General features: G+C 42.0%; 1 protein-coding gene and 1 pseudogene across 1 annotated transcript; both read right to left on the reverse strand.

The window, feature by feature from the left end:
* Positions 1-11,238: 11,238 nt before the first annotated feature.
* Positions 11,239-11,705, reverse strand: LOC112623596 (annotated as a pseudogene).
* Positions 11,706-67,593: 55,888 nt separating this feature from the next.
* On the reverse strand, positions 67,594-178,093 carry MBOAT1 (membrane bound O-acyltransferase domain containing 1). Its single transcript, XM_025384507.1, has 13 exons — positions 177,753-178,093; positions 117,848-117,993; positions 116,401-116,478; positions 110,949-111,044; positions 97,887-97,942; positions 95,429-95,483; positions 93,220-93,403; positions 91,112-91,304; positions 85,133-85,236; positions 81,979-82,043; positions 79,367-79,499; positions 76,462-76,613; positions 67,594-68,967 (listed from the first exon to the last, which is right to left on the reverse strand). Exons 1-13 carry the CDS (start codon positions 177,849-177,851, stop codon positions 68,841-68,843), a joined length of 1,488 nt encoding a protein of 495 aa, XP_025240292.1. The 5' UTR covers positions 177,852-178,093; the 3' UTR covers positions 67,594-68,840.
* Positions 178,094-211,604: the final 33,511 nt, after the last annotated feature.

Genomic DNA, 211,604 nt, shown 5'->3' on the forward strand with positions numbered 1-211,604 from the left:
GGAGTCTCGCTCTGTCACCCAGGCTGGAGTGCAGTGGCCGGATCTCAGCTCACTGCAAGCTCCGCCTCCCGGGTTCACGCCATTCTCCTGCCTCAGCCTCCCGAGTAGCTGGGACTACAGGCGCCTGCCACCTCGCCCGGCTAAGTTTTTGTATTTTTAGTAGAGACGGGGTTTCACTATGTTAGCCAGGATGGTCTCGATCTCCTGACCTCGTGATCCGCCCGTCTCGGCCTCCCAAAGTGCTGGGATTACAGGCTTGAGCCACTGTTGTTGTTTTAATAATCATCATCATCATGGGCGTGAAGTGTTGCCTCATTGTGGTTTCAATTGCCTGTGTGTGTGTGTGTGCATGCACATGCGTGTGTGTGCCACGGAGAAAGCAGCCGACTCTCTCAGGGCTGGAAAAGACCCCTATCATTACATCCTGAGCGCTATCCTCTTGAGAAGGCCAGGACCTCAGTCCCCAGAGAGAGGATAGAACTCTTGATCTCAGCTCAGATGCCATGAGCAAGTTCACAAGAGTTTACAGAAGCATGTTAAGCTGAGAAGCTAGCATCCTTCCAGGTTTTTTCAAACTCATTTCCTAAAGATTCTTCAGAGTCCTAAAGAAAAGGAGAGAGGGAAGCAGGGAAGAGGAGACAGGAGAATTAGGGTGTACATCAGAGCTCAGCATGGCTGTGAGGGAAAGTGCCCAAGTATCATTATTAAGGGAAGGGATTGGGCTTCTCTCACTGAGTTACCAAAGAAAATTGTACAACAGCCAGGGCCCAGCCCAGACTCAAAGATAGAATCAGATATTAACAAGGGAGAAATTCAGAATCTGGGTAAGGTTACCAGGGAGGTCAGAGCCTCTAAGATTAGGATCTGGAGTGAAATAGAGGCAAAACAACAGGAAACAAGGTCAAAAACTGGAAGGCTTGATTTTGGCTTCTAAATTGGGATCAGTTACACAGGAAATTAAATTCAAGAAAAAACTGAGGAGGCAATAGGGTTCAACGTCACTGACTAAGTCCAGTTAAGTGCAAAGTAGCAGATTGGCAGAGTCATGCTGGGTTCCCCAATGTTCCTGGCTCTACCCAATTGTGTATCGTCTTCCACTCAACCAATGGTCCATCCCACAGGCTTTGCCTCTGTCCCCCATAGGACTATAACACACTCAAGGTCTTTTCAAGTAGCCGTTAGGCAAACCATACCATTGATTTTCCAGTTTTTCAGTGGGGTAAGCAGAGAAGTCAGAGTAAACAGAGAGGTCAGAGCTTCCAACCCCAGGTGGATCTGCCCCACCTCTGAACTAATATGAGAAAGTTTTAAGACTGGTCGAGTGGGGTCAAGGGCCAGAGAGGTACATTAATAGAGAATTTGGAAACTTTGTGCGGTAGGTGGGCTTCTCAGATGAATCCCAAGACCCCCACCTCCTGATGTGCATGCCTGCATCTGTATCGTTTCCTCCTCCTTGAGCATGGGGGGACCTGTGAATATGAGCGATATCACCCCAGGCAAAACGGAGATTCTCCTGGGTGGGCCTGGCTTAATCAGGTGAACCTTTAAAAAGGTGGAGCATCAGAGACACCTTCCCCCACTGGCCTGGAGGGAGATGCGCGCCGTGTTGCGACCAGCCTAGGGAGACCCCATGACAAGGAACTGCAGGCAGCTTCTGGCAGCTGAGAGCATTCCCCAGCCTTGGGATGTGCTTGGAAGATGACCCTGAGCTTCAGATGAGAACATAGCCTCAGTTGACACTTTGATGCCAGCCTGGTAAGAGTATGAGTAGAAGACCCAGCCTGGACTTCTGGCCTTCAGAAAGCATGGTTGAGTCTGTAGTCCTCTGTGACATAGCAATAAAAACTAATCCACCTCACCTACCTGATGGAAGGCAGCAGTAGTTTCTTTGTCTTGTTTTTTGTTTGTTTTTGAGATGGAGTTTCACTCTTGTTGCCCAGACTGGAGTGCAATGGCGTGATCTTGGCTCACCACAATCTCTGCCTCCCAGGTTCAAGTGATTGTCCTGCCTCAGCCTCCTAAGTAGCTGGAATTACAGGCATGAGTCACCACGCCCAACTAATTTGGTATTTTTAGTAGAGATGGGGCTTCTCCATATTACTCAGGCCGGTCTTGAACTCCTGACCTCAGGTGATCCACCTACCTCGGTCTCTCAAAATGCTGGGATTATAGGCATGAGCCACAGTGCCCAGCCAGCAGCAGTAAGTTTAACTTGAACCTCAAGCTGCTTTGATGTGCTCTGTGATGCAGAACAATAGATCAACATACACATCATAGAGTCATAAATCCACACAAGGCCTTAGAGAGCACATCTTCTAACCCTCAGAGAGGCTTAAGTGACTTGCTCAAGGACACGCTACCAATTAGTGGCAAATATGGTGGTGATTCTTAATCATTCCCATATCTGAAAGTAAAAAGTAAATGGGTCAAGGATCCAGAGCACTCAAAAACGAGAGGAATCTTAAACACCATCTTGTGGAAGCCCCTCTGTTTGGGACAAGAGGAAACTGAGGCATGGAAGATTAGGGAGTTTGCAGTGTTCTTTCCAATTCCCAGAGCCACGTCAAAGCAGTAGGTGTAGCCCTACGACAGATAGCCATGCGCATGCCTTGCCCTACTAAACAGAAATCGGCTTGCACCAAAAACCATTGCCTGCCCACTTATCCCCAAAATAAAACTCAGCAGCAAGATGCATCCAAGATACAAGAGCTCCCCTGACAGACAACCAAGTTATTCCCAGCTCACAGGAGACAGAATTCTTACGTGGCCACTCATGGCCCGGGCTTTCTCCTTTGCAGGAAGCCTGGGCTACACTGAAGGAGAAAGGAGAAAGCGGGGAGGACTGGGAGACAGAAAGAGGGGCAGGCTTGATAGGTCCTTTTTTTGGAAGCTTAGAAACAAAAGAAAATATTGCATCTTTGTTAGTCAAGGACCTTTTGTGGAGGTTGATGTGTGCCAGTCAGATCTGAGGGGTGTGTGTGGGGGCGGGGGTGTATGTGTGGGTGTGTGTGTAACCGAGTAGCCTGTCAGAGCCTCATTTTCCAGGATGCAAGTCTCCCCCTAACTGATAACACTCTAAATAACAGGTGAGTGACTCCTGGCAGGAAGGAGATTGTCTGACCTCATTGTTTGCCTTTTCCCCCCTCTTTGTTCTTCACAAATAAAGGTTTTTTAATAAACTGAAAGGTCCTCCGCTCTTGCCTGATGATAAAATGAAAGGAACCAGTGAGGTATGGTACAACGTGGCAGCGAAAAAGGAGAAGCTCATCAGAAAATAACAAAGGTGCAAGTTAAAGATAAGGCAGCTGTCAGAGATTAATCCTGCCCGCCTGATTGTTTTCTTTAATACCAAAGCCTGCAATAGCAAGCGATAAGTTTGCTGAGTAATTTGGTTTTTGGTGAGGAAATAAAATTCAGGTAGGCCCCATAATTGATTTCCCTTTTTTTAGTTTTCTAAACATTAAACAACAACAACACAAAGCCCTGCCTTGGCTACACTTTTTTCTTCCAGCTGCGCTGCCAGTGTGCTGTGCTCTTGACCACACCCCCCACCCCCACCCTTCCCTGATCCCAGAATTTCCAAAAGGTGGGAGGAGCGAGAAAGAAAAGTTCCCTTCTCTCAGCAACATCAGGTGCAGTTCACGTGAAATCCTTAAATTCATGTCTGTTACAGATTAAATCATGCCCTCTCCCTCACAGCAAAAAGATGTTGGAGTCCTGACCCCTCATATTTCAGAACGTGACCTTATTTGGACATAGGGTCTTTGCAGAAGCGAGGAGAGAGGCGTGGAACAGATTCTCCCTGGGAGTCTTCAAAACGTACCAACCCTTCTCTTTAAAGAGGGAATCAATAAATTAAAATGAAGTCGATAGAGTGGGCCCTAATCCAGTATGACTGGTGTCCTTGTAAGAAGAAGAGATGAGGACAGAAACACACACAGAGAGAAGACCATATGAAGACACAGGGAGAAGACGGCATCTACAAGCCAAGTGGAGAGGCCCCAGGAAAAACCAACCCCTGCCAACACCTTGATGCTGGACTTCCGGCCTCCAGAACTAGAAGACAATACATTTCTGTTATTTAAGCCACCCAGTACCAGCCAGTTGGTGCCACCTTGTTATGGCAGCCCTCAGAAACTGACACAATGTTTATCTTTAATATTTGCATGCAGCAAGAAACTCTCACCTTTAACTCGAATGTCACGTTAATCCAAGTTCTCATTTTCTTCACATCCTAGACCCCGCCAGTTTCTCACAGCGTTAAGCATGTTATTAAAGAAGTCAGTCGAGGGGAAGTGGAACCCTAAAGCAGATCCCTATCCCCTCCTTCTCTGTGAGAGCAGATCGGAGCGTCTTCCCTCCTAAAATATCAGGGCATGTATGGACGTGGACGCTAGTCACAATGTCCCTTGCCACTTCCACAGACTCAGTCACTACCCCTTCATTTTCCTGGTGTGTTGGAGGCCCAGAGCAGTCACCTGGTTGATCAGTGTGTACTGAGAGAATGGCTTGGAGGTGGGGTGCTGCACCAGAAGTCCCAAATGTCACACAAAATGCTCACTCTCCAGTGTCTCATCAGAGCATTACGAAATCCATGTTAGCTCTTTTAGACCAGAGCTTTGCGCCCTTCAACCTTGAATTGCACAGGAATGAATCAACTTGGAAACCTTGTAAAAATGTTGATTCTGATTCGGGAAGTCTGAGCCCGGGCTGCAGGGTCTGTGTTTCTAACAGGCACCCGGTGATGCCGACGCTGAGCTGGTGCCTGAACTGCACCTAAAGTGCAAAGTTGCAGATCATCATAGCGTAGAGGTGTGGGAAAGGTGTTTTGGGAAAGGGGGTCCCTGTGGTTGCTCAGAGGCAAAGTTTTAAGTGGCCACAAAACTCCACAGATTCAGAGGTCTCTGGGTTGGGGAAGCCTTTAGCAGGATGAGAGGGGAAAAAACAGAACAGGAGCCGTCAGTAAGGATGAGGCTGAGAGGCTCTGAAATGAGAAAGTGCAGCATGCACCGCGCACCAGGAAATGTGCTAGTAGGCAGCGCCAGCATGAGCAGAACCTTATTTATTGTGACAAAATGAACAGCCCCCAGGTTGCTCATCCAGCAGCTAATTTCTCATCTTATCTATTATGTGAATGAGATGGGAAAACAGTTTCCTGTTTCTCACAGATATCACTGACATGAAAGATACTCAGAGAATTCCCTGGAAAGCCATGCAGTCACATCCATCCGCCAGCTTGCTGGTTTCAAGGGGAGGAATTGATGCAGCCAGGGCGGCTCCCAGATGGAGAAGCAAGTAAAGAGGCTTCTTTGCAGATGCCCTCGAGTTAATATCACCTTGGAGAATGACTGAGGAGCTGACAGGTCTTTTTCTGTTATAATATTCCATGGCAGATATTCCTTGAGGTCCAAGTGATTGTCCTGTGAGTGGCTTTGAGGCTTTCCTTGGTCTATTTCTAAGCTGGCTGTGTGATGGGGTGAAGGATTCCCAGCTGGAAGGGAGGCCCAGCCGGCAGCCACCACCTCCTCCTTCAACCTGTCCTCCCATCCACACAATGAGCTCTAATAGCCTCACAGCCCCACCTTCCCAAAGCAGCAACGATCTTGAATCTTCCCCAGGAGAAGGATGGTGCCCTGTTCTGATATAACCGAGAGTGCCTGAGAGAAATGATTAGCATTTGTTTCAACTCTCTTTTACTGACAGTAAGGAAACTGAGATCCAGCGTGGTGGGCAGATTTGCCCAAGGTCACCTAAGCAGGTAAACAGTTGAGCCTTTTGGAGCCATGCATTGATCAAGGTCTGGTGGAAAGGCATGTCTTAGATAGGAATCAGTGTTGGATGTAGGAATCCAAAGAGGTTGGATACCCAGAAAAATCCTCCCGATTCTGAGGGTTCATGTTTTGCCCTGGAAATATAACACAGCTGACAACTGTTTCTGATGGAGAGACACCGAAGTGGAGAGTCCACAAGAGGAGTTACCAACTTGGGCCACTTGTTAACATCACTGGGCGGTGAGTGGGGGTAAAAATGCTGATGCCTGGGCCACACTGCAGAAAACCTAATTTGAATCTCTCAGGCCTCACAGCCCCTGTGAGCTTCTTAGAAATGCAGACTCTCAGACCCCACCTGGCCTACCGAATCAGAACCCAGGTGATTTCTGTGCTTGTTGAAGTTTGAGAAACACTGCTTGAGTTACACAATGGAACCACCTGATGCCTGGGCCCCACCCCAGGTCAAACACACTGGAATCTCCAGACAGTGTGGCCTGCCATGGGTGGTTTTTAGAAAGGTAAGGACCATGAAGAAGACAGCAGGGCACAAGATATGAGCTTAAAGGCCTCAGAGACAAACTGACCTGAAATCACATTTTGCGGAGTCCCCAGGTACATTCAGGAAAAGAAGTGTGGGTGAAGGCATAGAAGCTGGAGAGGCCTGGTCCTGCCTCAGCCTCTGTCTGTCCCCCAGTGATATGGCCTGGAGCAGACCGCGGCTGACTCCAGAGATGAAGATCTGAAGTCTGATGATTCTGTGTCCACCTTGAAACTGGGCAAGAGCAGAAAAATGACTTTCAAGTCCCAGTGTACTATGCTGGACAAGTAGGAGTAGTGCTATGGTTGGAATGTTTGTGTCCCTCCAAAATACATGTGGGAATGTAATCCCCATTGCAGTCGTATTAAGAGATAGGGCCTTTAGGAGGCACCTAGGTCACGAGGACTCCACACTCATGAAAGGAATTAAGGCTCTCATAAAACAGGCTTCATACAGGGCCCTTTCTGCCCTTCTGCCATGTGAAGATGTTACAAAAAAAAACACTAGCTTAGAAGAGAGCCAACCCTCACCAGACACAGAGACCACCAGCGTCGTGATCTTGGACTTCCCAGCCTCCAGAACAGTGAGAAGTTAATATACCAATTATAAATTACCCAGTCTGAGATATGTTGTTATAGCAGACAAATGAGCTAAGACAAGAAGGTTATGAGGTAGGCAGTACATAAGAGATGTTAGAATTAGAACTAGGTTCTAATAGTTGTGTCACAGCTGCGTGACCTTGGGCAAATTCTTTGTTATTTTATCTTATTATTTATTTATTTATTTATTTTTGAGATGGAGTCTCGCTCTGTCACCCAGGCTGGAGTGCAGCGGTGCAATCTTGGCTCGTGGCAAGCTCTGCCTCCCAGGTTCACGCCATTCTCCTGCCTCAATCTCCCGAGTAGCTGGGACTACAGGTGCCCACCACAGTGCCTGGCTAATTTTTTCTATTTTTTGGTAGGGATGAGGTTTCACTGAGTTAGCCAGGATGGTCTCAATCTCCTGACCTTGTGACCCGCCCGCCTTGGCCTCCCAAAGTGCTGGAATTACAGGCGTGAGCCACCATGGACCTTGGGCAAATTCTTTAACCTCTAAGCTTCGGTTTGCTCATCTGTTAAATGAAGAAAATAATCACTAATTAGGAAGTCATTGTGACCCGTCAGGAACTAAACGTTTAAAGCTCTTGACAAAGTTTCTGGTACCTACACTCAAAAACCGTAGTAATAATTAATGGCAATTCAATTTCAACTCCCTGGTCATTCTGAGTAAGATTTTAAGTTAATAGAAGGCAGATGAGATGTGAACAATAACCTCTTTGTAGAATGAAAACCTAACGTCATGGTTTATAAATAACTCTCCCAGCTATGGAATACTGTTATCTCTGTCCCCTCCAGGCAAGCCTTGTTTAATCCACCACAGTGGTTTCCTAAGAATATATATATATATATATATACACACACACACAAAAAAAGAACAATGATAAAGAATATACACAATAACGTGGGGAGGCATGCAAATCAAAAAGGCGTTAACAGGGAGAAGGGAGCAAGGAACTAGGTTGAAATTATGCGGAAGGGCCTCTAGATAAATACGACAGTGAAAAGACAACTAATTGAAGAATGAGAGAGTTTTCTTAACCAGTGCTAGCTGAGTAAAAATATAATTATCTTTGATTCATGAAGATTGCTACAATATGACTCATTTACCAAAACAGTTACTAGCAGAATTACACTTGTTACTGTGAGAAGACCACGTGGGAGCGAGGGCTGTAGTAAATACCAAATGTGTTTGGTATTTCACAATGGCACCTGGAAGGAGAGTTCTGTTTCCTGCTCAGTGGTTCTCTGTGATGCTGCTGCTCTCAGCAGGGCCATTTGTGATTAGCAGGAGCACAGGGACCTTCCTGTGAGATGCGAAACGCTAATGTAAGTGCACCTAACCAGGTTCTGGGAGAATTTCGACTACCCTGGTCTGAACACACATCATCTAGATCCCAAACTTCTTCTTTTCTACAGGTGAAGCCAGAGCTCCAAGGCCACTGTGCCTTTGATTTTTATGCATATTGAGTTGATGTCTCTCTTGCCAAAGACTGCACACACACCGAGAAATTAGAAGACATTCATGACTGTTTATTAGTTGTCTGATGGCTCTAAAAAGGGGAAAATTACCTTTTTCCAATCAAATATTTTCTCTCTAGCTCAACTACGGTAGGCTTGGGAGTTCATCCCATAGAACAGAGCTGCTTAAAGGTTCAAACTTTCAACAATTATGGGAAGCTGACCACTGGGACGATGCACTAAAATGAGTGGAAGACAGTGGGCAGGGCACCCTCAGAGGTAGAAGGGACCTCACAGATGTTCTGGCCCAAACGTCCTAAGGCCAGACGTGGTTCTAGGGAGTACGTGTATGTAAGTGATGAGGACAGCCATGTGTTCTATAAAAACAGAATGAAAGGCACAGGAAGAGATAAGAAGATGCATTTCTCACACAGCAGAAGAGCTCTGCAGGGAGAAATGTACAGAAAAAGGCAGCAGCAAACGGTCCTGCAAGCACAAGAGTAATGAAAATAAATACAGCTCACAAGCCTAATGAAGAACATTTCAGAGCAGGTTGAGACCCTAACTGATACAAATGAGGATCATTAGCTTCCCTGGGCTCTCCTGTTCAGTGTAGGACAAGAACCGTGCAAATAGAAGGAGATGACTAGGGCTGTAATGGTAAAATTATAACCCCACACCAGACCTGGGTCTTTTAATAAGAAGAGCCATGTTCATCTCCAGTCTCAAAGCCACTTGAGGGCCTGAAGACCATCAATATAGATGACGCTTAGCTGTTCTCATCCAAGGATAACAAATGTTTTCAGAACCACCCACTTCTCTTTCCCTCCGATATGCATAATACTTCCACAAGGCCTGGAAACTAAAGAAGATTCCAAATATGATTCTCTCTCAGGCTGAGATCAACCACACTGTTTATGATTATGAAGCACCACTACATGCTAAATCTTGCACTCAGTACTTTGCATGCATTATTTCATTTCATCCCATCCACAGGCCTGGGAGGTAAGTATCATCAATACTCCCATTTTAATGATAAAGATAGCTGAGGTTCAGAGAGATTGGGTAACTTGCCCAAGGTCCAAAAGTAAGTGACAAGTCAGAGATTAAAACAGAAAGCCAGCTTTGATAAGTTGTTTTTAGGATCAACTGTTGTAGAGAGGTGACAAAAATGAAAATGAGCAGACATGTCAGAGCAAACACAAAAGGAAGAATTATTCTGTGAAGAGAAAGGACCTGTTCCAGGGCCTAGAGACAGAAAAGAGCTTGGGAGGTGTGAGGACCTTCTAAGTGTCTATTGCTGACTAATTGTCAGCCCCTACGATGTGACTTAAGATATCAGGGGCCTTGATTCTCCTTCACAGGCCTCTCCACATGGCTGCTTGGGCTTCCTCCAGCATGGAGGCTGTGTTCCCATGGGGATGTGATGGAAGCTACTAGTCTTTTTAATCGCAAAGCACAGAAATGGCACAGTGTTACCGCCACCATATTCTTTTGGTCAACTCAGTCACCACTAATTCAGTGGGAGGAATGACAAAGAGTTAAAAAAAAAAAAAAAAAAAAAAGCCAGTGTGGTGGAAACACAGTTGACTAGGGATGAAGGAGCAAGAAATGGAAGGGTTTTGGAACAAGGTGATGGGAGAGAGATTTTTTCCAAGGCTTTATTGGCCATGTGAAGGACTTTGGATTTCATACTAAGTGCAGAAGAAACCTTTACTCCTTTTTCTCCCTAGCTCTTATCTCAACTGTGCTAGAAGACTAATACAACTAAGGACTGGAGGGATTTCATCTTCAGTCCACAGAGCAAATCTGCATGCACATAAGATGCATTTAATGATTGTAAGGTATTAGTAAACTGTCATCTTCAACTATAAGCTCCCCCAAAGTATCATCTGTTGCTGAGGGAGCCACATAACATTCCAGATTTCCAAGTTTCAGGAACAACACCAATATACCTCCCCAGGTGTCATACCAGGTACTGCCACACCATTTTCACATGCAGAATGGCTGCTGCTTGGTTTTTTGCCTACCTGTCACCCTCACATAGTTTATACCCCTGAACACAAAAAAGCCAACAGCCCTTCAGTTTGATTATCAGCCAGTCTGTCCATATATAAACACTGCTTTGAGGTCAGGGAGTTTGGCTGTGCCCATACAACTGAATTACTGGGTCCAACATGGCTCCCCAATGTTTTGGTGTCTTCATGGTTAGAGAACTGGGTTTCTTGGTGCCAGTTAGAGTTATTCGGTGAGGAAGAAGCGAAGAGGAGTAGCTTCCTTCCATTGCTAAAGCCAGAACTTCTCTGTACAACAAAGAACGTAAACGTTATGACATACTGGAGAGTGGGATGATGCTACTCAACACATTAAATACCTTCTGTGCTGAGGTAGCAAGACAGTTCGGACAGACTCCAAATTCTAGAATTGCTAAGAATAGAGAGAGGAATTATCCATAAGTATGTTTTTTTTTTCAATACAATGTAGTAAGTATAGGGATACAGGCATTCAAAGGGTACAATGAGATCCCAGAATTGGGGGCGCTAGCTGAGTTTTTGGGAGTGGTGAAGCAGGATAGGTTTCAAAGAGGAGGTAATTTGGGACCAGAATTTAGGAGTGGCAGTTAATAAAAGTATTTCAGACAGACAGGAAATTGAAGGAAAAAAAGGCTCTTTATGTGAGGCAGCTAGGTAAGTGTCTGTTTTGAGGAGGAGGGTTGCATAAGAGGGCAACATTACTGAAATATAACTTAAAAAAAAAATCCTACCTCAGGTTTATTTGTACAAATATCACGGGAAGACACCAGCCCCATGCAGACAGCAACCCAGGGGGGCCACCCCAGTCCTCCTGTCCTCACGTTGGCAGACCAAGATCTCTACTCTGAAGCCTTTGTAGGGGTCTGGGCACCCTTGGGAGCCTGAGCTGGAACTGAAGCTGGAGCTGCAGCCTGGGCCTTGGTTTGGTCCTTGGTCTTGGCCTTTGGCTGGCACAGCCTGAGCCCCTTGGCAATGCAGGCACGAGCATGCTTCCTAAGCTTGCAGTGGGCAATGTAGGCAAGTCGATTGAGCTTGCAGCTGACACCCTTTGGGATCTTGGGTTTAACCTCCTTGGGCTTATGAGGGCCTTGATAGCCACGGCACGTGCACTCGTGGCTTTGGCACTGTTGACCTGCATCTTCTTTAGGCCCTTCTTCTTGTGCTACTTGGCAGAGCACTTGTTCCTCAGGAATTTGGGGTCCACTCCCTTAAGACATTTGTATCTTTGTGTTCAGGGTTTCTTGATGCTATTTCTGTGCCATTTTCGGGACTGGTTGTGTGTGGTGTGGTTCTCGGACTTGGCCATGTCTGCACTTTAAGCCACAGCTCTTGAAGCACCTAGAACCAGAAATGGAATATAACTTTAACACAAGTTGTGACAAGGGACAGAAAGGAAAAGATAAACAGTGGGTGGATCACAGACGGCTGTATATACTATGTTAAATAACTTTGTATTTATTATGCTGTAGCTATCAATGATTTTTAAGGAGAATGACTTCATCAGATTTTTGTTTCAGATAAATTATTCCGGTAGAAATATAAAGACAGACAATATTGAGCCAGGATTGAAAGGAAGAGAGACCAGTGGGAGCTACTGACTCAATAGTGCGGGTTTGTTATATAGGTAAACTCATGCCATGGGAGTTTGTTGTACAGAATATTTCATCACCCAGGTAGTTATCTTTTCTGCTCCTCTCCCTCCTCCCACTCTCCACCCTCAGGTAAGCCCCAGTGTCTGTTGTTCCCCTTTTTGTATCCATGTATTCTCATCATTTAGCTCCTACTTGTAAGTAAGTGAGAACATGCAGTATTTGGTTTTCTTTTCCTGCATTAGTTTGCTAAGGATAATGATCTCCAGCTCCATCCATGTCCCTGCAAAGGGCATGAACTCATTCTTTTCTATGGCTGCATAGTATTCCCCCCAAGGTGTATATGTACCACATTTTCTTTATCCAGTCTACCATTGATGGGCATTTAGGTTGATTCCATGTCTTTGCTATTGTGCATAGTGCTGCAGTGAACACACACGTGCATGTGTCTTTATGTTAGAGTAATTTCCATTCCTATGGGTATATACCCAGTAATGGGATTGCTAGATCAACTGGTATTTCTGTTCTTAGCTCTTTGAGGAATTACCACACAGCTTTCCACAATGGTTGAACTAATGTCCACTCCCATCAATAGTGTATAAGCATCCACTTTTTTCTCAGCAACCTTGCCAGCCTCTGTTATTTTTTGACTTTTTAATAATAGTCATTCTTACTGATGTAAGAGACCTATCATTAATAAGATAAGGAAATCTAATTTTAAAAAAAGACAATTTGTGACACAAGATATAGAATGATATGAGGGGTTGGAATCAAGGGGTGGTCCTTAAAACTTGGAAGAGGAACCTTATCCTCTGAGACTGGTGAAGGAAGAGTTCAGACCTCCCTATGATAGCATGTGAGGAGCAGGAAGAAGTGCATATCTGGTTGTATACCATTTCTTATATGTTCTGAGCCCAGGGCAAAAGTATAAGTAGATATTCGCATGTCTATATCCAAATATTTAAAATTTATCAATCAAGCAAAAAATTAGTTAAATAAAATATGTCAGATAGACATGTTTAATAGAATATGCCTATCTTGACAGATATACCTTCTTTAATATTTGGGAAGCCAACTCCTCATTTAGAGTTTTGGACTCCTCAGAGTTCTATGCTAGAATACAGAGACCTGAGAGAGCCACCCCAGCCCATGACCTAATTCTCTTGTCTTCCTATTTCTGGTCCCACAGTACACCATGAGAGACCTGCAAGGACACATGTGGACACCCAAGCCTGCAAGCCCAGACTCAGGCCACATCCCTCTGGAAACAGCCACTCCTTAGCCGCCCCTTGAGCCTAGAGATGCATGCATAGTGGGTTCAGCCATCCTTGGGAGAAAAGATTCTGGAAGAAGTCCATGGAGGACCTATAAACAGGCTCATGGCAATCTGTGCAAGGAATTCTGAGGTTCTGGGTACTCATCGCATAATGTAGAAAAGGAAATGTGGTTCTGGGTGGACATTTCCCCCTTAGCTTCACACACCCCTTGCCCTGTATGGAGGAGCTCAGGTATGTGGCCAGAATGATGCTCTCTAAAGATCAGGGCACAGGGCAGAAGCTCCTCTTGCCCAGGCCTAGGGGTGGTACAGTCCAGTAGCCTCCATGTTCTTGATGGAACACACACACACGCGTGCGCGCGCGCGCGCGTACACACACACACACACACACACATATACACACAAAGCCAAAGTTACTAGCCACACTGAAGTTGGTCAGGAATCCATCCAGAGGAACCAATGCTACCTCTCAGGTTTTGTTCCTTTAACTCCTGGGAAACAGTATCCAAGTAGTTTGCCAGGAGAATTTGTTTTTTCTCTTGAAATAGAAGCACTCACCAGTCAAGCAAGCATGGATTAGAATCCCTGAGGTACTACAGCTTACAGGCGTTCGCTTGGTAGATTTTTTTTCCTACTCACTGCCAATTTGAGTTGACTCATAAAGTTTGTTTTGTGCCAGAAGCATGAACTGGAAGGGGAAAAAAAAGACATCACCACAAAACTCACTTCAAAGCCAGAGAGCTCTTGAAACTGATTTCATCTCAGGAGTCCCTATCAGTGCTGAAAGCAGGTCACCTTCAGAAAGAGATCTGTCCACCATGAAGGCTGCAGAGCTTTCGTGAAGAGCAGGTCTTCTCCCCTGACATAAAGGTAAATCTAGGTGTAAATGGCATCACTGGCCAACAGAAACAGGGGCCCACAGAAAGAGGAATGTCCAGAGAGCATTTTTTAAAATCTTGATATTAATTTTCTTTCAGAGGAAATAAAATATTTCAAAAAGGATAAGGATGGCATGAATTAAATAACAGAGCAATGACAAGACACAAGTTATATCATTTTAAAAAATATTTTTATGCATGTGTAAAATGTTCATAACGTTACTTTAGGGGTACTTTAACTTCTCTTCCTGTGTTATACCTGAACAAAGATGGAATGATGTTTTTTTAAAAAATATTAGGATTCTAAAGACCTTTTCTACCATTAATTTTCTATAATGGCTGCTGAAATCTTATTATCTGCATTTTATTGCTATGAAACCTAAAATATAGAGCAGTTAAGTGACTATCCAGTGAACTAGTGGCAGAATTGGAAATAGCACCCAATATTTTATCCTACCTATTAAATCATATATCTTGCTAACCTAGAGGTGCCTCTTTCCACACTAATCTGCTTTTGATTCATAGCTGTTGAAGTCCTGAATGCTGACCTATTAGAAATCTGTAACTAGTCAGCACCTAACTATATATTAGATTCTGTTAAGTAATTTCATTACAAGAATAAGGGGGATGAAACTGGAAACTTTTCAAAGAAATGAAACTATTCCTAAATCTTTGAAGACAGGTTTACTTATGACTTGTCATCCCATGCACCATGTATCAATGAAAAAAAAAAGTTCTGGTTTAGAAAAGAAATGGTAAGGAAAATGTTCATGAAGTATTTAGATAAATTCATGCATAATGCATTCTTAATATATGGTCTAATATTAATTACCTCTGTTGTCTAAATCCTCCTACAGTAATTTGCTTTCTCTCGCAGCAATTATTATTGTCTACCTCATACCTAGATCTATGTATGCAGATTTTACTTTCTCCACTAAATTCTAAAGGTGGTGATTGTGTCCCATACATTTTTATGTCCTCTGCAGTGGGTAACAATGCCTCGCTCATGGTAGTAATAAGTTGTTGCCGAATTAAAACAATGAATATATTGGATTATATAACTAGGCTTTTTAGATTGATGTCCAAGACAACCAGATCTAGTCATTAGGTCTGTCCCTAGGACCCCTGTCAAGGACAGAGCTCTGGGTGAGATAAATTGCAGGTCTAAACCAACAACAATTCTCATGCTCTAAATTCACAAACCAAATGAAAGATTGTACACTCCAGAAAGGCTGCTATTCAGATTTAAAAAAATAAAACATATATCCCTCTTTTTGTGTTCACTCTGACTGCAGGGAAGGATATACATGTATTTCTTATCAGGCCAGAAAGACTGCCTAGCCAATAAATAAGTTAAAGATTTTTATTTCCACTATATGGGCAACTCTTGCATGGTGAACTTGCACTCAGAGAAAATCTGTTTATTGTGCAGTAAAAGGAAAGTCCCAAATAATTAGGAAGCATCATGTGTGCTCGAAGAAATGAAGTCAATAACAGTATTCCAATGTGTGTTGTATCTAAACTAAACTACAAAAGTAGCTTTTTACCATTGCATGCAAATGATGGCTGGAAAATAGCTTACTTTACGTAATTGCACAGCTGTGGGCAGTCTGGCTTCCAAAATTCAGGATGCATCTTGATAACATGTGTAGGACCCAGAAAAGGGTTAATTTTGAAAACAGTCACTTTCATATACTCAGACAGAGACAGAGCACCATCATCGATGTTTAATCAATCAATAGGCATTTCTTCCTATGATATGAAGTTTACATTACCCTCCATCTGGAGAGAGTGAAGGAATAAGAAGGAAATCTGTCAAAAGCAAAATTACTTCTTATTAGCTTTGCCCATGTCATTTCAGTTCAGCTTACTAAATGTTAATCTTTTCGATGACTTAAATAAAGCAGTAGAAAGTGATTGTACTTTAACCCTCTTGTAGATTTCTCAAACACTTTAAATGCAACAATTTAGACCATGCTCCAGGATGAGCTCTCATATCTCTGTCTCATAACATGATCAAGTAATTGGCCACTTCATAGGTTCCATTTCTTCACCAGTTCTATAAAATCCTGTGGTTCCAGATTTCTCAAATCTCTTCTTTCTGCAGCAACTCTGCTCCCCATTTCAGTTTCTAAGTCTACAAAGCAATGTGGTAGAATGTAACGAGTATGAATTTAGCTAGCTACAAATAGACCACATTTAAAATTTCAGTTCCATGGAACTGCCTATATGAGACCCTAAGCAATATGTTAACCTCTCTAAGACTCCATTTCTGTATCTGTAAAATGGTTACACTAGAGCCTGGCTCATAAATGAAATAACATATATGAAGTGGCTGGTACATAAAGGTCACTTAATTCATGCATATAGCCTTTCCTCACCCTCAAATGGGAGCACTTGTTTTTTTCTGCATTTAGAATGATGTTTTGTGAATGGTGGTGTTTGTTTCATTTCCTAGACTCTGGCTTATTAATTCACATAGTCAAAGCATAGTGTAGAAGGTGCAAATTTGTATCTTCTATTTCAGAAAAAACAAATTAGTAAAAATTTTTTGAAATGGTGAACCAGGCTAGGCACAGTGGCTCACACTTGTTGTAATTCCAGAACTTAGGTAGGCTGAAGTGGGAGGATCGCCTGAGGCCAGGAGTTTGAGATGAGCCAGAGCAACATAGAGAGACCTCTGTTACTACAAATTTTCTTTAACTAGCCATGTGGCATTTGCCTGTGTCCTAGCTATTCAGGAGGCTGTGGTGGGAGGATCACTTGAGCTCAGGGGACTGGGGCTGCAGTGAGCCATGTCTGTGTCACTGCACTCCAGCCTGGGCAACAGAGTGAAACCCTGTTTCTAAAAAAAAAAAAAAAAAGAAAAAAAAAAAGCCAACCAAGCAAGTGTGTTTAGTTGATGACCTAATAACCAGGGAGTAAGATTGTTTAATGCTTTGGTAAGTTATTTTAATTTTGTTATGTATTGTAAGTTTGATTATTACCATTACTGGGGTGGAAGTGAGGGGGTGGTCAGGACAAGTGCATATCTTCCTGAATGGATAAATAAGACAGAGGAAGGCACGTGACCTAAATGTGTGTGCTACAGACCATGCGTACTATTCTCCATCGTATATCTCCTAAATTTTCTTAGTAAAGAAAGACATGAACAGGAAGCCCCCTCCTTAACAAGGTCTCGCTGTGCCCCTAGGATTTCCCCATTCATGCCTACAATGTTAAAGGCTTCCAAAGGAAGAGTCTTCAGACCTTCTGTACATGTAGTGACAATCATCTGCTGTGTACAGAAAACCTCCAGGTAGAAGAGAGAGAGCTGCTGCCATTGTGTTTAAATTCCTAAGATCAACACTAGGCAGTTTAAGGTAATAAATCGCAATAGTTCTCATTGTAGCAATTTCTTTTTTATTCATATTTTTATTGACAAATCATAATTGTATCCATTTGTAAGGTACAATGTGATATTTTGATATATGTATACAATGTGTAAAGATTAAATCAAGTGAATTAACATATCTATTGCTTCACTTCTTCTTTGTGGTGCGATATTTGAAATTTACTCATTGCTATTTTGAAATACACAATTTCTATCTAGTTCAGGGCCACATGGGCAGCCATTAGAAAGTGGTGTAAAATCAGTGGGTACTAATGAATAATGAATGAAGGCTCCCTCCCAAACCAGGCGATCTAATGGAAAGTTTAACATAATTTCACAATCCAAACCATTGTTCACCCACTTGTTCTGCTTCTTGCTCTCTGTATATCCTACCTTTGTGTGTGCAGGCTGCTCAGCCACTAAGAAACCTATTACCTGGAACAAGTTCAACCTGCCGCTTTCGTCTAACCTAGACTTTGCAACACAAGAAGAAATCCTTCTGTATTAACAAACTAGAATATGAATTATAAGTGTTAGGTCTTCTTTGGTCATGAGGGTTCCACAAGGTTGTCCATTGAGCATGCTCATGACATGACATCAAGCCTGTCAAAGTGGAGCAGCATGGATTTCATTTGTGATGGGACCACCTGAAAGGTGCCAAACCAGACAGAATGTAGCCAATCAATGACCATTCACCAGCACAGAGAGTACTAGAAATATCACATTTCCTTATTTTTCTGTTTTCTTTCTTTTCTTTTTTTTATTTTTTTTCTTTGAGACAAAGTCTCACTCTGTCACCCAGGCTGGAGTGCAGTGGCATGATCTCGGCTCACTGCAACCTCTGGCTCCTGGGTTCAAGTGATTCTCCTGCCTCAGCCTCCTAAATAGTCGGGATTACAGGTACACACCACGCCTGGCAAATTTTTGTATTTTTAGTAGAGATGGGGTTTTGCCATGTTGGCCAGGCTGGTCTCCAACTCCCGACCTCAGGTGATCCACCCACCTCGACCTCCCAAAGTGCTGGGATTACAGGCATGAGCCACCACACCCAGCCTCCTTATTTTTCTCTAAATCAACTTAAGTCCAATTCTAATCCCCACTCTCCTGAGAAATAGAAAAGTCAAACTCAGTCATTACTGGAGCTCTCCAACCAAAGGTCACATAAAAGTCCCCGGGTCTGAAGCAGGACGAGACATTGGGGAGGCCCCACTGGTTGTGAGACATCGGGAGACACAGAAAACCACCAGGGTCTCCATGGTCCTGGCCCTTTGGGATAGGGCCACTCATCTGCTTCTGTTCCATTTGTGGGGTTCAGAAAATCCTCAGCAAAACTGGAAGTGCCCTGCCTCTGAGGTACATCAAACAGGTGTCCCATCTGAGTCATGCTGCTCCCTTGGGTGGCTGCCACTAGAGGGGACATGCCCCCCACTGCTGATGAAACTCATCAACCTCCAACCTTCTGTCCCCTCCCTGCTCAAAGCTCTCAAAAGCATTCTGGGCTCTCCCTGCCTTCTCTGGTGAAATCTAACCTCATCTGAGCTTAGGCTTTTTCAAAAACCAGGAAGACCTTCTGCTTTTCAGGCAACAGAAGGCAAAGCCTGGATTTCGGTTAGAAATGGGAAGGATGGAAGTGACTCCAAGAAGGAAGCAAAACTGAAATCTTAGGAAATTATCCCATCCCGTCAGTGCATAAATAAGCAGATGAGTTGCCCTTGACTTCCTGGCCTGGGAACTGGGTAGGACCAACTCTCCCAGACAGAGAAGTCTTAGGAGCTACACTCAGGATGCACCACCCCCAGGCACACTGGCTAAGTGTGAGAACCAAGAAATTATCATGGGTGTTTCAGGCAGCACCGCCTTGTGCCTTCCCACCCATCCCTCAAGGGATTCTGGGCAGAGGTTCCCATGGGCTTGGAGTAGCAGTAAATTCAATGGAATAGGAAGATGAACTGAATGAATCACAAGACCAAAAGCATGGCAGGAATCTGCAAATACAAGACCAGCTTACCTTTGAGCCTAAAATCCAGCTGGACATTTGTGGAGAGGTCACCTTATTCATGACCAAAGGGCTGACCAGATCCACGCCAGCAGGCAGTGCTGAAGAGGAAGAGGGAAACTTCTCCACAGGACAGCACTGGCACCTACAGCTGGCTTGAAAGGGCCCTGAGGACCAAGCAGATAAGAGAGGTCATGTTTAGACAGGGACTATTGAGAGCCATGACATGGACACACAGCCTTGCAATGGACACACAGCAGACAAACAGCAAGGAATCACAGGGCACCAGAACAAGAGGACTGGCAAGGCAAATATGCCCAAGGCTTGGAGACTCTGCCAGGGAACTGGGGCCTCCATATACAGGAATCCCACTGCTAGAGGTTCTGGAAAAAGTCCCCTCTAGACATGGACTTCAACTGTGCGCTGTCTGACTGGTATTGCTGAGACAACTTCAGTTACACTTTCAAGCACAAGCAAAAATCTCTTCATATTATAAGAGAAAAGATCATCCTTTTAAGCAATGAGGTCTCATGTTCTGGTCCCCAGGTAATTTGACTGAGATTGAACTTAGCAAATGTTTACGGAGACAGAAAACAACGATTAACAAATTCATTAATTCAATTAGGGCACAGGGTAGCTCCTCCAAAAATGTTTGTTGTTGCTGCTGCTGATGATAATTAAAATCTTGTTTATAGATAGGTTGTGGTATATAATCATTTCATAACTAAGTCCTTATGCCTTGATGAGAACTATCATTATGTGTAAATATTGACTAAGGCTGAGCGTCACACATGCCATTGAAATTCCAGTTTATAATCTCCTGTTAACCAACAGTAATGAACTAAACTGAGACCTCAGATCCAACAAACAACCTGCTGGCATTGACGGTTGGAGGTGCAGATGTGATCCTAAATCAACATATCTTATAATCATTTTTTGTATTTTGCAGACCATCTGGGCTTAACCAATAGAAAGAAATTCTTCACGATAATTCTGAGATTTCTTCAGTATTCAGTGACTTCTAGGATTTCTAATGGTGAAGGTCTTCTCTATGACTCAGGCCCCCACAGAGCACCAGGAGGTTGGGGGCCCAAGAGCTTCTGTATTCAATGGGCCTGTGATACTCTCAGTGCAACCCACTGCAGTTTTGCTAGAAGAATGGTGGCTTTTTCATTAGGAAACCATCTTGTCCTGAGAATGACCCCCCAAAAAAATAATTTTCTAAATGTCAGCCCAAACTGTCAAGAATAAAAGTGCTGAGCTGAGTTTGGTGCCAGTGGCAAGAATCTACTTTTTAAAAAAAATTATTGTCAGCAGTAAGTTAAATATTGAACGGCAGGCCAGGTGCGGTGGCTCACGTCTGTAATCCCAGCACTTTGAGAGGCCGAGGTGGGTGGATCACCTGAGGCCAGGAGTTTGAGACCAGCCTGGCCAATATGGTGAAACCCCATCTCTACTAAAAATACAAAAACAAAGTTGGCCAGGCATGGTGGTTGGCGCCTATAACTCGGGAGACTGAGGCAGCAGAATTACTTGAACCTGTGAAGTGGAGGTTGCTGTGAGCCGAGATCACACCATTGCACTCTAGCCTGGGCAACAAAAGTAAAACTCCGCCTCAGGAAAAAAAAAAAAAAAAAAAAAAAAAACGACTGAATGGCAGTAGAAACTGGACTTTCCTAGACACTCCCCTGCCCATCCCAACCCTCCAAATACACAGCTCCATACACACACACACCCCACACATCCATGCCACAACACACCCCACCACACCCACAAATGTCGCATGTACTTTACTTAATAATTTACCAGATGGGAATTTAAATTATGGGATACTGTCTGTAAGTAAATTAGAGTAAGTCAGTAACTTAAACATATTCACTAAAACCCAAATCCAAACTCGCATTTTGCCACAAGTTACCCTATACTACCATTTACTCCAAACCAATCAGTTGAGGTGTTTGCACCGACAGAACTACCAGAAAAGGGAAGCAACATTTCCTCTGCATAGAGCTTGGGGCAGGGAGGGACCCTCTTTTACAGGCATGAGTGAAATTAATGTGAAAGAGGCAAGAAATCTTACTGTGCATTCCTGTACATAATACATTACCTCCTCTCATCTGGAAGCATACCGAAGGGCAGGCTACGGTAGAAGGCATTAGGATTATCAAGACAAATTCAAGAGAAACAGTGTGTTTGAATTTAGCTTTCAGCATTCAAAGCTGGGAAAGACGATAGTTTGATCGATTTTGGTAGAGGAGAGAGAGAGAGAGAGAAAGAAAATCTTCTAAATTCTTTCCTGTATCAGGAAACAAGCCTGAGGGCTCAGGTCTCAGACTTTCTTCTATAATGTAGATAAGATTCCCATTCTGCTGATGACAGGCCATTACGCTTGTTGCCCTAAAGTGGAAAGAGGATTTGCCAAAGAGGAAGACATACAGATGGAAAATTCTGAACCTTTAAGAAGAGTCTAGAGGCTGCCCCCAGAAGGAGATCATGGGAAGAGGAGATCAGAAAGGCCAAGAAAGCAAGGTCCGATATCAAGGTTCTCCCAGTCCGCTCTGGGGTGGAGCAGCTTTTAAAATATCCAGTAAGGGCTGGGTGCGGTGGCTCATGCCTGTAAGCCCAGCACTTTCGGAGGCTGAGGTGAGCGGATCACCTGAAGTCAGGAGTTCGAGACCAGCCCAGCCAACGTGGTGAAACCCCATCTCTACTAAAAATACAAAAATTAGCTGAGCGTGGCGTCATACTCCTGTAATCCCAGCTACTGAGGAGGCTGAGGCAGAAGAATCCCTTGAACCCGGGAGGCAGAGGTTGCAGTGAGCCAAGATCATGCCACTGCACCCCAGCCTGGGCGACAGAGCAAGACTCTGCCTCAAAAAAAAAAAAAAAAGAAAAAGAAAAAATATCCAGCAAGGTATATGAGAACCCGCTAGTGGCACCTTCCTCGGGTATAGCAGGGTAGAGTGGCAAGCCTTCCCCATGGTCCAGGGCATAGGCACAGCCTCATCAGAGGAGTGGCCTGGTGAGTCTTCTGACATTCCTGCCCCAGTAGCATTCATGGGGACTCAGATAACCACATGTCTCACTGTGAGGATGCATAAAGGACCCACGCAGGCTGGGTGAGAATGAGGATGCTCTCAGGTGGGGGCTTTAAGAAAAGGGGCAAATGGCCCAAAGCCAGATGGAACCAGTATTTCTCCATGATCACCAGACCAGGAAGCAGGAAAGGCCAACCACTCTGTCTCAGAAGAGAGTGAGGACATAAATGGCCTCTCTGCCAGGAGATTGCGTGCCATCTGGGGTGGGGGGTGAGAGTCAGGGGTGGGAAATGTGAAAGATCCAAAGAGGCAGAGGCACAACTACAAATCAGACTAGGTTTCTAGAATTTTACTAAAGGTGGTGTCCCCTGCCCTAACTGCCCCCCGCACCTACCCAGCAGACAGTGGCTTGTGTACAAGATGAGAACAATAAAGAGGCCAGGATTTCTTTGAGCAGAAAAGTGTAGCATGAGCAAATTTGCCTCTTGGGTTCAGCAGCTTCAGGAAGTCTCAATTAGCTACATGTGTAGACGAAAAATTCTGAGCCTTGGAGAAGATGTTACTGGCTTCAAAAAGATGAAATTTTGGCTGGGTGGAGAGGCTCATACCTGTAATCCCAGCACATTCGGAAGCCAAGGCAGGAGGATTACTTGAGGCAAGAGTTTGAGACCAGCCTAGGTAAAATAGGGAGACCCCATCTCTTTAGAAATAAAAAATAAAATTGGCTGGGCACAGTGGCCCATGCCTATAGTCCCAGCTACTCAGGAGGCTGAGGTAGGAGGCTCTCTTGAGCCCAGGAAGTCGAGGCTACAGTGACCCATGATGGCACCACTACACTCCAACCTGGGCAACAGAGCAAAACTCTATCTCCAAAAAAAAAACAAACAAAATTTAATCCTTTGCCCATGTGATTTTGTATCATATGTTATACTATATTATGTATTATGTGTATGCATTATTTAGACATTTTTTGCTTTTAAATTCTTCAGGTGGATGTGCCTAGGTAGCTGGACATTTTGTCTTCTCCTCCTTCATGCCGGATCTGGGTTATCCCACACATGCACCGCCTCTTGGGCAGATCAGGGAGCTCTTCTGCTCTGCCAGAAATGAGACAGGAATGGAACAACTGGCTCTGCGGTGGGGCAGGGCCAGGGAAAGGAGAAACTCAGGGGTACAAGGGTGAGGGGAGGGAGAGAGACTCCTAGTAAGTCTTCTCATGAGGTCCGAGAGAGAAGCAGCCCCATGATGACTACAGAAACAAGGAATGAAGGTTTTCACGTCTGGCGTGTGGAGCGCATGGGGCCATCTGAATGCCTTCTCTAACCTTGGAGAGAGCACTTTCTATTCTCTGCACAAGGGAGATTATGAATTATGGATTGTGGATTGCAATGGGGATACTTGAGCCAGAGGTAAGAAGGTGAAGTGCATGTCCTACTGGAAACTCCGTGTGTGTGTGTGTGTGTGTGTGTGTGTGTGTGTGAGAGAGAGAGAGAGAGGGAGATAGAGAGAGAGAGAGAGAGAACAGGAGTAAGAACAGCAAGACTGGCTAGTAAGAAATCTACTAGGAATGCATTTCTAACATGAAAGGCACGATCCTGAGATTATACATAAACACACAGAATCAACAGCCCAATTACATTTCGCCTGTAGTCCCAGCTATTCGGAACGCTGAGGTAGAAGGATCACTTGAGCCCAGGGAGGTGAAAGCTGCAGTGAACTGTGGTCATACCGCTGCACTCCAGCCTGAGCAACAGAGCAAGACCCTGTCTCAAAAACACAAACAAACAAACAAATGTTATTTTATTCTTTTATTGTAATTCAGAGCAATTTCGATAACTAAATAATATTTAATTAACTCAGATTTTGTTTTCTAACAGTTGACTCCAACTTTCTTTTTGAACCAGGAAAGAAATACGTTACACATAGATATGTTCGTCAGAAACAAAAGTCATGGGTAAAGTAATGAATTTTCAAAGTTACTTTAAAACAGGCCCATTTTTGTATATATATGTGTGTGTTTTCAACCACCATGCCTTCCCAAAATTAAAATATACTGGGAAATGGGGGACTATAGGGATGGGGTGGAGTAGAGATGAACAAACCAACATTTCCAATTCCTGAGCAGGATTCCCCAACTTGTTATTAAGACACTGGGCTACATGCAGGATTCGGACTGTTCATATCTGGACAACCTAATCCATTGTTTTATTTCACTCCTTCAGCCCAAACAAGTGTCCTCACTCTCTTCTGTCTTGCTCCTGAATCTTAATGTTTGCATGAACAAAACATTAAGAAACAAGAGAGCAATCCAGTGTAGCAAAGTGCCATCGCTGCAAATAGTCACCTTGAGGTTTGCTGGGATTTTCAGAAAGTAAGACATGTTCACGGTTACGAGTGGGCATCTGATTTACCTGCTAGAAATGTAAGTGACTCTTCACATGGTCCTTTTCTCCAAAAACACCATCTTTCTGAGAGATGAAGTGAAGTGGGGAGATGAAGAATCTAATATTTTCAGCTACATAAATTCATTTCAGCATAAACTCATTTCAGCTGGAAAATCTTAACAATGTAAATTTTCTCTCCAGAGAGAAAGAGAGAGAGAAGAAACAGCAAGTTTTTTCCCTGGAATCTGTTGAGAATAAGGAGGGAGCATGGGTGTGGGGACGTGTATTTTGTGCTGTACCTTTGAAAAGAGAACAGAACACAATGTCCTAAGATAAATCGTCATTTTCTGAAGCCAGCATTTTCTCCCGAATTCTTAAGGAAATGTTGCCACCTTCTGGACAAAAGCTCAGTAAGCATTCACCACAACCCTGCTCTCCAGCTTATTTATAAACTCATTTATGTGAGTTAATAAATAATTTTGCTGTGGCTTTTCTATTATTCTACCTGCACAGCACCGATAGCCTCAAAAAATAAAGTCCCTATAAAAGCACTAATCATATGCCTAACAGAACAGAAAGCCCACTTCGCCAATTAAGCAGATTCTTCAAGAGAGAAATAATCACACTGACAAAGTTTACCAGATTAAAAAAAATCTCATTCATGGACTTCTTAATTCTTACAGGGTTTGAAGAATGGTGGGTAGATTCTCAACCAAGTTTTCTCTTTACAGTTTTTTTTTTTTAATTACTACTTCTCTCTTTTAATCATAGATTCCAATTCATCAAACCAAATAGTCTTGAATTTGATTTTTTTCAATGTATTTTAAGGTCATCAGTAATATTTTGAGCATTCAGAAACAAAGACACCTGTACTTATATCCTGAGAATTTGTAAAATGCTCACATTTCTTTACTGTAACGGACCCTTCCCATCAGTCAATTCTCATTACCAATGTTTTCAATAAAACAAGGCAGTTAAGGTGGACACACTTTATTTGAACAGCTGTGCATTGTGTCCTGCTGAAGAAAAACAGCAAAGAAGGTGCCTGCCCACTTAGTACTGAGCATTTTCCCCGTGCTTACGCCTGAAGTTTGCATCTCCAATGTAGAGGAGTCTGGAAGACGAGGAAGTTCATTGCTCTGCTGGATGAGGACCGCATTACTTGATCTCAGCGCTGTTTAAATATGCAATAAACCCAACGTCCCTCTTCATTCAGGATCTCGCCGAGGGCTTAGGGGAAGGCTGCAGTACTTCTCTGAGAAGCTGTATTCGTTTTTCTGAGGATGTGGCTGATGAAACTGACAGCCCTGTCCACCTCATCCATGTTTTCGCAGGTGGAAAATTCGGTGGTGAAGCCCCAGGTTGCAGCATGTCCCTAACACTGCTGATAGCCTTGTCTTCTGTTCTCCAACCCTTCAGGTGGTTGACCAGGAGCCCTACTGCACGATCAAAGGTGTTAACTCAGTCCTGTGTTAGACCGTTGCCTTGGTTTCCCCCACAGTCATCCTCTGGCTGGAGGCAGCCGCAGGCTTCATGGCGTCTCTGCAAATGAAAGAAGTGCATGGAAAGGAGAAAAGCCAACTGTTTTGACCAAATTGCAGACAGTGCTTTTCCTCATCCACCAGACATGAGAACCAATGGAGGAAAGTGGAAAAAAACACATTCTTCTTAGAAATCTTGTTTGGGCCGGGTGCAGTGTCTTGCGCCTGCAATCCCGGCACTTTGGGAGGCCGAGGCAGGTGGATCACCTGAGGTCAGGAGTTTGAGACCAGCTTGGCCAACATGGTAAAACCCCATCTCTACTAAAAATACAAAAATTAGCCGGGTGTGGTGGCGCGCACCTGTACTCCCAGTTACTCAGGAGACTGAGGCAGGAGAATTGCTTGAACCCAGGAGGCGGAGGTTGCGGGAAGCCAAGATGGCACCACTGCACTCCAGCCTGGGCGACAGAGCAAGACTCTGTCTCTAAAAAAATTTAAAAAAAAAAAAAAAAAGAAAGAAAAGAAAAGAAAAAAAGAAATCTTTTTGTTTTGAATGGGGAAGACCCTGGTGCAGAAATGTCTTTGGTACTGGTGATAATCTGGGCCTGTGAGTGCTAAATTGATTCTCTGTCCTGCAGGGGCTGAATATCAAGGAACAAATGCATTAATCATGGGAGAGCCTGTGTGCCAACGCGCATAAAGACCACTGCGCCCAGCAGCGGCGATTGCATGAACCTTTCCACAGACCACACGCTCTGAAGTAGCTCTCTGAAGTCTCATTACTGAGTGTGTAGGGGAGGGATGGGGGTTGCATCTGACTTTCACTGAAATGTGCATTTAGAAATAAGTGTATTTACATTTAGTTTTGTGTTTAAAAAGGGGGGTAGGAATGGGGAATCTTTGGGCCAGAGTCATTATAGATGAAACAAACACACGGACACAGATACACACACACGCACATGCACAAAAGCTTTCAGGGAGAAACAGAAAATAATGTTTTGCAATTACAGTCCACAGCTGCTGCAGTTCCAGTGTGCGTGTGCTACACAGGTGCGGCCATTATAACAATGAATAGCGCACATTAAAGGTGCTATCCATAGGGGTAATAATACTAGGGTTGAAAAGGTATTTTCATTTGCAGCCTGATGTTAGGTAGAAAATAAAATAAGGCATTTCACAGCCAGCCTGATGGCTCGGCTACCACATGGGAGGCCCAAGCCTGAGATGAATCTGAGATCCTTATGTGTGTGTCTAGCAGTGGGAACCTGGCCATGGTTCCTAGAGAGACCACCAAATTTCTTCCTGTTCTAAAAAGCCTGCTGACAATGAATTGGGGGAAACTGAGGCTCCACACAGTTTATCCAGTTAGCAGCATCAGTCAGCATGACATCTATCCCTGCCTGGCACCTACTAGTATCTGGATCCTAGAAATAGTGTTGGGGTAAAAATACAGAGAGAGGTTCCCCATGGGTGGGGAAGTAGAATGGCTCACACAGGGAGGAACCCTGGAGGAGGAAGTGGCTTTGAGACAGCTCCCCTTAGGCCCTGTCTCTGCATCATGCCATCACTAAGCTCCACCCCACAACACAGCAATGTTCTTCCCAGGGACAGCCCCAGAAGGCTCGGCTCTAAGCCCAAAACAGCCAACCTGCTTTGCTCACCTCTCTCTTTAAAAGCCCAGCAGCAGGATGGGCACCGTATCTCATTTCATTGACTTTCCACAACTTCTCAAATCACTAAACTCTTCACTCTCGGTGGAAAAATTCATCTTCAGGCAACCAAGACATTCATGCAAATTGGCAATTGGAGAATGCTGGGAAAGAGAGAGCTTTGGGTAGTGACAAGAGAGTGAGCTTTAGAATCAGAGGACAAAAGACCCCATCTCAGCACGGCCAGCTCTGTGATCTTGAGCAAATTATTTAAACTCTCTGAACCTCTGCAAAATGAGGTTAATAGTATCTGCTGCATAGGGTTGTCGTGAGGCTCTAATGACACCAAATATGTGAAAATACTTAACACCAAGCTTGGAACTAGCAAGCACTAAATAAATAATAGAGATTATGAGAGTAACTTCCATTTCTTTATATTCATTTTCCTGAGTGGGTCTGTGAATAACTTATAACCCATTCTCAGCAAGAAAATGGAAATCTGTATCAAGAAAGGAGAAAAAAAAAATGTACTACACGTATTTCTCACAACCATAGAGGCAGTTTCAGACCAAACATTTCAGGAAGGCTGTTAGAAATGTGTAACGCTCTGCAGAATAATTGTTTTCATATTGTCTACTTTTAACAGTGGTAAAAGCAAACAATAAAACAAAAAATAATGCATGTTGTGGAGTGAATTTTAAAAAGCTGAGGATCCATCAGACCCAGGTGGGTGTTGGCGTGGCTCTCATGGACTGGGCATGCTTCCCCAGAGCCCAGGTGGAGGGCCGCCCACAGCTTGGAAGTCTGGAAGCCTGCTGCCCTGGCACGGAGTGGTGCAGGGGTGTGGGAGCACACAGCCCTCGCCAGGATGAAAGCCATCCTAGGGAAATGGGATAGGCCCCAGTTTACCAAGGAAGGCGGGAATACAGCCCTTTTTAGAGGCCTTAAAAGTGAGGAGAGGATTAAAATTAATTTAAAACTTCACAGGAAGCCTGCATAATGAAAACAAAACTTGATTGCAATGCTGGCTGGCACGCTGTGGATCTGGAAAAGCTCACACAGCAGAGCTCTGGATAGGTTGGAGCTCACTGGGGAGATAACAACAAAACGATAGTGACGGTGATGATGATGATGATGATGATGATGAAGATGACGATGATAGCCGTGGTGGGGGTGGCAGTGATGGCGAAACAAAAGTCTTATCAGCCAAGCTCTCATGGATCACAAACCCCTGAGGCACTTTCACAATGTGTTCATTCATTTACTTATTCTCCCAGCAAAAGATGTTGACCATGTAGTATGGACTAGCAACATCCTAAGTCCATTAATAAACACAGGACCCCATGCTCAAGAAGCAGAGACAGGCATATCAACACATGATACTAAAATTCAGCATTAAAGTATTTGGCAGAGGAAGGACGGGGTGCCATGAGAACACTTAGGAGGGGTAGCTAATTTAGACTGGGGGTTCAAGAGAGGTTTGTAAGAGGAACTGATGCCTAGACTGAAGGTAGATGAAGGAGGTATGTGCAGAAAATGCAGAAGCCTAAGGGTGAGAGTACAGGTCATTCTGCAAAACTCAAGTGCAGGTTGAAATGTGAAGGGGGAAAAGAAGAACAGAGGCTGGAACGGCAAAAGCTGGTCCAGCCCTCTATGCTGTGTGTACTAAGGAGGGGTAAGGGTGAGGGGAGATCTTTGGGTCAAAGTAATTACAGATGAAATACATGCATGTGCACATACACACACACACTCAGAGTGGTAGCTGCACTTCAACATGGCCACCAACAATCCCCACTCCTTGTGTAGCCCTCCTCCCCATACTATACTAATATCAGTGACCCACAGAGCACTGTGACCAATAGAACATGCCAGAAGTGACGGTATGCCACTTCTGAGACTAGGTTATAAAAGACATAGAAGTTTTTCTCTCTCCAATCACTCACTCTGGGGGAAGCCAGCCGCCATGTCTTGAAGCAACCCTTTGACGAAACCCACCTGGCAACAAACAGAGACCTTGTGAGTGAGCTTGAAGCAAACCCTTCAGCCCCAGTCAATTTTCAGATGACTGCAGCCTCGTGAGAAACCATGAGCCAGAACCACCCAGCTCAAGTGTGTTTCTGACCTTCAGAAACTGTGGGCGATACCAAACGTTGGTTGTATAAAAGCTGCTAAGCTTTAGGCTAATTTGTTATGCAGCAACGGATAGCTAATACACCTAATAATATGGGAAAAACATATTATATATTCCTATGTTAAAGGGCAGGTTGTGAAGAAACATATTTAACATGATCCTCCTTTTATACATCACAGATTGGTATGTCATATTTATAAGGGTAAACAATTTTTTATTAATGTTTGTATCAAATGAACCATAAAAGTAATTTTTAAAATATAAAACTCCATAATAGTGTCAATTAAGGTCTGTAAATAGTGTGAAAACCAGATCACCAGAGGCTTTTTTTTTTTTTTTTTTTTGTAAAGACAGTGTCTTGCTCCCACCCAGGCTGGAATGCAGTGGTACAATTATAGCTCACTGTAATCTTGAACTCCTGGACTCAAGTGGTCCTCCCACCTCAGCCTCCTAAGTAGCTGGGACTACAGGCACGTGCCACCACACCCGGGTGATTTATTTTTTATTTTTTGTAGGGATGGGGTCTCACTGTGTTGCCCAGGCTGGTCTCAGACTCCCGGCCTAAAGCAATCCTCTCACCTCAACCTCCCAAATAGCTGGGACTACAGGTGCATGCCACCACACCCAGCCACAAGAGGCATTTTTAAATGACAAGCTAATTCTGCAGAGCATTGTTAAACTAGAGTTAAACTCACACTATGCCTCAGTTGTAGGTAGAAGTCCTGACTGCGGTTGAGAGCAGGAAGGAAGCCACCTCGTCAGCAGAGAGGTATATTAACCAGAAGAGCACAGCAAAATGAGCTGAGGCCGGCCAGATGATTTTCAAGCCAGTTTGTGTGTGTGTGAGCTGAAGAGCAGGACAGATACCCAGAGAGGCCAAGCTATTCCAGAGAAGGTTAGAAGGGGCTGAGTTGACAAAAGAGGAAAATGTACCTACTCAAGGATTCTCAAAGTTGGGAGAAAGGCAGCCCTGACATTCTGGCTTCAGCAAGAAGAACCAGGCAGAAGTCCCAGTGGATGTGAAAACCTGTCCTCATGTAAGGTACCCCAGGGACACCCCTCAGTGGGGTGACTGGAGCTGGCCCACCATGCTGACTTCCTATGTGTCACACAAAGGTTGTTTGCTTGCTTTCTCTATCGCATTGGGCAAAATGTCCCTTAATTATCAATAAAGTGCAATAATATTAAGTATCTGTTTCTTGCCATCCTAACACCTTTTCTCCTAAACAGTGTTTTCCTATATTGAAGACTTAGTATTTGTTGTAAAAGTGATGCTTAAGGACATATCAACTTTTTCTTTTTGTTGTTGTTTTTTTCTTTCTTGACTCTTGGGGAACAGGGGCTGGTAAAGAGTATTGGCCACAGATGTTTGAGAAACTCTCCCAAACAATGCCTCTCTGCATGAAAATATCCCAGTCTCTGGGCATCAGGGTGACAGCTCATCATTAAATTCCCCATCTACTGAGAGATAAATCATTAAATCACCTATCTACCATTCTCATTACTGAATGCCAGGAGTTTAGCCTAGGTCATGTTGTTTGCTACACAGAAAACCAATCACTGAGGCAATCAGTATTGCCAGGGAAGAAGGCTTTATTACAGGTAACATCAGTTGGAGAGACCAGAGACAAGCCTCAAATCCGTCTCTTTCCCTGACTGAAGTTAGGGGTTTACATAGTTGGGGAGGAAAACAGGAGGGGCAAGGAAGAAGAGTTGGGCAACAGGCAGCAGGCATGTCTCTTTGCGCAAATATAAGTTTCTCAAGCTTCAGTTCTATGGGCATCTGGCTTATTGTAAATTTGGTCTGGTTTCATTCTCAGTGGAGAGGACACTGGCACAATGGGGTGGGGCCAAGTGAAGACCCATCTGGTCTCATTGAAAAAGCTCACTCACCAGTGGACACCAAAGTCTTTGATGGAGTTTGGAGTGGGATTATGAATTATAATGTCCACAAAGGAGGAAGGATAGAGAGGACGCTAGTAATACAAATGGTAAAGAAATCATGGAAATACATCCAAGAAGAGTTTATTAAATTTTTCTCTAGTTATGGGCTTGGAACAGAGCCAAGTTTATCAAATTGACTTGAATCAGCCCTCAACTTCAATAAGCATTTGCCCGAAAGACCAAGTTCCGAACCCATTGTATGTTTAGATTTAAAGGTAACTGCTTTACCTACTCCCACGAAATACCGTGTTTCTCTACATGTACATATGACATTTATTTTTACTTGTGTTGGAGATATTAATCTCAGAGAACGCCTTGTTGCCTTCTCCAGGGTACTGGGGAAGCCCTCAGTCTCCGCAGTCTGGGGTGAAGTATACACCCACCAAATTGCTGTATTCTTTCCACCAAATAAACGGGTTCCTCTTAGGTGTTTTCCTACATAAAAGAGCTCCTTGTGGTCCTATACACTCCATAAAATAGCACAAAGATGGTGAAACATAGTTAAACCAAAAGAGCTGCGTTAACTACTCAAGCAACTACTACTGCCAACACAAAATATGAATCACTAAGCGAAAGGGGATCCTTAGGAATGATGGTTTATGTTGGTTATTGACTTAATAAACACTTTAGTTAAAAAATTATTCACTTTTCCTCACTATACATGGACGATTGGCTCTAATCTTTCTCTGAGATACACTCCATCACTCACAAACTCAACTTTTACATTGTCACTCAAAATCGATGACAAAATGAGGGAACGTTGCATCCCTGTTTTTTTTTTCAAGTGTGGATGGACTTCTAATATTTTTACATTTAGAAATGCCTAAAATTACAGACATATTTTGGCAAGATTCTGTGAAAAGAATTTAAAGAAATATAGAAATATTGCCTTATTTCATAAACTGGCTAATGGTGGAAGCTGACATCTGTCAAGTATGTTGTCATACCTGGACATCATTGTTGAGAAAGGAAGAGGGGGTTTTTAAATCAGATTTCGTGACTGTAAAATCTGCATCCCACTGAAAATTCAGCAGATTTACAGCACATCACAATGTCTCCCTCTTTGCCACCTACTCTTTTATTTTGTTTGCATAACTATGCAGTTCTGTTATTTGTAAGGATGTTTGAGATGGATCACAAAACCTGCAGAGACTCTGCTAACCTGATGTGACATTGGAACTACTAGGATTCCTTTAAAAACCATTAGCATGCTTTAAAAAGAGATCGAACTCAGATGGTAGTGAAAAATGTCAGTCTCACGGACGTGGCTAGAATGAGCAAATGCTTTGCCTCTTGAATTCTGGTCGTATTGGTGGGGAGGTAGGCAAACTGACCTTGGGGCTGTTCATGTGGAGGGCACAGCCTTCTGACATTGTCTACTTTTAAATGCTTCCTGAGACTTCTTGCCTACGCACCATCTTTTGCCAATGACCCGTTTAACCAAGTTCTTGGGCAACCAGGACTTGCTGCTTCCTTGCTGTAAGGTCTATTGTAGATTATTAAATTTTTGGCTTAAACAGTTTATAAAAATGTTTTCTATAAAACAGATTTAGCAATAGGCACACCCTTTCTCTGACTAGTGGAGTCCACTAGGCAGATACTGTTTCTTGGCCATTGGGATGAATTCTCTGTGGGAAGCTGCTTAACCACTTTGTATTGGTTTGATTTAAGGCCTTGATGTGATAGGCTTGTGGTTTAAAAATATTAAAGATATTAAGACTTAATTCACTAAAATGTATTCCAAGGTGGGTGGAGATTTTATACTTTTATACTTGTTTAGAGCCTGTACTTTAGCAATCTAAAGTTTAATGCCCAAATTTCCCCCAAAAAATGACAAATAAAATTGTATATGAACAAGTGTTTTAAAATTTGATGGCAAAATAAATTACTGGTTTATTGGAAAGACCATGGGCAATGGAGTAAAACAGACCTAAGTTTAAATCCCAGATTTCCTACCTGTTATTATTTAACCTCTCTGGATCTGTTTTCTTTTCTATAAAATGAGGATCCACATCTCCTCTTCACCTCCTAGGTTATCACCACAACGTGCCTTATGAAAAATGGCATTTCACTGCAGATGAGTTCTTGAGATCAGAGACTTATCTTGATATTCCCAATGCAGGCTGGGCATATACTCAGAGTTCAAAGTGTTTTCCGATGTAAATTAAGTTGATGTTGAACCATTGAGAGGTTGTGAGTTCATTTTCTCCCACTTAAGTGATGGTGACAGATTTCCTGCTGTGTGGACTCAGAATAAACAGGACTCCAGGCTCCCCTCAATAAAAGAAAAGAAAAATGGCTCCAGAGAAGGTCCTCCGGCTGGTCCAAAAGTAATCCCGGTATAAAATATTAGGCTTCTTTGTTTACTTAAACCTTGGCCAACTGTGAATTTAACACTCAGAAATGCATATGCAAAATAATGGTTCCATGTTTTGGGACAGAAGTTTCACTTGTCTGCTAGGAGTTTTGGCACCACAACCAGCAGCAGATAAGTTCACTGGGTCTCTTACCCTGACAATGTTTGAGAACTTGAGAACCCAAGATTTCAGTTCTAGTATTAGCTCTTCAACTAACCAATCTGGACCACGGAAGGTCTTGAAACCTCTTTATCGCTGACCTTTCCCATGAGGGCAATCTCTGGGTCGGTGGAGTAAAGATCATCACTCTCTTTTTCAAAATGGGGAAAGAGGAATCATCATGAAGTGATTTGCCATGCCCAGAGCTCCCCTCTGAACAGGGAAATAGGCCTTGAAACCTTGGGAACAGGGCAGCCACTTTTAAATTTTAAATTTCAAGTAAGTAGTACATTCACATTATTCAATGTGTATAGATATATATGTAATATATAATATGTATCATATATAATTATATATGATATATTTATATATAAAATATATATATTTTATGGGGATTGCACTTTGACATGAGATTTTGAGGGGACAACATCCAAATCGTATCACATATTCATATGACATTCTTGAAAAGACAAAACTACAGCAAGAAGGAGAAAGCTGTCACAATTAGAGAAACAGTCTAAGCCCGCCCAGGAACACAGCACCGTTACACCCCAGAGTCAGTGTACGTGTCCCAGGAAGCTCTCCTTGACGCCCCTCCATCACCTTGCTATGCTCCAGTAGCAAATTGTTTCAATCCATTCTATTTCTTAAATTGTTTTAAACTGACACATTGTAATTATACATTTTATGGGTAAAGTTTGATGTTTCAATACATACATGCATTGTATAATAATTAACTCAGCGTAGTTAGCATATCCAGCACCTCATGCATTTATCATTGCTTTTCAGTGAGACAGCCCATCATATTTTAAATTATCAGTTTACACACTTAGAAACTTCTCAAAGCCAGGAGCCAGGTCTTTTTCATCATCACATTTTTGGGGAAGCATTTCCGTGTATAAATGTTTGTGTAAGCCATAGCACTGTAACCCCTTGTTCCTGGCACAGTCCTGGACACACGGTAGGAACTCAATCAATGTTGGTCCAGCTTCAGTGTTGGATTCTGCAAGGAGAGAGGGATTTAAGAGCCCCCTCAGGAGTTTCTAGAATCCTTATGTCATGGTCATAACTAAAGTCTAGAATTGGTGACCTCCAAATTATGGGTCACAACATCATACTATCAGTCGATTGGCAGAACTTCAGGACATTGCTTACCAGAATTGCCGTAATTTTTTCTCTCCCCCTTTCTAAAAAATGCACAACATTTCAAGTGTCTCCATGTACCTTTGGACAAAGGAAATGCCCTGTGATGTAAACATTTGTTAATAATGATAGCAATGGTCCCTGTTTTTCCAAATACAAGGAGCCTTTACCTTTCTGTTCAACTCATCACTTCTGTAAAATCATAGACTGTTATTCGTGACTTTTTAACAGGGCCTTCAGACTAAGAATTCCTAAAATCACAGCATTCTAGAACTGCATGGAGCCTGGGAGCTTCCAATTCAGTCTTCCTTCTTAAAACTGCTTCCACCTTAAAGAGACTCGTTTCTTTTAGAGCTGCTTAAAACAGTGCAAATCTTACCTTTTCACTTAATTACCGTCTTGCATTTTTGCAAATACTTTGCTGGTTTCAGAAACCGGTGTTCTGGGTTTTGTTGATGCTGCTGCTGCTTCTGTTGTTGTTGTTGTTGTTGTTGTGTTATTAGCTTTGGCAGTGTTAGCATTGGCAGCTGAGAGTCCCTGATTCACAATCCGGTGCTTTATTTGCCAAGTGTAGACACAACCCAAAAGCGGGAAGCTGAGCGCCCAAAGGAAGAGGGGCTGGTCCCCCTGGCATTGTGTGCTTTGCAGAGAGGAAATGAGAACCCACCAGCCGGCTCCTTCCCCTCACCCTATCTCCTGAATGCAGTTTTTCCAATAATTTAATAACATTCACAGGGATATTAGATTAATTGGATTTTAATTCCGAATGACTGTGAAAGCGGAGAAATGAGTCACCAGCTCATGCTAATGAGAAGATCTATTAAGGGCTCTTTTCTGATAGACACATACAGCAGGGTTATAAATATTTCATATCCAATTAATTGAATTTTGCCCCCTATATATGACACTGCCCTGAAACATCAATCAAACAGGACCAGAGAAAGAACAGAGGGATGGAAGAAAAACTAAGCGCGTCTTTGGAATAGCAACAACACAACTACCGGCCCTTCCCTCCCTCCCAGCCCCTGAAATGTTCCCCCCACCATGAGAACCCCCGCCATTCGCAGGGGGGCCTGCCGAGAGGAGCTGGAAGCAGTTACACCAACTGCAGCTGGTTCCATACGGCGGGGAAATTAATGTTAATTAATCAGACAGCAGTTTTATACAAGGCTGTGTGCAGAAGGTTATTCGAGTCCTGCTGCAAATAGATTTATAGGTGTAATTGCTATGTTGAATGACCCTCTGTAAATAGGCTCATTAAACTGGCCATCAGTCAAAAAGTCTAATTGTAGCCATGCAGTAGCCTGCAATCGGGAACATGTGGCTCTCGATAAACAGCTCGTCCATGGCAGCCTGCACTCTGGACGGTTTAGATAGGGCTGCTGGTCGTCCTTCAGGTGGCCCCGGCTTCTCTGCCTCCTCCAGTTCATTATCTCGGCAGGAAGGCGGAAGCATGCCGTCCGCCCAGCTTTATCGTCTTCCTCTCTGTCGGCCCCTGGAAAGCACATGGAAGTCTGCAATGGCAAGGACCGAGTGGAGACCCTGTGCAGAGCAGGTGAATAGAGTTTTCTGAGAGGCATGAATAATCACCAGCCTGCTCCGTTATCTTGCCGTGCGGTCACGGTTGGGCAGGGACAAGTAGCCAGGCATGTACAGGGCGTGCATGGGCCCCATCTCTGAACATCCCCACAGCCATTTACAAGCTCCCTGTTAAATTCTTATTCTCCTTTCTTTTTATTCCCCCACACTCCCATATCCAAAGAATAAATACAATTTATTTTTCTCCATATATGAAAAAAAGAAAACCAAGCTGTAGTTATAACTGAAAGTCTCTGAAAGCTTTCTGGAGTGAATTGTGTCTATTTAATTAAAAAAAAAAAGTCCATCAATAGGGGTCTGAGTGTCTACATTTTGACATTTATAGACAATGGAATACCAAGGACATATTTAAGATAATTTCCATGAAGATCTATATTTATTAATCCAGAAAGCTATGATGTATATTTGCATGGTCAAAAAAGCAGATTACAGAACAGATATAATGTGTTTCCATATATTTATCCATGACTGAATAAGCAGAGAAAATGTAAGGTTTTTTCCTTGGTGTCTCTCCATTCCCTCTCATAATCCCCCATTCAGCATTTAGTAGAAAGCAATAAACAAACACACAGAAAATGAAATTTCTAATTTTGATTAAGCTTAATCTAGTCTGACCGTGTAAATGGTCCTTTCACTATTACTCTGTCTCTTTTAGGAAAACTTCCCAGTTTCTACACGGCTTCCTATGCTGGTTAATTTTGTGTCAACTTGACTGGGCCACAGGGTGCCCAGACGTTTGGTTAATCATTATGATGGGTGAGTCTGTGAGGGTGTTTCTGGATGAGATTTGCATTTACATTGGGAGATTGAGCAAAGCAAATTGCCCTCCCCAATGTGGGTGAGCTTCATCCAATCTGTGGAAGGCTTGAGTGGAACAAAAAGGCTGAGTAAGGGAGAATTCACTGTCTTTCTGTCTGTCTTGGAGCTGGACATTGGTCTCCTCATGCCTTCAGAGTCACACTTGGCCTGGAATTTCCACCATCAGCTTCTCAGGCTTTTAGCCTCAGACTGAAACTCCACTATCAGCTCTCCTGGGTCTCCAGCTTGCCAACTACACATCCTAAGACTTCTCAGTCTCCATAGCCATGTAAGCCAATTCTTTATAATGACTCTCTTTATATAGTGCTCTTATTGGTTCTATTTCTCTGGAGAACCCTTACTAATATACTCTCTTTACCCACTTCTCTTCCCTAGATGTTGCCCAGGCGTGTGGCAACTGTGTGTTTGGCGGAGGGAAGAGCCAGGTCTTTGATGGTCTTTTGAGTAGTCTCTGGTGCCTGGATCAGTGTCCTTTGTCCCTCAGCTAACTTCTGTGGCCACTGGTCTCTTTCTCAGCTTGCCTAGAGTGGGAGCTCCTTCCTGATCGATTCGGGTTTGCCTGGTTTTCACAAGCCTCAGACCCCAGATCTCTTTCAAGCTCCCCATCCAGTCTGCAGGCCCAGGGGCTCACCTAGCTTTGTAGCCAAGTCACTGGGCTTCACCTTGAGAAACTCCCAAAGCAGGCCCTCTGGGCCTCCATCCATCATCCACCCCACACAGAACTTGAGGAAATCAAGAAACAACCTCAGGCTTCCCTTGGCCTGACTGTGTTCACCTTTGAGATGGTGCAGCTGTGTTCAAACTGGGGTTAGGACATGTTAAGAGGGAACTTCTTCCCAGAGTCCTAAGAGTCACCACCTCTGCCTTCCACATTACCCTCCCTTATGAAACACACCTCCCTGTCACAAGGGCCTGTGCCTGGAACCCCAGGATGGACTTTGAATCACTCCCTCTCTCTCCCTCAGTTTCCTTCTCACCCTCAGCTAGAGCTGGAAAAAAGAAGTCTTCCTTTACTTTGCTTACATCCTACCCTCCTTTTGCTTACAAGTGGCAAGTCTTGCGATAAACAGGTTCCTCTAGGCTAGGCCCTTGAGAGATGGAAGAGATGGAAGATAAGTTACTTGAGAAATGTTCTCTCTAGATCCTACCCTGTTTACTGTCTTGCCTTCTAATCTATTTTGTATGCCAGAAGTTGGAAATGGCCTTATTCTTTCTCTTTGTGTGCCTTCTTTTAAAAAATCCTAAGTTTTCCCAAGTCTGATGAATATCTAGGGCCAACCTGGAAAAAGGTCCAAGCTGCAAAATGAAAAACAAAAAGGTACAATAGCGATGCTAAAATATTATCTTGTTAGTATTTATAGATGCCTAGAATCATGTCTGGAAGAATATTCACCACAAAGATATCGTTAACTATTTCCGAATGCAATAGTCCCTGCTGCTCTGCGGTTTCACTTTCCACTGTTTCAGTTACCTGAGATCACCTGTAGCTTGAAAATATTAAATGAAAAACTCCAGAAATAAATCATAAGTTTTAAGTTGCATACTGTTCTGAGCAGCGTGATGAAATCTCACGCCATCCTGCTCCATCCGACCTGAAATGTGAATCTTCCCTTTGTCCAGCGTATCCATGTTGGAGATGCTCCCTGCTCGTTACTCACTTAGTTGCCCTCTTGGTTATCAGGTTTTAAAAAATATATAGTATATAGAGAATTTGATACTATTGGAGGTTGCAGTCATACACTGGGGATCTTGGAACATATGCCCGTGGATAAGGGAGAACTACTGTAGTAAGAATAGAATAGGAAATTAGGATGATTTTTAACTTTCTTCATTTTGCTGACACCAGCTTTTGTGGCATTAAGAGAATCAATTCCTTCATTAACAGCACATACTGAGGAACTACCATGCCCAAGCTCCATTCTAGGTGCTGGGAATGTAGTGGCATACAGGAGAGGCAGGAGAGGGGATCTACTGAAGGACCACTGTGGCCCAACCTATGTTTCAAAGGCATTGCTCCAGCTGCATTGCTAAGAATAGAGTAGAGGCAAGGCGTGATGCCAGGCTGGAAGCAGGACCAGTTATGAGGCTCCAGCAATGTTCTGGGAGAGCAATGTCTGTATTTCCCTGGTTTAAATTGCTGAGCCCCATGTATTAGTTCCCTACAGCTGCTGTAACAAAACATCACAGACTTAGTGGCTTAAAACAACACAAAATTGTTACCTTACAGTTCTGGAGGTCAGAAGTTAAAACTAGTTTTATTGGGATAAATGTTCTTGAGCAGGGCTGTATCCCTTCAGGAGACTAGAGGAAAAGCCTTTTTCTTCCCCATTCTAGTCTCTAAAGGCTGCCCACATTCCTTGACTCAGGGTCCCCTTCCATCTTGAAAGCCAGCAATGGCAGGTGGAGTCTCTCATTTTGTATCCTTTGTGATTAATTGGGCCCATCCAGATAGTCTAGGATAGTTTCCCTATTTTAAGGTCAACTGATTAACAACCTGAATTCCATCTGCCATGTTAATTCCCATTTGCCACCGAATATATTAATAAATTCTGGGGATTAGGGTGTGGACTTCTTTGTGAGGGAGGGCAAAATTCTGCCTACCCTATCCCAGCAGGCCAATCAGACTCTCCCATGAGTTTTTTTTTTCTTTTTTTTGAGACAGGTTTTCACTCCCTGGAGTGCAATGGTATGATTTCAGCTGCAACCTCCATCTCCCAGGCTGAAGCGATTCTCCTCCCTCAGCCTCCCAAGTAGCTAGGACTACAGGAACACATTAGCGCTCCCAGATAATTTTTTTTTTTTTTTGTAAAGAAGGGGGTCACCATGTTGCCCAGGCTGGTGTCGAACTCCTGTGCTCAAGTGATGTGCCTACCTTGGCTTCCCAAAGTGCCAGGATTACAGGTGTGAGCCATCGTGCCTGGCCCCCTGATATTTAGCATTGACACTCAGAGCCATTTATCAATTAGGTTTCTGATTTGACCCTATGGAGTGTGAGAATTAGAGATAACCTCAGTTCTTATTTACATAATAAGTTACATGTTAAAACTTATGTAACTATAATATAGTTGCAGTCACATATTAAATGCTCAATAAAGATTAGTTTCTATTGGTATCACTAATTATCTTTAGAGATGGGCTTAATTGTCTGTACTTAAGTCTCCCTATTATTTTAACTTCAATGCATTTATTAATAACATTTGCTGAGTACTAGCCATATGCCAGGTGCTTTGTATGCACTATTCATTTAATCTTTAATACATCCCTTTGAGATAATTACTAGTATTATCCTGTAATAAAAATGAAAAAAAATGAGACATTAAAAAAAACGAAGTCACATGGTCAAGGGCATACAACCCAGAAATGGCAGCAGCAGTATCATAATCCCAGGCTCGTAACTTTAACTCTAACCTGCCCCAGTGTTCATGACAGCACTGTGACTTGAGAGCTGAGAAGATGTGAAGGATGCTTTTCACCAGTTACACAAGAAAAACTGATTTATCATTTGAAATTTTTTTCTTATAAAAATGACATATGATCATTGTAAAAGATTCCAAACAATCTAGAAAAGTGGTTTCTTTTGATTCCAGGTAACACATAAATGTCAAACTCATTTAAATAAAACAAAGGACTCACTCTTCTTTGGGGAAGATTGAGCAGATACTGCTGCTGCCATTTCTGGCTGTATGCCCTTGACCATGTGACTTTGTTTTTTTTTTAATGTCTCATTTTTTTCATTTTTATTATGGGATAATACTAGTAATGATCTCAAAGGGATGTAGTAAAGATTCATTCTTCTTGGGGAAGAATGAATTTTAAGGTTATGTTCATGGAGCCCAAGAGCAGAAATGGCCCATGGTCTCCCAAGGAACTCACTCAACAAGAATCTCAGGAATTAATTTAAAAGGTGGTCTGCATGTTCAATTGTTCGGAAAGGGAAGTGGTTACCTATATTTTGTCAAGTCAGTCAACAAACATTCATTGAGGTCAACTCTATGCCAGACATTGTGGGAAAGACAAGAAAATCATGGCTGAGAGTTTCTGAAAATGGCAGGTTAAGATGGTGAATAGGGGCAGGACTAGCTTGCAGCTCCCACTCAGGCAGACAGAGCAGCATGTGGAGACTCACATCATGAACTTTTGCTCCAAGAACTACCAAAGAAACATACCAGGAAAGCCAAGAGAATCCACAGACCCTTTGTAGGAACTGGATCCCCACTGCAGGCTCCCTGAGATGCTGAAAAACTGTGAGTCTACTTGCTTTCTCCAAGGGGAGGCTCGTGGTCTGGAGCAAGTTCTCAGCCCTAGTCACTGGCTGCCTGGAAATAGAGTCGGTGCTGTTGTAGGGGCACGGTGGCAATGAGACCAGCCTTTAGGACTGCAGGCTGCATCGGAGCAGGGTGAAACCTGTGACTACCCTCTTTCCCCCGACTTCCCTGGCAACTTGTATGACTCAGCAGAGGCATACATTCCCTGGGAATATAAGTCCATTGGACTGGGAAGCACACCCCCATCCCCCACAGTAGCTGCAGTAAGTCCTGCCCAAGGAGAGGCTGAGCTCAGACATGCCTATCCCTGCGCCCACCTGGTGGTCTTTTTCTACCTACCCTGGTAGCCAAAGACAAAGGTCATAATCTCTTGGGAGGTCTACAGCCCTGCTCACTGCCTGGGAAACCTGAATACTTAACCAGGTGTCCCTAGGGCAAGTTTGCATCCTCTCTATACGACCGCAGCTTATGCGCTCTTGAAAAAGCACCACCCCTGGCTGGAGGCCAACACAAAACCAGTGCACTAAACAAAAACACAATCAAGGACGCACACAGAGTCCACTTCACTTCCCTTCTACCTCCACTGAAGCAGGTGCTGGTATCCACAGATGCAAGACCTGAAAACGGGTCACATCACAGGACTCTTTGCCAATACTCTCCAGGACCCCAGCCCAGAGCCAAGTAGCTCCACTGGGTGGCCAGACCCAGAAAAGCAAAAATAATCACTACAGTTTGGCTTTCAGGAAGCCCCATTCCTAGGGGAAGGGAGAACACCACATCAAGGAGCACCCCATGGGACAAAAGTTTCTGAACAGCAGCCCTTGAGTCCTAGCTAGATCTTTCCTTTGACAGAGTCCACCCAAATGAGAAGAAATCAGAAAAACAGTTCTGGTAATAGGACAAAACAAGGTTCTTTAACACCCCCAAAAGATCATACCAGCTCACCAACAATGGAATCAAACCAAGACAAAATATTTGAATTGACAGAAAAAGAATAAAGTCAAGAAAGTCAATTATTAAGCTAATCAAGGAGCTGCCAGAGAAAGTTGAGCTCCAACTTAAAGAAATCAAGAACATGATACAGGATATGAAGGGAAAGTTCTTCAGTGAAATAGATTGCATAAATAAAAAACAATCACAACTTCTGGAAATCAAGGACACACTTAGAGAAATGCAAAATGCACTGGAAAGTCTCAGCAATAGAATCAAACAAGCATAAGAAAAAACTTCAGAGCTTGAAGACAAGGCTTTTGAATTAACTCAATCTATCAAAGACAGGAAAAAATATTTTTTTAAAAAATGAACATAGCCTTCAAGAAGTTTGGGACTGTGTTAAATGTCCAAACCTAAGAAAAACTGGTGTTCCTGAGGAAGAGAAATCTAAAAGTTTGCGAAACATATTTGAGGAAATAATCGAAGAAAACTACCTTGGTCTTGCTAGAGATCTAGACATCCGAATACAAGAAGCTCAAAGAACACCTAGGAAATTCACTGCAAAAAGATCATTGCCTAGGCACATAGTCATCAGGCTATCTAAAGTCAAGACGAAGGAAAGAATCTAAAGAGCTGTGAGGCAAAAGCATCAGGTAACTTATAAAGAAAAACCTATCAGATTAACAGCAGATTTCTCAGCAGGAACCCTACAAACTACAAGAGATTGAGGTCCTAGTTTAGCCTCCTTAAACAAAGCAATTATCAGTCAAGAATTTTGTATCCAGTGAAACTAAGCTTTATAAATAAAGGAAAGATACAGTCTTTTCCAGAAAAACAAATGCAGAGAGAATTCACCACTTCCAAGCCAGCACTATAAGAACTGTTAAAAGGAGCTCTAAATCTTGAAACAAATCCTTGAAATACACCAAAATATAACCTTCTGAAAGCACAAATCTCACAGGACCTCTATAAAAATAACACAATGAAAAAAAAAAAGGTATTCAGGCAACAAATAGCACAATGAATAGTGCTCACATCTCAATATTCAAATTGAATGTAAATGGCCTAAATGCTCCACTTAAAAGATACAGAATGGCAGAGAGGATAAGAATTCACCAACCAAGTTTCTGCTGTCTTCAGGATACTCACCCAAAACATAAGGACTCACATAAACTTAAGGTAAAGGGATGGAAAAGATATTCCTTGCAAATGGACACCAAAAGTGAGCAGGAGTAGCTATTCTTTTTTTTTTTTTTTTTTTTTTTGAGTCTGAGTCTCACTCTGTCGCCCAGGCTGAAGTGCAGTGGCACGACCTCAGCTCACTGCAAGCTCTGCCTCCCGGGTTCACGCCATTCTCCTGCCTCAGCCTCCCAAGTAGCTGGGACTACAGGCACCCGCCACCACACCCAGCTAATTTTTTGAAGTTTTAGTAGAGACGGGGTTTCACCATGTTAGCCAGGATGGTCTCGATCTCCTGACCTCGTGATCCATCCGCCTCGGCCTCCCAAAGTGCTGGGATTACAGACATGAGCCACCATGCCCGGCCAAGTAGCTATTCTTATATCAGACAAAACAAACTTTAAAGCAACGGCAGTTAAAAGATACATAGAGGGATATTATATAATGATAAAAAGACTAGTTCAAAAGGAAAATAGGGACACAATTCTAAATATACACACACCTAACACTGGAGCTCTCAAGTTTATAAAGCTACTACTAAGCCTAAAAGATGAGATAGACAGCAACACAATAATAGTGGGGGACTTTAATACTCTACTGACAGCACTAGACAGGTCATCAAGACAGAAAGTCGACAAAGAAACAATGGACCTATCTATACCCTACAACAAACAGACTTAACAGATATTTACAGAAGGTTCTACCCAACAAATGCAGAATATACATTCTATTCATCAGCACATGGAATATTCTCCAAGATAGACCATATGACAGGCCACAAAACAAGTCTCAGTAAATTTAAGAAAATTGAATTTATATTAGATCATCTCTCAGACCACAGTAGAATAAAATTGGAAATCAACTCCAGAAAGAACCCCTAAAACCATGCAAATACATGGAAATTAAATAACCTGCTCCTGAATGATCATTGGATCAGCAATGAAATCAAGACGGAAATTAAAAAATTCTTTGAACTGAACGATAATAGTGACACAACCTATCAAAACCTCTGGGATACAGCAAAAGCAGTGCTAAGAGGAAAGTTCATAGCATTAAATGCCTACATCAAAAAGTCTGAAAGAATACAAATAGACAATGTAAGGTCCCACCTTACAGAAGTGGAGAAACAAGAACAACCCAAATCCAAACCCAGCAGAAGAAAAGAAATAACAAAGATCAGAGCAGAACTAAATGAAGTCGGAAAAAAATACATAAAAGATAAATGAAATAAAAAGATGGTTCTTTGAAAATATAAATAAAATTGATAGACTATTAGCGATATTAACCAAGAAAACAAAAGAGAAGACCCAAATAAGCTCAATTAGAAATGAAATGGGAGCTATTACAACTGATAACACAGAAATACAAAAGATTATTCCAAGGTACTATGAAAACCTTTATGCACATAAACTAGAAAACCTAAAGGAGATGGACAAATACCTGGAAATATACAACCCTCCTAGATTAAACCAGGAAGATATAGAATCTCTGAACAGACCAATAACAGGTAACAAGGTTGAAAAAGTAATTTTAAAATTACCAACAAAAAAAAAAGTCCAGGACCAGATGGATTCACAATTGAATTCTAGTAGTCATTCAAAGAAGAATTGGTACCAATCCTACTGACAGTATTCCAAAAGATAAAGAAAGAGGGAATCCTCCCTAACTTACTCTATGAAGTCAGTATTATCCTAATACCGAAACCAGGGAAGGACATAACAAAAAAAGAAAACTACAGACCAATATCCCTGATGAGCATAGATGCAAAAATCCTCACAAAATACTAGCAAACCAAATCCAACAACATATCAAAAAGATAATCCACCATTATTAAGTGGGTTTCATACCAGGAATGCAGGGATAGTTTAACATATATAAGTCAATAAATGTGATACACCACATAAACAGAATTACAAATAAATCACATGATCATCTCAATAGATGCAGAAAAAGCATTTGACAAAATTCAGCATCCCTTTATAATTAAATCTCTCAGCAAAATCAGCATAGAAGGGACACATCTTAAGGCCATCTATGACAAACCCACAGCCAACCTTATACTGAATGGGGAATTCCCCCCAAGAACTGGAACAAGACAAAGATGCCCACTTTTACCACTTCTATTCAACTAGTACTGGAAGTCCTAGCCAGAGCAACCAGACAACAGGAAGAAATAAATGGCATCCAAATCAGTAAAGAGGAAGTCAAACTGTTGCTGTTTGCTGGTGATATGATAATATGCCTAGAAAACCCTAAAGACTCATCCAAAAAGCTTCTAGAACTGATAAATGAATTCAGCGAAGTTTCCAGATAAAAAAGTTAATGTACAAAAATCAATAGCTCTGCTCTACACCAACAGCGACCAAGCTGAGAATCAAATCAAGAACTCAACCACTTTCAGAATAGCTGCAAAAAAAAAAAAAAAATACTTAGGAATATACCTAACCAAGGACATAAAAGATCTCTACAAGAAAAACTACAAACACTGCTGAAAGAGATCATAGATGACACAAACAAATGGAGACATATCCCATGCTCATGGATGGATAGAATCAATATTGTGAAAACGACCATACTGAGCAAAATGACCACACTACAAATTCAATGCAATTTCTATTTTTAAAAACCCCCATCATTCTTCCCAGAACTAGAAAAAAAATTCTAAAATTCATATGGAACCAAAAAAGATACTGCATAGCCAAAGCAAGACTAAGCAAAAAGAACCAATCTAGAGGGATCACATTACCCAACTTCAAACTATACTATAAGGCCATAGTCACCAAAACAGCATGGTACTGGTATAAAAATAGGCATGTAGACCAATAGGCATATAGACGAATTGAACAGAATAGACAACCCAGAAATAAAGCCAAATGCTTACAGCCAACTGATCTTCAACAAAGAAAACAAAAACATAAAGTGGGGAAAGGACACCCTATTCAACAAACGGTGCTGTGATCATTGGCAAGCCACATGTGGAAGAATGAAACTAGATCCTCATCTCTCACCCTATACAAAAATCAACTCAAGATGGATCAAAGACGTTTTTAAACCTAAGACATGAAACCATAAAGATTCTAGAAGATAACATCAGAAAAGCCCCTCTAGACATTGGCTTAGGCGAAGACTTCATGACCAAGAACTGAAAAGCAAATGCAAGAAAAACAAAGATAAATAGATAGGGCTTAATTAAACTAAAAAGCTTCTGCACAGCAAAAGAAATAAGAGTTAACACACAACCCACAGAGTGGGAGAAAATCTTCACAATCTATACACCTGACAAAGGACTAATAGCCAGAATCTACAAAGAACTCAAACAAATTAGCAAGAAAAAAACAAACAATCCCATGAAAAATGGAGCTAAGATATGAATAGACTATTCTCAAAAGAAGATCTACAAATGGACAAGCATGTGGAAAAATGCTCAACATCACTAATGATTTTGAGGGAAGTGTAAATCAAAACCACAATGCAATAACACCTCATTATTGCAAGAATGGTCATAATCAAAAAACCAAAAATTAATAGATGTTGGCGTGGACATGGTGAAAACGGAACACTTTTACACTGTTGGTGGGAATGTGAAGTAGTACTACCACTATGGAAAACAGTGTGGAGATTCCTTCAAGAACTAAAAGTAGATCTACCATTTGATCCAGCAATCCCACTACTAGGTATCTACTGAGAGGAAAAGAAGTCATTGTATGAAAAAGATACTTGCACATGCATGTTTGTAGCAGCACAATTTGCAATTGCAAAACTCTGGAACTAGCCCAAATGCCCATCAATGAACAAGTGGATAAAGAAAATGTGGTGTGTGTATTATATATGTGTGTGTGTGTATATATATATATGGCGTGTGTGTGTATATATATACATATATACATATAATGTACACACACACCATGAAATACTACTCATGGAATATACACACACACACACACACACACACACACCATGGAATACTACTCAGTCATAAAAAGGAATGAAATAATGGCATTCGCAGCAACCTGGATGAAATTGGAGATTATTATTCTAAGTGAAGTAACTCAGGAATGGAAAACCAAACATTATATGTTTTCACTCATACGTGGGAGTTATGCTATGAGGACGCAAACGCATAAGAATGATACATTGGACTTTGGGGACTTGGGGGAAAGGGGGTTTGGTGATGCATAAAAGACTACACATTGGGTATAGTGTATACTGCCTGGGTGATGGGTGCACCAAAATCTCAGAAATCACCACTAAAGAACTTATTCATGTAACCAAATACTACCTGTTCCCCAAAAACCTATTGAAATAAAAAAATTCAGGCTGTGACATCTCATGACCACCCTTCTGTCAACTAACCTCTTTTGGTAGCACCCTGATTAGCCATTATCATGGTCTGTTTCCAGGATCCATCCAGTGAGAATGCAAACTAGATCACAGCATATGATGATGTTAGCCTGTTCCCTTCATAGGGCTTTGCAAATGAGAGGAAGAGGGATCAACCTAACTCCAAACACAACTTCAACTTCTTGAAGATACTAGTTCTGTGCCCAAATCTTCAATGGCAGATTCCTAGAAAATAAGGCCGTAACTAGACCTACACTTTCATACTACAATTTTCTCTTCAACACCTGGCAAATATTCCATGTTATATAATTAGTCACAAGTGTCAAACCTCTGGTTGTCACATTCTGACTTGATGCAGAGATAGATACTCCTAACTATTCCCATCAAGTCGTGAGAAGGAAAACATTTATAATTAATACCAGTTCAAAAACCAGGGAAGGATTTAGTCTTCCTGTCTCTTTGAATTATCACATCATTGCATTTTTTTCTTCTCCTCTTCAGTCTCAGATCATTTCTTTTTATCTTCTTTTGCTTCCAAACTAAGTGTGTTTCCAAGGTTATGACCTTAGAAACAGAAATGTTTTGTTATTTGAAAGTGGTAAAGAACTCAACTATTTTTTTTAAAAGTCTCCTTTTTTCAATGGTAAATAGATCTTTAATGACCCTACAAGTTGTTCTGAAGACTATAACTGTAGAATTACTCTTCAACAGTTATAGTCTGCCCAAGTTTGGTCATTGATAATTTGTCTTTTGCTAGAAAATTATCTGTTTTCTTTACATTTTCAAATATATTATAGAATTGCATATAACATCCTTTTACAATTATTTTCACCATGTGAATACCTGTGGTTGCATCTCCATTTTCATTCCAATGCTAAACACATTTGTTTTCCTTTCTATCCAACCTTTAAATGTTGGGCTTTCTTAGCCCTCTTCTCTATTCCACTCGCTCCTTAGACAACATCACCCACATTCATGGCTTCTGTTGCCGTCTATGTGCTAAAGGGCCTCAAACTATTATCTTCAGCACAGAACCCGTCCCTGATCTCTGGAGCTACAAATCCACTGCCTATTGTAACTCTCCACTTGGATATTTTAAAAGTGTCTTATATATGTTGTACAAAATAGAACTCAGCAGCATTCTCTTTAAGTTTGCATCTCCTACTCTCCCTTATTTCAGTGAATGGTATCACCCATCAGCTCTACATCCTTCTCTACTCGTGTCTACTTTGTGTCCTAAATACCTCTTGATTCCATCCAATCCTCTCCATCTCCACTGCGATCACTCAACACCAAGTTACCATAAACATTCTCTTAGATGCCTATACTGCCTGCTAAATGGGCTCCATGAGCTGTATCGTCTTTAGTCCTCTTTTAATGGCTTCTCTTACTGCAGTCTAAGCAATGTCTTTTAAAATCGTGAAATAACTTCAGACTTACAGAAAACTTGCAAAAGCAGCATGATGGATTTATTGCACCTGGGTTCTCCAAATACCAATTTTTCCTGAATTCTGAGCATCAACAAATATTAATATTTTATCATGTTTTATCATGGTTCATTTATTGTTTTCATAGTCACTCTCATTCTCATTCATTCTATCTCTACTTTTTCTCCTAAGCCATTTGAGAGTAAGTTATACACAAGATGCCCTTCTACCCTTAAGTTAAGTTATAGTGTGTAAAGACAAGAATATTCTTTGAGATAGCCTCAGCACAATTATGAAAATCAGGAAATTGACATTGACCTGAGGTCTAATCTATAGATATTTTTGAAATGTTTCCAATTGTCTCACTAATGCCCTTTATAGCAAGAGAAAAAAGTGCTGGTCCAGAATCCAGCCCAGATCACATGTTGCCATGTCTCCTCAGTCTCCTTCTACCTGGAACAGTTCCTCAGTCGTTCCCTGTCTTTTGGTACTTCACTATGTATGCGTGTGTGTGTTTTTAAAGAATACAGGGCACCTACTTTGTAGAATGTCCCTCCCATTGGGTGTGTCTTATGTTTTCCCACAATCTGATCCAGGCATGCATTGTTGGCAGAAGTATTACAGAGTGATGTTATCTTCTTCTCAGTGCATTATATGAGGAGGCATATGATGCTGATTCATCCATTAGTGGTAATGGTAACTTTAATCACTTTGTTAGAGTGGTGTCTGTTAGATTTCTCTATTTTTTTTCTCTTGGCAATCAGTAAGTATTTTGTGGCAAAGTACTTTGAAACTATATAAATATCCTGTTTCTCGTCAAACTTTCACCCATAAAATTTAGCATTACATGATCTGCTCTGGTTTGAACTTTGTAATAACTTCTCATGCCTTTAAGATAAACTCTGAAATCCTTAATGTAGCCAGAGGCCCTGAATGGTCTGATTCTTGCTTACATTATCAGCCTCATTATGAGCTGCTTTCCCCCTTGCTCTCAACTCTAATCACACTGGCCACTTTCAGTTCCTTACTAATGCACTGCACACCTTCCCTATTTAGGATTTTCACATAGGCCGTTCCTTCTTCCTGGGATATGTGCCCCCTAGTTTCCTTTTTGCTTAGTTAATCCTAGCTGAGTACAGATCTGAGTCACATCTACAAAGAAGCGTTCTCTGTTCCCTCACACTAAGTTGAGTCCCATGTCCCTTTTTCATAGTTGTAGGACTCACTGTTGGTTGCCTGTCATTATTCTTCCTCTGAGATAAGTGAACAAGCTCCCAATAAAAGAGAACTATTAGAGAATACAAAACATTTGAAATCAAGCACATGAAATGTTTAAATTCAATAAGAATAAGGAACTGTAAATTAACATCTGACTAATAAAAGTCCCAGAGAGGGAGAAGGGATAGCAAAAGTAGGAAACTTTCAAAGAAATATAAAAGAAAATGTCCCAGTACTGTGGAAACTTGACTTTGCATATTGCAAGGATCTACCAAATGTCCAGAATAGTAAATAAAGAATGACCCACACCAAGATATAAAGAAATATCAAAACATGACACATTTCTATAAATAAAAAACTTCTGGAGCCAAAAATAAAAACAATCTACAATGAAGCAACTGATGGAGGTTTATTTTTCCTTGAATCTCTAAGGGAAAATGGCTTTCATCCATAAATTCTATACCCTATCAACCTCTTAATAAAGTTTTGAGTAGACTAGACATCACGTTTCATGCAATCTTTCTCCTGAATAATCTTTCTCTCTTACTCCAGTGGAGTAGCATCAGGAGAAAGATTGAAGTAAAAAAAAAAAATGGAGAAAACTAAGAAAGAGTTATGCAATAGACTCCAAGAAACAGGGGATTCAATAAAGAAGGGTGGCAAAGGCAAGTCCTAGGTGGATGAAGATGAGCAGCCACCCAAGAGAGAAAGGAATCTATATTGAAGGAAAACGGAAGGCTTCAGGAAGGTATCTCCAGGGTGGCGGGGAGTAAAATGTGGAATTGATCAACAATCTGAAGAGATTGACCATGTGAGAAATAAAATTGAGAGACACTCATGAGATCTATGAGGTAGTTGGGAAGAATGACCAATAGGTACAAAGAAAACTAGGCAAACTATAAATTATTTATCTAGGCAAAATAGAAGTTGTTCAAAAAAGGAAATATTATCAGGATACATCACTTGGCTTAAGGGTGGACAATATTTACATAAGAACATAATGTAAATATTGAATCTTAGGAGAGTAGAGGAAGGGGAAGTGAATAGAGGTTTAAAGAGGTACAAAGTACCATAATAGGAAGTCAATGGATGAGGTCTAAAATGGGTAAATGAAAAAATGTCAGTAGGATGCTAAGTCAAAATATGGAGATGAAGTAACTGAAGAAAGAGATGATGAAGAGTTGAAGTTGGGTGCCTCTCGGGGGCAGGACTGGGGAAGGTGCAGGAGCAGATTGAGGGCAGAGCACTGTGCAGGAAGAGCATTCCAAGCAAGAGGCTGCTAAGGTCACTGCAATCCCAGGTCAATTTACCAAGCACCTTTTTCAGACTCTAGATTCCTCCAGGCAGGGATATCAATCTGTTAGTGTCACAGATGTGACACCTGCATACATAATTACATAACTAATGACACAGATGTGACCAGAGAGGATGGAAGAAGTGATGTACTTGTAGTATTCCAGAAATTCTTAAAGACACATGCTTAGGTTTCATTATTTATATTACGTTGGTACAAAAGTAATTGCGGTTTTTGCCATTAAAAGTAATGGCAAAATTACTTTTTGCCACAATTTGATTGTGGTTTCTGTGCTTATAAATTAATGCTGGTTGGTTTTCTTCCAATTGCCTTCAAATAATTTAATGTTTCTAAAGTTAACATTATATGTTATTTATAGATACTATTGCTTACTAAACTGATCTACCGGGCTTTCTGTTGTGTTAAATGTTCTCCTACACGCAAAACATAAGTGTACAGCTCAGTTATCACAAAGTGAACATCTGTGAAAAACTATCTAGATCAAGAAAGAGTGCACTAGCCCCCTAGAAGCACCCTTCCTCCCACACCCAATCACTACTCCTTCCTCTTCCTCAAAAGTAACTGTCATGATTCTAATAATATACCTGAGTTTTTCTTGGTTTTTGGACTTTACATAAAACGGGGTTCTGTATTATGAATTTATTTGTGTGAATTTTTTGCTTGTTTCTTTTATGTTTATTATACAAGTACTTTTGTATATAGACTTTGTATTTCATAATGTTGCTAAGCTCACTTATCAATTCTAATAATTTATCTGAATGTATTTCCCACAGGATTTCTATGTACAAAACTATAACAACTCTATTTAATTAAAAAAAAAAAATCTTCCATTCCAAATCTTTTCTCTTGTATTTCTTTTTCTCACCTTATTGCATTTACCAGTAACTCTAATACATGTTTTCTTGTCCCTAATTTCAAGGAAAAAGTTTTCAACTTTTCACACATGTTGATTGCTATAGGTTTTTCTGTGTTCATTAGATAAAAGAAGCTCCTTTCTATTGCTAACTTGCCAAGGATTTTAACATCTTGAGTAGATATTGAATGTAACCAATTGCTTTTTGTGTACCTATTAAAATGATCATTATAATTTTTCTTCTTTATTCTGTGAGCATGCTAATCACATAGGTTTTTTTTAATACTAGACCAAATTGGCATTTCCAAAATCAACCAATCTGAGCAAGGTTTATTATCCTTTCGACATATTGCTCCATTCACTTCATTAATATTTCGTTCAGGGTTTCTGAGTAGGATTCACTTGTAGTTTTCTTATAATGTTTGTTACATTTTGTATCAGTGTTATTCAAACATTAGAGATTATCTTTGTTCTTTCCTATTCTTTGAAAAAGTTGCAAAAGTTTAGCATTACTTCTTTCTTAAATATTTGGAAGAATTCACCACTGAGACTTCTGGGACTAAAGTTTTCCTTGTGGGAAAGTTGGTAATTATAGATCCAATTTATTTAATAGTTATAAGATTATTCTGATTTTTATATTCCTTGTTGTGGTCAGTTTTGGTCACTTGTGACCTTTTAAAGAACATGTCAATTTCATCTAACTCATCAAACTTACTGTTTAAAGCTGTTCATTATATTCTTATAATCTTTTAAATTTGCATTTGCAAAGGATCCTGTTTACATCAGGATCTATGGTATTGTCTCCTTTTTGATACGTGGTAATAGTTGTTTGTGTTTTCTATCTATTTTTCTTAAATGAGTATATCCAGGAGATTATGAATTTTTATTGCTCCTTTTTCAAGAACGAACTTTCAGTTTTACTGATCCTCTTTGTTGACTGTTTTCTATTTCATTAATTTTTCCTTTTACCTTTATTCTCTCCTTTCTAAATTTTTGGGGAGTTTAATTTTCCTACCTGATTCTAACCTCTGAGATGAAAGCTTAGCTCATTTATTTCTATACCTTGTCCTTTCCTAACATATAAATTTAAGGCTATAAACTTTAACCATGGCTTTAACAGTACCCCACCATCTGGTTCAGTAGTAGTAGCACCTTGGTCACTTTGAATCAATTAGTTTTATCAATTATTTAAAAAATATTAGATCTGCCTTTAATCACATCCCCGCATAAGCCTCTAAACTATTTTTTCTTTTAAGTTATCTTCACCATTTTTTTTTTTTTTTTTTTCTGAGATGGAGTGTCACTCTGTCACCCAGGCTGGAGTGCAGTGGCACGATCTCAGCTCACTGCAACCTCCATCTCCTGGGTTCAAGCGATTCTCCTGCCTCAGCCTCCCAAGTAGCTGGAATTACAGGCGCCTGACACCACGCCCAGCTAATTTTTTGTGTTTTTACTAGAGATGGGGTTTCACCATGTTAGCCAGGATGGTATCCATCTCTTGATCTGGTGATCCGCCTGCCTCAGCCTCCCAAAGTGCTGGGATTACAGGCGTGAGCCACCGCCTCTGGCCTTATCTTCACATATTAATTTGATAGAGGAGGGGGAAACTGTCAACTTCCCATTGTCTAGAGGACAGGTGAGAATGATGCGGCATACCTGCCTGCTCGGTCCCACGTTCAAGCTTCATTCTTCCCACCCAAATCCCTTCAGCCCTAGGATTTCCTCCTCAGCAAGTCTTTCTTGGCTGATTACTCCCTTCTCTGAGCTTCTATAGTATTTGACTTCTGCTTTACTCATTTTGACACTTGACAATAAACCATCTTACTGTGCTACTTTTTCAGGTGTGCACGGATTTTCAATCAACATATTGTGATAAGAGGCACTAGATCCTTGCAAATATTTTGCGTCTCCATTAGCATGTTGCATGGTGCTAGATGTGTGAATCGCAGTTGGTAATCACATAAGACACAGGCAGAGCAGGTGTATGGATAGAGGGGACAGGGCTAGCATGCCCTGCCCACATGCTCTCAACACTCATGTTTCCTGTGCAGGCAGCAGCTTCTTACTGCAATCCTCTACAACTGTGCCAAGGGGCTGTCTCCAACTGCTAAGCATGCTTTTCCTGCTTGCAGGACATCCCATGATGCTGGAAGTTGGGTCAATGACAAACAAGAGTTGGTCCATGAGCACCCCACCCTCCTCTTCTCTCTGGTGGAATGACTCTGAGTTGTGTTCTGCGCAGTCTCACAGAGGTATCTGGTGTGCTGAGTCCCAGAGCCCACAGTGGTCATCTGCTAATCAATGCACTCTGCATTAGCATCCGTCCCTTCCCTGTCTCACCTCCCCATTCCAAATCCTTCCTGAGATCACTTCCCAAACAAACTACTTTTACTTAAATTCAATCCTCATCTCAGGGTCTACATATGGGGAAATAACCCAAGACTGTCTGTTGGCCTTTCCGTCTCTCTAAAGGGATTATCCATCATTGGGAGATTAACAAACCTTAAAAAACAACTTTTTTCTTTTTCTTACTTTTTTCTGCTTCCCAATTTTATTTACATGACCAAAACAAACAAATTGTAAATACAAGTTATAAGTTATTCAAATAACGCAGGAAGAATTTTTGGCTTTTTTTTTTTTTTTTTTTTTTTTTTTTTTTTGAGATGTAGCCTCACTGTGTCACGGAGGTGAAGGGCAGTGGCATGATCTTGGCTCATTGCAACCTCCATCTCCCAGGTTCAAGTGATTCTCCTGCCTCAGGCTCCCAAGTAGCTGGGATTACAGGCATGTGCAACCATGCCTGGCTAATTTTTATATTTTTTGTAGAGACGGGGTTTTACCATGTTGGCCAGGCTGGTCTCAAACTCCTGGCCCCAAGTGATCCGTCTGCCTTAGCCTCCCAAAGTGCTGGTACTACAGGTGTGAGGCACCGTGCCCTGCCAATATAATTCTTGAAATGAACTTGGGCAGTTTGGTGACGCCTGACCTAAATCCAAGGGGAAAGCCCACAGTCCCGATTCTGTTGCCATCACTCACTGGAGGTGTGTCCATGGGAAACTCACTCAACTTCCTCAGGCCTCAGGTTCCTAATTTTAAAATGGATGGTAATATCTGGTTCCACTACCTTTGGATTGTTGGTTTGGGAAACAAAGGAAAGAATGTAAGATAAAAGGCTTTATAAATTGAATTACAAACAAAACGTGGGATGAAAAAGAGTGTCACCTCTTTTCACAAGGTTCTGCAACTAGTCTTGCAGTATTAGGAAAACTAATCACAAGAAAGAGAGAAAAAGAAGGAAGGAAGGAAAGAAGAATAGACTTCCTAAAAGATAGGTTGTTTTAGAATATTTTCCCCCATGACGATAAGACATAAACTCAATCTGTGAATTTTATCCAGGTCTCAGGTTCTGTTGAGAAACAAGTGATCTGGGAAGGAAGAACTAGAAAGAAAGATTAATTCACTGCATTGCTTGGCCTAGTAGCCATGGGCCAGAAGAGAACCTATGCCTACTTCACACTTCCATGTGTGAACAAAGCATGTTATTTATTGTGCCTTCTAGCCACAGAGTGAAGACTTAAATATTTGCCACGATGTTTGTGCTTCTTTCTAAATTCAGAAACTTGCCTAAATGGCCAGGCGCAGTGGCTCAGGCCTGTAATCCCAGCAGTTTGGGAGACTGAGGCGGGTGGATCACCTGAGGTCAGGAGTTCGAGACCACCCTGGCCAACATGGCAAAACTCTGTCTCTACTAAAAATACAAAAGTTAGCTGGTCGTGGTGGCACATGCCTGTAATCCCAGCTACTTGGGAGGCTGAGGCAGGAGAATCGCTTCAACCCCAGGAGGTGGAGGTTGCAGTGAGTCGAGATCCCATCACTGCACTCCAGCCTGGGCAACAGAGCAAGACTCTGTCCCCTGCCCCCCACCAACAAAAAAACAAAACAAAAAAAACAACAAAAAAGAAACTTGCCTAACTGCTCCAACCATAAACTGAAATGTCAGTGGTGGAAGATAACGTATAAAACACCTATATTTTCCTTTAAGTCATTCAGAACTTACTACCCAGGAAACAAAATACTTACTACAAAGTTATAGGCCAAAAAATAGGTGTTGAGAAGCTCACTACTGGAAATAAAGAGGTTCAGAAGAGTGTGAAGAAAAACATCAAATTATGGAATGTTAGAAACAGAAGCAACCTTGCTGGTCAGCTTATTTAATACCCACATTTTACAAACAAGAAACTTCATCTCCAAAAAACTTATATGGCCCCTTATCACAATGACCTGACTATTTCCACCATATCATCATTTGAGAATTCTGTCAGCTTCATAACTCACGTTATGGTTTAACTCATTTAATCCCCACAGTTCTGAAGGGTAATTATAATTGCTAGTATTCCTCCTAAGAAGAAAAGTATTCAGAGCGGGTTGCTCACTTTTTTTATGGTCACACACATGTAGAGGCAGAAATTTGCCTTAAATGAAGCTATTTTGCCTTCAGCATCTCTGCTGCCTTGAGTTTACACACCCTCTGGTGTGCTTTTTTCCTATAGTGGAGAGAGGACAGGGCAGGGAAACAATTATTTGACCCTATAGCAAAAGGGTCATTAAAATCTGACCTTTACTCCAAAAGACTATCATGTACTGTTCAAAAGAAACACCAGACAGTGACTCACACCTGTAATCCAGCACTTTGGGAGGCTGAGGCGGGCAGATCACGAGGTCAGGAGTTCAAGACCAGCCTGGCCAATACAGTGAAACCCCCCATCTCTACTAAAAAATACAAAAATTAGCCAGGCGTGGTGGCACATGCCTGTAGTCCCAGCTACTTGGGAGGCTGAGGCAGAAGAATCGCTTGAACCCAGGAGGCGGAGGTTGCAGTGAGCCGAGATCATGCCACTGTACTCCTGTCTGGGTGACAGAGCAAGACTCTGTCTCCCAAAAAACCACCAGAGAGGTTAAAGTGGCAATTGCTAAGCATTCTAACCATTCAGAGTGTGAATGAATGAATGAACAAATGAATGCTTGACTTTCTAATTCAACATAGAAATCACCAGAAATTACCTAACATGGCCACAAGATGTCACTACTTCACACCACTTCAGAAAAACCACATTCCAAGTCAAGAATTTTAGATCCTTTGGATGGAGGGAATTTCTTGTTCATCATTGAGAAAGGCTTAGTTATTTTGCATGTGTTTTGGGACTGCTTCGTTGTTTTCTCTTAAATCTATCTACCTCAAGAGATACTGCAAAACGTAGACTTTAAATGAAGCCTGAGGCTGAATGCTCTAAAGCTGGGAAGCATTAATCAAGAAGTCAATCACTCACCTGTTTCCAGGGACTTCTCAGCAAAAAACAAAGGCAGGATTGACACTTTGACTACTCCGTTACCCTGCTCTGTTTGCAAAGCTTTCTCTCAGCACTTTCTTGTAATTCTACCTCTCTCACTGCTTCAGATTCACAAAAAAACAGTGATTCAGCAACATCCAAAAGGCAGCACACTGGGGTTTTAAATAGTGCTTTCTTCTTGAAATGTTTGCCTCACACCTTCCCTACTGGGAATGAGGTTCAAATTACTGTAGGGAGTTTACGTAAGCTATTAATGCATTTAATTATTCATTTCAGGGCTGTCCTAGGCTTATTGGTATTTTTCTTTAAGTATCATTAGAATCCAGTTTGCAAATCATCATTTCAAGTTCTTACAAGTTTTTAAACACCAAAATGATGTTAACCAAGCTTGCTATTTCAACTTCAGCTATATTTAACATTGATAAAATAAAGTTCAAATTTATTTTGCATGAAATAGTTTATTCATACGAGATCAACTGATGCTTGTAGATTGACTTTTAACAGTCCTAGAAAGTTTTGGAGTTTGATGTATTTTATTGGCATTCTCTATTACATTCCCCTTCCTAACATTTCTTATTGGAATTGTTGATAATCTTCATTAATTAGCAATTTAAGTTTGATGAACCTGGGAAGGAAGGAAGCTCATTCATAAAAATAAACTGCTTGGTGGGTTTGGGGATCATTCAATTTTATAGGCCAAAAAAGCGTTTTGCCTTAAAGGTTCATATTTCCTGAACAAATACATCCTACTTACTGAGAGGCTAAACGAACAGTCACTTGCCAGGCTAAGGGTTAAATGGTTCAGAGAAGGAGGCCTCAATCTCCACACTGTGATGAACTATACAATATGTAAAAGTAATTTGTTACTAGCAATAGTTTAAAGAGTTAAGGTTTGCAAGTGATTTACCACTTAAAATTAAATAAATTACCTAACTGCATTCAAGTCAACCCTCATTACAACTTCACTTGTTTTCATTCCTTGCTATGCTCATTAGAGCAGAAGAGAAAGAGATGGGAGATTTCATGGCATGGGGACATTCTCATCCTGTAAAGTTAAATGGAAAATTAAAATTCCAAACTCTATGGGAAGCATTAGACTTTTCTAAAGATAAATGCCGATACCAAAGAACAACCAGAAATATAAAACAACAAAATAAAACAAGCCTTCAACAGGAAAACTAGAAATAAAATGCCAACAGGGGCTGGGATTATAGATGCCTTATTCCTTTTCTGTATTTTCAAATTTTTCTAAAAGGAATATATTTTCTAAATAAAGTAGCAGATACCAAATGCTCAACAATTAGGGGAATGCTTTTCAAAATTATGGCACATTTATTTACAGACTATTATGCAGCCATCAAAAACAACTTTTAGGAAGCTTCTGCAATAATATGAAGAAATGCTTATGATACGAAATGTACGAAATGTTTGCAACAAGTTGAAAAGCTCGATGCAGGGCACAGAATTTCTCTGAAAGGCCACATAAGAAGATAACAGTGGCTGCATCCAGAGGATGAAACCAAAGAGCTGAGGGCAGGCCTAGGAGAACTACATTTTTTTTTTTTTTTTTTGAGACGAGTCCCACTCTGTCACCCAAGCTGGAGTGCAGTGGCATGATCTCAGCTCACTGCAACCTCTGACTCCCAGGTTCAAGCGATTCTCCTGCCTCAGCCTGCTGAGTAGCTGGGATTATAGGTGTGCACCACCGTGCCCGGCTAATTTTTGTATTTTTAGTAGAAATAGGGTTTCATCATGTTGGTCAGGCTGGTCTTGAACTCCTGACCTCATTATCCACCTACCTTCGCCTCCCAAAGTTCTGGGAGTACAGGCGTGAGCCAATGCGCCCGGCCTGAGAAGTACATTTCTCTGTACATTTTTTTTTTTCTCACTGATCCAATTGGCAAAACATAAGAGTCTGCTAATACGAAGTACTGATGAGAATGTGGACAAAGAAAAACTGTTACACATTTTGGGGAAAGAAAAAATGCATACAACCAGCTGGAGAACAAGAGCACCCGGGTAAGCTGAGAGTGCATTTCTTCACACTAAGATCCTGCAATGCCACTTCATGATGTCCACCCTGTCACTAGAGAAATACAAAAGAATGTTCACCGGCCAGGCGCGGTGGCTCATGCCTGTAATCCCAGCACTTTGGGAGGCTGAGGCGGGAGGATCACAAGGTCAGGAGATTGAGACCATCCTGGCTAACACAGTGAAACTTCGTCTCTCCTAAAAAATACAAAAATGTAGCCGGGCGTGGTGGCGACTGCCTGTAGTCCCAGCTACTCCGGAGGCTGAGGCAGGAGAATGGCGTGAATCCGAGAGGTGGAGCTTGCAGTGAGCCAAGATTGCACCACTGCACTCCAGCCTGGGCGACAGAGCGAGACTCTGCCTCAAAAAAAAAAAAAAGGAATGTTCACCATAGCATGATTTACTACCACAGAAACAGCAAGAACCACTAAAGGTCTGTATGGGTTGAACTGCATCCTTCCTGAATTCATATGTTGAAGTCCTAATCCCCAAGACTTCAGAATGTGAATGGATTTGGATACAAGGTCTCTGAAAAGGTAAATAAGTTAAAATGAGGTCATTAGGGTGGGCCTTAATCCAGTATGACTGGAGACTTTATAAGAAGAGGAGATGGTCAAGCATGGTGGCTCATGCCTGTAATCCCAGCACTTTGTGAGGCCAAGGCAGGCGGATCACCTAAGGTCGGGAGTTCAAGACCAGCCTGGCCAACATGGCAAAACCCTCTCTCTACTAAAATTACAAAAACTAGCTGGGCATGGTAGTGGGCGCCTGTAATCACAGCTCCCTGGAAGACTGAGGCAGGAGAATCCCTTGAACCCGGGAGGCAGAGGTTGCAGTGAGCCAAGATTGCACCACTTCACTGCAGCCTGGGAGACACAGTGAGACTCCATCTCAAAAAAAAAAAAAAAAAAGAGAGAAAAGAAAAAGGAGATTAGGACAAGACACACACAGAGGGAAGACCATGTGAGGACACAGTGGGGAGACAGCAGCCAAAAGCCAAGAGGAGAGGCCTCAGAAGAAACCGAACTTGCTGACACCTTGATCTCAGACTTCTAACCTCCAGAACCATGAGACAATATGCTTCTGTTGTTTAAGCCATGTGGCCTGTGGTTCTTGGTTATGGCAGGGCCAGCCAGTTCATCGGGAGAAGCATAGATGAATACATTCTTGGTTATACAGACAATGAAACACTACATAGTCTCTAATGGAACCACTAACTACCAAAAGCTGTAAAAGATGAAAGTCCAGTACGGACTCCCAGGAAATAGAGAACTCTTGGGAACTTCGTTCCAACATGCTGGACTTACCCAACCCGAATCCTAGCCAGAGAGCTTGATGGAGCACCACAATAAAGGGAAAGCCCGGATTTTAAGGGACTAGGAAATAGACAGCCATTAGCTCATTTTTTACTAGGGCCATTTCTAGTCCTGGTCAGTAAATGCAGGGGCCAGAACACCAAACTCAACTCACCTGTCCAAGACGGCCCCTTTTCATTATCCCAGAGAAAATCCTGCCGCGGCTAATGGAATTCATTCATTCCCTCATTTGTTCAACTAACATTGATCCAATACCTTTTTGAGTCAGAGCCTTGCCAGGTGTGAAGAAATGAGTTTTCAGGCACCTGGCAGTCTGGTTGGGGAAGGACAAATGACGCCAAGCTAATCACAACACAAGGTATTATTGGGGATCTATGAGCAGAAGCTAGAAGTGAGAAGGACTTCAGAGAAAAAATAGCATCTTGTACTGCACATTTTCTCTGTCTAAAAGGCCTTCTGCCCTTTTTGCTTTGGGAAGTGCCTATTCAAAAAATGTTGTTCTTTTAGGCAGCAGAACTTAAAGGTACAAAGGCACCGAGTCACAAACTCTGGCTGCACATGGAACAGCTGCCCACCTGAAAGGAGGGCCGGGAGCCCAGGTTGGTGAGGGTGGAAGGGAAGGGCATGGGTTTTATGGTGTAGACAGCAGGAGCCGGCAGGAGTTTTGATGAAGAGTGGCATCCTGAAGGGCTCACCAGGAAGAGTCCCAGGCAGCAGCGTGAAGGACTGGAGGGAAGAGGTTACCAGTGACCATGCAGAAAACTTGTACCAGCATCTGGTGGCTTTTCCAGGCCAGCGGACACAGAGACAGTTGCGACCTGGGACTGCAGCTGGAAATGCTGAAAGGACATTTTGCCTGTCAAGCAGACAATAGACCGAAAGAAGGCCAAGGATGAATGGACGATTGATTGTAGCCAGCAACTGCTTAGACAGTGTAAATTTTAATGCCAAAAGTGCTTATCCCGTATGAATTTTCTTTGTTTGAGAACAAAAGGGGCCATTAGATCCTGAGGGCCATGTGGATACAGAAAGGCTTTTTTCTAGAAAATTGTTCCCAATCTGCCTCCACAGGTTGGATCAGCAGTTACAATAAAACTGTCTGTGAGGCTGCGTAAGATCGGAGGCCAACCCACACTCAGAGAATGCAGACTTACAGGTCCCTAGGACACATCTGCCTCACCTGGACCCTCATTTTCAGGCCTAAGGAGGGTGTTCTCATCTGAGAAAATGTCCCAGGAAAGACAGAGGGCTCCTCTGAGACCCACTGTGCTGGGTGTTTTTTAGAGAACGCATGTCTATTTGTGGGAAGTACACCCTAGTGGGTCAAGAGAAGGCACTTCCACCCTCATCTCTGCTACAGAAGTGATCTATGATGCCTGGAGCAACACATTAACCCACCCACCCACCTTGAGCCTGTTTCCTCAAATGTAAAGAATAAGATGAAGCCAGTACTTCCCAAACCCGGCTGTACATCAGAATTTGTGGGAAACTCGTTAGGAATACTGATTCCCGGGCATGGCTTCGGACCGACTGAATCCGAATATCTGGGGAGTGGGATCCAGGAGTCTGTTTGTAATCAAATATCTGTGAAGGCATCTGTTACCTGCATATCCCTAAGGTCTACTGCTTTATAAGATGCCCTTGGATTTAGAAATTCAAATAATGGAGAACATAACTCCATTCCCCAACTCCACGGCTAGTATTTTGTATTTCTGGAGATTGATTCTTGAGGGAGGCTTAGGTTACTGCTAGGCATATCCTAGTCTGTTCTCTTCACTCCTCCCAATGCCAGCCTAAACTGGAAACAGGTTTTGTTCTCTTTTTAAAGATGAAATGTGTCTCTAGCTATGTTAGTAGAGGAGAACACTACCTAAGAGTCCAGGAATTCTCCACCTTCCTATTCTTAAAGATCTCCCCGACCAGGCCACCCACTGGGAATTTCCTTTCTCCTCAGGCCCCAATTTTCTGCCATCTCTTTATTCCACTGAGTAGTCTCTGCCCAATTTCCCCAAAGTTTATGCATACCAGCTACTTAAAGTCTAGGCCAAACTTTGCATATCTCAAAATGCATTAAAACAACCATGTTAAAAGGTCTTTTAGGAACACAAAGCAATCACAGATGTTCCAAAATACCTTCTTTTTGAAGTAAACAATCTAGCTAGGCTCTCACCTCCCCATTCCACCAGGATATAATCACCCTTAACCACTGGGAAGAAGGTTATGGTAACACGACCATTATCCCACGTTGATATCAATCACACCGTTCCCCTGAGAAAAGGAATGGTGACTATCAGCAACTTAACAGCAAATCGATCTCCCCACTCCTTGGGTGTTTAGCAGGCTTCCCAAGTGACAAGGCCAGCTGGTCTGCATTAGGAAACCACTAGACCAGGTGAGTGCTGGAGTTACTTCCAGCTTTAAAACTCCGTCTCTTTGAAAACGAACATGCTCTGCACCAGGCGGTGAGATGGACTCTGGAGTCAGCCAAACCAGGATTCCAACCTCAGCTCCTCCACTAACTAGCTGGGTGACTGTCGGCAAGTTACTTGCTACATGCTTTCCACATTTGCAAATGAGAATACTGCCAAGTTCACAGACTGTGTTAGGAATGCATGTGAAAGTGGCTGTCAATAACTGTTAGTTTTCTTTGTCTTAGCACAAAGTAAGTAGCGTCAGATAATTTTAGGGCATTAGACAAAGCTCACGTGGGCTGCACCTTCTCTAAGCAAATACCTTCCCTCTGAAGCTTCATGAAGTCTTTCACTAAGCCTGCAAACTTCACTAAAAGTCCCTCCGGAGGGGGACTGGCCACCCTACTACCCCTATGGGCAACCATGAGAGTTCAGTCTGCTCCATTGGGTAGCTACTGCATTGATTGGCATTGATATGTTGCAAGCTCAATACCCAATTTCAGGACAAGGGCAAGTTTAAACTTCACCTGGACATGAGGCTAGGCAGCAGTGATGCTGCTGTCCTGGGTAATTCTCAACACTGTAAAATGAGATCACTCTAAGAAAACAAGGATCAGCCAATAGACCACTTTATAACTTCTGAATGCTGGAATTCTCCTGGGCACTCCTACTGCGCACTCCTCTGGATCATGTCTTTCTGGGCATACTGTGAACTCTCCAAGAGCAGAGAATGGGGGTTTTCAGCATCTTTTACCTGCAGTGCCTCACAGAGTGCCAGGCCCACACCAGACATGACACATTTGATAAATAAGTGAATGCATTAATTAATGGATGTGTGGACCAGAGGGGTTCAGACTATGTAAACTGGCTGTCTGAGTGATTATATCACATAATGTGCTTTCAGAATTCCCCAAAAACACAAGCCTTTATTTCAGAAACTAATTCTGAAAAGCAGAAACGATGTTTCCCAGTGTAAAAGTGACTCAATCAAAACTGTCAAGTGCAATGATGCATTAAACTAATCCATTCAATCCCTCATTCATTCAACAAACACTTAGTGAATCTTCATTACAGGACAGGCACTATGCCAAATGCCAGAGACAAGAAGAGAAAAAACATATGGTCCCTGGAGAAACCAGGCATCAATCACTTTCTTTAAGCTTCCTGTGTGGTTCCAATGTGCAGTGGGAGTTGAGAAGGACCACCTGAGAGCCTGCAGAGTAACGGAAGGACACACACCGCACCAGTTCTGGGGGCCACCTAACTCCTCTGTTCTTCTTCCAGTTTTCTCCTCCTGTCTTTTTCTCTCTTAGCCAGTCAGAATCTCAAACTGAATTATTTATTGCTTTTTGCAACCACTGAATAATATCTGAATAATATTCTTGCTCAATATAGTTACCTTCAAAGTACGAAAAAAAAATAGAATATTTTAGATTTGGCTTTTTCAAAAACAAAACCAGAAAGTGTATTTATTTTCAACTGAAAACTCACAATCCAGTAAGTATTTATTAAATGCATCTCATATTTAGGACAACTTGGAAATCTAAGGTAATAAAAACAGTCCCAACCTTCTGTCTAAATGTTGGTCCTCAATTGAAATCTTTTTCTATGGGTAAGTGGTTTTCAGAAGAAGAAGGATGCTAATCAGTCTCCTATGTGTTGTTCTTTTTATACAGAATAAAGCCTCATGTTTGTGTCCCAGAGCCTAGCACCAAGTCTAACATATAGCATCCATAAGCTCAACTCCTAGAGGTTTGACTTCTCCTCATTCCATAAGGAGTAATCAATTCTGGGCAGTCACTAGTGGGACCAATGGCCTCAGTTTGCCCAGGACTGAAGGCTTGAGAGAGTCCTTGGTAAACCAGGGCAGCTGGTCACTGAAGCAGACACCCCTCCTCTCATTACCAAGTTCTTCTTTCAGACATGAGGATACTTACATTACATACAGTGAAACCTGGTCATCAATCACATTGTAAATTCAAAGACTTCACTGTAATATGAATATTCTACATGTCCATATTATTACTACACACCAATGGTAATATTTACCATTTTTGCTAGTTTATAAGATGTACATTTTTCTTGGTCTTATACCTCAAGCTATTCTGGGTGGAGACAAACTCTGATAGATTTTAGGTACCTACAGCCCCTTCCCCTACCCACTATCTAAGATTCTTCCTGAGATAGCAAAGTTGGGTTGCCCCAAGATTTCCTTGTTAAAGTAGGGTGAGACTCATGCACTAGCTCACATCTACTACTTCTTAACTTTCACAATCCCAAAGGACTAGAGTTTGGGTTCTAGTACTTGCCCCCAGCACCAGGACTGTATGCATGCTTAAGAGGAACAGGCACATCACATTCACATTTCACTATCCTAAGAGAAGCACCAGTAGGACACCTTATGGAAAGACTCACAGCTGGTGGTCTTCATAGGACCATCTGGGACACAAATCTCAGCTCTACCACTAATGCTGTGATCTTACAGCAGTTGGCAAAAGTCTCTCTGATTCTCAGTACCCTCATCTGTGAAAGGGGGTAAAATCCTACCTGCAAAGTTGGGAATAAAGATCTGAAATTATACCAAAACACAAGACACCCAAGGGCCTGAAATATACAGTAAAACCTTAAGTTGGTGCACATTTTTTAAAACACACACACACACACACACACACACACAGGCTTTTGAACATCAAGTCTCTATTCACAGATAAAAAGCAATTCTTCCCATCAGAAACATTTCCTTTATATGGGAACATACTGTTTATTCAATAAGAAACTAATGTTTTATCATTGGATTTGAATAAATTTTCTCCTCCCAAGCAACCTGATTGAGAGTACGCCATTGCAGCATATATTGTATTATTATCATCATTATTATTTTTCACAACATTTAATATCATGTTTCCTTCTCTCACATGGAATATTACCCAATAGAAGTCTCCAAAAGGGGCCATAGCACATTCATAACAAAGATAGAAAAGACAAATTTCAACATCTGCTTTCCAATATGATGATTCAACTAGGACAAAGCTGAATTTCTCAGCCACGAAACTGAAAAAATGAAAATCAGCCCATGCGTACATCACGGCCAGCCATGATCATTAACACCTCCATGAAATGAGGGGAGAAGAGAGAAACAACTGCTTCTTCTTACCAAACTTCTACATAACTTTAAATTACTTTCTAAAAATTTCCTAAAAGGCATTCTGCTGCCTCATGTACATTTGGGTGTCTTCTCAAGGCCATCCCCGGGCAGGCAGGCGGCGCCTGTGAACTGGAAAACATTCGGGAAACAGCAACCCCTCTTCAGCTCCACGTACAGGAAACTTTCTGATTTTCAGTCTTGGCTCAGGTCAGAAGAAAAAGGGGAAAGGTTACATTCCTGGAAAAAAAAAATGCAGCCTATTTGAGGGCATGTCTGACTTTCAGTCCATGCACTAGTCCTCTTGACTCGTAGAGTTTTCAGTGCCCTGAAACCATGATCCCTCTGCCTCCATGGTCCTCTGAGTGTAGTTATTAGGTCTGCAAACCAGTAACGTCACAAGTCAAAGGATCTGGGGCTTCCCAGGGAACCACCATGTCTGAGTATATTCTCATTTGAGAAACCTGTGTCAAGTCTTCTCAGCACTCGCCTTCTAATTTTTGGAGCCAATGCCTGGGTTCCAGCATCCAGGTCACCGTAGCTGGAAATCATGCTGGAAGGGCAAAAAGCCAGCATCCCAGAATGGACTGTCTCTGCAGCTCTGGCACATTCTCCACACACTGCCGCACCACTCAAATGTCCTATAAAATATTAAAACCAATAACCTGGACATGGCCGATTTATCTGTACAAAAAGGCTTTATAAAAATACTCCCTGCACTTTAAAAAAGAACAAAATAAAGATGCATGTAAACATCGCCTCTAAGTCACCGGAGGAACCCTTGAGCCTTGTCATCTCATCTTTCGAACGTTCTGCAGTTCTGCTTGTCCACTTCTCTTGGAGGTATCAATCTGTTTTTCTCTTATTGATAGAGTTCACAGTCTGAGGCCACCTTTGCGTATGAGCTTGTGGTTTCATTGGCAGAAATAGTATTATCAGGAGACTTATGATATGCAAATAAAAGTACATGGACCTGGGAATAAAAATACACAAAAATTATATTTCAAATAAGGATGTAGATGGGAAACATCACCTAATTACATCAACTACATTATGGCAAGTGAGAGCACCGCTTTTGGCAGTAGGAAACCTGTCTGCACTCAGGCTTCCCTTGATTCACTCCACAGATAACTCCCTTTGGTAGGTGAGTGGGTCACGGATAGACTGAAACCACAAAACTGGGCAGGGCAAACCAACTGGCTCATCTGTGGATATATATGGTACCGTCCCATTGACATAACAGGCCAACCAAGAGAATTAACCCCACAACAGCCGGACACCCCCAATATTCAAAGTTTAAGGACTCCTAAGACCAAATTCAAACCCAGTATTGTCATATGATACTTAATGACATTTCAGCCAATGATGGACCACATTAACGATGACAGCCCCGTAACATTATAACAGAACTGAAAAATTCCTATCACCTAGTGACGTCGTAGCCATTGCAACGTCATAGGCAACGCACTGCTCACGTGTTTGTGGTGATGCTGGTGTAAACAGTACTACGCCGCCGGTTGAATAAAAGTCTAGCACATACTATCACGTACAATACATAGTACTTGATAATGACAGTGAATGATTCTGTAACTGGTTTATATATTTACAATACTATACTTTCCCTTGTTATTTTGGAGTATACTCCTTCTACTTATTAAGAAATAAAGTTAACTGTAAAACAGCCTCAGGCAGGTTCTTCAGGAGGGATTCCAGAGGCACTGTTATCACAGGAGATGACAGCTCCATGCGTGTTATTGCCTCTGAAGACCTCCCGTAATGGGACAAGATGTGGAGGTGGACCACAATGATACTGATGATCCTGATCTTATGCAGCCTAGGCTGATGTGTGTTTGTGTCTTAATTTTTTTAACAAAAAAGGTTTCAAAAGTAAAAAACAAAATAGAAAATAGCTTACAAAAAACATAAAGAAAAATGTTTGTATACCTGTACCATGTTTGTTGTTGTTGTTTCTTTTTTTGTTTGTTTGTTTTTGAGATGGAGTTTTGCTCTTGTTGCCCACGTTGGAGTGCAATAGCATGATCTCAGCTCACCACAATCTCCAACTCCCAGGTTCAAACGATTCTCCTGCCTCAGCCTCCCAAGTAGCTGGGACTACATGCGCCACCACACCCGGCCAATTTTGTATTCTTAGTAGAGACAGAGTTTCTCCATGTTGGTCAGGCTGGTCTCAAACTCCCAACCTCAGGTGATGCACCTACCTCGGCCTCCCAAACTGCTAGGATTGCAGGCATGAGCCACCATGCCCGGCCACCATGTTTGTTTTAACCCAGGTGTTTTATTACAAAAGAGTCCATTTTCAAAACGTTTAAAGTTTATAAAGTTAAAAAAGTGACAGTAAGCTAAGGTTACTTTATTATTGAGGAAAAGTTTTCTTAATAAATTTAGTACAGACTAAGTGTATGGTGTTTCTAAAGTCTACAGTAGTGTACAGTGATGTCCTAGGCCTTCACACTCACTCACCACTCACTCACTGACTCACCCAGAGCAACTTCCAGTCCTGCAAGCTCCATTCATGGTAATACAGGTGTATCCTTTTTTATCTTTGCCAGATTTTTACTGTACCTTCTCTATGTTTAGATACACAAATACTTACCATTGTGTTTAAATTGCCTACAGTATTCAGTATGGTAATATACTGCACCAGTTTGCAGCCTATGAACAATAGGATATCCCATATAGCCTCAGTGTATAGTAGACTATACTATCTAGGTTTGTGCAAGTATACACTATGCTGTTCAAACAACAATTAAATTGCCTAACAATGCATTTCGCAGAACATATCCCTGTTGGTAAGCAACATATGACTGTATCCTATTCCCTAAACACAATGCAACTAATACTTTAACCCATTGCTCTACTCAACTATAAAAGGTTCTTCTGTTGTGTCTTATGAGCTAGAAGAATCCTGATTTTGAAAATCCAGTCCATAACCCTAAAGATAACTCTCATCTAAACTAATAAGAAAACAAGTTTTGCTTTTGATGTTTGTGGATTTCTATTATGAAGCGTAGTATTCAGCAGTATGTACAACGTAGATATGCAATAAATATCGAGCATATCGATATATGCAAGTAATTAGAAACAGCTGCATTGGCACAACTGTTCTAGATCCATTTGGAAAGGTTCAACTTATATTTTCCCTAATTCTTTTTGAAGAAAGGAAAATAACGCTGGGGAAGGAGGAAAGCACAATTGATTTATGCATCATTCCCTAACTTCTGTGTTTATAAGGTCAGGCACATTAGAATCAGAAAACTCGCATATGCCCCTAAACTTCTCCATCCTTTAGCAGAAGGAATGCCTCCCCGACAATATTTACAGAATAGTGAAGAGCTCGTACAGAAGCGAACATACATGCATCCATTTATTCTTTCAATAAGCATTTACTGCTTAGGATATGCAAAACAATAAACTGGATCTACAAAAAGGCACCAGCCTCCACCCCTTCCCATGTGGGAATGGAAACAAGACAAGTACATGAGTAACAGCTGTTTAACCAGGGAAGGGGTAAGCAGCCACAGCAAGTGACCATCTAATTTACTGTCTAAACCAAGACATTAATGAGAGTGGAAAAAGTGCTCCACAGATAAACACGCTGGTTTAACAGGTATAGACTGGGATTCTCACGGGCACACCTTAGCCACAGGTAACTCCAGCTTTCAAAATCTGCACATCCAAGTTATGTTATACTTTGTTCTTGAGCTTTGCCTTAATCTTTCATATGTGGCCAAATCTACACTGGGACAATTATGTTAGGTAAAATCCAGCTACTTTGAGCATCAAGTGGAAAACACCTAGTGAGGTTTAGTAACCTCTTCTGACATTTCATATTTCTCTAAAATTTGAAGGAATATTTCATCTTTCTATTATAGAAAGACTAAACTAACATTTATTGATCATGTCAGGTACTGACCTAAGGACCCAGATGTAAAGATGAATTAGGCGGGGTTCCTGCTCTCAAAGAGTTTGCCATCTATGAAAGTTTCTATGCAAATTCTAATGTTCTGGCCAGGTGCAGTGGCTCAGGCCTGTAATCCCAGCACTTTGGAGGCCAAGGTGGGTAGAATGCTTGAGCCCAGGAGTTTGAGAACAGCCTGGGCAACATGGCAAAACCCCATCTCTACAAAAATAAAAAATATTAGGCAGGTGCGGTGGCACATGACTGTAATCCCAGCTACTCAGGAGGCTGAGGTGGGAGGCTGAGGTGGGAGGATCACCTGAACCAGGAGGCAGAGGCGGAAGCAAGCTGAGATCGCAATCACGCCACTGCACTCCAGCCTCAGCAACAGAGGAGAACCCCAACTCAAAAAACAAAAAGAGAAACAAATTCTAACGTTATTACCCACTGAATTTAAGAAAGAGTTATCCAATTAAAGACAAAATGATGAATGTGAATTTGCTTTTCAAAATGATTTCATAGAAAGGTTCTTTCATAATATATTTGAGTATTCACTTGGGCTCATTTACAACTTAAAGAAGTTAGACTGAGCACTCTAAGGCTGAGATCTGAAGCCACTCTCGACTGAACACTGACTAGACCTAACAATGAAGTACAAGTGAAATTTCAACGTTAAGCAATGAGGATCTACTGAGAAAAGCGTTTGCAAACATCTGTGGTTTACTGCTGGCTACTGAATTTCGCCAAAGGGGAGGAACAGATCTGGAACACAACCAGGCCTGCCTTCACTAAAAAACTATGCAATTTTCTTTCTTGTCCAAATTCAGGGATTTTCTTAAAAGATTATGAAAACACTGTTTGAGGTGTAATCAATCTGGAATAGCCGCTGGCAACATGTGGCTGTTAAAATTCTAATTAATTAAAATTCAATAAAATTGAAAATTCAGTTCCTCCGTCCAACTAGCTGCATTTCAAATGCTCACTGGCCACACATGTTGGGTGGCCAGCATCTCAGACGGCACAGATGTAGAGTATTTCTGTCATCATAGAAACGTCTTCTTTTTCTTTTTCTTTTTTTTTTTTGAGATGGAGTTTCACTCTGTCGCTCAGGTTGGAGTGCAGTGGTGTGATCTCAGCTCACTGCAATATCCACCTGCCGGGTTCAAGCAATTCTTCTGCCTCAGCCTCCTGAGTAGATGGGACTACAGGCACATGCCAACATGCCTGGCTAATTTTTTGTATAATTAGTAGAGACGAGATTTCACCATGCTGGCCAGGCTGGTCTCAAACTCCTGACCTCATGATCCGCCCGCCTTGGCCTCCCAAAGTGCTGGGATTACAGACGTTAGCCACCATGCCCAGCCATCATAGAAACTTCTATTGGACAGAGCTGATCTAGACAGGAAATTTAAATTATATAAATAACTAGAAACCAGAAAATACACTAGGCTGGATCATTTAAAATAGGCCTACTTGACCCAAAAAATGTCAACTCCTGTTTCATCCTAAACAAAGACGTTTAAAAAAAATATTCTGGGTTGTTTTTAAAAATAAGTGAAAAGCTACTTGATAATTTAATTCTGCCCCTTGAGTTCCTGCCTAAGCCCAGCAATTGTTGTTTTAGTTGGCTAAATGCAATATTATCACTAACAAATCACTTATGATGATCCCCAAGCAGTAGTTTGCATCCAAAATAACTTCTCCTAAAGAAATTTTTAGGAACTCCACTACTGATATTGCTATTAAGGGAACGCTGAGTCTGAAACTCGGGTTTAACATTTAGCTGCTGTGTAAATTTTGTTACTCACCTTCTCTGAGCCTCCACTTCCTCATGTGATAAACAGGGACACTGATACCTACCCCCTGCTCTCCTCAGCTCAGCTCACCTCCCTCCACCTTGGATTCTATGTTCTGCCTACATTCACGTTTCCCTGGTCTTCAGTGCATGGAGCGTCATGCTACACTATGGGAGGCTACATGACGGGGCTTTTCCAGGCTGTTTCCAAGTCTGGAGCACTGCCCACAATGCTCACACACACTGAGCCTGCTTCACTCCCACTGCACAACCTCCAGCACTGAGCTCAAAAAGATGTCCCCAATGCCTAGGCTGAGGCAGATTCCTGTTACATACTCTCTTAAAACTCTATATCATTCACTAAAAGTACGATCTCAGCATGTATTTATACATTTGTCAATTACTACCTGTCTTTCCCGTCAAGCTATCACCCCAGTGAGAGCAGAAATGATTTCTATATTTTGCTTTCCATTCTAGCCCCACATTCTAGCACAATGCCTAGCACACTACAGGTATTACATGATACTGAGTGGAATACAGGCGCTTCTGCTATAACATGGTCAATATATTCCTTAAAAATCTCTTATGAGGCAATATCAGGGGCTTAGAATACCAGGGCTTACAGGGGAAAAAAAAAATCATGTTAGAAATACATAACTCAAAACCTAGGAGGACTCTGTAACAAAAACAGAGCTCTAAAGGAAACAATTTGGACAGCCCCTGCAGACAGCTCAATGGTGCCAAAGGCTGCTTCTGGGCATGTTAAAAATGCAGAAGACAAAAGGGCAAATGTTGGCTTGAGGGCACTGACAAATAGGAATGAAATTGGAGCTGGAAGCACGTGGGGCAGCCCTAGGTGGGCACAAGGAGGCAGAAGCAGTCAGAATGCCAGCTTGGGGGTGCGCCTCTCTGAGGAGGGAGTCCCAGTGAAGGGGGCTCCTGTTTGAGGTGTCATCAATCTGGAATAGCCGCTGGCAACACATGACTGTTAAAATTCTAATTAATTACAATTCAATAAAATTGAAAATTTGGTTCCTCTGCGCCACTAGCTGCATTTCAAATGCTCAATGGCCACATATATTGGGTTTCTCAGTTCCATTTTCTTCATCCAGGACTGAAATGACTCCTACCTCTCTAGCAGCTGAACTGATGGCTTCTTTTTGACAGAAGCTTATAATTCTCTTCCCACTCTTCTGACACCCCTTTGCATAGAAAAATTTGAGTATAAACCAGCACAGCTTCCATGTTATATTGACATAACTTCTTATCACCCAACTAGAAGTATAAAAGCATATATTGTAACAGCATGGACGTCATTGGTCAGTGTTGTATGGTTCCCTCAACCTTATCTTTCTATAGCCTCAAATAAATCATCCCACTTACAGATACTTATACACATACTGAGTAGTAAAAACTTCTTCAATCCCTTCATGACCCCTCCATCAGCTATAGGGAATTCCCAACTTAAGAAGAAGGTGTGTTTGTACTGTTTATTTCTAAGTCACCTTTTTTCTTTTTCTTTTTTTCTGAGACGGAGTCTTGCTGTCTCCCAGGGCTGGAGTGCAGTGGCGCGATCTGGGCTCACTACAAGCTCCGCCTCCCAGGTTCACACCATTCTCCTGCCTCAGCCTCCTGAGTAGCTGGGACTACAGGCGCCTGCCACCACGCCCGGCTAATTTTTCATATTTTTAGTAGAGACGGGGTTTCACTATGTTAGCCTGGATGGTCTCGATCTCCTGACCTCGTGATCTGCCCACCTGGGCCTCCCAAAGTGCTGGGATTACAGGCGTGAGCCACCACACCCGGCCTCTAAATCACTTTTTAAAAACTGATACGATGTTCCAAAGTTAACCTAGAAAAGCCCGTGCAACTCATTAAATCATGCAAGGTAGTATTTATTAGGTACAGATTATATGCCAGATACTGGCCTGAGCCCTCTGCACATTTACCTCATTAATTCTAACACCCAGCACTAATGATGGTGCTCTCAGGTGAATTCTTAGCCTCATTTTCCAGTTGAGAAAACACAGGTAAAAGAGGTTAACAACTTGCCAGAGGTCACACACCATCAGTTCACAAGAGCATGTGCTCAACCACTTCACAACCGTGGAGAAACACAACTCATCACACATAACTGTGCAAGAATGAAAGTCAGTAATTAGTTCACCTGGAGCACAGGTATTTGACTATAAGGGTTGGTCTGTGGTGCAAGCCTCCTCCTCCTCCAGCCTCAATTCCACATATGCCCCTCCAACACATGCTACTGGCCGCATAAATCCCCCACCAGCCTCACCAGGGAGCCCTTCTGCACACCACTCGATCAGGCAATGCCAGCCTCAGCCACACCCCAACTCCTGCCTCCATTTCTGTCCTGCTCTCAGACACCTCATAGTCCCCAATACAGCCTACCTCCTATCCCCCAGGAGGAAGAGCTAAGGGCAGCAAATTCACCCTCTGAGTTTTTTTTTTAATCAGGGTCCATCCCTTCAAAATATACTGCCATGAGAGGGCCCCTGAGTGACATTCTGAATGGCTTAACGGATTCCTGTCAAAAGTGCTCGTATGTATTGGAATTTGTACACTGGCATCTCCAGGACAGTCACTTCCTTTTAAAGCTTCTATGGACATTTCCTACACTGAAGCCCCCGTTCGAAGTGTTTAGGACTGCTTCATTCAATGTACTGCCTCCTAAGTCAAACACAGTGAAAATAGAGTCATTTACTAGATGGCAACTGAGAACAATGGAAACTTACTTGTATAAGCTGATGGTTGGTTCAACTGCCAACATCACGAAGGGCGCTACCGTGTAAGAGACGGCCAGCTGAGTGACGGCCCAGGTGCCTGCATCATACACAGCCTTGAGAGCTCTTGAAGAAAGGAAGTAATGTCTGTAGTTGTTCCTGACCTGCAAGCCAACACAAGCAATTGCAGTGAGGAGCGGGTAAAAAACAAATGACGACTTCCACTCTGCGTGTGCAGGTAGTATGCCACAGGAACACAGGCTACAGAAGACGACCAACATCTGAGTTGTATTCTCAGCTACAAATACCATCAGGACTCCTTGTTTTTATTTTTATTTATTTATTCATTTTTAAGACAGAGTCTTGCTCTGTCACCCAGGCTGAAGTGCAACGATACAATCATAGCTAACTGCAGCTTCAAACTCCTGGGCTCAAATGATCCTCCCACCTCAGCCTCCCAAGTAGCTGAGACTGCAGGCACATGCCACCATGCCCAGCTAGTTTTTAAAAAAAAATTTGCAGAGATGTGGGTCTCGCTTTGCTGCCTAGGCTGGTCTTGAACGCCTGGGCTCAAGCAATCCTCCCGCCTCAGCCTCCCAAAGTGCTGGGATTACAGGTGTGAGCCACTGTGCCTGGCCAACTTTTCTTATTAAAATAATAATAATAATAATACGTGTTCACTATAGAAAAATGGTCAAACAACTAAGCAAACAAAAAAAATTTTTCTTTCTCTTTTAACACCTCCCAAAGGAAAGCATCACTTAAAAACTTGGCGCAGAGCCATCCAAGCTTTTTCTATTCATATGCATCCATGTTAATATTGTTACTGGCACCAATATAATTTCTAGCTCATTTTTTCATTTAGTAATATATCATACACTTTTTTCCGTGTCAGTAAATATTAATCTCTAATATAATTTTAAGTTAATCTGGAAGAGTTAGCTTGTCTTCCCATCCCATTTTGCTATTATAAACAATTCTGTGATGCATATCCTTGTAAATAAATCTCTGCCCTGTTTCCTAGTTACTTCCTTCAGGTAATGATAACACAAATAATATTACTATTACTAATAATACAAGCAGCTACCATTTACTGAGTGCTTACTCTGTGCCAAGCCTGTGTTAATGCTTTGCATGACTCATCTCTGGTTGATTCTCTCATCAAGCTTAATATGTTAGCATCATGATTCCCATTTTACAGATAAAGAAACTGAGACTTAGGTAAAGAGACAATTCTTTGAAATGGAAAATGCTAGGTCAAAGGATACACTCCTTTGTAGGTCTTCTGACACATGTGACTAGATCTGGCTCTAGAAAGACCCCCAGTTTCCAGATTCAGGTCAAAGGCAGAGCTGGAAACAAGGGCTGGGCGATAGGCAGGTCAGCCTCAAAGCAGAAGACACATCAGTGCCCAAGGCTGCCTGTCAGCCCTAAGTTCCTCAGGACAGAGACCAGGGTCCATCCATCGAGCAATGCTGCATGTCAGGTGTGAGATTTTACTGGGTAACTTCTAGGGCCCAAAGACACTTCATGACTGTTGAGTTCAATCTCCTTCTAGACAAAATAAAAACACTGTTCTATCAACTCTCTCCTCTCTATCCCCTACATAATTTGTTTGCGAATAGTGTTTCCAGGCCATCCAAAAGAAAAGCTCTACACAAATCTGAGCCTTTACACCAGTTGAGACCATAGCGTAAAAGACACCTGAGGGAATAATCCTCTGGATAGATTAGCAAACAGAATTCTGAGTTTTATTTCTTCATTTGGCCTGACCACTTGTTCTTTTCTTTTATAATCTAAATAGTTACATGAACAGGAGAGAAGAAAATGTCTCCCCTGTTTTCTATGTACAAATACGTATAATATGCACTTAATTTCTAAAAGCCAGCATGAACAGTAATTCACTTTGTTCATATATATCTATTCCAGCACACCTGTGTCTGACTAAAATAAGAGATCCTCAGGGGAGGGACTCTTGTCTTGTTCACTGCAGTAGCCCAGCACCTAAATCACTGACTAGCACATAGTAGGGCTCCTGAAACCTTCACAGGATAAAATGAATTAAACGGTGAGTGGATAGCTATGTGGGGGCTCCTGAATTCACATCCAAAATATGGCTCAACCAATGTCAATAAAAACTCTTGGCATCAGAAATAAGGAAGGCCACAATCGCAATCAAAGATTAAAATAAAATTAAATACAAAACTCCTGTATTTGGCAACGAAAGCACTGAATCACAATTACTTCTATGCATGCTCGTCTTCTTCTTGGAGGAAAGTTTTATTCTTTATTATCGTGCTGTACAACAAGCAAATTGCAGAACAATCTAGAGAAACTACAGGCTCCTGAAAAAACCTAGAGAAGCGAATTTACAAAATTCACAAACACAAACTAAGCTAACTGCGTTGGGCATGTGAACACACGAGGTTAGATTAATCTCCGACAGACTCGCTTCCTGTGGCCGCTATCTCATTGACTGCTCAAGAGACTTTGTGAGTTATTTCTAGGCTCAGAGTAATGAAATGAGAAATTAAGCAAAGTATAAGCAAATTGAAGTCCTATGGTGCCTACGTTAATTAATCATCATCATCATCTGTACTTAGTAGACTGTATATGTTCACAGACTTTAACAATTAAAAATGTTTTCATCTCTTAGGGTACTAAACATTGTCCCCACAATTCCTTTTGTTTCACAAACTACGAACATAAAATGGTTAACCATTTTTGTAATGACTCCAGGTTCCTACATATTCAAGTATTTCTCTAACGGGAAGACTCTTGCATACTGGTTTGATTTTTCAAAACATCGCTCCCATGTTCACATCCCACCCCCAACCCTACTTAGGACCCAACAGATAACAAACATGCAGGCATCAGATTGCTGAGGGGAAAGACCCTAGGCCTAAAGGATGCTTACCGCTCTAGCTGCTAATGTGACAAGAATTCCAGTTAAGAAGGTAAAATAGTATCCGGGGTAGACACCATGCCACAAAGCAGAGAGGATGAAGGTTAGCACCGTGGGGTACCATGGAACCCGTTCATAGCACACGCTGCGAAGACAGGAAGGAACAAGACACAGGTGAACATACCAGAAACTTCTAACTACAGCTGTTGTTTCTTGGATAAGACTATGCAGAAATCATTTGGTCCATTACTGATGCGATGCCTCCCTAACCGTCTTCAGGGACTTGCAGTGCAATCCAAGCAGCCTGGACTACCCTGATTTCCTTAAGCATTACCAGATAGGTAATTCACAGCTCAGCCTTTTGAAGGGATGTTATACATTTTTAATTTCCATAGACTAAATGATCTGGACCCATCACACTACATCTGTTACATCTGTTATAGGTCTGAGTGATCACTTTCCACCCAGCACGAGTTCCTGCCTTACAGATGCTTACTCCACCAATGGCCTCATTTACTGGGAGTGCTTAAGTAAGTGCCATTGTCAGTAACAATTTTGGAATCAGGGTCTTTAGAAATGAATATCCTTATTTAGTAAAAATTAATTTACCTTTCCCACCAGGCTCCTATGCCATCTAACCTAATCAGCACCATCACCCTGTTCATCTCTTTTGGCAATGACTCCATTACAAAATCAATATGTCGGTTATGTGACCTCTTCAGGTCTCCCAGTGTCTATCAGACTTCAATCCACGAATCTGCCTTAAAGAGTGATACTGTGACAATCTAGCAAATGTCAGCAAATACCCTGAAGGTTTTTGGCTTTCTGATTGTTTATTTGAAAAAAAAAAGTGATAGGTAATTTCCCCCCACAACTCAGTCTATGAATTGCCAGTGGCACTCTAAGGAAGCCACCACCTCATTTGCTAAATGAGAGGACCCAAATAAAAAATAAAATAGAAATTCAAACAGGTAACACCAACACAGCACTGCATGGGTGGTCAACAGCAACCAATTTAAACACAAACTAAGCACGATGGCTCCCTCTTCATAGAAAGAAAAAGAATGCATTTGGAGAGATGAACACAGGACTGAGAGCAGATTTGGACATTGGATGACTCAGCACATTGGGAGTACTCAGTATGTAGAAACAGAAGTTTATGCTAAAATCATTTGCAAAATTAATTAATAGCAATAATGTTGAGGCCAAAATTTCAAGATGACTATGTTCAGATCAATTGTCAGAAAATACTGCATGAGTTTACTTTGGAGGAATTACTACACACTCCGTCTCTTCTCTTACCCCAGTGTTTTGACCCATGAAAGATGCTACTTATCAAAACAGTAGAATCTCCTTTAAAGCTTAATATTTTTACATACTCCCTGTATTAATTATGATAGGCATATCACTAGGTAACAGAGCTTGCTGCTTCAAGGACGGCATATTATTATTTCCGTAGTAAATAATGTTTTTAATTTTGGAACATGTAGGAAAACAAAAGGATAGGGAAATATCAACAAAAATATAAATTTTAAAAGCATAAACATCTGGGATACCATAAAGCGTTTACTGCTAGGGGTGAACACTGCAGTCATCGATGATTTGATGCAGGCATTAACCTTCCTTGACATCTGAGCAATAGACTCTCCCTCAAGGTAAGAGGCAGCACAGCAGAGAGGGCAAGAATCTAATTCCGGGCCGGGTGCGGTGGCTCCCGCCTGTAATCCCAGCACTTTGGGAGGCTGAGGCAAGTGGATCACCTGAGGTCAGGAGTTTGAGATCAGCCTAGCCCACATGGTGAAACCTCATCACTACTAAAAATACAAAAAATTTGCTAGGCTTGGTGGTGGACACCTGTAATCCCAGCTACTCGGGAGGCTGAGGCAGGAGAATCACTTGAACCCAGGAGGTAGAGGTTGCAGTGAGCCAAGATCGCACCATTGCACTCTAATTTGAGTGACAGAGTGAAACTCCTTCTCAAAAAAAAAAAAAAGAAGAAGAAGAAGAAAAGGAAGAAGAAGAGGAAGAAGGAGAAGAAGAAGGAGAAGGAGAAGAGAGAAGAAGAAGAAGAAGAAGAAGAAGAAGAAGAAGAAGAAGAAGAAGAAGAAGAAGAAGAAGAAGAAGAAGAAGAAGAGGAAGAAGAAGAAAGAAGAAAGAAGAAGAAAGAAGAAGAAGAAGAAGAAGAAGAAGAAGAAGAAGAAGAAGAAGAAGAAGAAGAAGAAGAAGAAGAAGAATCATCTAATTCTGAAAGCAGACCATTTGTACTTGTATCTGTCCCTTAGCTGGGTGACTTTGGGCAAGTGACATAACCTCTCTGGGTCTCACTTTTCCTCACCTGTAAAATGGGGGTAATGACTCACAACATCTCATGGGATTGATGGAGGATAAAACCAGGACCTGGTATACAGGAATGGCAGCATTCAGGGATATAAAATAAATATGCTACATTATGACCTTCTCAAATCACTGTATTTCTACTTTTTCATTTACGGGGCACAGATGTTAATACAAAACAAGAGTGTCAGATGACATTGCCACAGGCAGACTCCCACTGTTCAGCTACTGACTCCCCTCCAAACATATACCAGTGCCCTAAGTAATGAGGTCGTTTTTGTTTTTCTTACCGCTTCAGCCAAGTAGCTGTCTGAATATTCCAGTTTTCCAAGTACATTTTGAAACTTGTGGCAGTCTGGAAAGAAGAAAATAACACCTATCATTAACTTTAAAAATACCCCAAGTAATGGGAAGTTCTCCCCAGTTTCCCTGGCAGCAGGTTAGATACGGTATTTCAATAGTGACTACTCACAGTCAAGAGCAAATCAGCTGTTCCTTCCTACACAGGACAATTTTCTGCTGTTTATAAGATCCACTTTGCAACTAAAACTTGGCTTGCAAGATCTCAATTTTTTTTCAAAATGTATTTTCAAATTACAGGAAAACTGAAGGAACGTTTTGTGGGTTTCCCTTCCACTCTGGTTAAAATTTTTTAAGCCAGCTGAATTTTATAATTAAATATTCTAAAAACGAATTTGCCCCAGGAAAAGTTTAATCATGGGAATTTGGTGCCTTTACGGGGACAGCTTAAATTTAATTGTCATCTTTTCACTGTGTAGCCCTCTAAAACTAGGTCAGTCTTGTACAGTTAACTCTATAGATAGCTACTCAGGTTCCAACATTTCCAATTGTTTCTGGAATACTAAGAGATTTTATGCATGAAGAGATCAAAACACAGGAAAGGAAACAAATATCACCCAACTGGCAGTGACGCAAGCAAATCAACTACTGAGAAGGGACATCCCCATGATAACCCATTACCTGGGTTTTCTCTTTAGAAAAAACAAACAAACAAACAAAGGTCTTATCCAAGTCTAGTGCAGCTGGGCGTGGTATCTCACGCCTGTAATCCCAGCACTTTGGGAAGCCGAGGTGGGCGGATCCCCTGAGGTCAGGAGTTCAAGACCAGCCTGGCCAACATGGCAAAACCCCATCTCTACTACAAATACAAAAATTAGCTGGGCATGGTGGCGGGCACCCGTAACCCCAGCTACTCAGAAGGCTGAGGCAAGAGAATTGCTTGAACCTGGGAGGCAGAGGTTGCAGTGAGCTGAGATCGCACCACCGCACTCCAGCCTGGGCGACAGAGCAAGATTCCATCTCAAAAATAAATAAATAAATAAATAAAATAATATAAAATAAAAAGCATGATGCAAACATACAAGGATCAGAATTCCTAAAGAAGGTAGAAAGTCTAAGTGCCACTTTTTTCTGAAGTGTTTTCAACCATAAGAAAATCATATACAGGCCACACGTTGGCCTAATGTAGTATGTCTGTAAGGGACAGAAGGAAGGAGGAAGGGAGAGAAAAGAGGGAGGAAGGAAGATAGATGGAAAATAGATCTTTTTATTGTGAGTTTTTATGTCAAAACCTCAAGGAGTTTTATTTATCTGCTTCTTCTATGGCTAATAAAATGCTATAAGCCCAGCCTTGGGGTGTCTTAACTAATCAGACTTCCTTGTTTTTCTTTACCTCCTTATTCTATATCAAATGTATGATGACAATGTAAACTTTCTCCTTCTGGTTTTCTTTTATAAGAAATACATACTTAATGACTCAGCCCTTTACCCTGAAGACATGTCCACCGTGGAAGGATTCTGTTTTTTGGCGCATAGCTAGGGGGACTAGTAGGCAGCCGAAGGTCAAGGGGGACCACCCTAAAGGACATTTACCCAACAAAACTCCAAGGCAGCCAGTCAATGAGTTTTGAGGGAGAGAAGAATGTTAGTGAGAAAAAGTCGTAACACACTTGAACTCTCTCTGACATCATCTATGTAAAAAAGAGAAGCTTACGGATCACCTATACTGCTTTTCCAAAACTGAGATAGGTCATTCTGAAAGCTGGACCTTGTCCACTTACATTGTGGCCCATCGTGACCGGGGACTGCTTCTTGCCTCACGTGCAGCGACCAATAGTAAAAGCATTATTTGTTCATTCAGAACTGATGCTGGACCTTGGCCATGCTCTTACAGCATCTGCCAAGGCCTTCCACCCACAGGAGACCCCAGATCCTCTAGGACTATACAAAAATGAATGTTTTGCCCACAGTAGGCCCTCAATATCTGTTGAATCTGATTGACCTGAGTAACCAAATAGCATGATGAGTTTAAGTTGAAGATATGATGTAATTTACTTAGATAACAGTGGCATGCTTCTATTTCTTTCTGCTTGTCTGTCTTTTGAAGTAGCGCTGTCTCAATGCTAAAAAAAAAAAGAAAAGTAAAAATATAATCCTCCCTATAAATTCCACTATGTTTTGTAGTTAAAATGCAGATCACTTTCCCTCTGGAGGCCATCCACATGCAAAAAGCCTCAAGCAAAAGATGTTGGGGGTTTCCCCCATGCCTCCTTCTGACCTACTTTCCACCCAATGTGGGTGGCAGGTGGTCAGTTTCCATCTATCTCTGGCTTCTTGCTCTATACACACAATCCCTCCTGACCAAACTCTCCAGTGGGCTCTGTCTGCCCTGTGGCAGGTGGAAAACCAAAACCAACAGCAAACATGAGTCACCTGGTTAGGAACCCAATGCTTCTGCATGTTGAGAATCACGCCCATTCAGCTAAAGGGGGGAAAGGGTCTGAAACTTGGCATTCCTGTCTACTCCAAGAGCTATCAATGCAAAGAAAACCCAGAATGATGTGGCCCCAAGGAGACCACCTCTGATAATGACAGCAGACCAAAAATTGTGGTGCAAGAATGAAGACAGAGAGAAAAACTACACTATTCTAGTGGCCTAAAAGTTGCACATTATGACAATTCTTCTTAAAAGTGAATGCATTATAAATGCCTCCAAAGGAACCACACAGAACGTTTGCAATATTGAAATCAAAATACAGGAGCTTCCAGTCTGCATTCATCACTGAAATAGGTAGAAAGAGAAGAGAGAGCGATCACACATTGGGACCTTCTAGTTGAAAGAACAAGAATATAAACAACAAAAAGATTTTCCTGGCTCTTTTTCAGATGTTTTTGTGTCATTCTTCTTTGAACCATTAAAACTGTCAAGAAAGTAGATATCTTTAAAAAAGAAAAAGAAAAAAAAAAGACAGAAAAAAACAATTCTGAGATTCAAAATGTCCAGGAGGCTTCTGAGCCTGGCAATCCCCTGAGAGCAGCTTTTCTTCAGACACAGGGATGAAGCATTCTGGGGATATGACACTCAAAGCAAACCATTTGCTTTCTTCACTATGGAAGTTGGACTTAAAAGCATCATACACTCACCTCAATTTTCCAGATGTTTAGGTTCGAAAGCAGATCCCAACAGAAATTCCCATTCTTATCCACTCCGCTGAACCCAAAGCCAGCTGCATTGTTCACTGCATCAGCTATGGTTTTTAAAGTAACACATTAGGATATGGAACAAAAGTCACATTGCTGCTTTTAAAAGACACTAAATATCTGTCTAGCTTCAAGATGGAGAAATATGCAGTAGTGTCCTTGGGAAAGGAACCCCAAAATGTAAAGGATCTGCTAACATGCTGAAGCAGAAAAATATGTATTGGCTGTTTGGTAACCTTGATTTTTAGGCATTCATTCCCTTGCATTTAGGGAACACCTGCTAAGGTAAGAGGAAAGAAGCTAGATGTCCATAGAATGCAAAAATGAGAATAAACAAGAAACGAAGAACCAAAATGAATAAGTAAACAGGAGAATTTAGTGACCAACTTGACAGGAGGGGAGAAAAGAAAGGAGGTAAAAATAGATCTGAGTTCAAATACAAAGACCAGAAGAAACAGGGGACCCAGAAGAGGTCTCAGAGCTGTCACTAAAGACAGCAGGGCATTACCTAAGAAGCAGTGCTAAATCAGGAGGAGAACCAGCTCCGCAAGAGCGACTGGAGCTCCGCCTGGACATGTTAAGCATGACCTGCCAGTAGTGTATCGGTTGGAGCTACCGAGATGGGGTTAAAAAAAGTTTAGGTCCCAAGACAAAGGACAGAGCTAGAGGTGTGACTCTGGGGCCAGCTGCAATGGAGGCCACGTGTGGACAAAATCATCCAAGCCAGCCACCCATAAAGTCCCTTTAAAAGCTCCTGTTTCCATCTTTATCTTATGTCACTGAACTATAAGAGAATGTCCTCCTGCTGGAAATATTTCATCTCCATTCAATTCCTTAATGAACTCAACACACTTTTATTATGATGACCAAGAGGCTAATTGTCTCTTTCTGCTTATTTAAAAATCTGTTAGAATATTTTCTAAGAAAAAACTAAAATGAACTAATCAAAATAATTAAGAGATAGCACTATGAAATTTTTTTTTTTTTTTTTTTTTTTTTTGAGACGGAGTCTCGCTCCGTCACCCAGGCTGGGGTGCGGTGGCACGATCTCGGCTCACTGCAAGCTCTGCCTCCCGGGTTCACTCCATTCTCCTGCCTCAGCCTCCCATGTAGCTGGGACTATAGGCGCCCGCCACCGCACCCGGCTAATTTTTTGCATTTTTAGTAGAGACAGGGTTTCACCGTGTTAGCCAGGATGGTCTCGATCTCCTGACCTCGTGATCTGCCCGTCTCGGCCTCCCAAAGTGCTGGGATTACAGGCGTGAGCCACTGCGCCTGGCCAGCACTATGAAATCTTAGATCTGGAGATCTTAGAGAAATCTTTCTTTTTCTATAAAAGTCCAACTCTAGATGGCCTTCTGAAGAGCTGCCTTAAAGAAAAACAACCTGTCCTAAGTCTGTCTCATTTATATTTGGCAGAGATAATGATTTAACACTGCTTCTCTTACACTTGGCTTCACTGTAAGATGATCTGGTTTCTTTTAGAAGGAAGCATGAAAGAGACCAAGTCCTTCTATGTCATTCTCCCCTCGCCAACTGGATGGGAACCCAGTGGAGAAAAAAAGACAAACAAAGTGAGGGTGTGCCTGTAAGAAACTGATGGTTTTAAATGTGTGGGAACTAATTCGTGAGTGACAGAGATCAACGACACTAAGGGCCTTGAGGTCTGTGTTGAGAACTAAAACCAGAGCCAGGCTGACCATCACTGGAACCAGTATAACCACTTCTAAATTCCTTCTTCCATCTCCAGCCTCATTTCTGGCACAGCTGGTTAGACCTAAGAGAAGAGAATAATGAAACTATCTTTCTTTCTCTCTCTCTCTCTCTCTCTCTCTCTCTCTGTGTGTGTGTGTGTGTGTGTGTGTGTGTTTTCAGTGCTTATTATCTTTCCAGGACTCTATATAATAATTTACAGGCAGTTCCTCATTTAATCTTCATAACAGTATTGAGACAAAAGGTTAAGGATGGGCTCCAGGGGGAAATTGGACAGGTTTCTACCTCCACGTGGCAGCATACTACATACATGGGCCTGGGAGAAGAATCATCTAACTTCTAGAAACCTATTCCCTTGAACATAAAATGGATATAATAATGGTACTCATTTTAAAGGGCTGTTGAAATGATTAAACAAAATTAAATATGTGTGCAGTAGATAGCTCAGTGCTGGCCCAAGTTAACACTCAAGAAAGGTTAGCTCCTATTATTATTATTATGCTATTAAGGGGACTGAGGCTAGAGATATTAGGTAACCTTTAAGATCATGTAACCTCTGGGAGGCCGAAGCAGGCGGATCACCTGAGGTCAGCAGTTCGAGACCAGCCTGGCCAACATGGTGAAACCCCATCTCTACTAAAAATACAAAAATTAGCCGGGTGTGGTGGCGGGCACTTGTAATCCCAGCTACTCCAGGGGCCGAGGCAGGAGAATCGCTTGAACCTAGGACACGGAGGTTACAATGAGCCGAGATCGCGCCATTGCACTCCAGCTGGGCGACGAGAGCGAAACTCCGTCTCAAAAAAAAAAAAAAAAAACAAAAAACATGTAGTTTGTTAACAATGCCAGAATCTCAATCCTAGAACTCGATTCCACAACCTGAGCAGGTACGAGCCACCCTGAAAGAGGAAAATGGTGAAAGGTTCCCAAGTACTGACTCTCAGAACCACACCGAGTGGATGTTGGAATCCCGACTCCACCTAGTGATCCCACAGTCATTTATCCAAGCCTGGTTTTTGTCTCAGAGCAGTGACAGGCTCTAAGTTCACTAGTCCAAAAGTGGTTTTACTTGTACTGTGCATGTCTCCAATCTATTATTACAGATAGATTAATTTGTATGCCCATCTGTTGGACTATATGGTCCTCAGAAAACAGCCCAGACTAAAGTCTCACTAAATAGTACTAGCACTAAGTAGTAGGGGGAAAACAGCCAGGACCATACACTAAGTCCAAAAGAAATAGTTTGATTATTTGAATATAAACAGTATCTAGAGCTAGGCTAACACAGTGAAGCTCAGTGGAGATTCATCAAGAGGCCAGCTTTAAGGATTAAATTTATAATCATGTGTAATTAGTCCATCAATTATATGTAAATGGTGTTTTAAAGAGAGCTGGAGAAAACAATTATTCGGTTAAGCAGTTTAAATATTCCCTGATACACTATTCATTGCTTCTTTATTCATAAATAAGACAAAGGTTAATTTCCAACCAGCCCATGCAATCTAAACTGTAACAAACTTCAAATTGAGGCCATACAAATTAATGAAGTGTTTCTACTGAAGCTACCCAAAAAAAAAAAAATAAAGGGAAGCATTGGGGGAGAAAAAGAGCTAAGTCCACATAGAAAGCTCTCCACAGGAAGGGGTACCTCTCCACTGTACTCCAGATGTCCAGGGAACTCCCCAAAGGGTAGAAAGGTGCAGGTGCTCCCTGTTCCCATGACACTTCCCAGTCCAGGTCCCTCCTTGTCTCGGACTTTCCCTATGGAAAGGAATGGCCTTTCTTTCCTCCTGAGATCAGGAGCTGATTTAGTCCAGAAGCCAGCCCTTAAGCTCTGAGATACAGAAAATGGGAGCAGGAGGATAGGAAGAGAAAAGAGAAAAGGAAGGTGGGTGAGGCAGCAGAAGATAGTAGGAGGGAATTAGATATATTCTCTCTCTCTCTCTCAGTCCCCTACACACACACACACAGTCATTCAGATTAGAGGAAATTAAAACTATTAATTATTTAGCCAGCAACAGTGGCTCACGCCTGTAATCCCAGCACTTTGGGAGGCTGATGCGGGTGAATCACCTGAGGTCATGAGTTCGAGACCAGCCTGGCCAACATGGTGAAACCTCATCTCTACTAAAAATACAAAAATCAGCCAGGCGTGGTGGTAGGCGCCTGTAATCCCAGCTACTTGGGAGGCTGAGGCAGGAGAATTGCTTGAACCCAGGAGGTGGAAGTTGCAGTGAGCTGAGACCGCACCATTGCACTCCAGCCTGGGTAACAAGAGTGAAACTCCATCTCAAAAAAAAAAAAAAATTAACATAGAAAAAATAAGCTCAATGTTCTAAGTAGGGTTCCAACCATAGCAGGTCTGAGGCCTGCCTGCTACAGAAGTCATCATTTGTAATTGCAGAACAAGAAATAAGATAAAAGACTGCTGAACCTTCCCCAATCTGTATTCATCCTTTTCTCTTTATTCCTCCCACTGGGACGGCGCTGGAAGAGTATTGCCTAGTGGTTGTATATCTGTGTTCCCAACCATGCAACAATCCTGAGGGAGAGTCAATGTCCTACCTTTCGATTCCTCCTAGCACAGAATCTGGTACTCAACAAAAACTCCTTGAATTAAATTGAAAGTGTACAGAAACAAAATTTCCCTCATTGTAAATTTTACAAAAGCTCTAAGTCAGATCTCTCCGGCCAAATGTTACATAAATACAGCATTGGACTGAACTTATGCAGTAACATTTTGGCCCTTAAAAATAATTTGGACTGGGGGAGGAAGGAATGGGGAGTTATTTTTTACTGGGTACAGAGTTTCTGTTGGGGTGATGAAAAAGATCTAGAGATAGACGGTGGTGATAGTGGCATAGTATTGTGAATGAGCTTCAAACACTGAAGTGTACCCTCAAAAATGATTAAAATGGTAAATTTTACATGTATTTTGCCACAATGAATTTTTTTTTTTTTTTTTTTTTTTAGTTAGAGTCTTGCTCCATCACCCAGACTGGAGTTCAGTGGTGTGATCTTGGCTTATAGCAACCTCCACCTCCCCGATTCAAGCGATTCTCATGCCTCAGCCTCCTGAGTAGCTGAGATTACAGTACCTGGGATTATTCCACTAATTTTTTGTATTTTTAATAGAGACGGGGTTTTGCCATGTTGGGCAGGCTGGTCTTGAACTCCTGACCTGAAGTGATTTGCCAGCCTCAGCCTACCAAAGTGCTGGGATAATAGTCATGAGCCATTACACCGAGCCAAAAAATAGTAATTTTTTAAAAAAGTAATTTGGTACCTGCAAACTTTAATTGAAACTTAAAACTTGAAGGATGAACTGAGAGGGAAGAGGAACTCAAGCAATTAAGTGCTACTCCCTCATTCGTGAGATGTGGGCTGAACCCTCGGAAATCAAGTTTAATAATCTATTTTATTTAATAAGCCAAATCACTGCTCTCTGACATCAAGTGCAGGTCACCTGCAGCTAAGATGTCCAACTCCCATCCCAGAAAGGGTTCCATGTGATACAGACAGGGCTTCCATGCTTCATCAACACCCTTTCCCAGTCTCTAAGTACACAGACAGGTTTATAGCTCATGTTAGCAAAGCTTTATGCGACTGCAGTCTAAAATTGTTTGAAAGGAAAGAGATAAAAGCTTAATATGAACCAAGTTATCCCACAGGAAAAAAAAAAAGTGTGATAAAACCAAATGAAGTCGAACTCTCTACCAAAAAAAAAAAAATCACTTGAAGTCAGCTTCTTTCTAAGACATAAAAACCTAACCAACAGTTCCTTAAAGAAGTGTAACCTAAATTAGCATGTGTGTTGGTCAGATTAATTCAAGGTGCATCCTATATTATATAAAACCCAGAAAAATGACAAGAAAGCCAAATCATTCCGGAATTTCCCCTCAACTTTCCACTGCTTTACATGGCCAGCTTTGATTAGTAGAAGGAGAAGCTTCCAAGTTTTGACATCTGTTAATAACATTCGGTTTAAATAACGGCCAGAATGTTTTTCTCCATATCGTGGAGAACTGAGTTTATGGAGGGTGGGAGAGAGGAGTGCTATGTTGGAATGTTAAAACTGACCCTGGCTCAATTGCCTCCCATTACGTGTTGAGCTTCTTTGATTAACTGATCCAAAATGTCGTTCTGGCTAAGCCATCCAAGGAGTAGCATTTCTCCCTCATTCATTTGCAGCTACTCCATCAAACTTACCTAAAGTCCATGCAAAGTAATACTTGGGCTTTGAGGCTTGCATGACAACATATAAGTAGCAGAGTCGAGCCGGAAAGCTTGCTTTATGGACAAACCAGTCATCCACAAGGCAGGTGACGGGAAAGGTCTTCGTGAGCGTCAAAAACAAAAGGAGAGACACCAAGGTGATGCCCAACTTGTGTATCACAGCTCCCTGAAAATGGGGAAAAATCAGTGTCACCGTGCAGAAGGCTCAGGTGCGAAGAAAACAGCTTTGGCATGGGCCTGCTAAGGACAGCATTGCTCCAACAGCTGCTTGGCATTATTCCCCAGAAGGAGTGGCAACAGGCATTCTTTTTCATGAGACAAATCTGACAATGGAGATTAGGTGCTATATTTAGATACAGAACATGCCTCTGACACTTGAGGGTTGAATGTATCTAGACTGGAAGAAAATCTCCATCAGCATATTCAACGAACAAAATGCAAGTACTTATATTATCCAAAACACAAGAGAAATGGATAACAGGGTGGCAAGTTTCCATCGAGAAAAACGAAAAACGTTTGTACTTTTGCCTTCTATTCCTGTGACCAGCAGAGCCCAGGAAATGTCCTTGAGTCACCAGCAGAGAAGACAGAGGCTCAGGTATGAAGGATTCTGAGCAAGTAATTGAACACCTGGGCCAGCCAGGACATAGGCAGATAATGGGGAGCTCTAGACAGCCTTCCAGGATGGTTTAGATGTAGCCTACTCTGGGGTTAATTGTGTGCTGACTTTTTAAATTCCTCTGGACAGAGTGACTTTGCCCAGTTTTCCTGACATTTCAGGGAAAGTCCTTCAACATTCAACAGAACTCTAGTCTCCGAATTCATAAGAAAAAAAAAAAAGACTTTTATTGGTAATATGGGCATAGCAATAGCACCTCCCTCAGAGGGCACCTTGGGGTTTAAGTGAATGAGTGTTTGCAAGGTCCTGTGAACAGTGCCTGGATCCCGGTTAAGTGCTTAGCACGCCCAGCCACAATTACAGCTGTACCACTGATAGGCACCGCTCATGGATCCCAGCCCTTTCCCAGCTGTATGTCTTGAACTAAAACGCGACCTCACCACTTCAGCTTATCTGTGCACAGAAACGCAAGCGTTTCCTTGGAGAGTGGCAGAAAGACTCTCTGATGACATTATTTTATAAATAAAAGCACAAGAAGCATGAAAACACTAAGGTGACAGATACTGCCTAGAAATGCGGTCACTTTGATGTCTCTCACAGCCATGGTGACTTCACTCCTAGATCGTTTTGGTAAAGCAGATGAACTTGAGATACTTGACCAGTCCTAAGTGCTGAGAACCGAATGATGTCAAAAATCTCTAAAAACTCATACCTAATTAATAAATTCCTTACATTTTCAAATACTTAACTCATATTCTTTGCCAAGGCTTCAGCACTTTCAAAATATTTAACTCGAAATATCCTCATTTCCTTCCTTTCCCAGTTTTCACCACTCCTTTCATTAATTACAAATGTCCCTTAAATACAGGATATTTGATCTCAATAAATTCAGCATATTTGTAAAGTTCAGTGAGTTATCCTAATATTGACTAATATGAGATGGACAAAATTCAGGTTACATTTTAAAATATTATTTCAAAAAGTCATCTTAAATTCTCTCAAGGTCAATATAAGCAAGCTTTGGGCATGCCAAGGTCAAACTGGTTTCTCTTGCAATAAGTGGGCTCTGCAAGAAAAACACATTAATTCCAGTTCCGCGGTCCCCCCACCTTCTATGACATATTATCTTTTGGCTATACTTGAATTTCAACTCATAAAGGCAAAACACCCATAGTATTCAAACATGTTAACTCCACAGTGCTGGGTACATTGTATGCACTAAATATTGACTGATGAACTTATTGCTTTCATTTTCCTAGCCGATGAGCTTCACAGTAAAATAAACACCCATTGCTCCAACATAGAACTGCTGCAAATAAGTAACTACACTGGTATTTTAAATAAATGAGAAAAGTTATTGGCCAAGCTTTCTGGTAAACTGTTTCGCTTCTTAATTAGAACCATTATTCGACAGAGTCAATCCTGGCAGCAAAACCCTATTCTCTAGACACTAAAAACTTACTGTGGGAGAAGGTTCTGGCAAACTGTGGAAACCTTTTTGCTTCCGGTTCACCTCCAGCAATGTCATGTGTATATGCTTCCCCTCAATGAAGGCTATGTAGTCCTTGAAATTGTTACAAGGACCAGCTATGACACTCATGAAATTGAGAAGGTAACTTAAGTATTCCAAAAAAGAGGGTTTCACTCTGTGAAAATAAAGTAAATAAATTGAAAATAAAGTAAATAAATTGAAAAGTCTTCGGTCTTTGCTTTTTCTTCAGAATCTGTAAATAAGCAAACACAAATGTTATCTCTGTAGATTCGATATATGACATGACCTTTCCTTGTTTTGTTTCTATAAAGTCGGCCGAGGAGAAATCTTGTGGAAAGGAAAGGTTAAAGCAGCAGGTGGCTCACAGCAGGCACAGAGCTCCATGCCGCCCTCTGCTGGCCAGACACAGCTGTAAGCACTCAGAGGTGGGCGAGGGCAAGTGCAACTCAGGCTGCGAAATGTCCTTTTCTCATCAACCTTCCCTGTCTACAGGACAAAACGAAGGTAACAAACATAAAGCAGGGCGGAGCCTGACCTAATGTTAGCTGATCGAGATCCTTCCAAATGGGAAAACTCCCTCCCGATTGCCAACATAAATACTAAACAAATGATGGGTGGAACCAGTTTCCACTGGAAGAGGCCACACAGAAGAACCGCAGTAGCAGCCTGTTGTCTGCTTTGGCAACCAGGCCTGAGTTCCTGAGCAACAGACCAGGGTAGTGGCAGGAAAAAAGCCTGTAGAGAACAGTTCTGTGTGGTGCTTTAATGGCATTTTGGAAGGCCTGTTCTAGCAAGATAGAATAAAGGCTCCCTGAAATGCCATTGCTAACCAGTTACTGGAATTATCCCCTATAGCAGGGGTCCCCAACCCCTGAGGCTCAGACTGGTATTGGTCTGTGGCCTGTTAGGAACTGGGCCAACAGCAGCAGGTGAGTGGCATGTGAGCAAACGAAGCTTTATCTGTATTTACAGCCTCTCCCCATCGCTCACATTACCTCCTGAGCTCCACCTAATGTCAGATCAGCAGTGGCATTAGATTCTCAGAGGAGTGCGAACCCTATGGTGAACCGTGCCTGCCAGGGATGTAGGCTGCCACTGTTTATGAGAATCTAATGCCTGACGATCTGTCACTGTTCCCCATCACCCCCAGATTGGACCACCTTGTTGCAGGAAACAAGCTCAGGGATCCCGCGGATTCTACATTATGGTGAGTTGTATAATTATTTCATTGTGTATCATAATGTAATAACAATATAAAGTGCACAATAAATGTAAGGCCCTCCTGAAACCATCCCCCCCACCACCACCTGCAACCCTGTGTCAGTGGAAAAACTGCCTTCCACTAAACAGCGGGTCCCAAACAGGTTGGGGACTGCTGCCCTATAGCATTTACACCTCCATTGTGCTTAGGAAAGGGCTGATTCATTAGAATCTTTCAAGAGTGTTCCACTGCTTCCAAGTCCCAATTCCTTAATGCAAGAATGAAGAAGTCAACCTCCTCTACCACCCGGGACCTTCCTCACTTCTTCCAGTTGTCCCTGATTCTGTCTAGCAGGAACCCCCCGCCCCTCCACGATGGCTGCACCCGATGTGCTACCCCACATGCCATCTTTATTCTCAGATCAAAGTTATTCCCTCCCCTCCCACTTCTTCTCCAACACTCCCCCTTCCTACTTCATATCAACACTGGCAAAGCCAGCTGTAGCCCTCCTCCTGTATTTAACTCAGCTATACTCACCTCTCCTGCCCTACTTCCTATCTTTTTCACAGTGGCATTTAATCGTACTGACACTGATCATTCACTATTCTTTAGGACCCCCAAGACACACGCCCAATAAGAATACTTGTGGAGTAAACATAACAACCCCAGGGAAGGACAGCCTTGCAGATGTACAGCTCTATTTACTCTTTGACCCAACAGATTCTACTTCTGAGACTCTATGCTGTAGTTCTACCCTAACACATTTCAAAATGACCTAATACAAGGTTATTCATCACCTAATCATTTGTAAAAGTCAAAGACCGGTAACAAGGCACATGTTCATCAATAGCAGATTCATAAAATAAATGATATTAAATCCATAGAACAGAATTAATGTGCAGATATTTTTTAAATGAGGAAAATCTCTAGATACTGATATGCAAAGGGCTCGTTAATATATCATTACACTTCACTTACTTGATAGCAAGTCGATGTTGTTCAGCAGAAAGGTCTTCAGCTCTTCGACCTAATCCTATGAAAAAGAAAAGAATTTAGAAATAAGATGCTTGAAGTGAATTCGATGACAAATTTTAAAAGGCTCTTATCAAAGTCATTTGAACCAGGTAATCTTTGTTTGCTTCATAAATCATAAAGAGTTCCTGTTTTCATTTTTTTTTTAATGCCCTGGACCAAAAGAGCTACCCATAAGTACATGTGTGAGAAGCAAAGTCTCTGTAGGTTCACATGGAGAGGGAAGGATTCGAAGTTTTCTCCTACTTAATCTGCACAGTATGACATGGACCCAGAGAACCCTCCCCATCTGGGAGTTCCTTGCCACTTTGTATATGTCTTCCCTGATACATCAGAGAGAGCATCTTGCCTTTAACAGGCTGCCACAGCTTAAAAACCTCCCTGGTTGCACTAGGTGCAGACACCTACTACCAGCTGAGAGCTTGGTTGTGGGACATAATGGAAAAAGAAACAGGAGACTTTCCTCTTCCAAAAAAAGAGGGGGAGGGAATGTAATCTTGAGTGTGAGAAAATTACAAAGGAATTATCAACGTTTTCTTCTTTTTATCATTTGTTTGTATCAGAAAAACTCCCAACCAAGTCACATCTGTGCTTTCTGTGAAATGTACACATTAACGCAGAGTCAAAGAAACTGAAGTATTATCTTAAAAGCAATATGTCAACTGTAAAACTGTATATTCAGCTAAGGCTGAGTATGGTCACCAACCATGAAGGCAATTCAAAACCATGCCTAAGAGGAGGTAGAGTATTTCTGGAATTTACTTGTTCCTCCCACACACCAGAAAAAAAAAGAAAAGAAAGAAAAAGGCAAGTAAACATTTTGCTGCATTTAAGGGATGTTCCAGGAAATATGGTAAACTGAGAATGCTTTAAAAAGTAAATTTAGGCAACAAGGCTGCTTAAAAAGAAAAAAGAAGCAGTGCTTTTACATTTTTATAAGATCTCATCAAATAGTAATCTCTGGCAATCCTAGAAATTAAACTGATTTTAGCTATTGATTTCAGTTGCTAATGTCTATAACCACTACCAAGGGGACTTTCCAACTACAAGTAGAGTGACTAACTCACCCTGCTTTGCTCAGGACTCTCTGATTCTGGCACTGAAAGTCACATCTTCTGAAACCTTTTAGTACTGGGCAAACCAGGACGGTTGTTTACCCTAGAAAGACTCCATCCTTGGTATAAAACTACCCGGTTCTCTACAGAATGACTAAATCACCAAGTATGAACTAGGGATACACTAGGTCAAATGAAATTAAATCAGTTCACAAGCTTTAAGGAAAAATAAGGAAACTAGCTGTCAGAGATAAATTTCAACCTGTCAACATATAAAAAAAAAATGTTAACAGTCAAAAAGTGCTTGTTAGAGCAGTACAAATCCACAGAATATACTTCTACTAATTGTTCCTGGCCTCTCTAAAGCCCATATTGAAATCTTCCACCCTGAAATAATCTTCCTCCCTTTCTTGGAACCCAGTCTGAACAATGTAAATCACACTTTCTGGCCATTTTTAGGCGGTGCCTGAGTGAAGAAAATGTTCAGCTTTACACAAACAGAAGATTCTTCCTTTCCCCAGCTTTGTTGCTGTTGTCGTCGTTGCTGTTGTTGTTGTTGTTGTTGAGTCTCGCTCTGTCACCCAGGCTGGAGTGCAGTGGCACGATCTCGGCTCACTGCAATCTCTGCCTCCTGGGTTCAAGTGATTCTCCTGCCTCAGCCTCCTAAGTAGCTGGGATTACATGTGGGTGGCACATGCCACCACGCCCGGCTAATTTTTGTATTTTTAGCAGAGACAGGGTTTCATCACGTTGGTCAGGCTTGTCTCAAACTCCTGACCTCGTGATCCACCCACCTCGGCCTCCCAAAGTGTTGGGATTACAGGCGTGAGCCACCGTGCCTGGCCCTTTTCCCAGCTTTTTATAGGGAATTATCATTAGATAATTTTCCAAGCCAAACAAACAAATGAAAACAAAAACAAAAACAAAAACAACCTAGCATTTAAAAATGATTAACCAGCCAATACTATTTAATCTTTCATTAGCTTGTGAGCTTCTCAGAGATTAAACCAAAGCGAAAAGGATGTCACTTCTTTTCAACAGATTTGAAAACAAAGGGCAGAGAGTATCACAAATTAACTTAAATTTAAAACATTGTAAGGATAGACAGAAAACACAGAGTTCTCAGTACAAATACGTCAGCAAATCCAGACTGCCGATTCCGCAGGAAAATGGTGAATCATGGCTGGAAAAGTGAAAGGCTATGATTGACGAGGCCTGGAAATTTTGAACAAGATAAAGCAAGATCTGCCAGCATTTGTCCAAACTTTGGACTGTGTACACCGTATAAAAAGATGAGCTCTGCATGTCAGGCTCACTCTGAGAACTAAAAGGAGGGTTGCTGTTCTCACCATCATGAACTTGAAATGCCAAGGTTGTGATCTTCTGAGTGACAATCATCAGAGGCCTGGAAGGAAGATAGAAAATAATTAAGATTGGCAAGAAGGCCATTGATGTGCTCTGGCTGTGCTCCCACCCAAATCTCATCTTGAATTGTAGTTCCCATAATTCCCACGTGTCGTGGGAGGGGCCCAGTGGGACGTCATTGAATGATGGGAGCAGTTACCTCCATGCTGTTCTCGTGATACTGAGTTCTCACAAGACCTGATGGTTTTATAAGGGGCTTTCCCTTCTCCCTTCACTCTGCAGTTCTCCTTGCTGCTGCCATGTGAAGAAAGACATGTTTGCGTCTCCTTCCGCCATGATTGTTAAGTTTCCTGAGCCTCCCCAGCCTTAAACCTCTTTCTTTATAAATTACCCAGTCTTGGGTATGTCTTATTAGCAGCGTGAGAACGGACTAATACAGCCTTTGGAAAGAAACTTTTATTCTATTTCTCTGGATGGTGGTTTTTTCCATCTCAAAGTTTATTAAATAAAATGCAAAAATAATGAATTTGAAATAAACCATTTTTATTTCCCTTCGAAATCACTTTACATAGGTAGATATAACAACAGGGAATAACAAGCTCACATTGGACACTCTTGTGCTGTTAATTGGTGTGGCCCCTGGACCAGCACCATCAGCATGCCCAGGAGCTAGCTGGAAATGCAAACTCCATTCCAGACCTAGAAAATGAGAATCTGATTTTTTGTTTAAACTCTGTTGCCCAGCGGGGAATGCAGTGACATAAACATGGCTCACTGTGGCCTCAACCTCCTGGGCTCATGCAATCCTCCCACCTCAGCCTCCCAAATAGTTAGGATTACAGTTATGTACCATCGCACCCGGCTAATTTTTGTAATTTTTTGTAGAGACTGGGTCTTACTGTGTTGCCTAGGCTGGTCTCGAACGTGAGCTCAAGTGATCTTCCCACATGAGCCTCCGAAAGTGCTCAGATTACAGATGTGAGCAACCATGCCCACCTGAGAATCTGCATTTTAACAAGATTGCCAGGGAATTCACTCATTAAAATGTGAGAAGAGCTTGTTTGGAAGATACCTAATCCAGTGCACTGATGCCACCTGGATAGACAGATACACAGGCTCCTTCATCTAAAAGTGTTCTTCTATGCTTTGTTCTATAAAAGGCAATTCTTCCATACACATGAAGTAGAAGACACATTTGTAAAATGCAACCGCCTGTAAATAAACCATTTATTGGCCAACAATAACACCAACTTTAATTTGGAAAAAGCCATCAAATAAAAACTTGCCTGAGAAGTGGCATCTATGTCAACAAGGCTGCCAAGATATCTTAATGAGGGGAAGAAGAGTCTTTTTTTAACAAATAGTATTGGCACAATGAGATGTACACAGGAAAGAACACAAAAATCAATTCAAAATGTATCAAAGACCTAGATCTAAGAGCTAAAACAAGAGAACCCTTAGAAGAAAACATAAGTATAAATCTTTGCGACCTCAGGTTGGGCACTGGTTTCCAAAAGCACAAACAATAAAAGAAAAAAATAGATTAAATGAATATCATTAGAATTTAAATGTTTGTGCTTCGAAGGACACATACCACCCAAGAAAGTGAAAAGATGTTTCATGGAATGCAAGAAAATATTTGCAAACCATGTATCTGATAAGGGACTTTACTAGACTATATAAAAAAAACTCTTACAACTCAATAATACAAACCACTTTTAGGCCACATCTGATGTTGTCAATGACACTCATCCACTTCTCTGTGAGTCTATTTTCTTATCTCATTACTCTCATCCTAATTCCCATTTTCCATCTCTTGAAAAATAATGAAGATATATTGTAAACTATAAATATATGTAAATAAGATAAACTATTTTAAAGAAAGTACCAACAAATACCCTTTGAAATCTTACCACTATTACCCAAATTTATATCTTATTTGCAATATCTTTATGTCTTAAAGCCCAATGGCCAGTGTTCATTATTTGAAACAAAATGCTAATGTTGTACACGAGGCTGAGAGAGAGAAAGAGAGCTTGGCTGTGAAAGAAGAGAAGGAAGGTCATCTTCTCCACCAGATCTGGTGAGGCAGGTATAGCAAGATGTACTCACAGATGACAGCCACTTACACCATGCTGTTTTACATTGAAAACAAAATTGCTCTCGCAGAAGCATGAGATTTTGGTCCTAGTAATAAGGGCTACATTAAAGCTTTTTTAGACTAGACTGTAGCTCACCCTCCTGACAACAAGACTTCTGACCCATAACATGTAACAGATGACAAGGGCTATTTTTCTTGAAAGAGATTCACTCTAAGCATCACGTTCAAGGTGGTTTCCAAACACGGCCTTCAAAGCACAAGAGTTTTCTTTCCAAAGCCTTTTTGTCTTATTTTGCTCTGTCTGAATGACAAAAAAAAAACCAACCTCCAGGACCCAGCCTTTCTTAAAAAAGCCCAGTGTGCCAACCATGCTATTTGCAAACCAAGTAAGTTCCTATGTTCAACTGATAAAGAGATAAGATATGTCATTGTATTAGCCTACCTTTCTGTCTCTGTAGAAAGAGAACATTTGTTTTCCTCTATATTGGGTTAGACCTAATGTATTCCATGATTGGGTGGTACATGTTAAGCAAAACATTTAGTAGCCTGATATTCACATGTGCTGTGGCCATGAGAATGCACCTCTCAGATCTGGTTCTGTGCGAGTGAGCTGGCCCCATTGCTGCGATTTTACCCATGATCACACTGAGGCCATGCCTCCCTCGGGCTGCTCCCAGCTCTGACTGAGTACAGCAGGGATACTTAGGCAGGCCCCTCCCTACAAACTGTGATTCTCATCTGTCCAGGAATTTTATCTCACTCAAGGACTCTCTACTGAATTTGCCAAAACTGTCTTAGAACTGCACTCCAATCCAGGACCTCTCTTCCTTCCTTCGCTTTTTCCTTCTCAGGCGTCAGACCTGCATTTCAATCTGTTGGCTATTCCAGCCTCATCCATTTCCCTCTCCAATTTCCCTAGCAGGCATTTCACCAAACAAATCTCTTATATGCCTGTTTCCAGCTTGGCATCTGCTTTTCAGAGAACCCAGACTAATGCAGTACATAATACTGAATAGCTAGAGCAAAGTCAATAAATACTAATTATTCAATATAAAATCTGTACCATTGGGTCTATGTGAAAGCCATACTGTCATTCCTCAGAAAAGATGTTTTTATACAAAAAAAATTAGAAGCTATGGGTCAAATGTTGTCACACATCGTCTAGACCATACTTTCAACAATATATTGCTTCCATTTTAGATAGCTAAAGAAGTTAATTTAAATATTTAAATTTAACAATCTAAATAAAAAGAAATAACTCACATACTCACATGACAGTGAGTTTATAAAACATGATGAACTAGTAACTTGTAAAAATGCTGATCTAAAAGCAACTAAAAGGAAAAAGAGTTTAGAATCTTCCTACATGCTCACTTTTGTGCAGTGCAAGGAAAAGCACCATACTGTCTTTCTCAAAACAAGTTCTCTCTGAACACTTTTTAATTTGATGAATTTATTTAAACTTATAGAGAGATCTGATATGAAAATTTACTTTGCCCAAGTTACTAAGACTCGAGAATCAAATCCTTAGAGTTACTGACTTAAGATAAAACTTAAGTCGTCTATGTCATACTTCAATCAAATCATAAAACAATCCAGAACACATTTATTGATTTATTATTGGAATTCATGTTCTTTTTCTTTTTTTTTTTTTTTTTGCAAAAAAATACAAAACTCAGTACAGAAGAACATACTAAAAGCACAGGAAGGACAAAAAAAGGAGGAGATCCATAAATGGCTCCTTGATGCAGCCCAACAATTTCCTTAGGATCATGAGGCCTCCGAACTTGAGCTTTCCTCAGATTTTCACTTCTCCAACTTTGGATTTAAACACACTTGTCAATTATAGGATCCAAGGAAACCATCTGACCAGCCTGGAGTTGGACAGACTCCAGCATGGATGAAGTAAGGCTATTTTCCTTTTGTCCTATTTATTATTTTCATTATTTAAAAAAGCCAAAGAAAAATCTTATGTTTCTTCTCGAAACTAAGATAATTAGTCAAAACTAGAAAATGAAATATAATAGAATAGGAAAAATTAAGGGAAAACAAGTAGCTGAAGATATGTTTGAAGTAAAAAGGAAGCTAGAACAATGCCAGCGCCCCCCATTATTGCCTTCTGATACAGACTCCAGGCAATTCACCAGAGGTGGTACCCATTCATTCATTCCCAACATCAACTTCTAACCAAAAATAACTTATCCTTAAAACATTAAACAAAATCTTAGATTTGAGCAATATTTCAACAAAACCTACCTATTTTACCTTAATCTTTGGACCTAAAGTGGTAGAGTTCTGATGTCCCAGTAAAGGTAGGATGGGACAATGAGATAACCCAGCCATTGGTTACTGGTGTCGGAAGAGCCAACCAATCACACATCTGGCTGGCCAGCATCAAGATGAACTGACATTCAAGACTCTGATATTGTCCTAACAGGTAATTTTAGAACCAAAAGGCTCTACTTCATATCTTTATTACTTCCTTTGCTTATAATAAAAATCCACTTTTGGTACTTAGATAGTAGAAAAGCAGGAAGTCAGGCAAGCAAGAAGTTTGGCAGGGGAAGAGAATACAAGTTCAACAAACTTCCACTCAACAGCAACCTAGACCACTACTGCCATCTTGCACAACTCCAGTGGGTGCCAAGATACAATGTGACTTGTACAACCTGTAGCTCAAACCCAGTAGCAAGCGACAGAGAAAGCTTAAGCAGCATTTCTTCACCTCCCTATTGCTTCTGCCTCTCCTATACCCTCCCCACACTCCCTGAATGACTGCAGAGGAGGAGGACGATATTACAGCTTCAGTGAAATGCTCCCAATTCCTATCAATTATGCCAGCATGAAGGGAGAAAATAAGCGACTCTAGAAGTTGCAGCAAAGGAAGTACATAGTTCTACCGGGCTCCCTAGGGATGCAAATAAAGGCAGAGATCACTCCTCTGGACTCATTTCAGAGTTCACTGGTATCTATTCAGAACCATCCAGGGGTCAACTAGAGTAGGAAAGCTTTTACTCTTTTAATTTCTTCAAAAATTTAACTTCTATATTTTGGCACTCAACAGCAAAATCACCAATTCTCTATTTGAGCAAGAACCCATCGAATATAGTTGGTACAACTTACGTCTGCAGAACTGAATTCCAAGTAACTGCACTAGTTATTGAAAAGCTGGCAGCAGCATGAAAAAGAAACCTGAAATAAACAAATCTTGAAATCTCTTTGCAAATATCCTCTTTTTTCCTTATTATAGAACCCAATTATTTGAACTTACTGGCCTGGTCAGATGGAGTGACCAAGATGTCACAAACCAACAGAGGAAAACATTGTGCATGAAACAACAGGACAAATGATCTTCATCACTAGCAAGAGGTACAGGCAAGTAATATTTCTATTACACCCAGTTAAGGCAACATAAGGAACACAAATGGCAGTTGTTCCAATTCTGTTAGCTTCAGTGTACCATAACATTTTAACATGCATGCAAATATATTTAAATAAAATTCCAGGATTTTCTCTCATTATTATAGTAATATAAAACAGTAGAATGAGTATCAAAATCACCAATACTGTTTTTGCATTTTCAATATTTCCTTTCACTCTTTTTCTATATAGGCCCACATTAAAAAGAAAAATGCAATCTTGGGACATGTATTTGTCTTGCGGTTTTTATAGTCTTTGAAAATATCATTTTCAATGGAGGCATATTACCACCATAATTTAATCATTCACCTCTTTTAGACCATTTAGGATGTTTCTGGTTTATCACCATTATTGACAACAGCTGAACATCTTTATGAACAAATTTTGATTTCCTTATGGTAATTTAACTCCTAGGAATTTATCCTATCATAGGACATGAACTTTAAAAAAAAAAATCTTGCTTGAAATGGATGGTGAAACTGCCTTCCAGAAGAGTTATTTATGGCAGTTTACACTCCCCCTAGCAGTACATAAGAGTTCTCATCTCACAGTGTTTGCAACAACACGTGGGCAAATCAACCTGCCATCGTGATGGGAGAGCAATTATCTGCCTGAATCTGGCCTACCATGGCAAAAGGAAATAAGAGTTCTTGCTGGGGCCCTCCAAAGAAAACTCGATTTGCACCCTTCTGTGAGGCAAAAAGGAAGAATCAGTTTGCTCTCACACACCTAAAAGGAACCAAGTACCAGCCGTATTACAAGCAATCATTGAGCTTCCCCCAGGAGAAGAGGAAATACTCTAGTGCTTTTAACAGCCCACATTCACAGAGAGAACATATAGGACATTCACCACCACATGTATTGATATGAACTGTATCAGCAGCACCAATAAAAGTGTGTCTTGTTTGTTTCTCTTACCATTAATTCCAGTCCAGTCCATGAAAACTTGATTACTCTTAGAATGATAAATACAATTTCAAGTCCCAGAATAACCTAAAGTACAAGTTTATGTGTTCTCCAAAATTACACACACACGCACACACACACATATATATATATGTTGTTTGACACAAACACTAACCTCATCTGATCCCATTCAATTCCTATCTGTGCTCTTATTCTGAAGGCATAATAAAGTATGCTAAATATTTAGATTTGCATGCATGCTCAAAAGAGAATGGCTATACATCAGGCTGCTTTAAAACACCAGGTTCAACTTCAAAATACTACTTTATCTCTTGACAAAATCCTAAACAAGATATTTCAACTGCAATAGTAGAGTTAAATCAATTCCATTCTGATGAACTTGTGGTTTGCTTGCATGCCTGTAATGAGAATAAACACTGGTAAAGAACCTCTCTAATTGGCAATTTGTGATTTAAAACATTTTGTCGATTTCAGGTTGGTATGTACTCTCCATAGGTGTTAACTGACATTACCCAGGAAGAGGGATTTATGGTAGTGAGGCAGTGTGCCTTTATGGTGGTAGGGAAAAATAATGCCGCTTAATAATGATAAAAAGAAAAAAAGACAATATACCCTTCGAGAACTAGATAGTAGGGCCACTCAGTAATTAGAGAACTGAATCATGTGCAATTTTCAGGCAGATTTTTATTTTGTATTATTTCCCTAACAACAGTGTCCTTTCTACTTCAAACATTTTGTAGTTTTGTGGGTAACATCAGAGATTTCTTAATACAAGGAGATCCAAAAAATGCCAGAGAATAAACAACTCTTGAGGACATTTATCAAGACTACGTGGCTGAAAGCGAGGTTGACAGGAACTGATTTCCATCCTCCTCTGGTGTCAGACCCCCAAATCCACGACATTCAGAAACATGTGACTGTTTTCCACAAATGCCCTTTATTTTTTCCCTTTGGTAACTTCAGAAATCTGATTACACCCAAAATGATGTAGAAATTATTCAAGAGTTTATGGTTTTAATAAAACAAATGGAGATGTGACAAGAACAGCCAGAGATGCAGATGGTAGAGGCATCATTATCCCGTACGATCAGGATCAGGGGACGGTTGTTAATTCATCAAAAGGTGGGAATCATAAAACAATGAGCATGAGCTTCCTAGGGCGGCTGTGAGAAATTACAAGCTGGGTGGCTTACAACCACAGAAATGCTTTCCCTCACAGTTCTTGAGGTTAGAAGTCCAAAATCAAGAGATTTGCAGGACTGGTTCCTTCTGGAGGCACTGAGAGAGAATCTGCTCCGTTCTCCTTCCTCGCTTCCGGTGGCTGATGGCGACCCTTGAGCTCCTGGGCTTGCGGCTGCAGTACTCCAGTGTCAGCCTCCGTCTTCACACGGCCGTCTTCCCTCTATGCATGTCTGTGAGTCTGTCCCTCATGGCTTTCTTACACAGTCATACTGGATCTAGGGCCCACTCTAATCCAGTGTGACCTCATCTGTTTGTTTTGTTTGTTTGTTTGTTTGTTTTGAGACCAGGTCTCATCCCGTCGCCCAAGCTGGAGTGCAGTGACCTGGTCTCGGCTCCCTACAACTTCCATCTCATGGGTTCAAGTGATTCCCCTGCCTCAGCCTCCCAAGTAGCTGTGGGACTACAGGCGTGCACCACCACACCCTGCTGATTTTTGTATTTTTTGTAGAGATGGGGTTTCACCATGTTGGCCAGGCTGCTGTCAATCTCCCAGTCTCCCAAAGTCCCAAGGTGCTGAGATGAGAACTGTGAGCCATGGTGCCCTGCCCAATGTGACCTCACCTTATCTTAACTAATTGCATCTGCAAAGACTATTTCCAAATAAGGACATATTCTGAGGGGCTGGGTGGACATGAATTTTGGCAGGATACTATTCAACCCAGTACACAATGATAGACTCATATTTTAACCTTTCTTTTTTTTTTTTTTTTTTTTTTGAGACAGGGTCTTGCTCTGTTGCCCAGATGGAGTACAGTGGCATTATCATAGCTCACTGCAGCCTTGACCTCCTGGGCTCAAGCAATCCTTCCACCTCAGCCTCCTGAATAGCCAGGACTACAGGTACACACCACCACACCCAGCTGAGTGTTTAATTTTTTTGTAGAGATGGGGTCTCACTATGTTGCCCAAGCTGGTCTCAAACTCCTGGACTCAAGCGATCCTCCCACCTCAGCCTACCAAAGTGCTGAGATTACAAGCATGAGCCACCGTGCCCAGCCTTAACTTTCTATACAAACTTAAAATATGTAACTAGACATTCATTCTGCAGTCTTTGCTCGCTTCTGTCTCCTATCACCGGGCCTGGTGATAGGACACCAGGGTTCCCCAGTCACTGCCTCCTGAATAATGAACTAAGGAGCTTTTGACACAGGACGGAAGTGTTTCCTTGGAGGGCAGAGCTGCTGAAGGATGGCATCTCTCTCACACAAACCCCAGCCACTATCTCCAGAGTCATTCCCTCTAGCACAGGCTGAGAAGGTAAAAGAAAGTAAAGATGCTTGCAAAAGCCATCTGAGTGAAGAATCCTTCATGTTTATACTTCCTTCTCCCAACCCCCAATCCTTTCAGCATTCTCACTCACATTTAATTCAATGGCAATTATTTTTAATAGACTAAACTTATTTTGGTGGCTCTCCAAGAGACCCAACCTAGATTTAGAGAAACTATTCTCTCTCCTTTCACGTTCATATATAATCAGCTTACATGTAAGTTGTGATGGTCAATTTTGTGTGTCATTGACTGGGCTCAGGGATGCTCAGATAGCTGGTAGAACATTGTTTCTTGGTGTGTCTATGAGGGTTTGCAAAAGAGATTAGCATTTGAATCCATGGACTGAGCAAGGAAGATCCACCCTTGTCAGTGTGGAAGACCATCATCCAATCCTTAGAGGGCAGGAACAGAAAGGCGAAAGGAAGGACTCATTCTCTTTCTCCTTGAGCTGAGACATCATCTTCTCCTGCCCTCAGGTATCGGAGCTCCTGGTTTGCAGGCCTTTGGACTCTGGGACTTACACCGCTAGTTCTCAGGCCTTCAGCCTCAGACTGAAACATACCACCAGCTTTTCTGGATCTCTAGCTCACGGATGGCAGATGGTGGGACTTCTTGGCCTCTGTAACCACATAAGCCAATTCCCATAATAAATCCCCTCACATAAAAATCCTATTGGTTCTGTGTCTCTAGAGAATCCTGATACTGATACATACATACAACGGCAATAAACAAGTTTGGGAATAAACACATAAAACACTAGCTAAGTGTATGACACAATGGATGAGGGCCACCAGCTACAAACACTCTGTGCACCAGGGACAAGATATGACTGACAGGCAATAGTAGCACCAACCCTTGAGAGCCAGGCAAGAGACCTCCTGCTACCTGAGATCCAAATGCATGACTCTGGGGTGCAGGGAGCCCAGGGAAGGTAGGGGATGGCGATCAGGGAAGCTTTTTAAGGAAAGTGATCTTTGAGTTGAGTTTCTAAAAATAAAGTAAGAGATTTCCAGTTTGACAAAGATAGGAAGGGCTTTCTATCAGGGGAATGAGCAAGGCACAGGCACAGAGGCAGGAACTAACCCAGCGTGTGTGCAGACCACAAACTCTTCTGCATTGTACAGTGGGAGCAGATGGCAGGAGATGAAGGTTTAGCAGGTCCAGAGCATCATCAGCTTTGTATTTTAGAACCTCATTCTCATTTTTTCTTTTCTTTTTTTTTTTTTTTTTTGGACACAGTGTCTTGCTCTGTTACCCAGGCTAGAGTGCAGTGAGCACAGTCATAGCTCATTGCAGCCTCAATCTCTTGGGTTCAAGAGATTTTCCCACCTCTACTTCCTGAGTAGCTGGGACTACAGGCACGTACCACCACACCCAGCTAATTTGTTTTTTTGGTTTTTTTGTTTTAATTTTTAGTAGAGATGTGGTCTCATTATGTTGCCCAGGCTGGTCTCAAACTCCTGAGCTCAAATGGTCCTCCTCCTCCTCTTGCTACCTTGGCATCTCAAAGTGCTGAGATGATAGGTGTGAGCCACTGTGCCTGGTCTAGAATCTCATTCTGATGAGTGTAGAGAGCAAAGACTGGAGAAGGACAGAAGGAAGGACAGCCAGTCAGGAAGGTGTTGCAGGCTTGGGGTGGTCCAGGGTGGTGGCAGTGGGCATGAAGGGCAGTGGGCGGATTCTAGTGATAGACAGGCTGTCGCACTGAGAAGACCTGGTGACACAAGGACGCAGGTGGTAAAGGAAAGGCTCTCTCGTACCTCCACAGGCACCTGTCTTGCATTTCTGTGCTCTTGCAAAGCCCTCCCTTCTGCCTGGAATATCCTTCCTCCTGCCTAGAATACACAGTGTCTCTGGAACCTGGCATTTACCTAACATATTGGGCACTCAAAAGTTGTCGCAGAAATGAATAGATGCTTCCTGCCTTAAAAAGAGAAGAAGATATATATGAGCCATAGGTATTAATGTCCTTTCAGCCAGTCAGCGATTTTTATTTAATATCCCAACCAATATGGATGTTTAATAATGAGTCTCCTGGAAACCTTAAAGAAAAGAATAGTAAATACTAGAGTATTTAAAGCATTCATTTCTTGACCACCTATTAAGTGCCAAGAACTTTTCTAACTATAGAGGGGCTCTGGGGTGAAACCAAAAAAGTGGTTTGTTGATGGAATGCTATGGAGAGCTGCAATCCCCGTTCAGAGATTCCTTTTGCTACTACACCTGCCTGGCTATTTTGTTATCATTGTTGTCCCCATGTTTTCCGTATTTTACTAGCAAGGCATGTTGGGCTTTTTATTTCTTTTGTTTTTTGTTTTTTTAAGACAGGGTCTCGCTCTGCCACCCAGGCTGGAGTGCAGTGGCGTGATCTCAGCTCACTATAACCTCCACCTCCCAGGTTAAAGTGATTCTCGTGCCTCAGCCTCCTGAGCAGCTGAGAGGAGGTGCCTGCCCCGACACCCAGCTAATTTTTCTATTTTTAGTAGAGACAGGGTTTCACCACGTTGGTCAGGCTGGTCTCAAACTCCTGATCACCTCAAGTGATCCACCCACCTCAGCCTCCCAAAGTGCTTGAATTACAGGCATGAGCCACCACGCCCGGCCTGCATATTGTTAAAAAAACAAAGTCTGTGAATGTCTTTCTGAAAGACTGAGAAAGCATACTCCACAATGTGGGGGAGAAGGCATACCACTGGAAGAAAAACAGGTAAAATCCCAGAGGCCTGAGGGTAAGAAGAACTTATGCATGCAAAACCAGTCTGAGACCAAACCATGGTCATAAAGATTTAAATGCAACAATCTCTGTCCCAAAACAACACTCTTTGCCTTCCTGAGCCCTTTCAAGGTGGGATAGTTGAGTTGCACAACTTGCAAAGTTAATGAGCCATAAGCACTCACTCCCTCATTTCACTGCCTGGTCGCCAACAACTCACTGACGGAGGTACAGTCCAACCTGAGTGGGGAGCTTGGGTTCTCCCTGTCCTCAGGCTGCCTGCAGAGAACACAACCAAACTCCCAGGAAGTAATGTGGACAACAGATCACGCATCACCAGGAACAGCTCTGCTGTAATGTTCATTCCTCAAGATTCACAAACAGTTGTTCCTGAACTAACCTCAACAGGGCACAGACTTCTCAGTGTTCTATCCACAGTCTTTACCATGTGACCAGTCGGAATGGGGTGGCCCAGCAGATTAAGGCCATGGTGATAGACAAAATGTTTACAAATTATCCTTCTAGTTGCTGAAGGTCAAGGAGGCCTGGGGGCCGGGGCGAGGGCAGCCAGGAACACTCAAAGCGGTCAGGGTAGTAGGTATTTATCAGCTAGTATGAAAGAATTTCTATATTAACTAGTGAGAGATGAAAACCCTAACACAGGGATAGAAAACCAAATACTGCATGTTCTCACTTCTAAATGATGAGAATATGTGGATACATAGAAAAAAACACAGACACTGGAGCCTCTCAGGAGGTGGAGGATTGGAGGAAGAAGAGGATCAAGAAGAATAACCAGTGGGTACTAGGCTTAATACCTGGGTGATGAAATAATCTGTACAACAAACCACCATGACACAGGTTTGCCTATGTAACAAACCTGCACATGTACCCCTGAATTTAAAAAAAAAGGAGTTTAAAAAAAGAAAGAGATGAAAACCACCCTTGAGTTCAGAACCTCAGAATAGGGGTTGATAAACTTTTTCTGTAAAGAACCAAATGGTAAATATCCTAGGCTTTGCAGGCCACGTGGTTTTTCACAACTACTCACCTCTGCCACTGTAGTGTAAAAGCAGTCATAGACAATACATAAATGAGTAAGTGCCTGGTTGTGTTCCACTGTAACTGTAAAAGACAGGCAGCAGGACAGATATGGCCCACAGGCTGTAGTTTGTGATTCCTGTCTTACAGCATAGCAGAGCTAATAGTCCTACCAATCAATCAAGTCTCGAGCCTCAATCTCATTAGTAGCATCTTACCAACTGATCTAACCAAGCACCAATGATTCTTTTGTGCATGCTTGATGTTTACAGACCCCAAGAGACCAAGTCAAAATCAGCAGTCAAACCCCTCTCCCTAAAGTAAGATACTCACCCAGAAAAATCCGTAGTGAGAATTCCATAGTGGAAGATGTATATTCGGCTGATGTGGCATATTGTAAGATATCCCATGGCTACAAAAAAGGAATATCTGGAAGCAAAAACATAGATGATCAGGTTATTATGCATAGCAATAACACACTTAATGTTCCCCTCTTCCTCTCTTTCACCCTCCACGTGCAATTGGTCTCAATGTCCTATCTGGTCCAGCGACATCCCAGTCCAGCTTTCCACCCACTACTCTAGCTGAGCCCTTCATCTCTTCTCACCTGGACCACTACAGTGGCTGTCAGCCTTAGCTGCATAATGGAATGGAGCTTTGCAAACCACAGATCCCTGGGACCTGCTCCCAGCTATTCCTGTTTAATTCCTGCCACACCTGGCAGGTGTAATGGAAGTGCACAGCCAGGGCTGGGAATCACTACCTGTAAGGTCTCACACTCAAGATTCTCCTCTTCACAGCCCTCACATTTACATGATGATTTTTGTAAAGTACAAATCATCGCCATACTGCTGGCCACTTCCTCTTTAAACACTTTATTCTCTTGGCTTCCATTCTCCTGTTTTCTTCCCACCTCTCTGGTTAATTCCTCCAAGGCTCCTTGCTCAGCTTTCCTTCCTCCACCTACCCCTCAAGTGTTGGCATTTCCAAGCTCAGCTTGGGACCCTACCCATCCATGCCTCAGGCTTCAATTACCACCTGCTCATGAGCGCCCCCTGGCTTCCTTCAGAGATATGTTCCTGACCACCTTATAGTGTACACTAGCAATATACACACAAGCCACACAAACACACACATCCACATATAAGTATTGTCAAATGTGTAATTATAAATATAGGTGATAAGCTGTGCAATGAATGTTTATGTCTCCTCAGAATTCCTATGTTTAAATCCTAACCCTCAACATTAGGAGGTGGGTCCTTTGGGAGGTGACTAGGTTATGAGGGCAAAGCCTTCATAAATGGGATTAGCCCTCTTACAAAAGAGACCCCTGAGAACGCTCACTCTTTGAGCTATGTGAGGATACAAGAAGACGGCAGTCTGTAACCCAGAAGAGAGTCCTCACCAGAACACGCTGGAACCCTGAACTCAGATTTCCAGCCTCCAGAACTGAGAACTATTAATACATTTCTGTTGTTTATAAGCCACCCACTCTACATACAGTACTTTGTTATAGCAGTCCCAGCTAAGACAATCTGATTAACACCCATCTCCCTGACCAACCTGTAAGCTCCATGAGGGCAAAGATGGTCACCTGTGCTTTGTTCACCATATCCACCTACTGTGTGTCAAATGAATAAACAACTATGTGACTGCTACTCTTCTTAAAAGTCTCCAGTGGATCCCACTATCTAGTGAAATTGCAACCCCTGAACACAGCATGCAAGGTGCTTCACAAGCTAAGCTCTACCTTACCTTTCTGGACTCATCTCCAGCCATGCTCCATGTTTACCTTACTCTCAAATGACACTGCACTGCTCATGTTCCACAATGAAACTCTGTATTTTCAGGCAAGGTGTCTTTCTGCATGCTCCTTCTTCTGCCTGCAATTCGCATCTCCATCCAACAGTCTATCTGGAACCTGCCTAATTTTCAGATGAGGCTCAGCTCCAAAGTCACCTCTTCGATGTTCCTTGGCTTGGTCTTACTCCAGGCATCCCACCACATCTCCTGTTCCCCACCCCCAGCACAATTCACTGCTCCACTGCCTGTATGTCTCTAGTACTACATGCTAACATACATAATTACAATATTAGAATTATTTATGTATGTGTCTGTTTCCCCAACTCACTGTGACCTTGAACATCCCTACCCTTGACCTGACACATGGGAGGGGTTCAGTTACTGTTAGTTGAAATGAACTGAAATGAATACATTACATATTTGAAGTGATTCAGGAGCCCATAAGATATAGACATAAATTCAGAAGGTATAACTTTTAAATATGTGCCATAAAACAGGGAAGAGGTATATTCTGATATTAAATTATATTGAAATCACATATTCACATTAAAATAACTCATGAAGACTAGATCAGCCTAAGGAACAGTAAAGTAGGGATAATAAAAATTCATTTGGTAGCAAGGGATAGTCAGACTTTAAACAGTGTGAAGGAGTTCTGTAAACTCTAAGTCACTATATAACTTTTAAGTGCTATTCACCATTATTTGCAAATGAAGTGGTTACTGTGCAGAAAAGATTTTTTCTCTACCGTGGGTTCATCCTAAACCACTTCCAAACCAGGAAGATGGTCAACAATGCAAATGACTAAGAGAAAATAACTCCCTTAGGAACTGAAGCAGAAGTGGAATGGAGTTAGGCCTTGTCGCCTCCAGCAACTGTTCCCTTTCTTCAGCCAATTCATGAAGTTCAAGGCAGAAACACAAAGCTGACTCAAAAGATAGATCCTTCCAGAACCAATTCCAATGCAGCCATGCCTGCTGCTTCCCCTTTGTCCTCAACAGGAGTTAGACTTGTACCTTCCCCTGGCCCACAGGAGAAAGAAAGCAAGTTCAACTCAATTGTTGTAAGACCCCGCCTGAGGACAGTGCCAAGTGCTGAGTCCCAATACAATAAGGCAACACATTCGTGCCCTGGCCAAACCTAAAACATCTAAGAAATCAAGAAGTGGTAGCAAGAACATGTATTCTACAGACTGACTGTAGATATAATTTTGCTGTGTCCCCACCCAAATCTCATCTTAAATTGTAGCTCCCAAATTCCCACGTGTTGTGGGAGGGACCCAACGGGAAGTAATTGAATCATGGGGATGAGTCTTTCCTATGCTGTTCTCGTGATAGTGAATAAGTCCCACAAGGTCTGATGGTTTTATAAAGGGGATTTCCCCTACACAAGTTCTCTCTTGCCTGCTGCCATGTAAGACATGCCTTTTGCCTTCCACCATGATTGTGAGGCCTCCCCAGCCACGTGGAACTGTGAGTCCACTAAACTTCTTTTTCTATACAAATTACCCAGTCTCAGGTATGTCTTTATCAGCAGTGTGAAAACAGACAAATACACAGACCAGTACGAGCTCAAATCCCAGCACTGGCAGAAGTAATCCATGGTGGGAGAAGTTGGCAAAGCAGTTATTCTAAGAAGGAGAGGTGTGGTAGAGATTGGCACATGAGGCCGGGCGCGGTGGCTCACACCTGTTATCCCAGCACTTTGGGAGGCCAAGGCGGGCGCAAGTTCAAGACCAGCCTGGCCAACATGGAGAAACCCTGTCTCTACTAAAAATACAAAATTAGCCAGGCATGGTGGTACATGCCTATAAGCTCAGCCTCTTGGGAGGATGAGGCAGGAGAATCACTTGAACCCAGGAGGCGGAGGTTGCAGTGAGCCGAGATCACACCATTGCACTCCAGCCTGGGCAACAAGAGTGAAACTCCATCTCAAAAAAAAAAAAAAGAGATTGGCACATCAGACACAGTGGTTACATGGGTGTGTTCACTTTGTGGAAATTCATCAAACTGTTTACTTATTTATCTCTCTGAGCTTTTGTCTCATCTCCGGAAAAAAAAAAAAAAACAACTATATTCCATAGTGTTGTCCTAGAGTTAATATATTTGAAATTATGAAATATTAAATAACAAATTAAATGATATGTTAGATAATAGTTTATATGTTAAAAATGAAATAAAGTACATTAAAAAGAGCTTGGCTTAAGACTTGGCACAAAGCATGGACTCCAGCATTGATAACTGTATCACCAAGTTCTCACGCTACGCCCTCCGCCCCAGGAGACACAAGCCATGTTCTGCTCCAGCTGGTTCATATAGGGCAAACTGATGCCTGTGACTTCTGCCCGAAACAGTGGCTTGGGAAGGAAACATGGGGGTATCCCTGAAACTTTCTAAACAAATGCTGTATAACAGTCCAGAAATGGCTTAGTTTTGGCCAGGCGTGGTGGCTCATGCTTATAATCCCAGCACTTTGGAAAGCCAAGGCAGACAAATCACCTAAGGTCAGTTCAAGACCATCCTGGCCAACATGGTGAAACCCCGTCTCTACTAAAATTACAAAAATTAGCTGGGTGTAGTGGCGGGTGCCTGTAATCTCAGCTACTCAGGAGGCTAAGGCAGGAGAATAACTTGAACCGGGGAGGAAAAGGTTGCAGAAGAGCTGAGACCATGCTGTTGCACTACAGCCTGGGCAACAGAGTGAGGTTCTATCTCAAAAAAAAAAAAAAAAAAAAAAAGGATTAGTTTCATATGGCAGCAAATACTAATCTTTCCCTCCTCTTCTCAGCCACGTAGCAGAACTCTTATCACTGATTCAGTGAAGCAAAGAGGAGAGCAATTCATACAGAATCATGACATCATGGTACTGAAGAGAACTTGCATTCAAACTGCTGCAAACCCAGCATTTTGCAGGTGGGAAACCTGACATATGTAGAAGCTGCACGACCGGTCCAAATTCACACTGCTAGGAGGACCTTGATTTCCTGACTCCAGCCTAGAGCTCTTTCCATAAAGAGGAAACAACGCTGAGACTTTTTAAAAATTTACATTGAGTTCATCCAAGGGGAACTGTGAAACAATTTCCACTTCGGCAATATTGGCAACCACAAGAGCAAACCAAGAGGAGCATCAGCCAGGCGTGGTGGCTCACACCTGTAATCCCAGCACCTTGGGAGTCTGAGGTAGGCAGACCACGAGGTCAAGAGATCGAGACCATCCGGGCCAACATGGTGAAACCCCATCTCTACTAAAAATACAAAAATTAGTTAGGTGTGGTGGCGCGTGCCTGTAGTCCCAGCTACTCGGGAGGCTGAGGCAGGAAAATCATTTGCACCTGGGAGGCAGAGGTTGCAGTGAGCCAAAATTGTACCACTGCACTCCAGCCTGGGCAACAGAGTGAGACTCTGTCTCAAAAAAAAAAAAAGGACCATCTTGTGCTGGCCTCTTTCCTTCTTGGTCTGATGGCAGAGCCCCCTGCTACCAAAATAATACTATATTGGCACCATCATACCCTGTCTGTAAACCACGTGACTCTGCCAAGGCCAGAGTATTCCATTCCTAGACACTGGAATGGAACTCTGTGAACCTGAACACAGTGAAACAGGCCCAATATGAAGCAAGTATGCGCGTCAAGTTCCTGATCCTCTGAAAAGTGGACCCCACCCCATCAGCATCACACAAGTGTAGGAAGAGCTGACAAGTTACAATGTGTAAGGAAGTTGGGAATGTGCTATACAGTTACACCAACATTATTATTAATCATTTACTATGTAATTGCTTCCAAAACCAAGTTTTGGAAAAGCCAAGCCTTTTCACCCTCTAGTTAAAAAATAAAAGCTTTTATAATCATTTTGTCATCATATGAAACATTTCCAAAACCCATTCTTTCCAAATTAGAAAAATGGATTTCCTATTTCCTTTCTAGAAGATCACACACACACAAAAAAAATCTCACCTTGCATTGTTCATTCCCAGTATCTTACCTGTGAATATTGGATACACTGGCAGTGACCATGATTGCATAGCACATTAACACCAGCACAAAAAGATGCACAGAGTACCTTTAAGACATAATAGGTAGGGGGAGGAGTAATGAATATATTTCGTATTAACACACCTTTTGGTCACCCAAAATGTGAATCCATCACTATCCCCGCCAAAAACACAAATGATCAATGATCAGTAACTTGTGTTTATATGAGAGAAAATAAACCAAATATTTTTCTTCTATGTAATTAAGATGCTGTATCTTAAAATGACACAGGGAACTCATGACACAGTTTGCCAACTGCAGGGCTAATCATGTCAGGAATCCGTAAATGGAGTGCTTACACTTTTTTCACATATGCAATTGAGAGTCCAGAGAGATGAGTTCTTTCTTTAAGACTTTATTTTTTAAACTGGGCTTCCCCAGATACCAAGACTTCTACCTGGTGGCTGATTTAAAATACTCGTCCTTTCTCAGATATTTGTTGAAGGAATAGAGGCAGAATTCTAGTATAGTACCCTGAACAAATGCACAAAATTCCTGAAGGTGTACTTCTCAATATGTTGGTCTCCAAAGCTTCTTCCCTAACACCTTTCAGGGTATTTGCCCAGCTTACTAGTAGAGGAAAGTACAATTGACCAGCTTTCCCTGTTAAAGAATGATTCGCATTCCCCCAAGATCTGCACCAAACACATTGTTCTACTCTGGTGAAATCCAGGACTGACACTCACGTCTCTAGCAGTAATGCAAGGAGTACATCAACATCTGCAATAGTTAGGAAAGGTTCCTTTTGGGAAAACTAAACCTTACAGCATCCCATTTACATGACTGGGAGGGAGCTGTAGAAGTCTAATTTTAAGAAAAAATGGGCTGGGCACAGTGGCTCATGCCAGTAATCCTAACACTTTGGGAGGCCAAGGCGGGTGGATTGCCTGAGCTCAGGAGTTTGTGACCAGCCTGGGCAACACGGTGAAACCCGTCTCTACTAAAAAATACAAAAAAAAATTACCTGGGCATGGTGGTGTGCACCTGTAATCCCAGCTACTCAGGAGGCTGAGGCAGGAGAATCACTTGAACCCAGGAGGTGGAGGTCACAGTGAGCCGAGATCGTGCCACTGCACTCCATCCTGGGCCACAGAGAGCGCAATTAAAAAACAAAAAATTAAATTGGAAAAAAAAAAAAAAGAAAGAAAAAATGAACTATACTGACTTCCAATGGATGGTCAGTTTATTGGCTCTCATAGTAATTGGAGATTCCAGGTTCTTACAGTAAATGGAGATTCCGGCAATGTCCTCATTATCCTACTATAAGGTATTTACAATATAAAATTTTATAATACATATTTTATAATACCATCTATTTCTTGCTTTAGTGCAATTCCAAGAACATTACCACAAAACATCCAAATGACCAAATTAGAACATATGAGATTCATACTCACCAGCCGAAACAAAAGATGACAAAATAGATGCCAAAAATGGTGGCAACTGCATGCCGGACATCAGAGCTGGTCGTACCAGGACGTAAGTAGATGCGAAACCAGAAAGCAGCAAACAGAGCAACAAGCTGGCATACCACAAAATTCACCTATGACAGGGAAGAGAAAATGAAAACCTTTATTGTTTCACTTTTCTGTGAACTTGCTCTTGTTTTTTGCAGATTTCCACATCAAGAGGCTTCTCAGACTTGGATTTGTTCTTTCTCCCCAATAGATTGTTTGGAAGAGGAAATGAATATAATAGAACAAGATAACTATACCCTCATGTGGTATAAGATGCGACAAACCCAACAGTTTCTTCTCTAACCTTTAAGACTGGCCAAGGTTGCCTTCCCACCCACAAGCAGGGGGCTTTTCATGGAAACAGCCTAAGCTAACTGTGAGCTCTGTTTAGTGGGTCTCTTTTCCCACCCCCAGCAGGACCCTAAGACAAAGAAGGTATTAGATGCAAAGTCTGACGAAAGAGCTCCCTTATTTGGTACCTAGGACATCAAATTGTTCTCCAAAGTGATCACCAATTGTTTTCTGACTCTGCGAATGACTCACATTCCCTAATACTGGTACTAAACCCATTGTTCTACTCCGGCAAAATGCAGGACTTACAACAATGTCTCATTTTAAACCGGCATCCAATAAACAAGAGCTTTCCTCAAATTCAAGGTGTGACGCTGCAGACCTACAAATAGTGACACAGCCCTGCATTCAACGTCCAGTGCCAAGCCTGTCCAGTTATGCAGGGTAGACACCAAATTTCCTTAGAAAAATCTCAGTGGTCTACCTCTTGAGAATATTGTGCCTAAAAGAAAACAAAAAATTTACTGAAATCTATAGAAAAGGTCAGCTGATATTAAAAAGCAATAAGCAAACATGTACCTTTGCAATTTATATTTACCCAAAATCAAATTCCAAATACATTAAGTGGTTTAACCATTCATTAAAACTAGAAAAGTAACTTAAACTCTTCGAAATATTCAAAACTGAAACCTCAGTATGAATTCACTTTTAGAAGGCACTTAATTGAAAAGAGACCGAAGATAGAGACACAACTTCAGTATCAGCATTTCATGCTTCAATAAACTGCTGCTGATAACAAAACTCATTAGGGCTGAGCTGGGAGGTAGGGCTGGAGGGAGCAGAAATCAACTCCATTTGAGCTCATTTTGTTTGCCCAGTGAAAAACAATACTTTGGACCTTTTATGACTCAGAAAATATTGCTTTCAGAAAATTTCTGTTTTGGTTTTTTAAAAGTTGACGGTTGGCCGTGTGCGGTGGCTCATCCCTATAATCCCAGCACTTTGGGAGGCCGAGGCAGGCAGGTCACCTGAGGTCAGGAGTTTGAGACCAGAGTGGCCAACATGGTAAAACCCTGTCTCTACTAAAAATACAAAAATTGGCTGAGTTTGGTGGCGGGTGCCTGTAATCCCAGCTACTTGGGAGGCTGAAGCAGGAGAATCGCTTGGACCCAGGAGGCAGAGGTTGCAGTGAGCTGAGATTGTGCCACTGCACTCCAGCCTGGGCAACAGAGCAAGACTTCATCTCAAAAATTTTAAAAAACCAAATAAATAAATAAAATTAAAAATAAAATTTAGAAGTTGACCTTATTGAGTTTCACCTTTCCAAGAAAACCTGTTCTCACCACTGCCCACCTTCACTTTCTATCTTGAAAGATAAAGTGACTTGTGAGCCTGTCCTGCATGATTTGGTCATATCTTTTCATCTAGGCTGAATGAACAGCCAAGGAACACACACAAACAAAATGTATATAGAAAAAGAATCACCTTAGCAAGGTTCAAGACCCACATTCCCTAAGACTGGTACTAAATCCATTGTTCTACTCTAGCAAAATGCAGGACTTACATCAATGTCTCATTTTAAAGTGGCATCCAATAAACAAGAGCTTTCCTCAAATTCAAGGTGTGACACTGAAGATCTATAAATGGTGACACAGCCTTGCAATCAACATCCAACGGCAACTGGAAAGTCCAAAAGTTATAATAGGTGACAGATCACATGTTCTTTCATTCTCACAGCCCAGCCTGCAACCACAGCAGAACTCAGGAAAGTGGCAACAGGGAAATTTCCTGCATTCTTTTTGATTTGGCCAGAATTATTGAGCATGTGCACATGAGGAATGATTTGGAGGATGGAGCATGGTTCTCAAGAGTGTAGTCCCCCAACCAACAGCATCCACGTCCCCTTGGAAACTTGTTAGAAATGCACATTCTTGGAGCCCACCCTGTCCCTACCAAATTAGACATTTCCTAGGCAGGATCCGGCAATTTGTGTTCTAACCACCCCCAACACCCAGGTGACTGTGATACACATTCAAGTTTGAGAACCACAGGGATAGAAGAGAAAGAAGGTATGTTCCCTGCTTTCGAGGATCTTATCATCTAACTAGGAAAACAACATAATTAACCTAAAAGTAATTGTGAAATAACAGTAAGAGACTGTCTCTACCCTCCAATCAAGAAGAGAAGATTTACATGCTCTGGGCTTCGATTTCTTTATTTCTAAAATGTGTGCTTTGGGGGAATTGGTGTCTAACATCTCTTCCAGGTCTAATGATCTCTGATTCTATAACTAACCTTTTTTTAAAAGAAAAATATTAATTGGAAGGCCAGTAGGCTGAGATGGCTCTGGTGCCTTGGGTTCCCTCATAAGCAAGCCAAAACCTAATTCAGAGGGAATAGTCACAGCCCAGAAAAACAAGTTTGACCAATCAGAAACTACCAACTAAGCTCCAGCTAGAGGCTTCACCAATCAGAAACTACCTACTAAACTCTAACTAGAGACTTTACCAATCAGGTAAAGACTTTACCAAATAACCTCTAAGTAAGGGCTATCCACTTTAACTCATCAAATATTTTCTTGGGTTTTGCTTTTTGGAACACCTTATAAAAGTTTCCCCCAGTCCCTTTTGGTGGAGCCCAAAGTGTTTGCAGGCTGGTGTTGCCTGACTCATGAACCACTGAATGTTCAAATAAATGCTTTAAAATTTTAATGTGTATAAGTTTATCTTTTTACACCAGAATCCTTTCCTTGACTGTTAATGGTAAATGCCTAAACTCAAGACTTCATCATGGATTAAAAGCTGCCCTCTACGTACAGACTCAACCTGCTCCACCACCCTCTCCCCAAGAGGTAATCCTGGATGGCCAGCAGAGTGCTCCACGGCAAACTCCTCTCAAGCAAAAGTAGAAAAACACAACAGCACCACACAGTTCTAGCAGGAGGGTACTAGCAGATATAGGATTGCTTTTCAGTGACCACACGTGTACATCTTATAAGGTACAGGCTGAACCAGACTGAGATACCACTTCACAGCTATTAGTATGGCTATTACATATTTTTATAAACCAAACAGAAAATAGTAAGTATTCACAGAGATGTAAAAACATTTGAACCCATGTGCACTGCTAATGGGAATGCAAAATGGTGCAGTCAGTATGGAAGACAGCACGGAAGTTCTTTAACATGCTAAACATAAAATTACTATATGATCCAGCAATCCCACTTCTAGGAATGAGCCACAAATAACTGAAAGCAGGATTTTTAAGAGATATTTGTACCCACATATTCATAGCAACATTATCACAATAGCCAACATGTGGAAGCTGCCCAAATCAATGGATGAATAAACAAAATGTGGTATACACATACAACGGACTATTCAGCCTTAAAACAGAAGGAAATTCTGATATATGCTACAACATGTATGAACTTTCAAGGCATTATGCTAAGTGAAACAAGCCAATCACAAGGTACAAATATGGACAAGTATGCTTCCACTTACATGACACTAACCTAGAGTACTCAAATCCAGAGATAGCCAGTAGAATGGTGGTTGCCAGATACTAGAGAAAGAAAGTAATGGAGTTATTGTTTAATGGGTATGGAGTTTCTGTTTTGCAAGATAAAAAGAATTCTGGAGATGGATGGTTGTGATGGTTATACAACAATGTAAACATACTCAATGCCGCTAAACTGTATGCTTAAAATGGCTAACATAGTAAATGTTATGTTATGTTATGTTATGTACAGTTTGCCACAATTTTTTTTAAAAAGGTCCAGGCTGGAGTGTGATGTGAATTTGTGTTGGCTGACTCATATCTACACTCGTGGCTGGTGGAGAATATAACCATCTCTGCAGCCAAGTGCAGCTGGCTCCTACCACAATTCATACAGGCACAGAGTTCGATTTTTGTTCCTTTCCTCTATAAAGGGTCAACAAAATCAGAGGCCTGATCTTTTAGATGTACATCCTGGAATTGTTTTGATTTGATGATATATGGGATCTGCTTCCAAATAATCTAATGGGATCTAATGGGAATGGGTGAATGGGATGAGTAGAGATCAATAGTTCTCAACTGAGGCTGATGTGCTCCTACCTGGACATTTCTGGTTACCATAACTAGAAGAAGGGGTGAGTGTACCAATGGCATCTAGAGATCAGCAATGTCGTTAAACATCCTAAAAGGAACAGCATAGCATCCCACAACAAAAAAATTTCCAGCCTAAAATGTCAGTAAGTGCCAAAGTTAAGAAACTCTGGTGGAACACAGTTAGATGAGCCAGATTGGGTATGAGTTGGAAATTGTTGAAGCTGAGTGTCGGGCACATGAAAGTTCATTCTACTAATCATTCCACTTTGATGTATGTTTGAAATTTTCCATAACAAGGCCTTTTTTTAAAAAAAAATTACAAAACTCTGGAAAGCAAATCACTGGCCTAAGATACAGATTTTAAACCCTGGTGATTCCAAGCACTTGAAACTGAAAAGTTCTTTTTATCCACATCAGAGAAACACCTAAATCAGGGAAGTAATATACGTAAGTTAAGAAACAAACTAAAACAAAAAATGGGATGTCTTAATAGGAAAAGAACCACCTTTTATGAAATGATCAAATATCCATTAAACAATGAACCAAATCGGCCAGGCACAGTGGCTCACGCCTGTAATCCCAGCACTTTGGGAGGCTGAGGCAAGCAGATCACAAGGTCAGGAGACCAAGACCATCCTTGCTAACATGGTGACACTCCATCCCTGCTAAAAATACAAAAACAAAATTAGCTGGGTGTGGTGGCAGGCACCTGTAGTCCCAGCTACTCAGGAGGCTAAGGCAGGAAAATGGCGTGGACCTGGGAGGTGGAGCTTGCAGTGAGCCAAGATCGCGCCACTGTACTCCAGCCTGGGCAACAGAGCGAGATTCTGTCTCAAAAAAAAAAAAAAAAAAAAAAGGAAAGAAATGAATCAAAATCATAACAAATACAAGAGAAAAAGACCTGTCTTCAGTAATGATTAACTAATTGTGATCTCCCATCCTGTGACCAACAATACAGTAAGTGGTTATAAGCAAAAAGTCAACATAGAGTCAGGCTCGCTGGCTGCAAGATCTAGACCCACCACTTAGTGGAGAGTTACAAAAGCTCACTTTGTCTTGGTCCTCGTTGATAAAAGGGAGGTAATAATAGTAGTTCTACTTCACAGGGTTGTTGTAAGGTCTAAACAAGTCAAAAATGTAAGGTCACTTAAAACAGTTCTTTGCACTAATAAGCACTTGCTATTAATATTATTCTACATCTACTAAATTAACACTTGCACACATTGTGCACAAAATAAATGCATTAACTTGGAACTACTGCTGAGCTGTTAAGAACTTGTTTCTCCAGCCTCCTCCCTTCTTGCCTTCTACCATCTCCTTTTCCACCCAACATTTAGACAGTAGCCTAAGTCTTCTGTGTCCTTTCTTCCACAGGGAGAGGCAATATAGCCTAGGACAAAGAATTAATCTCTGGGTTGCCAGCTCCTAAGCCAAGTTCTTTGGGTTTTTTGTTTTGATGTGTGTGGTTGTTTTATTTCGTTTTGCTTGTTTTGTGTTTTGAGACAGGGTCTCGCTCTGTCACCCAGGCTGGAGTGCAGTGGTGTGATCTTGGCTCACTGCAGCCTCAACCTCCCAGGCTCAAGCCATCCTACCACCTCAGGCTCCTGAATAGCTGGGACTATAGATGGGCACCACCATGCCCAGCTAATTTTTCTTTTTAGTTTTGTAGACAGGTTTCACCATGTTGCCCAGTCTGGCCTTGAACTCCCGGGCTCAAGCAATCTGCCTACCTTGGCCTCCCATAGTGCTGGGATTACAGGCGTAAGCCACCACACCTGGCCTCTAAGTCAAGTTTTATAAACCTGAAGTAGAGACAAATCCGAACGTCAAATCAGTCTCCAGAAATTAGGGGAAAATCATTTTTTCTTTTTAATTCCAAAAGTTCATCTTCATAAATCAAAGCAAAGCTGAAGAAATTAACACAGTTTCTACCATAATTATGGAGGGAAAGAAAGCCCTGAATGATGGAAGGCTACTTTTCTGCACAAAAGGAGATAGCAAGCTTGGTCCATGGGCTGGAGGAGGGATGTCTCCAGTTTCGGTGGGGACAGAACGAGCCCTTAGTTACATGTGTGAAGGCTCACATGACACATGAGCACAAAGGCACTGAAACCATAGAAACTGATGGGCTCCCTCAAGAAGTCTGGGACGATGAAGGTATCCCAGTTGAAGAGACAGTTGCCTGGCTTCTCAGAGTGCAGCCAAGGGAGGTGGCCAGCCCTGCAGGGAAGTCCTGCTTCTGAGAGGATGAGTGGCTGTCAAGGTACACAGACCTGGGTACTTCACAGCCTCTCTCCCAGGCTCTGGGAACAACCGAGAGGCAGGATGAGAGCTGGCGGACCTGAGGAGGTCTTGAAGTTGGACAGAGGAGACCATCAAGTGTGAACCATCCACTTGGAGCCATAGAAGGAGCTGCAGGGAGCAGCAGATACAACAACAAGAGGCCAACGCCAGGACCACAAGGATGTGTTCTATCAGAGCAGAGGAGAGCCAGGCCCCAATAGCAGGACCAGCTGCCCTTGCCAAGGCCAGGAAGGACTGTAAACTCCTCAGGGCTTAGTTCCTCCCCAGGTGAAGGGGTGCACAAGCCTTCAGTGTAACCAGTCCTACACTGGAATAGGTTGCCTAAAACTGCCCATGTAGCATGAAAGCTACATTAAATTTAGTTGGGAGAAACTTAAAAGTTACACTTGTAGCATTCTGTGTCTGTGGCTGTACATTTCAACCCCACTATTATTGCCCCTATGGGAAATATGCACAAAAGTTCTGTATGAAAAATATTCATCCCAGCATGATTTCAAGTAGCAAAAGGAAGAAGGAATTTAAAAATTCAACAATTAGTAAAGGCACTGGTTAGCACAGGAAGCAAATAAAGGACGTGCCCTTCATCACTGTCCTTTTTTAGTGTAATACGGTAGTGTTTGCTATAAGCCATAACTTCTGACTGATTCTTGGAAATTCATTCATTGGGTAATAAAAAGCTAAATACTGAAAAAATATTGAGGCATTATTTGCAAGACAAAATGATGTTAAAGCAACCTAAATAGAGGACAACAGAAGGATAGTAATCAATGGTAAACCCATTCAATAGAAAAGTATGCCATCATTAAAAACAGGCATTATAGGCTGGGCACAATGACTCATGCCTACAATCCCAGCACTCTGGGAGGCTGAGGCAAGAGGATTGCTTGAGACCAGGAGTTTGAGACCATCCTCAACAATACAGCAAGAACCCCATCCCTACAAAAAATAAAAAAATAAAAAATTAGCTGGCATGATAGTGAAAGCTTGTAATCCTAGTTACTCAGGAAGCTGAGGCAGGAGGATTGCTTAAGCTTGTAGTTCAAGGTTATGGAGAGCTATGATTATGCCACTGCACTCCAGCCTGGACAACAGAGTGAGACCTTGTTTCTTTAATTTAAAAAAAATGGGCAGTTTATAAAGTACCTGCCATAAAATGAAAAACATTTGAGATAACTAATGAATAAGATAATATAAAAGTATATGTATATTTACAACTATGTAAAAAAGGTAGCATGTAGAAAATGGCAAAAATAACGTGTAAAATGGATTACGACTATTATATCAGGATGGCAGGAATCTAGGCGAATATTTTTGTAAATTATTTTCATCATTTGGAAAGGTAAAATTACATGTAGAATTGCCCACACATTCCCTGCACAGCCTACTCACACTCACATACACAAACTGTGATACTCTAAGGAACTCATAATGCTTATGACTGGTATCCCCCCAAAATCCTTATTTTAATACTACTTACTCTATCCTCAGTGTTGCAATTTATTAGCACTTTATTTTAATACTACTTACTCTATCCTCAGTGTTGTAATTATTAGCCCCTTATTTTAATACTACTTACTCTTTCCTCAGCATTGTAATTATTAGCACCTGCTACAAATAATGTTTAGGGAGGAGTTGGGCATAAATGGAAGATGTTGCACTGTGAAAAAAAAAAAAACCTCATCTTAAAAAGACACTTTTTATAGACAGCAAAAGAAACAATGTATAACAGTTAACAGTAACAAAAGTAACAGTCAAGAGTAAAAACGTGGGTGGCCAAAGAAAATGAAAACATAAGCCAGCCTGCAGTGGCTCACCCCTGTAATCCCAGTACTTTGGGAGCCCAAGGCAGGCAGATCAGCTGAGGTCAGGAGTTTGAGACCAGCCTGATCAACATGGTGAAACCCTGTCTCTATTAGCCAGACATGGTGGCATGCACCTGTGATCCCAGCTACTCGGGAGGCTGAGGCAGGAGAATCGCTGGAACCTGGCAGACAGGCTGCAGTGAGGCAAGATCATATCACTGCACTCCAGCCTGGGTGACAGAGCAAGACTCTCGTGAAGAAGAAGAAGAAGAAGGAGAAGGAGAAGGAGAAGGAGAGGAAGAAGAAGAAGGAGAAGAAGGAGAAGAAGAAAGAGAAGCAGCAGCAGCAGAAGCAGAAGCAGCAGCAGCAGAAGAAAATGAAAATATGTACCATGATTACTGGCCTAAAAACAACCACATTAAGCAACAGAATAGGACAGAGTCCACAGATAAGCCTACACTTCAATGTCTGTCAATTTTTGACAAAGGTGTGAAGAACGCACAATGTGGAGAGGATGGTCTCTTCAATACATGGTGTCGAGAAAACTGTATAAACACATACAGAAGAATGAAAATGGACTTTTATCTCATCCCTTATACAAGAATCAACTCAAAATGGATTAAAGGCTGAAATGTAAGACCTGAAACTATAAAACTGCTAGAAGAAAATATAGGGGGAAACTACATGCCACTGGTCTGGGCAGTGATGACTTGGATTTAACCCCAAAAACACAGGCAACAAAAGCAACAATAGGTCAATGAAAGCGCACCAAACTAAAAAAGCTTCTGTGCAACAAAGGAAAAAATTAACAGAGTAAAGAGACAACCCACAGATTGGGAGGAAATATTTGCAAATCATAAAGGGCTCATATTCAAAATATACAAAGAACTCCAACTGTTTAATAACAAAAAAATAAATAATTCTAATTACCAATGGGCAAAGGATCTGAATAGACCTTTCTGAAAAGAAGACATACAAATGGCCAGCAGATATGTGCAGAAATGCTCAACATCTCTAATCATCAGAGACATGGACATTAAAACCACGAAGAGACATCACCTCACATGTGTTAAAATGACGATTATCAAAACGATAAGAGACAACGAGTGCTTGGAGAGCTTCTGGAGAAAAGGGAACGCTTGCACACTGTCAGGAGAAATGGAAATCAGTATAGCCATTATGGAAAATGGTATGGAAGTTCCTCCAAAAACTAAAACTAGAATTTGCCATAGGATCCAGCAATCACACTTCTGGGTATATGCCTGAAGAAACTGAAATCAGTATGTTGAAGAAATATCTGCACTCCCATGCTCACTGCAACACTATAGCCTAGATATAGAAGCAATCTAAGTGCCATCAAGGGATGAATGGATTTTTAACATGTAGTCTAGATGCACAATGGAATACTATTCAGCCTTTAAAAAGCAGGAAGTTATGTCATTTGTGACAACATGATAAACCTAGAAGATATTGTGTTAAATGGCATAAGCCAGGCACAGAGAGACAAACACCATAGGATCTTAAATATATGTGGAACCTAAAAAAGTCGAAAAAGCAGCGAGTTTAACAGTGGTTACCAGAGCCTGGGGGTGGAAGGAAGTAGAGGAAGAAAGGGGAGACATTGATCAGTGGGTACAAAGTTACTGTATGAGGTGATAGGTTATGTGAATTAGCCTGATTCTATCCTTCCACAATATACACATGTATCAAAACATCACATTGTACCCTATAAACATATACATTATTTGTCAATTAAAAATAAAATAAAACTTACAAAACATATGTATCATGATGTTCCTTAATAAACCCTTCACATTTAAAAGGAATATATACAAAGTTTACTTTTCTACTGATCCACTCCCTCCAGAGTAGCAAATAAAGTGGCACTTTCATTCATGACATCCAGCAATGTCCTTTCAACAACTGAAGTATTGTGTGGGCCTTTATGCAAGAGGGGACGGTAGAGTGCAGCTATTTTGATCAGATTCTTACAGACAAGCAAGACCGACATAGCTCAGATTCAGCAAAAGCTCAATTTCCACAGTTTTGCAAGATTTCAAAGTCACTGCAAGGAAATAAAACACATGCCCAAGTGTTTGACTTCTTATTTCATCAAACCACAATCAAACTGTGTGCAAATTTTCAAACACAAGTCTTAAATCTATTCTAATGTGCTGCTAGAAAGACATTATTTGGGGATTTCTGTTCCATGGACTTCATACTCTTCCAACAAAACAACACACTTCGCCAGGAGTTAAAAACACCCCCTTTCTCCTAACCAAGAGATACAAACAGGCCATTTTTAACAAATAGCAAATATTAACGGTTCAAAAGCATTTCCCCTACTGCAGTGGTTTACCAGTGGCTCGCCAATGAGCAACAGGCAACTGTCCAGGCCTGGAATGTCCAGTGTAACAAACTAAAAAGCTTCTGTACAACAAAGGAAAAAATTAACAGTGAAGAGACAACCTACAGATTGCTAGAAAATATTTGCAAATCATAAGGGGCTCATATTCAAAATATGCAAAGAACTCCAACTGCTTAATAACAAGAAAATAAACACTCAACAACACTGCCTTATATGCTCCAAGGCAAAACCAATCAAGTTAAACAATTCCTTATTTAATGGCAAGCCATCCTTCCACCACAAAGAGTACTCTTTTGCATTGCCCCCCTACGAATAAAAGTAGCTGGGAAAAAGTGCTAAAAATGCTCTCCTTCCTGTACCACAGAACAAAAAGTGACTGTAGAATACCCTTGAGTTACTTTACATTTTCAAAGGGATCCTTTGTTACACTTTCATTCCACACTCCTCAGAAAGTTGGCAAGAAGTATTTTTAAATCTCTACAGAGCCTTCTTTCTCCCAGTTTGTGGATAAGCAAATATTATTTAAGATTGATAATCAATGTACACAATTTATAGCCCAAAAGACCTCTAATTCAGGGGTCCCCAACCCCCAGCCACAGACCAGTACTGGTCCATGGCCTATTAGGAACCAGGCCACACAGCAGAAGGTGAGTGGCAAGTGACCAAGAGAAGCTGCATCTGTATTTACACCACTCCCCATCGCTTGCTAATTTACCACCTGAACTCCACCTCCTGTCAGATCAGCAGTGGCATTAGATTCTCAGAGGAGTACAAACCCTATGGTGAACCGTGCATGCCAGGGATGTAGGCTGCACACTCCTTATGAGAATCTAATGCCTGATGATCTGTCACTATCTCCCATCACCCCAGATGGGACCATCTAGTTGTAGGAAAACAAGCTCAGGGCTCCCACTGATTCTACACCATGGTGAGTTGTATAATTATTTCATTATCTATTACAATGTAATAAGAATAGACATCAAGTGCACAATAAATGTAATGAGCTTGAATAATTCTGAAACCATCCCCATCCCCCACCCCCACTCCATGAAAAAATTGTCTTCAACAAAACCAGTCCCTGGTGCCAAAAAGGTTAGGGACTACTGCTCTAATTGAGATTTTGTCTAATAATCACAATAAATGCCATTTATCCAGTGCCTACTATGTGTTGTGCACAGTGATAAACCTTCCACAAATGACTCCATTGCAACCTTCCCACACCTTAGGAAATAGCTCACTCCCACTTTATACAGGAGGAAAATGAAGAACAAAACAGTTAAGCGCATGGTGCAAGTCACAAAGTCAGGGAGTGGTAGAGCCAGGGTTTCAAACGCAGCCTGAGTTCTCTCACGGTATATTCCCTTGCTTCACTTTTAACCCCTAACATTCTCCCCAGAAATAATATCACTCAGGGAGAATTGAGTAATAGCCTGTATTCATTTTCTAGGGCTGCCACCACAAAATATCAAAAACTAGAGGGCAGGGTGGGGGGCAAAAAACAACAGAAATTTATTTTCTCACAGTTCAGGAGGCTGGAATCTGAGATTGAGGGTGTCGGCAGGGTTGGTTTCTTCTGAGACCTCTGTCCTTGGCTCCAGATGGCCATCTTCTCCCTGTGTCTTCCCTCTGTGTGTGTCTGTGTCCTAATCTCTTCTTACAAGGATACCAGTCATGTTGGATTAGGAACCACTGTAATGACTTTCTTCACTACTAAGTTATTAAGTAATAACTTAATGACTGCTTTGAAAGCCCCATCTCAAATACAGCCACATTCTGGGGTACTCAGGGTTTAGGACTTCAACATTTAAATTTGGGGGGAACACATTTGACCCACAACACTGCCCAATAAAAATCCTCTACTCAAACCCATGGAATGAAATAGACTTCATTTTCTTTGCCCCTATAGCTAGGAAGAAGGTAAGACTGAAAGCAAAGGACGTGTGGGATGCTGGGAGCCTCAGAGCCTGCTATCTGCCTGGAGGTGCCTCAGCCACTATAAACAGTGTCAGAGAGGGTTCTCCTAGCTCCTGTGTGTGTCCAAAGCTTATTAACCTATAATGGGTATAATGGGCTTACACATGTTGAGGAAGTTCATTATCCTTTGACCTTTCTTTTAAACATACAAGTTTTAAAGCAATAATAATCAGCATTTATTAAACACATATTATGTGCCATGGTCTCCACAAATATTGGCTGTTATTCTGCATGCTTCATGTCTACTATCTCATTTAATCTTCTCGACAACTCTCAATGTGCTACTGAGAAAACTCACACAACGTCAGTGGCCCCAAAACCCTCAGCTGTAGGGCAGCTCCATTAGTCAAACTGAGAGGCTTAGGCTGCCTGCAGTGGCCTCTCAAGATCTCATTCTTGTACAAGGGAAGATTTGAATTAAACTGATAGAGCTGAAAGTCCTTTCCAACAACTGTTCTTTGAGGCATGTATAAACTCTCTGTCTATAGTATAGTCATGAACCAAGCTTCTTTCCGTCAGTTCAGGGTATGTCTTCCATCCCTGTAGAACGGGATAATCCCTCTTTTAATGCTCAGAGAAAGAGTCCTTATACACTTGGTTAGAGATTAAATTGTACATGGAGACTTTTGGCTTACCTTATTCTGCAAATATCATGTCACATGGATTAGTTACGATTTAGAATGAAAGCCCTTTAAAAACTTACTCCAGTGGCTAAAAGGTGGAAAATGATTGTGCTGTCTCTTTAGGCTTTGAGGCAAGAAAAAACCCTGAAGTACATAGGTGATATCTACATATTTCAGCCTGCCTCCCATCCCATAAATCAAATCCTTATAATCCTTGGCCCAGCAGGCAGGGAAGACTGTAAAGAACTCAGGACTATTTAGGAGTCTTAAAAAACCCTGTCCACAAGCACGCTGTCAGTCCCCTCCTCTGGAAATAAAACATTCCCATTAGAGTTAATTCCACCGTTAACCAGTTAAAAATGTTAATATTATTCATACTTTATTGTTAATAATATTAACATTGGCTAGCACTAATGTGCTGACTACCTCCCAGGAACTGTTTTCATTCCTTCTGCCTGTATAATTCCTTTTATCTTGACAACTCTCGATGTGCTTTGAGGCTTCCATTCTACAGATACAGAAATTCAGTGACGGAGAGGTTAGAAAATGTACCCGAAATCATACACCCAGTCAGCCAGTCAGTGGTAACACTGGAATCTCATCTCAGGGAGTCTGGTTCTACTCAGGCACAACCTTCTTGCATGATTCAATATGTCACTTTCCAGATGAAGAAACTGGAGCCCCAAGACAGTCCATGACCTGGCCTGGGTCACATAGCCTCTGAGCATCAGCGCTGAGACCAGAACTCAGGCATCCTGACTCCAGTCCAGCAGGCCTTCTGAGGATTCCCCAGCAGCCCTGGAGGTGGGGAGGGAGTAAATTGGGGTGCAGAGAGTCAGTGGGGGCCCATCTAGGAATAAGAGCCTGAGTAAAGAACTCTGGGCCTCCACAGGGAGTGAGGGGCACACACTGCTGAAGGGATCCCACTGAATAAGGAGGTGGAAGGTTAGGGGATGACTTTATAACCTTGACTGGGGCCGGGGATGTCAAGTTTTATACAGAGAGAGATCACCACCAACAGCATGTATGTGTGCATGTGTCTGTATAATGTGTGTATACAATATATACATATTTTTAATATTTGTGTATATATTATGTACATAATATATACTTATATTTAATATAGAATACATGCATATAAAATCTATATATAATATAAACATATATATTTAATAAAGAATGTGTGTACATGTATACACACACACATACAAACACATCCCATATATATATGTAACCTGAAATTTCTCCTGTGGCTCAGGTCCACCCACCTGGTCCTGGAGTCACCTTCTTTCAGTCTGGTTCCATCATGAAAAGTAACCTCAAATAAGAGACCACGACCACTTACAAGGTTAAGTGGGTATGTGGGATACTAATAACATCTACTCTACCCAATTGTGGTGGGCACTAAATGGAACGTGAAAGTACTATGAAAGTATTTTGTATAGTACTTTAAAAGAACTATAAAGCTTCACAAGTATTAGACAGGCTCCAAAGTGGTAGCTAACTAGCAGGACCTCTCTAAGACAGCAGCTCTCAAAACTGGAATCAACCAAAGAGCTGGGTTTTTGTGTTTTTTTTGGAAAACTAAAATTTAAAATGACTGATTTTAGAATCCCAATCCAGATCAGACTGTGTTGGGGGGGAGGGGGCGGGGGTGGGGAGTAAGGCATCTTTAAAAAAAAGTTTTTTTAGGTTCCAAGGCGAATTTAATATTCAGCCAGGGCTGAGATCTACAGCTTCAACTTATGATGCCAAGCGGGAAGAAAGAGGCAGCTTAACGAGTGTGTGTTACAGTACAGACATTCCCTGACTTATTCATGATGGTTCTACTTAACGATTTTTCTACTTTACGATGGTGTGAAAGTGACTTGCATTCAGTAGAAACCGAACTTTGAGTACCCATACGACCATTCTGTTTTTCACTTTCAGTACAGAATTCAACAAATTACATGAGATACTCAACACTTTATTATAAGATAGCCTTTGTGATAGATTATTTTGCCCAACTGTAGTGTTCTGAGCATATTTAAGATAGGGTGGGCTAAGCTATGATGTGGATAGGTTGGGCATATTCAATGCATTTTTGACTTTTCTGGTATTTTCAACTTAGGATAGGTTTTCTGGGATGTAACTCCATCATAGTTTGAGGAGCATCTGTAATTAAAGATTTAAATCAGGCATAAAATAGACAAGAGAAGCGAAGACTATTAGCAATTATCTGGTCCAAGTCCCTCATTTTGTGGGTAAGGAAACCGGTCCACAGAGGGGAAAGGTTACGGTGACCAGATTCTCCTGACTCCGTGGTCCAATCAGCTTCTGCTTTATAAATAGATTCAAAACTACATGTCCAACAACTGCAACATCTGTATTGCTTGATACTTTTTTGAGAACTAGTCTACATGTACCGGCTGACAGACTACGACTGCATCTTGGCTCTCTAGCATTCCCTTACCACTCCACACACCCTGCTCCATGAACCTACAGAGGGGCTATAGAAACGTTTGGCACTCTGTGTACCCAATTCTACGCAGAAGGCTTAAAAATGAATAGTGGGCTGGGTGCAGTGGCTCACGCCTGTAATCCTAGCACTTTGGGAGGTCGAGGCTGGGTGGATCACTTGAGGTCAGGAGTTCAAGCCCAGCCTGGCCAATATGGTGAAACCCCATCTCTACTAAAAATACAAAAATTAGCCGGGCGTGGTGACACACACCTGTAATCCCAGCTACTTGGGAGGCTAAAGCAGGAGAGTCGCTTGCACCCAGGAGGCAGAGGCTGCAGTGAGCCAAGACTGTGCCAGTGCACTCCAGCCTGAGCAACAGAGCGAGACTCTGTTTCAAAAAAAAAAAAAAAAAAAAGAATAGGGAAACCAGTTTGGTTAGAATAGGTAAACTAAGCTAACTAACCCAACATCCTATATTCCGAGATGGAATGAAACATATAAGAACTGCAGGTCCTTCTTCCAAGCATCTAGGAGAACTACATACAAATGAAGTCCATTAAAAGAAGCCATAGAGTTCAGGCTAATTTCATTTTATTATAAAATTAATGAATGCTCATTTTTTTAAAATGAACAATACAGAGAAGTACATGAAAGAAGCTCACGGATCCCTCATAATCCCAACCTTCTATACCTACTGTGCGTCTCCCTTTTTAGCAGATGGAGCATATAGTTTAATACTGTTTTCTATGTTTACTTTCAAAATCCAAACATATATCCATATGCATTGATTTCTCCTTTACTTTATCATAACCATGGTGTAAAAACTACACTGTAACTTGTTTTTCAATCAGCAAAAGATGGACATCTTTCCAAGTCAACTCATATTGAGCTAGCTTGTACTTTTTAAAGCTGCATAATATTCCACACAGCATGGCAGATGTAGTAAACTTTCCCCATGCCTTAGATTTTCATAGAGAGAGGGTGATCTTTACTCCATTCCCTAGGAGGAAAAATATGGAAGGAACATTTCCCCTTTTCCTCCGCCCTGACTCCCTCCCACTCTCCTCCCCAGGGAAGGAGGACTGACTGAATTAACCAGCTGCTAAATTGAGAAGAGGCACTGAGCAGGCCCAGCTCGGGCCTTTGAGGACTTCTCTCTTTGGGAGCCAGCCTGCCTTTAGACAAAGGTATTCTCCGTTCTGTGCTCCCTGCACAGAGTTGTGGCACATAATGTTGTCCTGCCCGCAGTGGTCCTGGAGTGTCTGCTCAGCAGTATCAGGAATTGGGTGGCCGAATCAGTGTCATTCAAGGATAAAGAAGTAGGAAAATTGCCAGGTGTAGTGCTATAATCCCAGCACTTTGGGAGGCCGAGGCAGGAGGATCGTTTGAGCTCAGGAGTTCAAGACCAGCCTGGGCAACACAGTGCGACCTCATCTCTATGAAAAATATAAAAAATTACCCAAATGTGGTGACTTGCACCTGTAGTCCTAGCTACTTGAGAGGCTGAGGTGGGAGGATCACTTAAGCCCAGCAGATGAAGCCTGCAGTGAGCTGTGATGGTGCCACTGAACTCCAGCCTGGGCGACAGAGTGAGACCCTCTCATGAATGAAAGGAAAGGAAAGAGAAAGGGAAAGGGAAGGAAAAGGAGGGAAAGGAAAGGAAAATGGAAAGAAAAGAAAGAGGAAACCCATTGTGGTCACAGCTTTATCATTAATGAAGATAATGATTTGATCTCCCCCTGTCTGTCTCTTGGGTCTTATTTCCAAACTGGTTCCACATCTAGGAGGAAAGCAGAGTGTTGTCTGTTAGTTGCCCGAAACTCCGATACTATGGATGTGACATAATTTACTCAACCATTCTACAACTTCCAAGTTCTTTTCAGTTTTTTTGCTATTACAAATAGCACCATAAAAATTATTGTATCTATATCTTCACATACTGGTAAATTTATGTCTATAAGATAAATTCCTTGCTTGATCAAGTAGTATATAATTTTTTAATTGTATAAATACCACCAGATCACATTCTCCAAAAGTTAAAGCAATGTTTTACTTCCCCCCAATAACATATAAGAGTATGTTCTCCTCACCCTTGCCAGCATAGGGTGCTGTTAATCTGTTAAATTTTTTTCAGTGAGATCGTGAAAAACTGATACTGCATTAATTTTAATTTGCATTTTCCTTACTGCTGGTTGAACGCCTTTTCATTTATTATTGGCTTTGGCCAATGAGTTTATTACCCACTGAACTAACGTTTCTAAGTATTTGTTATAAAAAGGGTGGAGTTACCCAGATTAATTAGACGCACAGATTTTAATCAGTGGTAATTGAGAATTGGTATAAAGTTAAGAGAACAAGCTTCGACTGCTTGAGATAAAGTCCCACCCTAACCCCCGAGTTGTACAACATTGGCCAAATTATTTAGCCTGTGTCCCCAATTCTTCTTCTATAAAATAGGAATCATGTAACTACTCTCACAGAATTAAGTGAGTTAATACATGTCAAGTGATTCCACAGTGCCTGTCACAACATTAACTGTACAATGCATGCTAGATATTATTAGTGCCTCTTTTGTTCCATCAAACTCTTTACCCAACACAGTGGCAAGGAGAAAAGCTCAAAGACACTAATTAGAGTTGATGAATTTCCCTGCACATCCTCCAGTAGGAAGCATATAAGATGAAAAGACCTCCCCAGAAACCCTACCTGGCCCACCAAATGTATAATAAGTTCCATCATAGTCAAAGAACTGATGCGTCCTAAATCTAAAAATGCAATTAGCCCATCTTCTTTCCCAAATGAGATTTGGGCTGTTAATTGTGCTTTAAAGAGGCCACATTCATTACTCATTTTTTAATCTCTTCATTATTTATTTTAAAATTCTTAGACATACACATTTGAAATAGTAAAAGTTAATCAAACAATATAAGCCCAAGCAGCATAAATCAATTATGTTCTGGTACTATAGTGTCATGTTTCTTATTAAAAAGTAACTGAAATAGCCAGGCATAATGGCGCATGCCTGTAGTCTCAGCTACTCAGGAGAATCGCTTGAGCCGGGGAGGTGGAGGTTGCAGTGAGCTAAGATCACGCCACTGCACTCCAGCCTGGGCCACAGAGCCAGATTCAAGAAAGACAGAAAGACAGAATGAAAGACAGAGAGAGAGAGAGAGAGAGAGAGAGGAAAAGGAAAGGAAAGGAAAGGAAAGGAAAGGAAAGGAAAGGAAAGGAAAGGAAAGGAAAGGAAAGGAAAAGAAAGGAAAGGAAAAAGAAAAGAGGAGGGGAGGGGAGGGCAGGGCAGGGCAGGGAGGGAGGGAGGGAGGGAGGAAGGAAAGAAGGAAGGAAGGAAGGAAGGGAGGGAGGGAGGGAGGGGAGAGGAGGGGAAGAGAAGGGAGGGGAGGGGAGGGAAGGAAGAGAGGAAAGGAGAGGAGAGGAGAGGAGAGGAGAGGAGAGGAGAGTATTTGGTTGTTAAATATCCCGAAGGAGGCATTAAGTACAAATATCACCAGGGGTTTCCCAATGGGTAAAATAAAGAGGTTAAATAAGGTCGTTTAAAGAGAGGGAGGAAAACAGATGAAACAGATTCCCAAGTAACACCTTTTCCCAACAACCTATGCTGTCTCCTAAACAACAACAACAACAAAAACTGACTTGAAGAGTTATTTTCCTGGTGGACTTAGGTAAAACCTTTATCAGTCCAAAGTGATAAAAACCTTATCACTCCATAGCCATATATACTCTCCTATATACCAATAATACGACTTGCTATTTAAGATGCTGCCACAAGTAAGATCTCTGGAGACAATGGAAAAATGCAGAACCAGGGCTATATTTTCTTATGCAACACCCCAGGGTGTGACCAATTATCTCAGAGTGTGTTGTGAAATTCTCAAAAGTCCCAAAACAAAATTAATTTTAATTTGGTTTAATTTGAAAATAAAACACACTGCCATTTAGCTTTCCCCAAACAGAGATCTTATAGGGCAGGCTGGGATACAGCACAATTGTCACGACTCCAAGAGTGGAGGGACCCAAAGTTTGGTGACCCTTGTGCAATGCAGGACTGACGAAATAGGAATATCTGTGATTCTGCCTGGTCCCGAGGAACTGAACTATTTTGAGCTTCTATTATGTAATCACCTTCTCCAAAATATGTGTGTATATTAAAAAGGAAACTCTGATGTGGACCAAGAGTCAAAGTAACTACAATTCTCTGTTCCAAAAAAAAAAAAGGAAAAACCTTATCCTACCCAACAGCAAACTAGACAACAGTTTTCAAAACTGGGAAACAAGTTACCAATTATAGGTTTTAAAAAACTTAATAATAAACAAGTTTTGCTGTGGTGCCTATTAATTCTGCCATCCTCCCATCTCTTGATAGTCATAGGAGGAAGGAAGGGGAAGGGATTTGTATCTTTCAAATTTAACCCCACAGAATCTCTAAAGCTATACTCCATTTTTAACCTCCCCTTTGTGCCATAAATGGCAACATATCCCTAACACGCCACAACTACTCTGGCCAAGTCATCAACTATCTCCTTGCCTGCAAAGTCAATGAACAATAGCCAATCTTGGCCTGCCATGATCTCTTGGCAGCCTCTGACACTGCACATTACTCTCTGCTCTTCCTTCTTGAGTCCCTGACACCACATTCCCATGGCTGTCTTCTCTTACCTCTCTGACCAGGCTTATCCCTCTCCTTTGAGGGCGGTTCCACTGTTGCCCATCCTTGCAATGTGGTGCCCTTCTAGGGGCAATCCCAGGCCAGTGTCTCTGCTAGGTCATGTTATACGCCAAGGTAACCTTCCTCGCTCCTATGCCTCCAAATACTATGCCTTCCAAATGTTGACCTCCAGCCTGGATGTTTCTCCTGAAGACATACAGTGCACCCTGAGCATACAGCCCAATGCCTACAGAAATCCTCACTTGGATAAACCATAGACACCTAAATTTCACTGTCCTTAACAGAGTTCATTCATCTTCCTCCTTGACTGTTCCTCCTCCAGATCTCTTAGCTAACAGTGGGGTCGTTCAACCAGCCAGCCATTCAGGCCAGAAACTAGAGTTGTATCTCCCTCTCTAACACCCCATTAAACAGAATCAATCATCTCATATTATTTCTTTTGCCTCCTAAGTCTATCTTAAATCTATCCATATCCCACCATATAGCTACCTTAATTCAGGCCACCATTCATTTCACCTGGACAACTCTAAAAGACAGCTATGCCTCTGACTTTGCACAACCCTCCTGCTCCTCCCCCATAGTCCTTCTGATCTCAGCTTAGAAGTCACCTCCTCCAGGAAGCCCTCCCTTCTGCCCAAGTGCAAGATAGGTGGTCTGCTGCAGTGCTGTGGGAACACCCTCAGCTTCTGCAGTCACAGCACTTCTCACTCTGTATTGTAATGGCCTCTTTACCTGGGCAAAAAACTTCAAGAAGGCAGAAACCATGTCTATCCTTTTCACCAATGCATCCAGAGTGCCTGGCATATATTAGGGTCTCAATATTCTCAATGAAGGAAGTAAGGAAGGAAGGAAGGAAGGAAGGAAGGAAGGAAGGAAGGAAGGAAAGAAATGCTCAGGAGCAAGGGAAATTCGTCAGCATGCCAGGGAAATTTTTTTTTTTTTTTGAGACGGAGTTTCACTCTGTCGCCCAGGCTGGAGTGCAATGGTGCGATCTCCGCTCACTGCAAGCTCCACCGCCTCCCAGGTTCACGCCATTCTCCTGCCTCAGCCTCCCTAGAAGCTGGGACTACAGGCACCTGCCACCACGCCTGGCTAATTTTTTTGTATATTTAGTAGAGACGGGGTTTCACCGTGTTCGCCAGGATGGTCTCAATCTCCTGACCTTGTGATCCGCCCGCCTCGGCCTCCCAAAGTGCTGGGATTACAGGCATGAGCCACCGTGCCTGGTGGGAAATTTTTTAAAGGTAGAAAAAGGAAAGATAGAGCAGAGAACAGGTAATAAAGGCCTCTAAAGACCGTACTTACTCTTTATTCTGTAGGAAATATAGTTTTGGTAACTTCCTGCTGGCAAGGATTTTAAAAAAGAAAAAAGAAATACAGTTTCAGGCCTCTACAAGACATTGAGAAAACCTTCACTGAAAGCCGGATGTGTAAGAATGGAATGTTTTAGAGCTATAGGTGACTTCAGTAAAAGTGTTCCTTTCTAAGATATAGGTGTCTTTTAATTATCAAAGTTACTTAGGCTGGGTGCAGTGGCTCATGCCTGTAATTCCATCACTTTGGGAGGCCGAGGCAGAAGGATTGCTTGAGCCCAGGAGTTCAAGACCAGCCTGGGCAACATAGCATGATGCCATCTCTACAAAAAACTTAAAAAAAAAAATTATTAAATAATTAGCCAGATGTGGTGGTGCTCACCTGTAGTCCCAGCTACTTGGGAAGCAGAGGCAAGAGGATCACTTGAGCCCAGAAGTTCAAGGCAGCAGTGAGCTATGATCACACCACTGTACTCTAGCCTGGGAGGCAGAGTGAGATTGTATCTCTGAAAAAACAAAAACAAATAAGAAGAAGAAGAAAAAGAAAAGGAAAAGACAGAAGATAGTAAGTGTAATGTGACTGATAGAAACAACCGTAAAAAATTGATTCCTAGGGGCCAGGCGCGGTAGTGGCTCATGCTTTTAATCCCAGCACTTTGGGAGGCCAAGGCAGGCAGATCACTTGAGGCCAGGAGTTTGAGACCAGTCTGGATAACATGGCAAAACCCCATCTCTACTAAAAATACAAAAATTAGCTGGACATGGTAGTGAGTGCCTGTAGTCCCAGCTACTGAGCAGGCTGAGGCATGAGGATCTCTTGAAACCAGGAGGTAGAGGTTGCAGTGAGCCATGACTGCACCACTGCACTCCAGCCTGGGCAATAGAGCAAGACTGTCTCAAACAAACAAACAAACAAAAAATGTTGATTCCTAGGGATGGCTGAAGTTTCTCATACTATCTACACCCTCTTGTGCCTTGCTTCCTCAACTCTTGCTCTTAAAACCAAACAGAATGTGAAGTCAGCCTTTTTGCCTGCCCAAATGTGTAGTTAGCAAATACCCTAACTTTTTGTGTGCTTAAGCTTTTTTTTTTTTCCCCAAAAAAGACAATTCCAAAGACAAATACAATGAAAAGGCATGCAAGCAAATAAATGTAAAATACGTATATGCAAATATAACACCGATCTACACAGACCATCAATAGCATATTTAATAAATGTTTCAATATGATAGGATGCTCAAAAATATAGGGGGTAAAAAGAGGAAAAGCATGATTTAGCTTCCTTGGATGGTGATATGGTTTGGATCAGTGTCCCCACCAAATCTCAGGTTGAATTGTAATCCCCAGTGTTGGAGGCAGGGCCTGGTGGGAGGCGGCTGGAATATGGCCGTGAATTTCTCATGAATGGTTTACTGTCATCCCCTTGGTGCTGTTCTTGTGATAGTGAGTGAGTTCTCACAAGATCTGGTTGTTAGGAAGTGTTTAGCACCTCCACCCTCACTCTCTCTTGCTGCTCTGGCCACAGGACATGCCTTCTCCCCCTTCACCTTCCCCCATGATTGTAAGTTCCGTGAGGCCCCCCCAGAAGCTAATGCTGCCATGCTTCCTGTACAGCCTGCAGAACCATATGCCGATTAAGCCTTTTTCTGTTTGTTTTAATAAATTACCCAGTCTCAGGTATTTCTTTATAGCAGTGTGAGAATGGACTAATACGGATAGATTCTATGACGAAAATGTGAGTTTTCATCCATATCACACAAAATTGAAACTTGTGGCCTCTAAGTAATAGAAACTGGTGTCTTCTAGACTTCTGCATCCATGAAAAAAGAAAAAAAGAAAACAAAAAACTTCTGGAAGTTAATCTAGAACTTAAATCTCAAAACAGGTTCTTAATAGATATCACATTGAATGGAAATATTTTATCAGAAATGATTAAAGCCTCATTTTGGAAAATACCTGAAATAGAGTCAAAATACATTTGACTGTTCATGAACAGAAAGACATATCAGAGACTGATGAAGAAACAGACCAGAAATCAGACAACTTTTTAAATCTGAGTACTACACACAGAGCTAGGCAGTGCAAGTAAATATTTAGGAATACCAGGCTTAAATAAGACAGGGCCAGGCACGGTGGCTCACTCCTGTGATCTCAGCACTTTGGGAGGCCGAGGTGGGTGGATCAGTTGAGGTCAGGAGTTCAAGACCAGCCTGGCCAACATGATGAAACCCTGTCTCTACTAAAAATACAAAAATCAGCCAGGCATGGTGGCAGGGGCCTGCAATCCCAGCTACTCTGGAGGCTAAGTCAGGAAAATTGCTTGAATCAGGGAGGTAGAAGTTGTAGTGGCTGGGATCACGCCACAGCACTCCAGCCTAGGCAACAGAGTGAGACTCTGTCTCAAAATAAATAAAGTACAAAGAAAGGAGAAAGACAAAAATGTAGGGAATAAGAAATAAGCGCGAAGAGGAAAGACAAAAAGGATGTGTTAACAGTGGGTTCTTCACAAGACAGTTATAAAGCTCAGACAAGGTCTTAGCACCGACCGCACAGTGTAAACAATAAAAACTCTGGACAGAGTCTAATTATTTTTCCAATTGAATGTGAGGGTCTCATGGACAGAAACAGAGTGGCTTCTTACTCTGGATCCCTGGCACCTGGCAGAGTGCCTGGCACATAAGAAGTACAATCCTGCATCGCTTAACAATGGGAATACGTTCTGAGAAACACGTCATTAGGCAATTTCGTCATCACGCAAACATCATAGAGTGTACTTAAATCAACCTAGATGGTGTAATCTACTGCATACCTAGGCTACTGATATAGCCTATTACTTCCAGGCTACAAATCTGTACAGCATCTTACTCTACTGAATACTGTAGGCAAGTATTTGTGTATCTAAACATAGAAAAGATACAGTAACAATACAGTAGAAAAAATGGAAAATGGTACACCTGTCCAGGGCATTTACCATGAATGGAGCTTGTAGGATTGGAAGTTGCTCTGAGTGAGTCAGTGAGAGGGTGGTGAACCTAGGACACGAGTGTACACTTTTATACAGCTGGCAGCATGCTAGGTTTGTTCACACCAGCATCACCATAAACACATGAGCAATGTGTGCTATGACATTACGACAGCTAGGGAATAGGAATTTTTCAGCTCCATTGTAACTTTATGGGACACCTATAGAATACATGGTCCTTCACTGACCAAAACGTTGTTACGTAGTACATGACTGTATTTGAAACCAGTTCCACGCACAGGATCCGCACTGATGGCAAACTATATCAGTTAACCAATTTTTGAAGGGACTTTTCAAAGCAAAAAGTTAGTTATGACTTTTTAAAGTTCTTTGTTATTTTCACATCTGACATTAGGGGTACATGTCAGAAGTGAGGCAGTATTAGTCACAAGAGGCAAATTAATTCACCCTGGACACACCATTTAATAAGACAGTCAAGAAGGTTTGCAGAAAAGCCACTGTCTGGTAGATACTAAAGGCAGAATGAAGACTTCTGCAGGCAAGCAAAGGAAACAGAAACACCTCACAAACCATTCTCTCTCCTAAGTGCTCATCTCCTATAAGAGCCCACAAAAGAAAAAACAATTTAATTACTAAAAATAATATAATGAGAAAGAATCAACAAGAAAAATTGCCTTTAGCATAGACACCGCTTCTTTTTAAGTTGAGAGTTTTAAGCTCAGGTTCTTTTCTTCTTAGAGCTGGGGTCTCTGTTGCTCAGGCGGGAGTGCAGTGGAGATTATAGGTCACTGTAAGCCTGTAACCTCAAACTCCTGGGCTCAAGTGATCCTCCCATCTGAGGCACGAGTCACTGAACCCAATTAATCTTTTAATTTTATTTATTTTTTTTTAATTTTTTTTTTTTTGAGTCTCACTCTGTTGGCCAGGCTGGAGTGCACTGGCGTGATCTTGGCTCACTGCAACCTCTGCCTCCCAGGTTCAAGTGATTCTCCTGTCTCAGCCTCCTAAGTAGCTGGGACTACAGACGCACGTCGCCACGCCTGGCTATTTTTTTCTTTTTTTTCTTTCTTTCTTTTTTTTTTTTTTTTTTTTGTATTTTAGTAGAGATGGAGTTTCACCGTGTTGTCCAGGCTGGTCTCAAACTCCTGAGCTCAGGCAATCCACTCGCCTCAGCCTCCCAAAGTGCTAGGATTACAGGCACGAGCCACTGCACCTGGCCTCTTCATTTTTTGTAGAGACTGGATCTCACTGTGTTTCACAAGCTGGTCTCTAACTCTTGGGCTCAAGTGATCCTCCCACCTTGGCCTCCCAAAGTTCTAGGATCACAGGCATGAGCCACTGCATCCAGCCAATGCTCAAGTTCTTTAAAGACATATATACTTTTCTCTTCACAAGAAGCTGAAGAAACAGTACCACCTGCTGACAATGATCTATACAATTAAAACAAGGTGGGGACAGCGGCTCATTTCTGTCATCTCAGCACTCTGAGAGGCTGAAGTGGAAGGATTGCTTGAGGCCAGGAGTTCAAGACCAGCCTGGGCAACAAAGTGAGAACCCGTCTCTACAAAAAGTAAAATAATTAGCTAGGCATGGTGGTGTGCACCTATAATTCCAGCTACTCAGGAGGCCAAAGCAGGAAGATTGCTTGAGCTCAACAGTTCAAGGTTACAGTGAGCTGTGATTGCACCACTGCAGTTAATCCTGTGCAACAAAGTGAGAGCCTGTCTAAACAACAACAACAAAAAAAATTACAACCTGTGTCATATAGGCCAATGGATGAAATGACTGTCTGCAAAGAGCTATTTAGAACTTCACGATGAGAGCCTGTGCTTCTGCTTCTGTTTGAGTTAATACAATACAGCAATACAGTTTCACGACTATGAGCACAGGATCTGGAGCCTGCATGGGTCCAAACCTGGGGTCCACTACCCACCTTCTTCTTCTAGAAAATAGACACATGCCCTACCTCATCAAGTAATTGTGAGTTTTTAATATGTTGATATGTGGAAAATATTAATACTGATAACAGTACTGGCAAAGGACTATCAAAGTGTTTGTTATGATAATGATGATGATTTTTACTTCAGAAATAGCTTTTTTATTTTTTTCTGAGACAGTTTCACTCCGTCGCCCAGGCCGGAGTGCAATAGTGCAGTCTCCACTCACTGCAACCTCTGCCTCCTGGGTTCAAACAATTCTGGCGCCTCAATCTCCCAAGCAGCTGGAATTAAAAGCACGTGCCGGCCAGGCGCAGTGGCTCATGCCTGTAATCCCAGCACTTTGGGAGGCCAAGGTGGGTGGATCACGTGCTACCACGCCCAGCTAAGTTTTGTATTTTTAGTAGAGATGGGGTTTCATCATGCTGGCCAGGCTGGTCTTGAACTCCTGACCTCAGGTGGCCCGCCCACCTCACCCTCCCAAAGTCCAAAGCATGGTGTGAGCCACTGCGCCCAGCCTACTATCAGTTTTTATTCCATTTCAAAGATTACAAAGAGGTCTAGCTTCATAATCATTCATTATAATTATGGTCAGAACTCCACAATTTTCACAGCTACTTCATACATACTAGAAACACTAAACATTTCATAGTTGTCTAACCTACCATTGAGAATGTCCTGCCTACAGTCAGTACCCTGAAGAAAACAGCACTAAAAGACCTCCCAGGGCGATGTTTCAACAATTAAACATAGGCCAGAACTTTGTCACCTTTGCCAGTGCTTGGCCTTCAATCTTCAGTAAGGTACATTTTCTCCTGGTTCATTTTCTTAAGCAGCCAACAGATGGGTTTAGACCTATCTTGGGAATGATAACAAACATATCTATTTTAAAACCCACCAAGGTCCTCAGATATGGACAATAAAGTGAAGCACAGCATCTGGGGTTGTTTGTTTGTTTTAATTTATTTTTATTTTTTGTAGAGATGCAGTCTTACTTTGTTGTCCAGGCCAGTCTTGAACTCCTGGGCTCAAGAGATCTTCCTGCCTCAGTCTCCCAAAATGCTGGGGTTACAGGGGTGGGCCACTGTGCCCAGACAAAGCACAGCATTCTGATTTCCCATAAAACATGGCAAATGTTTCCAAGGCATTATCCTAAAATGTCTGCTTTCTCTGACACTTTTTTCTTTACTCACTTTTGTCTCTTTCCCCAAAGCTCAGCCTAACTGCCACCACCTCTACAGCCTCACTTCCCTCTTTCCCTTTACTCTGAAGCCAATTCCCCTAAATTCCTCTTGGTAGAATGGATACCTGGGGAGACTCCCTGGCATTGAGTGTCACTCGCAACATTCATGTCCCACAGGTACCTGAAAGGTTCTCAATGCTCTATTCTGACATTAAAGCTACTCTGTCCCCATGTGGAAGGAAATGTACTTTGGTTTTCTGTGTAAACCCCTTAGCCCTATACAGTACACAATTAATTTTTTCAGTGGCATAAACTTAAAAAATCTACTACTTTGGAACCCCACTAAGCCAAGATGCAACTTCCTGTCTCCCACTGTGGTTGTTTTCTATTTCTGTTTTACATTTAAATTGGACCATTCCAAGCGGAAGTCACTTTCTGCTGCTACTAGTTAGTCCCCAGGGATATAAGTTCTGTGGGCAAGGGGGTTGCAATTAGGCAGAGGGGCACTCAGGAAAGTTGATAAAGTTGATAAATAAAGTTAATAAATAAAAATAAAACTTGTTGATAAATAAAAATAAAACATGTTGATTCAATGAATAATCCTCTAACCTGTCCCAAAGGACGCCACTTCCCTTCGGAGAATAGGCTAACCTTGCTATGGCCACCAAGTTCAAAGAAGAGCTCATCCTTGCAATCCAAATGCTAATCCCTGGAACACACATGTTGGAAAAGCATCATAGAATTCTGGGAAGTAAATATTTCAAAATTAATAGTTGTTGTTGTTCTAAACATGACAGTCCTTCCAGGTATACCTCAAGTACACCTGGAGTCAGGGTGAAGACATTCATTCCCTGATTCTGAACCAGCCACCACCTAGCTCTGGGACAAGCACACCATGGGATGCAATCATTGCCTGGTATGAATTGAACACCAGATGATTCATCTAGTCCCTCAGGGGCTAAGCTTTCTAGCTAGGAAAATTAGAAGATCATATTAATGATCCATAAGATTCTAACTCAAAAACTCCTATAAATGTGTTTAATGGGTTTTTTTTTGTTTTTTTCTTCAACTTTTAAGTTCAGGGATACATGTGCAGGATGTGCAGGTTTGTTACATAGGCAAACGTGTGCCATGGTGGTTTGCTGCACAGATTATCCTATCACCTAGGTACTAAGCCCAGCATTCATTATTCTTCCTGATGCTCTCCCTCTCCCCACCTCCACACCCCACAAATGTTGACTTTTATTCTGCATGTTTCAAGTCTACTATCTCATTTAATCTTCTCAACAACCCTCAATGTGCTACTGAGAAAACTCCACACAAAGTTAATGGCCCCAAAACACTCAGCTGTAGGCAGCTCCATCAGTCAAACTGAGGTGCTTAGGCTGCATGCAGTTGCCTCTCAAGATCTCATTCTTATACGGGAGAAAATCTGAATTAAGCCCCATTGTGTGCTGTTCCCTCCGCCCCCACACCATGTGTCCATGTGTTCTCATCATTCAGCTCCCACTTATAAGTGAAAACATGCAATATTTGGTTTTCTGTTCCTGCATTAGTTTGCTGAGGATAATGGCTTGTAGCTCTATCCATGTCCCCGCGAAGGACATGATCTCATTCATTTTCACGGCTGCGTAGTATTCCATGGTGTATATGTACCACATTTTCTTTATCCAGTCTATCATTAATGGGCATTTAGGCTGATTCCATGTGTCTGTTACTGTGAATAGTGCTGCAGTGAACATATCCATGCATGTATCTTTAAAATGACTTATATTCCTTTGAGGATAGACCCAGTAATGGGATTGCTGGGTCAAACGGTATTTTTGCTTCTAGGACTTTCAGGAATTACCACACTGTCTTCCACAATGGTTGAACTAACTTACACTCCTACCTACAGTGTACAAGTGCTCCTTTTTCTCCACAACCTTACCAGCATCTGTTGTTTTTTTAACTTTTTAATAATAGCCATTCTGACTGGTATGAGACGGTATCTCATTGTGGTTTTGATGTGCATTTCTTGAAAGATCAATGATGTTGAGCTTTTTTTTCATATGTTTGTTGACCACATAATAGAAGCAGCAAGGTTATCCCACCAAACATCCACTCCTCCTCAAAGTTCAGCTCACCAGAACATACACAGGTGTCTAGTAGGCACTGGGAATTTGCCGGGGGTTGGATTAAAGAAATAAAACAACAGTAACTTCCCCACAAGAACCGGAAAGAGACAAGTCCTGAATCTTTCCCTCCTTTTGGTGACACTGCAATTTGCTTCTGCCAGCCTACTGCACCCATGACAGACGGTCTTCTGCCACAAGTAACTGCAGATATGTCATCTCCATTACTAGCCTGGCTCTACTCTGAAGAGAGGACCCTTACGCAGTAGACCTTCCCCTTGCCCAGAGAGCAGACACTTTCATGGGCTCTTTTCAACAAACCCTGACAGCTCTTGATGTCCTCCACCTTGCTCCTATTTCCCCCTCATTCCTTTTCCCAACCACTTCCGCTCACTCTTGCCCTCATTACTTGCCATTTCCCCCTCCCTCAGCCCTGCTATTTTCCCTTATTGGCTCACACCTGCCATCTCCCGAGGGCCTCCCCAGGGGGGACTCTGGGGCCCCTCAGACAGCTCGTTCACCCCTTTCTTGCTCCAATAAACACCACAGCTCTGCCTCACTCACATCCTACTCTCTGACCCTCATTGAATGAACTGCTCTAGTTTTTGGCATTAAGTTCAAGACTTGTCCACACTTGATGAACCTGACAACAAAATCCCACTTTGAGCTGCCCTTACCCTCATGAGAATTGCTGGACTTTAAATACGAATTTCTGGCTTTTAAATTTGACACCATCTCTCCCTTTTGGCCACTTAGTAAATACCAATTACTTGATACTTCTGATGTTTTAAATTCAGAGACATACAATGTATCCATGGGCAAGTGCATTTAATTAAAACTTTCATTTAATAAATGGCATGTCTTACGTAAACTTGCAACATGTTTTCCAACTGGAGGCCTAGAAAGACTTAATTAGAACTTAAAATTTAAGAATTAAAGAAAGCGAAATGACCAGGAACCAGTTTGATTTAGCCTAATGAGACATATAATTAAAATAGAAATACTAGCAAACGATTACCTTGAGCCAATCAGTTTTAGGCAGTGCTAATAGCAGTTAAAAATAGAAACAGGATGATTTCATCTTGCCTGCTTCTCAGCTGCCAAAGTACTTGCCTGTTGAGGGCATTTCCCGTCTTGTGGCTGCAGTGGGGAAAGATGAATTATGAATGACAATCTGGCCACAACTTCCACTGTTATAGTGACTCCCCCCTCCCCAGGTGCCACCCTAAGAGGAGGAACCCCAGGCCACCTCTGGATGGCCAGAGCATCTCAAAAAGGATAGAACCACCACAGGTGGAGGAGGAAACGCCACTCCCTGGTGCGCTTCACCTGCCCAGGGTGAGACCCTTCCTTTCTTAGATTTCTTTTCTTTCTCCTCCTATTACCATCTCCCTTCTGCCTTCTTCTTCCCCTCCCCCATCCACCCCCACTTGATTCTATTTTCTCCTGCTGGCCTTTGCGTCCATCTGTTTTCCTCTTTCTTGAACTCCAAAATGGATGGAAAGTAGTTACAGACTCATTCAATTAAATAAAAATTCCCAGAGAGCCTCTCTCTGAGTTCAGGGACTGTGCTACACCGTACTGTGCTTACAAAAATGGCAGAAGCTTTGCTATCCACCTTCTAAAGAAAGAAGTAAAACAAGCACAGCAGACCACTCGGTGCTCACGCATGTGAAACACACACCCTGTGGGCGTCCAAAGGGGAGGGTGCACGCCTACATGGAGACCAGATGATGAGGGAGGGATCATTCTAAGTAGAGACTGTGTTTCCCAGTATACAGCACTATGAAAGGGCAGGGTATATATGTATATAATTTAGTGCCTCTGAATAATGAATAATGAGAGATTATTTTACATCTGTAGTAAATTTAAGGAAGGGCTACCAGCACACAGAACTTCTCATAGACAACACTATGGGATACAAGAGCCTGGGCTCTGGAGTCGGAACAATTGTGGTTTAAATCCCCGCTCATCTACAGAGATCACAGGGTAACCTACGTAGATGCCTGGGTCACCCTGGATAAATTGCTCAAATTCCTTGGTTATAAAATAGGTGTCTAATGCCTATTTCCAGAGTTGTTAGGAGAATCTGAGTAATGCATGGAAAGTATTGTCTTAGTCCGTTCAGGCTGCTATAACAAAATACCTTAGACTAGGTAATTTATAAACAACAGACATGTATTGCTCATGGATCTGGAGGCTGGGAAGCCCAAGAGCAAGCAGATTGGTGTCTGGATGAGGACCCATTCCTCATAAACGCCACCTTCTACGTGTCCTTACACAGCAGAAGGGCCAAACAAGCTCCCTCCAGTCTCTTATAAAAACACATTTCCCACTCCAAAGGCCTACCTCTTAATATTATTGCATTAGGAATTAGGTTTCAACATATGAATTTTGGAAGGACACAAACATTCAGACCATAGCAACATCTAACAGACTGCTAATCTTTCCTCCTGGGTCCACACAGAATTGAGGACCTCTCATTTCCAGAACACTTGGAAGAGACCTTCCTCTGTTCTCTCCCTCAGTCTGCCCAAGGGAAGGGAATGAGTGACTCTGGGAGACCCTTTCTCCCAGGGGAACAATGTGTTGGGTCTGTTCTCTGGCCTGTTTCCGAAGCTGCCAGCCCACAGACTGCCCCTTGCCCCTTCATCCTACCCTCAGTGAGCCAAACCCCTGTGATACTGTGCAGCTGCTCCAACCACAGTAGGGGAAAATCAGCATCATTCAGGTTGCAGGAGCTCCTCCCTTAACCCAGGTCCATACTGACACCTCCATTTTAGCTTTCTCCACATCAAAGTTGATATCTGGAACCCTGACTGGCGCCTGTGTGTGTTTTCCGATTGATTGCCAACTCATAGGAGGGGGTGACAATGGAACTCTCAAACCCCAACCATTATTATAACCATGGGAGATGACAGGGAAGTTTTCACAGATAGACACAGTTTCAGAAAACACAATGGAAAGGATTGACAGTACATGCATAAAAAGAACAAGTAATATAAAGTGCTCTTCAGATAGTGAAGATCCCCTAGCCTGATCTCCCACTCCTCTCCAGAGAGGCCAACCTGTAGCCACAGAGAGCTCCCTGTCCTCTGCGTCACCTCCCCTTCATGACTCTCTCACTGAAGGCACCTGGCAGACTGCCCTGTCCTCCAGGCTGGAAAGTAACTAAAATAAACTGTAACATAATCCATGGTATGATCTACCTGGAAAAAAAAAAATGTGTTTACAGAAAGGAGAAGTCTGCAAGGATTCTACTAAAACAAACCAAAAAAATAAGTTTACTAAGACTATGTGAGGATGTTCCCAGCCCTCTATAGGTGAGCAGGTGCCACAACCAGCTGAGCCAGGTACAGCCACATGACACACCTGGGTCCAGCTGACCAGCTTGGCTCAATCACCATGACTATGATGTCCACCCAGCTAACTCCCTTTGCTTCTGATTATACTTTGAATTTGCCAGGAAAGTCTCCTAGACAGGATATAAAAGCAATGGCTATCCAACATCAGTATTTTCACCCTGTTTATTAGCTGTATAAGTCAAAGGAAATGGATAAAATGGCATTCCGTCTGGTTGGCATCCATCTCTAAGCCCTGCCAAATGTAAGTTCACCAGCAAAAAATCAGATTACTTAGCAAAGCTAAGGACAGTACCCAGAACAGTTGTGACTGCACAAAAGTATTGCTGCTGGCAACACCCTGCCCAAAAGGCTTGCCAGCTCCAAAATGTCATTGATACCTCTTTGTATTAGTCTGTTTTCACACTGCTGATAAAGACACACCCAGGACTGGGAAGACAAAGAGGCTGAATTGGACTTACAGCTCCACATGGCTGGGGAGGCCTCAGAATCATAGCAGGAGGCGAAAGGCACTTCTTACATGGTGGCAGCAAGAGAAAAATGAGGAAGAAGTAACAGTGGAAACCCCTGATAAACCCATCAGATCTCGTGAGACTTATTCACTATCATGATAATAGCATAGGAAAGACCGACCCCCATGATTCAATTACCTCCCCCTGGGTCCCTCACATAACACATGGGAATTCTGGGAAATACAATTCAAGTTGAGATTTGGTGGGGACACAGACAAACCATGTCACTCTTCCATTTAAATTTAACAGTATTTTAACAATGCATGGAGTCTTTGGACAGGAACTCAAAGCAAGAGGGGCAGGAAGAGGCAGGCACCCGCACCAGGCCCACCCATGAGGGGAGGGTATGTGGGGAACCACCCAGATGCCAGTGCTGACGTGGAAGTCCAGCCTGGCTGGCAAAGTTAGTACCAAGGTTGGCAAAACCTCTCGTCCCCATGCAGATGGAGTTGGTAAGGGGGGCCAGGTGGAGGACGGGACACTAAAGTAATGTCACATCACAGCAGGTGGACAGAGAACAGAGGGTGACTATCTAGTGTAGCCCACACTGGAAGCCCACACTGGCAGACAGATGGGCAAGGGATGGACAATGACCCTTGGAAGTGGATCCTAGTCACTAAGCCAAGGTTCAGGCTACACTTCAATCCCTTGAAGGATGACAAGCCCCTGTGTGTCTATAAGCCCCAGATTTTGTGGTGAGCAGTTAGTGTGTCCCTCCCCAACCATCCTCCACCAAATGAACCATGGAGGACACAAATCCAGCTGTGCCTCTCCCAGGCTGAAAGCCCTTTATGTATACCCTCATTCCCTATAGAATGGAACCCTGCCATCATCTTATCATTCTCCCTCTACTCCCTACCTCCTTCCCCCTTTTAGGAAACCTTCCCCTCATCCTTACCCTCCTGTCCCCAACCCCTGAGCACACACACATGTTGGTCTAGATGTCTGCCTTGAACTACCTCTGTACCACCTCTATACTACCTATGCATACCTAACATTATAACTGCAGTGTGTGTGTGTGTGTGTGTGTGTGTGTGTGTGTGTTCTAGCTAAATTTGAGTTCTCTGAAGACAAGAACAAGTTTTATTCATCTGTGTAAGGGCAGGCATAGTGGCTCACACCCATAATCCCAGCACTTTGGGAGGCTGAGGTGGGAGGATCGCTTGAAGCCTGGAGTTCGAGATTAGCCTGGGCAGCATAGTGAGACCCCACCTCTACAAAAAAAAATTTTTTAATTAGCTGGGCACAGTGACACATGACTCAAGTCCCAGCTACTCAGGAGGCTGAGGTGGGAGGATTGCTTGAGTCTAGGAGTTTAAGGTTACAGTGAGCTCTTATGTAGAATGCAGAAGAAACTGTTGCCTTGAACCAAGTGGACTAGCAAGCTCTTCCCTGGAGCTAGTGGGTCTCTGAATCCAGAGGGTCCCCAACAAGGCCAGCCTGAAATGCCGTCACTTTGGGGCAGAGTCCTGGGGGAGTCTTTGAAGAAGTAGCACATATGGGAATATTTTATCAAAGGTACGCCTGTGGCAATGTAAAGAGGTAAAAACTGTATCTGGGTCTGGGACTTAGGACCACTACATGAGAGAGAAAACACGTACTTCTGAAAGTAAATAAACTAACCAGAAATACAGAGGAAAAACCACAGAGACTTGGGTCAGGCTCAATGATCAATTTCTAGTGAATTTAACAGGTTCTACACTCTGACATGGAGAAAGCAAAGCATAAGCTGTGGGCACCTGGGCCTTTGAGCTTTAAGCAAAACCTGCAGCCTATAAACATGGTTAATGAAACAAATTTACCAAGTTAGGTGGAAATGTTTATTGCAAAGTTAAACATATTGGGATAAAAATAACCTTTTATGTTTATTCTGTCAAAACATCTTTGACTACCATGACTTGCTCGTTCAGATATTAAAGTCCTCCCAAAGACATAAGACAGGATTCCTAAACTGCCTGGAATGTTTAAACACTGACCAACAACTCCACTGGCACTAAACGAATTCAGATGTCTAGTCTCCGTACTGTACCACATTTACTGATTCTGAAGGATGAGTAAAGTAGCAAGCATGCCATTTTGGAAAGAGCATGGACTTTGGTGCCAATCAGTTTTGCCTTGGGCACATAAATCTAATCTCAAGTCTAGGTCTCATCTGCAAGTGAGGGAGGGAAAAGGATTATTATTAGGATAATTCTTAAAATTCCATAACAAGATAAATACAACACATCCTGCACAAGCATCTAAATGGCCCCGCCACATGCAACTAATGCACACGGGGGTTGTTCATGGGAAGTATGCCTCAGGGCAAGTCTCTGCTGTGGTTTCAGAGAGTTCACCTTCTCCTTCCCACTTTCCCACTGAAAATAGTTTCAAATTCTAGTTTTACAAATTTAAAATCATTTACAAAACCAGAAAAGATTCAGCTAGCTCAATTTTCAACAAAGAAGAGAAGGAGGAAAAGAGAGTCACACCAATAAGTGGTAGACCCCTGGATTCATTAATATGAACGAATAAGTCAAAAAAAGAATAATGCCTATGGTCAGGTCAAGAAGGGAAGGAGGCCGGTGGTGCATACCTGTAATACCAGCACTTTGGGAGGCCAAGACAGAAGGATCATTTGAGGCCAGGAGTTTGAGACCAGCCTGGGCAACAGGGTGAAACCCCATCTCCACAAAAAATACAAAAATTAGCTGGGTGTGGTGGCACATGCCTGTAATCCCAGCTACGTGGGAGGCTGAGGCAGGAGGATTGCTTGACCCCAGGAGGTCAAGGCTGCAGTGAGCCAAGATTGCCCCACTGCACTAAGTGACAGGGTAAGACCTTGTCTCAAAAAAAGAGAGAGAGAAGAAGTGTAAGAGAGCATAGGTTTTCTACCTACGTTTAAAAGTAAAGTTATAGCACAATATGGATCATGTATAAGAGGCAACCTATGAACTACAAGGGCATCTAACGAGAAGGATTAGAGGGTATTCAGAGATGCCTCAGTCTTTGTAGAGACAAGAAACTGCAGGCTAAGAATGCTAAATAACACAATGCATACACACACAAAAGCTGGCTTGGCCTTAGAAATAGCAAGCTGCCTAATCATCATGGGAGACACAAAATTCCCACATGAGCAAAAATTTAGAACAAGTCCCTAAAGGAGTAAATGCTCAGACAAACCATACCATACACAGCATACTTACACCCTAGAAAATCTTGCTTCCTCCTAAAGACCCTCAGCATATCCCAGGTAGTTCTGTTACAGTCTCACCAATGCACCACAGTGTAGTAGTTTCTCATTCTGAGGTATTACCTGGAGTTCTTTGTCTCACGACCAAGAGAATTAAGGAGTGTGGACACAAAGGGTGAGGTCGGAGCGAAAGTTTAATAAGCGAAAGAAGAAAGCTCTCTGCCGCAGACAGAGGGCCCAGAAGAGGGTTGCCATTTTTATAGTTGAATGCAAAGCCTTCTATAAGAAACTGATGAGGGCTGGGTGTCTCATTTGCATAAGGTGTGAATTTCTGGTAGCTCCATGCCATTCTCCTAATGCACATGCAGGCCCTTAGCTTGAGTTACTCCATATTACTTTGTTCCCCTTACTGCACATGTATGAGGGGATGGAAATTTCCATTGTGGGTATGTCTGGGAAAGTCACCTGTATAGTTTTTCTTATCTGTGTGGCTGTGGGCATGTCTTAGGCAAGCCCCCTGTGTGAGTTCCCTTATTTGTGCCTGCACATTGTTCTTTTGTTTGAAAGAACTCAACCAAGGACCCATCCTAAATGCGTGCCTGACCAGTTTCTTCCTTTCCCCCCTCACAGTTCCTGAGGGATAGATTCCTTCTTTATATTCCCTCGGAGTCTTGGAATTCTTAGAAAATTCCAACTAAGAAAGATCACAGACAGAGCCCAGGAACCCATGTGTTTAAGAGCTGCCCAGAAGATCCTGATGGTGATCACTGTTTTCAGAATCAGTGCTATAAACTATGGACATTTTGCACCCCTAAGAATGCCTTAGGTCCTTAGGACATTTTGAGACTCATCTACCATTTGATCATTTCCATTCACCTGGCTCCTTCTGAAGGATAAATTGGGATAAATTATTTTTAACATTTTCACTTATTCTTCAGTTGAATAAAAAATGTTTTGAAATACACACACATTGTGGAATGGCTTAATCGAGCTAACTGCCATATGTATTACCTCACACACATCATTTATTTGTGGTGAGAACACTTAAAATCTACTTTATAAGTAATTTTATTTTTAAGAGGCAGGGTCTCACTATGTTGCCCAGGCTGGAGTGCAGTGGCTATTCACAGGTGCGATCATAGCACACTATAGCCTTGAACTCCTGGGCCCGAGTGATCTTCCTGCTTCAACTTCCCAAATAGCTGGGATTACAGGCATGCACCACTATACCCAAGTAGCAATTTTCAAGAATACAACACATTATTATTTTACCTATTATCACCATGTTGTACAATAGATCACTTGAACTTATTCTTCCTGTCTAACTGAAATTTTGTACCCTTTGAGGAACATCTCCCCACCCACCTTCCAAACCCCAGTTCCTGGTAACCATCACTCTACTCTCTGCTTCTATGAGATCAACTTTTTAAGACTCCACTTCCTAGTGAGATCATATGGCATTTGTCTACCTGTGTCCGGTTTATTTCACTTAGCATAATGTCCCCCAGGTTCATCCATGTTGTACTAAAGGGCAGGATTTTCTTCTTTGTAAGTGGAATACTACTTAGTATTCCACTATTTATATATTACATTTCCTTCATTTACCTGTTGATGGACACTAACATTGATTCTATATCCTGGCTATTGTGAAAGCTCTAAGTTTTTTTTTTTTTCCTACCTTTTTCAAGAGAGTCTCACTCTGTCACCCAGGCTTCAGTGCAGTGACACAATCTCGGCTCACTGCAACCTCCACCTCCTGGGTTCAAGCAATTCTCTTGCCTCAGCCTCCCAAGTAGCTGGGACTATAGGCACCCACCACCATGCCCAGCTAATTTTTGTATTTTTAGTAGAGATGGGTTTCCACTATGTTGGCCAGGCTGGTCTTGATCTCCTGACCTCATGATTCACCCGCCACAGCCTCCCAAAGTTCTGGGATTACAGGCATAAGCCACTGTACCTGGCCGCTCTAAGTTTTTAAATATGAAAATATTATGCTTGTTTAAAAAATATAAATGTAAAAATTAAAAAGTAAAAGTCTTCTCCACCCTCCCCAGTAAGCCAGGTGATTGAGAGAGTCACGGTCAACATAACCTCTGCTTTATTTTCATGACTGCCATTTCAGAACTACATAGATAGGAAGATAAAGTATTTTTACGTTTTAAATTTAATGGGACATGAGGTCATAATACACACTACTCTACCACTTGTTCTTTTCACTCAGTATGATGAGTACTTTTCAATGTGACCTCATTTTTTATAATACTTGCATATAATTCCATAGCTTGAGTATACCATAATTAAATCTATTCCTCTACTGCTTCACATTTAGGAATCTTTCTATCTTTAAGTGCCACTGAGAAAGGCCACTGCTTAAACCACTTATTTGTCAATTAATACTAAAACAAGAACCGCTGTGGACTGGCAGCTAGATAAAAAGCAGAACTTCGGGCAGACAGGTAGGAACATCAGGCAGGCAGGAATTAGTTTCTGTCGATGGCAATCATTACCAGACAGCCTCTGCCTGACCACCACGGGGGACAGGGGACTCATCAACTCCAGCAGTGATCAAAATTGATTTACACAACTCTCATTAATAAGGAACTCTACTTTATGATGAGTTGAAACCTACCTTCCTAAAGTTTCCATCCATTGGGCTTAATTCTGCTAAGGACACAGAACAATTATTCTCCTCAAACTGCCAATAATTGCTATCATATCTGCTGTGGTTTGAATATATCCCTCAGTTAAGTTCATGCATTGGAAACTTAATCCCCAGTGCAACATATATGAGGGCAGAATGGATTAATGTCATTACTGTAAAATCCAGGTTAGTTATCTTGAAAATAAGTTGCTATAAAGCAAGCCTAGCCCCTGGTGCCTCTTTGTCTCACACACTCACTTCCACCTTCTAATTTCCACCCTAGGATGCCCCTTGTCAAAATGCTGGCACCATGCTCTTGAACTTCCCAGTCTCTAGAACTTTGAACCCAATAAACATCTACTGTTTATAATTTACCCAGGCCACGGCATTGTGCTATAGCAGCAAGAAAAGACTAAGACGATATTATATTGAAGGCTTTCTCTACCTTAACATCCCCGCTTCCTCCAACAATGTCTCCTCATAAGAAATAGGTTCAAGGCCACACTTTCATGCTCACTTTCCTTCGGCTACACCTCAGTTTGCCAGTGTCCCTCCTAAAAGCTAACACCCAGATTTAAGCCACTGAACACCTGGGTGAGTGGTGACTTGACCAGCACAGAGTGGACCACTGTGGCCACCTGCCTGCCACAGTATCACCTGCTGCAGACATAACAGCAAAATAAGTCCTCTGAGTCATTTCGCCACATTGGACAAGCCCAACAGGGCAATTGCAGAGATGAGATAACCCATGTATTTAGCTCGATATAATAATATAGGAAGCACTCAGTTTTAAAAGGCATATTTATAGCTTTTATAGCTATATTAGCGCTATAACCAGAAGTTGAAGGTAGAAATACTCCCATATGATAGAACAAATAAGGGTACCTATGGCCTATACCTTTTCGGGAGTTATGCATATTTTCCTTTACATTGGAAGAGACAGAAAGAAGTTATATCTTTTACACGTCCAACCAGTTGGAAAATAAGTAAACATTGTGGCTCAGCATCTGTTTTAGAAAACAACTAATTCTTTTTTTTAATTCCCACAGATGAAGCACTCGAGTGGCTAAGAATACACTCAAACTAACAACCTTTCAGTCCACTGACAAGAACTAATGTTTACCTGATAAAAAGTCATTCCTTTGCAAGGTTCTTTCACACTTCCTGGGTACACTAAACTTATTTGCATTTCAGATTAGATTTCCACCCTCCCATTTCACAATAGTCAAAAATGTTTTTCTTTCCATCTGTCATCTACTTCTCACTTATTGCCTTCTTCTGCCTCATCTTTTCTGCCCTAAAGTAGCAGAAGTTACTTTATCACCCCCTTGTTATCCTCCAAGTTGAGTCTCTTCTTTCTCTTCCAGCTACTAACTAAAAACCAAACTTTCCTTCCAAACACCACCCACGCCCTCCTCACCGCCCAGGCATCCTATCTATTCATTAAGAGAGTCCCAAGAACACATTTAAGTCCAAGACATTTCAGTGGAGTCTGACAATTGTCCAACTTAGACCATCAGAAATAAAGTCCTACAAGACAGAAAATGTCTATTTCTGACATTCAGTGCTGTAACAATGAAGCCTTTTCTCTACTGGCTTCAAAAATGTGATGGGGCTGACGATGGGAAATAACAGGAAACAAAAATGCCTATCTGTTGCCTAAAGAGTGCACTAAAACCTTTCCCACGCTTCCCCAACCTCATTTGATATTCATAACAACCCCTTCATGTAGGTATGATTAGCTCATTTTGCAGAGAAGGAATCAGGCTCCAAAAGTTTAAATAGCTTGCCCAAGGTCACACGCCTAATAAATACTGGCTCCAGGCCTAGATCCCAGCTCTTCCTAGTCCTATGCCAGTGTTTTTCCCATTACTATAGCAAGGTGAGCTCACAGGACACACCTCAGGAGGAAATCCAAACATCGGTTACACAACCTGGATCTGAAGTTTTGTCTACTTTTATTCAGCTGGTATGCTATAATTTCTCATAAGCAGATTTTTGCATGGATTCTTGCGGCTTACACAAGATATGCTTAGAATGATTCTGTAATAAGGAGAGACTGAATCCGGTACCTGAGAGGCAGAATAGCATGTCCAAGGTCGGAACTTAATGAGAGGCTACCTTGGTGAGCAATGGTAAATGCATGAAGATTGTCATTTGGGTATGGCTCTGATGTTTGATGTTATGGGGAGATAAAAATATTTCCCTTATTAAAATACTATTCATTCATGAAAATTACCTGTGAGGAGCCTAAAGAGCCAAAAGGAACCAAAAGTCCTTCACATATGAAGAGTATTGCTCGGGTATTTTGTAGAAACCCTCGATTGAGATTTGTCTGATGTTTTTCTCAGAGACGGGGTTAAGGGTTATAGGTTTTTGCGAGGAAGACCACAGATGTAAAGTGCCATTTTCACCACATCATATTAAGGGTAACACACTATCCACAGAGCTACCATTGTTGATGCTGACTTTGATCACTCAGCTGAGGTAGTGTCTGACAGGTTTCTCCACTGGAAAGTCATTCTCCCCACTCCCCTTTCCACACTGTACTCTGGAGGGAAGTCACTATGCACAGCTGACATTTAAAGAGTGGAGAGTTACATTCCACCATCTTAAGGGTGAGTGTCTACATAATTATGTGCAATTCTTCTGCAGGGAGATTTGTCCATTTTCTCTATTTATTTGCCTATTCAATCATTTATTTATATCGGTATGAACCCACAGATGTTTATTTTATACTTTGAGTTACAACCCAAAATTTCTATAACCTATAGATTATAGATTTATAGATCTATAATCTGACTTTTTTTTTTTTTTTGAGGCAGGATCTGGCTCTGACACCCACACTGGAATCAGCAGTGGCTCAATCATGGCTTCACTGGAACCTCTGCCTCCCAGGCTCAAGGGATCCTCCCTCCATGGCCTCCTGAATAGCTGGGACCAAGGCATATGCCACCATGCCCGGCTAATTTTTACATTTTTTGTTGAGATGGGGTTTTGCTATGATGCCCAGGCTAGTCTCAAACTCCTGGGCACAAGTGATCTGCCTGTCTCGGCCTCCGAAAGTGCTAGGATTACAGGCGTCAGCCACTGTGCCAGCCTAGACTTCTCTATCTAATCTATACTTCTATAATCGAATGCTTCTTTATTTTGTTGCTCAGACTGTTGGTTCAGTTGGCTCCTATGTCCATTTGACATACTCTTATGACTTTTGGTTTTTCTGTTGGAATTTTTCCATACACTCTACCATACAAAATGTTCCAGGTTCATCTTGTATATATTCTGGTCCAGTGCTAGAATCAGGCATTTCTCCAAAAAGCCTGGATCCTTTTACTGGAAAATGGTCTTAGAAACCAAGATCCAGGCTTAAGTGTACTCGTTGCTAATGGTGTTGTCACCTTTTGTAGACCTCTCAGCTGACACGGAAAGAAATTGTGCGCGCGCACGTGTGTGTGTGTGTGTGTGTATGCATGTGCACAAATCCTTGAATATACACCGATCTATAAATATGTTTATATGTAACCATCTGTATCTATATTAAACTAAACATGAGTTCATACTGATACACTGATCATTTCATGCACAACCAAACTGTCAGAAAGTAAGAAGATTCCTCAGATGCCAGAAATGCAAGAAAAACCAAAAATCAGAGAGACAAGCATGCCTGGAGCTGGCATTTTTCCCTGGGGTATATACCCATCCAGGTGGCCTAGAGTTTGGGCAAAGGAGACAAAGCAGGCTGAGAAGGGAGAGGTGGAAGGAAGAAACGAAGGTTGTGCATAAAATTAAGATTTATCCCGAAGCCAGGACCCCTCCTAAATTCTGAAGGGAGACACCTCACAGGGATGAGGTCCTCCCCACAGAGGGAAACAGCAAATGTGTTCTTATTTGGGCTTTGTCTCTGGGTAGAGGGACAAAAAGTGCAAAGCCTCCCCTGAGAAGGAGAGTTTGGGGGCCTACATTCACATGCCCTGTGTGGTCAACAAAAATCCAAAGCAGCAAATGCATTTTAAGTGAGCCTGGATTGGGAATACCTCAGCTGCAGAAGCCTAAATTCTATCAAAAGGATTCCACTTTAAATCTGGTCTCAAAATATTTCCACAGATACTGCACAACAGAACATAAGCACCCAATCAAAAATCACCAAAGACCCTTGGAAATGTAAGAAGCCAGTCACAAAGACCACATACTGTATGATTCTATTTATATTAAATGTCCAGGAGAGGCAAACTGAGTGAGAGAAAGTAGATTAGTGATTTCCAGGGTTAAGGAAGAAGGGGGGATAGGGAGGTAGAATATGGGAGGAAAGGAGGACTACTAATGATCCAAGGTTCTTTTAGATGGGATGAAAATGTTCTAAAATTCAATACCATTGTCACAATCTTGTGAATATACTAAAAAAACAGTGAACTGGACCAGGTGCAGTGGCTTACACCTGTAATCCCAGCAATTTGGGAGGCTGAGGCAGGCGGATCACCTGAGGTCAGGAGTTTGAGACCAGCCTGGCCAACATGGTGCAACCACATCTCAACTAAAAATACAAAAATTAACCAGGCATGATGGCGCATGTCTGTAATCCCAGCTACTCAGGAGGCTGAGGCAGGAGAATCACTTGAACCCAGGAGGTGGAGGTTGCGGTGAGCTGAGAGAGCACCATTGCACTCCAGCCTGGACAACAAGAGCGAAACTCCATCCATCTAAAAAAGAAAAAAAAAAAAAAAAGGAAACTGTACACTTTACATAGGGGAATTATAAGGTAAGGTAATGAGATCCCAGAATACAAAGAAGACATTAATGGAAAAACTGGTGAAATTCAAGTCTGAAGTTTATTTAATGGTTATATACTAATATTGGTTTTGTAGTTTTGACAAATATACCACAGTCATGTAAGATGTTAACACTGGGGTAACCAGGGTGAGATGTATGTGAAAACTCTCCATACTATCTTTATAATTTTTTTTTTTTTTAAAGAGATGGGAGTCTCACTATGTTGCTTAGGCTGGTCTCAAACTCCTGAGCTCAAGGGATCCTCCTGCCTCAGCCTCCCATGTAGCTGGGCTTACAAGCACATGCCTCCCGTGAAAGGAAAGTAAATTTCAGGACCCCCAAATCACTAAGCCAAAGGGAAGTCAAGCTGGGAACTGCATTAGGTAAACCTGCCTCCCATTTTATTCCTAAATAAGATAGCTACAAAGATAAAAAAGCTACAAACCACCCTCACAATCTGCCCACAAGGAAATTCCTTGTGGACAAAGGACAAGCAGAACTCAAAGCCATCTCTCTGCCCATGTGACACAAATGCATATCCAATGGCTTCCTCTGCCCTGTGGTTTCACTAAGCCAGACTAAGCAAAAGTGACTGTTCCTCTACGCTCCTCTCACATCTAAATTGTGTATTCAGTGAAAGGCTAATCAGAAACTCAAATGAATGCAACATTTGTCTTTTATCTACCTATGACCTGGAAGCCCCCTCCCCTGCTTCAAGTTGTCCCACCTTTTAGGACGGAACCAATGTACATCTTATACAAATTGATTGATGTCTCCTATCTCCCTAAAATGTATAAAACCAAGTTGTACCCCAACCACTTTGGGCACATGTCGTCAGGACCCCATGAGGCTGCGTCACAGGTGCATCCTTAACCTTGGCAAAATCAACTTTCTAAATTGATTGAGACCTGTCTCAGATATTTTGGGTTCACACTCCACACCTGGCTATCTCTACAACTTTTCTTTAAATCTAAAAATATTACAAAATTAAAAGTTTATTTTTAAAAAATCACCTCTCTGGTCACAGTGGCTCACGCCTGTAATCCCAGCACTTTGGGAGTCCGAGGCGGGTGGAACACTTGAAGTCAGGAGTTTGAGACCAGCCTGGTCAACATGGTGAAACCCCATTTCTACTAAAAATACAAAAAAAAAATTAGCCAGGCATGGTGGCAGGCGCCTGTAATCCCAGCTACTTGGGAGGCTGAGGCAGGAGAATCGCTTGAACCTGGGAGGCAGAGGCTGCAGTGAGCAGAGATCACACCACTGCACTCCATCCTGGGCGACACAGCGAGACTCTGTCTCAAAAAACAACAACAAAAAAAGAGAGAGAGAGAGAGAAAGAAAAGAAAAGATCACCTAAGAATTTGTTCCATCTAATACGAAACAAATGGCAATCTTTTAAAATCCTGCAAGTCACTTTTTGAAATGCCCATGAGACCCTTGGCACTTTCACTTGAGGTAAAGAAGGTTCGTTGCAAAATAACAGAACAAAGGTGCTCTCTAAAGACCAACAAGTTCAAGACCCTCTTCAGGAAATGAGATGCATTAGTGGCCCACCCTATCTATGGTTGCCTAACTAGCATTTTCCAGTCTTCACTGATGGTCACTCTACCATCTTGTGACTTTTCTTAGTCAATTCATTGACATTTAAGTTCATTTCCTTTTGTTTGGCAATTTTCAGCTTAGTTGTTCTTGTAACCATTTTTCTTGCTCTTTTCTAACTTCTCCAGTTCTTCTAGAAACTTTGCAGCAGCGAACCAAATCTAGACACATATTACTCTAACAAACATTTGAAGGTTGCCAAGTATACAAGAGGTTTTTCAGCTCTCACAAAAAGTCATAAGCAGTCAATTTCTAAATTGTTTTATAGCCCACTAGCTTCCTCAGGATTCTCTCTGCAATTGCAACCAGCTAAGAGAAACAGCAACAATTCATCATTCATTGCTAATGTTAAATCAAGTTTATCCTAAAGTTGCCTCCTTACATATTTTAATTTCGACCTAAATATTCTTCTGTACATCGTAAACTTCAACAAGTGGAGGTGTAAACAGACCGTACCTACATACTAGTGTCAATCACCGAGTTTTGGCCAATCAAATGTATCCAAATATTCAAACCTTCTTCAAACAAGGCAAACACCATCCTGTAATCAATCCAGCTGTTTCTGTACCTTACTTCCGTTTCCTGTACTTCACTTTCCTTTTTCTGTCCATAAATCTTCCACCACGTGGCCGTGCTGGAGTCTCACAGCCTACTCCGGCTTGGGAGGCTGCTTGATTCGGGAACCACCCATTGCTCAATTAACTCCTTTAAATCTAATTTGGCTAAAGTTTTTATTTTATCATTATGATGAAACAGAGCTCCACCGTCTATTTTGATGAAATGATTGTTCTAATATACAGCCTCACTTTGCCCTTCTTTTAAACTAACAAAACTGGTAATGAGATGGATATATTTTCTAAAGACACTCTAAATACATCTGTAGACAGAAAAAAACCCATGTACATCAACTTAAGTTTTGTACCATAGTAAAACTAAATATGAAACCGGGTAAACTTTAACTCAACAAGAATGAAAGTACCAAAAAAAACTAAAAACAAAAACAAGAAAACATAGTATTTTATTTCCTTTTTGTAAACTCTTCTCCAGTCTGCATATATGAATAAGAAAGAAGAAAACCCTCTTTTTGTCCTTCCTTCCACAATTTATATAAAGTGACTTTCTGAACTTAATTCTGTATAAATGTTGATTTCCCTCCTTTTTGTTAAATAATGTGCAGGGCCCGGCGTCGTGGCTCATGACTGTAATCCCAGCACTTTGGGAGGCTGAAGCAGGCAGATCACGAGGTCAGGAGTTTGAGACCAGCCTGGCCAACATGGTGAAACCCTGTCTCTACTGAAAATACAAAAATTAGCCAGGTGTGGTGGCGGGCACCTATAATCCCAGCTACTTGGGAGGCTGAGGCAGGAGAATCTCTTGAAACCAAAGGGCGGAGGTTGCAGTGAGCCAAGATCATGCCACTGCACTCCAGCCTGGGCAACAGGGTGAGACTCTGTCCCAAAAAACATAAAATAATAAAATAATATGCAGGTAAGTTAACATTTATTGTTTGGAGACAATAGGCAATTATCTTTTACTAGAATGCAGAAAGGAGGCTATAAACACCTCAACATTCCTAATGGACAAAAAATAGAAGCTCTTTGCAACATCTTTCTGCCAGAGTATAGTTCACATGTTCCTAAGGCATCCTGGCCTTACTTTAGGTGAGGTGAAAGAAGATAGAAGATTCCAGAGCCCCAAAGGTCAACTCAGTTCACCCAACATGTGGTGAATGGCACACATTTCATTTGGAGAAACAAGAAAGCAAATTATAGAGGTACAATCTTTTTAGCTAAGTCCACTAAAATTGGAAGAAAAAAAGTCTTGGTTTGTCATCTTTACGTTCAAAATGTGTTCTTTTAAAAGCTAAAACCAACCCTTTTGCACTAAGGTCGAAGGTCTTGAAATTCCAGAGCCAAACTGGTCTTAAAGAGCACTGTTTCCAGGAGATGGGGATATCAAGAATTCTGGAGAAGTCTACTGCCACCAGGCCAGTAGGAGGCAGAGTCATTTTTATCCCTAAGGCACAAGAGATAAGGGAATAGTTAATGTCTTTATACCCATATCCCAAGTCACTTCTCTCCATTTAAGGGGACACTGGAAACAAACCCCAAGTCTTCTGCCTCCCCCAGCTCATTGCTCTTCCCCTCACAGGTCCCATTGTAAGTAGCACTCCAGGATGTCCATATTCCTGGGAATGTGAGCAGAGGAGGCAGTGTCACCATGAAAGGACCCCTCTCCAACCCTCTCACTCCCCCACCACCACCATTTGCAGCATTTGCTAAAGGAGAAAGTGTAGGGTGACCAGTCCCCCACCAGGTTATTTAAGGGTATACGTCCGCTGCTTGAACCTTGAAGGCTGGGCAGTCAGCCAAGGTCATGGTGCCCAGCCAAGGAGCAGGTGCCCCTGAGAACCCAAACATCCCGGAGAGTATCTGTGAACCTATCCAAAAAAAAAAAAAAAAATACACAATTGCATCACTCAAACACAGGAGGCAAAGAGCCAGAAAATCATCTCCAAAGCAATTTAGACACAAGAGGTGATGAGGATCTCTAGAGCTGTCCTGCTGCCACCCAGGAGTGTCCCATATATAAGTCCTAATAAATTCATCTACTTGCCAAGTTGGACTTGTCTGAGTCATGCTTTGGTCTCTCAGCTCCTTCCCGGTTTGTGGGGGAGTTATAATTCCAGATTTTTCTCATAACACAAAACCATGACTGGAAGAACAGAAACAAAGCTTTCAGAAAAGGCAGAAAGGAAGTTCAAAAGTCACCAGAGCTCTATATATACAGACATGAATCAATCCCTAAGAGACACTGTTAAGTTGAAAAGAAGAAAGGAAGAAAAGAAGGAAGAGAGGGAAGGAGAGAGGGAGGGAGGGAACCATAGGCTATCACTTATGTCAGAAAACGAGACAAAAAGATTCTGGGCATATGTAGACACAGACTATCTCTGAAACCATGCAACTGAACCATGGAAATCTGGCCAGCTGGAAACAGGGGAAGCAGCGGTGAAAGAGACGGACCTTTCCTTATATGCCATTTTCTGCTTGTGACTTCGATAGTAAGTGCCTGTACTACCTAATCGGAAAAGTGATTTTTTTTTTTTTTTTTTTTTTTTTGAGATGGAGTCTCACACTGTCATCCAGGCTGGAGTGCAGTGGCGTGATCTCAGCTCACTGCAACCTCCGCCTCCTGGGTTCAAGCAATTCTCCTGCCTCAGCCTCCCGAGTAGCTGGGACTACAGGCATGCACCACCACACCCGGCTAATTTTTGTATTTTTAGTAGAGACGGGGTTTCACCGCGTTGGTCAGGCTGGTCTCGAACTCCTGACCTCAAGTGATCCACCTGCCTTGGCCCCTCCAAGTGCTAGGATTACAGGCATGAGCCACCCTGCCCGGCCGGAAAAGTGATTTTTGTAAACTGTATCTGTATAAAATAAAAGCTTTTAAAAAATCAATAAAAAATAAAAATTTAAAAGAATGTGATAGATAAATAAAATGAAAACAGAGAGCAAAAAAGAATACCGGGGTAGGGGGTGGGGAGTCTTAGGAACAAAGAAGTCTCAATCTAGTGACACTCACAGTTAAACCACTTCATGAAATTTCATGAAATGACTTTTGAGTTTAGTAACTTCCTGTAAGTCTTAGCAACCTTTTGCTGTGTACCTTTGCTGACTTATCTGTTTCAAGTCAGCCACAGAATGATGAATGAGACAAAGTTAAAAAATAAATAAATAAATAACAGAATATTTTAAAATTTTAACTCCTTGTTTGAAATAAGAGTTTAGGACAACTTGAACACAAACTTTTCAAAGGTACCCTTGCCTTTCTCCAAATTACATTAGAACCTGAGTTCCCTGTTTTGTTTTTTTGTTTGTTTGTTTGTTTGGTAAATAAACCTGAGAATGGAATATTTATAATAAAATGGTAGTTTGCTGGAAATCCCCAGCAATATCAGCCCAGAAACCTTCATTAAACCCTTTAAGGTGATTGTGGACTTTCAAACCCATCTCTCAAATTAATCAGTTTTACTAATGCATAAAAGATTAACCACTGATAACTTTAAACAATTAAAAACAAGCTCCACTAATAAAAGGAAGTTGATAAATGATTCACCAAGGCCTTTTTTCTTTTTTTTTCTTTTCTTTTTGATAACTGAAAATCACAATGCAAATAGGTTAATGAATTAATCTTTTTGCAGATAGTTACATTTCCCAAGCCCAAAGACATAGTTATCTTTTAATAAAGCACATTTTTAACCAGTACAAACTATTTGGAGTTACTTTTCCCACTGATGACTCTCTATCTTTGTGTTTGCATGGCAAAACTACTAGAAATTGTTATTAATGAGACTGCAATAAGTTATCCCTTTATCTTGTTTACTAAAAGAGCTGACTTAAAATAGAAAGCCTTTGAAAAGCACACAGTCACTGTTACTAAGTGACACAGACTGAATTCTTTATACAAGTCACTGGTACAAAAGATATTTCCAGATTTTATCTCTTTAGATATAATCTTTTAATGAAATTTTCCTTTATAAATGTAATTCCTAACTGGATATGGTAGCTTCCACCTGTAATCCCAGCACTTTGGGAGGCTAAGGTAGGAGGATCACTTAAGCCCAGGAGTTCAAGACCAGCCTGGGCAACACAGCAAGACCCTGTCTCAATAAAAAATAAATATAAAACAAAAAAATGTAATTCCAAAGCCAAGCTACAGAATACTTGAGAGTATTTGACTATATGGCATCTTTTGTATGTATGACTTGACTTTAGACTGCTAAAGGAAATTTCTACATGTTCACAGAAATCTGAAACAACTGGGCCAAAAAAAATGATACTAATAGCTGCATTTATAACTGGAGGTGATGAGTATATGAACTGCACACAATGAAAATGGGAATGGAGTATGCCATCTTTAAATAATCCAAGATAAACATTTCACTATCAGCAACTGAGCCATGAATTAATTTTCAAATTAGAAATTAGGCCCATTTAATCTGATATTCAGGTTCCAAATAATAAACAGGCCTAATTCAGTTGGTGAAAAGAACTGGCTCCCAATTTTATCTTAATTAAGTCATTCATTCCAATCCAAAAATGTAAATAAAATTCCATTTCAATTCAACAAACATGTATTTAGCTCCTACTTTGTCCTAAGCATACAAAGATGACGAAGATGCATCCTGAGTGGTGTTAAATAAAATTAATAAGGAACGATTGTTTTGGATCGAGCTCCTGCACTAGGCCCCACAGACCAGACCAAACCAGAATGGAGTCACTGGTACTAGGAGCTATATAAACAAACAACTTTACAATGGGCCCGTTTTCAAAAAAAAAAAACAAAACAGGAGCTTCACAGCAACCAATAGAAAAGGGGCCCAGGCTACCTGAGCCAGTCTAAGGAAGTCCCATCTTTTTTAACCTTATAAGGAAAGTAACTTTTCTTCTTATTCTTTGCTTCTGCTTTCTTTAGCCTTTTCTACCTGTAAAGTCCACCTCTTCAGCTCAGCTCAGCCTTGCCATTTTACAGATGGGATGCTGCCTGATTCATGAATCGCTAATAAAAAACAATCCGATGTTTACATTCAATTTGTTGATATTTTCTTTTTGGATAACGATCCCTGCCCACAAAGAATGTGACTCTCTTCTCTTCCTCCAAGAATATTCTGACGGTCTCATCTGGCCCCTCTCCCCTCTAATTTCCCTCCTGCTTCTAAAGCAGCTGCTCCCAGGAAGTTCTCCCCCAGCACCGTCTCAGGAGAGGCCCAGAGATGCCGAGGGCCCGCGTCCTCCGGCAATGGTGTGTGCATTGAGCACATATATTTCAAGGCTTACAGGCAAAACAGCAGTTTACCAAGTGTCTACATGTCTATCTCATAGAAGGCACAGGTAATTCACTAATCTCTGTATCTCCATTTAGCCCACTAGCACACAGCGCTCAATAAGTAACTATGGCAAGAAGCCTCTCAGTCAGGCAGGACAGGAAGACCAATAAATATCGAAGACGTAAAGTGAAAGGCAGAGCAATGTAATATGGATAGAATGTTATGGAGAAACAGAGAAAGGGGTCCATTTGGCCCTGGTGAGGAGGGAGAACTGGGTTGCAGAGGGAAAAGAGGAGGAAAGGATTTTAGGGCCCAGCCTGGAAACAGGAATTGAGGACCAGGACGAGGAATAAACCTCCAAGGAGAAGGAAGTGTGTGTGTGCGGAGGCTGGAGGGTGTGAAAGACACACCGTGTTTGAGGGATAGGAAGTAAACAGTCCACTGTGGTGGAAGCACAGCACACAGGGAAAACGGTCCTGGGATGCAGTGCAGCAACCAGGAGCACGGCCTCCAGTGACGGACCTGAGTTCAAGTCCTGCCTCTGCCCCTGCCCAGCTACAAGCAAGTAACATAAGCCCTGGGGGCTGCTTCCTAACTTGAAATTTGGGGAACAGGCTGGGTGTGGTAGCTCATGACTATAATCCCCGCATTCTGGGAGGCTGAGGTGAGAGGATCATTTCAGGCCAGGAGTTTAAGATCAGCCTGGGCAACATGGCAAGACCACATCTCTACAAAAAATACAAAAAAATTAGCCAGGTGGGGTGGTGTGCATCTTTAGTCCCAGCTACTTGGGAAGCTGAGGCAGGAGGATTGCTTGAGCTTAAGAGTTTGAGACTGCAGGGTGCCATGATCAAGCCAGCGTACTCTAGCCTAGGCAACAGAGTGAGATCCCATCTCAGAAAGAAAAGAGAGAAAAGGAAGGAGGAAAGAAGAAAAAAAAGAAAGAAAAAATTTGGGGAAAGAAGGAAGAAATTTGGGGAATAACTTTTAGTACTGTATTAACTGAGAGAATGCATGCAGAGCAGTGCTGGGAGCATAAGCATTCAATGTATGGAGTTGTCAGTGTCCTTAAGCCAGACAGGTAAACTGAGGCCAAGTTGTGAAGAACCACCTCTTGTTCCATGACAGGAAGGCTAAAGCTCCAGGACACACTAGGCCTCTGCTTCAAATGCCAGGGAATATATGGCCATACCTGTGATCTCTCTGTCCTCCCTTCAATTTTTGTCAAATCTAGCCACCAGACTGTGACACCAGCCAGCAGTTTCCAGTAGGCCAGCCTACCTTCTGGACTTACCCAGAATCCTCCACCATGGAGATGGCCCATCCTCACACAGGCTCTGAGGGACAGTCCCCAACTCCACCAGTCCTGTCCTCTGCAACTGTGTGGACCTGGGGGTTTATACCTCACCATCTTACCCCCAACACATCCACATTCAATGCCCTCAGGCTGCTTCCAAAAGGCCCCCCCACCTGCCACCAGCAAGCTCTTCAGAACCACAAAGGAACTTTCCACCACATGAACGTGCAGCTCCAGGAAGGACTGCAAAGTTCAAAGTCAGTCACTGGACAGCGCTTCATCAGGGTTCTGAGACCCTAGGGGGCCACCCTAGCTGCCTAGACCCCTCCCACACCTCTCCAACCCTCACTCGCATTTTGCAAGAGCCACTTCTCAACTTGCATCCATGTGCTGCCCCTGACTTCCTTCTCCCCCTCCTCTGTGACTCATATTCCCACTCCCTTCCTTTCTACTGCTGACCTTCACAAAGCCCGCCCTCTGTTCTCATCTTACCACCACGACAGCAAAGCCAAGGTCAGAAGCAGCAGGTCAGGGCTTTCCCAGAACCCCCCACTGCTGCTTTGCACTGTTTTCTTTTTCTCTTTTCTCTTTTTTTTTTTTTTTTTTTGAGATGGAGTCTTGCTCTGTCACCCAGGCTGGAGTACAGTGGCACAATCTTGGCTCACTGCAACTTCCCCATCCTGGGTTCAAGTGATTCTCCTGCCTCAGCCCCCCAAGTAGCTGGGACTGCAGGCATGCACCACCACACCTGGCTAATTTCTGAATTTTTAGTAAAGATGGGGTTTCACCATGTTGGCCAGGCTGGTCTCAAACTCCTGACCTCAGGTGATCTGGCCCCCCTCGGCCTCCCAAAGTGCTGGGATTACAGGGGTGAGCCACCAAGCCCAGCCGCTTTGTACTATTTTCCTTCCACTATCCTCACAGGAAACCTTTCCTCCCTCTAGACTCCCCCACACTCCTAATGTTATGTGAGAAGATGCAGGCAGAGGTGCAGGCTGAGTGCATGACAGACAGCAGGCCAGGTCACACCCTCTCTGCTCCCTCTTCCTGCTTTCAGAATCTACCCACCTCTGGTGACTCCTCCATATTCCTGGACACCTTAGGGACCTCATAGTCTTCTCCACCGCAACTCCCCAAATTCACCTGGATACCGTCAATGTCAAGAAGGACAATCCATCAAATACAAATACCCCATTTCCCCTGCTTGCTACACTGAACAGACTTTCACCCCGGTCAACCCTCAGGTGCACACCCCGATTTTCATCATCACCCAGAAAGACTTCACTAAAAATCCTTCACTCGCATATCCCAGCCCTCCAGCTCTCTCACTTCCTCTGTACCTGCCTCTCCACGAACCACCATCTCAAGAAGTTTTCCTCTTCACTCTTATCACCATCAACCATTTGTCAGCATCTTTTAACATCCGAGCTTCTTAACTTCCCAACAACCTTCTCTGAAAACTTCTGTTTCACTTTTGCTCCTGAAAGGAGCTGCTGAAAGAAACAAAGCACGTATTTGTGCATATTCATTGGTCTAAAAATGTATAATTGTCAGTAGGTTGATTATATTCAGCGGCTCATTCAACTGACCTTGTCAGTGCTTTCTCAATTTCCCTTAAATATTTCTCTAACCCTGCACTCATCCACAAAACCCCTGCTTCCTCCTCCATCCCTACCTCCTTCAGTGAGGACCTTCCACACCCCTTCACAAAATGAAAATCTTTTCACAACTTAAACCCTGCAATATCCTCCCTTGACTATAGTAATGGCTCTCAAACTTTAGTTGGCATAAGAATCACTCGGGAAGTGCCCTCACACCCTGATATTCAAATTCAGCAGGATAGGGCGGGATCCCAGAAACACCCATGGCAGAAGATTCTGATGACAATCCATGCACCATATTTGAGGGAACCTGATTATCAGGCCAAATCCAGCCCACTGCCTGTTTCTGTGTGGCCTACATGCTACAAATGCATTTTACATTTTAAAGGGTTAAAAAAAAATCTAAGGAAGAATATTTCAAGACTTGTGAAAATTACATGAAATTTAGATGTCAGGATCCATAAATAAAGTTGCATGGGAACTCAAGCCTTGACTACAAAGAGACTTTAAATTAGTTTGGAAGTAAGCTTACAAACCCAGCAAGATAACTAACAATATAAGGTCACATTTACCAAGCATTAAATGTAAACAGTCAATTCTACATGAGTCCAGCATGTCCTGTGAGCATCCCTTCTCTATTCTACCACGGCACCATCTACAAACCTGTACAGCACCTACACAGGTCTGTGACCATATACAGCCTATACACTTACATTGGCCTTTTGTTTCCTCTAGAGTATATAAGCCCTTGTAGGATGGGGACATTGATTTTTTTTCATCCTTGTATTTCTACCACATGGCCAGGTACCTGGCACTAACAGCATTAAATAAATATTTAATTGATTTAACAATGACTGGAATGTGAGCTGAGCTTTTAATGAAGGACAAGACTTAGATAAGAAGAGAACTGAAGGCTGGGCTTTGCAAGCATGGCCAAGGGAAGCAACCAGGACTGACAGCTCCAGATAGGTAAAGAAACTTTGTAGTCGGCAGGGTGCAGTGGCTCACGCCTCTAATACCAGCACTTTGGGAGGCCGAGGTGGGTGGATCACAAGGTCAGGAGTTCGAGACCAGCCTGACCAACATGGTGAAACCCCATCTCTAATAAAAATACAAAAATTAGCCAGGCATGGTGGCATGCTCCAGTAATCCCAGCTACTCCGGAGGCTGAGGCAGGAGAATTGCGTGAACCTGGGAGGCGGAGCTTGCAGTGAGCCCAAGATGGCACCACTGTACTCCAGCCTGGGTGACAGAGCTAGACTCTGTCTCAAAAAAAAAAAAAAAGAAAAAAGAAAAGAAAGAAAGAAAGAAATGTTGTAGTCATGGGCCCAGGTGAAATAATCAAACTTACTCCTGGTATCACCATTAGTATGGAGTGCCACGTCTTTAAAGCTGGTCTTCATTCATTCAGACTTTTAAATGGTGACACAAGCTTACATTAATAATCCTAAACATTCGCTGTTTTAACCTCAAAATTATTTCCTGGATTCTTATCTCCTGGTCTATTTTCCCCTTGCCCCTTTTTCTGCTGATGCTAAATGGGCGGGGGGCGGGAAACACCTCAGAGAGTCCTAGTGTAACCCTGAATTCATACTTCATGTACGCACACACACACAGTTTGGGGTCACCATCAGGTAAAATACCCCAAAAATGCCTTGGTGGTGGGCAGAATTTCCAACCACCAAACTGGAAGTTCCTTAAAGCCTGGAAAAACTTTCCATTTCAGCTTTCACATCTCCTAGGACATAACTGTGCACTACACAAAGTACTAACGTCAACATTATCATCTGTTTTGGCAACTGAATCAATCTTGCAAATCTTTAGTTTAAAGGCACATCAAGTTACACTCCACAACCAAAACAAAGTGGGGAGGACAGGAGCAGATGATTCCTTGATTCCCCCAAAATGGGAAAGAAAAGTGCTTGCCTAATTTATCCTAAGTGAAGGTTTTTATTGGAGTAATCCTACTAACTACCGTAGCTCTGTACTTGCTCACTGGACAGGGGCCCATCATTTAGAAATAAAGTTTTCAACAAGCTTATCTTTGAAGCACCTAGAGAGGCCCACAAGTCATCATCCCATTTCCTGTATTCTGCATCTGAATTACTATGCTCTATCTGTCTCTAATTAAGGGAGATAATTTTACATTTCACATCTTTAGAAGGATGTCAGACTAATCAAAGTCCCTGGAAAAAAAAAATCATAGACTTTTCCTGAGTGTAGTCCTAACCACATTCAGGCTTTCCTATTTAAGGATGCCACAAAGTTAACAGAACAGATAAATGCAAGAATCAGATGAAAAAGAATGAATAAAGAGTTCTCCACATACGAAGCAGAATGCTTACAAGGTATTTCCATTTTTGCTGATAATAAACTACTTGACACAGGATCCAGAGGCTACAGACATTCACAGGAGTGCAATCAATCAGGAATTAGGATGTTAAGACATTAGGAAAATGATTCAGTGTCCTTAAGAGGCATACAAAAAACCTATTTGAGTAACTTGAGATATTTATTTTATAATTTTGAGCATATCCCAGACCAATCAAAAGTCACTCTCTAATAGGACAGGAGCAAACACGTATCAAGGCCTGCACTCTTATCCTCGGGTTACCCCCCAGATCTGGCTCCACCGTTATCCTGCCTGTCCTGTGCCATAGGAGGAGCCCCTGCAGGCTGAGGCCAGTAACTTTTGGGGGTCACTGTGAAGAGACGGAAAGGCTACAAGGTAGGAAGAAGGACTGAGGTTCTCTCTTATTCTTCACGACCTCCAAGCTGGTCCTGCTCTCACAAATGGCAGTGAAGTTCCTCCACTTTCCCTTCCAGCTGCCCCCTACTTCTGATCTCAGCACCTCAACATCCTTTGTTGATTCCCTTAACTTTGCCCATGCCCCTCTAAGTAATTCATTAAAGTTCATTCATTTCAGCCAGTGGGGTTGGTTCCTGTTTCCTGCAAGCACCCTGTCTGATACAAGAACCTTCCTAATGTAAGGCATTTTACATCATATAAAATTTCTCAACCTCAAAATGTAGGTCTTACTGTCATCTCCCATTTTACACAAGGATGCTAAGGCTCCAAGAGGGTAGAGCACCAGCTGGCAGTCACGAAGGGAAGTTTGCTGGCAGAGCTGGAATTGCACCCAGGTCAGTCTGACATCTAAGCCCTTAAAAAGCCTTAAAAATGTGAAAGGGAAAAACACACAAAGCTTCCAAACTCGCAAGTCACAATGTAGCCTCCTTGGGCCTAAAATAAGCTACCTGGGGCACTGCCTTTTAAGTGCTTCTTCCACCAAGGGTCATCCAGACTCGCTCCTGCTGGAGGGTGGTCAGACTGACCCAAGAGCTAAGAGATCTCAGGTGCTCCTGGCCATGGCAAACATTTCTCCTTCGGTTTATCCCAGAATTCCCTCCCTCCCTCCCAGTCTTAAACATCCATAAGGCTCTTTTGTTCCTTTTTATGAATTAAAACCAGAATTACCTTTATAGGAAAGTAGGCGATGCAATTGAAAGACATTAAAAACATTATTCTAGCACCTCCCAGCCGTAACTTGCCACGGTCCTTTAGCCATACAAAAAGCCTTCCTGGAGTCTTTCTAGCTATGTAGAAGAGCTTAGAAGAGAAAATGCAATTAAAATACCCTCTGATAGGGAGTGGAGAGGTAAGTACAAAACAAACTCCCCTTAAGGAAATTCAGCTATGAGTTTTATTTAATTTCAGAACTAAAGAATTTGCTATTATGTCTGCCTCTGCCTGGGTCCCTGGGTCTATCTCATCCTCACCAGAAACTAAAGAGTAATTTACAAAAGCGCAAATGCTTTGGCACCTGAAACCCTTCCAAAGTTCCTGACTTTCTCGATTTTGCGACTGATGAGAACACAGTGGTCGCCTCAGGTGGAGTTCTCAGTCAGGTCCTCAGAGTGAGCCAGGTATGACGGTGGCTCAGTAAACAGGACCCGAATAAGGCAAATGTCCAGGTTTCACTTTCTCATTGCTGAAGGGGTGTGCGGAAAGGGCAGCAGGTGTGCTCTTGTTAAAAGGAAAGGAAAAGGAGCACTGGTGAGAGGAAGGGGAAGAAAACCGGGCAAAAAGCATGAAAGAAAACAGGAGCGCAGTGGGTCCTCCCCCCGCATGCCCTGCCCATTTCCATTTAAATCAACATTTACTGATTGGGTCACTACTAAGTATCCCGCAGACCTAGCCTGCAGCACCTGAAGAGACAAGGAAATGTGTAAGACGGGCTTCATCTTCAGGAAGGTTTCTTGCCAGGAATCGCTGTTGTTGCCATTTTTAATTTTAATGGTTGTAGATAATTCCTGGACAGTTCAAATAACTCTACTGGGGCCCCTCTCGTCCCACTAACCTGCCCTACTCAGAAGCTCCAGCCCCAGGCATATGAGCCAACCGAACCCTGGGAAAACCGAAGTGTCCTTGTGTGTCCCGCATCACACATGGTACAAAGTAACTGTCACCCTGAACAAGCCTCGCCGCAGAAATCTAAAACCCAGGTCTTGCATTCAAAATCTATAGACTACAGTCTACAGATTAATCGCCCTTATTTTTTAAGTAGGGTCATCTAAGTTAAAAATAATAACGACTTGAGGACACTGATGAAAGAAACTCTGGTTTCATTTATCAGACTACTTCAGAAGTTGAACTTGATTACAGGAAACGAGGCAATCCCAAACTTAAAGAAAAAACTCTTAAAAAAAAAAAAAAAAAAAAAAGTTCAGTCAGTCGAACTTGCCGCACAGGCTGTACCAATATTTTTCACACAAGGAGAAAAACACTAACACCAACTCAAGAAGGAAAAAAAAAAAAAAAAAAAAAGCCAACTGTCTAGTGTGTGGCTGTAAAATTCGCCATGGAGGCGGAGGGACGGTGGATAACACTTTCGCCCGCCCCACGCCCGCGATCGCTGGGGAGCTGGGGTCGCTGCGCTCGCGGCCCACAGTTACCTGGTCCAGCGGAATGCCCAGGAGCTCGCTGAGCGGGTGCAGGCAGGTGGAGCCCGTGGTGCGGTAGGAGAGGCTGGACGGCTGCGGCTCTGCTGCCATCCTGCATCTTCGGGAGGTGGCTGCCCCGGTCCCAGCCCGCAACACCCCCTGCTCGGCGTCCTCCCGCCCGGGTGCTCGTGGGTGGTTGCCCCGAGGGGCGCACGGCCGCCTGGCTCGCGGGGGAGCGAACCGGAGACCGGGGGACACGAACCGGCGCAAACTCTCGGGGCGCAAACTTGGCGTTGGCGCTGGCGCTGCAGCCACGGGCGCCGTAGGAGGGCCGGGCCCAATGCGCCCCGCTTCCCGCTCCCTTCCTCTCCACGCCCATTGGCCCGGCCGCTCGGGACGGCCCCGAGAGGAGGGAAGGAGGGAGGAAAAGTGGGGACTCCGAGCCCGGCCCCCGAGCGCCGCCCGGCCCGCCCAGCCCGGCCTGCACCGAGGCGGACCAGGAGAGGGAAAGCGACGCCAGCGGGCGCCGCCGCCTGGCCCTGCAGCTGGAGGCGGGACGCGCCTTTCCTCCTCCTGGGCTGACCGTCCTAGCCCCCTGCCAGACGCAAAGACCTCACCCAGCGGGCGCCTTCCACTACAGAGCACCACCCACCCCGCCCCACCCTGTTTTGGTTTCGTCGTCGCCGCCGCAGTCGAAGCGGCTGAGTGGCTGCGTTTCCCTTTCAAGCCCCAAAGGGTTCCTCTGCCAGTGGCTGGAAGCTCGAGAGACCCTGCGCTGCTCGAGAATGCCGCAGCCACCAGACTCCCTACTTCCTTTACCCTCCTCTGCGCTAGGCATTGTTTCCTACACCCTGATCTGACATGCTCGGTGTCACACAAGCAAATACAGGAGACTGCTAGCTTCGGGTCACTTCCGTCTCTGTGGAGTGAGAATTATTTCACCTCTATAAGAAACGGTGTTTACTGTTATACTGTGTTCATTCTGATAAGTCATTTGCATGCCACAGGTCCTCAAAAAAGGTGCCTTGCTCCTTCTCTGCCCTCAGACACCCATGCATCACTGTTACTTGAAAAACTTTTCCAAGTTATTGCTAGGTTCTGAGAAACATAAAAATCTTGAAGCCTTTCCAGGAATCGCTAGCTGATGAAAAGGGGTTTCAGGAAGGCAGTATTCCAGGCTGCCGGGTAGAAAACGAAAGAAAGTGAGCTCACGTGGCCCCCAGGCTCCGCCGGGTAAACCCCTGGAGCATTCGCTCAGACAAGCAATGACTTTGGGGCAGACTTTATCAATGTGGCCTCTGGCTTCAAATTAAACCGAAGGCCTTTCAGGCACTGACAACCACTTTCTCTCCAAGACTCAGGCCTCACTCTTGCCTTCTTCAGGAGTTTTATAACCTCCAAGACTCAAGCCTCACTCTTGCCTTCTTCAGTTTTATCACCATTAAACTGCACAGAGCATTAAATTGCCAGGCCAGAGTTTCTCAAACTATGTCCCCTAAGGAGGAGGCCAAAAAAAAAAAAAAAAAAAAAAAGTCTGTACCACCACTCCCACAACCTAACCGAATGGAGATGTCACCACCAGATGACAATCTCTACCACTCACAAGCAAACCCACACTACAGACAGAAAGACAGACACACACACACACACACACACACACACACACAGGCATATACTCGAAGATCACTAGGCTAGATAGGTCCCTTTAATATCATATAGTCCTGGAAAATGACCAGCATTGGAGCAACATTGATCTTTTCTGGAGCTAGATGACAGCTGAAGTGAGACATATGAGAGCAGACGGGGCTTTGTTTTAAAAGAAAAAAAAAATTAACACTCAGATATGAGTTGCTGAAAAACAGAAGTAGGTCACTTTGGGAAGTATTTCTGGAGCAAGTGCCTCAAACCCTTTATAATTTTCACAAAGCTGTGTCTTTCAGACTTCAAAGAATAGTCCTCACATAGGCTATATATATATGTGTGTGCGTGTGTGTGCATACGTGTGTATATATATTTATACATAAATATTTTAATTTATATATTTATAAATAAATGTATACATAAATATTTAATTTATATATAAATATATTAATTTACATATATACATATGTATATATGTATATATAAAATATATACATATATTAGCCTTACACAGGTTTTTTTCTCTTCAACAAACACAGTTCATAACCTAGTCTAAATTTTTCTTTTAAAAATGGCCAGGTGCAGTGGCTCAGGCCTGTAATCCCAACACTTTGGAAGGCTGAGGCAGCGAGGTCACCTGAGGTCAGGAGTTCAAGACCAGCCTGGCCAACATGGTGAAACCCCATCTCTACTAAAAACAAAAATTAGCCAGGTGTGGTGGCAGACATCTATAATCCCAACTACTTGGGAGGCTGAGGCAGAAGAATCGCCTGAATCCAGGGGACGGAGGTTGCAGTGAGCTGAGATTACGCCACTGCACTCCAGTCTGGGTGACAGAGCAAGACTCCATCGAAAAGAAAATAAAAATAAAAATGTAGTAACTATGGTTAGAGCTTACAAACAAAATGGCACAGAACTTAATAGTTCTGTTCTATTGATACTGTAGTATAATTAATGCTTTAAAAAAAGAAAAAAAAAAACCTACTGTTGGATAACCCAGAACCAAGACAGTAGCTCAGCTACACTACAGATGAATGAAACAGACTTTGAAGAAGTTGTTTACATGATGCTCAGATGTATAACAGCAGCACCATGGACACATTGCTCTCTTTTCCTTCATCAGTATCTCTATTGCCATCCTCTGTCAATTGTAGGTTCATAATAATTATTACATGTTAGATATCACTTTACAAAAGCTGTTTCATTTACCAGTGCTAATAATCCTGTGGTAGTTACAATAATCTATTTTATAGATGTGAAACCTGGGGTTAAGGGAGCTTAAGTAACTTGGTTGTATTTAGGGAGGTTAAGGGAAATGTGTCTGTCTGATTCCAGAGCCTGGGCTCTTTATTCATTAGGCATTGCCTCCTCTAAAACATAGCATTTTTCTCTTTATCAAGAGGCCGGCCCACACACCTGATACAGCCTTGTCATTTTTGTAGACAAGGCATTACATTTACTGTTCAAAATGAGATGCTAGGGGTGATGCCACAGACACGCTGTCTGTCTCTCCTGTTTTCTATTTGCAGTAGAGTGAGGCTTGATATCAAGGTCAGTTTTATAAATCTTCCTTATGGAGCCATACTCAGAATGTGACATTATCCAGGAGATCCACTGCACATCCTGAAGACTGGTCAAAAATTAAAGCCAGGCACAAAAAGACCTGAAAAAGATTCTAGCGTATTGGGAAGGCTGCATGTTACCATGGACTGATAAAAACTCTTCAAATTGCCGTAGAGTCACTAGGCTTTGGCAGAGTGCCTAAGGAGTTCCTAAAGAAGTGAAGTATTTTGATTTTAAGTAGATAAACTCCATGCCATTCTATCATGGATATTCAGAGGCACTTTCCATACTTCCTACTTCACACACCAAATCATATCAAACAACAAAACTGATAATCAAAGAACAAAACTGAATTAAATACATCCTCAAAGTTTACAAAAGTATAATCCCTCAAGGTGATAAAACTCTACTGATACCTTCAGTCTATATTCAATCAAAAACAATCACCAATAAAACTAAATTTAAGCCATCTGAAATGATATAACCCGTGTAAAAAGAGAATTACCATTTTAATAATACTACTTAATGTAATGATACTATATATTCACAGAGCATACTCACTTATCCCCTTTGATCCTCCCAACAACTCTATGATAAAGTTGGAAGGGCAGGTGTTATTTTCATTTGTATTATTATGTCATCTCAATTTTCATTCAAATGAATACTGTTTCTAATAAATTGCAGCTAGCTTATCCATCCAGTAAACAGCAAGTGTAGGGTTCAAACTTGGGTATTCTACTGTTCTTTTTAACTATACAGAAATCTTTTTATTATACTTTTTATTATGCTAAGAGGATAATAGTATTTTCCTTCAGGAAATAGCAGAAATTGTTGCCTACATAGGACATTAAACTCCAGGCTTAACATTTGAGAGCTGATCTGAAAGAATGGTCAAAATTGACCCATGATAGGTATCACCATTGTTTTTTGAGCAGTTTCTTTAAGCATCATCCACAAAACTTCAGGTAATTTATATTTTTCAATCAATGATCCATTTCTTCATGTTTTAGCTCAACTGATATGTGTTTGCTTGGAACCTGTATTGCAACCTGCCTACTTAACATATTTTCCAAGTGGGGATCACAGTTAAACATTGTACATGTTCAGAAAATGATGAAACTGATATAACTGAACATCTGCCAGATTTAGCTATGTTATAGCATTTTTTGTTTAAGAATACTGTATTAAACCAGGAATTACAGGCGCAGTGCAGGAATTACAATGCTGCAATTCTGATACTTTGGGAGGCCAAAGCAGGAAAGTGTCTTGAGGACAGGAGGCCAAGAACTCAGCCTTTAGAGTAAAACAACTGGGTATGAAAACCCAGTGCGGCCTTTTACTAGTTTGGGGACTTTGAGCAAATCGATGAACTTCACGAAGCCCCAGCTTCCTCCTCTGTAACCTCCTCTGTAAAGTAGGAATAAGAATAATGATCCCTTGCAGCAGGTCTAAGAACTGAAGGAGAGATTTTGTTCAAAAAACATAAAAGAACTGAAGCTTACCCTTTATGCACTAACGTTTTATTTTTGCCTTCGTTTTAGGGGAGGGAGATCTTTCTAAAATGCATTGCACATGACCCTGAATACTAAAACAGAGTTAGTGATCTTACCTTAATCCTTACTGATGACTCAGGCATTATTGTGAACAGGAACCCATCCTGCAATACAGCAATGTCTTGAAGTCCACTGACACATCAAGAGTTTGTCTTTGCGACAGGGCGTGGTGGCTCACACCTGTAATCCTAACACTTCGGGAGGCTGAGGGGGGCAGATTGCCTGAGATCAGGAGTTTGAGACTAGCCTGACCAACATGGAGAAACCCCCGTCTCTACTAAAAATACAAAAATTAGCCGGGCAGGGTGGCGCATGCCTGTAATCCCAGCTACTCGGGTGGCTGAGGCGGGAGAATCGCTGGAACCCGGGAGGTGGAGGTTGTGGTGAGCCAAGACCGCGCCATTGCACTCTAGCCTGGACAAAAAGAATGAAACTCTGTCTCAAAAAAAAAAAAAAGAGTTTGTCCTTCCACTAAACTATGCCCAGAGAGGTACACTTTCTCGACTACTGTGTCTGCTTTCTAGTTTTTCCATCTCCCCTTCTGCTCTCATATTTCACTTGTTCCTACCTTGCCTGCTACTTTGGTTGTCCTGTGATTTGGGGAGCTCTACAAATTGCCGTAGAGTCACTCGGCTTTGTCAGAGTGCCTAAGGAGTTCCTAAAGAAGTGAAGTATTTTTATTTTAAGCAGATAAACTCCACGCCATTCTACCCTCCATGCCATTGTTTCAGAGGCACTTTCCATACTTCCTACTTCTTTGACTGTGTTCCACATCATTACTGTTGCCAAAGAAGTGTCCTATGAATAACAAAGCGTGATTGAAGATAATGTTTGAGTACATAAAGACAGACAAAAACCTGTGCTACCCAGATTCCATGGTTGGCTGCAGTAAGAAAAAAGAGCAAGCTGGGGATTTGCCTAATGCCCTGGAACCACTGGGTATTCCGAGATGCTTGGCCCCGCCCTCCCCGTCCTCTACCCTAACTCCACCTTGGGTGTTGTTGCTGAGGCCACTGCCACCTTAGGCTTCAGGGAGCTGCACAGTGTTAACCCCTTAACCCAAGACTTTATATTTGCCTTGGAGACGAATTGGAATCTCCCTCAACTCTTGTATTTTTCCTTTACTTTCACTCTGTTCTGTGGCCCGCTTCCCAGGGCCAATGATAGTACCAAGCACAACAATGTTTTGGAATGAATGGGTGGATAGTTTCCTGGCAATCAATGCAGCCAGCTGAACTCATGACTGTCTCTTCTCTTCTCACTTAAGTCCTCATGACCCAGCTTGTTGTTCTGAGTCTGTGTGGGCTTCCGTCAGCACATTAGACTAGCCAGCCCTAAATGCTGAGTGTACAGTGAAATGTTATTTATAGCACTAAAGTAGGTATTTGCCCCTATTCATTAGGCTCTCTTCTTATACTCCTAATGTATAATTGCTGCAACTTTCATTTCCTTTCTAAATACTTTTCCATCAGAATTGGTTGATCTCCTTGAGTATCCTGTAAAGTAAGTTTTGATATTCACAGAGATCACAAAAAAATCTACCAATAAGTACTCATGTCAGTTTTGAAGAAGGGGCCATCAAAATTAGCTGACCACAGGATTTGTTTTGTGTACATCCTTTAGAAGAAACCTTCCCCAGATTACTGTTCGGGAAACAGTGCTTTTGCTTATGAAAATGGACTTGACAGTCAGCAAATATTTATTAAAAACTATTATTTATAAACACTGTTCTAGGTGCTTGGGATACACATCAATTAATAAATGAAATTGTTCCCTTCACAGAGCCTACACTCTGCCAGGGAAAGACATAAACAAAAACATTTAAAATAAAATTATGATGTTAGATGATGATAAGTGTGTAGAAAAACAGAAGAGCACAGCAGAGTAAATGCTGCAGCCCATATGCTCTAGTATTTAATAGGGTGGTCAGGGTTGGCCTCATTGAGAAGGCCACATTTAATCAAAGACTAGAAGGAGGTAAAGGAGTTAACCAAATAGATTTCTAGGTAAAGAACATTCCAGAAAGAGGAACCATCTAGAGCAAAGGCCCTAAAACAGGAGCAGGCCTAGCAAAATGGAAAAACATTTGTCTGGCCAGTAAGGCTGGAGCAGAGTGACTGAGGAGACAGAGAAAGGAAATGAACCCAAGAGGTATGGGGAGGCAGCCCATGGGAGATTGGGGGCAATTGCAAATGCCTTGAGCTGTTCCTCTGATTGCTATAGGGAGTTATTGCTGGGATATGAGCTGAGGATTATATATTATATCTGGTTTATATATATATATTTTAAATCACTGTGGCCACATGTTGAGAACAGACAGTAAGGAAGACAAAGAGTGAAGCAAGGAAACCAATTAAGAGGCTATTTCAGGACTCCAGACAAGAAGCTGGAGTGGGAGGAGTGGGGATGGTAACAGGAAAGAAGGTGAGAAGGATTAGCTTCTGGCTACAAATCTTGGATGATAATGTGTCTTGATTCATTTGGGCTGCTGTGACAAAATACCTTAGACTAGGTCAGTGAGGTGGCTCACGCCTATAATCCCAGCACTTTGGGAGGCTGAGGCAGGTGGATCACTTGAGATCAGGAGTTCGAGACCAGCCTGGCCAACATGGCGAAACCCTGTCTCTACTAAAAATACAAAATTAGCTGGGCGTGGTTTTGGGTGCCTATGATCCCAGCTACTTGGGAGGCTGAGACAGGAGAATCACTTGAGCCTGGGAGGCACAGGTTGCAGTGAGCCAAGATCGCACCACTGCACTCCAGCCCAGGCAACAGAATGAGACTCCATCTCAAAAAAGAAAAAATATATATCTTAGACTAGGTAATTTAGAAGCGGAAATTTGTTGTTCACACTTCCGGGGCTGGAAGGTTCAAGATCAAGGTGCCAGCAGATTCAGTATCTAGTGAGGCATTGCTCTCAGCCTCAAAGAAGGCACCTTCTACCTGTGTCCCCACTTGTCAGGAGTGAACAAGTTCCCTTGGACCTCTTTTATTTTATTTTTTAATTTTTATTATTACTATTTTTTTTTTAAACAGGGTCTCGATCTTTCACCCAGGCTGGAGTGCAGTGGCACGAGCTCAGCTCACTGCAACCTATGCCTCCTGTGTTCAAATGATTCTCCTGCCTCAGCCTCCTGAGCAGCTGGGATTACAGGCACCTGCTACCACACCCGGCTAATTTTTGTACTTTTTTTCTTTTCTTTTCTTTTCTTTTTTTGAGATGGAGTATCCCTCTTGTTGCCCAGGCTGGAGTACAATGGCAAGATTTCAGCTCACTGCAACTTCTGTATCCTGGGTTCAAGTGATTCTCCCTGCCTCGGCCTCCCAAGTAGCTGGGATTACAGGCATGCGTCACCATGCCCGGCTAATTTTTGTAGTTTTAGTAGAGACGGGGGTTTCTCCATGTTGGTCAGGCTGATCTCAAACTCCTGACCTCAGGTGATCCGCCCCCCCTCGGCCTCCTAAAGTGCTGGGATGACAGGCGTGAGCCACCGTGTCCAGTCTCAGGCCTCTTTTATAAGGGCACTAATCTCATTAAGGAGGCTGGAGCCCTTATGACCTAATCACCTCCCAAAAGCCCCATCTCTTAATAGTATGGTGTTGCAGATTATGTTTCAACGTAAGAATTTTGGAGGCACGCATTCAGATCAAAGCATAATGACTATGTCTGACCACATTGGAATTATTGCCAAAAATAGAACTAACCCTACCCACTTTGGACTTCTTTTATTGCGTTTTCTTTTTTTCAACCCCTGCGTGTAGCATTCAAACCTTTATTGCTTAGAGTCTTTTATTGTAAGAGAAGGTGGGGGAGCCAACTTAATCACTTAAAAGCTTTTGAGCATTATACTTTAAAAGTTATTTCTGTTAATATTAAACACAGTAAAGGAGAATTATCTCACTTTATACCTACCAATAATTCAAGACATTTTCCAGCATATTCATTTGCTAGCATCTTTGGTTAGCATATTTATTAAGTTGAAGTTGACAAAGGCATATTTTGCATACTGCTTGTGCAGACACATATGTATCCTAGATCCCACCAAAGTCACTCTGTCTTGTGGAATTCAGATAAATTAACCTAAGCCTAAGATTGCATATTGTATGCAAAGTCCTATGCCAGCTGCAAGATTTTACCAATGCCTGGGCATTTCTCTCATCTAGACCCCTGTTCCCAGTGCTTCTGGGTCCTCACCTGCTTCTCTCTTTCCCACCACCCACATTTAGCATCTGTGTGTGACCATATACTGAAGACGTAAAAGGACCAGGGAATCCATGTTGCAGACATTCAAAAGCCTTAACATTCCTTATTGAATGTCACCATTTCTAGAAGATGCTTCGGCATCCCTTCTACCAGCAAATTTTGCACTTTCTCTTTTCTCTCTAGGTGCAGCCCCAGCTAGGTTCCTTGGTTACTCCCTCCCGCCCTGTTTTTCTTCCCACTCCTCTCTGCTTTCTTGTATACCTGAATTCTTTCATGTTTAATTTAAAACTACTAACCTCTTTGCCTACCAAACTCCTTAAAATCCAGCCCCTAAAGGAGCTTATTGTTTTCCTCCATAAACAAGACAGTTCCGAAAAAAATTCTACTAGTTGTGAACATTTTACATTTTCCTCCAACTCTCACACTGATGGAGTTCAGATCATATCCCAACATACAGCATCTTGGCATTTGAGAAAATGACAGAGGCAGAAGGTCACTCTCACTTTCCCTTCACCTTTCTTTGCTGAAGTGGGTCATAAAACCCTCATTCAAGAGGTGCCCTCCCTGAACCTGGGAGAAGACACAGGGACACAGAGAGGAATCTGAACATGCGTGCCTTGCTAAGTTCCCCGAGTTTATTTCCATGAGATCAGATCCCCTTTGACCAATCACACTTCCACAGGACTATCCACTTCATCAAGTCTAAGCATAAAAACACACAGGTTTCCCTGTGTCTTTGGGTCTTTATTTCTTAAGGCTCCTGTGTCATGTATAACTTACATTAAATAAATGCAGATGCTTTTCTCCTGTTGATCTGTCTTTTGTTATAAATGCCTCAGCCATGAACCTAGTAATGAGTGAGGAAAATAAATCCTTCCTCCCCTACAATGCCTATAAACCCAAACTTCCTGGGCTACCGCGTTCATGTGTGTAAAATAACACTGCCCCATGAACTTTGTAGATTTTTTTTAGTGAGAGATATGTCGTATGTATAAGTGTAATAATATATATAATTTAAATAAAAATAGACTATTAGCTTAATAGATTTAGTAGATTTTTTAAAACTTTAGTGAGAGACATATATGTATAAGTATAATAATATATATAATTTAAACAAAAATAGTCTATTAATATTTTTTTATATATATATATATATATTTTTTTTTTAGATGGAGTCTTGCTCTGTCACCCAGGGTAGAGTGTAGTGTCGTGATCTGGGCTCACTGAAACCTCTACTTCCTGGGTCAAGCAATTCTCCTGTCTCAGCCTCCTGAGTAGCTGGGATTACAGGTGCCTGCCACCATGTCCAGCTAGTTTTTGTATTTTGTATTTTTAGTGGAGATGGGGTTTCACCATATTGGTCAGGCTGGTCTCAAACTCCTGACCTCAGGTGATCCACCCGCCTTGCCTCCCAAAGTTCTGTAATTACAGGCATGAGCCACTGTGCCCAACCAATTATATATATACAATGATTTAAAATAGTCTAATGGTCTATTAGCCTGGTGTGGTGGCCCACACCTGTCCTCCCAGCTACTTGGAAAGCTGAGGCTGGAGGGTTGCTTGAGCCCAGGAGCCTAGGAGTTTGAGGCTTCAGTGAGCCAAGATCATGCCATTGCACTCCAGCCTGGGCAACAGAACAAGACCCTGTCTTAAAAAATACATACATACATACATACATACATACATAAAATTTTTAAAAGTCTAATAAAGCAGACACCCATTTTAAAAAGTAAAACAGGCCGGGTGCGGAGGCTCAAGCCTGTAATCCCAGCACTTTGGGAGGCCGAGACGGGCGGATCACGAGGTCAGGAGATCGAGACCATCCTGGCTAACACGGTGAAACCCCGTCTCTACTAAAAAATACAAAAAACTAGCCGGGCGTGGTGGCGGGCGCCTGTAGTCCCAGCTACTTGGGAGGCTGAGGCAGGAGAATGGCGTCAACCCGGGAGGCAGAGCTTGCAGTGAGCTGAGATCCGGCCACTGCCTCCAGCCTGGGCGACAGAGCGAGACTGCGTCTCAAAAAAAAAAAAAAAAAGAAGTAAAACATCAAAAATTCCATCCACAGTGTTCTTCAAGCTAAGCAAGCACCCCATCCTACCCCACCGCCCCTACTGACCCACATACGCAAGGACTTTCTGAGGGCACATAGGCACCAACCATTAAAATGGTTGCTGTTAGGAATCTACTAGGAATTATTAGATACCCCAATTCCATATATACTCTTTCCTGCAACCAATTTGCTTGACAACTCCTGAGTTCACAATAGCTCTCCTTATACTTGACCAACGCATTCACTGCAAATCTCACAAGGGAGCAGGGGCCCTGGGTAAGAACCGGCTCAGCTCCAGATGATCCCTCTCTCCTGAGAGATTAAGTAAGGCCCCGTAAACCTACAGGACATTCTGTGTCTCCCATTTTATACATATTCCTGTAAAGGGTCAAGCATGGTTTTTAGAATTGAGTATTTGGGGCCCTGTTAAGATGTTCTGAATTCAGATGTATGACGGTGACGAGGACAAAGGTGTAGGGGATGACCATGAAAATGTTCACCTCTTCCTTCTCCAGCCCATTTTCAAAGAATGAGGAAGTGCCCTGGGAGAGCAAAACAAAAAGAGAAGCGGTAAGAAATACTCAGCACTAGACACTTGGGCTTTTATTTTCTGTATATTTAAGTAAGAGAACTTCTTTTCAGCTATGCTCAATACTGTCTTAGGATGTGTCATTTACTGGAAATAAAAACATCTTGATCAGCTGAAACAGAAAGGGTGATTTGGGTTTTTTTCAATGTAACTGGAATATTTTTGGGAACTGCCAACATTTTCATGATAACTTTGGATAAAAATCCAAAGATAAAACTTGTATGGAATTTCTTTCAGCTTTGGTATGTGTTATTCAATGTAGTAATTAAAACTTATTTCAGCAATTAAGAAATGTTTTGTAATTAAAGTGATTTTTCATTTTATTTCATCCTATAAAATGCTTACCATTTTCTATCTCCATGAATAAAACATTTTTAAATAAAGTAACTCCTAGTCCCTGCAGTTCTTGCCAGTATAAACTTTTATCTTTGTTAAAACCATTTTCTCACCATTTTCTACCTCCTATGAATAAAAAATTTTAAAATAAGGTAACCCCTAGTCCTTGCAGTTCTCACCAGTATAAACATTTATCTTTGTTAAAACCATAGAAAAAGCAAAATCATTATTCTTCTCATCAAGAGATGTATTTCAATTACATTTTACTTTTTATGTTTAATGATTATCAATATTTATAATGTTTTTAAGGATTTTTGATAAAATGTATACTGATAATAGCTATAAAGATAAAGAATTTTTTATCTTAGAGCTTTCTAACTTCAGGAAATGAGATAAATGTTAAGAATTACAATTATATGCATATTTTGTTTTGAATAAATACGATGGTGTTAACAAAAGACGTTCAACCATAAAATGTATCATATTAGGATAAAAGTCTATGGAGGAATAGGATTCAAGTAGAGAAGAAGAATTACTTTTGTAATGCTAAAGAGCTTATTCATGAATGTTTTCCATTGTTGGATGGTAGTAGTATCAACTTACAGTTTTAGATTGCGTAGGATACTCTTAAAAGAGATACAAAGTTATTTTAAAATTTATTTATTTATTTTTAGAGACAGGGTCTTGCTCTGTCACCCAGGCTGGAATTGCAGTGGCTTAATCATAGCTAACTGCAGGCTCGACTTCCTAGGCTCAAGCAACCCTGCCACCTCAGCCTCCTGAGTAGCTAGGACCACAGGTGCACACCACCACAACTGGCTACTTTTTAAATTTTTTTGTCGAGATGGGGATCTCACTATATTGCCCAAGCTGGGCTCAAACTCCTGGGCTCAGACAATCCTCTTACCTCAGTGTTGGGATTTACAGGCATGAGCCACTGCATCCAGCCTATTTCATTTTTGAATGTCAATATTTGCAACATGCTAGAATTTACATTCTTTGCAACTATTGCCATTTATGATGAAAAATTTTAGATGTTGACTTTAAAATGTAGGAGCAAATACATAGTTTTTCAAAATTCTTTAAGGGAGAAGTGAACAAAATGTTTGAAAGCCAGTGCCTTTATAAAACCTTAGATGCCCCTTCTCACTGTGTCACCATCTCCCTAAAGGAAAAATGATTTGAATTTTGTGTTATTTACTTTCTTGTTTTTGTAGCTTTCTCTCACACCTATATATCTCTAGGCATGTATTGTTAGGTTTATCTGTTTTGACTTTTGTATAACTCCTTTGTTACTTGTCGGTTTCTTTTTTCTTTTTACTCAATATTACATTTGTGAGAGTCATCCATACACAGATATGTTAAAATAGCTTAATCATTTTCTGTACTGTATAATATACTTTTGAATAAACTATACCACAACTGATTTAACAATTATTTGGTCAATTGACATTGAGTGGTTTCCAGTTTCTAGTTTTATTTTTTATTTTTCATTATTATTATTAGAGTCAGAGTCTCACTCTGTCACCCAGGCTGGAATCATGGCTCACTGCTGCCTCAAACTCTGAGGCTCAAGCGATCCTCCCACCTCAGCCTCCTGAGTAGCTAGGACTATAGGTGCACACCACCACACCCAGCTGAGATTTTCAGTTTTAAAAATCAATGCTGTCATGAATATTCTTGACTCCTGGTAACCAAGTACAATAATTTTTCTGTAGTGTATACTTAAGAGTGAATATTTCTGGGTAATGAGCTGAATGCACATTCAACATTACAAAATAAAGCCAAATTGTTTTCCAAAGTGATTGTACTGATTTAACCTACCTCTATCAGTGTGTCAGACTACAGACAGCCCAGATTCTCACTAACACTTGGTATTGTCAGTCTTTTTGATTCTTGCCAAACTGGAGAGGGTGAGGTGCTTTTTATTATTTTTTATTCGTATTAATGAAGGCAAACATCTCTTCATTTGTCTCTTAACCCTTCATGTGTCTTCTTCTCTGAAATATGTATTTGTGCCTAGATTATTCTATAATTTTTATGTTTTGTCTATTTCCGTATTTTTCAGGTCTTGTGCAGTGTACTTGAAAAACAAAAATTGTATATATTCAAGGTGTACAACCTGATAATTTTTTCTTTTTTTCTTTTACTTTTAGTTTACATGTGATACTTCTACATATTTATGGGATACAGAGTGATATCTCCTTTCTTTCCCCACTTTCACTTCCAGTTTTCCCTATTTCTTTTTCTAAATTTGGTATTACTGTAGTACATTTATTGCAATTGATGGACCAATATTGATTTTTTTTTTTTTTTTTTTTTTTGAGACAGAGTCTCGCTCTGTCACCCAGGCTGGGGTGCAATGGCACGATCTCAGCTCACTGCAACCTCTGCCTACAGGATTCAAGTGAGTCTCCTGCCTCAGCCTCCCGAGTAGCTGGGATTACAGGCACCCACCACCAAACCTGGCTAATTTCTGTATTTTTAGTAGAGACAGGGTTTCACCATACTGGCCAGGCTGGTCTCCAACTCCTGACTTTAAGTGATTCATCCGCCTTAACCTCCCAAAGTGCTGGGATTACAGGCATGAGCCACCAACCCTGGCCATGTGGTTTAGTTTTCTGTTTTTAGAGATGGAGCCTCGCTATGTTGCTCAGGCTGGACTCAAGTTCCTGGGCTCAAGCAATCCTCCTGCCTCAGCCTCCTGAGTAGCCGGGATTATAGACGCATGCTGGGGCACCCAGTTTCTCCATGTTTTACATGCCTAGTAGCTTATTTATTTTTATTACAGAATAGTATTAATAGCAGAGATGCACCACAGTTCACCTATTGAAGGACATCTTGGTTTATCTGACAGTTAATTTAATGTGTCAACTTGATTAGGCTAAGGGATGCGCAGTTAGCTGGCAATATATTAATTTGAGTGTGTCTGTAAGTGTGTTTCTGGAATAGATTAGCATTTGAATTGGCAGACTGAGCAAAGATTTCACTCACCAATGTAAGTGGGCATCCTCTAATCAGTTAAGGGCCCAAGGGGAAAAGGGAAAAAGAAGGGCAAATTTGTTCTCTTTCGTTGAACTGGGACATCCTCTTTCCTCTGCTCTCAGTCATCACCACTCCTGGTTCTTGGGCTTTTGGACTTGGACTGGGACCTATACCCTTGGCTCTCTGGTTCTCAGGCTTTTGAGGTTGGACTGGAACAACATCACTGGTTTTTCTGAGCTCCCAGCTTGCAGTGGCAGACTGTGGGACTTTCTAGCCTCCATAAACATGTGAGCCATTCCTTCACAATAAATCTCTCTCTCTCTCTCTCTATCCACCTGTCTATCCATCCATCCTGTTGGTTCTATTTCTCTGGAGAACCCTGACTGCTATAGTTGCCTAACACGTTTTTTGTTTTGTTTTGTTTTGAGACAGGGTCTCACTCTGTTACCCAGGCTGGAGTGCAGTGGCATGATCACAGCTCACTGTAGCCTCAACTTCCCTGGCTAGAGCAATTCTCCCACCTTAGCCTCATGAGTAACCGGTACTACAGGCAAACACCCCCACGCTCAGCTAATTTTTACTTTTTTTTTTTTTTTTTTTTGTAGAGTCAAGGTGTCGCTATGTAGCCCAGGCTGGTTTCAAACTCCTGGGCTCAAGCAATCTGCCTGCCTCAGCCTCCCAGAGTGCTAGGATTGCAGGTGTGAGCCACCACACCCAGCACTAACATATTTTAAAGTTTGGTTTTATATTTAAGTGATTGTCTGATCTGAAATTAATTCTTGGGTATAATACGAGGTAGAGATCACATTTAATTTTTTTTCCATATAGATAATCATTTTTCCCAGAACCTTTTTATTTTTTCTCCCCTTTTCCCCCCATGATCTACAATTCTGGTTTTGTCCTATATCAAGTTTATATTTATGCATTGATCTGTTTCTAAGCTCACTATTTTTTTCCACTATTTGTCTACCCTTAGCTTATATCCCAATGTCATAATGACTACACATGTGTTTTAAGTCTTGGTATCTGGTGGGACATGCTCTCTGACATAGTTCTTCAGGAGCATATTGACTGACCTGGGATGTTCCTCTTCCACATAAAGTTTACAACCAGTTTGTTGATTTCATGAAAAACTCCATTGGGATTTTACTGAATCTATTTCTCAATTTGTGGAGAATTAAAATATTTATGATAGTTCTCACTCTTTTGCTCCATAAGTATAATATTTCTCTCCACTTATTCGAATCTTTTTTAAGATTTTGAATAAAGTTTTATAATTTTATGCATAAATATCTTATAATTTATAGATTTATTTCAGAACTTTACATTTTCTATCGCAATTATAAATGTCCTCCTTTTTTTAAACGTTACTTGTTCTGTTTGTTGCAATTTACATTTTTTTTTTTTCTTTTTTGAGATAGGGTCTTACTGAGTCACCCAGGCTGGAGTGACGTGGTGCAATCATTATCACACTGCAGTCTCAAACTTCTGGGCTCAGGCAATCTTCCTACCTCAGCCTCCTGAGTAGCTAGAACTACAAGGGCCACACCATCAGGCCTGGCAAATTTTTTAAAAAGTTTTTTGTAGCGATAGGGTCACACTTTGTTGCCCAAGTTGTTCTTGAACTCCTGGCCTCAAGCGATCCTCCTACCTTGGCCTCCCAAAGTGCTGGGGTTACAGGTGTGAGCCACCACACTCAACCTAGACTGATATATTTCTTCTTCTTATCCTGTTACACTGGCTAGGCCCTCTAATACTTTTATACAGAATTTGGTAAGACATGGTCCTTCTTCTTGGAGTGCTTCATTGGGAGAAATAAACACATCAATATTGTACAGTGTGACAGGATACAGTAACAGTTTGTATAAGGTGTATGGAAACTAAGGCAATATTTAATTCCTCCTTAGAAAACAGGGATCAGGTCCTGCTATGTGCTTATCATTGTAGCTTAAAAGTACAAATTCACCGGGCGTGGTGGCTTACGCCTGTAATCCCAGCACTTTGGGAGGCTGAGGCGGGCAGATCACGAGGTCAGGAGATCAAGACCATCCTGGCTAACATGGTGAAACCCCATCTCTACTAAAAATACAAAAATTAGCTGGGTGTGGTAGCAGGCGCCTGTAGTCCCAGCTACTTGGGAGGCTGAGGCAGGAGAATGGTGTGAGCCCGGGAGGCGGAGCTTGCAGTAAGCCAAAATGGCGCCACTGCACTCCAGTCTGGGCGACGCAGAGAGACTCTGTCTCAAAAAAAAAAAAAAAAAGTACAAATTAACATTTTACTAATTGAAGTCAGTTATATAAGCATTCACAATATTATTTATCTATTTATTTATCTATTTGTTTATTTATTTATTTATTTTGAAACAGAGTTTCACTCTTATTGCCCAGGCTGGAGTGCAGTGGCGTGATCTCAGCTCACTGCAACCTCTGCCTCCCGGGTTCACGCCATTCTCCTGCCTCTGCCTCCCGAGTAGCTGGGATTACAGGCATGCACCACCACACCTGGCTAATTTTGTATTTTTAGTAGAGATGGGGTTTCTCCATGTTGGTCAAGCTACTCTGGAACTCCCAACCTCAGGTCATCCGCCCACCTTGGCCTCCCAAAGTGCTGGTATTACAGGCATGAGCCACCGTGCCCGACCACATTCACAATATCTTACAACAGAGGTAGAAAATTGCTTTTGAAATAAGAAGACAGATATAAAACCAATTATCGTTTGATTTAGTGAACATAAACCTATGAAGCTCTTACCCAACATTGTCCCAGGCCATACAGATACAATGTTGTGCAGACACTGTCCCTACTTTTGGTTATTAACTGGGTGGGGGTGGGGGGTCTATTTAAAGACTGAAAAGTCTTTGTGTCAACTGGTTCTTCCAAGAAAATAACAAACATATGGGACTCATGTGTAACCCATGACAGATACTGTAGAAATACCATATTGGTTGAAACTTTTGCTCGTTATTGATTTAAAATCTGCCTTTCTGTCGGAGGTTGCAGTGAGCCAAGATCGCACCACTGCACTCCAGCCTGGGTGACAGAGCAAGACTCTGTCTCAAAAAAGTAAAGTAAAATAAAATAAAATCTGCCTTTCTGAAACTCTTAACGACTATTCCTAGTTCTGCCAAAGAGAAGAAAATGATGAAATAAAATATATTTTCTTCCATTTGACAGTAATTAAAGTATGTGAAAGGCATTTTTTCCTCTCTCTCTTCTAAGCCTTCGTTTTCCTTGGCTGAACCTCTATTTTTTCAAGAATGGGGCGATGTTAAATCCTATGCTCTCCTAGCCACCCTCCTCCTGAGAGCCCATTGTTTATCCCTGTCTCTCATGAAAACCATCCTTCAAAACTGAAAATTATCTCCCAAATGAGATATAACCAGTGCAGAGTAGATGGAAACTATCATCAGCTATTTGTGGAAGTTAAAAATATCCCTTTCAAACAGAAGTGACTTTCCATTGGTTCATTTGGTTCCTCAGTGCAGAACTCAGACCTATCTTTATGTATTTCAGGAAATCAGATTTCAACTTCTACTACGAGCCTTTTTCACACGAATAACTGTTAGACCATGTCTCCTAATCCTATACTTACCAATTAGTACTTACCCTTTAGAGTCATGTTTTCATTGTTTCTTTTATTGAGACGGAGTCTTGCTCTGTCGCCCAGGCTGGAGTGCAGTGGCACCATCTCGGCTCACTGTAAGCTCCGCCTCCCAGGTTCACGCCATTCTCCTGCCTCAGCCTCCTGAGTAGCTGGGACTACAGGCGCCCGCCACCTCGCCCGGCTACTTTTTTGTATTTTTAGTAGAGGCGGGGTTTCACCGTGTTAGCCAGGATGGTCTCGATCTCCTGACCTCGTGATCCGCCTGGCTCGGTCTCCCAAAGTGCTGGGATTACAGATGTGAGCCATTGTTTCTTTTAGTTGCAAATGACAAGAATCCCAATTCAAATATTCTTAGACAATTTAAAAAAAAAAAAAAACCAGGAAAGAGATTTACTGGCTTTTACATAATCCAGTCAGATAACTGAAAGTCCAAGGGCGTTTACCCTTCAGACACATCTCAGTGCAGGCCCTCAATGTTTTGAGGACTGGTCTTTTGACAGCTGTTGGGTTTCCTTTCCTCTGTGAAGGCTCTGTGCTCAAGCAGTGCTCCCCTTAAGGTGGCAAGATGGCTGCCTGGAATTGGGGGTTAGTACCTTATCCTCTCAACAATCACAGTGATTCTGTCTTCCCAATAGAAATCCCAGAATGGGGTCTCATTGGCTCTGGGCGCATCTCGTGACATCTCTGAACCAAGCAAGGGATGCACCTCTCTAATTGTCCGGGCCTGTACCATGTGCCCATCCATGGTGCTAGCAATTGAATTAACTCAACCCAATCTCAACCCAATCCTTTTAGACTGAAAGTGGGGGAAGGGTAGTTTCCTAAAGAAGGGAGAATGGTTAGCAGGCTTTCAATAAAATTAGATGTCTACTTCAGCTCTACATTTTGATTATATTAACCCCTGTTAACTATTTTTCTAATTCCCACTAGAAATGGGAATCCCATTTTCCTAATTCTAATGTCAGTGTCTTCAATAGCTCACTCTATGGTTTTGGTTAAATCATTTAATCTCTCTGAGTTAATTCACTCACTAAAATGAAGGAGAGAAGAAAGCAAAATAATCCTAAAGCTCTTTTCACTCTCAATTCCCTCATTTTGTGATATATGTGTTAAGTGAGTGGAGGGAAACAAGATTTAAAATGTATTCTCAATTGGAAGCAATGATCATATTAAAATTCCTGTGGCTATAGGGTTTTTCAAGTGTGCTAGCTCCCTGGGAATCCATAAATTAAATTCTAGAAATTGTCATTGAGTGCCTACAATCAATTAATTGGCAAGCACTCTTATAAATGGAAAAAGGCTCTTGGGAAGTATCCAAGAGAGGAATTCTGATTTCATAATTGCAAATGATCACCAAAAAAAAGAAAAGAAGATGGGGATCTAAAGAAATAGTTTTAATTGCAGGCGCTATTAAACTCTGATTTTTCAAAAGATACTCAAGAAAGATAGGAGGGAGAAAAAAAAAAAGCAGAAGGGAAAAATGATATTGATGTATAAGAAATACCAGGAAGTCCACAGTTCAGAATAATTGGAGACATGCCTTGTGAGACATGACACGGTGTGTGAGAAAGACAAACAGAGGTTTGGATTCAGACAGAATTGCATGTACAGGTTGTCTCTGCACTTACTGTTTGCTGGTTGCAGAAACCTGAGCAACCTACTAGCCCATCTGAGTCTGTTCTTCTTCTGTAAATGGATATACTGATATTACCTCAAGAGAATGGGATCACATAAAATTAAGCCCCTGGCACTAGAAAGTCACTCAATGGACTCTCCTTCTTTCTTCAGTAGGCCTGACCTTGTAAACATTTGTTTCAATGACTTGTCTAAAAATCATAGAGACATTCCCTTGATACCATAAATGATATGAAACTAAAGGGATAGGAATTATATTAGATAACAGTTGAAGTCCCGAAAGATCTTCTGTTACCAAGAGTCCTTCAGCCTTTGTGTTTTGAAACTCCTGTTTTGGAGGTAAGGAGATCAAGTAACTTGCATGAATTCATATAAAGCAAGTAAGTGGCAGCATGGATGTTTGGCATTCCTTAAACAATTGGAACCTCAGTTGCCTCAACTATAAAATTCAAATAATAATATATTTACCTATTTTATAGATTATTCTGAAAACCAAATTAAATCTCTTTTTGGAAAACTTGAGATGTAAGGCACTGTATAAAACAATGCTCATTCAGGGATGCCATGTGCAGATGTGCATTGCACAAACGACTGTATAGAAGGGGGCACCATTCACTTCATAGGCATAGATTTGTATGTGTAGTGCAACAGCTCGCTGACTGGCGGCAACAAAATGCCTCACGACACAAAACTGATAATTAACAATTTCCAACAGAAGAAAATATTTTGAAAAGAGAGAGCCCTTTTTTTTCCTAATTTGCACAAAAGTACCTTATAAGCTAGCGATGTCCCTGTGGTTAGTTATTACAATTAAGTCCAAAACACAGAATAAATCTTATACATAAAAACTGTAGAGAAGAGGCTGGGCATGTGGCTTATGCTTGTAATCCTAACACTTTGGGAGGCTGACATGGAGGATCACTTGAGGCCAGGAGTTTGAGACCAGCCTGGGTAACATAGCAAGTCCCCATCTCTAATATGTGTGTGTGTGTGTGTGTGTGTGTGTGTGTGTGTGTACTCTAATATATATAATCTCTAATATATATATTTTATTTATATATATATAAATTTATGTATATGGCACATACCTGGAGTCCTGACTACTTGGGAGGCTGAGGTGGGAGGATCACTTGAGCCCAGGAGTTTGAGGCTGCAGTGAGATGTGACTGCACCTCTTCACTGTAGCCTGGGCAACAGAGCAAGACCTTGTCTCTAAAAAAAATTGTTAAATAAATAAATTAATTAAAAACCAGAGAGAAGAGTGTTTGTAAAAATCATAACTCTGAAAACAGAATGGGCAGTGAGTTTCCTGTCCTTTGAGGTATTCAAGTAAAGGCTGACTCACCCTTAATGAAGGATATTATATTACAAATGTCTAGATCATGTGAAAAGATGGAATTAATCTCTACAGGAAAGAGAGTTAACATTTATGAAGCATCAACTATGTGCATAGGTGCTAGAACCTTCACATACTGTTATCTCATTGAATTCTGATAAGAGTCCTCCAGCCTTGATGTTTTGAAACTCCTGTTTTAGAGATGAGGCGATCAAGTAACTTGCATGAATTCATACAAAGCAAATAAGTGCCAGCATGGAACTGTCAGACTCTGTTGGTTTCCTACAGCTGCTATAATAAATTACCACAAACCTAGTGGCTTAAAAACAGCACAAATGGGTTGGATATGGTGGCTCATGCCTGTAATCTCAGCACTTTGGAAGGCCGAGGTGGGTGGATCACTTGAGGTCAGGAGTTCGAGACTAGCCTGGCCAATATGGTGAAACCCCGTCTCCACTAAAAATACAAAAATTAGCCAGGCATGGTGGCATGTGTCTGTAATCCCAGCTACTCAGGAGATTGAGGCAGGAGAGTTGCTTGAACCTGGGAGCTAGAGGCTGCAGTGAGCCAAGATCATACCAGTGTACTCCAGCCTGGGTGACAGAGTGAGTCTTGGTTTAAAAACACAAACAAACAAAGAACACGAATGTATTATCTCACAGTTCTGAGGTTCAGAAGTCCAAAATGGGTTTCACTGGTTTAAAATCCAGGTGTCAGCCGGGCTACATTTGTTTCTGGAGGCTCTAGAGGAGAATCTATTTTCTTACTTTTCTAGCTTCTGGAAGCTACCCACAATCCGGGACTCACAGCTCCCCTCCATCTTCAAAGCCAGCAGTAGCTGGTTGATTCTTTCTCATATCTCATCACTTTGACATTGACTCTTCTGCCTCTCTCTTCTTTTAGGCCCCCTCATGATTGTATTAAGCGCACATGGATAATATCCCTACTCTCAGATCAGCTGATTAACAACCAACATTCTATCTGCAATGTTAAATCCCCCCTGCCCAGGAACCTAACATATGAACAGGTTCTGGGAATGAGGACATGGACATCCTTGGGGTCCGTTATTCCACCTCCACAAATTTTAAAGCCTATGTTCTTTTCTTCATGTCATACTCCCCTCTTGCTGTGTCTCTACCATCTTTTCCAATTCTAAATGAGTAAAAGTCATGGTCCCTGCTCTTGAGGAGCTTCCAGAGAGGTTAGGGTGGTGAGACCAACCTGAGTACAGTGCAGTGCTCAGTTTAGGTCTGTCAGTGAAAAGGCCTATGATGGAAACCACAGCTGTGCTCAGTTTACAAATTCCCTGGCTATGCAAACCTAATGCACATTTTAGTGCTATCATAGCTGTGGTCCTACGACAACTTGCTGTGTGGATACAGATAGAGAGGGTATAGAACTAACTGATATGGGGGTTGGGTTGCAGAAAGTGATGTCCTAGAGGCAGGGGAAGGAGGGGTTGGTGCTGAGGAGAAAGTGGCAGTAAGGTCCTGTGAGAGAGGCCGAGGGGCACTTTGGAGGGCAAAAGAGGCGGCCACAGAGGCGTCAGGAGAAGAACCCTTTCTTAGTACTGACGCCTCACGGCCAGGCCAGAGCCTGGAACCCTCTTCATGGAGTTTCTGGCAAGAAACACACTTCTGGCAAGAAGCAATATTCAAAATGCTTCTGCTTCATCCCTTGTGAGGCAGCAAGTTTAGAAAAGAGGCCTTCCGTAAAGACTAAAGCAATCGTTGAAATTCTTAATGATGTTATGAGAACCGTAAGGTGAGCACTTTGGGGGGTGGTGGTGGTGAGAGTAAAGAAGAATTCCATGGTAGAGGAAACTATACAAAACGGGGTGGGGGTCTAAAAAGAGAACAGGTGTGGTGGTTCGCACCTGTAATCCCAGCACTTTGGGTGGCCAAAGCAGGTGGATCACCTGACATAAGGAGTTGGAGACAAGCCTGGCCAACGTGGTGAAACCCCGTCTCTACTAAAAATACAAAAATTAGCCGAGCATGGTGGCACACACCTGTAATCCCACCTACTCAGGAGGCTGAGGTGAAAGAATCACTTGAACCCAGGAGGCTGAGATTGCAGTGAGCTGAGATAGCGCCATTGCACTCCAGCCTGGGTGACAGCAAGACTCCATCTCAAAAAGTAAAAAAAGAGAACAGACAACTGGGAGAGTGATTCCCAAGGCTCTTCCAGCCCTGGTTTGACATTTTGCATCCCCAAGTCAGGAGTATTTTAAAAGCATCTTTATCATAGTGGTGCTCAGCTACTGCAGCATCAAAGCAGGCTCAGACACTGCCAGGATCAGAATCATATTGAGGTACTTGTTAAAAAGGCAGACTTGGAAGGTGGTGGGGGTGGTCTTCATTGTCAGACCTTCCCAATCAGAATGTCTAGAGTTGGGGACCAGGAATCTTCATCTTAAACAAGATCCTAAAAAAAAAAAAAGAAGAAGTTGAGAGCCAAGGTGGCATATTTTCTCCCCTGCTAGAGAGATCATTAAAAATAAATTAACACATCATCATCAGGTGAAGATCAAGGAACTAGGGCAAGAGGAAGAAAACGTGAGAAAAAAAAGATTTCTGTTTCTGTTTCCTGGTACTGTGACCACTGCAGACAGCAGCCTTGAGAACTGCAAATGTGGTTGCTAACAAACATTCTAGATTCCCTAAACTGTCTGCTTTCAGACTCAAAATTTTGTGCCACTGAATATTTGGTAAGCAACAGCTTACCAAGAAGATAGAGACAGGGCTGTATTTTGCTCCCTTAAACAATATTAATTGAATTATTATATCTTCTATAGCTATGGTAAGAATATATACTCATTGCGGTGGGGAGAACTATCAACAGCGTTTAAAGGGAGCATGTTCCCTCAAGCATGTATTTGCCTATTCACTGATGGCTGTTATAATTTTAGGCACATTATGAGAAAAGTAACCACATGGATGCACACTGGACACAACTAAAATTTTTTTCAAACAATAGAAAAAGAAGCAAAGCAGCAACAAATATGTAACTATGTCTGCCATTATTGATCTTATTCCAGATGGGTTTCTGGATGTGGTTCAGGGTTCAAAATCTATTGCTGAGTTCACCCAGCTTTAAATAACCTTTAAACACTCAACACTGTTTTTTTGTCACCCTCTGCATGGAGGAATACATGCTTTCACATTGCTAAATTGCACCACACCTATCTAGAGTATTTTACCACTAAAGGGTGTGGCCAGGGCTACACCTAAGTCTTTTGTGTGTTCAAGTTAAGTAAGAATTCTGTGGCTAGAGACCAATTCTTTTCATTTTTTTAATGTTTCACCAAAACTAGTTCAGCTACATTTGAGAACCTAGGTACGGGCATTTAATGGAGACTGCTTTGCAAGGCTGGAGATAAATTGCTATTTCTCTCTCCTCCTTTCACTTCTTTAAATTTCATTTTCTTAAATGATCCCACCTGTTCTTTAAACTTTCAACCCCTGAGTAATTTGCTCTCCAAGAGAAATTTTTGTTTAGGTGTGTCTTGCCATAAACCAAAGTTCACACCCTTGACTATTCGTCAGAATCACCTAGGGAGCTTTTAAAAAATACTGATGCCAGGGCTGTAGTCCAGACCAATTAAATAAAAATCTCCTGGGGTGATCCCCAGCAAGATATAGGCAAGCTTATTCTAAAAGGTATATGGAAACAGAAATAACCTAGAATAGCTGAGATAGTTTTTGAAAAAGAATAAAGTAGAAAGAGTCACTCCAACTACTATTAAGGCTTATATAGTTATGGTAATCAAAACAGCATGGTACTAATGGAGGTTTAGATACATATGTGATCTGAGAGACCAAAATATCAACTAAGACAGACCCTAAGCTTAAGGAAACAAAAGTTACCTATGGGTTGAGTGTTCGGGGCCCAGCTGCTGTGGCAAATTTCTAAATTTCTACAGCTACAAGAAAAACCATACCCTGGCTACACTACCTAACAGTAGGAGCTACGAGATTGTATTACAGCCTAGACCACAGCAACTCTAATTAGACAGAGGACAGGCCTTACAAACATTATTTTCTGCAAAGTAACAGCACTCCTTATAGACGTTATGCACAAACCGTCTTTTTTTTTTTTTTTTTTTTTTTTTTTTTTTTTTTTTTTTTGAGACGGAGTCTCGCTCTGTAGCCCAGGCTGGAGTGCAGTGGCCGGATCTCAGCTCACTGCAAGCTCCGCCTCCTGAGTTTACGCCATTCTCCTGCCTCAGCCTTCCCGAGTAGCTGGGACTACAAGCGCCCGCCACCGCGCCCGGCTAGTTTTTTGTATTTTTAGTAGAGACGGGGTTTCACCATGTTAGCCAGGATGGTCTCCATCTCCTGACCTCGTGATCCGCCCGTCTCGGCCTCCCAAAGTGCTGGGATTACAGGCTTGAGCCACCGCGCCCGGCCTGCACAAACCGTTTTTATGTCCTATAGTTCACCTTTAAAGTAAAGAGCCAAATTCCACTTCATTTTAATGCTAAGACCCCGCCCCAAAGTGAACATGGATCTTATATAACGTATACATTTTTCCATTGTGCATGCACTTTGCTACCCTCATCAATATGTATAGCTTTCCCCCAAACTTGCTGAATATGTACGTCTCTAATGTGTGATACAGGCCTCTTGAGGCATACAACTCAACCTGTAGTACTTTCCTCTTCAAGGAGAGAGCAGCTTTGGCCCACAACGGAGACTGTTTCTGGTTTGCAAACCAATATCACCAATAAAGCTCTCCCTTCTACTATTCAGCCATCCTGGTGATCTTTCTGAGATGGGAGAGTTCTCTTGACCTCTTCTCAGGACTCAGGAAGTGGGTGGCTTGTTTACTCGGCCACTGAGTCGGCCGCTGAGCTCAATCCCTTACAGGAGGGAGCACACAAGCTGATCGGTGCAGGAACCAGAAGGAATGCTGGAACCGACCAGTCGCTCCTCTCTGGTGGGAGCAGGCTCTGTGCAGGCCCCGCAGCAGCGTCCAAGCATGTTACAATGCTCTTTTAGCTCTGCCATCCAGGAGGGGATGTCTGCAACTCCCAGAGCCCCAGAGGGGGTGTGTTACAATCAGTGCTCTTTTAGCATTTTCCATCCACAGATGGCTAAGTGTTAACCACTTAGCCTTTGATAAGATAGCAAAGACTTCGTTAAGCCTTTGACACCCTGCCTTCTTGGTACCCAAGCTCTTGACCGGCTGGATCAAGGAAGAATCACATCACATAAACAAGTTGAAGGGTGGTGAATGTGGAGGACTTTATTGAATGGTGGAAGGGACTCTCAGCAAGAAGGGGAGCTGGAAAGGGGGTGGAGCGGGAAGATGATCTTCTCCTGGAGTCCGGCTGTCCCCAGTCAAACTCCTCTCCAACCAGTCTCCAACGTCCAGCTGCTGCCTCCCCTCTTGATGTTCAGATGCTTCTCTTTTCTGTGTGTGTGTGTGTCTGCTGAGTCTGGGGCTTGGCGTTCTTACAGGCACAGGATTGGGGGCAGAGCAGGCCAAAAGGCAACATTCAGGAGGGAAAATGAATAGTTTTCGCTTTGGGCAGCAGGTCCAGTCTTGAAGGTGGAGCCCCTGCCAGGGACCCCACCCTCTTCTACCCAGTATTTCCCTGCCTCCTGTCTGTATCGTTTTGAACAACATATATATCCATGGAACAGAAAAGAGAACCCAGAATGAGACCCACACAAATATGCCCAAGTGATATTTTTAATGATTTTTAAAATTAACACATAATAATTATACATATTTATGGGGTACAGTGTGATATTTCAATGCATGTATACATTGTGTAGTGATCAAATCTGGGTAATTACTATATCCATCACCTCAAACATTTATCATTTGTGTTGGGAACACTCAAAATCCAATCTTCTAGCTATATGAAAACATGCAATAAACTGACACTGATTTTTGACAGAGATTCAAGAACAATTTATTTGGAAAAAGATAGGCTTTTCAGTAAATGGTGCTGGAGCCACTGGGCATTCTTGGGCAAAAAATGAATTGAAGACTAGACCTCACATCTTATGCAAAAACTAACTGAAAACAGATCACAAACTAAACACAAAATATAAAACAGTAAATCTCATTTTAAAAATTAAAGAAGGGGCCAGGCATGGTGGCTCACACCTGTAATCCCAGCACTTTGGGAGGCCGAGGTGGGCAGATCACCTGAGGTTGGGAGTTTGAGACCAGCCTGACCAACATGGAGAAACCCCATCTCTACTAAAAATACAAAACTAGCCAGATGTGGTGGCGCATGCCTGTAATCCCAGCTACTCGGGAGGCCGAGGCAGGAAATCCAGGAGGCGCAGGTTGTGGTGAGCCAAGATGGCGCCATTGCACTCCAGCCTGGGCAATAAGAGTGAAGCTCTGTCTCAAAGAAAAAAAATAAATAAAAGATATTGTGAACTCTTATATAACTAACTCCAATTAGTAAAATGTTAATTTGTATTTTTAAGCTACAATGATAAGCACATAGCAAGAGGTTGCAGTGAACTGAGATCGCGCCATTGCACTCCAGCCTGGGCAACAAGAGTGAAACTCCATCTCAATAAATAAATTAATTAATTAATTAAAAAGAAGAAGAAGAAAATCCTCAAGACCTAAGTATGATTCATTTTTACTCACACAATACTTCTGACACCAAATGCGTAGATTTTTTCCACACCACCAATTCTCCGACTCTCCGGACACCAACTGGGTGTCCAATTATTCCATTTAATTCTGACACCAACTACCCAGAGCAAGCATTAAACTCCACAGATAAAGTACTCAGTCCCACAAGACCTCACTTTAGATGTGTCAAGAGACAAAATTACAGCCTATTTTAGTTATAGATCTAATTGGCTTTTATTTACAATTCATGACTGGGCAGCCTTCAATTTAATGATATAGAATGAGAGCTCCCACCAAGCAAGAGCAGAACAGTGTTATTTGGTTTCGTTTTGTTTTGTTTTTTATTTCGTTTCATTTTGTTTTCTAAGGTAGAAACAGGGAAACAGAACAATAGAAAAATAACTAATTTATTAACTTGAGATTACTTCGGGCTACTTGTTTTTTGTAAGGATTAAAGCAGAGGAAACTTCATTATCATGCCTACAGAAACTCACCTATTTGAGAATTTGGCTATTATCTCTCTCCTCTGATTTCTCCAATGGTCAGATAAGCAACTTAGTTTTGATTTGGTGATATGCAACTTTAGTATGAGTGACTCCATTGTAGTTTTTAGTCTTGTGTGTTGAGGCCTAGTGCAGAAACCTCATCCCAAACCATGGCCTCCTGTGATTTTTGTTTAACAGGTGCCAGTTGCAGGTTCTGGGCCTGTGGCACCTTTGACTGGCTATAAATGGGGTTCCCGTAATGCCCTCCTCAGGTTCAATAATTTGTTAAAATGGCTCACAGAATTCATGAAAGTGCTTTATTTACCATTACCGTTTATTATAAAGGATCTTACCAGGAATATAAATGCATAGCCAGGTAAAGAGATACATAAAGAAAGGTCCAGAAGGTTCCAAGCACAGTAGCTTTTGTCCCTTTGGAGTTGGGGTGCACCACCCTCCTGGCAGGTGGATATGTTCATCAATAGAGAAGCTCTCTGAACCCCATTGTTTAGGGGTTTTATGGCAGTTCCATTACACAGGGATGATTTATGATGTCAGCAGCCATTAGTGATTAACTCAGTCTCCAGCCCCTCTCCCCTGCCTGGTGGGTGGGGCAGTGGGCTGAAAGTTACAACCTGCTGATCACATGGTTGGTTCCTCTGACAACCAGCCCCATCCTGAGGCTACAAAGAGGCCCTCAAGGAGTCACCTAATTAGCATAAATTCAGGTGTGTTGAAAGGGGCTTATCATGATAATAAAAGCTGTTCCTTTTGCTTCTGTCACTCAGGAAATTCCAGGGATTTTAGAAGCTCTTGTGTCAAAGACCAACTATTATAACAAGAGATGCTCTATAACCCCTATTACTCAAAAAATTACAAGACTAGGTGCTCTGTGCCAGGAACCAAGGGCAAAGACAAAATGTATATTTCTTAGTGTACCACAATGTCACACAGGGCTAGGTGAAGCATTCTTAGGCTGAATGCCAAATGCATGACCCATAAAAGAAAAACATAGAACAATTGAATTTCACTGAAATGAAAAACTTGTACTCTGTGTAAGTCTCTCATAAGAGGATAAAAAGACAAGCTACAGAGTGGAAGAAGATATTTGCTAACCACCTATAATCCCAGCAGATGTGGAAAGCTAAGGAGGGCAGATCATTTGAGTCCAGGAGTTTGAGATCAACCTGGGCAACATGGAGAAACCCCATCTCTACTAAGAATACAAAAAATTAGCCAGGCATGGTGGTGCATGCATGTAGTCCCAGCTACTGAGGAGGCTGAATCACTTGAGGTGGGAGAATCACTTGAGCCCAGGAGGTGGAGGTTGCAGTGAGACATGATCACACCACTGCATTCCAGCCTGGGTGACAGAGTGAGACCTTGTCTCAAAAAAGAAGAAAAAAAAAAAAAAAAGGATATTTGCAAACCACATATCTAACACAGGAATTGTAGCTCAAAAGTATAAAGAACTCTCAAAACTCAAAATAAAAAAGCAAGCAATCCAATTAGAAAATAGGCAAAAGTTGGCTGGGTGCGTTGGCTCACGCCTGTAATCCCAGCACTTTGGGAGGCCAAGGCGGGCGGATCACGAGGTCAGGAGATCAAGATACTCCTGGCGAACATGGTGAAAACCCGTCTCTACTTAAAAAAAAAAAAAATACACACACAAAAAATTAGCTGGGCGTGGTGGCAGGTGCCTGTAGTCCCAGCTACTCGGGAGGCTGAGGCAGGAGAATAGCATGAACCCAGGAGGCAGAGCTTGCAGTGAGCTGAGATTGTGCCACTGCACTCCAGCCTGGGCGACAGAGCGAGACTCCATCTCAAAAAAAAAAAAGAAAATAGGCAAAAGTTATGAAGAGACATTTCACCCAAAGGGATATACAGATAGCATCAAATAAGCACATGAAAAGCCATTCAACATCTTTAGCCATTAGGAAACCACAAATTTAAATTGCAATGAAATATCACTACGTACTATCAGAATGGCTAAAATAAAAAATAATGATATCATCAAATGTTGGCAAGGATGTTACAGCCCAGTGGATTCTTCTTGCCTATTGCAAAGAGAAAGCCAATATGCTGAGACAGAAGGTGTTGCAGCAAAGAAAGAGTTTAATAATTGCAAGGCAGCTGAGCAAGGAAAATGGCAGATATTTCTCAAATCTGCCTCTCTGAGAATTAGGAGGCTAGGGTTTTAAGGATGGTTTGGTGGGCAGGGGTTAGGAAATGGTTATTGCTGATTGGTGGAGTCAGAGATGAAATCACAGGGGTGTCAAAACTGTCTTCCAGTGCTGAGTCATTTGCTAAGTGGGGGGGTCACAGGACAAATTGAGTCCATTTCTGGTTGTGGCTCATTGGTCTTAGTGGTGTCACTTGGTCCACCAGAATAAAAAGTCTGAAAAATATCTGAGATACCATTCTTAAGTTTCACCATAGCAATGTTATCCATAGAAGCAACTACTGGAGAAGTTACAAATTTTGTGACCACCAGCTATGTGACCCTTGAACAGTAAGCAATTATTAAAAAGCAAGTTAGGGAACAATGATTGGTTATTGTTTAACCATTCCTATATCTTAGCAGGATTCAGAATTAGCAGAATTAACTATGCCTATATCTTAACAGAATTCAGAAATTTTAACTTTGGGGCCTTTCATTAGTTTTACAAAGGTGGTTTCAGTCCCTGAACAGGGAGGGAGTGAACTTTGGAGACTATTACCATCTTCGCTTTAAAGTTAAACTGTAAACAACATTTCTCTCACAGTTAGCATGGCCTACACCCAGGAATGAGCCAATGCTATTAGCTTGTGAGGTTTGAAATAGGATGGAGTCAGTTATGTTAGATTTTTCTCACTGTTATAATTTTGCAAGGGTGGTTTCTAGAATACAAAGAAACTAGACTACCATGGGGGAGAAAATATAATTTATTTCTTTTTCCTCATAGGTTCTTAGTTGAGACACTGTCCTGACAACAAAAGTCTGATTAACAAGAGAAAAATCAGCAGAAGTTTATTAAAGTGTGCCATACCCATCACGCAGGAGAGACCTCAGTTCGAAACTATCTCAAAACTTCAGGCAGTTCAAAATGTCAGGCAGTGTTTTAGGGACCTTGCTTAAATATATTTTAACTAAGAGCCATGAATCCTGTATAGTGACAGACAAAGAAAAGTCCATCTTCAGGCTTCCAAAAAGCAGGAAAATGTGGGAAGGTACATTTATGGGAAGAGTGGAGTATGCATCTAGATCCTCTTGTGTCACTGTATCTGAGCTCTGTCTCTGAGCTGATAAGAAAGTGTTGTAAAGGGCCCAGTCTTTAGCTGGGAAAGGCAGAGAGGAGGGCAGGAAGCCCTTTGTCTGTAAATTGCTGTCCAAACATCAGGCAAGCAAAGGTAGGGGCAGAGTGTTCCCCTGCATTTTAACCTTCTTCAGCTCAACAATACCCAGTATTCTAGAGAGAAACATTTTTGTTTCTTTCACTACTCATTCATTGCTGGTGGGCAGTAAAATGGTACAGCCACTCTGGGAAACAGTTTGGCAGCTTCTTATTAAATGAAACACACACTAGCCTTACAACCCAGCAATTCCACAGTTGGTCATTTATGCCGGAGAAGAGGAAACTTATGTTTACACAAAACTCTGTACACAAATGTTTATAACAGCTTTATTCATAGCAGCTCCAAACTGGAAACAACCCAAAAATTTTCAGTGAGTGAATGGTTAAATCAACTGCAGTACCTCTATACCATGCAATATTATGTACCAACAAAAAGAAACAAACTATTGATGCATGCAGCCACTTGGATGGATTTCAGTGAATTGTGCTGAGTGAGAAAAGCCAATCTCAAAATCATATGCACAGTATGATTCATTTACATAATGTTCTTAAAATAACAAAATCATAGAGATGGAGAACAGATTAGTAGTTGCCAGGGGATTAGAAATGGAAGAATAGCATAAGGGAGCCTTGTGGTAATGGCACATTTCTGTGTGTTGATTGTAATAGTGATTATGTGAATCTACATGTAAGGTAAAATTGCATAGAACTATGCTCATATGCATGCATACATACACACACACACACACACACGAGTGTATGTAAAACTGGTGAAATCTGAATAAGCTCTATGAACTATACCAATATTATTTCCCTGCAATTGATATTGTGCTATAGTTATACAAAGTTATCATTGGGGGAAACTGGGTGAAGGGCACATAAGGCCTCCCTGCACATTTTTTTAAACTTCCTGTTAATTTATAATTGTTTCGAGTAAAACTTTTAAGCAAAGAAAGTGCATTAAGAAAATAACTCAGCTGGGCAAGTGGCTCACACTCCCAGTGCTTTGGGAGGTCGAGGCAGGCAGATCACTTGAGGTCAGGAGTTCGAGACCAGCCTGGGCAACATGGTGAAACCTGTCTCTACTAAAAATACAAAAACTTAGCTTGGCCTGGTGGCACATGCCTGTAACCCCAGCTATTTGAGAGGCTGAGCCAGGAGAATTGCTTGAACCTGGTAGACGGAGGTTATAGTGAGCTAAGATCGTGCCACTGCACTCCATCCTGGGCAACAAAGTGAGACTCTGTCGAAGGAAAGGAAGGGAAGGGGAAGGGGAAGGGGAAGAGGAAGGGGAAAGGAACTCATGCCTGAACCGTATCCCAGATCAGGTATATCAAAATCTCCTAGGCTGGAACCAGAATATCAGTATTTTTTAAACCCTTCCTAGGTGATGCTACTATGCATTCAGGGTTGAGCTGTTGTTGTTGTAAGCATGAATTTTCAAAAATGTATATACTAAGAAGATGATAACTTGCTTTTTAGAGTCTGTGCTTTGAAATTGATCACAAGCAGGCTGGGCACAGTGGTTCACGCCTGTAATCTGAAAAGTTTGGGAGGCCAAAGCAGGTGGATCTCTTGAGGCCGGGAGTTCAAGACCAGCCTGGTCAACATGGTGAAACCCCATCTCTACTAAAAATACAAAAATTAGCCAGGCGTCGTGGCTCATACCTGTAATCCCAGCTACCCAGGAGGCTGAGTCAGGAGAATCGCTTGAATATGGTAGGCAGAGGTTGCATGAAGTGAGCCGAGATGATGCCATTGAACTCCAGCCTGGGAAACAAGTAAAACTCTGAGGAAGGAAGGAAGGAAGGAAGGAAGGGAGGGAGGGAGGGAGGGAGGAGAAGGAAGGAAGGAAGGAAGGAAGGAAGGAAGGAAGGAAGGAAGGAAGGAAGGAAGGAAGGAAAGAAAGGAAAGAAAAGAAGAAAGAAAGGAAGGA

The sequence above is a fragment of the Theropithecus gelada genome, chromosome 4 (assembly GCF_003255815.1).
Source record: "Theropithecus gelada isolate Dixy chromosome 4, Tgel_1.0, whole genome shotgun sequence".
Taxonomy (NCBI): domain Eukaryota; kingdom Metazoa; phylum Chordata; class Mammalia; order Primates; family Cercopithecidae; genus Theropithecus; species Theropithecus gelada.

Coding starts and splice junctions, on each gene's coding strand:
- MBOAT1 (XM_025384507.1), bottom strand. CDS start 177,851: ATGGCAGCAGAGCCGCAGCCGTCCAGCCTCTCCTACCGCACCACGGGC. Junction 116,479..117,847: donor GTCATCTTTTGTTTCGGCTG/GTGAGTATGAAT, acceptor TATGTCTTAAAG/GTACTCTGTGCATCTTTTTG. Junction 97,943..110,948: donor CTCACTACGGATTTTTCTGG/GTGAGTATCTTA, acceptor TCTTCCTTCCAG/GCCTCTGATGATTGTCACTC.